Source organism: Cryptomeria japonica, chromosome 1 (assembly GCF_030272615.1).
Source record: "Cryptomeria japonica chromosome 1, Sugi_1.0, whole genome shotgun sequence".
NCBI classification, from domain to species: Eukaryota; Viridiplantae; Streptophyta; class Pinopsida; order Cupressales; family Cupressaceae; genus Cryptomeria; species Cryptomeria japonica.
This window is the reverse complement of record NC_081405.1, coordinates 601,090,495-601,378,852: the sequence shown is the minus strand read 5'-3', so window position 1 is coordinate 601,378,852 and position 288,358 is coordinate 601,090,495. Positions and strand designations below refer to the sequence as shown.

At 37.4% G+C, this 288,358-nt stretch overlaps 2 protein-coding genes across 3 annotated transcripts; both read right to left on the bottom strand.

Annotated features, from left to right (window-relative positions):
- Positions 1-57,420: 57,420 nt before the first annotated feature.
- LOC131048140 (ubiquitin carboxyl-terminal hydrolase 14) lies at positions 57,421-203,219 on the bottom strand. 2 transcript variants are annotated; one of them, XM_057982012.2, is made up of 21 exons: positions 203,043-203,217; positions 199,144-199,266; positions 198,860-199,031; positions 197,531-197,643; positions 197,062-197,398; positions 171,380-171,474; positions 133,402-133,535; positions 133,232-133,288; positions 133,023-133,100; positions 128,680-128,734; positions 128,544-128,585; positions 99,623-99,703; positions 63,936-64,134; positions 63,767-63,824; positions 63,499-63,621; positions 63,275-63,363; positions 62,814-62,903; positions 62,498-62,668; positions 62,177-62,301; positions 61,803-61,926; positions 57,421-57,901 (listed from the first exon to the last, which is right to left on the bottom strand). In XM_057982012.2, the coding sequence occupies exons 2-21, from the start codon at positions 199,255-199,257 to the stop codon at positions 57,726-57,728; spliced, it is 2,433 nt and encodes an 810-aa protein (XP_057837995.2). In that variant the 5' UTR covers positions 199,258-199,266; positions 203,043-203,217; the 3' UTR covers positions 57,421-57,725. The 2 variants fall into 2 exon arrangements, with proteins under 2 accessions (XP_057837995.2, XP_057837996.2); XM_057982013.2 differs by lacking the exon at positions 128,544-128,585 and having other exon boundaries at positions 203,043-203,219.
- Positions 203,220-241,021: 37,802 nt separating this feature from the next.
- On the bottom strand, positions 241,022-241,696 carry LOC131858155 (uncharacterized). The gene has a single exon (XM_059211241.1). It carries the CDS (start codon positions 241,694-241,696, stop codon positions 241,022-241,024), a length of 675 nt encoding a protein of 224 aa, XP_059067224.1.
- Positions 241,697-288,358: the final 46,662 nt, after the last annotated feature.

Below are 288,358 nucleotides of genomic sequence, written 5' to 3'. Positions count from 1 at the left end.
TTGAGTGTTTATGCAATTTAAAATTCAAATTTACATTTACAAGTTTAATTACCAATTGAATTTCAAAAATTTAGAGGTTAATTTCACAAAAGCCCTAATTTTTAAATTCTAAAATTGAGCTTGTGGGTTGTCTAATTTGGGTTAATTGTTTCAGATTTGATTTAAAAATAATTTAAGCTTCAAAATCAAATTCATAGATCTCATTTTAATCAAGTTACATAAATTTAGAGGTTTAATTCATAAAAACCTTAATTTATTTTGGTTAATTGGGTTTGTGGGTTGCATAATTCATCACTTTAATTTTCAGATCTCATTTAAAAAACTAATAAAGGCACTTAATAGATCTGATTTATTTTCTATTTCACATATGATTACTTTGCTTTTCACTTATATTTGTCATAATCATGTGCTGGATAATGATTTCTTTCATATCACATTTCTTCTTTTCATCCATAGCACTTTGGCATATTGCATTTTTCGAATTTCCAAATTTCTTCCTTTAAATCAACTTGATTTCAAAGATTTAATTTATAGTGCATGTTGTTTTATTGTGATATTTTTTAGGAAAATGCATTGCATATATAGATCACATTAAAGATTTTGTGGATCCCAATCCTAGAGATGCTAATAGAAAACCTAACGCTTGTACCTCTCCTAGAGCATCTAATGTGAATGAAGAATGAGCTAATACTCCTATCAATGATCTTTGTAATGCACATACCCACATACCCTAGCGCAAGGCAGACAAGATCAAAATATTGGTGTTTCAGTCTCTCTAGATCCTCCTTATTCTCCAAGAACCTATCTTAGTCATGAAAACATTTGTAGAGAAGATGATGTTATGCATTTCATTCATGATTTATCTCCCAATATAACATTAAGAAAAGATGAGACCTTAGATGATAAGGATCTTCCTTTGCAATCTACTAAAGAGGATATGCATGATGATAGAAAGGAAAATCCTCCTCCACAAGATATTTCTTCTTCATCTGCATGTCCCTTTGTTCCTTCTAAACACACTTACACTACAAATTTCAAAGAAATTTATTATAATCTTCCTCCTCATTTTCTATTAAAATATTCTTATAGGAGTGACTTTAACACAATATCAAAACAAGGTTTTAGAGGACAAGGACTTGGAAATTTGAACAAGGAATTAGAGTCCCTAGAAACCCTCCTACACAAACTAGCACAGAAGGCCTAGGACATTATCATAATTCTCCTATGGATGACCTCCTTAGGATTCAAGACTTCAAAGATCATCTTGCAAGACAAAAAACCTATCGTCCAACTAAAAGTGCTTCTTCTTCAAGAACTCCTTTTTGCTCATATCACCAAACTAATGATCTATAATTGTCCCCAACCAAAAATTTATCAACAATTTTAGATCTGAAAATAAACTAACAATATATTCTACAAATAATATTGGAAACTATCTTAACTAGATAGCTAGTCTTGCATTGAAGAGGCCGATTTAAATGAAACCTTAGAGAATGTTATTGAAACTGATTTTTCTAATATGAGCATCATAGAATCAAGTTTGAAACTGATTAAAAATAATAGCAACATAAAATCTACCAAACTCCAAATTATTAAACAAAACCCACAAACTATCACTCCCAAAATTTACCCAAATCACATAAAACACCACAAATGTCATTGTTTCACTTCCAAATGCAAGATACAAAATATATGTTAGACAGATCAGATAACCGGTGAACAACTAAGAGGGGGGGGGGTGGTGAATCAGTTGTTAACACATTATAGAACTTTAAGCATTAAAACTTTATTACTAGAATACATAAACCAAATACCGAAATAGAAGATATAACAGTTAAGCACAAATATAATCCACAGAACATTTACCAACCATCCACAAAAGATAACACCAAGATTTGTACATGGAAAACCCGGCAAAGGGAAAAACCATGGTGGGACGCCTACCCACAGTCAGATAATACTTCTGCAGTAAGTATGTAATTACATAAAGAGGGGCCTGCACATGCAGGAAGGCCAATAGCCTAGAGTGCACTGCTCATCACAAAAGGAGCCTCACTGACTACAAAATGAATCCAGACTACAATTTGAATTGAAGAGTGAACTGCAAGAATAACATCTCCTATGCCTAAATACAGTTCCAGTTAAGCTTAGTACCAGAGGTCTTAAACCTCTTTCACCAACCCAATTCGATCACCTATGATTGACCAAAACCTCTGCATGTGATTACAACCTTATTCACACACAGATAATCCTATATCCCAAAAACCCACGAACATGACCATGATCTACAAAGAGATCTTTCATCATATTTATACCAACTCGGGACCTAAACAATTAGGTCAGCCACCTAAAAGATAATACAATAAATTCATAACATAAACCTACAATCCAATGATCAACTAAGTCGGCTTAAGACCGAAACAACATAATCCAATCAATAGATCCAACCGGTAACGCATCAAGATCATCCACCAACACGTTACATAAACCGATCCATAACCTAGCAGAATAAGATAGCATTAGGTCCGGACCCAAATCCAACACCACCGATCAACAAGAACACAGACAAGATAATCAAAATATTGGTGTTTCAGTCTCTCTAGATCCTCCTTATTCTCCAAGAACCTATCTTAGTCATGAAAACATTTGTAGAGAAGATGATGTTATGCATTTCATTCATGATTTATCTCCCAATATAACATTAAGAAAAGATGAGACCTTAGATGATAAGGATCTTCCTTTGCAATCTACTAAAGAGGATATGCATGATGATAGAAAGGAAAATCCTCCTCCACAAGATATGTCTTCTTCATCTGCATGTCCCTTTGTTCCTTCTAAACACACTTACACTACAAATTTCAAAGAAATTTATTATAATCTTCCTCCTCATTTTCTATTAAAATATTCTTATAGGAGTGACTTTAACACAATATCAAAACAAGGTTTTAGAGGACAAGGACTTGGAAATTTGAACAAGGAATTAGAGTCCCTAGAAACCCTCCTACACAAACTAGCACAGAAGGCCTAGGACATTATCATAATTCTCCTATGGATGACCTCCTTAGGATTCAAGACTTCAAAGATCATCTTGCAAGACAAAAAACCTATCGTCCAACTAAAAGTGCTTCTTCTTCAAGAACTCCTTTTTGCTCATATCACCAAACTAATGATCTATAATTGTCCCCAACCAAAAATTTATCAACAATTTTAGATCTGAAAATAAACTAACAATATATTCTTCAAATAATATTGGAAACTATCTTAACTAGATAGCTAGTCTTGCATTGAAGAGGCCGATTTAAATGAAACCTTAGAGAATGTTATTGAAACTGATTTTTCTAATATGAGCATCATAGAATCAAGTTTGAAACTGATTAAAAATAATAGCAACATAAAATCTACCAAACTCCAAATTATTAAACAAAACCCACAAACTATCACTCCCAAAATTTACCCAAATCACATAAAACACCACAAATGTCATTGTTTCACTTCCAAATGCAAGATACAAAATATATGTTAGACAGATCAGATAACCGGTGAACAACTAAGAGGGGGGGGGGTGGTGAATTAGTTGTTAACACATTATAGAACTTTAAGCATTAAAACTTTATTACTAGAATACATAAACCAAATACTGAAATAGAAGATATAACAGTTAAGCACAAATATAATCCACAGAACATTTACCAACCATCCACAAAAGATAACACCAAGATTTGTACATGGAAAACCCGGCAAAGGGAAAAACCATGGTGGGAAGCCTACCCACAGTCAGATAATACTTCTGCAGTAAGTATGTAATTACATAAAGAGGGGCCTGCACATGCAAGAAGGCCAATAGCCTAGAGCGCACTGCTCATCACAAAAGGAGCCTCACTGACTACAAAATGAATCCAGACTACAATTTGAATTGAAGAGTGAACTGCAAGAATAACATCTCCTATGCCTAAATACAGTTCCAGTTAAGCTTAGTACCAAAGGTCTTAAACCTCTTTCACCAACCCAATTCGATCACCTAGGATTGACCAAAACGTCTGCATGTGATTACAACCTTATTCACACACAGATAATCCTATATCCCAAAAACCCACGAACATGACCATGATCTACAAAGAGATCTTTCATCATATTTATACCAACTCGGGACCTAAACAATTAGGTCAGCCACCTAAAAGATAATACAATAAATTCATAACATAAACCTACAATCCAATGATCAACTAAGTCGGCTTAAGACCGAAACAACATAATCCAATCAATAGATCCAACCAATAACACATCAAGATCATCCACCAACACGTTACATAAACCGATCCATAACCTAGCAGAATAAGGTAGCATTAGGTCCGGACCCAAATCCAACACCACCGATCAACAAGAACACAGACAAGATAATCAACAACATCCCAAAATCCATCTAAAAGTCGTGCCAACACCACTTATCATGTGCATCAAAAGATCTTCAACAAAGCTCTACCAGTAAAACCCTTACCGGTGACCAAAAGAATTACTAGAACAAATGATAGCTCCTAAGTCATGAAATCCTGAACCAACTGATTGTGATGCACATCTAAATAGCATGAATGACAAATCCAAACTAATTCCACAAACTGAAGCATATCAGAGCATACCAGATCAATATCATAATCCAACCACTCTACCAAAACTTCCTAGAAATTGGTAAACAACCAAAACAGTCGGTGTTGCCATTAATGACAAAACATCAATGCAACACACTCAATTCATCCAATTTGCCAACAATCTCCCCCATGGGCATTGATGGCAACACTAGATGTGAAAAACATCCAAGTGTCAAGAAATGTCAAACAAGTCTCCCCCAAAGGAAGGCAACCAACAATCTCCCATAAGATGATATTACAATGAAGTTAACAAACTCCCCCTGTAAATGATATCCCTATTAAGCTTTGTTTTTCACATATATTTGTCTCCCTTTGACATCAATCCCAAAAATATGACATAAACATCAAAGAAAAAATCATAAATCCATTGAACCACACAACTGACTACTCCCCCTGAGTAGTAGCACCAACACATCAATCTGAAATGAATAGTAGCTCTATAAATGCATACCGGACTGATGTCAATCAACATCACTCATGTCTCTACTGGAGGGGCAGAAACCACCAATCTATCTTTGAACTCAAATGATTCCTTAGGCAAAGGTTTAGTGAAGATATCTGCAATTTGCTTTGTAGTGTTCACATAGACCAGTCTAACTTCATTTGCTTCCACCTTCTCCTTAAAAAAATTGTACTAGATAGATATGTGCTTTGTCTTAAAATGAAATACTGGATTCTTTGATATGTTAATAGCAGCAGAGTTATCATAGTGAATAACTACCAGTTCACTACAATCCACCCTTATATCCTTCAACATTTGCTTTATCCATAAAACTTGTCTACAGTTAGTAGAAGCAACAACATACTCAACTTCAACAGTAGATAAAGAGGTACATGACTGCTTCTTGTTGATCCATGAAACTAGTTTCTTTTCAAGAAAGAAAGCTCCACCATATGTGCTCTTCTGGTCATCAACATCTCCAACCCAATCTACATCTGTATATGCACATAGTGTAAAATCATCATTTTTAGGATACCACAAACCATATTCAGTTGTTTCTTGCAAATACCTAAAAATCCTTTTCACCGCACTCTCATGATTCTCTCTAGAATCACTCTGATATCTTGATACAATATAAACTTCATTCATTATATCTGGTCTAGTTTGAGTTAGATATAACAAACCTCCAATCATAGACTTGTACCATGTAGGATTTACCTTTGTGAATGCATCTATCTTAGTCATTTTCTCACTTGTAACCATATGAGTACCAACTAGTTTAGAATTTTCCATACCAAATTTCTTCAACAACTCCCTAGCATACTTAGTTTGACAGATGAAAATACCTTTATCAGTTTGAGTAATCTACAAACCTAAGAAAAATTTCATCTCCCCAATCATAGACATCACAAATTCATTCTTCATATTATCAGAGAATTCCATACATAACTTATCCTCACCTCCAAAAATGATATCATCAACAAAGACTTCAACAATCAATATGTCATCATCAGTGATCTTATAATATAAATTACTGTCAACATTACTGTTAGTGAAACCAAGCTTCAAAAGATATTTATCCAATCTTGCATACCAAGCTCTAGGGCCTTGTTTCAATCCATATAAAGTTTTCCTTAACCTGCAAACCATGTTTTTGTCTTCTGAAAGTGAAAATCCATCAGGCTGCTCAATGTAAACTTCCTCTTCAAGATCTTCATTCAAAAATGCACACTTAACATCCATCTTGTAAACCTTGTAGTTCTTATGGGCAACATAAGCAAGAAATAATCTCACAGCTTCAATCCTAGCTACCGGAGCAAAAGTGTCATCATAATCAATTCCTTCTTTATGAGAATATCCTTTACAAACCAATCTAGCCTTATTTCTCACAACTTGTCCATCTTCATTCAATTTATTCCTAAAAACTCATTTAGTCCCAATAACATTCTTATTTTTAGGCCAGGGAACTAAAGTCCATGTATTGTTCTTTTCTATCTGATCTAATTCCTCTTCCATAGCTTTTATCCAACATTCATCTTTACATGCTTCAATAACTGATGTCAGTTTAATTTGAGAAATTAAACATACCTCATCAGCTGCCAACCTTCTTCTTGTCATCACTCCTTTATTCTTGTCTCCAATGATCTGATCTTTTGAATGATTTAACCTAACATACTTAGGAGTCTTCTGATTTTCCGTTTCTCTTCTCTGATCTTCAGTTACTGTTTAATTTTCTAATACTATCGGAGTAACTGGTTCAACATTTTGTTCCAGTGTAGGTGGTACCAGTTCGGTTATAATCATTTCCACTGTTGGTTCTCTCTCATAAGTTCTGATTTGACTTATGTTCAACTCATCCACTTTGACATTAGTGCTCTCCACAATTCTCTGCAATCTTTTGTTATAACATCTATATGCTTTGCTTTCATTAGAATAACCAAGAAATATCCCTTCATCACATCTAGGATCAAACTTCCCAATGGAATCATCTCTTTTGACATAGCATTTACTACCAAATATTCTGAAATACTTAACTGTAGGTGTATGACCAAACCATAACTCATAAGGTGTCTTATCAGTGTCTCCTTTGATATGAACTTTGTTGAATGTGTATACCGTCGTGCTCATAGCTTCTCTCCAGTAGATATGAGGCAAATTAGCTTCCATCATCATAGTTCTAGCCTCATCCATGATAGTTTTGTTCTTCGTTTTCGCAACTCCATTATGCTGAGGTGTCTGAGGTGCAGATAACTGTCTCCTTATCCCATTCTTTTCACAATAACTGTTAAATTCACTGGATGTGAATTCTCCACCTTGATCACACCTTAAGCATTTAATCTTCAATCCTGTCTCTGTCTCAACTTTAGCTTTAAAGATTTTAAAATTTTAAAATGCTTCAGATTTCTCCCTTAGAAAAGTAACCCACATCATTCTAGAATAGTCATCAATGATTAGCATAAAATATCTATCACCCTGATATTTTTTGATTCTAGCAGGACCACACAAATCAATATGAATAAGATCAAGAACATCATTAGATTTGTCTTGTATACTCTTAAAAGAAGTTCTGACTTGCTTTCCCATTTGACATTCCTTACATACCGGATTATAGGGCTTCACAATCTTAGGTATATCTCTAACTACCTTAGTAGAACTGATATTTACAATGCAATCAAAATTCACATGACACAACCTCTTATGTCATAGCCAACTCTCATCAATTTGTGCAATCAAACATGTCTTCTCACCGGAGTTCAAATGAAAGCTGTAACCTTTAGTCTGAGTATCGGTTGCAATCTCTAATCCAGATCTGTTGATAATTTTGCATTTTCCATCCATGAACTGTAACTGAAATCCCTTATCCACCAACTGTCCTACACTCAAAAGAGTATTCCTTAAACCTTCAACATAATAAATGTTATCAGTATCATGCTTACCATCCAATGATATAGTTCCTCTTCCCTTGATCATGCATTCTTTGTCATCTCCAAATCTAACCAGACCACCATCAAATTCTTGCAAAGATAGAAACTTCCTTTTATCTCTAGTCATATGATGTGAACATCCGCTATCTATCACCCATTGATCCTTGTCTTGAACTTTAGCAGCAAGAGCTTTTTCTTTAGGTACTGGATCATCTTCCTTGATAGCCAAGAATACCCATTCCTTTCCATTGTCGGATCCACTAGCTGAATCTTGTGTCAGTTCATCATTAGAATCAGTCACACCTTCCTCATCGACATAGTAGCATGATTTGTCTTTGTTCCTCATGTACTTATGCTTGTTCTGATAATCATGGTTAGGCCTAAAAGATCTTGTAGCTCTTTCCTCAAATCTTGAATTCCTTTCAAGACATCTAGATGCAAAATGACCTATCTTATTACATGCGAAACATTTAAAAGGTGATTTTCCTTCATACTTACTTCCTATCAGACCTTTAGGTACTCTTCTATAAAATAGGGCTTTAAGTTGCTCAAACTCTTCATCTTCTTTCTTTATTTCCTCTAGTTCGCATATAAGGCTTTCGAATCACTCTTGTCGGTAGATGATGTAGATGCATGAAAAGAAGGTTCAGGTTTTGCAACTCCAGAAGGGCCAAATTACTCAAGCTCAAAAGCAAATAACTTCCCAACCAAGGTATCCCTATTAACATAAGTGTTTTTCATTGTTCTCAACTCATTAATTGCAGTAGCCTTCATCTTATATGATGGTGGAAAATCTCTCAATACTTTAGAAACTATTTCATCTTCGCTTAGAGATCCACCACATCACTAAATTCCTAGAACTATTTCATTAACTCTCTCCATAAAAACGACAATCCTTTCATCTTATTCCATCTTAAGTTTCTCATATCTCACCCAGTAACCATCAAGTTTAGCAATTTTAATAGTAGGGTCACCTTCATTTAGAGTCTCCAATTTATCCCATATAGCCTTTGCAGTTGATTTGTCAGTTAGTCCCATAACTTGTTGATCAAAAAGTGCACACAAAAGGGCTTCTCTATCTCTACAATAATTTTCAATGTCCTTATCCAATCCTATCAGAGGAGGATTGTCAGAAGATGGATTATGAGGTATATATCCTTTCTCAATGATCTCCCAAATCTCCTTACCAAGACATCTTAGATGAGTCTCCATCCAAATCTTCCATACTCTGTAATTTGTTCCATCAAGCCTAGGAATTTCTCTCCAGAAAATAGTTGTAGATGAATTTGATGAACTTGAACTATTAGATGCCATAGGATCTTCCTCAAGCGGTTAAGCTTCTGTAGAGAGGACCACACTCTCATACCAATTGTTAGACAACTTAGATAACTAGTGAACAATTGAGAGGGGGGGGGGGTGAATCAGTTGTTAACATATTATATAACTTTAAGCATTAAAACCTTATTACCGGAATAGTAGATATAATAGTTAAGAACAAATATAATCCACAGAACACTTACCAACCATCCACAAAAGATAACACCAAGATTTGTACATGGAAAACTCGGTAAAGGAAAAAACCACAATGGGAAGCCTACCCACAGTCATATAATACTTATGTATTAAGTATGTGATTACATAAAGAGGGGCTTGCACATGCAGGAAGGCCAACAACCTAGAGCGCACTGCTCATCACAAACGGAGCCTCATTGACTATAAAATAAATCCAGACTACAATCGGGAAAGAAGAGTGAATTGCAAGAATAACATCTCCTATGCCCGAATACAATTCCGGTTAAGCTCAATACCAAAGGTCTTAAACCTCTTTCACTAACCCAATTCGATCATCTATGATCGAGAAAAACCTATGCATATGATTACAACCTTATTCACACATAGATAATCTTGTATCCCAAAAACCCACGAATATGCCCATGATCTACAAAGAGATCTTTCATCATATTTATACCAACCCAGGGCCTAAACAATTAGGTCGGCCACCTAAAATATAATACAATAAATTCATAACATAAACCCGCAATCCAATGATCAACCAAGTTGGCCTAAGACCGGAACAACATAATCCAATCAATAGATCCAACCGGTAACGCATCGAGATCATCCACCAACATGTTACATAAACTAGTCCATAACCTAGCAGAATAAGATAGCATTAGGTCCGGACCCAAATCCAACACCACCAATCAACAAAAACACGAACAAGATAATCAACAACATCTCGAAATCCATCTAGAAGCTGCGCCAACACCACTTATCACGTGCATCAAAAGATCTTCAACAAATGTCTGCCGGTAAAACCCTTACCGGTGACCAAAAGGCTTACTAGATCAAATGATAGCTCCTGAGTCATCAAATCCTGAACCAACTGATCGTGATACACATCTGAATAGCATGAATGACAGATCCAAACCAATTCCACAAACCGAAGCATATCAGATCAATATCATAATCCAACCGTTCTACCATAACCTACCAGAAACCGATAAACAACCAAAAAAGTCGGTGTTGCCATCAATGACAAAACATCAATGCAACACATAATCAATTCCTCCAATTTGCCAACAATATATAGTTTGTTAGAAAAATTGTAACAGTAGCATACTGTTGTAATTGCACCCACAAATAACTCACAAGAACAACACACACAATTATGCTCATTAAACCACTCCAAACAACTCCATTTAGTCTTGCAAACTGAAAGGAAAAAACTAACAAATCTCCTATCTTCTTTCAGCCCAAATGCAAACTTTGGATGAGAATGCCCACTGTGAACAAATGATTTCCATCCTCTAACCACCTGCTACTCATGGGTTTTCATCCACAAGCCTTCTGAACCAACAAAGTTTTGTCCATTGAAGAATATTCTTGCAAATCTACAAATATGAGAGAAAAAGTGATATCAATAATACCCTCCAAATGGACAAAATTACAATATTTGTATCCATCTTGCATGCAAGATTTTGGGGCCCAAATTCAACTTCCTTCTTGGGAATTCTTGCTAATTTGGTTATGACAATTGCCAAAAGTCATCATTAAGTTGTCCAACATTATTCTCCACTAATAATGGTGGAAACTTTGTAAAATTCATCATGCAACAACTTCCCATTCCCCTTTTGCTTGCCAAATTTTCTCTTGGTAGCAAAAAAATTATTAGAAATATTTCAATTTTCCACTATACTCTTCCTTGCCAAATTTTCTCTTGGTGGGAAAATAATTAATTAGAAATATCTTGAACTTCTCATTATGGCACAAAATCCAATGCATTTTTGAGTGTTCCCAAATATTTAATTTAATATTTAAATGTCCTTTTGATATTGAGAATATTTGGACATTCATAAATATTAAATTACCTTTTCTACCTAAGCTTGTTCAATTAACCCACGAAAGAATAAAATGGGTTAATATTGACCAAAATCTAATTTTTAACAGAGGGGGACATGTCAATCCTTCTTATTGTAACAATCCTTGTCCTACATCACAAGATGGAATTCAAGGACTCATTGATAGATGCATAGTTAAAATCATGGATGACAATCCTTTTTCTTCAAACAATCCTTGTCGTACACCACGAGAGACAAGGCCTAATCCTATTGATGATTAGGAAAGGTTAGCAACTAGATATTTTTGGAAATTAAAGGATGATAAGAATGTTGTTTTTCCTTTCATAAAGTTTAGCAAAAAGCATAAAGAAGGTAGTGAACATTTTCTTTTTCATCATAGTTATTGTTATTCTCTTGGAAAATGTAAAGCATTTAAGGAATTTGTGCAAGAACAATTTGATAAGGCTCAAATAAATCTTTCCACTGATATTGCTCTCTTTCTTGGTGGGAAAGTAATGCCTTAGCACTCTTATCAGCCTTCATGTTTCTCCTCACACTATGACACGAGTAGTTAACTTAATTGGGGGCTCTTTGTCATAAAAAGTGATGCTTTTTCAATATCAAACATTTTGGGGGCAGCAACATCTTTTCTTTCTCTCTATCTAAAATGTCACTATTCCCTTTAGGGGTTGCATTTTTCATATTTTGATATCCTTTCTTGCATGCTCTCTCTCTCTCTCTCTCTCTCTCTCTCTCTCTCTCTCCCCCTTTGAAGATTACCTTTTCTTTAGAATTGTATTTTACATATCTTAATGTCTTTTCTTTATTTGTGTGAGTATATTGTGCAATGGATTATCTCTAATCTCTCCTTAGAGCTTATAATTCTTCTCATTTTCCTTACACTTGGGGGGGGGGGATTATTTATTTCTCTCTTATCCTTTCCAATGATCCACTTTTCCTTTATTGAGTGGTGTTTCTTTATGATTTGATGTCATTCCTAATGTGAAGTTGTTGTTTGCTCAAGGATTTTCTCTTATGCAAGAGGTGTATGTCCTTAGCTACAACCTCTTTTTCACTTGGCGATGTAAATCCATTATAAACTTACTCCTCACATTGGATCAAAAGTGTGTTATCCTTTATCAAGAATCTCTTTCACCTAGTAATAGGGGGAAGGTATGTTTTCTTGTTCCCCTTCCTTTCTTTTGGTAGAATATGTTATGTTTGTTCAAGAACTCTTGGAGGTATATGTCTTTTGATCAAATATCTCTTCTCCTCTAAGGATCCTCTTTACACTTGTTGTAAGATATTTATTTTTCTATTATCTTATCCTTGCTTATAAGAGTATTCCCTCTTTAGCTTGGATTTATGACATTGTTGCCTAAAGGATATCTCCTTGGTGTTGAATGTGGTTATTCTTGTTTCTAGCTTCCTTAAGACATCAACATAGGGCTATTTTGACATCTTAAGGGGAGGGGGCACCCATATTGCACTCTTTTGTATCATATTGTATCATATCTTTGCATGTCGTAAATAGGGTGTTCAGACTTGGAAGCAGAGAAAATAAACTCTTATACAAGAATATTCATTCTTGAAAACTAGACATAACATTTGATATATGTCTTCGACAGGGTGCACATCACCAAAACCAAAGAAAAAAAACTCTTACATGGGATGTCATCGAAACCAGGCATGTATCTGTCTTGTACGTGGTGTTTAGACTTAGAACCAAAGAAAAAAAACTCTTATACAAGATGCTTCTTGCTCAAAACTAGATGCAACATTTGATATATGTATTAGACATGGTATACATCACTGAAACCAAAGAAAACAAACTCTTATATAGAATTTCCTCAAAACCTAGCATGTATATGTCTTGTATAGGGTTACACATTTTTGAAACCAGACTTGCCCCTTAGAATTTTCATTTGTATTATATGTCTTAAACAAGTTGATGCACACTCAAAAATAGAGGAAACATACTCTTATATGGGGTGTTATATACTTGAAACAAAACATCAATTGCAGACATGCATGAGGATGAGTGTAACTAGCAAAACACAACTAGACTATTCCTACTCTCCTCCCCAACATGGATCACCTAAAAAAACAAATCTAGAGTGTGTATCCACGTTCTCTTTCATTATTCTCATGGATCACATAGAAGAACACATCTAGTGTGTATCTATGCTTCTCTCCTTTCTTCTTATGATCTCATAGCGTTATTGGTGGTCCATGGATGGTGCGTTCTTTTCTCTTTTATGTGATCACTTGTGTTCTTGAGATGGCATCTTTCAAGAATGATATTAGTTGTTGAGACATTTTGATATCGAGGTCTCTTTGGCTAGTTGACTTGAGGTATTGTTTTTGGTCTTTAGCTTTTGTGTTGCCTATCTTTTTCCTTTTGTCTTTGTCTTCATTTGCCTTTGTTTTCCCTTTTTGTTTTGTTTTGTGTGCCCTTGCATGCATTTTAGTGAGTTAAGATACTAAGATTGGGGGCTTGGTTCCTTGAAATTACTAAGATTTTATACTCCTTGTGATTGTTCTCCTTTCTTCCATTTACATCATTTCTCTTTCATCTACTTTACCACAAGTATTTGTGTAGGCTCATACTCCCGCTAAAGTGGGGGCTAAATGTGGCATCGTAAATTGTCACCGAACCAATTTACACCTCATGTTTATGCGCCTATTTTAGCTTGTCTCCCCCTCATCTCCTATCTAGGTTCATTTAGTGTCTTAACTCCAATTTTTATGTCCCATACACCTACCAAATGATCCTCTAGGGCTATATCCTTCTCCTTGCGGCCAATTTAAGGTCCCTGATTGAGGAGGACTAGGGTACTAGCGTCTTGGTCTCTAGTCACCCTTAATGGGACCCAATTTTCAAGAGGATAAGACTTAACTCTCTGGTGGGAAATAAATTTGGTGGCTCTATGTGACCATTGCAGGTCTGACTAAACGGTAAATTGACCCAGATCCTCATATATAAAGACATCAATCAATTCATTCCAATCCTAAGGCTCCAAGAATTTGACCTAAAGCATTCAAGCATTGAAGTGTTCATCATCAAGCATTTCCTTTATTCAACCATTGCGGATCAAATTAAAACATTCATACGCAAGCATTGATGTGTGATTAGGGTTTTGTCATGTTCATGTCATTCATACATATGTGATTACATTCAAGAAGCAAAGCATCATTATCAGTTATTACAAATCTGAGGTATATCTTTCCATTGTTTATTCTAGTATTTGGAATATTTCATTCAAGGTTAATTCCTAAACTGAGGTTTGAATTAGGCAAACCCCCTATTCCCTACTTATTTCCCTTCCCTAGTGTGTGCAAGAACAAGTATGGAGATGCAATTTTTAGAACGGGCTTTATTTACAGTGGCAAAGCAATCCCCCATTGGAGTGCGAAAAGTGTGGAGGACTAAAGCAACCACCATCCTAGTTCCAATAAATCAGAAGCTCCTTATGGGAATAGGTCTGAAAACTTATATTCCTCAGATCCAAGTTTGCGGCTCGATCCAATGATTATAGCTCACTGTTCACGCATTTTGCTTTGATTCCAACACATTTACCCTAATTATAGCATCTTCAATAAATCAATTCAACACAAGGGAAAGAAGAGGTACACTTACACCCTTGGAATCATATCAGAATCTACATCTATTGGATTCAGATCTATCTAATTCCTATCTTTTCCTAATCTAATGGTCCCTAAGTAAAATTAGCAATTTTTTTCCTTCTTGTGGTGGAAACCCTAATATTTTCACCTTTACAGTTGGAAAAACATGCATCTAGAGTCTCAAGTTATTTTAATGAGATTAGGATATTTCAATACTTAAAAGGTGCATTAACAAGTCCAATTGGTAGCCTTTAGTTGTTGGTCCCATTGAGCTTTACCCTTGTGCTAAGGTTTTTTTATTGCTTCTTTTGCTTCCTCTGATGATCGTGACTTGGTGTCGAGCAAGTTGTAGGCTTGGGGAGTTAACTCTCTCTCAATCAAACCTTGGATAACTTCTTTTAACCCTCTTATTGAACCACTCAATATGAGTCCAATGTGGGTTCATCTTTCCAATCTTCCTCTTCATTTTTGGGAGCTTTCTTGTTATGAGGGCAATGACAATGCTATCATGTTGACATTAAGTTGTTATTGATGTCAACATACACTGGACATAGATGCAAAGTTGAGTAGGATGAAGATGCAAAGTGGCATAAGCAGATGCGTTGGAGGCTGGTTTAAATAAAAAATAATATTTTCTGCACTCCTGCAAGCCATTGCACCATTGATGTTATGCCTTATGTGATTATGTGGGAAGAAAAGGCTATGTTATCATAGATTCGCAAGTACAAAACAGTCCCCATCGAACCTGTCTATGATTTTGCGGTAACAAAAATGCGTTATCGCTACATCACAAGTATTTAGACCACCACTGCTATGTCACTTGCAATAAAGTGATGGAAGAGAGGGTTATCACACTTTCACAAGTCAACACATTGTGTTGACCAAGTCACCGTTGTTGTCTATCTATTTGCAATTTTGCAATAAATGACCGTATCACAGTTTCAAAAGAAAAGAAAAGCTCTCATCCAAATTCTTCATGATATTGCGATAAGGTGGTCATGCTATCACAGTTCCACAAGCCAATGGACAAAGACCACCAAGTCTTTTGCAATAGTGCAATAAAAATGAAAAGAAGTCATCACAATTTCGCAAGTCAATGGTTAAAGGATGCCAAGCCTTCTATGATATTGCGATAGAAAGAAAATTGAATGTTGACATAACAGTTGTCCACATAGGAAAATGACCAAGGCTGACCCAATGATGAAGAAAATGCTGAGAGTGTGGCATGTACGAGACAAATTGATGAGGGAAAAACCCGAAGAACAAAAAAACAAAACAAAAGAGAAACATAAAATCTATATTTTATTATTATCTGAATTTTTTTTCAATACATGCAATTACAAATAATAGGAATCAATCCTCTCGGGCTGCAATACAACAACTTACAAAGTTTTCTAAAAAACCCTTACAATGTAAATTTCCAATCTAAATCTCAACTCCCAAAAACTCACTCTCCAAAACTAAAACAAGTTTCCTCAAATGAGTCCTAAATAGCTTCTCTTTCCTTTGGAGCCAAAATTGCAATTTAGAAATTACCATTTGGCAAGAAAATGCCAAAACATGAAAATGAAATTTGAAAATTTAGCCAGATTCGAAAACTAGAAACTTTCTGAAAAATTGTCCAACTTCCGCCAGCCATAACTTTTGATCCAAGAATCGGATTGATGCATTGTTTGAACCGTTGGAAATCTCTTTGAGTGAAGAACATGCTTGGAATAGGATTTTCTGCTTCTCATCATTTTTGGGCCTATTAGAAATAGTTTAATGCCTTAAATCTGACTTGGAAGATTTTTTTCCGGTTTTTCAGGAAACTGAAACTTGAATAACTTTCAAACTGTTAATGTTTTTTACTTGGTTCTTTATCCAATGCACTTATTTTTCCATTCTCCAAATTCTCACAAAATTTGGGCTCCATCTGCCTTTAAATAAAAAATTTCTATTTTTGGCAATCGACAAGAAAAAGCAGCTTGACAATTCTGAAAGTTGGAATCTCTTATTCATCCAAATGGGTATCAAAAATGCAAAAACATTAAAAGAAAACTAACTAGAAAGAAAATATTTTTGGGTGATGCAGGATTGCCCTTACACCGCCAGATGCTCTCGCATTAGACACTTGGGGTAGTTTGAGAAGTGACCCCATCACGTCTCAGTTGGTTGAGGAAAACCCGAACGATCAACCTCTTCCTTGGACAACCATGAAGAGTCTTCAACAGGTCTTCCCCTTCATTTCACCAGATACTCCTCATACTGCCTAACGAGACTCAAGTCCTCTTGAATACTCGGCCTTAACCCATTCATATAATGGGCGACCTTTTCCTTGTTGGCCTTTGTATGGAATGTTATAATGATTATTTTGTAAGTATACTCCTTCACAAGTTTCTTGCTTGCTTCAACCCTTGCAATTTATTCATCAGATCCAACTCATAGTCCATAGTAATGAATTGTTTCTTCAGTTTATCAACCATTCGATCCTATTTGGTGATTTATTCCTTTCCTCTCTGATTTCTATTAAGTTGGACCACTTTTCACCAAATATTTGCATGACCTTTCAGCTTCATTTTCACAAACTTGATCCGATCTAGGTCTTCTATATCCCCACCTTCAAAATATTTCTCCAATTCATTGATCCAATCAATCAACTCTTCTGGGTTCATATTTCTAGAATAATTAGAGACTTCAATTTTGGGTCTCTTCCCAATAAAGGAAATGGCCCTCAACAATCAAGCCTGATCTTGAGCTATTGCTTCTTTTCATTCACTTTAGGATGTATCTTCAACCTCTCCTTCGTCATCACTTTCTCCTCTCCTTGGATTAAACCATCTTCTCAGCTCTTCTTGCAATGCATCAATTTGTCTCTGGAGGGCTCTCAAACCCTCGTTTGCCAAAGCATTTATGCCACCATGCATCACTCTTGGCGGCATCTTGAACATGATCCCACAGTCACAAGTCCTGATGTGAATTGCCTCACATTCAGCGATCTGTTGACACGCTCAAGGACATCCCGCTTTGATACCACTTGATGAGGCCAAAACCCAAAGAACATAAAAACACAACAAAAGAGATTAAAAAATCTATATTTTATTATTATCTAATTTTTTTTTTCAATACTTGCAATTACAAATAAGAGGAATCAATCCTCAATGGTTGCAATACAACAACATAAGAGTTTTCTGGAAAACCCTTATAATGTAACTTTCCAACGTAAATCTCAACTCCCAAAAAACTCACTCTCCAAAACTAAAACAAGTCTCCTCAAATGAGTCCTACTTCCTCCAGCTTGACAATTTTGAAAGTTGGAATCTCTTATTCGTCCAAATGGGTATCAAAAATGCAAAAACATTAAAAGAAAACTAACTAGAAAAGAAAATATTTTTGGGTGATGCCAGATTGCCCTTACACTACCAGATGCTCCTGCATTAGACACTTGGGGTAGTTTGAGAAGTGACCCCATCACGTCTCAGTTTGTTGAGGAAAACCCAAACGGTCAACCACTTCCTTGGACAACCATGAAGATTCTTCAATAGGTCTTCCCCTTCATTTCGCCAGATACTCCTCATATTGCATGTTCCTAGTAGTCTTTCCCACACGGCTATCCAGAATTGCTTCAATCTCCTCCTTCTCTAAAGTAGGTGTATGAATTTGTATTGTTCTATTGTTGGCTCCTCCTCCATGCCATCTTCATGATATTTTGTTAAGTCTTAAATGTTGAACACAAGGGAAATGTTAATTCCTTCCGGCAACTCTAATTCACATGCGTTTCCAAATTCATGCTTCTTCAAAATTTTGCACAAACCAAACTTCTTCATCATCATCTTATTGTATGTCCCCAATGGAAACATTTATTTTCTCAAATGGACCATCGCTTCATCTCCAATCTGAAACTCCTTATACCTCCTTTTCTAATCTACCTTCACCTTATATTGCATTTTCATCTCATTGATGTGCTTCCTCACCTCTTCATGTATATTTCTGATGTGTTATGCAAAGTCTTCGACTTTAGCACTTGTATTCTTCTCCTGGTCCATCCTCCTCAATTATAGGGTGGTCCTTGGACTACCTCCATAAGAAATTTAGAATGGTGATCTACCAGTGCTTCTATTGACAGAATTGTTGTAAACAAATTCTTCTTGCTGTAAAATCAGATCCCATCCCTCGAGTTTATTTATTACCAAACATCGTAGTAGGTTACCCAAACTCTTGTTCACTACTTGAATCTCCCCATCAATCTGGGGATGGTGTGCAGAACTGAACTTCAACTTTGTCTTCAATTTCTTCCTTAAGGTCCTCCAAAAGTATCGAACAAATTTAGTGTCACGATCTGGAACAATACTTTTTGGTAGACCATGCAATCTTACCACCTCCCCGAAGAATAAGTCAGCAATGTGGATATCATCATGGGTCTTTTGACATGGGATGAAATGTGCCATCTTCAAAAACTTGTCAACCACCACAAATACTGAATCATTCCCTCTACGTCCTTGGTAAACTAAGAACAAAATCCATACTTATATCTTCCCATGGCCTCTTTGGTACAGGTAACAACTGATACAACCTCGTGTACTGGCTCACTCCTTTTGCCATCTGGAACACTTTGCAAATTTACACAAATTTCTTCACATCCTATGATAACTAAGGCCAATAATAATGTTCACTAATAATGACAATGGTCTTATCCTGACCAAAGTGTCTTGCCATTCCTCCATTGTGTTTCTCTTTGATCAAATTCTCTTGCATGGAGCTCCTTGGAATGCACAACTAGCTTCCCTTGAACAACATATCATCCTAGATTAGGAAATCTAGCCACTTCGTCTTGTCTAAAGTAATAGTCTCCTTGCAATATTTCCAAACCTCTACAAAATCAGGATCCTTATGATACAATATTTTGAGCTCATTGAACCCAACCACTTCAAACTGCATTTCTATCAACAAAATTTGCCTCCTGCTCAAGGCATCTGCAACTCTGTTAGACCTCCCGCTCCTGTTCTTTAAGACAAAAGTATAACATTGCAAAAAATCCACCCATTACAAATGTCTCTGATTCAATTTTCCCCAACTATTCAAATGCCGCAATGCTTGATGATCAGTATACAAAACAAATTCCTTTGGCAATAGATAGTGTGTCCATTTCTTCAATGCTTGAACTATTGCATAAAATTTATGATCATAAACATAATATTTCTTCTTTGCATCATTTAGTTTTTCACTGAAATATGCTATGGGCCTACCTTCTTGGCAAAAAAACAACTTCAATTGCATTACCATTGGCATCACAATCCACCTGAAACACCTTATTGAAATCGAGAAGGGCTAAAACAGGTTTCTCTCTCACCTTCTTCATCAACATTTCAAAACTTTTTGCTACTTGAATGCTCCAATTAAACTCTTTTCTATCCCCTCTCATTGTTTTAGTCAGGGGTGCACAAATACCATTGAAATTTGTAATGAACTTACTATAAAAGCTAGCCAAACAATGAAAAGATCTTACCTCAGTAGCAGTCCCTGGGTTAGGCCATTCCAGAATAGCCTTCACCTTTTTTGGGTCCATTTTAAGACCTTCTGTTGAGACAACAAACCCCAAGTACACTAACTCCCTCTTCACAAAACTACACTTCTTCAAATTAACTAACAAATTGTCCTCTCTCAGCTTCTCAAAAACTCTACGGATATGCATCAAATGCTTCTCCAGTGTCTTACTAAAATTCAAAATATCATCGAGGTACACAATAACAAACTTACCTAGAAATTCTTTCAATACCTCGTTCACGAGCCGCATGAATATTCTCCGTGCATTGGTTAGCCCAAAAGGCATGACTAACCACTCATAGAGGTCTTCTTTGGTTTTGAAGGTGGTAGTCCACTCACCTCCCTCTCTAATCTGGATATGATGATATCCACTCTTCAAATCAATCTTTGTGAAGTACTTTGCTCCACCCAAGCAGTCCATAAGGTCATCTAACCTGGAATTTTGTATTGTTCTATTGTTGTATCGTCCTTTGTACCACCTTCATGATATTTCGTTAAGTCTGAAATGTTGAACACAAGGGAAATGTTAATTCCTTTCGGAAACTCTACCTCATATGCATTTCCAGATTAATGCTTGTTGACAATTTTGCATGGACCAAACTTCTTCATCTTCAGCTTATTGTATGTCCCCACTGGAAACCTTTCTTTTCTCAGATGGACCGTCACTTCATCTCCAATCTGAAACTCCTTATACCTCCTTTTTGATATTCCTTCACCTTATATTCCATGTTCAGCTCAGTGATGTTCTTCCTCACCTCTTCATGTATATTTCTGATGTGTTCTACAAAGTCTTTGACTTCAACACTTGTATGCTTCTCCTAGTCTATCCTCCTCAATTTTGGGGCGGTCCTTAGACTGCCTCCATAAACAATTTGGAATGGTGATCTACCAGTGCTTCCATTGACATAATTGTTGTAAGAAAATTCTTCATGTGCTAACATCAGATCCCATCCCTTAGGTTTATTTCCTACCAAAGATCTCAGTAGGTTACCAAACTCTTGTTCACCACTTCAGCCTACCCATCAGTCTGTGGATGGTGTGCAGAAATGAACTTCAACTTTGTCTTCAATTTTTTCCACAAGGTCCTCCAAAAGTATCCAACAAATTTGTCATCACGATTTGAAACAATTCTTTTTGGTAGACCATGTAATCTTACCACCTCCCTAAAGAATAAGTCAACAATGTGGACAACATCAAGGGTTTTCTGACATGGGATAAATGTGCCATCTTTGAAAACCTGTCAACCACCACAAATATTGAATCATTCCCTCTCTACATCCTTGGTAAACCAAGAAAAAAATCCATACTTATATCTTCCCATGGCCTCTCTAGTAGAGGTAATAACTGATGCAACCCTGTGTTCTGGCTCACTCCTTTCACCATCTGGCACACTCTACAAATTTGCACAAATGTCTTCACATCCTGTGATAATTGAGGCCAATAATAACGTTCACTAATAATGGCAATGGTCTTATCCTGATCAAAGTGTCCTATCATTCCTCCACTGTGCTTCTCTTTGATCAAATTCTCCCGCATGGACCTCCTTAGAATGCACAACTACCTTCCCTTGAACAACATGTCCTCTTGGATTATGAAATCTAGCCACTTCATCATGTCTAAAGTAATAGGCTCTTTGCAAGCTTTCCAAGTCTCTACAAAAAAGGGATCCTCAAGATACAATATTTTGAGTTCATTGAACCCATCCACTTCAAACTGCATTTTTGTCAACAAAATATGCCTCCTGCTCAAGGCATCTGCAACTCTGTTAGACCTCCCACTCCCGTGCTTCAAGATAAAAGTATAACTTTGAAAAAATTCCACCCATTTCAAATGTCTCTGATTCAATTTTCCCTGACTATTCAGGTACTGCAATGCTTGATGATTAGTATACAAAACAAATTCCTTTGGCAATAGATGGTGTCTCAATTTCTTCAATGCTTGAACTATTGCATAAAATTCTTGATCATAAACAAAATATTTCTTCTTTGCATCATTTAGTTTTTCACTGAAATAAGTTATGGGCCTACATTTATGGCTCAAAATAGATCCAATGGCATTACTATTGGCATCACAATCCACCTGAAACACCTTATCAAAATCAGGAAGGGCTAAAACAAGTTGCTTTGTCACCTTCTTCTTCAACATATGAAAACATTTTGCTACTCCGATGCTCCACTTAAACTCTTTTCTATCCCCTCTCATTATTTCAATCAAGGCTGCACAAATATTGTTGAAGTTTGTAATGAACTTCCTGTAAAAGTTGGCCAAACCATGAAGAGATATTACCTCTATAGCAGTCCTTGGGGTAGGTCATTCCAGAATAGCCTTCACCTTTTTTGGGTCCATTTTAAGACTTTTTGCTGAGACAACAAACCCAAAGTACACTAACTCCCTCTTCACAAAACTACACTTATTCAAATTAATAACAATTTCTCCTCTCTCATCTTCTCAAAATCTCTACGGATATGCATCAAATGCTCCTCCAATGTCTTACTAGAAATCAAAATATCATCGAGGTACACAATAATGAACTTAACTAAAAATTCCTTCAATACCTTGTTCATGAGCTGCATGAATATGCTCATTGCATTGGTTAGCCCAAAAGGCATGACTAACTACTCATACAGACCTTCTTTGGTTTTGAAGACAATCTTCCACTCGTTGCCCACTCTAATCCAGATCTCATGATATCCACTCTTCGAATCTATCTTTGTGAAGTACTTTGCTCCACCTAAGCAGTCCATAAGGTCATCTATCCTTGGCAGGGGAAAATTGTACTTGATTTTTATTTTGTTTATGGCCATGGAGTCCATACACATCCTCCATCCTCCATTCTTCTTTGGTGCTAGTACTATAGGTTCCGCACACGGACTCAGACTCTCCCGGATCAATACTTTTTCTCAATAACTCTTGAACCTGTCAGTTCAACTCTTCATTTTTTGTTGGAGTCATTCTATAGGCTACCTTAGTTGGCAAACTAGCTCCAAGGATCAAGTCAATCTGATGACTGATCTTCCTTACAAGTGGTAAACCCTCAGGTACATTATCAAAGACGGTGTCCTGAAACTCATTCAAACAACTAGAAACTTCTACATGCACCTCTTCACTATCTTCTTTATCCACTCTCGGAATTAAAGAAAACCACACAGGCTCATGTTTCATGCCTTCCAAAAAATTTCTTCCATCCACAAAACATATTATGGAATTACTACATACCTTTTCTTCTACCTCCTTTAGGAGCTTCAACTTATAGCAAACTCCATCCTTTGTTACCGGGTATAGGTATTCACATGACCATCATGTACAACACACCTATCAAACTACCATAGCCTCCCTAATAGCATGCAACATGCATCCATGGGTATGATGTCATAGAGTACCTCATCATAGTAACTACCAATCTTGAATTTTACTAGACACTATTCATTGACCAAAACCTTGTGGTCATTCTGCAACCATGCTATCCGATATGGTTGTGGATGTCTTTCACTCTTCAACTTCAACTTTGTAACTATCTCTTCAGACACCAGATTATCAGTGCTCCCACTGTCAATAATTACATCACAACACTTATTTTTACATTTGTATCTCATGCGAAACAAACTCTTCCTTTGGTCTGGTTCTTTCTCCTCATTCATTAGGGTTCTCCTGATAACTAGGGCTTCTCCCCTTTCAGCATCATTAGAATGTTCAGACAGAGATTCCTAGTCTGTATGCGCAACTCATGCATGACCATTATTTCTTCTATATGTCCTCCCTTGGTGTTGGAGACATTCAAAGGCTCTATGCCCTTCTTCTCCACATTGGAAACAGGTTCCTCTGAAACCACCTCTCCTGGTTCCTTGTCCAAATTTTCCTCTTCCTCTTCCTCTTTGTTTGACATTATTCTGATCACGTGGACGATAGAAATTATCACCCTTTTGATTCCAGCTGGGACCTGCATCATCATTTTTCTTCTGATCTTCATTTTAATTCCCAAAAGCTCTTCCACTGCCTCTTCCATCTTGAGCTTTCCCTTTTTGCTAACTTTCAAACCTCTTATTCAACTTCTCTTCAACCTTCAAAGCAAACTGATATGCTTCTTCAATACTAGCCATTCTGACCAGACTCGACTCCTCTTAAATACTTGGCCTTAACCCATTCATATAATGGGCGACCTTTTCCTTGTTGGCCTCTGTATGAAATGTTCTAATGATTATTTTGTAAAAAAATAATTGTATACTCCTTCACAAGCTTTCTTCCTTGCTTCAACCCTTGCAATTTATTCAACAGATGCAACTCATAGTCCATAGTGATGAACTGTTTCTTCAGTTTATCAACCATTCGATCCCATTTGGTGATTTATTCCTTTCCTCTCTAATTTCTATTAAGTTGGACCTCTTTTCACCAAATATTTGCATGACCTTCCAGCTTCATTTTCACAAACTTGACCCGATCTAGGTCTTTTATCTAATATTCAAAATATTTCTCTAGCTCATTGATCCAGTCGATCAACTCTTCTGGGTTCATATTTCTAGAATAATTGGAGACTTCAATTTTGGGTCTCTTCCCAATCTAGGAAATGGCCCTCAACAATCGAGCTTGATCTTGATCTATTACTTCTTTCTATTTCACTTTAGGATGTATCTTCAACCTCTCCTTCGTCATCACTTTTTCCTCTCCTTGGATTAAACCATCTTCTTAGCTCTTCTTGCAATGCAACAATTTGTCTCTGGAGGGCTCTCAAACCCTCGTTTGCCAAAGCATTCCTACCACCATGCATCAGTCTTGGCGGCATCTTGATCAAGAGCCCACAATCACAAGTCCTGGTGTGAATTGCCTCAAATTCAACGATTTGTTGACATGCTCAGGGACATCCCGCTCTGATACCACTTGATGAGGCCAAAACCCGAAGAACATAAAAACACAACAAAAGAGACAAAAAAAATCTATATTTTATCAATATCTAAAACTATTTTTCAATACATGCAATTACAAATAAGAGGAATCAATCCTCACATGTTGCAATACAACAACTTATAGAGTTTTCTGGAAAACCCTTATAATGTAAATTTCCAATGCAAATCTCAACTCCCAAAAATTCACTCTCCAAAACTAAAACAAGTTTTCTCAAATGAGTCCTAAATAGCTTGTCTTTCATTTGGAGCCAAAATTACCATTTGGCGATAAAATACCAAAACATGAATTTGGAAATTGAAAATTTAGCCAGATTAGAAAACTGGAAACTTTCCGAAAAATTGTCCAACCTCTTGCAACCATAACTTTTGATCCGAAAATTGGATTGACGTGTCATTTGAACCATCAGAAATCTCTCTAAGTGAAGAATATGCTAATAATACACACTAGCAATTCATGCCATTTTTGGGTCTGTTCGAAACCATTTAATACCTCAAATTTGATTTGGAAGAATTTTTTCGGTTTTTCGGAAAACTGAAACTTGAATAACTTTCAAGTCGTTAATGCTTTTAACCTAATTCTTTCGCCAATTTGCTTATTTTTCCATTATCAATCTTCTTGTAAAATTCGGGGTGTATCTGCATTTAAATAAAAACTTTCTATTTTTGGCAGTTGGCAAGAAAAAACAGCTTGACAATTCTGAAAGTTGGAATCTCTTTGTAGTCACATAAATCTGTCCACTTAATTAAATGAATACTTAGTATTTATTTGATTATTTAACCATCAATTAATAATTAATTAAATTAATATATTTAATTAATTCATCTTAACCCTCTTCTCCTATTAATTAAATAAATTATTCAATTTATTTGATTTAATTCACTTAACCAAATTCAGACCATTAATTAAATAAATAAATCATATTTATTTAATTAAATATTCTCTCACATTTAAATAAATTAATATTTATTTAAATCCCCCAAAATCTCACCTCTCACATTTAAATAAATTAACATTTATTTAAATCACCTTTATCCTCTGCCCACTTGCATTTTCCTCAAAAGCAAGTTGCACAATTATTTTAAATAAATAATTTATTTAAATCACCTTTATCCTCCACCCACTTGTATTTTCCTACAAAAGCAAGTTGCACAACTGTTTTAAATAAATTATTTATTTAAAATCCTATTTATCCTCACCCACTTGAAACCTTTAATGGTTTCCCTTAAAGTATTCAAACTTGATGGCTTTAAAGTCTTCAAACTTGATGGCTTCCTTCTATAGTCTTCTTAAGACTTTAATGGTTTTCCTTAAAGTCTTCAAGCCTTTAATGGTTTCCCTCAAAGTCTTCAAGCATTTTAATGCTTTATCTTCATTTTTCTCATTTAAATAAATTAATATTTATTTGAATATTTATCCAAATGCAAATTACACCATTTAATTGAAATAAATGATTTTATTTTAATTGAAAATACCAAAATTTCTCCCACTTGCATTTTCCTACAAAATCCACTTGCAAAATTAAATCCCCTTCTAGAATTTTCTAATCACTTCTAAATAACCTAACCCCTTCTCTAAACTTTGTCACATTCCTAAGCAAAAAGGGAAGTCACTTCTCAAACCCTCAAAGTCTTTGATAACCATTGAAGGCTTTCAACCTTCAACCACTAAATGGCTCAAAGTCTTTGATAACGATTGAAGGCTTTCAACCTTCAACCACTTAATCCCCAAAGTCTCCAATAACCATTAATGGTTACCTCAAACCCTCCCACATGGTTAAAACATTTGTTTTGACTCAACCTCTACCCAACCCAAGGGTCTCATCAAGCCTTTAATGCTTTGACCATGATTATCTCTTAATCATTTGCACAAAGATTTATCCTTGGATTAACTCTTAATCTAATGGGTAAGCTTAATTTAGACTTGACCCTTAGCCTTTAGATAACCATGAAGTCTTCTCAGGCATTCAATGCCTCCAACCCCTTTCTTTCAACCCAACCCTATGTTGACACTTGTCACCATTTTATTGGTGCCAATTGTGCACATGGATCCCCAACTTTCAAGCTTGACCCTTGATTAAACCCTTCAATCTTGGCCATCCATTGCTCCATTTTTCCTATAAATAGAGCCCATTCCTTCATAATCCAGATCCTGAAAACTTGTATGCATTTAGGCTATAGACATTTTTAGAGAGCATTTAGCATAAGCAATCTAACATCTTATCATTTTGGTTAAAATATATCATTTTAGCATCAATAGCATAGTATTTAGCTTTTCATTTCATATTTGAAGCTTAATATTAAATCTCAATCCTCCATAAGCATCCATAGTGCAAAAAGCTGCTGAGAGCTACACTATTTTGGAACTTGGAGAGGAGAGGAACAAGGGAGAAGGAGCTAAAGCCATGCTAAGGGGCAGTTGGAGATGCCTCACCATATTTACTTCGTTTGTTAAATACATTAGCATGCTTTTAGTGTCTCTCTTGGTATGCCTTTTAGATTAGTTTTTGATTGACTAACACTAACGGTTTCGTGTCTTTTTGTGTTGTTGATCATTTACTAACCTTGTGCCATTTAGGAGGGCATCACTCTTATTTGTCCAAATGGGTATTAGAAATGCAAAAACATTAAAAGAAAACTAACTAGAAATAGAAATATTTTTGGGTGATGCAGGATCGCCCTTACACCACCTGATGCTCCTGCATCACAAATCAAATTCATTATTTCTAAGAAAGAGATATTGTTGGTGCGAAGTAGTTGCATGTATACACCAAAAATTATTGTTAGTTGTTTGATCAAATCTAATCACAAAAGAATACAAATTTAAGGTGGTTGCATTCAATGTCTACAATTGGAGGACATGTAGATGTATGGTTGAGTGGTTCGAGAAGATCTACAATCTTTAGTCGATTAGATATCCTAATCTATGAGCAGGTGAAGATTACTAAAAATAATAATATGAACAAAGAGAATAATCTAAAGATGGAGAGGATGCATTTAATAATGGCATCTATTTGTCCGCAAGAAAGATACAGAAGATCAAATCTTCGTGCACATCAAGAAGAGCATTTAATTTTTCTAACCTTGGTGGGAAGGTTGGTTAGTGTACTAGAAATAGACCATCAAAAGATGATTAAAAAAAGGAGATGTAGAATGTGGTAAGGAGGTAAGTGTGTGCTCTAAATAGAGAAGTGCAGAAAAGAAAAAGAAAGTAGAAACAAAAAGCACGAAGGAGAGAAGGTTGAATAGAGAGTGTGAAAAAACTTAGAAGAAATACATAGGTGTGAAGTATGCGGAAGGAAATACACACAGAGTGGGGTAGAGAAAGAGGTGTGTATAGAGTAGATATCAAAGAGTTATATGTAGAGATAAGAAGAGAACATAAGGAAGAGACCAGGGATTGATAGAAGAGACCAGAGAGCAGAGGATAGAGCTTGTAAGTAGAGAAGAGTTGAGTCCATCTCAAGTGCAGAGCACAAATTGTGAGTTACAAAACTTCATTTGTAACAAGATACATAAATTATAATAGTTATTTAATCTTATTGTAAATCATTTGAGTGGTTGCTCAGATTAGGGGTTGGTGCCCATAAACGTTGTAAGAAAAATATTTTTATTGTGAGGTTGGATTAGTGCAGTAGATTCTAACAACATTTCTCACTGATTTTTTTCCCCACCATGGGTTTTCCTCGTATATCTTGTGTAATGTGTTTGCCTTGTGTGTGTGAATGTGCTTGATATCTCTACCTATATTTTCTTGACCTATGTTGTTAAAGCTTTAATTCATTACTAAGTTTAAGTTTTTATTGTCACTGATTCACCCCCCACTCTCAGTGGTCTATTTGTGTTCCTTCAATTGGTATCAAAACCCTAGGTTCCCTAATAGATAAGCTTTCTCTAGCTAGGGTAGATTGTGGTTTGTAAACACAGTGACTAGGAATGAATCCTCCTTTGTTAAAATACCACTGTTTGATGGCACAAACTATGCCTTTTAGGGCAGAAGAATGGAAACCTATTTATCCTTCTTAGGTTTTGATGTCTAGATGTTAGTTAAAAATGGCTATACTATTCCTCAAACTCCTCCTACAAACCCTGATGCAAAAAGAGAGTATGAGTACAATGCTAAAGCCAAGAATGTAATTTTCAGTGGCCTATCTAATACAGAGTTTGTCAAAGTTATGCCCTACACATTTGCAAAAGAAACATGGGATAACCTGCAAAGAATCTATGAAAGAGATGTAAAGGTAAAGAAGGCTAAACTGTAAAATCTTCTAGGTCAGTTAAAGGACTGAAGATGAAGGAAACATAGAAGATTGTTGATTATCTTCAAAGAGTGGATGAACTAGCTAATGTTGTAAGAGAACTAGGAGAGGATGTTCCAGATGAAGTTATAGTCAACAAAGTGTTGAGATCATTGACAACAAAGTATGACACAAAAGTCTTTGCCATTGAAGAAGCTAAAGACTTGAAAACCTTCTCAATGGATGAACTATTTGGTTCATTATCATCCTATGAAATGAGGATTGTAAGTGTTGGAGCATCAAAGAGAGAGGTTGCCTTCAATACAATTAAGAAAGGGAAAGAAGTAGCAAAAAGTGTTGATGAAAATGACTTTGATATTGTTGAAGCAAACTTTGTTAGGAAGCTAAAGAAAGGACCAGGAAAATATAAAGGTAAGCTCCCTTTCAAATGTTTCAATTGTGGTAAAATAGGACATTTTGTTGCTAACTGTCCATATGATGAAAAAGGAGATGATGATGAGTAGAGTATGAAGAGAAAAGGAAAAAAGTTTTTCAAATATGGAAGAAGAAATTTTCAAAAGAAGAAAAGTCTTGTTACCCTAGATAGTGATGTCTCAGATGATGAAAGTGAGTCAACTAAAAGTTATAGTGATAATGAAAAAGAAATTAACTTGTTCATGGTTGAAGAGGTGCTAAATGAAAATCAGACCTCAAAGAGTGATAGTGGAGTTCAATCGGATGTTGAACTTGAAGGAGAATTAATATGTTCTATTGAAGAACTAAATAGATTAAAGAAAGAGCATGCCAAATATAAACAAAATGCTATAAATGAACAAGACCTACTAAGCAAGAAACTTGAAGAATTTGAGCTAAATATCACCACTTTAACAACTCAACTAGAGGAAGCCAAGCGGATGAGTGAAGTAATAAAATTAGAATTGGAAGCCAAAGAAAAGGAATGTCAAAACTAGAAAAAGTAGCTATGAATCTTAGTAAAGAGCTTGAGAGATGCAAGGAAGATCTCAAGTTGAGGCAAAAATGTGAAAGTAGCTCAAATGCATTGGATGATATGCTGAAGAAGAAAAAACATTTAAAGGATTCTACAGGCATAGGATATGAGGTTGAACAATGTTCTACCAATGTGGAGTCATCAAAAAGGGACATAAACTTTGTATCTTCAAGCATGCATGGTCATGAGTAAACCTTCAAAGTTAGAAATGCTCCAAAAATAGAAAGTGTTGTTGCTACTACAAGGAGTAATAATGTTGATTCAAAAGAGAAGACTAAGAAGAACGGTGATGGCTTCACAAGAGTTAAGGACACAAGAAGAAAGTTTAAAAGACCTCCTACTGGAAGAAGACCAATGTGGAATAACCATCTACATAACAATTGGTATTTACATGAATTCTTTGGTTATTGCTATAAGTGTAATGTCTATGATCACAATTTTTCAAATTGTAAAATCTATAGTAGATCAGCAGTTGATTTCATATGTAAGAATCATTTTGCTCCCCTTAGAAATATGGAAATAGTTTGTTATAATTGCAACAAGCTAGGACATAGAGGTGTTGAGTGTAGGAGAAAAAGAAATCAGACAAATAAATGGTTCCTCACTCCTCAATTTAGTGAAAACTTAGTATGCTACAAGTGCAACAATTTTGGTCACATTGTTAGACTTTGTAGAACTAAATCTGTCAAACAAGAAAAGAAAGTAGATGCCTCTCTTTTGGACAAATCTGAATCAAAAGTCACAATTGAGAAGAAGAAAGAGATCAATTTGGAAAGAAAAGAGGAAAGAGAAAGATGAGTCAAACCTACTAGTACAAACTGCGCTTCATGCTTAATGGAAAAATCTTTGGGTAATTGACAGTGGCTGCTCTAATCACATGATAAGAGATAAAGATAAATTCACAAAACTTGAAAAATTGGAATGGTGGTTCAGTCAAATTTGGAGACAACTCCTCCATCAAGATTAAAGGCAAAGGAACCCTAAGCATAGATGGAGAATTATAAACACATAATGTATACTATGTAGAAGGGTTAAAGCACAACTTGCTTAGTGTTATTCCGATGTGTGACAATGGCTACAAACTTACATTTCATTCTAAAGGTTGTAAAATTAGAAGAGAAAGGAGTGGAAGACTTGTACCTGAAGGTAAAAGAAGTGATGGAAATGTATATAATATGAAAAAAAGTTACAAGACACAATGCATGATGGGTCAAGTTGATGAGAGTTGGTTATGGCATAGAAGATTAGGGCATATAAATTTTGGCAATCTTGTCAAAGTGAGCTCAAAGGGATATGTGAGACACATACCTAGGATTACCAAACCAACAAACACTATCTGTGATGAGTGTCAAAAAGGGAAGAAAACTAGGGTAAGCTTCAAGACAAAGGAATACTTACCACAAAACCGTTGAAACTGATACATACAAACTTATGTGGTCCCACTAGGACAAGAGCTCTAAATGGTGAAAATTATTTCATGTTGTTCAATGATGATTACTCAAGAATAACCTGGTTAACTTTCCTACAAGATAATTCATAGGCATTTGAAAGGTTCAATTTTTTTAGAAAATTGGTTGAAAAAGAGAGTGGATACAAAGTCAAATGCTTAAGATCAGATCATGGAGGTGATTTCACTTCAAATGACTTTGAAGAATATTGTGAACAACATGGAATAAAAAGACAATATTCTGTTGCTAGAACACCTCAATAGAATGAAGTTGTGGAAAGAAAGAATAGAATAGTTAAAGAAATGGTAAGAACAATGTTGAATGAATCAAACTTGCTAGATGTCTAATGGAAAGAGATTGTCCACACAATAGTCTACACACTTAATAGGGCTCATCTAAGAGTGAACAACAAAATGACACCATATGAGCTATGGTATGACAAGAAGCCTTTTGTCGAGTACTTCAAAGTTTTTGGAAGTAAATGTTTTATCAAAAGAGATGAGGATGGATTGGGAAGTTTTGATGCAAGGTGTGATGAAGGTATTTTCTTGGGCTACTCTACTGATAGAAATGCATACAAATGTTACAACAAATGCCTCAAGAAAGTTAATGAAATTGTGATTTAAAGAGTTGATGAAGACTTGCAAAAAGCAAACAGATATGTGCAAAAGATTCACCTTGAAGATCAGATCATTGGAAACAAGAATGAAGGTGTACAAACAAGGAGAAGACATGCAAGGAACAATGAACAAGTCCATTTTTGTCTCTTGGCTGAAATAGAACCAAAGAACTACTATGAAGCTAGCAAGAGTGAGAAATAGGTGAAGGCAGTGCAAGAAGAACTTTAACAGATTGAAAATAACAAAACTTGGGATTCGGTACCAAAGCCTGCTGACAAAAATGTAATTGGCACAAAGTGGGTCTACAGGAATAAAGTGAATGAAGATGGCAAAGTAATAAGAGACAAGGCTAGGATTGTATGCAAAGGATACTCACAGGTAGAGGGCATAGATTTTGAAGATACATTTTCCCCTATTGCCATACTTGAGGCCATGAGATTTTTTTGGCATTTCTAGCATACAAAGGTTATAAAGTTTATCAAATGGATGTAAAGTCTGCATTTCTAAATGACAACCTTGAAGAAGAAGTCTATATTAAGTAACCTAGAGGGTTTGAGTCATCTGAGATAGGGGATTTTGTATGCAGATTAAGGAAAGCATTGTATGGTCTGAAGCAAGCACCTAGAGCATGGTACTCCAAGCTAGACAAATATCTATATCAGCAAGGCTTCAAAAAGCGATGTGCTGACAACAACCTATATATTAAAAAAGAAAGAAATCTCATGGTTAATGTTGTTCTGTATGAAGATGATATTATCTTTGTTGGGAATAAAGACAATTTGTGCAAAGAATTTGCTGATTAAATGCAATCAGAGTTTGAAATGTCATTATTAGGAGAGTTGTCCTACTTCCTTGGTTTACAAATATCTCAAGTGAACAAAGGTATATTCATCTCACAAACCAAGTATGCTAAAGACATGTTGAAAATTTTCCTAATGGAGGATTGCAAGCCTGTTAGTACTCCCATGGTGACTAAATGCAAGTTGAGAAAAACTGATGAGTCACCCGAAGTTGATAAGACCATGTATAGATCAATGATTGGAAGTTTACTATATCTAGTTTCCTCTAGGCCAGACATTGTGCAAGTTGTGTGCATGGTAGCTAGATTTCAATCAGCTCCCAGGTAATCTCATGTCAACACTATGAGAAGAATATTCAAATATCTGCAGGGTACACTTGATTATGGTTTGTGGTATCCAATGAATGGTGACTTTATTTTGGAAGGCTACACAATTGCAGATTGGGTAGTTTGTGTGGATGACAGGAAGAGCACTAGTGGTGTAGCTTTTTCCTTGGTGATAGATTAGTTTCATGACACGATAAGAAACATGAATCTATTTCTTTATTTACTATTGAGGTCGATTACATTGTTGTTGTTTCATGTTGCATGCAAGTTCTATGAATGAAACAAACACTCAAGGGCATACAGGTAGAATATTCAGACCCCATTTCCATTATGTGTGATAACTCTAGTGTAATCAATATCTCCAAGAACCCAGTCATGCACTCAAGAACAAAACACATTGCCATTAAGTATTATTTCTTGAGGGAAAAAGTTGCAAAAAAGAAAGTTAAGTTGGAATATGTGAGCATAGGTTAACAGATAGCAGACATTTTCACAAAACCACTGCCTAAGGACACTTTTGAATATTCAAGACTGAGGTGGGGTGTTGTTCCTCCCCTCTTTATCAATTAATGGATATAGAGACCTATCATTTAGGGGGATTTCATAGCTTCAAATTTATACATCCCTGAACTAGTGTGCGCTCCAAGGGAGATGGAGCATAGAGGTTATGGTTTTTAGAGGGAGACCGATGCTCAAAAAGGGTCGACAAAATGGTAGCAAGTGTTGCAAATGTGTAAGGCACAGAAGGAGAAGTGTTGTTGGTGAACCTGATGTGATATCAACCACATATATAGGGTGGTTGTCAAAGGGGGAGTGACATTTGTTTTTGGTTAAGAGAGGGAGAAAGAGAAGTGTTACCCACCCTTTTCCATCGTTGTTGTTAGGGGTAAAAAACGTATGTTAGTAAGAATAATATTTATAAGTGTGTTATGTTGTGTTTATGGTTATGTTTTGTCGCCGAGAGGTTCCCGTCGGGTAGTTGGGAGTTGGTGATGGTTGGCAACTTGGCCAACCGTCGGGTCTATATATTGTTTGGATGGAACCTCGGCAGGGGGAGATTATGTATGGAGATTTTGGATAAATCAATAAAGATATAACTCTTCTAGTCTAGTTGTTTATCATTATTACTTATGCTGTGAATATATGAATGTACTGGTACATGAATACTTGGTACGTGTGGAAAACATTGTGTTATCTGCGAGTTTTACCAACCTTACATTAAGGACTAAACATTTTGGCATCATTGCCTGAACAAACCTGGAGATAACTATGGCGGCAGGCAGAAGGAATTAATGAGTCGGCCACTCAACCAACAATTAATTGTCATGGACAGCGACACACATGAAGAGAGTACTGCAGAAGAGGAACAAGAGCATCAGTTGACGACAGACTTGGTAGACTTGTGGGACGTGTCGGTCACGTAGTACGTGCAGAGAGAGGCTCGGGAGAGAACCGTCTCAGAAGGCACGGTACGTGGTGAACTCATCGTCAGCACTCCCATCTTTGACCTGCTCAAAAGTATTCCAAGGTTACTCGTCAGAAATCTGATTGCACTTCAAGACCGAAGGGAGGAAACTATGCAAGAACTTCGTCGGCAACAAGTACTCTGAAGGTACGAGGAGCGGAGCCGTAGGGAAGAAGAGGAGAGGGAGGCTAGTCGACGTCGTACCTCTGGCACTTGATGCCCCTACGGCCAAACAAGGACAAACCTACCACTGCCACCGAAGGAGTAGATGAGGAAGTTGTACGGAGATCTCCTTGCATAAAAGAACAGGCCGACTAAAGACGACCGTTGAGGGAGGTTGCTGACTCGAAGAGCCTGGAGAAATGCAGCAGAAGTCAAAGTCAGAGTCAGAGTCGTAGTCGGGAGAGACAAAGGTTGTGTACGTGGAAGGAGTTGGTCTAGGTCGCCAGGAACTTGCCACTTCCAGACGTAGCGGAGGAAGATCTCGCCGACCAGGCCCCACACTCGATGTCAAGTGAAGAGGACTCTGGAGCCGAGTCGTAGAGCAACCTGTCAAAATATTCTGAACAAGGAGAGGAGGCGGTACGAGACCTACACAAAGAGATCGCCACTATTTTTGAAGCAACATTATTTGGCATTAAGAATTTATCCTTGTAAGAGGGTATCAAAATAGTAGGGTCAAATCCAGAAACCCCGGGAAGGAGGGACTATAGGAGTGAGGGTGACCAAAGTCCTGCAGATAGGGGCCCAACCAAACCAAGAGTGTACGGTACCTCTCGGACACATAATACATTTCCGACATATAGTCATTTCCAAGTGCTACATAAAACCATCTAGGCAAGAATAATGGCACACACCCCGAAGAAACAAAAGCTTCCAAAATTCATGGGCGACGAGTCAGAGGACCTCATACAACATTGTAAGACATTTGTGACCATTTGGGAGGCAAATGGCCAGGACGACCGAGATTACTGGTTGAAGGCATTCCCAGCCACTCTGCGAGGAATAGCCATTGACTGGTATATCGACCTGGATGCCCAGTATAAAACGTTCTGGAGAAATCTGAAGAAGGAATTCAAAGAAGAGTTCAAACTCCTACGGGACGACAATGAAATTGTGGAGAAGATTTACAACACCAAACAAGGGAAAAATGAAAGCGTGTGCGGATATAACAAAAGGCTAAGGGAACTACTTAACAAAATGGAGAACCAGCCAGTTGATGGCCTCAAGAAGCGATGGTTTGTGGAAGGATTGGCATCGTCCCTCAAACGAATGATGAAAGTGGTCCCTCCGCCCTCGTATGATGAAGCATACAACCGCGCGATGGATATTGAAAGTGAAAACAAGACATCCCGAGGGAAGCGATGGGTGAGTGACGGTGACAACACGGATGAAGACAACGATAGGGGGGTCCAAAAATGTGCAACCACTCCGAAAGGATATGATGAGGATGATGAAGGAATTAAAGGGTGACAAGGAAAGTGGCAGGGAAGGAAAAGAACTATGGTGCACTGACTGCAAGACTGAAGGACACACTAAGGGAAGTTGTCCCCGCAAAGTGTTATGTGACATCTGCCAAGTAATGGGACATTCCACTAAGGAATGCCCATACAACTTGAAAGCACAGAGCACACAAGTTCTCTACGCCCAACCCGACCAAGCCACACCGTCAGCAACACCTTTGAAGATGACAGCAAACTTTGACGCCTCCCCTGGAGGGTACAAAAATAATTGGCGGGGTAACAATAGATCCAATAATAACACACCAAGGAGTAGAATTCAATACGACGTGAAGGGGCAACCCATGATTCAAGGTAGGAAGTGCAATGAAAGGGGTCACTTTGCCCGGGAATACCAAAACGGGGGTGATGCAGGAAGTTTGTTGTGCAGATGGTGCAGCCCAGGAAATCACGAGGACATAGATTGTCCAAAGAAAAAAGGGGTGAATATGCTGGAGGTGGAAGGACCGGGAGAAGGCGTATTGGCAATCACAACATTGAAAAACAAAAAAGCCATGTATCTTGACCCTTGCACAGAGAAGGAAAGGCTTCAGGAAGCCAGGGCAGATATCGAGCGGGCGATGGCAGAAGAGCGGAGGGCCTCGCACCTGGCTGCCAGTACACCACTCTGGTCAGGACTAGAGAAAACTATCAGTAAGTAGATATTACAGACCACAATATTACCCGTACGGGTATCCGACCTTCTGTAGACCATGCCACAATTGAGGATGGCCCTGACAAATGCAACCGGGGACACCACCCTCGGCCAGGAACACCAAACGGTGACATAACCATGTGGTACAGACCTGGTGAAGGGACTGGGTATGAACGCCATGAACCCTATGCTACTCACGGTAAGCATTGGACGGAAACCGACAGTAGTAGAGATGGATATAATGGGACAAAAAATCATAAACACCATTGTGGATGGCGAGTCTGGAGTCAACGTATTACCAGAGGAAACTTGGAGAAGCCTTGGCAAGCCTACACTCTGGCCACCAACATTCCACCTGGTCAAGGCAGACTAGCACGGTATCAAACCCCTCGCTACTCTCATGGCACAAAAGGTGGTAATCAGGACACAGCGATTCCTTCTGGATTTCGTAATCATTCCACTGGAAAGAAAAGCGTACGATGCCCTCCTGGGAAGGGGATGGTTGATCATGGCCAGAGCCAATCATAACTGGAAGAAGAATACACTCTCAATTGAGAGTGACAGTCATAAGTATGTAATCGATCTAAGGAACCAATCCATCAGTGAAGAGTTTGTGTCATCCGACTCCGACTCAGAAGATTCAAATAGATGGGAGTGGGGTTCTAAAGGAGACAGGGGAGGGAAAGAGCCCAACGAGGAGGGGGTGTTGGAACTGGACGGATGTTCCGAAGATGGAACTAGTTCACTGGCTGAACTCTTTCATTGGCAAATGGAGGACTATGAGGTCTTCCACCAAGAGTATCACATGCTGCAAATATGTGAATTAGGGGAATCAAGTGGCAGTATGGAAGAACAATCATTTCCCCTGGAGTACAGTAGGTACCAGGAGGGAATGGCACGGATGGACAACACGCCATCCTACCAGTTTGAACGAGATGAACCCATCAAGTACGAGGAAAGAGATGTGAAGAAGGTTAATCTCGGCAATGAGGAAGAACCGCAGATGATACTTGTAGGGGATTACTGGAACCCCATCTTGAAGGCAAAAACCTTCAAGATATTCCTGGAATATAAGGACGTCTTTGCCTGGACTTACAAGGACTTGAAGGGGGTATTGCCAGAGCTATGCGTGCATCACATAACCCTCATACCAGGAACCCAACCAATACGAAGGAGGCCGTATAGGATGAACAAAAACTACGCAACCAAAGTAAATGAGGAGATCAATAAAATGCTAGAAGCAGAGATCATATTCAAAGTAGAAACTAGTGATTGGGTTTCCCCAATAGTCATCTCTCTTAAGAAGGAAGCTAATCAGATAAGGATATGTGTAGACTTCAGGTACATGAATGCAGTAACCATCAAAGATCCATTTCCTATCCCATTCACTGACAGCATCCTGGAAGAAGTCGTCGGGAATGAGATATAAACATTTCTGGATGGATTCTCCAGGTACTACCAGATAAGTATCGCAGAAGAAAACAAGTTGAAGATAACATTCATGGTGGAGGAAGGGGTGTACGCCTATAATCGCATGCCTTTCGGACTATGCAATGCACCTAGGACCTTTCAAAGAATAATTTTGCATATTTTTGACAAGATGTCCATAGGAAACTTCAGGGCATTCCTAGATGACTGGTTGATTTTTAGCGATTAGGACACCCATTTGAAGGCTCTGGGGGAGTGCATGGAAAGGTGTCGAAAGGCTAGGTTAGCCCTGAACCCAAGGAAATGCAGGTTCATGGTACCACAAGGGAAGCTTCTGGGCCACATCGTTTGTAAAGAAGGTCTGAAGACAAACCCAGACAAGATAGGAGTGATTGTCAACATGGAAAGCCCAACAAATGTGATAGGGGTGAAATCATTCCTGGGCCATGTCTGCTACTACCGAAGATTCATCAAAGGATTTGCGCAGGTTTCCTGGCCCTTAGATAAGCTAACGAGGAAGGGAGAGTCGTTCATATGTGGTACAAAGTAGGAAGAAGCCTTCAAAGAATTGAAAGATTGGTTGGTGAGTGCACCAATATTGGTATACCCGGACTGGAACAAGGAGTTTCATGTACATGTCGATGACTCCAACTTTGCAATTGGTGCTACCTTCGTGCAGGTAGGGACACAAGGACTGGACCATTCCGTCTTTTTTGTGAGCTGACTCCTATCAAGGGATGAATGAAACTACAACACAACAGAGTGAGAGGAACTAGGGATGGTGTACACAGTACAAAAGTTCTGACACTACCTGTTGGGTATGTCGTTCACATTTTATGTGGACCATCAGGCACTAATGTACTTGGTAAATAAACCAATCATCCAGGGTAGGGTAAGTCGATGGCTACTACTTCTGCAGGAATTCACCTTCACCAGTATCGTACGGCCAGGAAAGTCCCATGTAATAGTCGATCAACTATCAAGGATCAGATCAGGGGAACCAGCCGAGGGGGTGAACGAAGACTTTCCAGATGCACACTTGTTCCAAATTGCAATACTACCAGCCTGGTATGAAAAGATAGGCCAGCACCTATCTACCTCCATATTTCCAAGAGGGATGCCTTCAAGGGAATGGAGGAAGTTGGCACTGAAGAGTAAGACCTTCCAACTAATTAATGGGCTTCTATATAAAATGGGTCCCGACCAAATCTTGAGGAGGTGTGTCATGGAGGAGGAAATTCTCGGCATGTTGAAGGAGGCACACGACGGGTTAGCAAGCGGACATATGGGAGCAAATGCAACTGCTAGGAAAGTGCTTCCGGTCGGCCTATGGCAGCCAACTCTACACATCAACGCTCGAGAGTGGGTGATTGGGTGTGACACTTGCCAACGGGTGAGAAAACCACTCAAGAGGGACTTCATGCCTCTCTTCCCTTCGCATCCGTAGGAGTTATTTGAACGGTGGGGTTTGGACTTTGTAGAACCTTTGAAGCCAAGTAACATGCACAGGTGTAAATATATTGTAGTAGCCACGGAATACCTCACCAAGTGGGGAGAAGTGAGGGCCTTGCCGGACAACACGGCTCTGAGGAAGACATAGTTCTTGTACGAACAAATTGTCACAAGGTACGTGATACCCCTTCAAATCACTAGTGATAGGGGAGTGTGTTAGGATTCCCACAGATACTGAGAGGGGGGGGGGGGGGGGGTGAATCGGTATCTAACCGGTTGAAAGATTTTCTTAACTTAAAACATGTAAAGCATATCAATACTGTATACCGGTAAACAAGAAATAATGCAATAAACAGAGATAACAACAACCACATGAAAAATACACCATAACACAGTAGTTTAACGAGGAAACCCGGTGTGTGAAAAACCTCGGTGGGATTTGTGACCCACAATATTCATTTACTGGCCAATAAGAGAATATTACTACTACAATAGGGGCTTGCACATGCAGAAGGCCAAGTGCCTAGAGCTCACTGCTCAATTACAAAATGGGAAGTCTCACTGACTTACAAAATGGATTATATAAATCCAATGTCTTGTATTGCTTGAAAATAACATCTACTATGCCAGATCCAGTACCGGTTTATAGCTTTGCTTCATACATAAACCCTTAACCTATAATTCGCATAATAGGTTTGCCTTATTTCGCTTATATATTTTCTTCCTTCTATTACAAAATGTTATACAATGATTTCTTATATATATGAATCATTTTACAACTTGCCAAGTCGGCTTACAACGATTTTACAATAATTAACAAGATATATTACAAACAAAATTCTTGTCGGCTTCTGTGCCGGTATGCTTCCTTTTACTGTCGGTGGTCTCTGTGTTGGTGTAGAGTCTGTCTTTGATAGTGCTGGTAAATTGTCTTGCCAGTGTCATAGGATTGTAATGTCCATCAATGACAAAACCTTCAATCACCTACAATATCTCATTGGAGTGTGCATTTGCCAACAATCTCTCCCTTTGGTATTGATGGCAACACTCATGAGAAAAATCCAAAAATTGTTATCCAAAAAAAAGTCTGCCGGAATTGTCTTACCAAAAATTTGTGTACCAAAAGAATATGTGCTCCCCCTGAGCTGATGAGTCATTTGCTGGTTATTTTTCTCATTCCACTACTCCCCCTTTGGCATCAATGACAAAGGTTGTCAAAGTGTCAATAGAGTGTGGCTTCCTGCTTCATCCTTGTAACCAGTTGGTTACAATCTGAAAAAGATCCGCCAAAACTAGATTCAAGCTCTCAATGAACTTTTTGTTGTCTTTTATTGCGGCCTCAGTCCTTTGAACTATACCGGTGAGGTGTTGCATTTGCTCTGTCGGTGTTTTATGTCCTTAAATCAAAGCATCAGATATTCTTTTCTTAAGGAGGTGAGGTAATCCAATTTTGGACTAAGTCTCCATTGTAGATCTTTAGCCTTTCCTTTTATTCTTTCCTTCTCTCTTTCCAACTTTAGTAGTTCTTCCTCAAAACCTATTATTTTCTGCTCAAAAATTGATAATGAATCAGATGAATTAATGAAATTATCAACTAGTTGATTTATTTCCTCCTGTATCTTGCTGATTTTCTTGTCTATATCAACTGTCAAAAAGTTAGTTTTACATGTATCCCTGTACAAAGTTTTAAATTCCTTCAATGTACTACACAGTTCCAGTAAAAGTGTGTCAAATTGCCTTGTACACTTCTTTATTTCCTCAAAGAATTTGTGTTTTTCTTTCTTTAATCTCTCCTTGAATGCTTCCTCTTTTATTTGTTCAACTGTCACAGTGTTGTCAGTAATATACTTAGACAAAGTGTCAAGTTGACTCAAGGAATCTTTATTATCTACATTACATTTAGGTGTTATCATTTTCAAAATTGGAATGGTATCATCTATTGCCTTGTATGCTTGTGAGCTACAATTTGTTATCTTCTTAATGGAATCCAAAAGAACTGTTACATTAGTTGATTTGAATTCTGCATTTGAAGAGCCAACACTCTGTATCCTGCCGGTGGGAGCAATTTCCTTGCTTGTGGCGACCTCTGGTAGGTCAGTTTGTGTTTCCATTTCTTTAAGCAAAGGTTTGGTTTGCTCAGCTGATGTCGATGGAACTGTCTCTGTATGAACCTGTTGTTGTGATGGAGCATGTTGCTTTGTGTTGTCATCTGTCGGTTTACCTTCTATACTATTTGTTACCGGTGGCTCATTAGCCATATCTGTTTTCCCAGTTGTATCCTTATCTACCACAATATTGACTTTTTGTGTGTCAATGTCAACTGTATATAACACCTCAGAATTGGGATTGGTGTCCTCTTGTGGTATGTCCATACTCTCACTAGCCGGTTGATTTCCAGTGGTAACTACTAGTGGAGTATCCTGAGGTGGTGGGGATAAGTTATTTTTTATTTTTATGCTAGGTGGTCCACCAACCTTGCCTTTTCCCTTATCCTTATCCTTCTGATATACTTTGATGGGTTTAGGGTTTCTATATTCTTCTTGCTTTTCTTTCTCTACAAGGAATATGTCCCATGCATTAGCAGTTTCCTCTGCTACCTCATTCACTCTACCAACCATAAGTGCTACATGTCGGTGTGCAGTTGAAAATACTGATCGGTTAGCCTTAGAGATCAGATCATCTATCTCTTTTGGTGAGTTGACAAGATAAACAACAAGTAGTTTTTCAATTTTCATTTTCTTATCAAGCTCTACAACAGCTGGCCTTCTAGCTTCAACTCTTTTAAACAGTTCTGCCGGTAATTCATCTACAACTTGCATTATAAATTTCTTGTAAATGTCCAAGTCTAGAATTACACTGTTTTCAACTTTCTCCTTGTCATCAACTGATAATGAATCATATAATTTATTGATGTTTTTAAGCTTTCCATCCTCTGTAATTTCATTTAGAAGTTTGTCAATTGGAGCAATGGTTTGTTGAGTCTTCTTCTTGGGTGTTAACTTCTTTGGAGTTACTTTTCTAGCCGGGGGCCTTACTACCTGTTGTTTCTGCCTGGTTCTTCTAGGAGAAGGTGTAGATACTGGTGAAGGTTCCCTTTTTCTCACAACTCTTTTAAATTCAGCTAGCATATCACTTTCCAAAGAGGTTGCAACCGGTGAAAGGTGAGTCTCTGGCTGAAGCGTTTCTAACTCATCTTCAGTAATACCAGTTTGTTTAAGTACATCTTCTTTGATAGCTTTAGCTTGTCTAGATCCTCTTCTAACTGTTGCTTCCACCTTCTTTACCCTTTTCTTTGATTGGATTTCATTTTCAATAGTCTCAACACTGCCAAATACCTCTTCTTTAGGTTCCTTAGGTGCTTCCAGGAGGGCTTTTGCATATGTTTCAATTATGTGGTCATCAGTTTCATAACCCATTTCAGTAACCCAAATGATTCTTGGGACAACTGCCTCCATCCAAATCTCATCCTTCTTAATAACAAAGCATATTTCATCCTTATACTTATTTACAATTGTTTGTGATAATCTGACTCTGGTATTCATCCGGGCCTTTAATGCCTGAAAGTACTCATTTATATTCTTTTCTCTGTTTTCACCCATGTTATTTAGTAAATCAGACAATTGTTTGCCTACTGGTATATCAAAACCAAGATTTTTGTTACCGATACCGGGTACTTGTTTTGTTATGTGTAGCATTAAACAAACAAGTAGGTTTCCAAATTTGAATGTCCCCTTTTTGTCTTTCTTTATCTTTCCAAGATTGTCAATAAGTTCATCTTTCAACCATTCACACACATCTATTTTTGCATTATCTTTATTCATATCATAAGCACTCTTTATGCATAGGCTAGATACTGAGTTTAACCTATTTGCATGTGTGGTTTTGTAGCCTAAAATCATGCTAATGAATCTGACATTGATGTCGGTTACATCATTTACTCTTAAAGATCTCTTATCAGATGTTGCACTTGTTAGGTTAATCACTAGGTCATTTGAGACCTTCTTTGTTTTATCAGGCCTGTTACCAATGGAAGGTAACCCTGTCACAGCCTTTACTGCCTCTTTAGTGATTTTGTGAACTGAGTCTAACCAGAAGAATTCACCATGAACCCTGCTTAGAACTATCCTTATAACATCCTTAGGAAATTCTGGAATACTGAGAATTTCAGTGAATCCTAGGGTTTCAACTATTTTGTGTTCAAGTTTCACATTACCGGAATCGTCACAAATTACAGTCTTATACATGCTCTTGATTTCCTCATCACCTAATTCTTCTATGTGACAATGAATGTACATTCTAGGGTCGTCTGCAAAAACTACTCCTTTGGGGATTTGAGAAAAAGCACCAACATTATCATCTTTCTTGGCAATCTTGGGAACTAACTGAAATACGAGTCTAGGGCGTTTAATCACTTCAACTACAGTAGGGTTTGCTATGAATTCAGGAATAGATGAAGAAGCCATGATTATAAATACCTTTATCTGCCTTAGGAATGATAGCTTGTTGAATTGCTTCACTTCTTTGCTCGAAATTCCTTTGCTCTGGAATTTTCGCGCTCTTAGAATGTTTGAATGCTCGGTGAAATGAAATTGGAGCCAAAACACTTGATTTATAATGTTAATTTTGCCAACCACCACATTTAATGCTTGTCGGTTAAATAATGACTTAACTTATCTGCCGGTATAGAAATAATTTCAACTTCTCACCATCAACTGAGGGAATAATAGCATGTTTCACATTTGATTGCTAAACCCTCAAGGAAATTTTCTTCAGTTAGATGAAGAGTTTCCTGCCAGTGGAGTGTTACTCTCTTTTGCCGGTGGAGGAGTGTTCCTATCACCATTTATATTTTATTTCCTGATCCATTGTTTTGAGAATTTTTGCTTTACTTCTTCAACCTTTTCTTTACCTTTCAAACTAGGACCTTTGTTATTTACCGGTGAGGACTTGCTTCTACAAAATTTTGCAATATGTCCAATCTTGTTACAGGCATAACAGGTCACATTATTTTTCTGAATAGCTTTTCCATAACCTATGTCGGTTTGTGTTTTGCATTGATTAGATAAGTGTCCAAATCTTCCACAAACATAACATCTTACATTCATTCTGCAATTCTCTGAATTGTGACCAACTTTGTTGCATTTTGAACATTGACCGGTGGGTGTATTGGTATTCTGATAATTTCTAGATCTACATTGATTTGCTCTATGACCATACTTGTTACAGTTAAAGAATTTGCCATTAAATTTATAAGTAGTAGGTTGTCTTACCGATTTGCCTTGATCCTGTGTGTTTGCAGTACCGGAGCTTTCACCAGCTTCAAAGCCAAGACCATTAGAGTCACCATTAGGTTTCTGATTCTTCAACAAGTCACCAAGTTTTTCTGAGCTTTTCTTGAATTTTTCTTTATGTTGATTTGCAGCAGCCAGTTCTCCTTCCAAGATACCTTTTTGTCTCATGAGTTCATTTGAGTCATTTTGTGCATGCATCCAATCTGTCAACATATCATTTTCATAACTAAGTCTTGTGTTTTCATTTGCAGCATCATTCAGTCTTCTAGTCAAGTCTTCTTCATTCTTCTTTCTATCTTCAATTTCTTTACAAAATCTCATAGTCATATCTTGCATCTCATTCTTTGTTGTCATGTTTTCTTGTTTCAGCTTATTCGTCAGATCACTAAGAGTTTCTTTTTCATCATTCTCATTTTGCATCTTTTCACAAAGTTCTCTTCTCTTGTTTCTTGTAATGGTAAGATTTTCTTGAAGTGCTTGAATAATATCCAGTGTAGCTTTTAGATCATCTTCAAGTTTGATATTTTTCAATTTTTCTGCATCATAGTCTAAGAAAGTTGCTTCTAATTGCTTCATCAAGTTTTCCATCTCTACCGGTGTCAAGATCTTCCTCAAGTTGTTAGGCTTCTAAAAATAGAGGACCAAGCTCTGATACCAAATGTTAGAATTCTCATAGATACTGAGAGGGGGGGTGAATCAATATCTAACCGGTTGAAAGATTTTTTTAACTTAAAACATGTAAAGCATATCAATACTGTATACTGGTAAACAAGAAATAATGCAATAAACAGAGATAACAACAACCACATGAAAAATACACCATAACACAGTAGTTTAACGAGGAAACCCGGTGTGGGAAAAACCTCAGTGGGATTTGTGACCCACAATATTCACTTACTGGCCAATAAGAGAATATTATTGCTACAATAGGGGCCTGCACATGCAGAAAGGCCAAGTGCCTAGAGTTCACTGCTCAATTACAAAATGGGAAGTCTCACTGACTTACAAAATGGATTATATAAATCCAATGTCTTGTACTACTTCAAAATAACATTTACTATCCCAGATCCAGTACCGGTTTATAGCTCTGCTTCATACATAAACCCTTAACCTATAATTCGCATAATAGGTTTGCCTTATTTCGCCTATATATTTTCTTCCTTCTATTACAAAATGTTCTACAATGATCTCTTATATATATGAGTCATTTTACAACTTGCCAAGTCAGCTTACAATGATTTTACAATAATTAACAAGATATATTACAAACAAAATTCTTGTCGGCTTCTGTGTCGGTATGCTTCCTTTTACTGCCGGTGGTCTCTGTGCCGGTGTAGAGTCTGTCTTTGATGGTGCTGGTAAATTGTCTTGCCAGTGTCATAGGATTGTAAGGTTGCCATCAATGACAAAACCTTCAATCACCTACAATATCTCATTGGAGTGTGCATTTGCCAACAGAGTGCACTTTGTCAATCAAATAATTTGTACCATGACCATAGAATTTAAAATATTCCACAACCCATCTAGTCTGTACTATCCTCGAGCTAATGGACAGGCAGAACCAACCAACAAGGTGTTGGTATCAATAATCTACAAATCATGTGGGGTAGAACAGGAAGACTGAAAGGAAAGACTACCAGGTGTGCTGTGGGCGTACCGTACAACATACAAAGTCACTACCCAACATACCCCATTCTAGCTCATGTACGGGCAGGAGGTAGTAGTACCAGCTGAGTACATCGTACCGAGCCTTCGGGTGGTGGTGGATAATAGGCTCGGTGACGAAGAGAACTTGAATGCAAGGCTTGGCGGCCTGATAAAATTGGATGAACGAAGACTGGTGGCACAATGGGCGACGGAGGTGGGGCAACGCCGACAGAAGCAATGGCATCACTAGCACCCACGACGGGCCAACTTCCGATCGAGGCAGTTAGTTTTGAAGTATAACGGTCGGAACGAACTTCGACCAAGGAAGTTCAAAGTCCGTTGGCTCGAACCCTATAAGATCAGAGAGGTCGGTAGGAACGGGGCAGTAAAACTCTCGACTCTGGACAACAATCCGATCAGAGACCCAGTGAATGGTTCCAAGCTGAAAATTTACAAAGAACGGAACAAACCTGTGATTGAGATTAACATGCTAGGATACGCCACCAGAGGGCACTGGACCATTGGCCAGAGCAAGGAAGTCGAAGAAGACCCACTGGTAAAAGGAGAACCCTACCGAAGAGATGAAGACTGGGCGAAGCCTTTGGCGGCCATAGAAGAACGACTTGTACCGAAAAGGGTGGAAGGTGTGGCGGTTCCCGAGATCCACAAGCACCTCACGAATGCATATTTTGGGGACCCAGCTGTGTGGGTGCGGGTTTCAGGACATTGGAGGAAACGGGCCCCATACGAATGACTTCGGGAAGGGTACGTAGCATATGATATTGATGAAGAAGCGGAAGCCCGGAGGAGAGCGGAGAACACAAATAAAGAGGAGGAACCAGTGGCCCTGGAGAAGGAGCTCGACTTAGAGGTATATGGGGCAACCCTAGGTCCCTGTTTAAAAATGGTGTTGAAAACAAAAGATCGATTCGTCATCGCCTCCCAGTTAGGCGAGGCAGAAGCCGAACCCAATTCATTGTACCGGGTGATCCCTAACCCCACAGGGCCACTGAAGGTTGACGGAGAGAAAGTAAAATGGTACCAATAGTACGACGATCGCTACATTGACAGTCAATACAAGGGTGTGGGACCTGCTCCGTTAGTTGACAAGATATGGGACCTGGAGTACATAGGGACATGTTGTGCACAAGAATGTTATAGGAGAATTCCACACGTCTATATGTGGTTGCACGATTTAGAGATAAGAATGAAGACGCAGAACGATCCCTCAGGAATGAAGAGGAACAACAGTGGGGATGAGGAAACCGAACGGAAACCAAACAAGAAATGGAAGGAAGACGGGACATGAAACAAAGGAACGGTGAAGAAAGTGAAGAAGAAACATAGTATCCGGCCAACAAAGAGAAAACAAAGGGGGCAGAAAGATCATTTAGCGATAGTGGTACACACAATAAACTGGCCAATGGACCCCGGAAGACCAATTAGAAGGCACAACTTGACCAAGGGATACCTTGGTAAACTAAAGGTACTGGGACTGATATTTAAAAAGCTTTGCCAAATAAAGGAAGTGAAATGATTGTTAAAGAAGGGGATGCTAAAGGGTAAGGAAGGGAAATACATGGAGAAAAGAAAATCAAAGTTGGCAAGTATTAGAAAATTGAAATGCCAAACAAAAATAAGCAAATCAACTATGGAAAAATTAAAACTGCTAAAAAGGCATTTATTTTATATTAAGTTAATAAAGCATTTGCACCTAACCCTAACCCTGACAAGGATAAGTGATTACAAAAACCCCCAAAAGGCCCAATTATACACAGAGCAGGGAAGGCACCGAAGTGAACCCGACAGCCAAGCAAAATTGAGAAGACGAAGGTAGGACACCGTACGGCTGGGCAAAGGAAGGAAATGAAGTTCGTACACCGTACGAACTAACTGTACGGACGTAAAAACGGGCGGAGAAACAGTTATAAATCCATATGGCGTACGGATTGCACGAGATGGGAAGCAGGAGAGCCAGAAGCCTAAACTGTATGGCGTACGTGTATGAACGTGACAAAGGAAAACAAGCTATTGAGTAACCCGTACGGTGTACAGATAGCATAACGCGGGAAGGTGTGTGGCGTACGGTGGTCACACTTGACCCATACGGTGGGCACCAAAGTCGACAAAGTATTCCGTATGACAGCCAATCTCAGTGCCATATTTCGTACGAAGTTCAACACATACCGTATGATCATCTAAGAAGCGGGTACAACAGTGTTCGACGACTGACGCAGGGAAGGAGAAAGTCGTACGAACATGAAAACAAGTATCGTACGGTACGGTACAAAGACCAACACACAATAATATGTACACGCATGCAACAGGAAGGTATAAGAAGCAAGAGGCAAAGCACACTACAGAATCTGTATGGTGAGAAGGTCGTGGGTAGTGCAATGGGCCATACAAATTGGCGAAGCACACTATCCGACGGTTATAATAACGACCAAGGACGGGGCAAAGGAAGGAGAACAGAACAAGGCAGTTGCAATGCAGCCATGACTGCCACAGAGCTAGCCAACAACAAGAAACCCAGGAACAGGTCAAAGGTACAGAAGGATACAGAGGGAATCACGACAGAGAATGTAGCATTTGAGAGTGTGACCGGCAGCGAATGTCGTACCTGGTGGGAAGAAACCCCTCCGGACCATGTAACAAAGGATTCTCTCAGGAGGGTCCAGGTCGACCACGCCATCCAAATGCCCACATTCAACATTAAGGATTTCGAGCCAGTTCTGCGAACCATGGTGTCTGGATACAACCCACAGGAACGAGCTTTCGTCATTCAGTTTCAAGGGTGCACAGTGTGAGTTTCGTTTAAACTAGAGGATTTCAGGAGGGTATTTGGTATACCCGAAGGGGCATCCGCGACCAAACCAACCAAAAAACTCACCAAGGAAAAAAAGAAATGGTTGATGGATTTGGTATGCAGGGACGATCTCACGAAAGAATAGTGGAAGAGTGTTTGGGCTGATGACAGAGGAATGAAGCGTGCATTTATCACACCAGGAGAATGGAGGATGTTAATGGACCTAGTCAAAAGTCGCCTTACCGGAGCCAACCGTACATCTGACATAACTATCTAGATGATAAGATTAATGAATGGGATTAAATGTGGGAAGGTGTACAACTAGGGGCAACTCCTAGCAGAACGAATTCATGATTTTCTGAGACTGGAACACAAGACGTTCTACATGTGCCATCATGCTATTAGCTTATTCCTAGACATCGTACGCCTGCAAGTACCACCAGAAATATGGGGAACATTTGAAGCACGCGGATGGGTGGAACCGAATAAACCCACCATGTACTACTATATCCACCTGGACACACTAGGTGACACTACGCAACCGACCAAAAAGAGAAGAAAACTGGACGCATCCATCAAGGTCGAAGATGTCAGCAGTGCAGAGGGTTCGGAGGAGGAGGTGGAAGAGACTGAGAAGCAGGAAAGTGGTGAGGAGGGGTCCCATATGGCCGGACACACAGCTGTAGAGGAGGAAGGGGAAATAGAGTCACAGCAGCAGGAAGAGGATGAAGAGGAGCAGCACAGAGGGTTACGGGCACAATGGAAAAGTACAAGGGTAAAGTTCACACCTCCAAAATTATCCTCGACACACTTGGTACCATAGGAATCGCTTACAGTGGCTAGCCCCATGGGAAACGTATGACCAGTAGGGGTGTTGTTTTGAAAAATCAACGAAGGGGAACCACCAACATAGCGGCGGGTATCACTACCATAGATCAACTTGGTCGTACTTGCAGCAGAAACCACGGAGGGTACCAGTACGATAGACCAGACAGTGGCAAGAGAGGTCGTACCAGGAAAAGACATGACGGCGACGCAGGGAATTGGTACGGCAGGCTCAAGATTTGGTACGGTACCAACATGTACAACATTGACAAGTACTAGTACGGTTCCAACTGGTACAATACCAGCATGTGCGGGTACTAGTACGGTACCAATAGGTACATGTACTGGTACGATTCCATCATATACTGGTACGACCCCAACATGTACTAGTACGGCTTTGGCAAGGAATATACCGATGACTGGGGATGACCTGGAGGCAGTGGCAGCACTGGATACTCTCACGGACAAAGATATAGATGCCTCGCTGGATGGATGGCTAGGGCAGTTCGCACTCGCTCTGCACCTTCCCCCCTCCCTTGCACCGCATAACATGGCCATTAGGGCGCCCCTGACACCGAACAGAGACATCTCAGCCCTGGACGGTGGGAGACCCGTTGATCGAGAGCACCAGACCCCAGGGAGTGACAGACAGGATCAAAAGAACAGTGGACCAGAGGGATCACTAGCAGGGCTCCACATCGCCCCACCTGATCCGAGTGACCCAGCAGGCTCACTCCGACAATTCTTGGGAGAGCTACAGCGGCTCTCTGATATTGCACGTAGCATGGCACAACAGACTGGACAGATGGAGGTCGACAATTCAGCCGACGCCACGCAAATGTGTCACTTCATGACTACGAGGTGTACGGACGATTTCGCACACCACTTTGAGTAGCAAGGGTGGCCGAACCATAATACGCCAGAGATGATTCAGGACTGGACTCACGGACACCTGGTGGGAGGCATAGGCACTTTGGGCACCACCTTCCGCAACATGGAGGGGGCCTTCCGGGAGGCGTACTTACAAATGCGGCAGCACCAGGTAGAGCACGAAGCCCAGCAGTTATACATAAAAAAACTGGAGAAGGAAGGAGAGAAGCATGCACAGTTAGCTGCAGTAGAAAGGAACCTGCGGAAGGAGTTGGAAATGAAGATGACCACCTATAAGGCCCGTTGCAGCATGCAGGAGAAGGAGGCGCAAGTACTAGCCGCCCAAGTGGCAGAGCTCACCTCACAAATAGAACAAAAAGATAAGAAGTTATTGAAAGCTGCTCACATGGTAAAGAAAGCACGGGAACGACAGCTGCTGGCAGAAAAGAACATGAGACTTCACGTCGGACAACAATTAGGGACGCCTCCTCCCTCTTCTCGATCCTAGTTATGTTTTATATTTCAGCTCTTATTGTCTAGTCATCTGGAAGATGACTACGTTTTGGGGGGGGCTAATGTTAGGGGTAAATAACATGTGTTAGTAAGAATAATATTCATGAGTGTGTTATGTTGTGTTTATGGTTATGTTTTGTCGCCAAGAGGTTCCCGTCGGGTAGTTGGGAGTTGGTGACGGTTGGCAACTTGGCCAACCGTTGGGTCTATATATTGTTTGGATGGAACCTCGACAGGGGGAGATTATGTATGGAGATTTTGGATAAATCAATAAAGATATAACTCTTCTGGTCTAGTTGTTTATCATTATTACTTATGTTGTGAATATATGAATGTACTGGTACATGAATACTTGGTACGTGTGGAAAACACTGTGTTATCTATGAGTTTTACCAATCTTACATTAAGGACTAGATAGTTGTCAAAGGTGGAGAAGAGATGAATGGTTGACATCAATGCCAAAGGGAGATATTGTTGGCATTAATTTGTCATTGATGTCAACATACACTTGACATGAAAAGGATAAACATGCAGAGTGGCATAAGCAAATGCGATGGAGGCTGATTTAAATCAGAAATAATGTTTACCGCACTCCTGCAAGCCATTGCACCATCACTGTTATGCCTCGTGGTTCTGCGAGAAGAAAATAATATGTTACCACAGATTCACAAGAAGGAAATAGTCCACATCCAACTCGTCTACGATACCATGGTAAAAGAAATGTGTTATTGCTACATCGCAAGTATGGACCCCACCACTACCATGTCACTGCACCATTATCGTAGTTTCATAGGTCAACACACCGCATTGACCAAGTCACCATCGTGGTCTATCTATTTGTGATTTTGCGATAACGGATGGTATCGCAATTTCGCAAGAAAAGAAAAGGTCCTGTCCAACTCCTTTGCAATATTGTGATAAGGTGGTCATGCTATCGCAGTCCTGCAAGCCAACAAACTAAGACTACCAAGTATTTTGTGATAGTGAGATAAAAAGGAAAAGAAGTCATTGCAGTTGTCAAAGGTGGAGAAGAGATGAATGGTTGACATCAATGCCAAAGGGAGATATTGTTGGCATTAATTTGTCATTGATGTCAACATACACTTGACATGAAAAGGATAAACATGCAGAGTGGCATAAGCAAATGCGATGGAGGCTGATTTAAATCAGAAATAATGTTTACCGCACTCCTGCAAGCCATTGCACCATCACTGTTATGCCTCGTGGTTCTGCGAGAAGAAAATAATATGTTACCACAGATTCACAAGAAGGAAATAGTCCACATCCAACTCGTCTACGATACCATGGTAAAAGAAATGTGTTATTGCTACATCGCAAGTATGGACCCCACCACTACCATGTCACTGCACCATTATCGTAGTTTCATAGGTCAACACACCGCATTGACCAAGTCACCATCGTGGTCTATCTATTTGTGATTTTGCGATAACGGATGGTATCGCAATTTCGCAAGAAAAGAAAAGGTCCTGTCCAACTCCTTTGCAATATTGTGATAAGGTGGTCATGCTATCGCAGTCCTGCAAGCCAACAAACTAAGACTACCAAGTATTTTGTGATAGTGAGATAAAAAGGAAAAGAAGTCATTGCAGTTTCGCAAGTCAATGGTTAAAGGATACCAAGCCTTCTACGATATTGCAATAGAAAGAAACCTAAATGTCGACATAACAATGGTCCACATAAGCAGTTGACCAAGGCTGAACCAATGACGAAGAAAATGTTGAGGATGTGGCATGTAGAAGACAAATCAAATTGCATGTATAGACCAAAAATGGTGGTTATTTGTTTGATCAAATCTTATCGTAGAAGAATAAAAATTTAAGGAAGGTGGTTGCACTCAATGTCTACAGTTGGAGGATAAGTAGATGTATGGTTGAGTGGCTCAAGAAGATCTACAATTTTCAGTCGATAAGATATTATAATCTATGAGTAGGTGAAGATTACTAAAAATAGTAAACACAAAGAATAATCTAAAGATGGAGAGGATGCATTTAATAATGGTGGTCATCTGTTTGCAAGAAAGATGCAAAAGATCAAATCTTCGTGCACATCAAGAAGAGTATTTAATTTTTTTGACCTTGGTGGGAAGGTTGGTTAGTGTACTAGAACGAGACCATCGAAAGATGATTTTAAAAAAAAAGATGTAGAATGTGGTAAGGAGGTAAGTGTGTGCTCTAAACAGAGAAGTGTAGAAAAGAAAAAGAAAGTGGAAACAAAAAGCACGAAGGAGAGAAGGCTAAACAGAGAGTGTGAAGAACTCAGAAGAAATATATAGGTGTGAAGCATGTGGAAAGAAATACACACAGAGTGAGGTAGAGAAATAGGTGTGTACAAAGCAAATATCAAAGAGCTATGTGCAGAGATAATAAGAGAACACAAGGCAGAGAGTAGGGATTGATAGCAGAGACCAAAGAGCAAAGGACAAAGCTTGTGAACAAAGAAGAGTTCAGTCAATCTCAAGTGCAGAGAACAAATTGTGAGTTACAAAACTTCATTTGTAACAAGATAAATAAATTGTAATTGTTATTTAAAATTATTGTAAATCATTTGAGTGGTTGCTTAGATCAAGGGTTGGTGCTCCTTTGGGTTGATGCCCATAAACTTCAGGGGTTGGTGCCCATAAACATTGTAATCAAAATATTTTTCTTGTGAGACTAGATTAGAGCAATAGACTCTAGTAGCATTTCTCACCGAGGTTTTTCCCCATTGTGGGTTTTGCTCATATATCTTGTGTTATGTGTTTGCCTTGTGTGTGAATGTGCTTGATATCTCTGCCTAGATTTTCTTGACCTCTGTTATTAATATTTTAATTCATTAGTAAGTTCAAGTTTTATCATCAAGTGTTGTTTTGTAGCAACAGTTTGCTCCAGATTTTGTTCTACAACTATAGTCTACTCCTAATGCTGGCAGAAACTCGAAGAGGATTTCTTTGCTTGATCTTAATTGCAATGATGTCCCTAACAATAGTATTGCCTAGACTTTTGTTTGTTGTAGGTGGAAAGGTAATTCTCACCTCCCAAACTCTTCTGTGTCGAGTTACAAGTGATTCTCCCCACTCTTGAGTCAAGTTTATAGCTTTATGCTATTGTGCTGGTGTTGGTTTCATAGGACTTTTAACAATGGTCTTCTGACTTCTTGTTAATGACCTATTAGACTTGAGCTTGTATAGGGCCAACACCCTAGTTTTGTTAGCAAACAATCACCTATAGCACAAAGGTGAGCTATGTCAACTACTACCCATATTGTGAAGGGGTTAATTGACAATATCACCAAGGCCGTGAGGTGGTATATGTTAATGCTACTCTTTAGTCTATGACCAAACATGTCATTGATGGCCTCAAGGTGATTGAGGTTGGAATTCACAAATCTAGAAAGGTTCATTGCATGGGAAAATCTATCTTCCGCCTATATGAGCAAATGGGAGTTAGAATGGACCCTCAATGCAATATGAGATGTAGTATATTCCTATTCCCAATTGTTTGATGATGTGTTTGACCCTATCCGAATGAGATTGCTCCCCTAACATATTATGAGATCAGCCCTCTTCTAAATCAATCCCTTGAAAAACCCACACTTCACTCCTCACATGAGCCCATGACCTTGACCCCATCACTATAGGACAATTCTCCAAGATAGCTAGCTAGTTTCACTTGGTTGGGGTGGACAAGGCAATTGTCCACTCAGTTGGGTTTGTGACATCTCAAATTAGGTAAATGGAAACACAAATATTCAAATGGTTGTAGCTAATCTGGCTCCAAAAATGCCACAATTTCCACATAACATGAGGGTAAGTTGAAAAGTACAGATCTCGGCCATGCTTGGCAAAACTAGCTGTGTCTTTAATTTTTTGGCTGTGTATGACACGAAGGTTAGGCAACCGTTTTGGAGCCAGATTAGTCGCATCCTATCCAAATTGCTATGCATGACCATCCAAGCTCTTATTCTTCACCGGATATAGGTAAATTATGCTTCTATTTTGATTTCATATCTTGCATTGTGCTATAAATTGAATAAGATCATATTCATATTCATGTTGCTGATTAAAACAAGTTTCTCTATTTATTTTGCTAGTTCAATTTCAAAAAAAAAAAAAGAAGAAATTGTTCCATGGCTGATTTTTATAGCTCTTCAAAAATGTCTATATAAAGTATATTCATCTCAATATGCAGCCTTACTCGGTCCAAAAGAGCATGGTATTGCACCTTTCTTACAGGAGGGAGGAACAATGTTCTGGTTTTACTTTTAACTCGTGAAGTTGACAAGGCATGCAAGGGTTCCATTTCATAGTTTTTGTGCGGCAACAAACTACATGTCTTTGGTGTACCTATTGTCAGCACATTGATCTTTGCATCGACATTGTACTATTACTCTAACAAACATTATTTCCTCGTAACAAAATTTTATGCATGGCTGTAATATGTCTTCCTACATGTACCGTACAATATAACTGAGATCAGAAAAACAATGAGTTATACAAACTTCACGTTCCCTAGAAACTAGAGCAGGTTTACAAAAAGCTGTGCCATTTACCAATCATAAAAAAAAAAATTTAAAAATAGGCAGAATCCTTCACAAATTCAAAAACTAAAACTACAATGCATATTTAATCAACTAATTACCAAACTACACTACAATTCAAACTTTGGATCAAAACATTATTTAGTTTATATATTGTGTGAATGTCTCAATTAGCAATCAAATAGGTGGTTCCATCAACTTGAATTCTGTTTCATTGAAATGTTGATTTTAATTTGCCTTATCTGTTGAAAGCCACCACCAAACAACAAATTTTACTTTCTAGTAAGGTGTTCACAGAAAGAGGGTTTTTTTAAACTATTCAGAAGAGAATTCATCATATTAATCATATTGCCCAAATGTGATTTCTTCAGCATTCTGAGTATTTGTCATGTTTTAATCATATTATTGTTGACATTAATTCACTAACTTTCAGTTCTCATTTCTGGAATTTAATACTTCCGTAAAAATAGTTGTCACACCTGACATAAAACTGAGTTATTACAATGATATTAATATCTACTATTAACGAAAAGGACATCTATTAAGCATATCTAATTTTTCATCTGATAATTTGGCTGCAAGTTTATTTCCTCATTTGCAAAAAAATTGTGAAAATTAATAAGGAAATGTGGTATACTGTCAATTTTTCTCCTAATTATCATTATCTGAAAATTTTCAAGGCTTTCAAGACTCGGATTGCCCATACAGTGTCACAAAAGTGGCCTCCAATATCAGACATATGGTTGTCACAAAGGAATCCAAACAATTTTTTATCCACCATGTATAGGCTAATCTGTGACTGCTCTCAAGTCCTTAGTACAGATAATCCCTCAAAATTCACCAAACTAACATGAATTGTTAGCTGTAAAATCATTCTCAACCTCAGATGTTCCACGTGTTCAATTGGTTCGCTCGAAGAAGTAGAGATATCCCATATCCTTTGGAGGGTCAGTGGAAACAGCAACTTTACAGTCATTGAAAATGATCCACCTTCCCTCTTTGAATATGTGAGCTACATAGTGTCCACATTGAGTAGAAGTGCCAATGTGGCTCACAAATCCCATAAGCCTGTATTCTGTTTCAGCATAAAAGACAACATGATCTTTTAGTGTACAACAGATGAAAGACATAAAAGTTATAATATATTCAACACAAGTAGAAATTACATATAATATATATTATCAGGACAATTTACAAGAAATGAGAGAGTATCCTTCAATTCTCATATGCCATGTCTTCAAATTGTGTTCAAGTGAGGTATACTTGGGTAGCCAAAAATAGCAAGGCAAATGCTCACCTAGCATCCTTAATCATTTCTTAACAAAAGAAATTCGCAAGTCTACCCTTCCGATCCCTAAGAATACACCTACCGAATTATAATTGCCATTAAATATTAGAGTTCTAATTTCATTAAAATAGCCTTGCAGATAATCTCAACCAGAATATATGCACAAAGTATAGATCAGTCATCCTCACTTCGAGCAGCAATTTAATTGCAACCTTGGATAAATATAAAATGCCTACATATAGCAAGTATTGTGCTCCATATAAGTGTTGCTTGGAAACATTGCTGCCCTACCTAAGGTTCAGTAGACATCTCTACTGTACAAATATACCAAATTTTAACATAACTTTACATATTTCTGTCACTAATATATCCGATTTTAACATTAAAATTGGATGAGTTGAGATGAGATGACTTGCAATATAATATACACCAAATTGTTACAGGAGAAATATTAAATTGCCTTCACTTGTTTGTCGGATTGCTCTTGGCCAAACTGAATACTAACTCACATGAGACTTCGTTGTGAAAGTCAGATGGAAGCAACCAAAAGAAGAATGGGAGGACAGGTTATGTACCTTTCGCAAATCATGGGAAGTTGTGACGAAGAGGCACTTTATTTTGGCATCTGAAGTATATGTGACATCTAAGCTAGCTATGAGGATCATTGGAGGATTAGTTTAAAGAAAAGGTTGAGAAAACAGGAGAATTCATCATCAAGATAAATAGCAGATCAGCATTGCAGAAGGAAAAAATGACTGGGTCAATTGTTTTATAGGAAAAAAACCTCGGTTCTTTTAAAGTCGCAGTCCCATAGGCTGTCTTTAGCCTCATGGGCATTAAAAACCTTTGATTCTGTTCTATTCGTCCTTTTTTATTTGTATTTTTTTATTCTCCAAGTTTTGTTTAACTGTCTTAGTTTAATATTTCATGTACTGGCTTGTGACCAGGATATCTGTGCAGTTGTGCTCAATGTAATGTCCCTTCTTGGGACATTCCTCACTTTTTGCCAATTCTATGAATACTTCACAAGATAGAACTTACCTTGATTTTCTCCTTGCACTGTTCTCGAAGATCAATAAATCATGGCATCATTAATATTAGGATCAATACATCATAGCATATTCCTCATAGCAAATCATATTGTGAATTTCTTATAAATACTTGCAATAGCAGTATTAAGGTGGGTCATCCTCAATATTGCCAAGAGCGTGTAAGGGGGGCCATCCCTACAACTTTCAATCCACCTTGGAGGGGGGCCACCCTCCTTGATAAAGCCCAAGAGCACAAAACGCTGTGTTGGATTAAATTGCCATTGATGTCAAAGTTGTCATTGATGACAAAGGTAACTGTGGATAACCCTGTTTAGGCTGACTTCTTAAGAGAAGAAAGTAATTTAAGTAAAAATATATATGACAAAGAAGGCCGACCATCTTGAAAAAATATGACCGCTGGAAAATTGGCATTAAAATTACTTAATGCCCCCCTCCTATTGGGCCAACCACCTAAAGCGAAGTGCCCAGCTTTGGGCAGAAAAATTAATAAATAAAAATAATTTTTTGTATGCTTGGCCAACCTAGAAAAAAGAATTTCCTGGCCGACCTTGTTGAAGGGGTATAACCGCTCATTTGAAGAGGCATGTCAAGGATGTAAATAAGTTTTTTTGGGAGGACATTTAAATCATCCATTCATTTAATATCTTTCTAATGAAGAGCAGAAAATCAGATCTTTAAGAGCAGATTACAAGAGCTGGAAATCAGATTTTTGAGTTAAGAAATTAAAGATAATTGGGGCAAACATTGTGCGATTTGTAAGCTTATTTTGAAGATCATATTGCAGATCCAGGTGGAGAAAAAGTTTAAGGCAAATTGTGGGCAGATATTGAAGGCCTTAAAAGGGATCTAGGGCAGATCCAAATATAATAATGTTTTGTTTCTCGAAGGTTGGTGCCTTCTACTTGGCAAGTTCAGGAGGTTGGAGCCTCTTACTCAGAGATCGGAGTCTCTTGCTGAATTTGTGCTCAATGGATGGGATTGGTGTCTCCCATGAGTTCGTGCCTACAAAGTTGTAAGAAGTTCCTCATAAAAGCAATATTTTGCCGTGGTTTTCTCCTGCAAGTGTTTCCACGTAAAATCATGTGTGCATCTTGTGTTCTAATTTGCTAGATCTTACTTGTGTGGATGTTTTGATTATTGTTTATGATTGCTAAAGTTATAAATTGAAAAAAATGTTCTTATACTGATTCACCCATTCTCAATATAAGTGTATGTGTGTTTCTTTGGGCTGGTCATCCATTCCAACTCCTGGCCCACAAGCATGGAAGGCTGGTCGTCCATTCCATCTCTAGGTGACATACTTGATAAGAGCATGAGAGGGGGGCCATCCTCTCATCTCTCGTGGGCATGGAAGGGCAGCATCCTTCCTATTTGCAAGACGCTTCCTTAAATCCAAGACTGGTAGCTTGAGGAGATTTCTAGAGTATTGCTGTTTTTTTAATTTCTCTTAATTGTCATTTATTGAAGGATTGATGAGTTGATGCTTAAATGATGCTTGAATAAATTGACGCTTGAATGATTGATGTCTTAGTGATTGATATTTGAATGATTTGATGCTAGAATGGTTGATACTTGAATAGTTGATGTTGGAATGATGGATATTTGTATGCTTGATTGATTGCTTGATTTGATATTTGATGATTACTTTTGATGGATTTACGAGTGATGATTGATAAATGATCCTTGAATGCTTGGAATGATTTCTCCTTTGTACTTCATTGGTGAAAGGGTCGCCACCTTTCATAAGACTTGAGTCACCACCCTCCATTGCTACCTTTAGAGAATAATAAATTGTTTTCCGAATTGATCTCTCTTGCATGCCCTCCTCAAATGAAACCTTCTTCCCTTTATATCTTCCAATGTGAGGAAGAGGTCACACCTCTTCATCATATCTGCCCTTTGCAAGAGTCACAACCTTTCACAACTACCTCCCTTTGAAAGAGTACAACCTTTCATAATTTCTGCCCTTCAAAATGGTCACTTCCTTATTTTCTTCCCATTCCTTTCTATTAATCCTTCCTTGATTCATATGCTCCATTGTTTCTTCGTTTTATACTTTTAATCCTTCAATGGTCATCACTCTTTATTTCATGTCTTTTGACCGTTCATTAAACTTAATTAAATTTTGATTATAATATATTTCATTTTAATTTTTTAATATTTTAGTTGTTTATTATCATTTATTATTCAATCCCATTTGAAAAAGGGGGGACATTGCACTCAATACCATTATCATCCCCGGCAAGTGACAAGTGCACCTATTATGTGTCCCACCTTCAATCTCTACCCATGCATAGCTAGTGTTGTTACAAATATAACCTGTTTTGAAAAACTAAAAGAATAAATGCCTCTAGCACAAATACAGCTACTGAATATAAAATTGTAGCATATCCAATGCAGACATAGCTATTATAACAAAAAATTGTACACATGGCTGCTTCTAACATTGCAATAATTGTAAGGAATTTTAGTGAATAATAACAGTTAAAAAATAGCTAATTCTAGCATAACACTGTAAGGACCTCTTATATGAACTTTAGCAAGTATACTGTAAAACTAAATTATTTGCACATGACAAATACTTGAGTTATTATCTCCTGAAAAGTAAAGAGATGAAAGTGTTATGGAAGACTTACTTCCTTCTCCATCAGGTAATGCCTGCTCAGACGAAGAAGCATTACCACTTGAGCTAATGTCCATTTCAGTTGTACCTGCTGGCTGCGTAAATATCCATTCAGTTGCTCTCTCAATATCGCCACCCTAAATTCCCAAGAACATCAACCAGAAGAATCTCCTCAACAAAAGTGTCACATGGGTAATCAAGTTACATAAAAGAATTACAACAAAAACAAATTCCACATATTCATTCTAAATGTCAAACATCACCATACAACATGCAAAACATCTTAGCAAAATCACAAAGCTACCAACTGAAATGGATATAAATATATTTGTATATTTGATATCCCTACAGCTATTTGAAAGGTAATATCAAGAGGCAGACACTTACTGAGGCTCTCAATGCTTTTCGAGCAATATCCACATCAAATCCAAATGAAACAAGTGTATTTAGACTTTCTTCATTAACACGATCTGGAGTATTTTGCGACCCATCCAAAATAGGGGCATCAATATCTGCCTTGAAACATTGTGCAATTCATATATTAAGAAAGCTGGGCATTTGCAAATGGTTAGTAAAAAGATAGACTGACATTTTTCCAAGTGATTTCTGGTTCATGAGAGAAATTGAAAAGGAAATGTCGTGTGAAGGTGGCAAATGAATGCAACAAAAAAATAAAATTGCAGTTCAAGAAACTTTAAGTTTGAGAACCTGAATCTTCCATGTGGGATAGCAACCAATTCATAGCTTCCTCCACTCCTGCATTTGAGGTGTTGATAGCTGCTTTCTCACAATGAAGACGAGGAAAGCCCATACTTGCAAGGTGTGATACAATAGCCTCATCAGCTGAAGGCCCTCTCTGACCTGAATCCTGACTATCATCTGGCATTTGAAGAATTATCACTCCAGGGAAAATAGTCATCGCAAGGGAATTATTTCACAGAGCATTCTTAAACATGTGCCTAGAAGAAAAACCAACTCATTGTACTTCAAACATGTCTATTTGGAATTGTGCACATGGGTTTACCATTTTCTGGTAGCAATTCTTCTCCAGGCTGTAGACCTTTGCTTCGCAAATGATTAATGTCTATTGTGTCAGGGACATCAATAAAGACATCTGACAACAGAAGAATAGAAAAAGTAACAGTGTTAGTTCAAGGAGAGAAAAACATTAAATGAAAAGGCGGCAGCAGCATCATAAAAAATCTGAGAACATGGATGTGAACATAAAACAAGGTAACAGTACGATCTTTTGGATTCAACTGTGTACATTTTTGTGTCAACACATTTCGGATCACACTCAGTGATCCATCATCAGGATGGGGAAATGTGTTGGACCCAAAAAAACATACACAGTTGAATCCAAAAGCTCTTAGTGTTATCTTCACAGACTGGAAAACTCCTTCCTACAAAATACAAGGTTTTTGAAAGCAAAGGTGAAACTAACAAAGAAGACCAACAGAAGAGAATTTTGATTAAGATTGATACCAAGTTTTTTAGGCACCCAGCCAGCCTCCATGACAAACTTGCGCATATGTAGAACCAAGTAATCAGGAAAGGTTGCCAATCTAGCAGTTCTGCACAAGATTTGTGAATCAGCAACAGTACAAAAGACTAGATTAACTCACAAAATTGTTAATGTTTGGACTTTGGAGCATATATACAGGTTCCATATCACATATTCTGTCACCCAACCTAACATAGAGGCTTACTTAATTGCTGTTGTCTTAGACTTCATTGCAGTGCTATAAAATCCATGGATCTCCTCAGGTGCTGCAAAACTCTCTAGGCATGCTGACAAGGGTACCCTTGGGCGAACAATTTCATCATCTTTTCTGTTGAAGCATATGAATAAATTCTTTGATCATTACGTGTCTAGTGTAAAAGCAATTTCCAACACAATCACCAGATATTGGTGTTGTCCATTAATGAGAGACAAATCATAAGGGATAACTTCTGTTCCTTCAATGCGAAGCTTACAATTTTTCTCCAGCTAACTCCCTTTCAGCTTTCTTCTTCTGAAATGCCACTACCTCTTCTGAAAGGTCATACATCCCAGATCATTGTCAATTAACTCTTAACACATATCCTACAATCCAACAGTATCTCTAAGATTACTAATACATGTCTAATCACTTGAAAGTCTTACCCTTATTAGTTACTGCTTCTAATGGGATGTTCAGAGAGAGAACATTGTCAACTCTTCTATTATATGAAACTTTCCTAGATGTGCAAAGAATTCGGTCCTCAACAAAAAACTTAAAACATCGAGAAGGATCCAGTTGAGGGTTTCCTGCACTGTTCCGCTCAACTTTGTCAAGCAGATGTAGAAAGAACTCCATAGCATCCTGCATCCCAATTACCAATGAAACAACACAGAAGAAAAGAACTAAGAGTATTGTGACTACCAGATGATTGGACACGATATCATAAAACTAAAACCTCACAACAGAGACTATATTCGGGTGTCGTATCACTATACTTTTGGGACGAAGAATCTTAAGCAGTGCATATTATCCCCAGTTTCATACATGGGAAATACAAAGACAAAATCACTGATTGGTGCCTTTATGCTAAAAAATAATTCAAAATGTTCATATCACAGCTATATTTCACAGATGATAGTGGCTGCTTATTCACACAATTTACAAACATCACAACCTACCAAAAAAATAAGGGCAACTTAGCTCATCCCAAGGCTCATCCCATACAGAATATCAACATCATAAATGCTTATTCACAAACATCACAAATTAAGGAAAAAGATAAGAGTAACATGGCTCATCCCAAGGCCAGAAATATCTCAAAATCCATACAGAATATCAACATCATGAATGTTTAAAATACTAAATATCACCATGTGACACAAAAGCATTAAGCATGAGAAGTTACACGTTGGAGCATTGCCACAAACTAACTGGGCCTAAATCATGTGTGGGGAAATATGGTGATTGATTTCTATTGCAATGTGACTCATGTATTCAGTCAATATCCACTCTATTAATATGTCATTGACTTCAAATTTAATGATAAAGACTACAAGACTACCCTTGTGAATTTGGTTAATCCAGCAGTAGATTGCCATTGTTGCTATCAACTCTCCACAAATTCATTGTACCCACATATATTGTGCCTGAAACTGCTGGGCTAACCTTAAACTTATCAAACTGTTCCAAAGAAGAACTAAATAATTTTGAATGACCACGTTTCTGTTGTATTTCAAAAAACTATAATTATCCAATCATAATGTACAATTATACTCAACCTACTAGTTGTTTGTTAGGTATGTACATGTCCAAAAACATGATATCCTTCTGTGTGCTTCTAAGGTATCACATTTCAATAATGAATATTCCAATCTCAATCAGATAAGCACATGGATTTTAAAATTTATTTCCAAAACATTAATCACAGATGTACTCTGTGATTGGAATATGTAATGCTCTTGCTTAGAAACAATCTCGAACCCTATGTATCAGGGTCTCCTTTACCCCATGTGCTTCCAGATTTTCATCATACCAGACCCCTTTGGTTACATCAACTGTTTAACAAATAGTGATAATCACAAATGCTTAATATATACCAAATAGTGATAATATGATCAACAATATTTCTAAGTTTGCATTTGTTAAGAGATCCAGAAGATTTATTGACAGAAACCAAAAATTCCTTACAGAAGGACAATGCCATCTGTTTCCCACACATATTGAATGTATCATAAAATAAGATTAGCCTGTTTTCTCACTCAAACTATTCCACATGTTTAGCTTATGGAGTAACCAACACATAACTAAGACACAAAACAGTTCCATAAGCTCTCAAGTTTCCATGACGAGACTAAAATACTCTTCAAGAGAAAGTAGGTTTAGCACAAGCTTCATTAAATATAAATTGATAAGTAATGTTGAGACTAAGTATCTTCGGTAAGATAAATGATTGAATGAGAAACTTCATTTATCTCACATTCAATCATCTACCTTCTCGATGTAACTACAAGCTAATGGTAGACTTCATGATTGAGTGAATAAACTTGTTATAATCATCTTTATATGCATTTCATATTCCAAGCATCGGATTGCACATTTCGACACTTGGCCATCATTACAAATCTGTCATTGATCGTGCTATGACCATATTTCTTATGCTGTGGTGTGATTATAATTAAGCAGATCGGATTTATTATCTATCATAATTATCATATGATAACACCGATTGATGTTATCATATGATAACTATGATAGTTATCGTATTAAACTTGCTCTTGCTTTAATACCGATCTGTTATCGATCTACATTATAATCGTATTGCACTTGCATCATACCGATTTGTTATCGGTTATCATAATAATAAAATAGCATTTGAAACATACCAATTTGTTATCGGTTGATATAACAATTAAATAGCATTTGATTTGAACCGATAGTTATCGGTAAAAACCTTAATGAATCGGCGCTTGTGAACCGATCAAGACGTGTCTTGATCAGGCATGTCAAGAGACATGCCCGGTCAAGGCATGCCTTGATCGTTGGGCATCACATATATATATATGTCGTGAGGAATGCTGCAGATATCATTGAAATCAATAAATGTTATCTACAACAATCTGCAATATAAGAAGGAACAGTCAATACAAACAGTAAAAGATTAAATATATTCCTTAAGCATTGAAGTAATTCAATAAGAAAGTAAAAGAATATCTAAATTCTTACAACTTCAGATTTTGAACATAAATTTGAATTACATTTACATGGTATTAGAGCCAGGTTGATCAAACCTAAGGCACTCAAATTTGAGAAGTTCAAATCGAGGATATAAACATCACATTTCCCATGGCTAATGCTATCAAATTTGAGGATAGACTTGAAGGAGGCGATAATTTCTCAGCATGGAAATTCAGAATTAAGATGATTCTAAAAGAGAATAAAGTTGAATCATTTGTAAGAATTGAATCTAAAGAACCAGAGAATGAACCTGATAAATCGAAATGGACTGAGGGAAATGAAATAGCCATGAAGATCATAGTCGATGGAGTGAGAAATCATATTATGCCAATAATAACAAAGCATGAGACTTCCTACCATATGTTCAAAGCACTCGAAAGTGCATTCGAGATAAACAATGCAAGTAGAACCTTGGTTCTAAAAAGGGAAATAAATCATATAAGTATGAACAAAGGAGAGTCAATCAATGCATACTTTATGCGGATATCAGCCCTAAGGGATGAACTGGCAACGCTTGGATATGAGATCCAAAGCAAAGAGCTAATGCCCATTGCTCTAGATGGGTTGCCTAGTACATGGGAAACATTCGTCCAAGGCATCAGTGCAAGGGCTAAATATCCGAAATTTGAAAGGCTAAGACCAGATTGTCTTCAAGAGGAGTCCAGGTTAAATAAGAAGGGGATCAAGCAAAAGAACATAGATGAAGATCTCCATGTTCTAAATACAAACTCCAACAAGAAAAGCAAGAAGAAACATTTCAAGAAGAGAAAGAACCGACGTGAGAAAGGGTCATCTAAGAAAAACATCTCCCACATTCAGTGCTTTAGGTGTGATCAATATGGACACTATGCAGCAAAATGTCCGGATAGAATCAAACAACAAGCTACATTTGCAAAAGTGAAAAGCGAAGAACATGAGTCCGAGAAGCAAGTATTTTACTCTGCCCTCTCTAGCCAAGTATCCAATAAATCTAACACCTGGATCATTGACAGTGGGTCTTCAAGACACATCACTGGGTATAGAGAATTATTGGATTCCATGTTAGAAGAAATTGATGAAGAAGTAACCATTGGTGATGACTTTGCACATCCAGTGAAAGGCGTTGGTACCTACACCATTAAGCTGAAGACAGGCATGTCCCTCCAACTCACCGGAGTCCTATTCGTTCCCGACATCAAGAGGAACTTAATCTCCGTATCTGCACTTGAAGATGATGGGTACAGAATAACCTTCATGAATGGTAAAGTTCTAGCATGGCCACAAAACTCTTCCATCAAGAAGGCTATAACCATAGGGCATAGAAAAGGCTATTTGTACGAGGTATGTACTGAATCTAACCTAGCCCTACTTCATGAGATTGCAGATTCTAATGAAATTTGGCATAGAAGATTAGGTCATTTAAACTTTTGTGCTTTATGTTCAATGGAAAAATTAGTAATTGGTTTGCCTAAGTTAAAACAATACCATTCTGGTACATGTAAGGGGTGTGCCCTAGGCAAAAATACTAAGAGTTCCTTTCAGAATAGTTCTAGGTAAACAAGCAATAGTTTAGAACTAGTTCACTTTGACCTATGTGGGCCAATGTCTGTACCATCATTAGGAGGGTTCCTTTATTATGTAATATTCATTGATGACTTCTCCAAGAAGACCTGGATCTACTTTCTTAAACATAAAGAATCTGAAGAGATCCTCAAGAGATTTAAGGAATTCAAATCTCTCTCTGAAAACTCTTCCGGAAAGAAAATAAAAATCCTAAGGACTGATAATGGGAGGGAATATACCTCAGACATTTTTAGGGAATTTTGTAAAGAAGCTGGGATTAAGAGGGAGTTCACTGTTCCTTACAACCCCCAACAAAATGGGGTTGCTAAGAGGAAAAAATAGAACCATTGTAGAAGCAGCCAAAGCCATGCTTCTTGATCAAAACTTAGAAACTCATCTTTGGGCAGAAGCCTCCAACACTGTTGTATACATACAAAATCGATGTCCTCACTCCCACATTGAAGACAAAACTCCTGAAGAAGTTTTCACTAGGATAAAGCCTGATATCACTCACTTTAGGATATTTGGATGCCCTGTTTACTTTCATATACCTAAAGAGAAAAGAACAAAACTAGAACCCTCTAGTAGAAAAGGAATCTTTGTTGGATATAGTGAAACCTCTAAAGCCTACAGAATATTTGTGCCTGGACATAACAGTATTGAACTTAGTAGAGATATAATCTTTGAAGAAGACAGCCTTCAAAAGGGCTAAATACTCTATTGAGTCAGAAATCTATCCTCCATCTTCAGACCTAGAAGAGGATCCCACTCCTGAGATTCAGAGGGAGTGTTCAAAAGAAAATGAAGTACAAATTCCTCCCCAAGAAATCCCTAAGAAAAGACCTCTATGGGCTCACAAAACAATGGAAGATGCAAGGGACTTTGCAGCTCCTTCAGGGACTTTTAGAGAAAGTAAGAGGCCCCAAAGATTTACTAGCTATGTAGCCCTAATGAATGATCTCTCCAAATCAAAACCCGCTAATGTATTAGAAGCTCTTAAACATCAAGTTTGGAAAGATGCCATGTCTGAGGAATATAAATCCATCTCAAACAATGTTGTTTGGGAAATTGTTCCTAGGCCAAAAGGAAAATCTGTTGTTTCATCTAAGTGGCTATTCAAAATCAATCATGCTGCAGATGGTAGCATAGAGAAACATAAAGCCAGATTTGTAGCCAAGGGGTTCTCACAGAAAGAGGGAATACACTATGATGAGACACTTGCTCCAGTTGCTAGATACACCTCAATCAAAGCAGTACTGGCCATTGCAGCAGCTAAAGGTTGGAAAGTCCATCAGATGGATGTAAAAACTGCTTTTCTGAATGGGAAAATTGAGGAGGAAGTCTACTTAGAACAGCCAAAAGGGTTTGAGATCCACAATGCAGAATCACATGTGTGCAGATTAAAGAAAGCCCTATATGGACTAAAACAAGCCCCCAGGGCCTAGTATGAAAGAATTGACAGCCATCTCATGGGATTGGGATTCTCAAAGAATGATGCAGATCCAAATCTATACTTCAAGGAAGTCAAAGGTGATATGTTGATATCGATCTTGTATGTTGATGATCTTTTAATTACAGGAGATCACCTTATTGGCCAATGTAAGAAAGACCTTGAAAAGGAGTTTGATATGAAGGATTTAGGCCTTCTACATTACTTCCTTGGATTGGAAGTTTGGCAAAACTCTGACAGTATTGTACTTAATCAAGGAAAGTACACCTTAGACGTATTGAAGAGATTTGGTATGATGAACTGCAGACCCATGACTTCTCCTATGGAAACAAATCTTCACAAACTAAAGGAGGCAACTGCCAGCAGCAGACTCCCCATTGGTAGATCCTACTCTCTACAAACAGATGATTGGATCGTTGATGTACCTGGTCAATACTAGACCTAATATCTGTTATCTAGTAAATGCCTTGAGCCAGTTCATGTGTGAACCTAAGGAGATACATCTTATGGCTGTGAAACATATTATGAGATACCTTCAAGGTACTCTTAACTATGGACTCTGAGTATGAGAAAGCTGATTTGGATCTTCATGGGTTCACTGATTCGGATTGGGCTGGAAGTGTGACTAACAAGAAAAGCACCTCAGGGTGCTGCTTAAGTTTGGGTTCAGCTATGATATCTTGGATTAGCTGGAAACGGTCATCAATAGCTCAGAGTTCTACAGAGGCCGAATGTATCACAGCCTCCATGGCTGCAAGAGAAGCATTATGGCTCCGGAAACTGCTTGTGGGATTATTCGGTGAGCCACTAAAACCTACTATAATTCATTGTGATAATCAGAGTTGTATAAAACTCTCTGTGAATCCTATATTTCATGATAGATCCAAACACATAGAGATTCCTTATCACTATGTGAGAGATATGGTGGATAGGAATGTAATTCAATTACAGTATATCAGTACAGGAGACCAGACAACAGACATACTTACCAAACCTCTATCTAGAGTGAAAGTTGAACACTTCAGGAAAGGTCTTGGTATGATGGAGTTGTAATTTGTTTTGTAATCTGTACTAATATATGAGATGTTTAATGTGTAAACTTCTTTTGTCGTGTTATGACTTTATGGGCTCCACCCCCTGTGTACATTTCTAAAAGGTGACAATCTTTTAGACAATCAACACTTGTATTAAACATTATAAAGTGATGATCTTGTAATGTTGATATCATGCTGACTTGATATCATCTTGACTCATGGATGTGCCATGATATGTTATGGTAGACATTATGTGACGTAATGTCAGTACACATACCATACCTTGGATATAAGGGAATTCACATTCTCAAGTATTTTATATCCAAGGTATCGCGTGTTATGCGATACTGCTATCATGTGTTATGTGATATCTATATCACGAGATGATGTGATATATTCCTGTGTCACTTGTTATGTGATACATCATGTCACGAGCATATGTGATATGATCCTTTGTATTACGAAGTCATGTAATACATTCTATTATGAGAAATGTGATGCTTATTTCAATGTTTACATAGGTCTCCATTTATCTTCCCTAGCTAAGAGGGAGTGTTGAAACTAAGTAGCTTAGGTAAGATAAATGATTGAATGAGAGACTTCATTTATCTCTCATTCAATCATCTACCTTATCGATGTAACTACAAGCTAATGGTAGACTTCATGATTGAGTGAATAAACTTGTTATAATCATCTTTATATGCATTTCATATTCCAAGCATTGGATTGCACATTTCGACACTTGGACATCATTACAAATCTGTCATCGGTCGTGCTATGACCATATTTCTTATGCTGTGGTGTGATTATAATTAAGCAGATCGGATTTATGTTATCTATCATAATTATCATATGATAACACCGATTGATGTTATCATATGATAACTATGATAGTTATCGTATTAAACTTGCCCTTGCTTTAATACCGATCTGTTATCGATCTACATTATAATCGTATTGCACTTGCATCATACCGATTTGTTATTAGTTATCATAATAATAAAATAGCATTTGAAACATACCAATTTGTTATCGGTTAATATAACAATTAAATAGCATTTGATTTGAACCGATAGTTATCGGTAAACACCTTAATGAATCAGCGCTTGTGAACCGATCAAGACGTGTCTTGATCAGGCATGTCAAGAGACATGCCCGGTCAAGGCATGCCTTGATCGTTGGGCATCACATATATATATATATATATATATATATGCAATGCTGCAGATATCATCGAAATCAATAAATGTTATCTACAACAATCTGCAATATAAGAAGGAACAGTCAATACAAACAGTAAAAGATTAAATATATTCCTTAAGCATTGAAGTAATTCAATAAGAAAGTAAAAGAATATCTAAATTCTTACAACTTCAGATTTTGAACATAAATTTGAATTACATTTACAAGTAAACATTCAAATTGTCCCAAGGACTAAAACTCAATAGAAAATGAATTATGTAGTTCAAAGCTATCTATGGAGATTTTTATGAACTTCAAACCATAGTCACGTTATACTTACACAGCAATGGCATGGCAAACCAGAAGTATAACTGGAATTCAATTAGATGGGTTTATATTTTATAATCGGAAAAAAACAGCGAATTAAAAGACACTATAATACTCATAAAAACAAGGAAAAAATACAGCAAATGTTATTTCATTCCAAAAGAGTGCATAGAAAGAGAAACAAAGTCCAAATTTCAATTATAAGACATAAGTAAAGATTCAATGTTATCAAATACTCTCAAATTCTCACTAAGTATTATTTTTTTCAGTCATTTACAAAACAAAATTGGAGAATACACTGGAAGAAGCTTGATTTGCATGAGAGAATCTTCTTATCACCCTATTACAGTCCTCTCAAATGAAGATTAGAAAACTTGCTTTTAACCTTTTCATAAGACCTGTTTGAAAGAAGACTTTAAACACATTACAGTACGAAGGCATTGGTGGCAGGATATAGAGAGCTCTAGGGCACCACAAATGTCATTTGGGTAATTTATAGACCAATATATCCACTATTTACCACTTTAATAGCCTTAAAATACCTCTAATATGCCTATATAAGCTATAAAAGAGTAAAATATTATAGAGGAAAAGGCAAAATCGTGGGAATAAGATAATTAAGAGTTATTGTGAAAGGATGTGATGGAAATGCATTATGAAAAGACATAAAGAGGCAATATAGAGAGGGAAAAGTGGGAGATAAGAATGTGGAATAGAGTGGAAACATGTGTGGAATAAATTGAAGTAAATATTTGTCAGAATAAGTGTTAAAAGATATAAATGATATATGGATGAAGCATGATGAATAAATTATAAGACATGTGTAAGCCATTAAGTGTATATACGAATGCATATAATTTATTATAATTTGGTTTATTCTTATTGTATTTTTAAGACCTCCCTTTTTATTGCATCAAACCAAGGTTTACTACATATAACATAATATTAACCTTAGACTTTGGTCAAGGGTATTCTATCAACAAGCATCAATGATGATAGGAGAAGAATTGTAGAGGATGGGAAGCAAGATAATCTGTGACTCTATTGTTCATAATGGGAAAGATAGAATTATGGAAAACCTACCACCGTGAAGTCTGAATCGTGTTCCATACATCCTACAAGAATCGGGGTAAATAGGTTGTTACCATGGTTACCTGGAGACCTGTCTCCCACCCCCTGAGACACGTCCCGGAGATAGAGACACGTCTCTAATGCCAGAGACGTCTTCGGAAACTTCTCGATGCATAGGGTTCTTTGACTACCGCCTTCCACTATCTTCAAAGTCTCCCAGCCAAAAATTGATGTCACGCCAGAAAACTTGGGACAAAACACGTTAAAAGGCAAAAAGGAGTACAAATAAATAAAATAAGTCTGCATAAAGTTTTATGCTAATATTTTGGATGATACAAAAATCCATAAAAAGTTATAGTGATCGAATCTACTGACAATGTAGACTTTTTGAGAGGGGCATAAACAATTGTATGACTGATTTCCTGTCATTGTAATGGTCTAAAAAGAAATTGCCTTTACTATTTACTGTTCCTGTATGACTGACTTACTCTTCTTGTTTTCAAAGTTTTATGTCATATTATTTCTGGAAATTATTAAATTATATTAATAAAAGATGTCATCTCCAAGCACCCCTGTCTCCTATTTTTTAAAATTAGTTGTATGTCATATTATTTCTGGAAATTATTAAATTATATTAATAAAAGATGTCATCTCCAAGTACCCCCGTCTCCTAGTAAGTATGTGTTGATTTTAAGTAATCAGATTAGCAATATAAAATGGAAAATCTGAATGCAAAGTAAATCATACACATAACACACATGTACCCTGGGAAAACCTCCCTCTTGGAGGAAAAACCCAACAACCAAAGATCTAGATTAGGCAATAACCAATTGAGTTTACAATGAGCTTCAACACATGAAGTTGTCAACAAATATACACAGAACCCTAGGGCAGATAGCAATCATAAACTTATCTGCAATACAATTGTTGTTGTGGCAAGGAGGATGGCAAATTGAGGTTGTTGTCACAAGGATGATGTTTCGCTGACCCTCAGATGATGTTCGCTGCCCCCTTTAGACTTGTTCGCAGTCCTTCAAGGGAGTTCGTTGTGCCTTGATAAGGTTCGCTGTCCTCTAAATGTAATTCGCTAATCTCTGAATATAATTCGTTGATCACAGAGAAGATAGGGATTGTATTTCCTGAATGTGTATAGGAATAATGATTGATGCCTTGTATTTATAGGTGACTTAGCCCTTTAACTTTCCCAAGTCAGCTTGCAAGAATATTATGCCAAGAGTTTTACACGTTACAATTATATAGGTCAAGGTCTAATTACAAGCTACATATTTGATAGGTCTTGCCCCATAACAATTACATAATACATAAGTTGAAAGCCCAAATAGGACCTGCCCTATTATTATAAGTTACAATGGGGCCCAACCCAATTACATGAATAACTTAAACTAGAATCCGATCTTAGCTACACATTTCAACACTCCCTCTTAGCTAGAGAGGATTCTACGAATAATCAAGTCACATAGAGGCTACCACCATGGCTACTCCCATGGATGAAACACATGATACGTTCACCATACCTACTCCTAGAGGGTGAACGAACACATCATGGAATTTCTTCCATGATACCCACCATACCTACTCGCAGAGGGTGGGACCACCATGCCTACTCCCAGAGGGCGAAATTTCTTCAATGATACCCACCATACCTACTCGCAGAGGGTGGGTCCACCATGCCTACTCGCAGAGGGTGGCTCCACCATACCTACTCGCAGAGGGTGGAACGAGGGCTTTCACCTCAAACTTCTCCCATAGAAGAATGCATTAACCAAAGAATGCGGCTTCCTCTGAAGCTGAAAGAAACAGGCTCCCTCTGAGCCTGACAAGCTCCCTCTGAAGCTAAAATGTCAAGCTCCCTCTGAAGCTGAAACATCACGCTCCTTTTGAATGTTATAGCCTTCTTTTTTCGAGAAAACATCTTCAGCCACCAACTTAGTATCATGGCAACAAGCTGCATCTCCATTCTTCAGCCTGCGTCACTTTCCCACAGGATGTATCAAGCTCATCCACCCTAGAATGCAATCTCCATCCTAAACGCATTCGAAGGGAAATATTAATGTTGGAATCATACATGGTTCCCTATAGCATGAATTAATAACTATATGAAGAAATTCATGAACATTATTCAACCATGGAAAATACTTATCTCTTTATAGGTTGGTCCATCAACGTTCTTCCTACTCTCGCTCAGTATTGGAATTTCCAACCATACTGAAGCATCTAGTGATGATGGTTGCATGACCTTCGGCCCTCGCCATCACACATCGCCTATCTTCAGCGACAATCATATTTACACTCAGGGATCGCTCAGAGCTGAGAAGCTTTCCAGAGATCATAGAGTTCAGTTCCACAAATCACTAAAGACGGGTAAACCTTAAGGCCATCAACCCTAGAGGAAGGACTCTCAAGGAACTCTGTGAGGCTCGTCATATTTCGCTCCATATCAACTTTTGGCAGGTCGGGCATATGTGCAACCACCTTGAAGCCAGCATCTTTAGCCAAGCAAAAGACAATCAGTCACTGCAGCTACAATGTGACCTCTGAAGGTGTCATGGGTAACATCCTCATAAGTGCTCTAAGATGTCATGGGCAACATCCTCATAAGTGCTCTAAGACGGACTCTCCTTTCGCCATCTTGATGTGAAGTTGCATCCAACCTATCTTTAACCCTAAGACTGTGCATCATCTTGAAGAAGTGATAAGAGCAGAAAGACGATAAATAATTAAAGTCAATCTGATTACACCTAATTCGAACCAAGCTCTGATACCATGTTGATTTTACGTAGTCAAATTAGCAATATAGAATGGAAAATCAGAATGCAAAGTAAATCATACACATAACACACATGTACCCTGGGAAAAGCTCCCTCTTGGAGGAAAAAACCAGCAACCAAAGATCTAGATTAGGCAATAACCAATTGAGTTTACAATGAGCTTCAACACATGACGCTGTCGGCAAATATGCACAGAACCCTAGGGCAGATAGCAATCATAAATTTATCTGCAATACAACAGTTGTTGTGGCAAGGAGGATGGCAGATTGAGGTTGTTGTCTACAAGATTGATCTGCTGTCACAAGGATGATGTTCGCTGACCCTCAGATGATGTTTGCTGCCCCCTTTAGACCAGTTCGCAGTCCTTCAAGGGATTTCGCTGTGCCTTGATAAGGTTCGCTGTCCTCTAAATGTAATTCGCTAACCTCTGAGTATAATTCGCTGACCACAGAGAAGATAGGGATTGTATTTCCTGAATGTGTATATGAATAATGATTGATGCCTTGTATTTATAGGCAACTTAGCCCTTTAACTTTCCCAAGTCGGCTTGCAAGAATATTATGCCAAGAGTTTTACACGTTACAATTATATAGGTCAAGGTCTAATTACAAGTTACATATTTGATAGGTCTTGCCCCATAACAATCACATAATACATAAGTTGAACGCCCAAATAGGGCCTGCCCTATTATTATAAGTTACAATGGGGCCCAGCCCAATTACATGAATAACTTAAACTAGAATCCGATCTTAGCTACATATTTCAACACTATGGCTGTTACTCAAAACAAGAAAGATAAGGTTAAAGAAAAGCTGCCTCTAAGTCCTTTAAAGTGTGGTCCATCCCTTCTACAAGATGTCATACAATGACATCCATTACAATACCCTGATCTCCACTATGATCCACAGTTACAATGACATCCAATACAATACCCTGATCTCCACTATGATCCACAGTTACAATGACATCCACTATCCCCTTAGCTCACGTCATTATGCCATTCACAACAAGGATACCACCCTCTACTAGAAGATGCATGCAACTAGCTTAACCCATCACCTTTCCATGACATTTAATCATTGTTCTCAATCCACAAAACAAAACTGCACATAGTACAAAGCAACTGAAGGCATGGTTTACTAAATTCATGGAAGTATTAACTCTTTTGCTTGGTTTTAGGGTTCAAATGTAGAAGCTACACTCATATACAGCCTTAAATAGACATGGATATACCCGTTTGCTAATTCTTGCCAGCTTATTCTCCTAGATACATGGGATTAGGTGGTGATTCTCCATGCATGCACCTGTTTAACGTTATTTAGAGAAGACCTGAGTAAAATATAATTCAAGGCAGTTTCATAACAAACGCCATCAAATAGTATGTCTCAAAAGCGTCCAACAATATGCAACAAGACCCTATTGTTACACAATTAAGGAATTAAAGTTACTTTAAACTTGCTGTGATCAATTTTTTACCTGATTAAATCTATCAACAAACATGATGAAATCATTTGACCTGCATTTTGTGTGTGTGCCTGATGAAATCATTTGACCTGCATTTAGTGTGTGTGTGTGTGTGTGTGTGTGTGCGCGTGTGTGATTTACTCCATCACATGCATTCTCCACTGCAAGAAACATAAGGATATTATGCTGTAATTGGAAGAAAAACAATAACCTAGGGATAGCATTAAGCAATATGAAGAGTGACATGAGCAGCAGCATGGAAAAGTAAAGATCCAAACCATGAAAGGCAGCATTTTATATCATACATGCAAAATAATCAGTGCTGTTTTGCACCATGGTCTGGATTCCACAATATATATTGAGAATTTTGTGACGTAAATTAGCAACTGACATCAAATTTACGGAAAGCCAACACTACCAGTCTAGAAGATATCTATAATAGTATTTCATTGCTCGCCTTGTTATTTAAGTTTTGCTTTTCCTTAAAAGATAGGATATGTAATTACAATTAATGCTTATTCATATATTTCATGCTCATTTGTTGATTAATTACTTGATTTTCAGTTCAATCTAAAGCCTATTATGAATTTAAGACCTGGTGTTGGATGGGTCTAGATTCTTCTGTGATTGACACATCCAATATATTCGATCTACAGTTCTAAAGGATTGAAGCATTCTATTAGAGTCATTTTTGAAGTTACCTAGAGACCTAGAGGGTTGAGTTTCATTATTTTCTTTTGAACTGGCCTTGATGCCTATGTGGTCAAGGCATTAATTATATTGATTTATGGAATCATGCCAAAGGCATCCCGATAAATTCATTTTGGTAGATCTAGAGCTCTACCAATCCAAGGCATCCTTCTCTATTTTCTCTAACAATTTTATCTAGGAATTATTTATTCAAATAATAGTAGTGAGTTGGTTGGAGTCATAATGTAATGAGCTTTGCTTCCCAAACAGAGAATGATGACAAAAATCAGAAATGCTTGTCTATAGGATGGGATTGGTGTTGATAGGAAAACCAATGGCATAGTAGCATTAATCTTTTGGGGAAAAAATCGACAAACCAAAAGTATAAGGTTTTTTGAAAAATCAGGAAAAATCGGATTTATATAAAAAACATAAAAAATTGTAGAAAAACAATCAAAAACTACCTTTTTTATATATTTAAGGCCATTTCGATAGCATAGAGATATTCAGAGCAAATAAAATAGAGAGTTCAACCCATAAATTGTAGAAATAGGCTTTCGTAGTTTATATTGCTGATAACATTGCACAAACATACCACAACAGCATAAAGAAGAACTAGATAGTGACAGTTGTCAAAATGTCAATTATAATATAGTTTGCGACTTTATAAAGTCAACCTATTAACTAAGTACAAAGTTTGTGGTTTTTCTCTATGCGTGCCTTTTATGTTATAAACATCTGCAGACTAGAATAGATGATTTCAAGAGATGGCATACTATCTAGTTTGAGGTTACATTTATTGATTTAGTGAAATGTCAATTAGTTAATCAACAAAAGTATTATAAAATTGCTAAGTGGCTATTACAAGTACCAGTACGAGATCCCACAAAGTAAGTGGGCGTTTGGGAGTGGAGACCTTAATGGGTTTGAGAAGCAGCAATGATAAGTTGCACAAGGTGTTAGATGTGAAAAAAAACCCAACAATAGAAGAGTTGTGGTGAAACAAAATGTTTCCTTGTGGTTTGGAAGTGGGGGTTTAGGGGCTCTACCCCCCAAAAAAAGAAAGTTAGAGAAAACAAGAAAAGAGAGAGTGAAGGGAGCAAAATGATCTTTGTATTGGGCGAAATTATCCTTTTAGAGGCATTTTAGAGTTTTTGGATGCAAAAAAAAGTCAAAAAATGATCAAAATTGGATGACAAAAGGGAGATGGCAGGTAAAATAATATATAATATTACAGACTTATGAGTTCTGCCATGAATATTATCACGTACAAACATGAAAAAGAATCTCATTAGCTATTGAAACCAATCTCCAATTTCATCCAAAAATGTTCATAATGTCTAGCCCATATTAGGCTTTAATATGAACAACTGGAATTTATCATGTTTTTTGGAGAGGAACATTAGAGTATTTGTTGGCCAATTGAAAAATAACAAGGCACAAAATAGAAAAAAGAAGGGGTTCTTCAGTTGAATAACTAAATCATAGAAAAATGCAACAAAGAAACAACATTGACAAAGATGGATACCTAGAACTTCTGCCTATCTGTTGTGACGTTTTCACACATCGCCCCATTGCAAATGGGGACCCATGTTTTTTGCTTTTTAGGGTTTGTTTTCTAGGTCTTCTAGGGTTTTGTTAGTTGGCCTTTGCATTTTGAGTGCTGTCGGGGAGATCAATAGGATAGCAGGTCCTGAAAATTTGGCTAAGTCTGAAAGTCCTGATCCTGAAATTTGACTAAGTCTGGAAACTGAAAAACCTCAAAAAACTAGATTTTGCAATATAACTCCTGGAGATCAGAAACCACTCTCAAACATCTTGAAAGTATATATGGAATATAACTTAAAGTATAAGTTCTTATACTTAAATGTTATATTCCATTAAAATTGTCCTGATAGAGAGTTCGAAAGTCAAATTTCGCTCCTGTCCTTCACTGAGGGTCCAGAGCGAAAAGCGCTCATGTCCCTCTCCAAGGGTCCAAGGCGAATCGCTCCTGTCCCTCACCAAGGGTCCAGAGCGAAAAGGCTTAGTGGAGTCATTCTTGACCTTGTTTGGACAAATTGAGACATCAAAGGCATGATGGAGGACAAAATGAACGTGATAGAGCATCCAGACTTGATTAAGGACGATGAAATGATGGAGTATTTGTCTAGAAAGGTAAATTCGCTCCTGTCCCTCACCAAGGGACCAGAGCGATTTTATTCATATACACATTTTTAGACCTTGTTTGGACTCGAACTTTTATTCATGGCGTGTAAAGAGATGATATTTTCCTCCGCGAAGGAAATTTGAAGTGAAAAGTAAAAAGATTTGGCCCTGAGAGCAAAAATCGCTCCTGTCCTTCACTAAAGGACCGGAGCTTGAATTCCAATTTCGCATTATCCTTGCAAGATTTAAGTGGTTTCGCGATTTGAGGAGGTCAAGGGAAGTATGTTTTGCCCGTTGAATATAACTTAAGTACGCCACAATGAAGAAAATCGGCCTAAGTAACAAGTTTGCCCCTGTCCCTCTCCAAGGGACCAGAGCGATTTGCTTAAAAGACAAGTTTTGGGCAAAGGTGAAGTGAGTTTTGAGTTTGAGGCAAATGAAACAAGGTGTAACCACTCTATTGAAGATAATTTTGAAGATTGCAAGACGCCAAGTAAGCCCATATTTGCCTAGGCGCTCCTGTCCCTCTCCCAGGGACCAGAGCGATTTCTTCCTAAGACAAATTTCCCACCAAGTTGAAGCGAGTTTCATGTCAAAGATGAGTGAAGGGGAGCATAGCGGATCCATTGAAGATAGTTTTAAATGTTGGCAAAGAATGATTGAGCCTACAAATGAAAGTTCGCTCCTGTCCTTCAGTCAAGGACCAGGGCGAAATCTTGGTTATTTTGCCTTCCCCTTCGAATTTTAATGACTCCAAGCCAAGGTACAAGGCGGCAATGATATTGGAAATGTTTCGAAGAAGAGTGAAGTTGCAAAGACCGCAAAAAGTGATGGAAATAGCCAAAGCACTCCTGTCCCTCTCCCAGGGACCAGAGCGAAATATGCAAGTATGCTTAAATTTTGAATGCCTCTTCCGTTTCAAACGTTCAAGAAGGAATAAAGGACATTATTTTACACTTTGAAGGCAATTGGAAGTTCATACGATCAAATGTTTATACCAAAAACAAAAGTTCGCTCTTGTCCTTTAGTCAAGGACCAGGGCGATATTCATTAAACTAGTCATTTCCTTCAAAAACTACGTCAAGGCGAGGTCGCACAAGGTCGAAAATGTCTTTGGGAAGATGATAAGCAAGGGGTTAACGTCAAAGGATGGCAATCTTAAGCTAAAATGTAAAGTTCGCTCCTGTCCCTCACCAAGGGACCAAGGCGATATTCACTTGAATATCAAATTTGCCTTGTAAAGGACAAGTAAAGTACGCGTGGAATGAATGGATAAAATTGTTACTTGCCTTGTGATGCAAATTGGTGATTAAGAAGACAAAGACCAAGGAAGAAAAGCAAAATCGCTCCTGTCCCTCAGTCAGGGACCAGAGCGAAAATGGTCTAGGAGGCATTCATTTCAAAACATTGAATCAATCAAGCTCAAGGTTCCTATTTAAAATGCCAGTTTCAACGTAGAGGAAGTGACTTTGAACGTAAAAAGCGAGAAATTCAAGAACAAAATGCTAAGGTGCTCCTGTCCCTCTCCAAGGGACCAGAGCGATCTTGTTGATGTCCATTATCTTGCCATGCCTAGGCACCAATATCATCTATGACACATTAAATGCCAATTTCGATGAAACCTTGAGATATTTTAAAAATTAAATTGACATTTAATAAGTGCGCCTAACATTTAATAATTAATTTTGAGCCTAAAAATCGAATTTTTTAATTATAAAGGCATTTAAAATTAATTATTATTATTCTAAAAATAAAATGGGAGCGCTTGGGGTATTATTTAATGTTATTTTTCAAGTCGGCCTCTCCTTTTATTTAATTTTTATTTATCTTTTGGCCTATTTTTCCAAGTCGGCCCATGGAAATAAAATGGTGAGCACTCTATATATTTGAGGCATGTTTTTCATTATTCAAATCATTCACTCATTGTTTCAAGTGTGATTTGGAGAAGGCAAAGAAAGAAGTGCGAAATCTAGCTGGAGTGGAGCGAATTTTCCTTAAAGCATTGAAGACCCCAAAGGGTGGTGAAGTTAAAGAGGAGGCGCATTTTGCTAAAGGGAGTCTTGATCTACATTTTGCCTAGTGAATTCTCCTATTTTTGCATCATTTTTTTTTAGAATTAATTCCCAAGTGGAGGTATGGCGTAATCACCTTGGCACCATTTTTTGAAGATTTAAATTTTGCTTTGAAAATCCTAAATTAGGAAATGATAACTCAAGATTTATCATGAAGTTTCCTAATTAAAATCTTGAATCTTCCTTTTAAAGTTTAATTTTTAGATTTCAAGATATGTTACTAATTTTGAAATGTTGTGTAGGTATCAAGATGGCGACTCCAAGCTCGAAAGATCTACAAGTCGGAAGGCTCTCATCAAGAAAAATCAAGCCAGATCAAGGACGATCAAGCAAGGACAAGGGCGACCTCCTCCAGTCTAGCATTGACAAGGACGACCTTCTTCGATCCAGCATCATCAAGATAGGGGCGACCTCTTCCAATCCAGCATTCCAGGGCGAGGTACATCATCGTCCTGCACATCAAGGACACAAGAAGTCAAAGCAAAGGGTTCGTTGAAGAAGTAGATAGTTCCAGATGAATTAATTAAAGCTAGCTTCTCAACAACATTAAGTTGAATATCTACCAAATTACAAGTGTCAGACAAGGTGGCATCCCAGTCATCGCTCATCCAGTCAGTGTGGTCCACCTCAGCATTTCCAGATTCAATGTACCTAACTCATGGAAGGTGGCACAAACTTCTATGTACCTACCCCGGCTATTCATTGGTCGAATTTTCTAGAGAGGACATGTGTCCAAGCAATACAATTTTATCATTGGTCAAGCATTAAATGTTATGTAATGGTTGTAACAAACCCTAATTAGGGTTTTCATTGTAAAATCTTGGCCATTGATCTTGAATTGATCTAAGCCATCGAATTGTATTGAGGGCACTATATAAGCCCTGGCATTTCATTTGTAAAGGCTAATCAGAAAATAGTTAGAGTTAGAATAGTTAGTAAGCAGTTGGAAGTATTAGAATAGCAATTAGAGTAGAGTAGAGAGAGAAGGCAAAGATTGTTGCCAAGATGTTGTTGTAAAAGACTTGTAACTTCATTGAAGAAATGGTGAAATTTATGGGTCGATTCGACAATTTGCATGGTCTTTATACTTCTCATGTTTGATTTCATGTTATTAGATGAGTGGAAGAAATGTGCTTGATTGATGGTGGAATTCGTACATCCATACTACTAGCAGTTTGTTGATTGCAAACCTGCCTTGTGTAGTCAACTGGAATCATTCAGCTTAAGCTTAACTTCAATTGTCGCTTCTTCATTGATATGCATCAACCTGATGGTGTCTATGCCTGCAGTGATGATTTGAACATCATAAAGCTTTCCTTCGAAGATCGCACTAGCCTTGTGGAGATGGTCCTGCGATGTCAAAACAGGACCTAGTTAGAATTTCATCAAAGATCAATCATTGCTCCTACATTCCTTAGTATTAGGATTATATTCTTTCCTCACCCTCCTCTTTTTTTCCTATTTTTCAAGTCAAAGTTAGTAAAATTCTGTGTCCAGCAATATTCAAAGCAAATCAGAAGTTCAGGCATCAAATGTAAGTCCCCTTGTGATTCCAGCAAATCACATCATACCACAAAGAGCTTATCCACACGTAGAGACCCTACATAAAAGAACATTGGAGTCACCCTGATTGATCCTTTTTGCGACATCTTCAGCAATCAAAGACTTTATTCAAGAGAGGATAAGGTACCCTTGGGTATTTTATTCTGTGTATGATTGTGTACAAAATACACGTCAACACTATCTCATCACTTAAAAACCCTCTAATTTCCGTCAATTCTCTACTCTTCTGCAACAAAGAATGCACTGAAGCTGTCGTGTGACATCATTTATAAGACATTCATAGGGTTTTTTCATTGTTGAGGGTTTTTTGTAAGTTTCGCACCGATTTTAGGGTGGCTGATATTTCACTATTTTGTAGCCAATTAGAAAAATCGTGGAAAATCGTTGACTGATTTTCCACTTGCCCGACTCATGACTAATCACGGTAAGTCATGATTGTTTGGTGACTATTGCTTCTTTGGTATTTATTATAAACAATAAGGATTTGCTCCTTCCCCGTCGAAGTGGGAAATGGCTATGCAGGTAGATAAAAAGCAACATATATAAAGGGAAAAAGGCACATTGTAACATGTGCCCCTTATAAAAGTTGTTTTTTATCTGCCTGCATAGCCATTTCCATCAAAGTGCCATCTATAATATTGCATAATAGTAATAATTTTAAAGCTGGTTTACACTATTAATTATATACTTGTGCGCAATAGAATCCATGGAGGTGGGATGTGTAGATAGCCTAAGTCGTATGCACCACACGATTTAGGATGGTTGAGGCCCTTTCAAATTTGGTTGACGACCGCCATTACTCCTCCCACTCCTTTATTTAGGGACTTTCAAAGGTCAGAAAGAAAACTTAGGGACAAAATAACAAACTATTTCAACGTTGATTCCACATTGCCTTTGATTCCATCTCAAATCAGCCCTATTTTTGAGCAACACGGTAATTTCATGAGTTTTTCTAGGGTTTTGCGAGTTTTTAAAACAATTTTTTTACTTTTGCCATTTTTGGGGGTTTTTAACTGATTTAAACGCAAAAAATCGTGGAATGTTGGGTCAACGATTTCTTCGGGGAATAAATCGGTTGGCTCCAGGATTCAGGATTAATCGGGTATAATTGTGATTTTTTGCAAATTATTGCTTCTTTGCAATGGCCTATGTGAAAAAGCCATATTTTTCAATTATATGAGCTTTAAATGCATAATTAGAACATAACGTTAAAGTAAAAGATTAAAGAGCTAAAAGCTAATTAACTAAAAAGAAAAAGCTAAATGCTAAATAAAGCTTAAAAGCTAATTAAATATAAAGCTAAATGACCATTAAACAAGGAACTAAATATAGGTGACTAAAATATAATTAAATATTCTAATACCCTCCCTTAATGGTCATGCTATCTATCACACCAAGCTGCCCTCTAAATTTGAGAAACTTTGCCGGGCTCAAGGACTTGGTGAGGATATCTGCAATCTGATCTTCTGTAGGAATGTACTGCAGTATCACCGATCCATCTTCAACATGCTGGTGGATGAAATGACAATGAAACTCCACATGCTTTGTCTGCTCATGGAAGACTAGACTTTTGGCTAATTTTAGAACCCCTTGATTATCACAAAACAAGGGAGTAGGTCCTGGTTGAGACATTTGCATGTTTGCAAGCATCCTACGTAGCCAAATTGCCTCACATGTTGCCTTAACAGTTCCCCGATACTCTACTTCAGTCGAGGAAAGAGCTATTGCCTATTGCTTCTTGCTGGTCCATGTGACTGCACCTGTACCCAAGCTGAAAACATACCCAGAAGTTGACTTTCTGTCATCAACACAACCTACCCAATCTGAGTCTGTGAAACCAACCAGCCTAGGATCTTTGCTTCTGTTGTACAGAATGCCAAAATCAAGAGTGTCCTTCACATATCTAAGCACACGCTTCGCTACAACCCAATGTTCAACTTTTAGGGCTGACATGAAGCGAGAAATATAGCTCACAACATAACTGTTGTCAGATCTAGTGGCGGTGAGATAGATGAGGCTGCCCACTAGTTGCCTGAATGAAAACTCATCCACTACAGGTGAATCTGATTTGGCTGATAATTTGAGCCCTATCTCCATAGGTGTAGATGCAAGTTTACAATCTTGCATTCGAAACTTATCTAGTAGGCTCTTGGCATACTTTGACTGAGAAATGAATATGTGGCTATCAATGTGCCAAACTTCTACACCAAGACAATAATGGAGAAGTCCCAAATCTGTCATATCAAAATGCTGACACAAATTCTGTTTGACCTGCATGATCAGATGTGCTACATTGCCAGTAATGATGAGATCATCAACATAGACTACTAGAAATAGAATATCATCACTAGTATGTTTGACATACAAATTGGGATCTGAAGGACTCCTCTGAAAGCCTTGATCAATCAAGTACTTATCAATTTTGATGTACCATGCACGAGGAGCCTGTTTGAGGCCATAGAGTGCTTTGACTAGTCTACATACCTAGTGTTCCTTACCGGCAACCTTGAAACCTGGAGGTTGCGTCATGTAGACTTCTTCCTGCAAATCACCATTGAGAAAGGCACTCTTGACGTCCATTTGATGGACTTTCCATCCAAATTGAGCTGAGAGAGCGAGGACAAGCCTAATGGTACTCATCTTGGCTGTTCATGCTTGGGAGTAAGCACAACTGGTATCGCATTGTTGGCCTCCATTCTGGATAAGTGCCTTAAAGGACATCCCCTTGATAGCTTTGGACTGGTTGCTGCCTTTTGTTCTTTCAAAGAAACTTTACCTTGAATGATAACTTGCCATGTTGATTCCTCCTCCATAGTCAAAGGACCATCCTCCTCCACTAGGGTAGCTAATAACTCATCAAAGCTATCAGACTTCAGAAGGCTCCTGGGGACAACTGGTTCATGCTCAATTTCCCCATTATTACCCAAGGAGGTACACTCAAAATCAAGATTTTCTCCTTCAACGAAAGAAGGTGAATGCTCAAACAATGAGACAGACTCATTCGACCAACATTCGATCAATATATCAGCTTCATGCTCTTCTGTACAGCAGAAAGGAAGCTCCTCCAACCAGCTAAGATCTTGCAATTTAACTTCATGAGAAGCTTCTTTACTTGAGAGAATAAACTCGTCTTCATCAAGACCGTGTTCCTCCTCTTGCTCCATGACTGATTTTTTCCCTTGCTGATTGTTACCTTGCTGCTCTAGCTGATTATGTTCACCACACAGCTGCAATAAACCTGATTTTGCTGCTGGTTCATATGGCATCAAGTTGTCATTTATATTAGAGCAAAAGCCCTCTATGATAATTGAGAAAGTGTCCTCATTTGACTCAAAAAACTGCACTGAATTGAGATGAGTTTTATCACTTTGGTTCTTAAAGACCACTGTTGATGAGAGAAAACTTATACTTTCTTCAGTATTTTCAATAGAAGAAGGTAGCTCTTTACACCAGATTGGAAGACATTCCTCCCTATGAGCCTGCTCTAACTCCCCATCAGGCTGCTTTGGTTGATCTTTTGAAATAAAAAATACGACATTTTTATCAACCTCAACGAAACAAGGGAGCTCAGTTAGTATATTGAAGGGTTTATCCTTAGAAATCTTTTCTTGTTCAAGCCGATATTGCCCCATAGCCATATGCAATAAATTTATACTCCCAGCCTCCTCTAAATTAAGTGTTTTATCTTGACAAACAATAGGACAATCAGATTCATCAGGTAGGAAAACTTGGGGAGTCTCCTGAGATGATTCTTTGAGGAGATAAGGCTCTTCAAGTGGCTGATCCTGAGGAATATCAAGCTCACGCCGTGCCCACACAGATTTATGTAGGGGTAAAGGGTTCCTAAAACTTGGAACCTTAACACAAGGAGGTTTTTTTTTGGGGATTCAAAAGGCTTTTCTGGTTTAAAACTGGGAATTTTGGGTTTGGAAACCTCTTTGACTGCAGGATGGCTTCGTGTTACAAGAAGAGCTGAATTGAAACTAGGAATGAAAGGGGTTGATTGGGTCTCATACCTTTGTACTTGTGCAAGCAAGTCCCTCATTTGTTCTTCTTTGACTGCAACCTGTTTAGCAAGCATCTCTTGCTCATACCTTTGAGCCTCTATCTCATGCTGGCAAATATAACCTTGATAGGCAAGCTCCCCTTGCTGCATGTTATACTCCTGCTCATCATCAATAGTTGCCCACTGCTCTTGAAAACTTGACAGTATGTCCTTTATGCTTATATTCTCAACATGTTGGGGCTGGTTATGAGAAACACCATGATGGCTTGGAACAAAATGGTTTTTTGGGAGCTGCCAGAAAGATTGAGCATGGGTGGGAGGGAGGTAGGCATATGAAACCTGTTGATAACCTCCTGCAGCAAAGGTAGAAGCAACCTCTTCATGATATGATGGGTTATAAAACATATTAGCACTTTGTCTGCTTGAAACCAGCAAATAATCCTCCTAGAGTCGCCAGGTGTGTAAATAAAATACCTCCTAAAGGCTGAAACATCTGTTGTACACACCAAACAGCAGTAGCAAAAAGTATAAAAATGGACTAAGAAACAGCTTCACAGTCCCACCAAGCATGCCAAAAGATGTTATCAATGAAGCCTGCACCCTTGCTAAAACTGTGAACTTCAGCCGCCTATTGAAACATGGGAACACTTCAAGGCTGCGGGTAACCTAAAACTGAAGTGGACCTCCAGAGCAAGCTGGTTCTTTCTAACTGGCATTCACCTAAACCTAACGATTTTGTTGAGAAAAGAGAAGGAGGAGAACATAAAATGAAACTACTAACTAATAGGTGATACACCAAAATGGATACCAAAAAACTTGGACAAACTGATTAACACACGAAATAACCAGTAATAAAAGGAAACCTTGCAGAAATCAGAAAATTCATAACCTCTGCATCAACACTTCATAAGAAGGATGTAAAAATAATAATCTCAGCAGGAGAAAAGATGTTTTCTCACAAACTGAGGTTACTCTTACAACTGGCACAACCTATGACCTGCAAATAATTAGAAAAACTCTTGCATAAAGGTGCTAACAGCAACACAATCACAAGGATGAAAACAAGAAACACAAAAATTGCATTAGGACTAAGCACACAAAAACAAGAAATCTGAGAAGGCAAAATATGTATTACTGTCAAAAGGTGTTACAAAGCTTATCAAAACTATTCTGAAAACTGGTTACAAACTCCTTCCTTTTTGCAGAGAGAACTCAAAAAATTACAGTCTACCAGAAGCAAAAGGTAAGAACCCTTGAAAAAAAGAAGTCCTGCAGTATATATGCTTTCCAAAAAGCAGAAAATGAATAATATATTCCACCTCCTCTTGGGCGAGCAGAAACAAAAACCCACCTTCAAAAGACCTGAAACAAGTCTGAAAGGGAAAAACCTGGGCCAAAAGTCAAGCCAACCCATATTGCAACCATAAAAGCTCTTAAAAGCACCATAAATGGCCCCAAAATATCTCCTGACAGGCCTAAAAGCCTTCATTAATGCAAAAAATCTCCCCTTTTGACTCTATTAAATAAACATGAAAAATAATCTTATAAAGTGATTTTAAAAATTATTACTTAATTGAATATTTGTTTAATTTCCCTTTTAATATTTAAAATCAAGATTTAATAAAATAAAGATAATAATGTTATTTATTTAAAGTGATTAAATAATGTAAATCACTTTAATAAGTAATATTATTATTTCTATTTACTAAATCAATAAATGTAATAAGAATAAAAAATCTACTAAAGTGTTTTAAATTAATCACTTTAAATAAATATTTAACTTACTACATTTATTAATTTTGATGACTTTTAAATATTAAAAATGGAATGAAGCAAATATTTATTTAAGTAAATAGTTTATCAAAATACTTTAATGAATTATTTCTCATTTTATTAGCCAAGCCTAAAACTCTAGGGACATATTATAGACATTTATTAAGAGATTATGTTAATATCACTTAATAAATATGAATATTACAAAATAATTATTAAGTGATATTAACATAATCACTTAATAAAGATGTAAAGGGGAATAAAACCATCCCTTTAGGCATTTCACGGGGCTTGAAGAAAAATAAAAAGAAACAAGACCAAAATGCTTAAGGCATCGATGGCAATATAGGGAAAAGAAAACCCTAAAAGTCTCATTTCTTTCATTTGATATTTTCTATCTGCTATGCTGCTAGAAACTTCATGCATGCTAAGGTTTGGAGCTGCAAAATTCGCAGAGATATTCTGCACATTTGTTGACGTTTGGCATGATTTTGTTGATGTCGATAGTCGAAACTGTGAATTTCTTCGCACCCCCTTGGCATTTGACACTTCATTTTTTGCTGCGGGGTGACTTTGCGAGCTGGGCGTTATTTTCTGAGTGTTGGATGCCTGACTTCTGCATACTCTTTGCCGAAAATAATAAGCTGGGCATGATTTTTTCCTAATTCTGAAAGAAAAATGCAGATCTCAGATGCATATTTCCTTTTGAACAAAAAAATTCGATTTTTGCTGCTTGCTTAAAAAAAAATACCGTAAAAAAAAAACACTATTCGTTGTGCGTTTTCTGGAAATGATTATGGGTTTTTTGACTTTAGCATATCCCTGCAAATTATTTTTCACCATTCTAAAACTAAGGACTGCATCAATATGTCTTCTGACTGTTAACCAGACAAGCATATGCCGCAATTTAGTGTTTCATCCCTGGCAACTATTATACCCCTTATTTCTTCGTGCAGTTGGCATGCTACTTTGTTGATAAAAAGGTGTTCATGAAATAACTGTGATAGTGATTCAAAATTCTGGAAAGGTCTTTCTTATTCAGATCATTGTACACTTGCCCTTTCTGCTTATTGGGATATTTGTCATCTATATGCAACACCATTAGTCTTTTTGACTGTATTTATGGCAGACCTTCATGCCCATTCTACTGTCCTTGCTATTTGTTCTAATGCCCTTGGCTGTAGGTCTGTATTATGCCTTCGTGACAGTCTTCAGTTTACCACTGCATTAGGCATTTCTTTGTGTAATCTTTGAGGCCACCATACTTCTTGGCACTATAAAGGGTTTAAAAATGCTCCTGAGTCTGATTTTCCTCTAAAACCCTGCCCAGTGCATGCTGATTGCTTGTTGGAATACACTTGATTCACTGTTCTTTTCTGTTTGATGGACTGTCCCTATAACCCACATAGTGACTGCCTTGTGAGTTGAGGACTCCTTGGACTGAGACTGATTTGACAGTGAACTCTTCCACCAACTATTATGTCTCCATATCAACACTGTATTTGGAGTTGTATATTGCTACTTAGCATAGGTACTTTGGCATTGTAATTGTTCAACTCAAACAAACTCTCCTCTTAGTGCTTTGCCCCTCAGATCTGCTCACTTTAAAGTCACTTTAGGACTGATATTAACAGTGGATGCTTACTGTTTTGTCATTCTTCAACTACCCTGACACTTTGATTCTTGATTATTGTGGCATGGAGTGTGTAGACTGTCCTTTGAAGGCTGCCTATACCTTTGATCAAAATCCTACGGTGCTCTCTTGTGTGCACAGTCATGATCACATACAGGGCTGCTAATATTATCACTGTTATTGCTCCATTTGACTGCTACAAATCTGCAAACTGATCACTGTTTTGATTTGAGACAAGGCTCTATGAATGAGGGACTTTTGTCAATGCAAAACAGGTTGTGTGTTTAGAATATCTTAGTTGATGACACTCTTATCACTGCTTTTCTTGAAAATGGATTCTTCTCTTGACTGAAACATTATCACTGTTTGGTTTTTCATACGTCAGCACGCTGAGCTCAACCCTTGTGGGAGCCCATTTTACCCCACATGCTTAAATAATTACATTGAATGAAGTAATCAGTAGTGAAAGCTCACTTGTATCAGCACATTGAACAAACTGTTAGAAATAATATGCCTATGAATGATGATTTTATTGATTCTCTTGGACACCTAAAATATGCATCCTCTTTTCAGTGCACATCAAGATTGACTTATACATGTATAAGTGAATGCTCATGGATAGTGTATGAACTTTCATTGCTTAGAACACAGTTCTAACTCATTGCCTATTGAATCATGCAGGAAACAGGAGCACTGAGGACCTGGGAAGCAAGGAGGAGCAGGACAACACCAGCAGATTTACGGATCAGCCAACAAGCGCCAGTCATTCAGGAAATGACTGGTCACCCTCTAGACATGCATTTTAGCATTTACTCATTCATGTATAATTTAGCTTTCATGTGCATCATGCATATTGAATGAACATGGTCAGTCTCACGGCTTATTGTGTGAGACATGCATTCTATTATTTTAATAAAGATTACATTTCTTTAGAAAGGCTTGCCTAAACTTTCTATGCTTAGTATATTTATATCAATGAAATGATTTCACTTTGCAATCTTTGCTTTTTGCAATCTTTTGAGGTTATTTCCTTTGTAATTGAATGCAACATAGAGAGGCTATGGAATATACCATTTTCTCAAAAAAAAACTTAGTGGCTCTACCCGATTGAGCTTGTAGGTGAAAATCTCGTAACACAACCTTTGGAGGGTGATCCTCAGTGCTCAAATCAGAAGAGGAAGGCTGAAAAGGCCCTCTTTCTTCATCAAATACTACATCTCGATTGAATATGAGGTGATTAGTGTCTATATCAACCAACCGATATGCCTTGTGGTTGTCACTGTAGCCGATGAACATCAATTTCTGACTCTTTGGATCCAGTTTGGTGCGCATGGCATCTGGAATCCAAACATAAGTTGTAGAGCCAAAAACTTTCAAATAACTGATTTTGGGCTTCCTGCCAGACCAAGCTTCCTCTGGAGTCATCGTCTTAACGGCCTTTGTGGGAGACCGGTTCAGAAGGTAGACTGCAGTGAAGACCGCTTCCGCTCAAAAGTGTTTTGGAACATTTCTATGCTCCAACATAGACCGAGCCATCTCAGTGACTGTACGGTTCCTACGCTCAACAACACCGTTCTGCTATGGGGTGTAAGGTGTGGTAAGCTGATGCTTAATGCCATGTGATGCACAAAAGTTGGTGAACTCTGTAGAACAAAATTCCCCTCCATTGTCGGACCGAAGAGTGACTATCTGACAGCTAGACTCTTTTTCCACTAAGGCCTTAAACGTTTGAAACATTGTGAACACCTATGACTTCTTCTTAAGAAAATAAACCCACATGCGTCTGCTGAAATCATCAACAAATAATAGAAAATACCTGCATCTAGTGACTGATGGAGTGTTCATGGGACCACAGATGTCTGCATAAACGAGTTGCACGACCTTGGATGCTCTCCAAGCATCTCCATCTGAAAATGGAGTCCTATGCTGCTTTCCAGCTTGACACGCTCCGCAAACTCCATGATTCTGAGTTTGAATCTCAAGTAATCCTACGACTAGATCCTCTCGAACCAACTGAGAGAGATAGTGGACATTGAGATGCCCATGTCGCTGATGCCAAAGAGTGCTGATGGAAGTACTCCTAGCTGCCATGGAGAGCTCCTGAGAACCAGGAGAATCAACAAGTCTATAAAGACCAAGATCCTCAATACCAACTGCAACTGTAGTGCGAGTCTCCCTGTCAACAATGTTGCACTTGTGCAACCCAAAGACGACATCCAGCTGTGGTGAATGCTGCATAATCTGACTGACTGACAGTAGATTGAGCTTCATACCAGGTACAAAGTATACATTGAGGAATATTAAATCCCTCCCACCAGATGAAATCTGAATGTTGCCCTTGCCGACAATAGTATACTCTTCGCCTCCACCAAAGATCACTGAATCAATGAAAGGCATGTACTCTGTAAACCAATCCCGACGATGTGTCAAATGTCGAGAGGCTCCAGAGTCAATGTACCATGCTGATGATTGAACATCATCAGAGGAGGTTTGGGCCATGAACGCATAGAAGGCAGATTCCTTCTGATTAGGATGCGTGGCAGAATTGGCTTTCTGCTTGGACCCTCCCTGTTTGGATTGTTGGGATGCTATCAATTTCCGACAATCTTTCACCAAATGGCCATATATATGACAGTAGGAACACTGTAAGCTCTTCTTTTTGGAAGATTGTTGAGGTTGACCTTGACCTTGTCCTTTCTGCTGGAATGACGGAGCTTTACCCTTGTACTTATGCGAAGCCGAGGCTATGAAAGCCTGTTCAGTGGATGAACTAGCATTGCTTCCATACTGGTGCTTCCATCGATCCTGTTGTAGCAGCTTGTTGCAAAGATCGGGAAACTTCAAATCAACACTAGTAGAGGAGATATTGAGCGTATCAATGAAATGCTCGTAAGATCTGGGAAGGCTTTTCAGCGTGATCACTACCATATCCTCTTCCACCATGGTTCGGCCTATAGCTTCTAACTGATCACGGGCTGTCCTTGATCTTCGTAAGATGTGCCTGGATAGATGACTTCTCATCCATCATCATAGAAAACAACATATTCTTCAAAAAGAAAGCTCGGCTCTTGTCGGACGTTTCATGAAGATCCTTCAAAAGATCCCAGATCTCTTTTGTTGTTTTACTTGAAGGCACCTGTGGGAGTTGATCATCTGTGACGGAGAGTTTGATAAGCATGACAGCCTCTCGATTCTTCACATCATGTTTGTCTTGATCATCACCTGCTATTGTAGGACGAGATTCCTTGCCCAAAACAAGTTGATCAAGGCAACGATACTCAAAGATTGTAAGCATACATTGTTTCCAGGTGTTGTAGTTGCGGTCGTTGAACTTCAAATTGTGTTCCAACATGATGTTGGTTAATGATGCCATCACGGAAATCGAGGTTGATCAAGGTCAACTGAGTGAAAGCAAGAGACAGAATAATCTGATTTTTTTTAAAATCAGAATAGAAGCAGCTGCTGAAAAAACTGAAACCCTATAGGAGAATTCTGGCACGAATTCCAAGGCACGAATTTCGAGGTTTGGAAGAAACCCAAAAATTAAAATTTTCTGCACACTTAAAACAGCATAAACGGTGCCCAAAAAAAACAGCAAAAATCCCAACGTCCACAGAAATAGCAGAAATTGTAAACTGTTTTTAAATTCCAAGGCAAATTTGCTGGCACAAAATTCGAGGTGTAGAAAACAAGGCACCCAGAAAATATATGAGACCAACCCCAAAAAGCTCTCGAAAAACCCACCAAGAATCTGAAAATAGAATGCAGATCTGACGGCTCAAAAATCGAGGCATGGAAAACGTTGCACCCAGAAAAATATGATGATGACCCAGTTGAGGTCTCAAAAAACCCACCAAGAATCTGCAACCAGAATAAAATTTCGACTTGAACTGAAGGATCAAAACCCTAGTCGAAAATTGCAAAAACCCTAGGAAAATTTTCAACCTGCAAAAACAAATCTGCCCAGGAAGAGAAAAAAAAATCTACTCTTTTTTTAAAAAAAAAGAATTTAAAAAAAATCTCTTCAATAAAAACTTCGAAAAAATTTAATAACAAAAAATTTCGAAATTTTTAATTTCCATGCTCTGATAACATGAAAAATAAATTGAATTATGAATGATTCAATAATCAGATGATTACATTGAACGATATACACACGTATATATAGAGGTTACAAAACGATGATCTATAATTAGAACATAACGTTGAAGTAAAAGATTAAAGAGCTAAAAGCTAAATTAAGCTTAAAAGCTAATTAACTAAAAAGAAAAAGCTAAATGCTAAATGACCATTAAACAAGGAACTAAATATAGGTGACTAAAATATAATTAAATATTCTAATAGTCTTGACCAAAAGAGCCAAGGCAACCAAGTCAAACTGGCACAACATAGGTCCTGGATACATCTAACATGCAAGTATTGGCATGTTTTTCACAAGTTCTGTTTATTTGCTGCAGAATTCCAAGAATTTTAAAAGCTTTTGCATTTAATTTTGTTTAGATTTATTCCTTCCAGCGATTGAAATAGAAAAATTATCAAATTAATTCCATTAAAGAAAAGCACTCCCATACAATATGTTCAGCTGCAAATAATTTAACTTGCTCCTAAAGATAAATAATAACAAAATCAGTTTAACAATCTGCTTTTTATCACATACTGAAACAAAATTAAGAATCTAGGACAAAGCTCCAAATCAGACCAATTCAATTTTTCATAATGGGAAGTCATCTTGGCAGGAAGTAGATTGATAAAGTTTCATATCATGGCACAAGTTACTTCCATAAACACCATCCAGTTTATGATTACCATGCCCATGGTTAAGTTGGGCATATATGGAAGCCAACCCCACCTTGAAAATTTCGATGTTCAAGTACTGCAGCCAAATCAAATGGAACATCTGGACTTGCCAACAAATTATCTATGTTTACTCAAATACATCTGTCAAATACATTCAAATTTTACGTCTCATGATTTTAATAATCAGAGGCCCCAACTTTGGCTATAATTTTTACTGTTAATTCATACAAACTCTATTCATTGATTTCCTTAGAGGATAATTATCTGTTTATGCAATGAGATACATATCTGCATGATCAAAATACTTAGGCCAAAAATCAACCATGGAAGCCAAATTCAAAAGTTTCCCTTATGTCTAGCAAAAAATACTTGCATGGTGATTGATAAGGTAGCAAACATATGGTTTTTTTTATTGGTAAAGTTTTTAGGTTTATGTTAATTTATCAAAAAATTCAAAGCCTGTAGCATCCTATCCATCATCTACCCCCTACTTACAGAATAACATCGACATTGTGGTCGTCTACCTACTCTACTACATACAGATGTAAAATAAGATTTTATCAAAATTCAAAATTTTATCAGCCAACCTACCCCCTAATCAATACCATACATCTGAAAAATATTTCACAAAGAGTACCCTTTCAAATTCAAAGTTTCTGCTATGGCTCATTACTGATTCTTCTTCTTTCTTTGGTTGCCACGGGAACCCATCTTCTCAATCTTTCAGCGACCCCTCCCTACTTGCTTCTTCTCTTCACCACCATTTGTTTCATCCACCTCCCTTTCCCTAAGATAGTCCTTGATGTAGTTCCAAACAATTTGTGTTGCAGCCCGACAGACCTCCTCATCACACAAAGCACTCCAAATGAGAAAAAGACGTAGAGATAGGGTGAATATCCCCACATGTAACCAGTTGCCACCCAGAGCCACAAACCCTTCCCTTGGCCTTGCAATAGCAAATGAACGAACCCACAACCCAGCACCATTCATCCTTGATACACTAGTTCATGAGCCAGTGTGCATCCTCCTTGGTGCCTAGCTCTATGCACCACGACAAGAACAAGGATGCAATGTCTATATTCATATGGTATCTATATTCTATTCGAAGAAATTTATCACCTAGCATGATACTCACCTTCTAGAAAAATGTGGGGTCGTCAATTTTGAAAATATGCTTCAATCTATTCTCTGAAATCTTCTCCCAAAAGGCCACCATAGGTTTCATTGTTTCCAAGGAGAAATTAGCCTGTGTCTTGTTGTTATTACTCCACCCTTCAACTTTTCTCACCAAAGCTACAAGAAAGAATGATGGCTGCCAACTTCAAAGCACCTAAAAATTTGCAACAGACTCCTTCGTGTCTTGAGAAGGATGAAATTAATTGCATTGCAATCAATTCTTTGTCCTCACATGGGGAAATCCTACCTCCCGAACCACCACCTCCTCAAAATCAATTCCACGTGGATCCTCCCGAAATTTCCCTCTCATGCTCCTGCATTCAATGTACCGCCCACTTGGAAAAACGATCTGCCATTACATTCCCCTCACATCGACACGAGAAATTTTGAAATTTTGAAAGGGCTTTAGGTTATCTATTATAACTTTGATTAATTTGTCTATCTTCCAACCACACATTTCACCTTTGATTAGGGCATCAGTAATTACTTGCAAATCACCCTTCAAATGTAATTTGGAGACCAAGAGTTTATTCACCAGTCTCATTGCTAGGAGTGCAGCCTTTGCTTCCACCTCATTGTTTGTTCCATGATCAAGCCTTTGTACACTCCAAGCCAGGATATTACATTGCCAGTCTCTTGCTACACAAACTGCCCCTAATGGGCCCGGGTTCTTTTTTGAAGCTCCATCGAAGTTAATTTTAATCCATCCTTCCTCTGGTGCTATCCATTTGGCCTTCTCATTGTTTCTTGATGGATTACCCATATTGGTCCATAAACAGGTCGGTATCAACCATATGTTAACATAGTTACATATATATAGCAACAATCAATTAATTGACCAAAGACATGGAAACACATGGCATATAGAGACAAATATTTTTTCAGTTCTTAAACAACTTAACTTGATAATAAGAGTATAGTCATTGTATAAATATTTAGCACAAATATCAATCTTGTGGAATCAACTTCAAAAGTTTCCGATATACATAACACAAATATTGACAAGTGTTAATTCGTATCACAACAACCATATTTTGGTATAACAACAGCAATAGTCAATGACTTGATTAGAGGACTTGACGGATAGATAGACATGTTTTCCTAGCCCTACACAGAATCTACCTTTTTTATAATTCTTACTGTAGACACCTAAAATTAATTAAATTAATATTTACTAATTTAGCCTTTCACATATAATGAATCAAATTAATTGTATTAGTCCTCTTCCTCTTAAAATTAATTAAATCAAATTTAATTAATTTTATCACTATAGCCCTTATAATTAATTTATCAAAATTAATTATTCCTTATTCTTCTAAAATCTTGTCAATTTCCATTATTACTTTTAAACCCTGATTTGTTAATTAATTCCAATTAATTAACTAATCCCCTGATTCCTACAAATCACCATGATTAATCCTATCATCTAGCCTAATTAATCTACTCTAATCATGCTTATCGTTTCCTCCAATTTAATATTCATCCACTCATTTTGTCTCCACATGTCCCATCCTCCTAACATTCCCACTTGCACTCTTAATCCCTCATTAACCCACCTAATTGGTCCTCCTAATCACTTACACATGAGTAAACTACTTGCCATAAATGGCCTTCCAATCTCACCTTCCAAACCTTAAATGTACCAACTTTGGTCCATTCAAGGAATGTCACATTCCTTGAATCTCCCCATGCCCCCTCTTCAATAGCACGTTTTAATTCCTTTCTCCACTTATTCTCCTCACACAATCCATTATCTTGAAATTTTTAATTCCCTTATCCTCTCCCAAGGAATTTTATATTCCTTCTTCTCTTCCCAAGGTACTTGGGGAACTCTTCCCCATGTACTTGAGAAGTGTGGAGGCAAGAAATGCCTTTATGGCAAATCTCTTGGATCTCATTCACTTCAAGCTCAATCGGAGGAAGAAGAGAAGAAAAGGTATAACAAGGTTACTTTGCATGATTTTGAGCATTTCATTGTGTCTTATGTTTTGTTTATGCATCTAACCTTTCTCCTATTTTTCCCCTCTTCACTTGCTAAATTGACAAAAATGTAAATAAAGAATGCTGCAATGCGAGCATGAAAAAGGAATTGAAGAATAAAATAAACATTGAGAATACTAGCCAAACATCAAGGCCCAATAAAAATGAATATCCTAGCCATTTCTCATCCATTTCTTCCTACATAACACAAGGACAGTTTGTTTCTTTGTAAACACTGTAATCTTACGTTTAACTTTAATTATCCATACAATTTGTGTTTCTTGACTTACAAGCCATGGAAAGAAAACCTTGATTGGAATCAACATGGGATATCTTCCAATTTCAAATACACAATTTATATGTTTAACACAAAAAAGAATTTCATTTTACATATTAAAATTGTTAAAAACTAATATACCTGTTGTCTGGTGCTTGAAAACTCTGGGTGTCCAGTACCTATTAGTGTCTTAAACATGCGAGGTGGTATGCCTTCCTGCCTCTGCAAAATAAGTAATTTCAACAAGAGGAAAAATTAATTGCAACAAAGCAATCTACATGACCCACTCACTTGGCATATAATCAGTACAATTCTACTTCCTACACTCTAACACATACCAAACATGTCTAACAGAAATACGCAACTCATTCTCAAGTTTGAAGGAAAACAATGAAACTAAGTGTGCAATGCAACTCACCAAATTAATTTTGAGTTAAAAATAATTTACTTGCATAACACACATTAAGATTCCACAACCAAAAGCATAAAATGGCTACTGCAGAGATCGCCTTCAACCATAAAAATAGTTTAAGCAATAACAATGAATCTGAGATGAAAGCATCAACTATAGTTTGCCATAGAAAATTGGTGAAAACAGAAGGATAAATCTCGCTAATAACAAAAAATTTGTCATGTTCTACATTGCCTCTAATTTCCTGTTAAATAATAGTTGAAGAAGATTTGAGAAGAATCAATGGAAGAAAAACCCCAAACAAAATGCATTAGTGAAGTCCCTCTAAGCAGGAAAGACAACTCTACAAGCAGAGGCATTAATACTTTTTCTAATCTAACCAGAAATTAACCACCCATCCATGTCAGAAGCCAATTAGAAACTAGCAGTGCATCAATAGCAGTAAGAACATCAGTATCACCACACCTAAACTATCTACCATGAGCACTGCAACAAATGCTAAAAACATTCTATTCTAATGCTTCCACTCGCCATCATTTCAGATAGTAACTCAAGCTTTTTGCACCTGTTTTGGCTATTATTTTAGAAGCTTCTTGATAGTCAGTTGCAATTTTCCACTTTGATTCATATACATAGCAACGACTGAACTTAGGCTATTTATTGAGCAATAGTCCATGTTCTTCGCATCCATTGTCAACAAAATAAGCATTAACACAGCCACTTGTATATCATTCAACACAATTACAACCAATCTAACCACTATCTCTAAGATAGCCAATCATCTTTCTCTGCCATTTCTTATTTCTATTGTAAACAAAATTATGTCATTTTCAATATATGATTTCATATTATCATGACTTCCCCTTTCCTTGCTCCGAACAGTTAGCACATAGCCTTGTATAGCTAATCTTGAGCACTGTCATTTACTTCTTTCATCCAATAATTCTCAGCTAATAACTTCCCCAATTCTTCATTTATATTTTAGCATGTACTAATACTTTTCTAATTAGCAAGCTCTATAGTATTTGTCCATACCAAAGATTCACATCATGACATTTTTTCCAAGTGTTTTGTGTAATACCAGGCATGCTCATTTAAGACAAGATATAAGTGGTTCAAATATGCACAAAAAATGTTTGAGATTAAAATTTTTTAAAAGCTGATAAAAAAAGGGCCAAAAAATATTTTTATATTATTTTTTTAACTTTATATTTTTTTATTTACAAACTAGTATGTTAATTTCTTGATAAAAATATATAAAAACAAAAAATTCTACATTGTTTTAAATATGTAAAATACTAAAATAGTAGTGAAATATTTGGTAGATTAGAAATTATATTATTAATTATGGGGGATTGAAAGTGTCCCTACATAAAATCCACTTGTTTCTCACGGATAAGGTTAAGAATGAGAATATATAATAAAAATATAATAATAATACAATCTTAATAGATTTTTTTATTTTGTCAAGATTTTAATAGAAATCTAAAAATATAATAATAATAATAATTTGGTACTAAATGCTTTTTTCTTTTGTAAAGAGTTTAATGGAAATATAAAAAAATTATAAGAATATAATAAAACATAATATATAATCATATCTTGATAAAAATTTAATATTAATTATCAAAAAAATATAATTTAATATTAATTATAAAATTATAATACAATAATGATTTAATATTAATTTCAAAATAATAATATAACTATTTTTTAATTGGAATAATGAACAAATATGATACCTTTCGCTGTACTTTACCTATATTCCTCTAAAGATAGGTATACTAGTTATTTAATACTTCAATATTATAATTTTATTGATAATAAATATTACACTTATTAAATTCGAATACTAATAAAAATAGTGATACTAAACATAGATAAAATTACTATCAATAATAAATGATATTAAACTTAATACATTACAAACTCATGTAATAAATATTAATAAAATTATAAATTACATATTAATATAGTTATAAACAAATTTATAAGTTAATAATACTTAATATTTAATATTAACAAAAAACTTTGGCGGCTTCGTGGTGGAAAGGTGCATTAATTCAGCACTATACAGTCGATAAAAAAGCTGAGCAACATGTGGTTTCTTAGGAGGCTGTGTTGGATTCTCACTGTGTTATTGCTTCTCCTCGGGCTGCTATGAAGACTCTTGTTGGGGCTGCTGGTGCTAATGCGTGTTGCAAGCCTCAAAAGGAGACTCAGGTTGAGTCCCCTATTATTAGAGGGAATGGCCTTCAGGCGTCCATTCCCTGTGTATTGGGTGATAATGACTTGTCCACTGGGAGAGATTCTGACATTGTGTTGGTAGGTGTTGTTGGTTTTCTCTCTTAGGTTGAGGGTGGTTCTGTGGATTGGCAAAGTAAGGATGTGCATGTGGAAGAGGGTTGGATCACTATTCAGGGAAAGAAATCTAAGCGTTCTTTGCCCTCTTTTGATATGGCTCTTCGTTCCCACAAGGGCAAAGTTAAAGGTAAATCCTGATGGGCTAGTTTTTGGCTAGCTATTGGTTGTTCTTGTTACAACTCTTGTTCTATGTCATGTAACCTCCTTAATTGTTATATATACATATGAAATGAAGCAATTATTATTATTAATTAATATAATACTTACCAATGAATGATTATTTAAAATTTATTAAATATCGAAGGTTAACTATTAGTTATCAAATTAAAGAAGAAATAATTACCTTCATGAAGAGATAGGATATTGATTAGTTACCAGCATGGGAATTAATCAATGGTCACAAGTTAATGGAATAATACAACTATATCAGATCATTTAGCATCACTGATAATAGCAATTAGTAATAAAGATGGTGCTAACACTAATCGATATCGTTAGTATAAGCCGATTTAGTTATGAGGAGGATCGATTAGTAGGAGTTGTGTCTCCTCTAATATGAAAAGGCGCAATCTCCCTAAATTACAGGATATAATGGGGAAGTCACGATGATTCCAAGAACAGGGGGAGCGGGGGAGAGGAGAAAAACCTCATCAAGGGATAGCAAGGGAGAAGCTAGTAATAAGTGCCATCTCCGCAACGGATAACCCACATGGAGGCTTCGTACTCCCTACAGACCATACTGCAAGTATCACAGATTGATATTAGCCAACCCCCGACTCAGTAATGAGGAGTCAACACTAGCATCAAGCCATTGATAGTCGATGAAAGAATTACGATGAATACAATTATGGAGGTTGTGCGTAAATAATTACGTGGAAAGAATTGGATTAGAACATCTCTGCTATAAGCAACCTGGAGTCTAATACGACAATCTAGTAATATTAATATAGACCGCAGTATGTATGACAGATATACATATATATTAAATTAATGTTTGGTTAGACAAATAAAACTAGAGTATAATCAGAAAGAACTCCTAAGTTAATTAGTTCAAGAAGAATAAGTTGTAGATATGCAATGTCCCCATTTTGAAGCAAGATTTAATAATAAATACTAATAATAAAATTAAAATATAAAAGAATAAAAATTAAAATAAAATAATTATAATTTAGTTAAGTTTAATGAATAGTAAAAAGGCATGAAATTAAAAGTTGCGACTCCCTCAAACATGAGATATAAAAGGGAGAAGAGAACCTCATTTGAGGGAAAAACATGGGGGGATGGAAATGCAGATCTGTTTGTGAAAGTTTGCATCCCTTCAAAGGGCAGAATTAATGTAGAGTTGCACTCCTTCAAAGGGTGCTAATGGTGAAAGAGTGTATCTCTTGCCAAAGGGCATACATGATGAAGAGGTGTGACCTCTCCCTCATATTGAGGGATATAAAAGGGAAGTGACGAAGACGTGACGACGGGAAAAACGGCAACTGCGGACTGCGAACAGGTAAGCGGTATTTACCGGCCACAGGGGTATATATGTGTGTGGACGTGTGTGCCACACACACACATATATATTACTGAATATTCCGTCATACATAAATATATACCAATTCCTTTAACAGAGCTATAGTAGGATAGTGATATTATCTCATGTGTATGTAGCAATGAATATAGGTATGTATGCAGAATATTTATATATATGTAGGATCATGTAAATGTAGGCATAAATTATGGATTGAAAAATGAAAATGAATTGTAGAATGTTATGTGAATAATGTGGTTATATGATGGAGGCTATTGGGAGGAAATTCCCTTAGCCTAATTCAGGGATTATGATAAGCCCTAGTAGGCAGTATATACTGAGTATGGATATGCATATATGTTATGGCATGGGTGACAAAAGCTCATCCAAGAAGAGACGGATCTGGCCAATCCTCTCTGGTATATTTGGATGATGAGATGCATCATCCAAGGCAAGGAATTGATCATATATGATGGTCTTCCTTGGTAGGCTTGGATATAAGATGTTACATCCAAGACAGGAATTGAATTATCCCTCGATTTCCTGGTATGGCTTGGAACCAAGATGGTTCCAAGAAGGCGAGCTTCACAGCCACCTAAGGACATGTCCCAGTACTGCACTCGTATCCTTTTTATTAAATAAAAATTGAGATTAGTTTTAATTAAATAATTAAAGTTTAATTGCAAATTAGATTAGTTACATATATATTTGTTGCATTCTAACAGTTTGTTTTGCAGGATAGTCATCTCTAACTAGTAGGGACATTGCATTCTAGGTTCTGGCTCTGGGAGCCTCTTGTCTTTTGGTTGTCTGCTAACTCAATGTTTCAATTTTATGACAACATTTCTTCTGAATTTTTCTTTGTTGATTCTAAATCTTTTAGAATCTCCTTTGTAAAGGGTTTTGGGGCCCCTTCAAAACCTATTTTTAGTGATCTAAGGGCAAACCCAAGAGCCTTAGCTTTGAAATGATTTCTCAAATAGTCAAACTTTTAGCAAATCACTAGCATAACAGAACTTTTAGCAAAATTTGTTCCTTGTCCTTGGCGAAAACAAAACAAAGTTAACAATTATGCACAAAGTAGGGCACAAAAAAGGGATGGAAGACAAATTCATAGGGTAATGCCAACAACAAAAAAATGCAATATAAACGATGAATGTTTACAGATACAGAACAGCCCACAAAAAACATTTTAATGGATAAACTTTAATCAATCACAATAGCATCATTTACTCAATTTAAATAATCATGCCACATGAGAAGAACACAATATTTACACAGAAACCCTTAAGGGAGAAAACCACGGCAAATTACTTGCTAATGTAATAATTTATTACAAATTTCATAGGCTCGACCTACTAGAGGCCCCAACCCTTGATTCAATTCATGAGCACTTGTCCACTAGAGGCACCAACCCCTCATTCAATCCGCGAGCACTAGTCCATTAGAGGCACCATCCCCTCATTCAAATTTCCACTTTATCGATGTTGCTTCTACAGTGGATGATGGATAATCTTTTTCTCCACAAATTTTGCTATAACTCTTTTTCTTCAAACTGTTATAATCTCCTTCTCAAATCTGCTTTAAAGTGATCAAACTCTGCCAAGACTATGATCTCAATCTTCTCATTTAAATTTATTATATACTTCTTACTAAATCTGAAATCTATCTTCTCATACTCTTCTTATTAAATCTGTAATGTATCTTCTCATATGCTTCTCATCAAATCTGCAATCCATTTTCTCATACTCTTCTTTTTAGATCTGCATATAATTCTCTCTCAAATATGCCTCTCAATGATGCATAACATAATTCTTCCTTTACGCATATGATTATATGAGATGTATCATCTTCATACTAAAATCCGCTTTAAACATTTCTGCTCTTGGTCTGCTTGAATTGAGGTAATTATCATTAAATGACTTCACATACACTTCTGCTCTCTTGATCTGCTCTAAATCTAAAAGCACATACTATATATATACTGGTGTATACCTGATTTATCTTCAAATCTCCACACTCTTCCCTTTGCAAAATCTACTAGAATGATATTGCATTTATCCCTATTCAAATCTTCATACATCCCATTTATTCTTTTGCTGTTATGCTTCAGAAATCTGCTAATGTTTGATTGATTTATCGTTTATTCTTTTCTCCATTCATATCTATTTTTCTTCCACAAAATTTATTCTAGACTGCTTTAAATTTACTTTTATTTGAACTGATATATAATTGTATTTCCACACATCTCATTCACTTCTCTTTTTATATCTTCTTGCCTCTATGAAGGAAGGCATCTCTCAACAAAGAGACAAATTTTATAAAGCATTATAAGTACAACCTTTGAAAACAAATCACACCTCTTCACTAATTACCGCTGCCTTTGGAATATTAATTGTTTTAAACAAATCACTGCCTTCATTAAGTTGTAAATGCTTTCTTTTCATCCAACTCTAATTGCTACCTTTTAGACATTTTAGTTTTTACTAATCTATAAGTTCTCTCACATATCCTTTCACAGAGTCATTGTCTTTTCATAATGAATCGCTCCACTTTAATTAGAGCCTTTAAACCATACCAATTGATACCATTTTAAAACACTTTAACTTGGGTGATTATTTAAATCGACCTTTCTCTTGCATATAAGATAAAACTAATTGTCTTATATGAGGGATGGTTTTGTCTTATTCAGTATTTGTCTTTTATAAGTTCAAATCTGAATCGTGCCTCTTCTTCATTTTGAATGAGACAAAGTTGAATGAGAGAATGTCTTATATAGCTTTTGTCTTTTATAAATTTTGTCTTATATAACTTAATTAATATATGTCTTTGAACATATATATTGATAAATCATGATCATAAAATTAACTTCTCCCATGATAATCACTGTCCATTAGTTATGTGTACAGATTACCCGCATCTGAAACTGCAATGGAGTGATGCCATCCACAATCAACCATGCTGAATTTCTCTCCAATTATTGCACCCATCTCTTCTAAAGTGAATCGATCATTTCTATCAGCCAAACCTAAGTTACCATTATGGCCCCAACACACAGTTACCCAAATCCTCAACAAGAATCATCATGACATCAATGACAATGTTTTTCCTTAATCAATGCCCATATACTTTGACATCAATGAGAACTTTGAATCATCTATACCCTTGACATCAATGACAACATTTCCAACAATCTCCCCCCTTGTCATTGATGGCAAAATAATTCTCTCTTTTCTCTAACTCTCCCCTATTCTATATCTCTCCCCCTTTGACATCAACAGCAAAGGGATGTTTGAAAACTTTTGTGCATGAATGGATCATGAGAAACATCTAATTGTATACTCACATCAAATGCAACAAGAATATGTTGAACGTTTTGTCATTGATGTCATTGGTTTACTCTGAGCAATAGAGTTTTTGGTTAAGCTGCCTAGTTGTCTGCTTGAGGTAGCTACCCGTCTACCTCACCTGCTTGTGTGTCTGAATAAGCAGTGTGGGTGCCTACTTGTCCATTTGTCAGCTGCTTAGTCAGATTTTATGCCATGTCATCCCTTGAATAGTCAAACCAGCTATTAATATAATTCAATCGTAGCATGTCTAATGTTTTTGGGAGCTTATTGAAGAAGCCAACCCTTTTATGTTTGTTTGAAGGCTACAGCTGGCATTTCAATCTTAATTTATCACTGCCATGAGACTCCAATACATACGCTATATTTAGTGCATTTCTACTAATAAGGTCCGACGGCTTCAAAAAAAAAAAAATTGGCAAATCGTGGTATGGTGATGTGTTGTTTCTTGGCAGAAGCATATCGAAATCCACAAAAAATGATTTAATTTAGACAAAATCGTGGGTCGAATAGGGCTTTATTTGGAGTGGCTTCCATAATATCTCTTTATGCTTTAGAGTGCAAAGATTCTTAATGAGAATTTTATTGAAATTTATTGTCTTATCATGTTTTCTTTACTAAAACCATGTGTTCTGAAGATGAAAAATACATGGACCACTCAGCAATTTTCTTTTATCTGTCAGTTATGTTCCCAAAGATTATGGAGCCGTTTCTGAAGTAGAACTATTTCTGAGGTGGACGCGGGGTTTATTCTCTATGTTGGGAGTTTTCTTTTAGTAGGGTGGTTTTTTTACAGGTTGCTGAAATGTATGAAAAATTGGATCACACTTGTTCTTACAAAATATAGAATGCAGCTTTCAGAGGAGAAATTAAAAAATCGATTACTGGTTTAACAAGTTTTTGTTAAGCTTTTAAGACGAATAGGAGAATTCATCACATTCTACAGCTGCTTCTAAGCACTCGTATCAGTCTGAGTGCAGAAACATTATTTTCATCATCTGATTATCACTGTGGATTTATTTATTAATATTTTATCAGCATTGGTAAAAGCTTCCATCAGCAAATTAAGTCATTGGAATCATCTGAAGACAACTACAAGAAAAATCTACTTTTTCTTCTTTGTCAGATCATCATTCTATTTTTCAGAGTTGGTGCTCAAGGAGTTGGGTTGGTGCCTAATTAGTAGAGTGGGTGCTTCCCTAGTATAGATTGTACTTAAAAGAGTTGGTGCTCTTCTTGTTGGGTTGGTGCCCATAATTTGATAAAGATATTTGATGCCGTGGTTTTTTACTCGAAAGGGTTTTCCACGAGAAATGCTTGTGTTTGTGTCTTAATGGTTGTTCACTTTATGTGGTTTCATGCATGTATAGTTTTGAAAAAACCTAAAATACTGATTCAACGGTAAGTAACAATGCTGGAAATATGTCTGAAAATAGTCATAATGAAGGAATTGATGCACATCTAGAAGGTGAAGCAGCAGATAATCAGTTTGGTATAGTGGATATAACAGCTGGACATACACCTTCACATGATCAAAATAGGACTACAATCAAAACATCACTTAAGACTTCTTCAAAATTTGTTGAAAAGAATCATCCAATCAATCAGATTTTGCAAGAGGGCAGACCTAGAGCAACACGAAGGAATGTGAACTACTGAGGATGAAGATATTTCTTTGCTATCCATGATTGAACCAAAAAGTTATGAAGAGGCAGAAAATAACAAGTCTTGGGTACCTGCTATGAAGGAAGAACTACATCAGATTCAGAAGAGTGGAACTTGGGAAATTGTCCCAAAGCCTAAGGACAAGAATGTGATTGACACAAAATGGGTCTTCAAGAACAAGTTTGAGGATGGTCAAGTTGTGAGAAACAAGGCAAAGCTTGTATGTAAAGGATATGCTCAGGTAGAAGGTATTGATTTCGATGAAACTTTTGCTCCTGTAACATGTCTAGAAGCAATCAGAATGTTTTTAGCCTTCGCTTCCTTTAAAGGTTTAAAGTATTTCAAATGGATGTCAAATCTACCTTTTTGAATGGATATCTAAATAAAGAAGTTCATGAAGAACAACCTGATGGATTTGTATTATCAGCAAATCAGGATTATGTGTGCAAGCTGAAAAGGGCTCTTTATGGCCTCAAACAAGCACCACGTGCTTGGTATGATAGGCTGGACTGTTATTTACAACAATAGGGATTCAAAAGAGGCATAGTGGACAGCAACTTGTATGTGAAAGAGGAAGGTAAACATTTGCTGATTGTAGTTGTTCATATTGATGATCTAATATTTGTTAGCGGATGTGAATAGATGTGCAAGATTTTTGCTACCAACATGAAGATGGACTTTGAAATGTCTATGTTGGGAGAATTATCCTTCTTTCTTGGGCTGCAAATTCATCAATCTAAGGAATGTATCTTTATTTCTCAAACAAATTACATTAGAGAAATGCTTAAAAGGTTTAAGATAGAAGATTGTAATCTTGTAAGCACTCCTATGGTGATTGGTTGTAAACTTAATAAGCATGATGAGTCTTCAAATGCTAATCAAACACTTTACAAATCTATGATAGGAAGTTTGTTGTATGCAACTACTAGACCAGATATAATGCAAGCTATAGGATATGTTGCTAGATTCCAAGCTACTCCTAAAGAGACTCATGTTGACACAATTAAAAGAATTCTCAAGTATCTCAAAGGTACTATGGACTATGGGCTTTGGTATCCTAAAGGTAATGATTTCACTCACAACCTATACAGATGCAAATTGGGGTGGCTCAGTTGATGATAGGAAGAGCACAAGTGGAGGTGCTTTCTTCCTTGGTGGCTGTCTTATTTCGTGGTTGAGTAAAAAGACGGCTTCTATTTCTTTGTCTACAGCTAAAGCGGAGTATATTGCAGCAGTGTCTCGTTGTACACAAGTTCTTTGGATGAAGCAAACAATGAGAGATATTCAAGTAGAATTTAACCATCATATCTCTATATTTTGTGATAATACGAGTGCTATTAATATTTCTAAGAATCCTATTATGCACTTTAGGACTAAACATATCCTATTAAGTATCATTTTCTGAGAGAACAAGTTAGTAATCAGGAAGCTAAGTTGGAATATGTGTCTATTAAAGAGCACAATGCAGATTTGTTTACTAAGCCTCTACCAAAGGAAACATTTGAATTTTTTAGGGAAAAGTTAGGAGTGATTTCACTCTATCATTGAAGTGATGTATTGTCTCAAGGGAGTCTTCAATGTTATATTCTTTCAGCCCCATTTCAGTTGTGTAGGTTGGTTTCAGTCATTGATGTCAAAGGGGGAATAATAAGTTAGGGGGAGCAGCTTTATTTCAAAGAAGTTTTTGTTTCAGTGTGGTTTTAGATGGTGTTGCCATCAATGACAAAGGGGGGAGATTGTTGAACATTTTGTCATTGATGTCGTTGGTTTACTTTGAGCAATAGAGTTTTTGGTTGAGCTGCCTGGTTGTCTGCTTGAGAAACTTGATGTGCTTGATGTAATTGAGGTAGCTACCTGTCTACTTCACCTACTTGTGTGTCTTATTAAGCAATGTGGGTGCCTACTTGTCAATTCCTTAGAAAAATTTTATGCAATGTCATCCCTTGAATCTTTCTTAATCACCATCGTGAGACTCAAATAGATACGCTATATTTAGTGTATTTCTACTAATAAGGTCCAGCGGCTTCAAAAAAAAAAATTTGGGTATATTGTGGTATTGTGATGTGTCGTTTCTTGGTAGAAGCATATCAAAATCCACAAAAAAATGATTTAATTCAGACAAATTCGTGGATCGAATTTGACTTTATTTGGAGCAACTTCCATAATATCCCTTTATGCTTTAGAGTGCAGAGATTCTTCGTGAGATATTTTTTGAAATTTATTATCTTATTGTGTTTTCTTTACTAAAACTGTGTTCTGAAGATGAAAACTGCGTGGACCACTCAGCAATTTTCTTTTATCTGTCATTTTTGTTTGCAGAGACTATAGAACCGTTTCTGAGGTGGACGTGGGGTATATTCTCTATGTTGGAGTTTTTTTAGTAGGGTGGTTTTTTTACAGGTTGCTGAAATGCATAAAAAATTGGATCATGGCTGTTCTTACAAAATATAGAATGAAGCTTTCAGAGGAGTATAAAAAATCGATTACTAGTTTAACAAGCTTTTGTTAAGCTTTTGAGATGGATAGGAGAATTCATCACATTCTATAACTGCTTCTAAACATATCAGTCTGAGTGCAGAAATCTTATTTTCATCATCTGATTATCACTGTGACTTTATTTCTTGATATTTTATCAGCATCGGTAAAATCTTCCATCAGCAAATTAAGTCATTGGAATCATCTGAAGACAGCTACAAGAACAATCTATTTTTTCTTCTGTTTTAGATCATCATTATGTTTTTCAGAGTTGGTGCTCAAGGAGTTGGGTTGGTGCCTAATTAGTGGAGTGGGTGCTTCACTGGTATAGATTGTAGTTAAAAGAGTTGGTGCTCCTTGTTGGGTCGGTGCCCATAATTTAATAAAGATATTTGATGCCATGGTTTTTTAACCAAAAGGTTTTTCCATGAGAAATGTTTGTGTTTGTGTCCTAATGGTTGTTCACTTTATGCTTTATGTGGCGTCATGCATGTATAGTTTTGAAAAGTTCTGAAATACTGATTCATCCCCCCGCCCCTTGTCAGAGATTTTCTAATGCTCCCCCTTGCTCTAATACTCCTCTTTCTTGGGTGACTTGCTTCTTCTATAGTTGATCAAAAGAATTTAGATCATTTCCTTGAGTTTCACAAGTTAGGAACTTTGATTAGCTATCCCATCACTTTCTCATTCATGTTCAACTCTTCTTCCTCTATCCATGGCTGCTAGATGAAAATCATCCTTTGATATCTTTTATATAGTCTTCTTACCTTCCTTCTCTTCCTCTAGTTTTCTGATCGCTGCAACTGAATAATTATCTTTCATCTTTGTGCTATCCTCTTGTATGTGAACTTTTTTCTTACTTTCTTTAAGACCTTCTATACATGATCTATCTCTTTCCAAGTGTTACTCTCATTGAAGCTGTCCTCTTTTATTGCCTTCAAGATGATATACTCCTCTCTATTGCTATTATTCACAATTGATTTGGATTGCTCATATGACACCTTAACTCTCTTGGTCCTTGATGCAATTTGCTCCTTTTCATGCTTAGGTTTCTTTTGTAGGTATCCCTCGTAGTTCCTCATCTTGACATCAATGGCCTTGTTCTCCCTATTTCAATAACTCTTGCCCTCTTATACTGATGGTAAAGGGATGTTTGTTATTCTTTCATTCATGTTTTTATGTCATTAATAAATTAATAGGACCTCCTTAATATGTGAAGTCAAACATAACCGTCCAAATTTCCTCTATAATTTTTTTATTCTTTTGCCAACACATGCTTGTCAAATTCAAATATACAAGCATTCTTCTTTGATTGTTCTCGTCCCATCAAACTTTTGAAAAAGTCTCTCATTGTCTTAAGTCTTCTGACTCTTTATCATTTTGACATTGATTCTCCTTCATTTCATTATATGGTAAAATTTTAATATGTAGTTTGCTACTACCATAATAGAATTATCATCCTTCTCTCCAACTATGACTTCTCTTTCTCTACTATTCTATGAGACTTCCTTATGAGTTGTCTTTTCTATAGAGCTGAAAGATAGTGCAATGATGAGCTAAATAAGAATACAAGTATTACTCATTCTTGTCTACTTTTATGTTCATTCATGCAAGTATTAGTAGTTTTGTTGATGCTCTTTGTCTATATTTATATACTTTAATACTTGTTATATGCTTGAAGATTTAAGTGTGGTGACTGTTTCACCTTATTTCCAAATGAGAAACAGAAACTCGTGCAATCAAGTTGCATCAGGGAAGGATTGGGGTCTGTTGTGAACATTAGAAATTGGAATAAGAACACTAGATTATGGATCACTTGGGCTGCTCTTTTCTCAGCTTAGCTTTCTCATGAGTGCTTCCATAGTCTTCTCCAACAAAAACACACTTTCCTATAAATAGAGAAATGCTTTCCAAATTGAGGAATTTTGTTTCTTCATCTGCTCTAGTACCAATTTGATCCTTAATTTGTATATGGTCCATTATAATTCACCAATGCAAATCTCAACTGACATAATTGCTTTCTTCTCTTTGCTTAGCAAACAATCAAAAATTGTGAAAGAAATGAAATGAATAAGAGCTCAACAAGATATCTGAAAACATGTAATGAACAAAAAAGAACTAACAGATTACAAGAAACTGGGCACAAACATGAGAATATCCTAGAGAATCATATACCAGCAGAAACTGCAAAAGTTTTAAGGAAATCAACCTTATCTAGCCATTATCTCTACTGCACTTATAAGTTCTCAACACTTTCTCAAGGCCTTATAACCACCCGGCAAAACAAAATCCTAACACTTGCAATGCTCAATAATTCACTAAGAAACACACTACTCTACTACATTCAACTCTCTAAGCACTCAACCAAGAAGAACTAACTGATTTTTTCCACTAGACTCAACTAGATTGCTTGCAGATTCTCCCCTTTTCAATGAGCTGTTGCAGTAATTTTACCAATTACAACAGCGAAATGTGAAAACAAAAGCCCAAATGCCAACAGAAAGGATGCCATTCACTATCTGTCCCTTAACTGTTCAGCTCCTTTTGACAAAACTGTTAGATAGCTAGCATAGGGCAAATCTGCCAAATACAACCAAACCTTCCAGGCTAGTTCTGCAACCACCATCTACTGAATCTGGTCTTCTTTTCCACAGTTTGCATCTAGCAGTTCCACAACCATCAACTCATGCCACAATCATGTCATTTGCAGAATTGTCCCTGTTTTCCACTATTTTTCTTTTTGTTTTCAGTTTTTTGGCTACATTTGACTCCAAGGTGTCCAAATCACCTCAGAACTATCTGAAACCTATGTATACTAATCTACAACTATCATGCTTCATTCTTGGTCACATTTGATTGATTTAAAGAATGATTTTAAGCTGCATCTTTGTCAATTTGACTAATAATGAGAAGAGTGATTTGGTTAGCTAAGTCCTTAAACACTGCCCCCTATCAAAAATGTCTAAGTGATGTTTGCTGAAAAGAGCCCTTCCCTTTCCAACTTCATTCTAGGGAGTGAAAATTATCTAGCTCATGTTAGATTCTTAGAAGCTTGTAGAAAAATATTGATGTGAATAGTACTGAGCCAAATACACTTAGAGCTCTTGACATAAGGTCAGTTGAATGTGAACAAGGAACAAAGGATACGACAAATAGAATAATGCAGATAAATCTCTATTCAAAGGCTGAAGATTGGCTAAGTAGGTTGATTTAGGAGCATGACGCAATAATAGTTTCCCCGTCCTCTTCAGGAGGGTGGGATTCAATATACAATAGGGCTTTCTGTTAAGGATATAGCTTCATTCGGATTGAAGCAAGTAATATATAAGGACATTGAACGAAGGGTCATGTCCCCATAGGGTCATGACTCTACATGGCATAAGCCACGTAGAAGTCATGCCCCTACGTGGACATGACTCTTCATCCTTTTATTTATAGGCATCGACACTTGTTGTGAACTAAAACCAATAACCGTGGCAGTTTCACGAACCAGCAAGTTGTGGATATTATCATAGAAGATTAATAGTTAGAGTTATATATATATATATACACATCAGAGGTAAAACATATTCATTGCAGTGATCTTATTAAAGTCTATCCTCACTACATATTACCAGACTATTGTATTCTCTATCTTTGATCTAAATTCCTTAACATGGTATCAGAGCCACGTTGGTAGAGAAATAATAAAATAGTGACACCTCTTTTCTAAAGAAATTCAGACTTGCACTCAGAATCAAAGGAAAAACAATCATGGTGAACAATGTTAGAGTGGAGGATAGAGTCGAAGGCGCATCCAACTTTGTCTCATGGAGAATTCGAATAACAGCAATTCTTCAAGAACACGAACTAGATGCATACATAGAAGAAGATACTAAGATACCCGAAGACGAGCCAGAGAAAACAACCTGGAAAAGACACAACAACAAGGCTAAGAAAATCATAATTGATGTTGTTAAAGATCGCATTCTCCCAACCATCTCAAACTAACTACAGCTTATGATATGTTCAAGACCATTCAAAACTCATATGAAATAAATAATGCAAGCAGATTGCTCACTTTAAAACAACAATTAATGCATATCTACATGAACAAAGGAGAAACAATCACATCCTATTTCATGAGGATTTCAGAATTAAAAGACCAATTGTCAACTATTAAGAATAATATAGATGATATGGAGCTATCTCTAATAGCACTTAAGGGATTACCATCCAGTTGGGAATCCTTTATTCAAGGAATTAGTGCTTGTCTGACACTACCAAAATTCAATCAACTCAAGAATGATTGTACTCAAGAAGAATCTCGACTAATCACAAGAGGATTGGGTCCAAACAAAGGGGGAGAAATTCAAGCACTACATGCTAACACAAGCAACAAAGGGAAGAAAAGGAAGTTCAAACGGAAGAGAGGAAATAATCACAAAAGCAAAGACTTCTCCAAGATTCAATGCTACAAGTGTGATAAATTTGGACACACTCATTTTTCTTAGCCTTATCAAGCGAACTAAACTCAAACAAACATATGTGGATAATCGACAGTGGAGCATCTCAACACATAACTAGTTTTAGAGATCAATTCGAAACCTTTGAAGGCCACTCAACTGAAGAAGTTACAATAGGAGACAATTCTACCTATCCAGTGAAAGGAATTGGGACCTGCTCAATTCAATTAAGAACAGGAGTTACATTACAATTGAACGATGTTCTCTTTGTACCAGGTATCAAAAGGAATTTGGTCTCTGTTTCAGGACTAGCTTATCAAGGATATCATGTCACCTTCCATGAAGATAAAATTCTACTTTGGCCTAAAAACTCTAACATAAAGAATGCTATTCCTATAGGATCTAGAGATGGTAGTTTATACAAATTATGTAATACTCAAAAACAAGTACTAAATCATGGAGTATCAAACTCTAATGAAATTTGGCATAGAAGATTAGGACATCTTCGATTTAGTGCCCTACCTTCTATAGGAAAAATTACCACAAGATTACCCAATCTAAAATTTGAAATTTGATCATGATGGAATTTGTAAAGGATGTGCTCTAGGGAAGAACTCAAAAGGGTCCTTTCCCTCAAGTGCACACAAATCAAAAGTTGTGCTAGAACTTGTCCACACTAATTTGTGTGGTCCAATGTCATTACCCTCACTAGGGGGATTCTTGTATTACGTGATATTTGTTGATGATTACTCTAGGAAAACTTGGATCTATTTCATAAAACTCAAAGAATCAAATGAAGTGTTATTGAAATTTAAAGAATTTAAGGCCCTAGTGGAAAATCAAACTCTCACTAGGGGGATTCTTGTATTACGTGATATTTGTTGATAATTACTCTAGGAAAACTTGGATCTATTTCATAAAACTCAAAGAATCAAATGAAGTGTTATTGAAATTTAAAGAATTTAAGGCCCTAGTGGAAAATCAAACTGGGAAGAAAATAAAGACTCTAAGATCAGATAATAGGGGTGAATATATCTCTAAAATTTTTAAAGAATTCTGCATTTCTGTTGGGATTAAGAGGGAGTGTATTGTACCTTATAATCCTCAACAAAATGGAGTTGCAGAAAGAAAAAACAGAACCATCATCGAAGCTACTAAAGCCATGATGCATGATCAAAATCTACATATCTCATTTTGGGCTGAAGCGTCAAATACAACTGTGTACATTCAAAATAGTGCCCTCATTCAATCCTAGAGAATATAACCCTTGAAGAAGCCTTTACAGAAAATAAACCAGATTTAAGCCATCTAAGTATCTTTGGTTGCCACGTGTATATTCACGTTACTAAAGAAAAGAAACCAAACTAGAACCCTCCGGGAAGAAAGGCATATTTGTTGGCTACAGTGAAACCACTAAAGGATACAGACTCTATATTCCAAGACGAAGATCTATTGAAATCAGTAGAGATGTCAAATTTGAAGAAGATGTTGCTTATAAACTATCTCTAAGTGCAAAAGATGATCTAACCGCAGAATCAGATGAAAATCCTACAATTGAAAATCAAAGGGAGAATAGCATAGAAAATCATGAACTTCAATCAACTAATTTCGAGAATGCTGAAAATCCTAACAACAAGAAAAGACCACTATGGGCAAGAAAAATGATTGAAGAAAATAATGTGGAACCAAATGAAATCTTCAAAGAGAATAAGAAAACAAGAAGTCAATCATGCTATGTTGCACTCATGACTGAACTTACAAAATCTGAACCATCAAATGTTGAAGAGGCTTTAACATGCCAAGCTTGGAAAGATGCAATGATTGAGGAATACCAATCTATCTTAAAAAATGATGTCTGGGACATTGTACCTAGAACAAAAGACAAATCAGTTGTCTCATCAAAGTGGTTATTCAAAATCAAATATGCACCAGATGGTAGTATTAAAAAACACAAAGTCAAATTCGTTGCCAAGGGGTTCTCTCAAAAGGCTGGAATTGATTATGAAGAGACATTTGCTCCAATTGTCCGATATACTTCTGTAAGAACCATCATTGCCACTGCAAATTCCAAAGGGTGGAAGATACACCAAATGGACGTGAAGACCGCATTTTTTAATAGTGTTATTGAGGAAGAAGTATATATAGAACAACCTAAAGGCTTTGCTACACATGATAGAAATCTCTATGTGTGTAGACTAAAAAAAGCTCTCTACGGCCTTAAGCAAGCTCCCAGGGCATGGTACGGAAGGATAGATAGTTATCTCTCCAAACTAGGATATTCCAAAAATGAAGCAGACTGTAATGTCCCCTTTAGTAAATTCCTTGGAATTAGGGACCATCGACTTACTAATCAATTGCAAGAGACTTCTTTCCAATCAAAGACTCTAAAAATCCTTAATAATGAAACTTATATTGGGGAGAATTGATACCACTTAGTATAAAAATGATATATTATGATCTGCTATATAGTTATATCCCGACCTGCAGTTATGGGGTTAACTTTGCTCTTCTTGATATGACAATATAAATTGTGCTGTAATCTTTCTCCCCAATCGCTTATAGCGATGATGATAGGATTGCTGTTTCTGATTATACTTTGGAAGTATGCAATAGTTATGGTGCTGTTTCTGATTATTGTCTTTAAATGTATGTGATTGAGTTTCCCAATAAGGTGGCTGCTCAAATGAGTGATCCAAATATGGATGTATATATAAATAAACAATATCAAATGGTGCTGCTCCAAAGTCTGCTTTATCTCTGTCATGAAGTATTAAAAAATATTCATATGCATCTGATATAAACTTTTCATATACTGCACTCTTACATCTCAAAGATCTTCCTTTTACTCCATACTCTACACTCATACTTTTTATCCCAGAATTATTTATTCAGCATTGTACTCCACATACTCTAAGAATCATTTATTTTCTGTTATTAGAATCCCAGCCTTTTGTTCTGAATTATTTCTCCACAATCTACACGTACTCTTCTTTTTAATCAGCCCTTCATATTATTTACAGATCTTTTCATTTACTGATTCTGTATTATTTTCTTCATACGCCTCCAAAAACAAATAAAACTTACTTTCAAACGTGAATATATACACTCACGTATTTGTCCCTTTACAAACAGACACACTCATTGATCTTACCTGTAAGGGTCATAGCTTTTCATTAGTTGCTGAACCGATTTATTAGTTTACGAGTTCAAAAACTCTTATTATTATTAATTGCTAAGTTCACCATTTCATATTATATATGGGGTCCACCGCTTGAAGCTTCAAACATTTCTTTCACCGTTTCATATTGTATATTGGGTCCACCACTTTGAATATTTGTTTGACCACTGTTTAGACTCATAAAGCTTCAAACATTTCCTTGAACTCCTTCGATAATACTATGATTAATAGTATTACAATCGTAGCTAGAATATGACTATCGGTCATTACCAATTAGATAAAGATTGCACCTCTATACTGAATGGTCGCACCTCTTACTTGGGAAAAGAAGTGTCCTTCCCTTAATCGTATCTTTTCATTACTTACACAAATTGGCTATGTATCTTTCCATGAGCAATTGTTAATCATACAAATTGCACCTTTACTCCTAACCGTTTCCTTTGCATTATTAAGCGTAATTATTAATCATTCATTGGGTAACTAATCGATAGATTAGTAAATCGGGTTTTTACTTCACAATTAATATAATCATCTATTCATGTCTAATTAATCCCTCTATTATCGATAATGAATGTTGGTTTGGCATAACGATGATATCAATTTGGATTACCTTCATATATGATTGATGCATATAGTTCCCCTTGCTTGGTGGAATCATGAATATCCTCTACGATGTGTATGTTTCTGTGTGGCTTCAATATTATGATCTATGAGTATTGTTAGTGTAATGCCCCCTATTAGGAGGCTGACTTATTCTTTATTATTAATTAATTAATAAATATTAATTAATTACTAATAATATCAAACAAACTTTAATAAATATTAATAAATTAATAATAGTATCAAACAAACATTAATAATAATAATAACTCACATAAATCAGAGACTAAATACACATTAGCTTTTGAATTAAGATTCATTGGTAGAAATTGAACAGCTATCCATAATCTGATCAAAATTTGTATTGTATTTTAATATTGGTTCTATTTATGGTATCGTATTAATATGATATTATTTATAATGTATTTTGACAATTTATGTTATATTTTATATTTATTAAATAGCACGTTATGTGATAAGTGTAATATATTCAATATATCTATTTTATGTTTTAATAGTATTTTATGGTAAAATTTCTTTAATAGTTAATATAATATTAATAATTGAAATATGAACGTTACATTAAAATAAAACAATAATAATAAATAATAGTCATAACAAATAATAAACATTAATAATCATATATTAGAGGAAAATCGTGAAGTCTCATAAATGAGACGATTTTTTTTAATATTATTAAATGTTAATTAATAAACGTTTTAATTATCGTATTTATTTAATCCAATGTCCAAAGAGGGGTTATGACACAGACTCTATCATATACTTCAAAATATTGGATGGTGACATGTTAATACTTGTTCTCTATGTTGATGACTTGTTGATAACAGGAGAAGATCACCTCATTGCAAAATGTAAACAAGATCTTGTGGCTGAATTTGATATGAAGGATCTAGGTCTACTGCACTATTTTCTGGGCCTAAAAGTATGGCAAAAAGAGAATTATATTTTCCTAAATCAAGGAAAATACACCACTAATATCCTGACCAGATTTGGTATGATAGATTGTAAGCCTCTATCCATTCCAATGGAAACAAATCTTCATAAGCTCAAAAGTGAAGCAACAGATTCAGAACCTACAGATCCTACATACTATAGACAAATTATTGGATCTCTTATGTACCTGGTAAACACTCGCCCTGATATTTGTTACGCTACCAATGTGTTAAGTCATTTCATGTGCGAACCTAAGAAGATTCACCTAATGGCTGCTAAGCATATTCTGAGATACTTGCGTGGCACTATTGGACTTGACCTGAAGTATAAAAATGTTGAGATACAACTCCAAGGGTATTCTGATTCCGACTAGGTAGGAAGTTCCATTGATCGTAAAAGTACAACGGGGTGTTGCGTTAGTCTTGGATCAGCTATGATATCCTGGTTTAGCAGAATATAGTCAGCAGTTGCTCAGAGTTCCACTGAAGCCGAACATATGGCTGCCTCCATGGGAGCACGTGAGGCAGTATGGTTAAGGAAATTGCTAGTTGGACTATTTGGGAAGCCCCTAAACCCCACTGTGATTCACTGCGATAATCAAAGCTGCATCAAACTTTCTGTAAATCCAATTTTTCATAATCGATCTAAGCATATAGAAATCCCATACCATTACATAAGAGATATGGTAGACAGAGATGTCATCAACTTGACCTACATCGCACTGAAGAGCAAAGTGCCGACATATTCACCAAACCTCTTGCAAAGTTGAAAGTGGAGTACTTTAGAGGTAAACTTGGTATGACTAAATTATACTGGAAATTTCTAATATTAATCTTAATCATATGTAATTGATATATTCATGAATATCTTGAATGCAACATTGCATGTATGTGTTATGTCATGGAAGGTGACGATCTTTTATGTGATGTAAGTGTAAGATCGCTATTGTAAGGTGACGACTTTCACAATAGTCTGATCTGTTATCAAGATTGACTACATTAAGTTGATGTCCCGGAATGTGCCGGAAATTGTGATACTAAATTTGCTATGATGAGTTATTGAATTGTTATCATTAAATGATTGTTCCGACATATGTCAGAAATTATGATAACAATCATATCATGATTGACTACATTAATTTGCTGTCCCGGAATGTGCCGGATATCATGATACTAAAATTATTTCACCTCTGATAATGACAATGTTACAATTGTCACTAGAATCAAGGTTGTAATCCGATAAGACTTCAAGTAATTGTTGTCCCAGAGTGCTGGATATCAGATAATCCATCTCTCTCTGTGATATGAAGTATTTCACTAGTAAGTGTTACTAAGTGAATGATCATGTCAAATGAATGTGTATATCTAGAATGTTGTTCCTTAAAACTTAATTATGAAATTCAATCCTCTTTTGCTAAGAGGGAGTGTTAAGGATATAGCTTCATTCGGATTGAAGCAAGTAATATATAATGACATTGAACAAAGGGTCATGTCCCCGTAGGGTCATGACTCTACGTGGCATAAGCCACGTAGAAGTCATGCCCCTATGTGGACATGACTCTTCATCCTTTTATTTATAGGCATTGACACTTGCTGTGAACTAAAACCAATAACCGTGGCAGTTTCACGAACCAACAAGTTGTCGATATTATCATAGAAGATTAATAGTTAGAGTTATATATATATATATACACATCGGAGGTAAAACATATTCATTGCAGTGATCTTATTAAAGTCTATCCTCACTACATATTACCAGACTAATGTATTCTCTATCTCTGATCTAAATTCCTTAACACTTTCTAGATCATAACTATGGCATCACTTACTATGGTTGGAATTTTTTCTATATGTAAGATTTTGTGATCTATCTATACATGAAAAATACATTTAGGACTGATTTGTATTCACAGTTAGGGCTGACTCCTTGTGAACTTTGGGTGTTCCCATGTATTAAATGTACTCAAACAGAATTTTATTGATGTTTGGCATGGAAGTTCATTAACTTTTTTGTTTCATATTTTAGATATTCATGATTCAAAACTTTTTCATACTTGTTTTCAGAATTTCATGATTTTATATTAGTTTATTTCATAAATACAGAAAAACCTATGATAAAAAAGGTCACAAATAAGAAATACTGAAAGATCTCAGAAAAATACAGCATTTTTAAGCAGAATATGAAAATGACTCTAAAACAGGAATTTCTGCACATTTTACCTGTTAAGCTGCAGTTCACCCATAAGCTTTACTTACACATAGTTAACCAACAGTTGGGCTGATTCACCTTTGGATCAAGTATATTTTGTAAACAAAACAAAACCAAAAATTCTTTTTGAAGCCTCCCTTCGTATTTTCCATTTCATTTGTGTCAAGTAGCTAAAACAATGTGAGACACGCAATGGATTTCAAAGAATTGATTGAATAATCAGAATGAGCAAAACGCTCATAAATAATACAAGCTATTTACAAGAATAGCAAGTTTCTAATAAGAAACTGCTGAGAAGATCGAAGATGATCTGTCTAAAATAGAATATACACTGAATGAGCATTAATACTAAAATTAACATATTTTAATATTCTATTATCCTCCCTTAATGCTCAATCTATTAACTACACCTATAGACCCCCTGAATTTTACAAATTTATCAGGACCAAGGGGCTTGGTGAAGATGTCTGCTGGCTGCTCCGAGGTAGGAACATACAGCAACTGGATGGATTCGTCTTCAACCAGCTGTCGAATATAGTGACAATGCGTTTCCACATGCTTGGTTCTTTCATGGAAGACTGGATTCTTGGCGAGTTTGAGCACTCCCTAATTATCACAGAACAAGGGAGTAGGACCTGCCTGGGAGACATGCATATCCGCAAGCATTCGTCGAAGCCAAACTGCCTCACAAGATGCCTTAACTGCTCCCCGATACTCTGCTTCTGTCGAGGAGAGAGCCACAGCCTGCTGCTTCTTACTAGTCCATGTGACAGCACCAGATCCCAAACTAAACACATACCCTGCTGTAGACTTACGGTCATCAACCGAACCTGCCCAGTCAGAATCTGTGTAACCACTGAGTATAGGATCAGAACTCCGAGTGTACAGAAGTCCATAATCAGGAGTGCCACTCACATAACGCAGCACATGCTTCGCTGCTAACCAATGATCAGCCTTGGGAGCTGTCATGAAGCGTGAAATGTAGCTCACTGCAAAACTGATGTCAGGTCTAGTGGCAGTAAGATAGATGAGGCTGCCCACTAGTTGCCTGAATAGAGATTCATCCACAACTGGTGAGGATGACTGAGCTGAAAGTTTGAGCCCGGGTTCCATAGGAGTAGAGGCAGGTTTGCAATCCTGCATTCTGAACCTGTCCACAAGACTTCTGGCATACTTGGACTGAGAGAGAAAGATACTGGTCTCAGTCTGCCAGACTTCAACTCCTAAGCAGTAATGTAGAAGTCCCAAATCTATCATATCAAAGGTGCGGCACAAATCCTGTTTGATCCCAGTGATCAAATGTGCTGAACTGCCAGTAATGATTAAGTCATCCACATAGACAACCACAAACAGAATATCATTACTAGTATGCTTGATATACAGGTTTGCATCAGATGGACTCTGTTGAAAGCCATGATCTGTCAGGTACTTATCAATTTTCATGTACCAAGCCCGAGGAGCTTGTTTCAGACCATAGAGTGCTTTGACTAATCTACAGACCTTCTGTTCTTGACCAGCAACCTTGAATCCTGGGGGTTGCGTCATGTAGACTTCTTCCTGTAAGTCACCATTCAAAAAAGCACTCTTGACGTCCATCTGATGGACTTTCCAACTGAACTGGGCTGCCAAGGCAAGAACGAGCCGTATGGTACTCATTTTGGCTGTAGGAGCAAAAGTCTCCTCGTAGTCAATGCCTTCTTTCTGTGAGAACCCACGAGCAACAAGACGAGCCTTATACTTGTCTAAGGTTCCATCAGCTTTGTATTTTACTTTGTACACCCATTTGCAGCTAATGGGCTTCTTCCCTAAAGGAAGATCAGAAAGGGCCCAAATGTGATTCTTCTGAAGACTCTGGAACTCAGCTTCCATAGCCTGTTCCCACTCAGGTATACCTTTAGCCTCTGAATATGTCTGAGGCTCAAAAACACTGTGTATGTTAGCCATGAGAGCAAAATTGACTGTATGCTGTTGTTTGCTCTTATTACGAGAGGTTCTACCCTCAATGAGCTCAGTATCCCTGAGATCACCAATGGTCTTGGCCCACCATTTAGGCCGGAGAGTAGAAGTGCGAACATCTGGAGGAGCTGGAAGAGGCTCAGGATCAGGAACAGGAGCAGCAGGAGGAGGATTATTCTCCGGAGGGAACTCAGGTAGTGCATCATCAAAAATAGATTCTGCATCATCCCTCCCATCAGGCGAACCTAATGGAATAAGAACACTATGAGGCTGATCCTCAGAACTCTGCTCAGAAGAAGGGGACTGAAAGAATCCTCTGTCTTCATCAAATACAACATCACGACTGAAGATAAGACGGTCAGTGTCTATATCTATCAGTCTGTAGGCCTTATGGTGATCACTGTATCCTGTCATCATGAGTTTCTGACTTTTGGAATCCAACTTGGAGCGCTTAGCATCTGGAATCCAAACATAGGCAACAGAGCCAAAAACCTTCAGGTGGCTGATCTGAGGCTTCCGACCAGACCAAACCTCTTCTGGAGTCTTCCCCTTAACAGCCTGAGTAGGAGAGCGGTTAAGAAGGTAGACAGCTAGTAAAGACTGCTTCAGCCCAATACTTGTTCGGAACACTCCTGTGTTGTAACATAGAGCGAGCCATCTCAACAACCGTACGATTGCGACGCTCGACAACACTGTTTTGCTGAGGAGTGTAGGGTGTAGTCAACTGGCGTTTGATGCCATGGGTATCACAGAAGTTGGAGAATGCAGATGAACAAAATTCCCCCCCGTTATCTGTCCTAAGAGTAATGATACTATGTCCAGACTCTTTTTCAACAAAGGACTTAAACTTCTGAAAGATACTAAATACATCTGATTTATATTTAAGAAAGTACACCCACATCTTTCTACTAAAATCATCTACAATAAGCAAAAAATATTTGCAACCAGTAACAGAAGATGTATTCATAGGACCACAAATATCAGCATGAAGTAATTGAAGTACCTTAGATGCGCGCCAAGACTTTCCAGGTGGAAATGAAGTCCGATGTTGTTTGCCAGCTTGACAGGCGCCACATATTCCAAGATGCTGAGTCTGAATATCAGGTAACCCTGAAACAAGTCCCTCCCGAGATAGCTGAGAGAGATACTGAATGTTGAGATGTCCATATCTCTGATGCCACAAAGTGCTAAGAGGAGAAACACGAGCTGCCAGAGCCACTTCAGGAGAATCACCAGTGTCAAGAAGCCTATATAGGCCATGATCCTCTAGACCAACAGCAACAGTAAGACGAGTCTCCCGATCAATGATGGAGCACTTGTGAGCACTGAACACCACATCTAGTTGAGGAGAATTCCTCATAATCTGGCTGACAAAGAGCAGATTAAGTTCCATTCCAGGAACATAGTACACATTCAAAAAAATGAGAGTCCTGCCACCAGACTGTATCTGAACAGTGCCTCTGCCAACAACTGTATACTCCTCACCTCCGCCAAATACAATGGAATCACTGAAAGGTGAGAAGTCTGTAAACCAGTCACGCCAATGAGAAAAGTGACGTGATGCACCAGAGTCGATGTACCAAGCAGAAGACCTGGCATGATCTGAAGACCTCTTAGCCATAAAGGCATAAAAGGCAGACTCTTTCTGCTCGAAATGTTCAGCAACATGCGCCTTCTGGTGTGACCCTCCCTGCTTCTTTTGTTCAGAAGCAAGCCTCTGACGGCAATCTTTCTTCATATGGCCGTACTTGTGACAGTAATTGCACTGCACATTCTTCTTCTTAGCTCCATCCTGTGTCTGAGAAGAGCCTTTCTGCTGAGAAGACTGAGAGGACTGAAATTTGCCTTTATCCTTCTGAAAGGATTGAGCTGTGAAGGCATTTTCCGAGGAGGCTGATGTAGTACCACTACCAAATTGCTGTTTCCAGCGATCCTGCTGTAGAAGTTTGGTGCAGAATTCTGAAAACTTCAGATCAACATTAGTGGAAGTAATATTGAGGGTTTCAATGAAGTGTTCATACGATTTCGGAAGACTTTTTAAAGTGATTACAACCATGTCTTCTTCCTCCATAGTCCGACCAATAGCTTCGAGTTGATCTCGAATGTCCTTAATCCTCGTGAGGTGCTCCTGTAAGGACATACGTTCATCCATCATAATGGAGAACAACTGATTCTTCAGAAAGAATGCTCAGCTCTTGTCGGATGTCTCATGCAATTCCTTCAGATGCTTCCAGATGTCAGAGGCTGTCTTGCCGGAAGGAATCTGCGGTAACTGATCATCAGTTACTGAGAGTTTGAGAAGCATGACTGCCTCCCGATTGCGTTCATCAAACTTATCTTGATCTGCACCAGGTGTACTAGGACTGAGCTCTTTGCCCAAAACAAGCTGGTCAAGATGCCTATATTCAAAAATGGTCAACATACGCTGTTTCCAGATGTTGTAGTTGTGACCATTAAAGCGTTGACTGCCTTCTAACATCAGATTGGTGAGAGAAGCCATTTGCACGTTTCCCAAAAAAAATTCATGGCTGACCCAAAAAAATCCAAAGACAGCCCAGAAATGCGTGCAAAAAACCTAGAAGGATTCTCCTGTCAGAATCTGAATCCACGGGCTCGAAAATCGAGGCACGAAAATCGAGGTACCCAGAAAAGACGGACAACAACCCAGATTAGGGTTTGAAAAACCCACCACAAATCTGCAAGAAAAAAGGAATTTCGATAAAAACTGGAGGTAAACACCTCAATCGAAGTTTGCAGAGATCATGGGCGCCATTGTTTGCAGAGAATGACGAGTTGCAGGTGGCGCCGCTGGAGGCGACGCCGAAGCCTGCAGACGTGCACAGAGCCAAACAGGTCGCAGATCACCGAACAGGTCGCAGGTGAACGACGCGAACAGGTCGCAGGTCGCGCGGGCTGCAGGTCACGGGGGCGATGGAGGCGGCGCCGGAGTTTGTCCGCGACGTCGCACACAGGTCGTGTCAACGCGACAACCCTTGCAGGTCCCGAACACAGGTCATGGGGGCGGTAAAACGCGACGCCGAAGAAAAAAAACGACGACCCTCCCTGCGCGAACACAGGTCGCGACGACGCACGACGACCCTGCAGACAGAGGTTGCCGAAAAACGACGATTCCGCCCCAGAAGCCAAAAAAACTTTGATAAGTTTTTTTCAAAAAATAATTTCGAAAATTTCCACTAATTGGAAATTAGGATTAAAAAAATTTCGAAAAAATTCCTCCTGTAGCTCTGATACCATAAAACAATGCGAGACACGCAATGGATTTCAAAGAATTGATTGAATAATCAGAATGAGCAAAACGCTCATAAATAATACAAGCTATTTACAAGAATAGCAAGTTTCTAATAAGAAACTGCTGAGAAGATCGAAGATGATCTGTCTAAAATAGAATATACACTGAATGAGCATTAATACTAAAATTAACATATTTTAATATTCTATTAGTAGCAAGGCAAGTTGGTAATGATCTCTGAACTTTAAGAAATGACTCCTGGTCACTAAAAACTCTTTCTTTGTGTACAAATATCACAAAATCAAAATAGATGGATCTTTACCGATATAAAGGCATTCAGTGTTCTTCAAATGTGTGTAAAAAACAAGGGGGTAAGATATACCAAAAAATGATCTATAATCTTGTAGAGATCAAAGCTTGAAATACAAAGGATGAAAAGAATATTTGAAAATACATAACAAGTTTACAACAAAATTGAACTGTTTTGGAATAAAACATACTAAATTACACCAAACAACGTGAGCGTTGAAGAAAGCAAGTGTAGTCAATAGATAAACGTCACTCAAGCTAAAACCAGTTCCTTTTAAATTTATTAATCTTGTCCTGTTTCTGTGAATTGAGGAAAACGTTGCAAAAGAAAAGATCACTGCAAAATCATTCAGATACAAATGGAAAGAACGAGAACTTACTGGTTTTGAAGTCATGTTCTCAGAAATTTCTACATCATTATCCTGATTACACCAAATTCAAATTTAAAAATGTTCTCATAAGATGTACTTACCCACAGGAAAGCAAAAAAAAAGTGATATGGATCGGAAGAAATACCTCTTGTACTGGAGAGGAGTACTTTCCAGACAACATCCCATGTCCAAGCTTTACCCTGATAAAAGTGAACATCAAAAAACAATTAATAAGCCACCCAGAAATAAATTCACAAATGAATCAACAATAGAAGAGCATACAAGAGCAGGTTTTCAATTTTCATAGACTGATTTAGCAAGTGTGCTTTCACACAAATAAACAAATGTAATCCTTTCCAAGATAGAAAGTATCATAGTACCTAAAATCTAGAAATATATGACATACAAAAGAAGTGAAATATAAAAAGTGCCTTACGAATAAGCTCTTAACACTAGCATTTGCACCCACGGGAGGTTCAAGGGATATGCCAATAGGATATTAAAGGTAAACCTCAAATGTATTTTTACGTTATATAATTAGTTATATAATAATATAAATCTATACATGTTTTGACACATTATTGGAGCATGATTCTTCCTGTGGGACAGCCCCTTTAGAGTTAGGGGAAGAGCATCAATAGTTAAGCACCCTAACTTCGCGCTTCTCAAAATCCTACGTGGAAATTCCAAATCACTCCCAATTTTTTACAGTAGCTTACTTGGCAAGTCCCCTGCTTATAACTAAGCTTTCAGCACCACGTCATCAAGTATGGTGCCACATCAGCATGCTTTTTGCCAAGGTGTCCAAAACAGCCCAAAAAAAAAGTGAGACTAATAGGCATGCAAAAGAGGCCCCAATAGTTGTGCAGCTGATATGGCATCACCTGATTGGTTACTTTTTACAATATTAGTACATTTCCTAATAACTATTGGTACATTTCCTAACAAAAAATGATATTTTATGTTTCAAACAATAGGTTTTATTTGTTCAATTTTTGAAACAAAAGGTATCAACAACCCTTACAACAATTGGTACATGCTCAACTACTAGTGCTCTTCCCCTATTCGATGATATTATATTAATAAGTTAATTAATATTATTATATTAGTATAGGTGGTCGGATAGCTTTGGACTAAAGTTTGCCGTATGGCAGTTTTGTAGAATGCATTTAGAAAGGCCTTTTGAAAACAATGAACTTTAGTAGTACATAATACATTTTTGAGTTCATTTCATATCTTTAAAATTAATTTTCTTCTATTTTAATTATCAATAATGGTATTAGAGCCCATAATGAGATATGCATTAGGCTTTACACCCAAATAATTTATTTACATTTATATTACAAATAATAAATATACATTAGATATGTGTTAGGCTCTACATCTACTCCTTGCATTTGCTCAACCGTTTCCAATGCCTTTTCAAAAAAATCCAATTTTTGCATATCTTACGATCATTGTAGTCAAGGAGACCATGTCTCTCTGAGATGTATTGTCAAACAATTCAAAATTGTCTGTGTATTCTTCAACATTTTGAATACATATCTATATATATTGCAATGATCTCCTCATACCAACTAAATGATTAAGGCAATGGATCAAAGCAAATGCAATAGAAAGATTTAAGGCATCGAAATATAATTAAACCATCCAATTGATCGCAAAAGAATAGCGTGGTTCAAATACACCACAACCAAACCACTATAAAATTGAAGAGAAATCATAGTTTATAAACAAATAAAGATAAATTCATTTAATATAGTGCTACACACTAATTGTTATGAACCTTATAATGCGTACTCAATTTTCTAATTAAAAATGGTCCATCACCTTGAATAGGCATTACTTTCAGGGTTTTAAAAAAGGCTTGGCCAGCACAAAATTGACCTTGAATAGGCATTACTTTCAGGGTTTTAAAAAAGGCTTGGCCAGCACAAAATTGACCGTTGGGTTCAATACATGTCAGAAATTCTTATCTTTTGTCTATAAATATATAATCTCCTTGAGTTATTGAATTATTTTTTAAGAAAACTTTAAAGATCAGGGTCCCACTTAAAACATTTTATTAAAAAAGAAAAGGAAAAAGCGAAATATCAATACAAAAAGTTGGCTACACAATCTAGTAGCTTTTGATAACCCACTAAACATTTCTAAGAAAAATTGAAATTGAGCAAATAGTGACTTATTGTAGGAAATGTTTCTACAATAAAAATGGATTACACCAAGAGAGTAATATTAACGCAATCCCACCCAACTTCTCCCACCCCCTATCTCACTACATTATAGTCATAACTTTAGTTATTCTTTTAACTCCTCCCAAATTTCCAACTGTCTCTTAATCAGTGACTAATGCTTAACCTCTTAACATATAATTGGTGTTCATTTTAAGTTTTGTTTTTCAGTTTTAACCTTAGAAGTAGGATTAGCATCAAGAACTACACGCAAACATCATGCACCTTGGTTTGCTACTTTTCTTTAGCATCGTCAATGATCAATATTTGTATACCCACTTGTTACTACATCTCTAAAACATGTTGATAATTAATAAAAGATGACTTATGCACAAGAAATCAACCATAAGAAAACTGAGGGGACTTTCTTCTCAGCCATCATCTAAAATTCTATTTGCAAAGACATGCATTGGGATGCAGCCAGGTCTTTGAGAAAATTCAAGCCTCTCATAAATTGTCACTTCAAAAGCTTTGTTGAGCCTCCATTCTATAGGAATCCTGCATGTAGCTAAGGATGTAGGCACCAAATTCAATTTGATTGTCCTAGGATGCATTGTGATATCTTCTACTCTAAAAGACTTCAATTCCATCCTAGAGAAAAAGCCACTCTAGATATACATGAAGCATCTGTCTTGGTAAACTTCATCCGAATCCCAGACAAGTTTGAAAGGGAGTTATTTAGAGGATGGCTTTCTAAAGCAGTACAGAAATAAATTAGATTTCTGTAGATAATATTATCAATTATTTTGCAATGTCATAATGCTGCAGTGTTCCACAAGGAAGCATCCCCACAGAAAACCCCGCATCCCCAAGATGGATACTTTTCTGGGATGTGGGAACTTGGGAGAAATGTCCCCCAACAGCACCGCCACCTCCATTGGGGATGCCACCGGGTCGCTTCATATCATACCATCAACAAACTCCATGGAACTATGTAATACTGTTCAAAAGCTAAGTTGCAGGGTTCGTCCCCCTAGGCCCCTGGTACCGGTCCAGTCCGGTGTTGGTTCGGGGTCCTAGTCTGATCCGCCTGTGGTCCGGACAGGGTTCGTGATTCACAGGCCTGATTCGGACCAGGTCAAACCCGGGCGTCTGGCGGCCCAAAAACCAAGTTTTTTTGCAAAATTTAATTTATTTTTTTTCAAATCTGTCACTTAAAAAATTAAAATGAAACCCTAAAAGTGAGTTTTAAAACATAAACTCAGCTCATTTCTCCTCAACAAATGACTCGGATAGCGAGCAAACTTATAGTGCAAGTGCAAGTGGCATTGGCATTGGTTCATCTAATGTCGATGTCAATGATGAGGAGGATGAGGAGGAGGAGAATGAGGATGATGAATTAGAGAATCCATTTGACGATTAAACTTTAAATTGTTGAAAGTTGAAAAAATGATACTTGAATATTTTGTCATTTTGATACTAAACTTCATGTATATGATGCTATTATGGTATGATCATGATATTATGGTATGATTACAAGTTTATGTTGGTTTTGTTGTTTATATGATGCTATGTGACATGCTAATCTTAATTCATGCTTATAGGCTGCATGCATATATATATATATGCTTTTTGTACTAATGAACCCAAACCCTTTTTCAAAATTTTGCCGTACCGGTTCTTCGAACCCGAACCAGCAACTTAGTTCAAAAGTAATGAGGAACTCTATTGATTTTGACCACATGCTTATTATATTGTTCTCTGAATCTTTTCAATGGATATATCATATGAGGCTGTAAACTTTAGAATACATGATTAAATTGCTACATCAGTAACCCATGAGTTTTTTGAAAAAAAATTTCTATTTACAGTCGGGTGCCATTCACTTTTCTTGACAATTTTTTAAGTATCAAAACAATGGAAATCTGCACTTCTCAGTGGTATACATCTGTTTTATGGCCCACAATGTCTAGAAACTCCAGCAATGAAAATCAGTGAATGTCAAACATATGAATAAGATCAGATTTACAAATGGCAATTTGTCAATTCATTTATGTCCTCAAAATAGAATGGCTGCATCCAATAATTAGTACCTAGAGACTAAGAGGATCATGCAGAAACATATAAGTAAAGCACTGGATGAATCATAAGCAAAACGCTTTGGCATCATGACCATATGCTACTTGCAACCCAGAGAATCAATCCTTTGCATATGCTCAATTTTCTAAGCATTGTATATAACTGCACTTCACTTTCCAAATTTTACTAGACTTTTCTTGTGTTTAGCAATAGCGCCATTACAAGTGTTAAGACTTACAGCTGCATGTTCAGTTCCACAGTTGGATCTGCAGGAGCCCTTTCAAATGCTTCATTCAGGTTTTGATCTTTAAAATAACTGACCAAAAACAAGATCGATAAAAAAGTTAAAGTTGTAAATATATAAAGCATACGTAAAACAAGGTGGAAAATTTGTTAAAACCACAACCTGGGACAAGGGCAATATACTGCAGAACAAACATTACTTACCGTGAGACAAAATCCCTTGTAGAAAATACAGTTTGCATGATAGATGCCAAGTAGCAGCTACAGAACCAAAAACATTAATGAGTATGATAATATAGATTTTTTAATAAAGCATTACTCATATCAACCATAAAACATGGTACACTCAAATCAAAATAATCAAATAATGAGACCTGTTCCCAAGATTGATAAGTCCTGTGCATCCAGGGCCAAATAGAGCCTCTGATTCCTTGCCACTTTCTTGAATACGATTCCAATCAAAGTTTGTGTTCTGATCAAGCTCTCTCTCAGCAGTGGTTAACTCCGTCTGAAGTCACGATCATATAACTTTCAGATTGGATTTTGTAGAGAAGAATAAAGCACACAAATATCCAAAAGCTCAAATTACTTGCAAATTTTCATTTAATCATTTTCCTTAGCAATCTTTACTATGAATTGGTCAGACAAACAATTTGTCACAGACAACAAACAAATACATCCAAAATTAAGATTAAGAAATTCAATCTCTATATGTGATAAGGCTCCACCTATCCTTGCCATTAAGTTTACTCTTGAGTCCACTTGAACAATAATCTAATTTGAGATGATGATAATTCACTCATAAAAATGTGCATCACATTGTTTTTCAGCACATCTCTACACAAATAGCGTTCCATAATAGAAAGCAAGCCAAAAAAGAGGCTGCTTCTTCTGTTTGCTATTGGTTAGATCAGTTCTGAAATGAATCCTTTTCATGCAGGAGAATCCAAGTCACCTGCAATCCTGCTGCTCAGTTTTGCCTTTTTGTTCTAATTACTGTGTGTTTTTCAGGTTTATTTTTCTTCTTGCTGTCTTGTGTGTATGTTTTCAGGCTCTAGAACTTAGCTGGAATCACATCTGGCTCTTTCACACACATGACATCCTTTTCCAGACGCATCTCAACTATTATTGAGGCCCACATGGCAGGCAGTTCATCCTATATGCTGGGTAATCCTAGTCGGGTTGTGAGTATTTAATACCTCAGTCCCCTCATGTGTCTTCCATCATCTCAATCATATAATCCTGCTTGGTGTAGAGCCTATTAAAGGCCAATGACAACTACCCTTGCTGGGAAGCAGATACATTATTGTTAGTGGCAATTAGGATAATACTTATAATTTTGCTAGTTATGTTTTAGTAATACTGTGGTTGTGTAATAAGACAGCCGTTAGTTCCCATAGGGGTTAGTCGGCAGTTGTGACGGTTGGCACTGTTGAAATAATAGCTAGTTCGGATCAAATATAAGTATTACTTGTATTGGGCTGGACACAAACGCATTATGTAACTTGTAACCATTAAGGATGTTGATATGTGTATGTAACTTGCGAATATGAAAATTGGGCGTGACCCATAATGTAACTTGTGGGTGACTAATTGGCCTATCGGCCTTAGTCACATTAAATGTGCAAAATTAAATATAACTTGTAATTTGGTCTGGCCCTATAATGGGCGATGTAACTTGTGGATAGGGCTAACCCTATATTGAACATTGTAACTTGTAAATGCAATGGGGCTGACCCTATATTGGGTGCCAAGTTTAGGTCATCATATTATTATTAATTGATTATCCTTGTGAGCCGGCCTAGGATGAATTAGGTGGCTAAGATCACATATATATACAAGGTTCATTCATTCATCATCACACACAATGGAAGACATCAAATTACATCCTTGATCAGCAGCGAAATTATCCAGTCAGCGAATGTAACTACAAGGACAGCAAATTGCATCATAAAGATCAGCGAACATATCCCTATGGCAGCAAATTCATCTCTAAGAACAGCAAACTAATTCTGGAGCAGCGATTATCATTCATGGTCAGCGAATTGACTCCTTGATCAACGAATGGTCCTATGATCAGCAGCAGCAAATCATCTTCAGTCAAGTATATTGCAGATAAGTTCATCATACTGTTGTGTATATGCTGATGTTCATATTGCTTCAAGTGTTGAAGTAAACTTGTACAGTCACATATTGATTATTGCCTAATATAAACTGAGATTAATTGTTGGGTTTTTCACCTCCAAGAGGGAGGTTTTCCTAGGGTACTCTTGTGTTTTGTGTTTTCATTGTGTTATTTCTGATTATTGCTATCAATCTGATCTAAAATTAACATGGTATCAGAGCCAAGTTCCTTCTATAAGGCCTAACAGCTTGAGGGAAGAACCTGTACTTCTTCTTGTGCAGATTAGGGCTGAAGAAGTCTACGGTAAATCAGAAAGTTCAACAGCAATGTCTGCTTGACAAATTGAAGGCATCGATGGGACGATAGCAAGAATAAGATTTCAGGTGTTCTCATTCCTCTATTCTCAATTGTAGTGTCCACTTGGTTTGGATATTTGCATTTGATTGCCTTATTGTTATTGGTGTCTTATCTAGTGCACAAGGTTCTCTTGCTTGTTAACTACTTCATCTGAGGATGCTTTCATATGTCGGTTTGTGCACTTGTTTTTCAAATCTTAGTATTTCCTTTAAGGGTTGCATAACTATCTTCCTAGGGTTTGTAACAATCACCCTAGTTCGAGCTTTGTTATTGTGTTAAGAATTTGTTCTAATCCAGTTTGAATTATTGAAGTTAGTATTTGGTTACGCCCTACTCTCTATTTTGAGTATGTTTATCTCTCAACCTATTTGATGTGGTTTGCAATGAATATGTAATGATCCGAATTAATACATTGATCTAAATACATCCTTGGCAGTTACGATTTTAGCATGTGTATTCAGATATAAAACTAGGAGTATTATGATGGATATAACAGCAAGCACAAATAGGAAGATTGAAAGCTGAATAGAATTATAGGAGATTCAGAAGCATGGAACCTTAGTTGAAAACATATAGTGTCCTCTAATCATTGGTGTGGTAGGCACGTAAAGGTAAGATGTCTTAGTCATCCTATTTAGTATCTATGCCCAATGATATCTTCTTCTGATGATACTTGCTCCATAGTTCAGATGCATCATATTCTATCTAAATCTTGAAATGCTTAATAGTCTTGCTGGTGTGTCTCCTAACATCATACGGACTATAGTCTTTGTTCTATTATAAGATTGGCATGTAGGACTGGGGCTGTGTAACACTTGGTTCTCTTCAGCTCTTCATAAAAGGCTCTCATGTTCTTTGTTATACATTTATTATAACCTTGCTCTGCTCTTCTTGTGTAGAGGATTGCCTTTAGCTCTAATGCATTTTTTTGTCATGGCTTTATCCTCACATAATATTCATTGTGATATTATCTCTTCAATTTGAGCAGACTACCTATTACATTTTTTAAGTAAGTATTCTCTTGATGATGAAACCTAAGATGAATGAGATATCTAACTTATTGAAGTTGCCTTTTGATCATACGCTTGTGCTCAACTACAATGTGTATCCTTTTGACTGGTTGATATTCATATCTGATTTTACGCATTGGCTGGAAAGAAAATTTAGCTTATATACCTTGCTTATGGATTTTGTAAAATGTTAGATTGTCAAAGTTTTCTGAAGTCATACACTTGCCTTAGTTTTCTGATGTGATCAAGCATAGCTAACTCTCTGTTATTCAACTATGGAAAACAATTTTACATTTAAAGAATGTTGTGTAGCTTTACACTACTGGCAATATCGTTTTGAGCAAATCTTGGCATATGTTGTCAATGGTGGAAGTCTAGTCGATAAAGAGATATTTAATCATGTTGATGCTTCTCTTCAAGATATTCTTGAATTACCATGCCTTCAAGCTTAAGAGGGAGCTTGGTTTCTTCACTTGAAGGTATGCCATGATCATAATGATTGTGCTATGGGTCCATTTCGTAAAAGTGAAGTAAGGAAAAGATTGGCATTTCTCATCTTTGATTTATGGTAACTTATGCTGGCTGCTTTCCTTGATTGATTCTTATATTATGCAATCTTCATGAGACTTGATTACCACAATTTTACATTAAGAATCAAGAGGGAGTTACAGATGGAAGTTTTTTGTGTAGCTCATAGTTAGAAGGACACATTTGCTCTTGCTGCTAGATATACTAATATTAGAACTATTATAGCTAATGTTGCAGGTTGGAAGTTGGATATAAAGACTGTTTTCTTAATGTTGTCTATATTGAATAACTAGAAGGTTATGAGAATCAAAATATAGAATCTCATTAAAGAAAAGCTCTTTATGGCCTCAAGCAAGCTTCTTGAGCTTGGTATGAGAAGATTGACAAGTATTTGATTAGTTTGGGATCTTGCAAGAATGGTGTTGATTCTAACCTTTACTTTAAAAGTATTCAATGGTGAACTGCTAATTTTGTTTCTTATATATATGTGGATGATTTATTTCTAACTATTGGAAATAGTCTCATCATTAGATGTAAGAAAGAATTAGACACTGAATTTGGAATGAAGGATCTAGGCCTAATGCATTATTGTCTAGGACTAGAAGTATGGCAAAGATCTTATCCTTAGTCAAGAAAAATATGCCATTGATATGATGGATTGTAAACCTATGTCTACTCCTATAGAAATTGAGTTTATCTGCAGCTAACTCTGATTTTGCAGATCCATCGGAGTACAGGTAGTTGATTGGATCCTCAATGCATCTAGTTAACACTAGACATAATATTTGTTATGCAATGAGTGCCCTTCAGGCAGTTCATGAACAAACCTAAGCATGTTCATCTTGTTGCAGCCAAGGATATCCTGAGATATTTGCGAGAAACAGTTGGCTACGAGCTGAAGTATCCAATCAACACTATCATCACCCTAGAAGGCTACTTAGATTCTGATTGGGCAGGAAGTGTTAGAACACATCAGGAATTTTGCTTCAACTTGAGTTCTGCTCTAATCTCTTGGGTCAGTAGGAATCAATCCTGAGTTGCATTGAGCACTGCTGAAGCTGAGTACATTGTGAAGCAGTGTGGCTTCACAAAGCTTCTTGCTAGGTTGTTTGGGCAACCTTGGGAACCCTCAGTCATTAATTGTAACAATCAGAATTGTATTGAGATGTTTGTTAATCCTATGTTTCATGACAGGCCAAAACATGTGAAAACTCATTATCACTATGTTCATGATATGGTATAGAATGGTGCCATTCAGCTGAATATGTCAACACCGATGAGCAGATTGCAACTGTTCTCACCAAGCCTTGTGTTCGAGTGAAGTTTGTGTGCTTCAGAAAGAGACTTGGAAATTGTGGAGAACACAGCCTTGCCTGAGAAGGAGTCCCAGTCCTAGTGATGCATTAAGTTGCATCTTCCACCCTCTGTGGGCAATGCAAGGTGAAGTCACCCTCTGCAAGCAATGCAAGGTGACATTAGATCCTTCTCTGAAAGAAGGTTGAGGTGAAAGACCTCCTCCACCCTCTGCAAGCAATGCAAGGTGGAACCACCCTCTGCGGAAAGCAAGGTGGCAAGTTATTCTTCTTAGTAGAGAGTTTTGAGATGTAAGACCTCTTTTTACCCTCTGCGGGGAATTCAAGGTGGATCCATACTCTGCAGGCAATGCAAGATGGATATCATGAAAGAAGTTCATGATGTGTATTTATATATTTGTGTGTATTCATTTCTTGCAGGTGTGCATAATAAAGTTTTTGGATCCATCCCTTGTGGGCGGTGCAAGATGGATATCATGGAAAGGTCCATGATGATTTGTTATTTGGCTAGAATCCCCCCTAGCTAAGAGGAAGTGTTGAAATAATAGCTAGTTCGGATCAAATATAAGTATTACTTGTATTGGGCTGGACCCAAACGCATTATGTAACTTGTAACCATTAAGGATGTTGATATGTGTATGTAACCTGCAAATATGAAAATTGGGCGTGACCCATATTGTAACTTGTGGGTGACTAATTGGCCTATCGGCCTTAGTCACATTAAATGTGCAAAATTAAATATAACTTGTAATTTGGTCTAGCCCTATAATGGGCGATGTAACTTGTGGATAGGGCTAACCCTATATTGAACATTGTAACTTGTAAATGCAATGGGGCTGACCCTATATTGGGCGCCAAGTTTAGGTCATCATACTATTATTAATTGATTATCCTTGTGAGCCAACCTAGGATGAATTAGGTGGCTAAGATCACATATATATACAAGGTTCATTCATTCATCATCACACACAATGGAAGACATCGAATTACATCCTTGATCAGCAGCGAAATTATCCAGTCAGCGAATATAACTACAAGGGCAGCAAATTGCATCATAAAGATGAGCAAGCATATCCCTATGGCAGCAAATTCATCTCCAAGAACAGCGAACTAATTCTGGAGCAGCGATTATCATTCATGGTCAGCGAATTGACTCCTTGATCAGCGAATGGTCCTATGATCAGCAGCAGCAAATCATCTTCAGTCAAGTATATTGCAGATAAGTTCATCATACTGCTGTGTATATGTTGATGTTCATATTGCTTCAAGTGTTGAAGTAAACTTGTAAAGTCACATATTGATTATTGCCTAATATAAACTGAGATTAATTGCTGGGTTTTTCACCTCCAAGAGGGAGGTTTTCCCAGGGTACTCTTGTGTTCTGTGTGTTCATTGTGTTATTTCTGATTATTAATATCAATCTGATCTAAAATTAACAGGCATCTCCACCAACCGTTGGGTCTTATATAGTGTGATGTAAGGGAACCATGGCAAGGTTGTTGATGTACTAGTTTTTGGAATGCAATAAAGGAAACATCTTTCTACCATATCGTTGTCAATGTTAATTTATGTTCTGAATATAATTGAAGTTACTGGTTATATGTTCTGTGTGTACTTCCCGTTTATTCTGTGAACTTGAACAACTCACCATAGGGAGTAAACATTTTGACGTCGTTGCTGATTCAAATTCGAGAGATCAATATGGCAGTAGGCGGTAACCACTAATGGGCCGACCATTCCAGCAACAGTTGATAGTCACTGAAGGTGATACACACGAAGAGGCCATGCAGGCGGAAGTACGGGAGGATCAACTGATGGAGGATTTGGTGGAATTGTGGGACATTTCCATCACTCAGTACGTGCAGAGGGAAGCTCGGGAGAGAGCGGTCCCTGAGGGCATAGTACGTGAGGAACTCACAGTAAATTCTGTCGTGTTTGATCTTCTTGGGAGCCTTCCAAGACTGTTGGCACGGAATCTCATTGAACGGTAAGAGCAGAGGGAAGAAATCAGTCATGAACGTCGTCGGTAGAAAATCTTGCAGCAGTACGAAGAAAGGAGTCGTAGGGAAGAGGAAGAGAGGGATACAAGAAAAGGTCGTACCCCTGTAAATTAATGCCCCTACGTCCGAACAAGGACCAACAACGTGGTACCAACGGAGAAGTAGGCGAGGGGTCGGTATGAAGATCCCTACATATCAGAGAACAAAACGAGCAAAGACGTCGGTTGAGAGAGATTGCTGAAGGGTCGAAGAGTCCGGAAAGGCAAAGCAAGAGTCAAAGCATGAGTAGGAGCCGTAGTCGGGAGAGGCAGAAACTGTGTATGTGGAACCAATTGGTAGAGGTTGCGAGCAACCTACCACTGCCAAACATAGCGGAGGAAGATCTCGCCGACTAGGCCGCTCACTCGACGTCGAGTGAAGAAACCGGACTCTGTCTGAAAGCAATCCGTCGAAGCAATCCGACCGTGACAAAGAGGCCACACAGGAGCTGCAGGGTGAGGTCGCTGAACTCTTTGAGAATAATCTGTATAGAATTGGGAGTTTGTCTCTTGCGAAACAGTCAAAAATAGGAGGGCCAGAGGCAAAAACCCAAGGAGGGACTATAGGAGTGAGGGTGACCAAGGTGCGGAGGACAGAGGGGGCCACGTAGAAAGCTTGCGTACGGAGCTAAACGGTCCAATCTGGTTGAACGCATATGGTACGTTCCAGGCAGCACATAACACCTTCCAGGTGGCACATAACACCTCCCAAGCGGGACAGAGTACCTTCCAAGTAAAAGCAATGGGGCACAACCAAAACACTCCAGAGAGACAGAAACTTCCAAGATTTATGGGCGACGAGTCAGAGGACCCCGTGCGGCACTGCAAAACATGTGTAACCATATGAGAAGCGAACGGCCAAGATGACCAAGATTACTGGTTAAAAGCGTTCCCAGCCACTCTCCGACGGATCGCAATTGACTGGTATACGGACCTTGATGCCCAACACAAATCAAGTTGGAATACTTTGAAGAGGACCTTCCAAGAGGAATTCAAGCTTCTAAGGGATGATAATGAGATCGTGGCCGAGATCTATAGTACTGAGCAAGGGAAAAGTGAAAGTGTTCGGGCCTATAACCGTAGGCTGAAGGAGTTGCTAAACAAGATGGAGAATCAACTGGCCGATGGGTCGAAGAAAAGATGGTTTGTGGAGGGTCTCGTACCATCCCTCAGAAGAAAGATGAAGGTGGTCCCTCCGTCGTCATATGACGAGGCCTACAACAGAGCAATGGACATTGAAAGTGAAAGCAAAACATCAAAAGAGAAGAGGAGGGCAAGCGACGATGACGGTACGGATGAAGATAGTGATGGCGAGTCCAAGACCGTACAGGCACTCCATAGGGATATGATGTTGATGATGAGAGAATTGAAGGCCAACAAAGAGAATGGCAAAGAGGGTAAAGAACTCCGGTGTATCGAGTGCAAGGCAGAAGGTCACACTAAGGGAACATGCCCACTGAAATCCTTTTACGACATCTGTCAAGTGCTGGGGCATTCCATCAAGGAATGCATGTACAATCTAAAAACGTGGAGCACACAAGTGCTCCTAACCCAACTAGAGCAAATCACTCCGCCAGCCACACCACCCAAACCAGCAAACTCCGATACCTCACTAATGGGATATTGCAACAATCGGCGAGGGAATAATCGGTCCAATACCAACATGCCAAGGAGTAAGATCCAGTACGACGCAAAAGGGTGACCTATGATTCAATGCCGCAAATGTAGTGAATGGGGCTACTTTGCTCGGGAGTGCCAAAACAGAAATAACAATGGGAGCTTGTTGTGTAAGTGGTGCAGACCGAGAAATCATGAGGACACAGATTGCCCGAAGCAAAAGGGGGTGAATATGCTAGACGTGAAGGAACCGGAGGAGGTACTCGCAATCACAAGATTGCAGAGCAAGAAGGCAGTGTATCTCGATCCTCGTATGAAGGAGAGACTCCGAAAAGCAAAAGTAGACATTGAACAGGCAATGGCGGAGGAACAAAGAGCCTCGCATAACATTGCCAGCACCCCACTCCGATCATGGTCCGAAAAGACCATAATCAAACAAATGTTGCAAACCACCGTACCCATACGGGTGTCCGATCTTTTGCAAACAATGCCACAATTGAGGATGGCTCTCACAAATGCAGTCAGTGACAACACTGTCCAATGGCAGCAAAATCACCCAATCCGGACCCCATGACAGAACCAAAACTTCCTGGCACGACTGCCACAGACCCCATGCTGCTCACTGTGAGTATCGGTCAGAAGTCGACTGTGGTGGAAATGGAAATAATGGGACAGAAATTGAACAACACAATTGTGGACGGCAGCTCCAGAGTGAATGTACTGCCAGAAGAGACATGGAGGGGTCTCGGCAAACCAACCTTCCACCTTGTCAGTGCAGACCAACACGGCATCAAACCTCTTGGAACCCTCATGGCACAGAAGGTTGTTGTGGGCACACAACATTTCTTCCTTGATTTTGTGGTCATTCCGCTGGAGAGGCCCTCCTCGAGAGGGGATGGCTAATTATGGCTAAGGCGAACCATAATTGGAAGAGGAATACACTCTCCATCGAGAGTGAAGGACGGAAGTACGTAATTGACCTATGAAACAAAGTTGTGAGCAAGGAATTGGCATCATCTAATTCCGACTTGGATGACTCACACAATTGGGAAAAAGTTAAGGGAAAACCACAAAACCCTAGGCAGAGAGCAGTGATGGCGACAAGTACTAGAGAGCCCAGTAGCAGCAGTAAGAAGGCCAAAGTAAGGCCAAAAATTCAACGTGACCAGCAGGTGAAAGTGACAGTGGACACTTTAACATTTGAAAGTGTCACGGGAAGTGAATGTCGCACCTAGTGGGAGGAAACCCCTCTGAACTACGCATTGAAGAAGTCTCTCAGGAAGGGCGAAGTAGACCACGCCATTCAAATGCCGACCTTCAACATAAAGGAGTTTGAATCGGTTCTCTGAACCATGGTGGTTGGCACTATCACGGTTTCCTTCAAGCCACATGACTTCCAGAGGGTATTTGGAATTCCAGACAGAGGAGAGTCTACGTCGAAGCCAACCACCAAAATGATGGAGGAGAGGAAAGATTTTTTGTTGAGGTTGGTGTGTCGTAGTAATTTGACTACTGCAGAATGGAAGAGCTTGTGGGCAAGTAGCAACAGCAGAGGGCTAAAACGCTCCTTCATTGCCAATGGTGATTGGCAGTGTCTAATGGACCTGGTGAAGAGCAGGCTGACAAGGACCAGTAGGGCTTCGGATATTGCTATCTGGATGATAGGCCTTATGAATGGGCTCAGCTTGGGTAGGGTGTATAATTGGTCGCAACTGCTCTCGGATAGAATCCATGACTTTCTTTCCCTGGAACATAAAACATTCTACATGTGCCACCACGCCATATGCCTGTTCCTGGAAGTTGTTCGTATGCAGGTACCCTAGGAGAAGGGGAAATTTCAGTCGCAAGGAAGAGTAGAGCCAAATAAACCAGCCATGTACTACTGGATCCACTGGGACACCCTGGGCGGTGACGCCATCCAATCGGCCAGGAAGAAGAGGAAGCAAGACGAAGAGGAGGGAAGTTCGAACGAGGATACAGAAGTGGAAGAGGAAGAGACTGAAGATTTGGAGAGCCGGAGTGGTGAGGAAGGGGTTCCGGATGGCACCGCACAATGTGGACTTGGATGAAGTTGAAGAAGTGGAAGGGGTGGAAGTGCAGCCAGAAGGAGAGGAAGAGGTAGAGCGACCCTCGGTGCAGGAAAAAACTATAGCATGGGTAAAGTTTGCAGCCCCGAAGTTACCTCCTTCGGCTCACCTGGTACCCCCGCAAGCATTGACAATGGCTACGCCACTGAGAGACACCACCCCAGTCGATGTGTTATTCAGAAAGTTCTCGAAGGATCCCCACGGGCACCTGTCCGAGTGTCCTTGCCCCAGGTTGCGCTAGTCATCGGAGGGGTAGTACATCTAGAGACAAATCCACACAAACACCTACAGTCGGGCAGTTCAGTCAACTAAGGGAGCCATATGCACACCTCCGGCAGCAACAAGAGTGACTGCAGAGGGGGATGTACGCACGACGGGGGCTGCAGGTGTTCACCCTACAGATGACACAGCCGTACAGATGGCAACACCTGCGGGAGATGTACGGAGGACAGTGGCAACACCTTCGGGTGGAGGTGTCCCGACGGCAGTACCTTCGGATGGAGATGTACGGGTGTCTGTGGCCGAAAGAGTAATACAAAGTGTAGACAACATAGTGCATGTAGATGAAGGGCCACTACAAGAATAACTGGTTGTGTTGGATGCTCTCATGGCAGAGAAGATAGATCAAGCGAAAGACATGTATGCATCTCTAGACAATTGGTTGGGGAAGTTTGCCCTTGCCCCCCACGCACCACCTCCCCCTTCACCACACACAATGGCAATTGACCAGGAGCAAATTCAGGACGAAGGGATCGAAGACGTAGGGTAGGCCTCGAGGAAGGGAGAAAGCAAACAAGAGAATACACATAGTATCATCAATTTGGAGGATGAGAGCTTCCAATCTGGGAGCAACAGGATGATGGACACGGAATCGCCACCAAGGAAGGATCCACCCAAGGGTCTTCACATTTCACAGCCCGATTCATAGGACCCAGTGGGATCCATTTGGTGATTCATGGCAAAGTTGCAGGACTTTACAGAGGTGGCACAGGGCATCACCAACCTGGCCTTATGAGTAGATGCAAGAGCCCTACCAAAAGCCAAGAAGCTTCTGGCATTCATGACCTCTGGATGTCAAGAGGAGTTCACACAGCAATTCGTCCAACATGGCTAGCCAGCAGCCGAGACTCCCGAGATGGTGGCAGCCTGGCGAGGTGCACACATCATGCACGACCAGGGGGCACTTGGCCCCACCTTGCAAGGTATGGAGAGCTCCTACAGGGAGCTATATTTCCAGATGCAGCGAGCTCAAGCCGAGTAGCGAGCTACTCAAGAAGTGGCTACTACACTCCAGAAGGAGTCGGATAAACGTATCAAACTTGTTGTGGAAAAGCAGGTTAGAATTGAGCTAGAGGAGGCAGTTGCGCTCCAAAAGCCCTGTTTGGCCGAACAGGGCATTCGGATAAAGACATTGGAGGAGAGGGTATCGATCCTGACACGACAGGTGGAGCAGAAGGATAAAGATTTGATAGAGGCAGCTCTCATGGTGAAAAAAGCTCGTGAACCCCAGTTGGTTGTCGAGAGGAACCTACGGCTCCGCACGAAGCAACTTCAACAATCCCAACAACAAGCTCCAGCTTCCACCACCCCAGGGACGTCTTCTCATCCCTCTCAGTCTTAGTTTTCAGTTTTACCCAGCTCCCATTTTGTCTTCGTCGTCTAGAAGATGACTACTTATGGGGGGGGCTGATGTTAGCGGCAATTAGGATAATACTTATAATTTTGCTAGTTATGTTTTAGTAATATTGTGGTTGTGTAATAAGACAGTCGTTGGTTCCCGTAGGGGTTAGTCGGCCATTGTGACGGTTGGCATCTCTACCAAACGTTGGGTCTTATATAGTGCAATGTAAGGGAACCACGACAAGGTTGTTGATGTACTAGTTTTTGGAATGCAATAGAGGAAACATCTTTCTGCCATATTGTTGTGACTGTTAATTTATGTTTTGAATATAATTGAAGTTGCTGGTTATATGTTTTGAATATAATTGAAGTTGCTGGTTATATGTTTTGAATATAATTGAAGTTGCTGGTTATATGTTTTGTGTGTACTTCCTGTTTATTCCGTGAACTTGAACAACTCACCGTAGGGAGTAAACAATTATTCACTGATAGCTTATCTATTGTGAGTGACTCCTAATGGGATCCTTGCTTTGCATATTAATGCTGACGGCAGTTCATGGATCATGCCTTTAAGACTGACGACAATTTCTTTTGCTGGGGCCAGATATCCTTTATAAGGACAAGATAAGTGTAAAAATCAACAAGCATGGGGTCATGGGGGACACAAGATGTGAAATAATTTTTTGCTAGCTTTCATGGGACAGTAACTCCAAGCAAAGTTGTTGGTAAATTTCTAAGTTGGTTGTAAAGCCTTACTGCTAATCTGCATGCTTAAATGCAAGATTGAATGTGAATTCTGAATTTTAATTTTTGAGTATTGTTCTCTCTTTGCTTCAATTTGTGATTTGGTTTTAGTATAGCACCGTTAAGGTCAGCTTCCTTTCACTAGGTTCCTGATCTTTGTCTACATTAAGTGCTATGAAAGGCAAGTTAGGCAACCGGGTTGTCAAAATGTTTGAAGAAGACAGTATTAGAAAACACTTGACTGACTACAAAGACATGAAGTAGAAGACATGGCTCATAAAGGCTCATCAAGAGATCAAACAAATGCTGATATAGCAAATATACTAAGAGCAATGGTAGCTAGATTGGAAGCAATAGTGCAGCACAGAGAAGAGGTGTGTTGTAATGTGCCCTCTGGGGATATTCTTATATTTTGCCCTAAAACCACGAGTTCAATTAAAAATAAGAAATGTAACACAGTTAAAAGTATAAATTTACCAATTGAAATGTCTTAAACAAGATAAATCCTAGTTTAGGTGCTGCAATCATGTTAGTCAACATTTGAAATGTAATCCATGAGGCCAACTATTTTCATAAGGGTTAGGATTCCAATAACATGTAAATGCATATATAATCAATAGCATTAATAATTATCCAAAGCATATTCCTATAGAAACCATATTAGGAACTAGATAGAAATTTTGCAAACTGCAATCTCAAGGATAGTTATCCTTGCATTGTGAGAGCATGGGTGGAAAATGGTACACTCCATTCCTCAATCCACTTTGGAGGTGCTCCATCCTCCTCAATCAAGCCTAGGAACACTAATCAGCCTCCCAACCCATGAGGCTTAACCCCCAATGGGTGGCATGCTTTATAAGAGTATGAAGACTACCTCCCTCCACCAAGCCTGGGAGCACACATACACCTCTCGGTCCACAAGGCTTAACACCTTATAGGTGGCTTACTTGATGCGGGTGTGTCAGGGTTTCACCTCTTGTGAACTTGGAAGGTTGATCAACCTTCCTATTTTGCAACCGTTTCTACACAATTCAAAATAGATTAACCATATGAATATGTCATCACATATTTATCAAAATAGGAATACAATTAATTTTACTTAAATTGGAAAGCAACTCAATTACATACAATTCTCCCTAAATAATTTCAACAAAGAATAAATAAGGCATTCATAAATTCATACCACACTTTCACGCAAAAATTCACTTATTCTAGGCTGATAATCATAATTCAGATTTCTGCTCTTAATCTAGATCAGATTACTTATTTACTGATTTCCTTGTTTTCTCCTTCCATTGATGCCTTCCCTCTCAAGCAGATCTCCTCCTTTTTATACCTTCAATTGGTGGAAGTTTGTAATGTCCCCTTCTCCTCAATGATCATTCAAGTGTTGATTAGCCTATTCTTTTGTTTTTCTCCTTCCATTGATGCCTTCCCTCTCAAGCAAACCTCCTCCTTTTTATACCTTCAATTGGTGGGAGTTTGTAATGTCACCTTCTCCTCAATGATCATTCAAGTGTTGATTAGCCTATTCTTTTGTCATCACGGTAGGCAAATTCGGAGATATAAGGGATGAGAGGCTGGCATTGTCAATTATTTATTGATGGAGAAATAAATAGTATTATTTTGAGCCCATAAAGTAATATTATAAGGGAAAAGTAACTTTTGGTTATAAAATTAAATTATAAAAAATAAAGTGACTTAAGTTATGAAATAAAGTCAAAAAGTGACTTTATCATGAAGGCAAAGTTATAAAATGAATTTATTTAATTTATTAAGCCTTCTAGAAGTGGGATGAACTTCTTGGAGGAGGGAAAAGCTTATTTAAAATCACACATTGTGATTTTGAGGTCCAAAAGCAGTTTAGAAAATCTAATTAAGGGGTTTCCTTCCTTCTCCAAGCATTATGTTATGTGATCATTTCGATATTTGATTTTCTCCACAGTTGCTGGCGTCACAATTGCAGCCATATGTGAGGATCGAAACCCTCGGATATTCGTAGGTTGGACGGAAACCCAACACTACTTGAGAGGTGGTCTCACTTAAGGTTCATCATTGAGCAGATTGACATCATTATAATAAGGTCTTGGAGGAGATTTTTCCGGCTAGGGCGATTGTTTAGTAGCAGCTTCTCCAATTTTGGACAGTAATAATTCTTCATATTGCAGCAATTATTTGTGGGCTTGGTTGATATTGACACCCTGCATGTTGGTATTGCCGCATCTCTACAGCAGCAGCTACACATTGCATAGGTCTCTCTTCTTGCATGCCATTCAATCTTCTTCTGTATGCTTCAAATGATCATGCATGTTTTATATCAAAATCAATATCAATAGATTTATCTTTGTAATCGCTTGAGCACTGAAATATCCCTGGCTATTGTTTTGTGTTTTCTGAACAAAAATTTGTTTATTTCCAGAATTTATGTGCTTCACCAGAATTAAATATGTAACATGCAATGAAATAGATCGACCAGGACAAAGTAATAATAAATTTTCTTTACTACGTATGCTTAAGAATCCACCAAAATTATTCAGATATAATAAACGTTTGACAACTTTAGAATCTGCTGCTACTACGGATTGGAAATGATTATATGCTAACATGCATTACATACCTGACCAAATTCTAGATTGATACTTCCAAACCATGCAGCTGTATAAGGCAGCTACAGACTGTGATTCTCCTTTTCATGCCAATGCATGAAGACTGGCTGCAGCAGCTACAGAACGCTGTCATGTGTAAACCCAGGCTGTGTTTTCAATGTTTATTGGATGCATAGAAGATGTTGTAAGCCACACTTCCCAAGATTTGTTAAGTTGATGATATCGCCTAGTAAAGCAATGAGACCCTAAGGCTTGATGGATGAATGCAGATCGAACCTGCCAGTCTGAAATTCAATCCTCCAACTTGACAATGGATATTACCAAACCTGATGACTTGGGGCTACGTCCAGACCATTCAGCCTCTAAGGGTATCATCCCAGGGCAGAGAACTCTTCAATCGATTCTCAGAGAAAGATTTCAATAAGTGAAAAATAACAAATATGAATGAATCTCCAGAGCCACGATTTTCCTCTTTTATATTGCCTTTTCCTTCCAAAAATGCGATAATCATCTTAGCACCCAACTTTAATGTTTAATATTTCACTTTGGCTTGAATATTTAAGTCGCCCAAGCTTAGCCGCTCCATTTAATTAAATTTTCAACTTGGGTTTGTATTCATTAAAATCACCTAAGTGAAAGGATGGCCGACATAATGTTATTGAATATTACCATATGAATAAAGTGCCCCCCTTTATTAATAAGTAATAAGTTGGCCTAGGTAAATAACAAGTCATTCCGTAAGTGGCCCCACCTAATAATGAATAATTAAATATAAGTGAATTGCAACTTTAGTTTTTTGGCCACATATTTAATTATTGTCATCGTTCCCTAATAATAATTTCGTGTTCTAGCCTTCGGGAATAGAAAGGCTAGATAATTCTCTCCTAATTAATCAAGCGGAAAGGGACATTACAGAGTTATACCTCTTCACTTGGAAAGGATGCATCCCTCCAAAGAGAATTGCTGCCCTTGAGTAGTCACTACCTTTCATTTATCAAATATTGCTGACTAGTATACTTATTGACTATGGCCAGCCAGTATTTGCTAATTAAAATTGCCGACCAGCATTAGCTTTAAATAAATATTTACTGTGTATTCTTCAAGCAATCTGCTTAGTATATTTTATTTCTTCTCATACAGGGGGCATGACAGTCCACCCTTCCCAAGATTGCTTATCCTCAAGCAAATTGGGATGATTAAGTTGACTTCTCAATAGGAAAATGGCTTGATCTTTGCAACTTCCAACCTTTAGGGAGTATAATTCATAATCCATCCTTTGCTGCGCTACTCTGATATTATCACAAGTTGCAGATTTGAACCAAGACATATATGTTTTTACTTTTGATTAAAATGTGAGATATAACCAATAATTGGAAATTGGCAAGGTTTGTAATTTAAGAAAAGTTTTCTCTCATCTTTCTAAGCGAAGGAACAAGACCATTTTGTAATAGAGCCAATTGTATTTGCAAGAACTGATTTGGTTGGCCCTATGTTTGCAAATTGGATATCTTTGTGAATCGAAGCAAGGGTGAGTTTTCCACATATTAAGAGGACACACATCTAGGTAATGTTCTTTGTCAAGAAATTTTTGGGAGCTGTCTTTTTGCTTTCAATCCTGCTCATTTGCGTGACTAAATTGGATTGATATGAGTTTTGACAGTTCTTGTATTTAGATTAGTCATGTTACTATCGTAGGGTAATCTCAACTGAAACTTTTCATTAATTTGAAAATCCAAAGTTCATAACCTAATTACATATGGGGTAAGTCTGATTTGGTTTGGCATTTGTACTTCCGACTCTTTTAACTTCTACTAGGGTTTTCCTTTATTTGTTGGAAGAGGAGCTAGATTCCAAGTTGACACCATTCAGAATTTGATGTTGAGATCAGTTTTATTGATTGGATAGAGTTTTCCTAGATCTTGAGGTATTGAACTTTATATCATTGAGTTTTGCAGGAGCCATCAGATACAAATTTTCATGATATTCACAGATATGATTGGGTATATTCTACAGTATCAGTTTAGAGATAGATTTGACTACTAGTTTTATTTGGCTGTAAGCATATATGCTTCAATGGATTTTTACAAGATCTAAATAGTTTGGGGTTGCTTTTACATTAGACCGTAGTTCTGCCAAAGATTGTCGTTTGCAAAAAACTGGTTTGAAGATATCCTTGCAACATTCTTGTATATGTAGCAGCTGTCATTGGATATTGTTCCTGATATTGAGAGGATATTGATTGTAGATGCATCTTTAATGTTAGCTTTGTACTTTGAAGATATCCTTGCAACATTCTTGTATATGTAGCAGCTGTCATTGGATATTGTTCCTGATATTGAGAGAGATGCATCTTTAATGTTAGCTTTGTACTGAATAAACTTGTGATATAATCTTGTGAATCTATTGGAGGAAACTGCTTTTATTTGCTTCAAATGCTTTTAGTGTATTGAAAGACTTGGTGGCTATGTTCTGAAGGGAAAAGGAGAATCAGTGGAGTTTGTTTCAGTGGCTTCCAACCTTCAGATTGAATAATTCCAGTTTCAATTTCAATTTTATTATGTATCTCTTCCCTTATCTGTTCATCGATCAATGATATTCTTGGCTCAAACAATTAAGTAAATCTTGTTTGAGGCGAGGGAATAAGATGTGAAGACTAAAAGTCCATGGGCGTGTCCCCACAATTAGGACACAACTACTCTTCCTAACTAAATATGTTGGGACCCTTGGATTCTCTTTAACCTCAAGAGTATGGATGATGGAGACACTGAAGATAAAAATTTCAAAGGTAAAACAAGAGTATAAGTAATCATGAGGGTTGATGTGTCTAGCTTAAGTTACTTGCTATAACTGCTACAATTTATCATACTGTCACCTTAAGCTAACACACAGAGATCTTAGAAGGGTAAATTTATATTCAATAACAATCTTGTCACAAAAAATATAATTTCTAAGGAGAGATATTAATGGATTCAATCAAGTATGTCAAAAACCCCTCTTTTGGAGGAATTCCTAGCGGAATGTCAAACCTTCAAATATTTGTCAAGTATCACGGAGTGTGCAGTCCATTCTACTAGTCCATGCTTAAGAACTCTCTATTCTTCGGCTGATACTACCCTTTGGGCTTCATCAAATAAGCCTTGTAAGATTACTTCTTGACCGCTATGTCAAACGCAAAGTTCCATCTTTTGGAAGTCTTGGTAGTATCTTCCCATAGAGTGTAACCATTGGATGCCGGACACCACCTCATTATCACCCATGTTTACCACAGAAGTTTTCCTTAAATTTGATGTCTTCCCAAGTTGATGCTCAGCTGCTGGATCCTTTGTGTGCATGGCGTAGTGAACCCATCTGCCATGACCACCTTGAATCCTTTGAAGTCTTCAATCTCTAATTTCATCCTTGTCAGCAGTCCTCCAATGAAGTTATGCGTCGCAACAGTATCTACAAGTACAGTCACTTTCCGTCCTTGTAGAACATTACAGATTCGAAAAGGGTGGCATTTGGAAGCCTCAAACAGTGTTGCCAAAGTACCCTCTTCTTCAACATCTTGTCTTCTTTTTCTTTGAGATTCAAATTCTTCTTCATTTGATAATGCTTCTATGTTGAGTGTTTTTCCTCTCTCTGTGCACCTATGTCCAACTCCCATTTTTCCAAGCACATAAAACATATTCCTTAACTATAGAGTTTTGTCCTTTCTTCTCATGTTGTGTTTGGTTGAGAAGGGAATGTCTTTTGTTCCCAGTTTCTCTTGTAGGGGGGCTGGTTTTGTGATCTTGGAGCTATGTTCTTGGGCTGGCTCTTTTCTTTTGTTGCTGTGGTTTCCAACCTTATAGCCTTTTGAATTAGATCTTGAAGAAGTGTGGGATCAAAAGCACTTACCAAACCATAAATTGACTCCGATAGTCCTTGAATAAAAAGGTATGTTAGCCTTTTCTCCATAATCTCAGGTACCATTACTGAGATCTTTTGAAATTCGATTACATAGTCTTCATTGGATCCTTGTTGTTTTAATTGTGTTTGTTATTTAAAGTGCCTTTCAAGGTGTTTTTGGTCAAATCGATTCACAAACCTTTGCGTAAGTTCATCATAGGTTGTTAAGTTTTGTTGTCCTTGAGCAATCAAACCATGGTGCCGCCAGTCGTGTGCAACACCTTCCAAATGTAAGATGGCAAATTTGATTGCATCTTCTTCTACCATGGGACTAGGAGATAGATATGTGTTGAATTTTTGGATACATGAATGGCGGTGACTTTCCCTAATCTATCAAAGTTAGGGAAAGTCATTTTAATTACTTTATGATGTAAATCTCTATTAGCTTGACCCCTTTCTCTTCTAGGGTTACTTCTTGCTCCAACCTCACAATATCCCGTTAATGGAATTTTTCTCCTAATTTCAAGGTCAAGGATTGAATAAGCTTCGGCATAATCATCTAAGTTATGGTTTGGTGTATTGATTTCTTCTTCCTCTCTTAGTGGCCCTTCTCTAGGTAAGAAGGAAGTCTAGTTACCCTATGTGCTGACCCTAGTCAAGCTCTATTGTCATTTTTTAAATGATTGGAAGTGGCATCCTGTTGTGACCATTTCACACATCGCCCCATTAAAATGGGGACCCCCTTTTTTTTGCTTTTGTTTCACCTGTTCTTCTCTCTGCTCTTAGGGTTTTGATTAAGCGAGTGAGTTGTCTAGACTAGGGTTAAGCCTTAGGGGTCTCTATTGGATATTTTCAGGCTGAGGCTAGTCAAGTTTTTGAAGGTTATTACGCATCCTCCTGAAAATTGATTACTGAAGTTAGGGTTGTCTCAGGTTAGGTCCAGTCAAGGTTTTGAGGGCACATTCAAATTTGTCTAAGTGTTATCATTTTAATGATGGAATTGTGCATTTTTTTTGTCTGGGTAAATTTTGACCAAATTCTTGATGGCTTGATAACTGATTCTTGGCCTTGGAAATGACCTAATTATGCCTTGTGAAGTGACTGAAGACCTAAATTTTGGATATTTTGGCTTATGGAGGTAAAATCGCTCCTGTCCCTCTCCCAGGGACCAAGGCGAAATTGATATCTTGTGCATCTTGGTTATTGACTTGTTTCAATGTTTTTGTGCAGGGTCGCCAGGGGATATGATCGGACGTGAATTGAAGATTTTGAAGATTTTGAAGACTCAAAAATGACAAGTTTTTAAGGTTTAAGGCAAAATCGCTCCTGTCCTTCACTGAAGGACCAGGGCGAAATGACTTATTTAGATCATTTTTGGTCTTGGTTGATCAAACTGAAGCATCCAGAACGCAAGGAAAGATGAAGCGAGCATAATGGAGTATCCAGACTTAGTCGTTGGCAATGAAAGGTTGAACTTTGGGCCTAAAAGGATAAAGGCACTCCTGTCCCTCACTGAAGGACCGGAGCTTGAATTCCAAGTTTGCCTTATCCTTGCAAGATTTAAGTGATTTCGCGATTTGAGGAGGACAAAGGAAGTATGTTTTGTTCATTGAATATAACTTGAATGGGCCACAATGGAGAAAATCGATCCAAGTTGCAGTAGGCGCTCCTGTCCCTCACCCAGGGACCAGGGCGATTTTTAAAGGAAGCTCCTGTCCCTCTCCAAGGGACCAGAGCGATTTTCCCTCAAGACAAGTTTCTGGCCAAGGAAAAGCAAGTTTTTCGTTTGAGATGAGTAAAGGAAGGCATAATCACTCCATTGAAGATAATTTTGAAAGATTGCAAAACACAAGTGAGCTCATGATGGCCAAGGCGCTCCTGTCCCTCACCCAGGGACCAGGGCGAAAAACACATTATCAAGTCTTTACCTCCAAATTTGGATGAACCCAAGCCAAGGCACAAGATGGCGATGATATTTAAAGCGCTACAAGGAACAACGAAGTTGCAAAAAACCACAAGACTTGATGAAAATGGCTCGCTCCTGTCCCTCACCAAGGGACCAGAGCGAAATCTTCAAGTATGCCTAATTTTAGAATGCCACTTTCGTTTCAAAGATTCAAGATGGAAGGCGGAGTGATATTCTACGTTCAGAAAGTGATTTAAAGACGACACGATCAAGGGTTTGTACCAAGAACTAAATGGCGCTCTTGTCCTTCACTCAAGGACCAAGGCGATTTTCATAAAAACAATCATTCCCTTCCAAAACCACGCCAAAGAAAGGTTGTGCAAAGTCAAAAATGTCTTTCGAAGGACGATGAACAAGGAATTGACTCCAAGAATCGACAATCTTGGGCACAAATACAAAATTCGCTCCTGTCCTTCACTGGAGGACCAGGGCGAAAATCCTTGGAAGAGCTCATTTTGTCTTGAGAGGGCGAGTGAAGCATGCATAGAACAAACAAAGAAGATCATTGATTGCCCTGCAACATGAATTGGCGATTGGAAAAGACAAAGTCCATGGACAAAGGTAAGATCGCTCCTGTCCCTCACCAAGGGACCAGGGCGAAAGTGTTTTAAGGTGCACTCCTTCCAAAGATGGAATAAATCAAACTCAAGATTCCAAACGAAAATGCCATTTTGGACGTCCAAGATAAGACTTTGAACGTAAAAAGCAAGAAATACAAGGTCAAAAATGGAGGGGCGCTCCTGTCCCTCTCCCAGGGACCAAGGCGAGGTTCTCACATACCAATATTTTACCATGCCTAGGCGCCAATGTCCTCTAAAGACACATTAAATGCTAAATTTCGCTAAAACTCCAAAATCTTTAAAAAATTAAATTGACATTTAATAAGGGCGCACATCATTTAATAATTAATTTAGGCCTTTAAAAAAATCAAAATTTTAATTGCAAAGGCATTTAAAATTAATTATTATTAAATTAAAATTCAAAGCGCTTAAGGTGTCTTTTTAATGTTTTTGCCAAAGTTGGCCTCTCCTTTTATTTAAATTTTATTTATTCCTTGGCCTATTTTCCAAGTCGGCCTATGGGCAATTGCAATAGTGAGCGCCTATATAAGAGAGGTATTTTGGAGCATTTTAATCCATCATTTAATCATCTATCCAAGTGCGATTTGGAGAACCAAGGAAGAGTGCGAAATCTGCTCTAAGGAGTGCGAACTTTGTTGGAGGCTAGAGCTGGAGCGAATTTTCCTCAAGGCATTGAAGACAAAGGTGGTGGAGTTGAGGCTCGTGAGGAAGACCATTTTGTTGAAAGGAGGCGCATTTGCTAGAAGACTTCGATCTTCATTATTGCCTAGCAAATTTCCTAATTTTGCATCGTTTTTTAGAGTTAGTTTTCAAGAAGAGGTATGGTGAGATCTCCCTTGTTCAAATTTTGAAATTTTGAATTTCCAATTGCATAGTTATATTTAGGAAATGATAATTCAAAGATTTATCATGAAGTTTCCTAAATTTAAAACTTAAATCCAGTCTATATTTCTACGTTGCAAAGTATATTCCTCATTATGAAATGTTGTGTAGGTATCAAGATGGCGACCCCGAAGACAAGAGCATCCACTAGTCATCCAGCCCTCATGAAGGAAGATCAAAGGAATGAAGAATTGGAGACCAAGATTGTGTCCAAATGGAGCAACATTGGAGATACCAACTTGGGAAACTTCAGTGTGAAGAAGTTTCGAGAGGTCCCTTACATTGGAAAGCCATCACCTATCGCAAGGAGAGTAATTGAAAGTGGCATCATCAAGGCGGCCGGCTTCCCTCCAGCAGTCCAGTGTCCTGAGCTGATGATCGAGTGTGCCCGCCATTATGACCCACAATCCAGATCAATCGTGTCCAAGGAAGGAAACACTTTGGCTTACCTTTCAAAGGAGGCTATCAGTGAAGCTCTCCATCTACCAGAGCATAAAGATATGATTTACAAAAGCTTGGAAGGAGCTAGATCCATGTACGAAGATGATCCAGACACTTGCTTAAGCATCATCAATAAGAATTGGTTACTCAAGAGTCGTCCTCGCCTGAGCAAGGTTCCAAACACACCACATAGGATCGACTTCCAGGAGGAGTACAGAGATTTGATAACCTTACTCAATCGAGTTACAAGGGCTCCTCAAGCCTTCTATTTTGAGAAGTGGATGTTCTACTTCATCCAAGTGATAGTTCAAGGAAAAGGAACAATTCATTGGGCTAGAATTATTAGCCATTGTTTGGACGTGCAGTTGAGAAGACTGAAGGCTACCAAGTCCTTCCACATGAGTTCATACATCATATATGCCTTGATCAGAAGTTTTGAATATGCAAGACTCCCTCACAGAGGAGTGATCGGAAGAGGATCGGGGGAAGTCAGAGTTTGTGAATCTTATGTTCATTTGCATCATCCACCTGGAAGTAACTACAAGTTAGTTAATGATACCTTCACGATGAACATCACCAGGACATTGCAAGGTGGGATTCACAATCAGATATCTCAAGATGCACAGGAGCTTGTAAAGAGGTATGGTGCTTGGTTTATCCAATTTCAGAAGTTTACATATATTAGAGTTCATGGGTGTCCTTCACCACCATATATGTTGCCAAGATATCCGACAGACAGAATAGTGTTACTGGAGGTGACTAGGCAATTGGCAGCTTATGCAAAGGCATTCAGACACAGGCATGGAAATGGGATTCCTGTGCCTATCATACTAGGGAATTCAGTTGAGGTATGTCCTAATGCTCTAGCCATGGATGATGCAGAAAAGGAGTTAGCCTTATATTCATTTTCATTCTTTGCCTTGAGAGAGAATTTTGATCCTTATGGATATGTAGAAGAAACAGTTGGTAGAAAGTACAAGCACGAATTTCAGATAGAGGACTTTTTGATGAATCTCTCAAGTGATTTAGAGGTGAAAAGAAAGTTGCATTCCAAATTACCTTTAGATCTCATCAGGAAATGCAAAGTTTACAGAGTGGTCGATCAAGCCCAGGACAGTGGCAAACATCTCCAATCATCTTATGACCGAGAGGACAAAACAGTGAAGATAGATTGGAACGAGCTTGAGATTACAGACTTGAGGACTTTGATGGCTCCGATTTTGTCTTATACTCGCAGATGGGTGGATATACAACATCAAAAGTTGAGAGAACAGAACACATCGATGACTTTTACTTTGGAGGAAAGGCCAGGGGAAGGAGGAGCAAGCACAAGTGAAGGCAATCCTCATCCTAGGAGCACAAATGAAGACAATCCTCACCCTAGATGCATAAGTGAAGGCAATCCCCATCCTAGAAGCGCGAAGAGGAAAGAAAGACCTAAAAAAAGGGAACCCTCCAAGAAGAAGCAAGAGGCCCATCGAGGTCACTCATCTAGCACATCTTCCCAACATGAAAAAAGGACAAGTCAAGGACAAGAGAAGAGGGTACTTGAAGTTGAGGAATCTATGGAATCAATGGTCCAGAATGATAAACATGAAGAAAGGCAAGCACCTCAACGTTCATCAAGTCAATCTCCCCAAGTCAATGAGCTACATGAAGACAAGAATGATGATGAAGTGACATCTCCTCTCCGAGATGAGGGATCAGTGCCTAAAGAAATACAAGTTAGAGAGACAAGGTCCGCCATTCCAGACTGGTTAAAGGAGAGGCTAACAAGGGTGATTGTGATCGAAGATGAAGATAATGTAATTGATTTAGAAAGCCTTGTTGGAAATTCTCAAGAAGTGACAGAGAGAAGGAAGGCTACCAAGATGTCCAAGATGATCAGAGATGAGACAGGGTCCAAGAAGTTGCAGATAGCTACACTGGCAGTGGACAAATATGAAGGTGAAATCCTTGCAGAAGAGTATGATGTAGAAACATTTGAGCTTGGTCCACTCACAGCCGAGCAGACACTAGATGAGGCCACTGATTCATTTGAGGCACTTAAAGACAAGCTTAAAGAAGAAATGGAAAAGAATAGAAAGCTTGAGCGAGAGGTCGGTGCTTGGAGAGGCTACTTTAGCCATCTCAATCAGCCTTCGGGACGTCAGGATCCAGCAGTATCTCCTATGCAAGCACTTCCCCTTGAATCAGTTGGTGAGGCAGAAAGAGTTAAGAGCTTGGTTCAGCTTATGAGCTCTTGGATTGACAAATCCCATACCATTGCCATTGAGTTCGCAACAAGAATGATGCAGACCGCCCATCGAGCTATCCAGGTCCTTGAGATCATTCACAACCTAATGATAACAGTAGCCGCCTTTGCCCACACTAGAGATGTTGTCATTCCTATTTTGCAAGTAATCAAGCAAACACCAAGGAAGATCTTAGCACAAGAAAAGATAATGGATGGAGGAGCTCATAATTTACTCCAGTGGTCAACTCTACTTCAGATGAAGGAAGTTCTTTTCGAAGACATTAGTACCAAATGCAACCAAGTTGAGGAGGTCATTCATCCAATCCAGGACAAGGTGTTTGAGGTGTTATGTTCTATTCTTGGCAGGAGGATTGAAGATGAGACAGATGTGAATCTTCAAGAGTTGGAGGAGAAGGTCAAGGTCATCTTTTGCAAAGATGAGAATGTTATCACAGATGAGCAAAGAGATCAAATGTTCGCTACTATGCTCCTGATTGAGAAAATCAAAGAACTCGAGCCTGGATGGGATGCAGCTCTTCTCAAGTCTTTTGATCAGGTCATCCACTTGGAGGAACAAATGAGGAATCTTCCAGAGATTCCTATTGCTGAGATCGAAGGAATTGTGTCTAGATTCACTGCATATGCTAAGAAGGAGCATTGGAAAGGGAACAAGGTTCTAGAAGAGAGGTTGTTATAGATGATGTGGCACCTTAATTATCATTGGTCTATGTTTCCTAGATTTTTGTGCCAATTAAATATTTGGCTATGCATTTAATATTGTTCAATAAAAGGGGAACTTTTTGTAATAAAACCCTAATTAGGGTTTAGGTGTCAAAATCTCAGCCGTTGATCTTCTTTTGATCTGGGCCGTTCATTGTAATTGAGGATGCTATATATACCCTCATTCATTTTCATTTTGTAATAGAGAGAGATAGATAGAGAATAGCAGAATAGAATTAGAGCTTTTGGAGAGAAGAAAGTTATTTTGTAGCAAGACTGAGCATTGAAGAAAGAATTTCAAGCAATTGTTGTCTATGTTGACTTTGAGATCAATAAAATATTGAAGTTATGGTGTTTTATTGCAATTCTCGTGGTTATCTTCATGGTTGTTTACTTTCTTGAATCATTCTCAGTCGAAGTAGTGTTTAAATTTGAAGGACTAAGTGTTGAGCTTGATCTTTGGTGAGATTCACATTCCAAACCACTAGCTTCTTACTGATTGTAAGGACGCCTTGTGTGGTCAACTGGAGATATTTGGATTGCTTAAACCTTCAGTCATTATTGAACTATTGACATGTACCTTCATGGTAGTGTCTATGATTCTTGATGATTTGAAAATCAATAATCACCTTAGAAGATCGCATCAATCTCAATAGAGTTGTAATTCCTTGGCAATACTGAAATTGGTCAGATCTTACCAAGTCGAGCCTACATTGAGTCATTCTTAGGATTAGATTAGGATTCATCTCTTGCAAACCCTACCTTTTGATCTTTTTGAGAACTTGTTAGTTTTTAGGAAAAACTGTTCCTGAACGGAAACGTAAGGCCCCTTGATGAAACAGCATTCACAACGGCCACTGGTGCTTATCCACACGTAGAGACCCTACATTACAGAACCTTGGAGTCACCCTGATTGATCCTTCTTCGCGACATCTTCAGCAATCAGAGGCTTTATTCAAGAGAGGATAAGGTACCCTTGGGTATTTTATTCTGTGTTTGATTGTGTACAAAATACACGTCAACACATCCCTCCCATTAGCTTGGTTGGGTCTAAGAGTGCTAATTGTGTTGTTCATGTATTGAAGGGTTTGTAGGAGAAATTGTTTTGTCTTGTCATTTTGCTCCATGAAAGCTTGGGTTGTTCTTCCATTGTGTTCTATGAAAGCCCTAAACTGATCTCCCAATTATTCACCCATTGTATTATTTTAAGTAGAGTTATTACTTGCTGCAAGTTCCCTTCTTTCTCTCTCTAATGCCCTTTGAGTTCTTTGGCTAGATTGCATCAACTACTTTTCTTGATCCTTGGGTTGGCAAGATCAAGGCTTTGATACCAATTGTAATGTCCCCTTTGGGGATATTCTTATATTTTACCCTAAAATGACAAGTTCGATCAAAAATAAGAAATGTAATACAGTTAAGAGTATAAATTTACCAATTGAAATGTCTTTAACAAGATAAATCCTGGTTTAGGTCCTCCAATCATATTAGTCAACATTTGAAATGTAAACCATGAGACCAACTATTTCCATAAGGGTTGGGAATCCAATAACATATAAATGCATATATAATCAATAGCATTAATAATCATCCACATATTCCTATAACAACCATATTAGGAATTAGATGGAAATTTTGCAAACCACAATCTCAAAGATAGTTATACTTGTATTGCAAGAGCATGGGTGGAAAATGGCACACTCCACTCAATCCACCTTGGAGGCACTCCATCCTCCTCAATCAAGCCTAGGAGCACTAATCAACCTCCCAACCCATGAGGCTTAACCAATGATAGGTGGCATGCTTGATAAGAGTATGAAGACTACCTCTCTTGGGAGCACACATACGCCTCCCAACCCATGAGGCTTAACCAATGATAGGTGGCATGCTTGATAAGAGTATGAAGACTACCTCTCTTGGGAGCACACATACGCCTCCCAACCCATGAGGCTTAACCCCCTATGGGTGGCGTATTATGAAAGTAATTTGGTAAAAATGATTGTTGTATTTACGAATGATCATGAAGATCATTATAAAGAATTACAAAGAATCTCAAAATAGAAAGATTCCAATAAGAAACTAAAAGTACGATATCTTACAATATATTACATTATTGAGCATTAATAACTTAGGAAACTATAATATTAATACCCTCCCTTAATGCTCAATCTATCAACTACACCAATAGACCCCTTGAATTTTACAAACTTATCTATACTGAGGGGCTTGGTGAGAATATCGGCTTGCTGCTCCGTTGTAGGAACATACAGCAACTGAATGGATCCGTCTTCAACCAACTGTCGAATGTAATGACAATGAAGCTCTACATGTTTGGTTCTTTCAAAGAACAAGGGAGTCGGACCTGCTTGAGATATTTGCATATCCGCAAGCATCCGGCGAAGCCAAACTGCCTCACAAGCTGCCTTAACTACTCCTTGATATTTTGCTTCTGTCAAGGAGAGAACCACTACCTGTTGCTTCTTACTAGTCCAAGTGACTGCACCGGATCCCAAACTGAACACATATCCAAAGGTTCATTTCCTGTCATCAACCGAGCCTGCCCAATCTGAATCTGTGAACCCACTGAGTCTAGGATCATGACTCCTAGTGTAAAGAAGTCCATAATCAGAGGTGCCGTTGACATAACGCAGCACATGCTTCGTTGCTACCCACTGATCAGCCTTGGGGGTTGTCATGAAGCGTGAAATGTAGCTCACTGCAAACTGAGATCAGGTCTAGTAGCAGTAAGATAGATGAGACTACCCACTAGTTGCCTGAATTGTGTTTCATCTACAAGAGGAGAATCAAACTTGGCTGACAACTTCAAGCTAGTCTCCATAGGTGTCGAAGCAGGTTTGCAATCCTGCATTCGAAACCTGTCAAGCAAGTTCCTCGCATACTTAGACTAAGAAATGAAAATGCTACCATCAGTCTACCAAACCTCAACACCTAAACAATAATGGAGAAGCCCCAAATCTGTCATATCAAAATCCTTCCACAAATCCTGTTTGATTTCTGCAATCAAATGCATTGAACTGCTAGTAATGATTAAGTCATCCACATAGACAACAAGAAAGAGAATATCATCACCAGAGAGTTTGATATACAGATTACTGTCTGAAGGGCAACATTGAAAACCATGAGCAACCAAGTATTGATCAATCTTAATGTACCCCGCTCGAGGTGCTTGTTTAAGTCCATAGACTGCTTTAACGAGTCTACATACTTGATGTTCTTCGCCAGCAACCTTGAAACCAGGAGGTTGCGTCATGTAGACTTCTTCCTGCAATTCACCGTTGAGGAAGGCACTCTTAACATCTATCTTATGGACTTTCCATTGAAATTGAGCTGCGATAGCGAGAAGAAGACGAATGGTACTCATCTTGGCAGTAGGAGCAAATGTCTCCTCATAATCAATGCCCTCCCGCTATGTGAATCCTCAAGCAACTAATTTGGCCTTGTATTTATCTAAGGTACCATCTACATGATACTTGACCTTATAGACCCATTTGCAGCTAATGGGTTTCTTCCCTGGAGGAAGATCAGAGAGAGCCCAGGTGTTGTTCTTCAGAAGGCTTTGGTACTTTGCATCCATTGTTTGTTCCCACTCTTGAATCACTTTTGCTTCTGTATAAGTCTGAGGCTCATAAATGCTATGAATGTTGGCCATGAGAGAAAAGTTAACTGTATTTTGTTGCTTGCCCTTATTTCTGGAAGATCTACCCTCAATGAGCTCATCAAGACGAAGATCACTGATGGTCTTAGCCCACCACTTAGGTTGGAGAGTAGATGTGCCAACATCAGATGAAGGAGGAATAACTGGAACTGGATGTGTAAGAGGATCTGGAACAGGTGGAAGATTAGCATCATCTGGAGGAAATTAAAGTAGTGCATTATCAAATACAAGATCTGCATCATCCCTCCCATCAGGTGAACCAAATGGAAGACAGACACCTAAATCAAAAGCCTTCAAAGGCTGATCCTCATAATTTTGCTCAGACGAGGAAAGCTGAAATGGTCCTCTATCTTCATCAAAGGCAACATCGCGATTGAAGATGAGACGATCAATGTCTACATCAATCAGCCGGTAGGCCTTATGGTTGTCACTGTATCCTGTAAACGTGAGCTTCTGACTCTTGGAATCCAACTTAGAGCGCTTGGCAAAATCCAAACATATGCAAGAGAGCCAAAAACTTTCAAATGGCTGATCCTGGGTTTGCGACCAGTCTAGGCTTCCTCAGGAGCCTTCCCTTTGACAGCATGAGTGGGAGATCTATTAAGGAGATAGATTGCAATAAACACTGCTTCTGCCCAATACTTCTTAAGAACATTTTTGTGTTCCACCATAGACCTAGCCATTTCTATAACGATGCAGTTACGAGGTTCTACAACGTCGTTCTGTTGAGGGGTGTATGGTGTGGTTAAATGACATTTTATGCCATGTGTATCGCAGAAAGTGGAGAAAGCAGTAGAACAAAACTACCCCCATTATCAAACCTAAGAGTAATAATAGAAGAACCGGACTCTTTTTCTACCAAGGCCTTAAATTTCTAAAATACAGGAAACACATCTGATTTCTATCTAAGAAAGTACACCCACATCTTACGACTGTAATCATCAACAAAAAGTAAGAAATACCTACACCCAATAACAGAAGTAGTATTCATTGGACCACATACATCAGCGTGGACCAACTGCAGTACCTTAGATGCTCGCCATGAGTCACCATCCTTGAACGATGTCTTGTGTTGCTTCCCAACCTAACAAGCATCACAAACTCGTTGATTCTAGTTTGAATTTCAGGTAAGCCATGTACTAAATCTTCCTGAACAAGCTGAGCAAGATAATGAATGTTCAGGTGACCATATCGTTGATGCCATAGATGGGAGATAGAGGAGGATTTTGTTGCGAAGGCATGCTCAAGAGAATCACCTGTATCCACAAGTATATAAAGACCATGATCCTCAATACCAACAGCAACGGTAGTGCGTGTCGCACGATCAACAATAGAACACTTATGTGTACTGAAGATGGCATCAAGCTGAGGAGAATGTCGCATAATCTGACTCATAGAGAGAAGGTTCAATTCCATGCCAGGAACGTAGTACACATTGAGAAATATGAGATTCCTCCCACAAGACTGAATCTGAACGTTGCCCTTGCCGACAATCACCTCCTCCAAAAATAACTGAATCAGTATAGGGAGTGAATTCTATAAACCAATCACGCCTGTGAGTGAAATATCAAGAAGCACCAGAATCAATATGCCAAGCAGAAGATTTCACATGGTTTGCAGGTCTTTTAGCCATGAAGGCGTAAAAGGCAGACTCTTTCTGCTCTGTGTGCTCAGCAACATTGGCTTTCGGCTGAGACCCTCCCTGCTTTCATTGTTCGGAAGCTATCCGAGTGCGACAATCCTTAATCAGATGGCCATATTTGTGACAATAATTGCTTTGAACCTTCTTTTTCGAGCCTTCCTGTGACTGACTAGAGCCTTTTGACTAAGAGAACTGAGATGACTAAAATTTGCCTTTATCCTTGTGAAAGGATTTGGCTGCAAATGCTTGCTCAGAGGAGGATGAAGTGGCACCGCTACCAAACTGTTGTTTCCAGCGATCCTGCTGCAGAAGTTTGGTGCATAACTCTGGAAATTTAGGATCAACATTCGTAGACGTAATGTTGAGAGTCTCTATGAAGTGCTCGTAGGATTTTGGTAGATTTTTGAGGGTTATGACTACCATATCCTCTTCCTCCATTTTCCGACCAATAGCTTCGAGTTGATCTCGAATGTCCTGTATCTTTGTGAGATGCTCTTGTAAGGACATGCATTCATCCATCATGATGGAGAACAACTAGTTCTTTAGAAAGAACGCTCGGCTTTTGTCGAATGTCTCATGCAACTCCTTCAGATGCTTCCAAATTTCTGAGGCTGATTGACCAGAAGGAATCTGAGGTAGCTGGTCATCTGTGACAAAGAGCTTGACAAGCATGACAGCTTCCCTATTGCAGTCATCAAATTTGTCTTGATAGGCTTCGGCTGCAGAAGGACGAGATTCTTTTCCCAACACAAGATCATCTAGGCGGCGATATTCGAAGATTCTCAACATACGCTGCTTCCAGGTGTTATGATTGTTGTCGTTGAATTGTTGACTGCCTTCCAATATCAAGTTGGTCAATGACGCCATCTTGCACGTTTCCCAATGCACAGAAAACAAAAATCAAAGAAAAGGCGATAGAATGGAATGCAAAGCACAAATCCCAATGCAAAAAACAAAGGCAAGTACAGACTTCAAAAAAATTATGTACGGCTGGCATGGATTTAAAGAAAAAAATTCAGTTGACCGAGAAAAATCCAAAGACAGCCCATAAATCCTTGTGAAAAACCCAGAAAGAATCTGAAATCGGAATTGAAATCTGTTGGCACGAAATTCAAGGCACGGAAGACGATGCACACAAAATTCTGAAAACAACCCAATTGAGCTCTCAAAAAACCCACCAAGAATCTGAAATCAAAAAAAAAATCGACTTGATCTGAAGGATATAAAACCTTAGCCGAAAAAAACAAAATCCCTAGGCAGCCATGAATGAACCAGATCGAGCCTAGCAAAAAAGGTGATTTTCAGAAGAAAATATCCGCTCGGCGAAAATAAGAGGATAATCTGAAGCACAAAATGCGACGAACAGTCACACGCAGGTTGAATGAGGGTGAAAAAAACGCGATTTAATGAAAAAAATCGCAAGAAAAAAACTACCTAGAAAACCGACGGGTCGCGGATGGCAGAAGTCACGCGGGCAGAGTGAACAAGTCGATGGAGGTCGCGGGGCGCGTCGCTTAGGAAAAGACGCATCAAAAATAAAAACCCGTGATTAGCAAAAGAACAAGCCCAGAAGAACCTTGAAAAAGATTTTCAGAAAAAAAAGCCCAAAAATCATGAAAATGTTTTCAAAAAACTAAAAAATTTCTTTCGAAAATTTTATTGAAAAACACTAGTATTTTCTAAGAAGGCTCTGATACCATATTACGAAAGTAATTTGGTAAAAATGATTGTTGTATTTACGAATGATCATGAAGATCATTATAAAGAATTACAAAGAATCTCAAAATAGAAAGATTCTAATAAGAAACTAAAATTACGATATCTTACAAAATTACGATATTTAACATTATTGAGCATTAATAACTAAGGAAACTATAATATTAATAGTACTTGATGGCAGGCATGTCAGATCTTCACCTCTCGGCCCTTCCCGCTTTGCAACCATTTCTACCCAATTCAAAACAGATTAACTATATGAATATGTCATCACATTTTTATCAAAATAGGAATGCAGTTAATTTTACTTAAATTGGAAAGCACCTCAATTACTTACAATAATCCCTATATAATTTCAGCAAAAAATATATAAGGCATTTATAAATCATACCACACTTCCACACATAGATTCACTTATTATAGGCTGATAATAATAATTCAGATTTCTGCTCTTGATCTAGATCAGATTATTTATTTACTGATTTCCTTGTTTTCTCCTTCCATTGATGCCTCCCCTCTCAAGCAAATCTCCTCCTTTTTATATCTTCAATTGGTTGGGTTTATACCTCTTCACTTGGAAGGGATGCATCCCTTCAAAGAGAGTCGCTTGTCCTTAAGTAGTCACTACCTTTCATTTATCAAATATTGCCAACTAGTATGCTTATTGACTATGGCCGACAAGTATTTGCTAACTAATATTGCCAACCAGCATTAGCTTGGGGCAATTTGTGTCGTCGTGGTCTCCAGGACCACACCATCTGCACAAGTTCTGGGGTGTTTCCTCTTTCTAGCAATCCCACGCAAAGTGTCCCCACTGGTTGCAGGCCCGACACTGATTCATTGGTCGTCCTTTGGCATCATACTGCATTCGACTCCGGCTATTGTTATTATTATTGTTGCCTTTCCCTCCCCTTCGGTTACCTCTGTAACCGCCAAATGATGTCATGGTGTTGGCTTGAGGCTGGGATGTGCCCACTGTAGCAGAGGGTGATGGTTGCTCCTGGGTGAAGAGCACCTGATTCCCTCGTGTCTTCATGTTGTAAGGACATTCTTTGGTGGAGTGTCCCAACACTTGGCAAATGTCACAGAAGGCCTTTTTAGGACAGGTACCTATTGTATGACCTTCCTCCTTACACTCCGTGCACCACACTTCCTCATTCTTACTGGTGCTTCCCTTCATACTTTTAAATTCCTTCATCATGCAATGCATGTCCTTTTGGAGTGCTTGCACCTTCTTGCTCGACCCTTCATTGTTGCTACTTCCCTCGGAGGAGTCCTCCCCGAAGGATTTGTCTTTCTTCTTCCAAGATGTCTTGCCTTCACTTTCCAGGTCCATTACCCGGTTATAGGCATCTTCGTAGGAGGTGGGTGGTACGATTTTCATTTTCCTCCTCAGGGACGATTTCAAACCCTCCACAAACCACCTTTTCTTTAATCCATCTTCAGGTTGGTTGTCCATTTTTCCCAGCAATTCCTTCAGGCGCCGACTATACGCTCGGACGGTCTCGTTTTTCCCTTGCTTGGTACTCAGGATTTCTGCCACGATTTCATTGTCGTCCCTAAGAAGTCGAAAGTCTATTTCGAAGGCTTTATGTAATTCGTCCCAAGTTACCAGCTTCGTTTTATCAGCATCGGAGTACCAGTCAATGGCTACCCCTCGTAGGGTGGCGGGGAATTGCACCACCCATTCCGCCTTGTCGGTCACGCCATTGGCCGACCAGATTGTTTCACACGTACGACAATGTCGTACCAGGTCTTCTTTCCCATCTCCATTGAACTTAGGCAATTTTTGCCGATTAGCCATCACGCTCCTTGGTGGCGGCCTATTTTGCCCTCCAGAACTCGAACTCGACCCTCCAGGAACTCCTCCAGACACTGGTCCTCCAAAAGGCACTCCGTTGAGATTTGGTACGTTGGGTCCCACCAGATTACTTTGACTACCAGGGTGTGATGAGCTTGAACCGAACAGATTGCTTCTACTACAGTGCCCTTGTGTCCTCCTAACACCTTCGGTCGCACTTGTATCCTCCGCCTCTCTGTTCTCGGTCTCTGTCTCCTCTTCTATCCTGGTCTCTGTACCTCTAAATGGTGTGTACGACTCTACCGTACTCCCGTCGCCAATCTCTTCCAACGTGAGGGAAAGGTCCCCCAACCACTTTCTGGTGGTTTCTATTAACACAGAAACTTGGCCTTCGCCACTCGAGCCATCATTACCATTTTCGCTTCCTTCTTCAACAAGTTTCTTCAATCGTCACCAACGTTCGGCTTGTTGTTCAAACCTTAGTGCCCTCACAGCTGCCCCGTGCCTGTCTTCTTCTTGTCCCTTCAGCACACAGTTTCTATCCTTGTTCAGCATCATGAGCATCAATTCCTTCATTCCGTAGGGTTGAAGGTTCGTCAACGGCTTCTGTCACGTTCCTCCCTCTCCCGCCGACTCCTCTCTTCGAACTGCTATAGGATTTGTTGTCGACGGTTCTTGCGGTAGGTTTCCTCTTGGCAAGTTTGTAGAGCAAGAAATGCTTGTGCCAACAAGCTAGGCAAGTTGTTCATCAACCGGTTTACGGTTGAACTTACGTCAAGGGCACTCCACACGGCACTTTCAGGGACGTCCTCGGCCGTGGCCTCCCTCCGTACGTAAGTTTCGATCGATGTTTGTAGGATGCAGGTGAAATCCCTTGTCAGTGCTCTCTCTCCTTCGAACAACTCCTTCGGCTCTTCCTCGGGATTACTACTTGTCCCCTCGCTCACTGGTTGTCCCATTATCGTCATGCCATGTAGTATGTTCCCGTCGTTCCAAGTTTAATTCAGCAACGGCGCCAAATGTTTGCCCTCTAGGCGAACAGTTTAATACATGCAGACAGAATACTTAACAAGAAAACAGTAATGCCATAGATACCAGACAATAATATTAAACCAACAGAAAAGATACCATTTCATTCATAATCGTGATACTGACAAGTTACATCACATGGTCTATAAAGGTACCGAGGGGGTGCAAGGGACAACCGTCGCACTCGTAACTACCAACCCTCGGTTACATTACTAACAAAGTACTTCCTAATTAATTACTTTTTATTTCCGTATATACAATATTACCGCCAACAAAAGTATCGTTGGTTTAAGCTGGAGAGAACACCTTCTAAACAAACAAAGTTTACCTCATACAAAGCCTGAAAAATTATTTGAATGCCACTAATAATTTCGTTTCAAGGTCTCAAATGTTTTATGAGCTTTCTTTTTCTATAAAATCAGATTTCAGTTTCAAGGTGTTCAACTGACATATCATCATATTTTCAGATTTCAGATTTAGATATTTCATTTATAACAGCAGATTATTGGTCATGATTATCAAATCCATACGCTTCTCATTGTTATTATTTACAAAATGACTTATTGGATGGATGTGTAATTGGAGCTATTTAACAAATCCATAGTTATATCAAAAATAGATTTAAATCACCATGTTTTTGCTTTCCAATTAAAATTTTCCATGGTACTCTAATAATATTCTTTCAGTTAATTCTTACTTGATTTAAAAAATTAAATAAGGAACTCAAATTTCTTCAATTCATGGCAGTTCTCTATTACAGATACTCCAGGCTTGCTAAAGCTACATAAAAATTATAACTTAATAAAATTCCTCATAATAACAGGTTGTGGCCATCATTTTATAAGATAAAATGGCAAAGGTAATTTTTTAAGTGACTGCCAAGTGAGAGAACAATGTTGGTGCATATGACACCCTTCGTGCAAGTATTTCACAAGGTGATTATTTTTCTATTTACCTTATATATTGGTCACATAAGCATACAACTCTACCCCCTATAAATTCAAACCTATGATCCCCACTTTGGGGTATACAGCCTTACCTCAACAGTTGTATCCAACATGCTGCCAGGTCTAATCAAAATGCTGCCAGGTCTAATCAAAATGTTTGCATGGTACTATATAATTAGTCTTTTCTTGATTTAGAAAGTTAAATGGTAATCTCTTAGTTTTGAATTTTTAGTTCATGTAAACTCTCTATTAGAAATTATCAAAGGTTACATAAAAATTATACAGTCCACAAGCAATGTTGCAATTCTAATTTGCATTTATGCAACACCAAGCCCAATTTTTTATCAGTCATAGAAAAGAAGGTTAACAGGTTAATTATTGAAAGTTCTATCCTTTAAACAGTTAGTAGAGCGTTGATAATGAAATAGAGTATTAGCTATTCAGTTCTGTATTATAATAGCCCAAAAAACAAAGGCCAAGGTCAGCAGATGGGAGCTGAGAAAATAATCATGTTCCTATAGTCGTTATTTATTTTATAACATAAAATTGTATTTAAAACTTGATTATTTCAACCATCAGACAATATGGTCACAGCTTCCCCTTGTATAAAGCCAAAAGAAACTAAATTTACACATTTACAAGAATACAATCAAAAACCAATGAAACAAAATATTTAACAACCATAAGCAAAACTAAAGATACAGGCCAATCCTAAAGGCAAATATAGAAGACATAAATTTGCCAACAAATGTACTGTTAATCTATGAGAGCATCAATTTAAAAATTAAATAAAGACAACTTACCTTTTTCAACGATGAAAAATCAATACCAAAAAATGATAAATGTTGAGCTAAAAAAGGATCCTCAACTGCTTCATCCTCAGGGTAAGAGTAAACATCTAAGAAATCCATCACAATAAAACAGAAGTATCAAATTTTGAAAAATCCATCCCTAACCATTTCATCACAAAAGGTTGTCTATAACCAAAATAAACAAATAAGGCCATGCATTAAAAACAAGTGTAGCACATGTTGCATTGTGAACAAATAGTTCTTTAGAGCAATTGAAATCTTGTTTATCCAATAAATGGTGCTCCCATGAACACTTTAGGTATACAGATTTTAAATCTCTTTGAGATTGACAAGCTATGTGCAAAATAAGTATTTTGCAGATTGTGAGATTGACAAACTATTTACAAAATGAATATTTTGCAGATTGTGTAGATAATATCAAATGCCTAGATGCAATCCATTGATGCAAAACAAATCGATCGTGCACACCACTAAAGCAATAGCAATTGTCAGGTTATGCGTTAAGTTTAAGTGTTCAAGGCTGTAATCACGTGAAACTGCTTGCATAAAGTGTAGGCAAATAAGCTGGGCAATTACAGCCAATTTTAAACTCTAACATCAAAAAATATAAAATACAAGACTTTTGAATGTAAACAAGCGAAAAGAACATCTTTTACAATGTGATTGGGCCTGTAGAAATGCAAATATTAATTAGTGTTACACAAACAGAAAATGACATAAATGTGTGGAGGATACAAAAGACGAATACAAATAAGATACCCCAGCTTTACCTTCAAGTTGTCATTTCTAGGTGAATAGAAACATTTAAAAAGCCAAATCAGCAAGATTTTATGCTAATGCTAAAAATAGAGTACTCACATCCACATGTAGGAGGATGATGGCAGATCTAAGCAATGGCGAATTCAGAAAGACATTCAAAGGTGCCGAATCATACAATATTATTTTTTTAAATTTCATTAACAATCATCTACCAAGACATTTTTGGAGGGAGTTATTTTGGTTGTTTGAATTTCAAAAGAAGACAAAACACATGGAACCATATCAGCCAGAAAATTCAAGACAGCCAACAAGACTCGCACATGGTGAACAGCAACAAGGGCAAAAGCCATGCATAATGAGGTTACCATTTTTTCTAGTTTGTATTTTTTATTATACAACAATTTCATGAATACAGACAAATTGTTTTTAAAGTTCAATTTAGCAAATTCATCAATACATCACCCGAGAAGGTTAGATCCATAATCAATGTCTATAACAGATTTGTGGCTATGGCTTAAATGATTGGTACTGTTGTTTGAGAAGTGAGAAAAAATTAAAGGATTTGAAGCATTGGATCACCCCAAAGGTATTTCTGGATTGTCAAATTTTCAAATTTGCAGAACTCTATCACAATGATCAAAATACATGGAAACGCCAGTTTGAATCTGTCTGCGAGGTTGGTGCCTCAAAAGTGTATGGCAATTGTTGTTTTTGCACTTTCTTACAGTCACCCCAATGGTAACATTCAGTTGATGAAAGGCAGTACTTTTTTATGCAAATCAAAGATCAAGACAGGTTAAAAAACTTCTTGTGATAGTTTTGGTAATACTTCGAGGATCTAATCTGCAAAAGATGTCATTTATTTGGGAAATGGATAACTATTTCTTTGAAGACAAACTTCTCTCTGTTCAAGAGACAGTTATCAATTCCTTTGAGGCATTTTGAATATCATTCAACAAATACCAATTTATTTTTCTAAGTTTGTATATATCTTATTGAAATAATAATTGATTGTTGTTTTTAACAAAGGAGACGAAGGATATCCTTAAATAAGCAATTACAAGAAAAGTTTCTAAAACAGAAACGAAAGACAGAAAAGAAACATTCTAAATAAGAACCAACTACGAAAAGGAAGGATCCTAAACTAACTAATTGAACGACCATTTCACAAAATAACTTTAATACCCTCCCTTAATGGTCATTCTACTAACTACCCTACAGGTCATTTGGCCACAACTGCATAGAAGGCTAACTCCTCCTCTTCAGAATGCTTTGCGACATGAGCCTCTTGCTGAGACCCTCCCTAGTTAGACTTCTAATCAGCCAACCGCTTTCTGCAAAACCTTTGTATATGACCTAGTTTACCACAATAGTGATGTGATATTCTTCATGAATTTCTCATCAAAGTTGCTTTCTCCTTTTTACTGAGTGGACTTCCCTTTGCCTTTGTCGTTGGCAATAAACACTTGTTCCACATTGGTCATGTCACAACTGCTACCAAATTGGTGTGTCCACCTGGCTTGCTACAAGAGCTTATTGCACAACTCGTCAAACTTTAGGAGAGTTTCAATGAAGTGCTCATAGGATCATAGTAAGCTTTTCAGCATAATGACCACCATATCCTCTTCTTCCATCTTGCGACCAATGGCCTTCAATTGATCACGAATATCTTTGATCTTCATGAGATGATCCTACAAAGACATCTTGTCATCCATCATGATCGAGAACAACACGTTCTTAAGGAAGAAAGCTCTACCTTTATTTGATGTCTCGTACAGATCCTTCAGGTGACTCTAGATCTCTTCAGCAGTCTTGCCTAGCGGCACTTCTAGAAGCATCTCATCGGTGACCGATAACTTCAGCAACATAACTGCATCACGGCTACACTCATCAAACTTGCCCTGGTCTTTGCCTGCCACTGTGGGACGAACAGTATTACCTAGAAGAATCTAGTCTAGACACCGGTACTCAAAAACTGAGAGCATCCTCTTCTTCCAAGTATTGTTGTTCTTGTCGTTGAAGCGTTGATTGCCTTCCAACATGATGTTGATCAACGACGCCATCCCTCCCATTTTCCAATGACACAAAAAAATGAGATCAACTTTAAAAAACTTCGATTTTTGTAAAATCATCAAAAAAGGCTTAATTTTTCCATCAAAAACCAATCAAAACCTTTGACGAGCAATTGGCACAAATTTTGAGGCAATCAGCCCAAAACTTAGAACTCCTAATTTTATTGCAAAAGTCCGTCAAAAACAAAACCCATGATTTTGTCAAAAAATAAAAAAAATTCTGCAAAAATTAAAATACCCAAGTCTAAAACCCTAGGCATCGAATATTGCAAGAAACCCACGATTTTTCCGAAAAATCGTGCCAAAAACCAAAATAAAAAACAATTAGAAATCCAATATCAAAACCCTAGTTTGCCAAAAATTGTGATTTGCAAAACAAGATCAGATGACTCCCGTCAAGAGCCACACATGCAAATTAATCCTATCGTTGCGCGCAGAAAAGAATAGACTACAAATGGCGATTTTGCAAACCCTTTTTTTGCATGAATTTACAGAGAGAAATTTTGTGATTGTTCCTTTACAGAAGACAGCGATGAGCAAGTGAAACCCCGTCGTGAGCACCAAAAAAACAAAACAACCCAATCGCATGGGTGAAAAAGACCAAGTCACGGAAGGAACAGATCGTGTGGGAAAAGAAAATCCACACCCTTCACTCCATGCACGAGAGACACATGTTTTCGAAAAAATATCAATCCATGATTTTTCTAATAAAAAAACCTTTGTGATTTTGATCAGAAAAAAAAACCACAATATCACAAACCCTTGCACTCAGCAACGCATGAAATCTCAGACAAACCTTCAGAACAACCACGCGATGTCCCTCAAAAAAGAAATCCTTTTAAAAAAAAAATTCCAAGTAACAACACCACCACGATCTTTTCATAAAAAATTGTAAAAAAACTTATGAAAGTAAATACCCACGAATTTTTTCATCAAAAAGACTTGAACCGCTCTGATACCATGAAATAATAATTGATTGTTGTTAAAACAAAGGAAACGAAGGCTCCTTAAATAAGCAATTACAAGCAAAAGTTTCTAAAATAGAAATGAAAAACCGAAAAGAAACATTCTAAATTAGAACTAACTATGAAAAGGAAATATCCTAAACTAACTAACTAAATGACCATTATAAAAACATTACAAAATAACTTTAATACTTGCGGAAGAAATAAAGAATCTAATCTCTCAAAAATGTTTTTTCATTGCAATTCCAAAACTTCAGGATTGCAGTCATTTTTCTCCCTGAACAAAGAATGGTATCTCCTAATTATAAGAGTATGTTGAACCTATTTATTGGTGTTCCAAGAGATGAATGGATCTGCAAGTCATTACAAATCTGAAGGGCGCTTTGCCTGCAAAATAAAAGCTCCTTTTATGAATGTGTTTATAGACTTAATCCTATTTTATCTTTATTAAAGTAATATTGTAATATTTAGCTTATAAAGGTCATTTAAGTCATTTAGTTAGTTTTTAGTAACTTTCTATTCTGTCTTTGGTTCTTGATCATTTCTCTTATGGAAAGATCTTCTATAATTGCTTATGTAAGGAGTATTCCTCTCCTTTGTTAATAACAACAATCAATTATTATTTCATGGTATCAGAGCATAGGTTCTTTTTTTGGAAAAAAATTTAATAAAAAAATTCATGGTCCATTTACCAAGAAATTTTGAGCGAATTTCTACAAAAAATTTATCAATTTTTTTAAAATAAAAATTGTGGAGGTTTTTGGTGGATTTTCTATAGAATAAAATTCGTGGTTTTTTCTAAGGTCTAGGGTTTTTACTAGCAAAGTTTTTGAATGATTTTTATCAAAACATTGTGATTTTCTTTTTTAGCTGCTTCTAGTTGAAGGTTTTTTTGGGTCGTTTATGCCACTTTCAAGTTCATGCAATTTGAGGAATTTTGTAGGCATCAGTGGCATTGTGCAAATTTGTTTTGTTTTCTTTTTGAACGATTTTTAGAGAAAAATCGTGGGTTTTATCTACCTCAACTGATTTTTTGTCCGCGTGTTGGTTTTTCCACTATGAGTTGGATGATCTCCAGCTTCGTTTTCGACGCATCAACTCTACTTTTGTCTTTTGTGTGACGTGTAGAAGTTGATGGTACAACCACAAGAGTCCAAAATCATCTGCAAGCAAAACACCTATCAAACAAAAGAGATCAAGTAAAGATTGTATTGATGATGTTTGTTATCTTCTAGATATGTCCGTTGCTCACTGGATATGTTTGTTGTCTTGATAACAAATAGATAATATTCATTGAATGTGTGTCTTAGCAATTGCATTGGCATTACATATATATGAGACTCTAGCCATCAGTTTGCCTTAGGTCGGCTAGGAGTCTAAATTACAATACAAAAATATAAGTTGGCGCCAAAACCAAATAACCCCACATGTTAGGCAAGATAGGGTAGAGTTAACAAAACGTGCAAGATAAACCCACAAGTCACATATGCATCATCGCTCAAATAGGGCCTGCCCTTAAGGTTCACAAGTTACATTAGTATCTATTTGGGCCCAGCCCAATTACAAGCTATCCAAATTGGGGCTCAGCCCTAAACATTAATCAATTATATCAATACAATTAATTTTAAGGCCAAGGGCCACATTAAAATTAATTACGCTAGGGATTCGACCTAGCTACATTTCAACACTCCCTCTTAGCTAGGGAGGATCCCTTTACACCATGACCGTGCTTCATGGCCCTTTTTTTACATGATATCCATCATGCATTCCCACAGATACATCATGGATTCCTTTCATGATATTCACCATGCATGCCCACAAAGGATGAATTCAATATACATCATGGACTCCTTCCATGATACCCATCATGCACACCCGCAGAGGATGGATCCAATATACATCATGGACTCCTTCCATGATACCCATCATGCACATCCGCAAAGGATGGATCCACCTTGCATTGCCCGCAGAGGGTGGAAGAGGTCTTACACCTCAAAACTTCTCTATAGAGAAGTATAAACTGTCACCTTGCACTCTGCAGAGGGTGGAAGAGGTATTACACCTCAGAAACTACCACCTTGCACTTCGCAGAGGGTGGAAGATACACACAATGTTATCATAGGAGCCGAAAAATCCCTCTTGGCCAAAGTATATTTCAAAGAAACAAGGAACACATGTTAGTTCTCTCATAGAATCATAATCAAGAACATCCTTGCAATAATCAATAAATTCATAACTGATTTGAATTCAAATGGTGAGCCATACTTCTCACATCCAACACTAGAGATATCAATTTGTTTGTAAATCAGTTTTCAACATCAATGGTTAGAAAACAGCAACATGTTTAAGCTTTACTAAATATAATCAACAACAATGCATTCACTGAGGATTATGAGGAATATGTAACTCCCTCTTAATCCTTATCTAAGTAATAAGTTCACATGATTCAAAAACTAGTTAATTTACTCCTATAGTTTTAAGAATCTATCAACTATATCCTTAATTGAAAGTGTGAGTTAAAAGCTTGTATAGGCTTTCATATCTAATCCCGATGGCACAAGCTGATTTGATGTTGGACTCCTTAGGCCATGAAAGAACTCTTCCTTCAGAAAGTACAACCTGATAACCTTTATCTTCTAGAGCAGATATAGAGATAGATTAGATTCCTTTTTATTCCAGGTACAAACAAAACATTACTGAGATGAAGGGAAATACCAGAATCTAATTTTAAGGAAGTAGAGCCAAAACCTCTTACTGCATAACAAGCATTGTTACCAATAGTCACATGAAGGTTGGACTCCTTCACCAAATCTAAGAGATGCTCCCGATAGCCTGTGATGTGTCTAGATGCACCACTGTCAATCAGCCAAGTGTTACTGTCTGACTGAACATTGCTTGACAACGCTGAGACAAAGAGGAAGTCTTCATTATTCTGTTGTTCTGAGACTTCATTTAGGTTCGCTTCTCCTTTCTCAGGCTGAGATTGACAATCCTTTGCAAAGTGACCAAACTTGTTACATCGAAAGCATCGGATGTGAGAGAAGTCCTTTGGTTTCTTCCTTGAATCAAGAGCAGAGGATCTGAAATCTCTATTTCTCTTGAAGTTATTCTTCTTCCAATGGCCACCTTCCTTCTTAAGCTGTGAGGACATGATGATCACTGTCATGAGGACTTCTAATTTTTCCTTTCGCAGCCAAGCGAGATTCCTCTTGAATGCAAGATCAAATTGAGGAAGCTCCACTCTTGCACCGATTCCTTGAATAAAGGGCTCCCATGTAGAAGAAAGGCCATTTAGAGCCGTTATAGTTAAGTCGTTGTCTTCAACATTCTTCCCAACGGTAGAAAGCTGATCCCTTAGCTCAAAGATCCTCATGAAGTAAGCAGCTACAAGTTCTCCTTTCTCCATGTAGCTAGTGTTGTTGACTTCGTACATCTTCTCCAATGTGTTGAACCTCTCTCTCGCAGTCTTCTTCTTGGAGATGGATGACACAATGTGATCTTTGACGAAATCAATAATCATCCTTTGTGCTTGGTAGTCCTTCTTCTTCCATTCTTCCTTCTCCTTTTCGTCTTGAGGTTCAGCAGCATCCTTGCCGACGTATTCAGCAGCATCCTTGCCAACGTATTTAGCAAGGTCATTTAAGGCCATCATTGTTCTGACCTTCCATGAAGTGTAATTGGCGAAACCTTCCAACCTATCTTCAACCCTAAGATAAGGAGCCATGTTAACCTGAACTTGAGCAGTAGGTTAGACTGAAAATGACTGTAATTGATGAATCTGATCACAACTATTACGAACCAAGCTCTGATACCATGTGAGTTTTTAGCAATCAGATTAGCAGTATAGAGCAAAAAATCAGAATGCAAAGTAAATCATACGCACAACACACATGTACCCTGGGAAAACCTCCCTCTTGGAGGAAAAACCCAACAACAATTCTCAAATCTTGATTAGGCAATATCAATTGAAGTTACAATGAGCTTCACACTTGAAGCTAACAGCAAACTAATCACAGTAATAATTCCAACCTAGGGCTCACTGTAATAGTGAACTTATCTGTCGATGTTACAATCACAAGAATGAAGTTTGTTGCCCCTTAAATGGAATTTACAGACCTCCAAAGGTGATCACTGTGCTCCTGAGCAAGTTCGTTGTGCTACCACTATGATACCAATAGGGTTCACTGATCTTTCAAATAGGATCATTGTGTATTGATGATGTTCGTTGTCTTCTAGATATGTTTGTTGCTCACTAGATATGTTCGTTGTCTTGATAACAAATAGATGATATTCGTTGAATGTGTCTTAGCAATTGCATTGGCATTACATATATGAGACTCTAGCCATCAATTTGCCTTAGGTCGGCTAGGAGTCTAAATTACAATACAAAAATATAAGTTGGCGCCAAAACCAAATAACCCGAATAACCCCACACGTTAGGTAAGATAGGGTAGGGTTAAGAAAATGTGCAAGATAAACCCACAAGTTACATATGCATCATCGCTCAAATAGGGCCTGCCCTTAAGGTTCACAAGTTACATTGATATCTATTTGGGCCCAGCCCAATTACAAGCTATCCAAATTGGGGCTCAGCCCTAAACATTAATCAATTATATCAATACAATTAATTTTAAGGCCATGGGCCACATTAAAATTAATTACGCTAGGGATTCAACCTAGCTACATTTCAACACAAAGTAGGAGCTAAATTAAGCTCAACTACAAGTAGAACTAATTCTAGAAAAGCAAACTCTAGATAATAAAAAGCACCTAAGTTTAGCTTAAGTGAAGAAGTAGTTAAAGGACCTAATTAATAAATAATTAGATAAAGTATCCTAATTATTCCAACACGACACAACTAGGGTTTGCAGATTTTTCGAAAGACTTGCTAAAAATCGTGGGGTTTTCTCTGGTTTTTCCAAGACGGGAGTTCAAATACTTTTCACGATGGGATTTTTTAGTTTTTGCTTTATTTTTATTAAAAAATTGTGGCTCTATTCTTCTATGTCCGTTTTCTGCGACTAGGGTTTCCTCTTGTGGTTTTGATAGGTTATCATCTACGACTAGCTTTTGTGCTAAACCTCGCTCCTTTTTTGACGATTTCTTTTTAAAACAAAATCGTATCTCCTACTCATCCTAAGGCGAATTGAGTCGTTGCACTTGTTTTTCTCCAAAACAATGGAGGGTTTTTGAATTGGTTTTTGATGATTTTTTCACCAAAATCATGTTTTGTGCACTAAGCGTTTCTAGGGCACATAGGAGTATTTGCAAATTTTCTGGTTTTTTTATCAAACCTAGGTTTGCTTCATTTTGGAATGATTTAAAAAAAAAAATCATGGGTTTCAAATTTTTTTCCAATTGTTTATCAACAAAAATCATAGCTATTTGAGAAGCTGAATTTTTATCGTTTCCATGTCTCTGGATAGCAAGAGGGATGGCTTTGTTACCCAACATCATGTTGGAAGGCACTCAGAATTTTTAACGGCAAGAATTACAATACGTGTGTTGATGTTATAGCAGTAGGAGATATCTTTCTCCTGTCTACTATCTGATTATTAATTATTAATGCATGTATCCCTGTCTTATACCAGCGATCTACTTGTTTATTTTTCTAACTAGTTACAAATTCACTTCTAAGTAATAACTACTTAGTTATCCTTTGACTAACGTATTTAGTATTAATTATCTTGGGCGGTTGAATCTATGTACCCTTTGGATCGGTCATATTCCAAAAACAACAGTCGTGTCATTTCACTATCTTTGATCGGGTATATAGATCCCTTGGGCGGGGTTGTCATAGGATATGTTGTGGTTCCATATGCGATACCTGTGCTTAAACAACATGGTATCAGAGCAAGATATATCTGCAACTCCTCTTGTTTTGTTTTCCTCGAGCGGTAGCAGTACTGGTTGATATGCGGGAGCCATGATCTCTAATTGAATGAATCGTAGATTGGATTTATTGTACTGGCCGCGTTTTTCATTGACAAAGTGGGGCGGAGGCTGCTGTTACTCACCAATACAATCGGGTCGACTTTATCCCTAACGAGTTTGGCCTTGTGTCTCATCATTGTGGGCAAAACGTCCAACTCAACCCACGAAGCCTTTGCGTTTTTTAGCTGTGATTGCAGCGTGTTCTAATGTTGCCTTCTTTTCATCGAACTGGATCCTGTTAACTGGATGATGGGAGTTGAGATATACCCTCTTCGCTTGCGGGCCAAGGCGGTTGGAATTGGCATGGGGGTTAACAAACTTGTGAGCGGAGTGGTTTCCGTCACATTTCTAAGATTTTCCAAGGCAATCAATGTGCTCGGTGTCTTCTTTTTCTATGCGAGCTTTTCTTTTCTGGCAGTGGGGTTTGTGTATTGCTTTGTGCCGGAGACCAAAGGTAAAACACTGGAAGAGATTTTGGAATTCTTCAACATCATATCTTCGGGAAAGAGGGCTACTCCTAGCAAATTGGAGCTTGGGAATGGCAAAAGCAGTACAAGACCGACAGAGGCAACACAAGCTATAGAGCCTACGGAATCAAAGGTGTAATAGATTGCTTACACTTGAAACTGAAAAGAAAAACTGCCATCGCATTGTTGCTTATATTAGAAATAACATTGCAACAAGTACGCCATTAAAATTTGTTTGATTGATTTTAATTGCATGAGTTAAAGAGACGTAATCAGTTCCAAATTTCTCCTCCCAAGACAGCATTGAGCAGAACATTGTGGTTTCTGATTATACAATGATGAATAGGATTTTGAAGGAGGAGAGGAACTATATTCTAGGGATGATAAAGAAGATCAAGGCTACTGAATGTTGTTGATTCATAAGAGTATTCTGCAAGATGTTATCACTGACCTTTCGCTGCATTACCTGTCCAAGGCAAAGATTTTGCTAGTAAGTGACATGGCAAATGGGAAGTTGTTCGTTAAAACCTTGAGATTGCTTAGCTGACGTCAAGGACGTCGCCTGTTTTAAGTGGGGGAGAATATAAGGGCCTAGATATTCTCGTGGCGCAATACAAGAGTCTGACAAACCAACAAAGGCAACCTTGGACGAGGAGGTCAGAAGGTTGATGCAAGTACTTGGAGATTCAGAGGGAGTTTGATAAACCAACAGAGGCAACCTTGGACGAGGAGGTTATAAGGTTGATGCAAGTACTTGGAGATTCAGAGGGAGTCTGACAAACCAGTAGAGGCAACCTTGGACGAGAGGTTGATACTAGTACTTGAAGCCCTTGCTAAGAGAGAGGCTTAACATCAGTAATTTGTGTTATCTGTTATTAATGCATTCTTCTCTGTGAGAGAGAAGTTTGAGGTGCAAGCCCTTGTTAATGCATTCTTCTCTGTGAGAGAGAAGTTTGAGGTGAAAGCCCTTGTTCCACCCTCTGGGAGTAGCCATGGTGGATGTCATGTTGAGTGACTCCATGACAACATCACGTTGAGAGACTCTGTGATGAATCCTTTGTGTTTGTGTTTTTCCACACATGGGAGTAGCCATGGTGGACATCATGTTGAGTGATTCCATGACGACATCACGTTGAGTGACTCTATGATGGTCACTTGTGCACATATTCCTTTCCACACATGGGAGTAGCCATGGTGGACATCATGTTGAGTGACTCCGTGATGAATCTTCTTTCACAAATGGGTGTAGCCATTGTGAGTGGTATGTTGAGAGACTCCATGACTTAGATATTTGTAAAGATATCTCCCTAGCTAAGAGGGAGTGTTGATGTTATAGCAGCAGGAGATATCTTTCTCCTACCTGCTATCTTATTATTAATTAAGAAGTGATCTACTTGTTTATTTTTCTAACTAGTTACAAATTCACTTCTACATAATAACTACTTAGTTATCCTTTGACTAGCGTATTTAGTGTTAATTATCTTGGGCGGTTGAATCTACGTACCCTTTGGATCGGTCATATTCCAAAGACAACAGTCGTGTCATTTCACTATCTTTGATCTAGTATATAGATCCCTTGGGCGGGGTTGTCATAGGATATGTTGTGGTTGCATATGCGATACCTATGCTTAAACAACATCCTGGAAACAAAGGATGCTCACCTAGATCAGATTGATCTAGGTAATTATGCTTGTCCCATAGTGGCAGGCTAAGACCAAGACAAGTTAGTTTATCAGTCACCAATGAGATGCTTCCAGAAGTGTCACCTAGCATTGCACAAATTTGGACTCACTTGAAGGATCTGCACAAGACATCAGATAAAGGCAGAGCTTTCTTCCTTAAAAATATGTCATTCTCGATTATGATGGATGAAAAAATGTCTTTACAAGATTATTTAATGAAGGTCAAAGACATTTGCGATCAACTGGAGGCCATTGGTCACAAGATGGAAGAGGATATAGTGGTTATCATGCTAAAAAGCTTACCACGATCATATGAGCACTTCATCAAAATTCTCAACATTACATCCACCAATGTTGATTTGAAGTTTGAAGACTTGTGCAACAAGCTCTTGCAGCAAAACTGAAAAGTTAATTGCTCAAATAATCAATGTATTAACCAAGGAGACAAAGGCTCCTTAAATAGAGATTACAAGACAGTGTTCTAAAAAGAACAAACTGTTTAACTTAAGCTTCAAACTAAAGCTAAAAAGCTAACTGCGTCTTCTAATAAAAGAAGCAATAGTTACACTAAACGAACTTAAAAAAACAACTAAGATGACCATTATAGAATAAATATAATATTATTTTAATACCCTCCCTAATGGTCATCGTACTCAATACCCTACAAAAAATATTGCAAGTCTTTTGATCACAAACACAAAGAAGGCTATCCCTTCTCTTTAAAACAATCTGTTGTTGTGGAGACCCTCCCAAGATCTATAGAATGTTAATGACCAAGAGTAAGAAAATCAATCCAGCCTGATGTAACCCTCACACGTTAATTACAAAATCATCACACACAAATTACTGAGCCAAATAAGACCCTGAAACCACAATTTTGAGGAAAAATCAACAAACCCTCCAAAGAGCAACAAACACAATTTTGTCAAAAACTGCAAAAACTTTTGCGAATGAGCACTGAGCACTGTTTGCTCCAACAACTCCAAAACAGACTACAAGATACCATGGTTGTAGATGTTCGCCCTAGCATCTCCAGGTGCGACCAAAAACAAACTGCAACAAACCACGATTTTTGTGAAAACCATTAAACCCTAAAATCAGAGGTTACAAATCAATGTTCTCGTGGAAAAAATGGGTAAAACCCAGATAACTAAAATCCCACGCAAACTTTGTGAATTACAGATGATTTTTGAGGATAAAATCAAAAAAATCAACGGAAAATTTTTCAGGAAAAAATCATGAAAACCCTCAAACAATTTTTCAAGAAAAATCGTGAAAACCCAGAAAATAATTTGAGGAAAAACTTGTAAACCCTTATAGAATCATTTTTGAGTAAAAAATTATTAAAACCCTACCATGATTTTTGTGGCAAAAAAATCTAGAAAACCTAAAAATTATTTTTTTATGGGAAAAAATTATAAAACCCCTCCACTTTTTTAGGAAAAAATTATTCAAACCCTGAAATAATTTTTTTAAAGACAAAATTATAAAAACCATTAGTAATTTTTTTTGTGGAGAAAAAAAAACAGTAATTAATTTTTTTTTTATTTTTTTTAGGGACAAAAATTAGAAAAATCCCAAAATATTTTTTTTTTTTGTGTAAGGACAAAAAATTCCAAAAACCAGATTGTGAGCAAGAGAAAACGTGTGAAACGCAAGAAAAAAAAATAACTGTCACCAATAAAAACGCTGCCATAACCAGTAGAGATGCGGGTTGCAGAAACTTGGGCCAAAACGAAGCCACGCATGCAAAAAAAACAACCCTTGTTGCGATAAATGAAGATTGCGGAAGAGCGGCCACAAAAAAAAAGGCCACCAGAACAAAAACATTGCTGCAAAAAATGCGACTCAGAAAGGAAGTCGCAACGGTAGAAAATCTCGACACAGGTCAAGTGCCAAAAAAAAGCGTCACGCAGTCACAAAGAGCAAAAAACAGGTCGCAATTTTTCAACTTTAGAAAACCCTCGTGCCAAAAAGAATGCAGCTTCAAAAAACCCACACAGGTGCGCGAAAACCAAAGAAAAAATCCCACATGAAAAAACATTCACGAAATTACAGAAACTGTCCAAAACCCTCACTCACGATTTTCCTAAGAAGAAAACCCACAAAAATTTGCAAAACCCTTTGATTTCGCAAAACGCCCTCGAATCTACGAATCAGAGAAACCCTTGATTTTGCACTGAATAAGCCCACAAATTTTTTTCATTAAAAAATCGAAAAAAAAATTCTACAAATAAATTCTAGGTATTGGCTTACGAGCCAAATCCTAAAAAATCTCGTCGACCCGCTATGATACCATGAAAAATTAATTGCTCAAATAATCGATGCATTAACAAAGGAGACGAAGGCTCCTTAAATAGAGATGACAAGATGGTGTTCTAAAAAGAACAAACCATTTAACTGAAGCTAAAAAACTAACTACGCCTTCTAATAAAAGCAGTAGTTACACTAAACGAACTAAAAAAGACAACTAAGGCAACTAAGATGACTATTAAAAAATAAATATAATATTATTTTGATAAAGACAAGTGGAAGAAATAGTTGGTAGCAGCAACGAGACAGCTAGTGTGTAACAGGCTTTTACTGCCATGGACAAAGGCAAAGGTGAGTCCACTCATTAGAAAGGGCAAGGCAAACCTAATGATTCTTCAAAGAATCTGAAATCTATCACATGTCACTACTGTGGTAAACTTGATCATATGAAGAAGTTCTGCAAAAAGCAGTTAGCTTATCAAAAATCCAACCAAGGAGGGTCTCAATAGTAGGCTCATGTTGCAGAACATTCAGAGAAGTCACATGCATTCATGACAAAAAGACCAATTGATCATGCATGGTAGTGTTGTGACCTAATTCAAACATCGCCTCATCGCAGATGTGGACCCCCTGTTTTCGTTTTTTTTAGGTTTTGTCCTAGCTTTGCATTTTCATAAACCTTCATTTTGAGAGAATTAAGAGTTAGAGTTTTGAGGCCATCCGAGCCAAACTGAGAATTTATGCTCGAAATTGAATTTGAGTGTTGTCAAAGTATTCAGAAGGTCTAAAGGACGAAGATCGCAATTGCTTTGGGTCATTTCTGACAACTTGCTATTTTTAGAAATTTTTGCTTTTTCTGCTTTTTTGAAAATGGCATCTGGGTTTTTTTCTTTGAGCTATTTTATTACTTACCATTTTGTTGGAATTTGAAAATCTCGCCTCTAGATATAAAAAAGCAGGGCTTCGAAAATTTTGTTTTTTTTCTGTGATTAGGGTTTTGTTGTTTAGGTCATTTTGATCCTGCCCATCTCTTTAAATTCAAAAAAATTTGCTTCTCAGTGTAAAAAGCAACAGTTTGAAAAATTTTGTTTTTTCTAAAGTTAGGGTTTTGATCCTCATGCCAAATTATTCTTACCCATGTTCTAAGATTTTGAAAATTATGTCTTTAAGAGTAAAAAACAGAATGCAAACCCTAATCAGGGTTTTGTTTCAAAAGATCAGCTATAATATCAATACCCATGTTCTCAGATTTCATAAATGAGATCTCCAAGTGCAAAAAGCAAAATGGAAATCTAGATTAGGGTTTTTGTCCAGATGAACCAACAAGGTATGAACATGGCATGAACATTGTTGACCAAGTCAATAAAGGCAAGTAAAATGACACATTGAAAATTTCGTCCAAGTTGAAGAAATAAAAATGGCAGACAACTTCAACAAGGTTCAAAGGTAGAATGGTAGACGATCAATTAAAATGAGGAATAAGTTTGAACAGGATCAATTAAAAAATTGTCCAAGAAAAATTATCCAACTAGTGTTAAACTTCTACAGAAGGTTAACTAACTCATGGCAAGGGTTACTTAACTCCTGCCTAAGGTTAAGTTTATTCATGCACCAAAAATATCTAACAATTTTCAAAGTGCACCTTAAGTCCAAGCTAGAAATTATTTCCAAGTCCACTTTAAAAACATGGCACAAGGAATATGAAAAAAGGTTCACTCAAAATTGACATGTCCAAGAATTTTCAAAGTTCCCATTGTCCATCATGCCTTGAAAATACGCCTAGGCAAGAAAAAAACATGGCACAAGCAAGAAATTCTTTCCAAGTCCACTTTAGAAACATGGCATAAAGAAGATGTGCAAAATTTGCCAAAGCTTAAGAAAGAATGTAGGGCCCTCTTAGGTGAAATTGAAGATGGCATAGAATAAAAATGATATAAATTTCCTAGTTGGCAATAAAAGATGACATGGCATTCCAAGAGAATTAAAGATGGCAAGTATGACGACTTGGCATTTAAACAACTAAAGTCAAAAGAAAAAAGAAAAAAATTGTGGCATGCCTTCCTCAAATTCAAATTTCTAGAAGGAGTTTTAAAACAAATAAAACTTTCTAAAACATGATGGAAGCTTCTAAGGATAAAATTCCAACTTCTTAAAGGGAGGATAAAACAATAAAACTTTGTAATTTTTGAGAATCTTCCAAGCTTCCTTCTAGAAAAAGGCATGGAGTTTAAATTTCCTAAAGATAGGATAAAACAATATAGCTTCTAGAAGCAACTCAAGAGGCTATAAAGACATGATGCCCATTCATTGATACTTTGTTTGCTACTAAGGAAAAGTTCGTATAGCAAAGAAGGAAGCATCGAAACTCTATCAAAATTCGCCAAAGTTGAGAGAAACTAGTAGCTTCAATGTATGATCAGATTATCCAACTTCAGAATTTGCCATGAGAACGAAAAAATCAAACATGTCTATAGGTTTGGAAGTGAACAACTCTCAAGCATAAAGAATATCAGATTCATGCCAAAATTTGATCATATTATCAAATTACCTTTGCAGAAGTAAAGTAAATTCAAGGGTTTGAAGAAAAATTGGAATTCTTCAGAGGAAGCAGCTCCAAAATCCAATTAGATTACCCAATTTTCAGAAAAATTTGGATGAGAAATAAAGCAAAATCAAGGGTTTGAAGAAAAAGATGTCCAATATTCTTCTCAAGTTCGCCATTGATAACAGTTTGAAGGTGTAAATTCTGCCTTAATACTCCCTAAAAATTCGCCTTAAGGGATAAAAGCAAGACCGAGGGTTTGAAAGAGGCATTCGAGAAGTGCAACATATTCTTCAAATTCGCCATTAACAGCAGATTGAAGGTTTGATGATAAGACAATAAAGCTCTTTATATCTTATCATACTCAGAAAGATTCACCATTGTTCATCCATGGATCTGCTTAAGAAAAAGAAAGAAAAAAAAATCTTCCAAATCTGCACTACATCTTGTCCAGAAGACTATCAAATCTGCCTTTGATGAGAAAACAAGACAAATTGGAGGAAGATACATATCAAAGACTCATCCAAAATCATTCAAGACTACAAATTGAAAGTGGACTTGCCTAAGAAAGAATAAACTAGAAAGTAATTTGAATTCACATTGTCCAACTGCTGCTATCATGATCAGCAAGGAAATTTTAAAACATCTCCAAACCTTCCTTGGAGAAAAAGATTGTTCGAATCTGATATACAGCATGAATTGAAATCTGTCTAAGGAAGAAAGCCTTCAAAGGAAATTTGTTGAGGAATAAGACATATCTAAAGATTTTGTCCAAAGAAATTAAGCACAAAACTTGTCCAATAAATTGAGAACTTCGCCTTGTCAAGAGGAAGACATACAAGCATGAAAACTTTTCCATAAAAATTTGACACCATCCAAGTCTGCCAAGGATTAGACAAATAAAGCATCACATAAAGATGGAATAAACTTTGCCAAAAAGATGTAACAGAAAGGCAAACTGTCTCATTCATCCTGAAATTCACCATGGACAGCAAACACAATTCACTAAGTATAAAAAAAAAAAAAACTAGTCCAAGACAAAAGAGACACACGATTGTCCGAGCTCACCAAGACATGATGGATAAAGATTCACCTAAAGATGACTGTCCAAAAGTTCTTCCAAGAATCGATCCAAGATAATCCAAGACATGAATTGTCGAGACAAACAAGATCAAAATACATGAAGAAATTGTCCAAACCCTTGCAAGTTTATTCCAATTATCCAAGGCATAAATGGAATATGTGAAGATACCTAGCCAAAGCCCTGAAATTTGAAGAAAAATTTGCCATACCAGGAAAATAAGATTCTGATCACAATTCACATGAAATCAGACCAGCAAGTTGGAAGATAATTTTATTTTCCAAAATTTTCAAAATTATTATTTTTAACACTTATAAAATTTTCAAAATTCAAAATTTCTAGAAAGTTCTAGAAGATTCTTGGATAAAATCGAATTTTTGAGAGAAGAATAAAACTTTCCATTTTGGAAAGATTAAAACAATAAAAAAAATTAATAACAAAAAAAAAACAATAAAACAAATCAAAACTTCTAAATTTAAGAACCCTAAACTCTATATATTTTCAACCAATTCACTTTCACAATTCATTATTCAAGTTGAAAATTTTGGAGAGCTCTGAAGAGAAATTTTCTCTTAAAGTTCTGAAGAATTGTCCAGAAGTAAAATTTCTAAGTGTTAGAGGTCAAGAAATCAAGAACTTTCTCTGATTTTAGGACAGATTTTCAGAATCAGAGGTAAATTTCAGTCATAAAGAGGATTCAAAACCTCAATTTGATTGAATTTCCACACCCTTTTGTCTTAATTTTATCAATTTCTTGGCCAAACCCTTCACTTTCAATCTGCTTTTTTAAAAAATTTAACCCTTTTTCAGACTGAAAGTGAAAATTTTAGGAAAGAATAAAAAAATCAGAATTAAATTCTGGAAATAATGTTAAGTTTCATGTGTTTTGTAGATAGCAATGAAGTTCGCCATCAAGGGAGTGCAGCAGGAATCTAAAATCAAATCCAAATGGAAGAATATCACCGACACAGATCTTGGGCATGTTGATATGGAAGAGTTCAAGAAAAGGATGTATGGATATGATGGAAACATTCCTACACCGATTGCTCGCAAGATGATGCAAAACAGAATTGTCCAAGCAGCTGGGTTTCCACCAGCCAAGGAATGTACTGAATTGATAGTCAAATGTGCTTTGCACTATAAAGCACAGTCAAGAGAAATTATTGCACCAGATGGAAGAATCCTAGCTAATCTTTCAGAACTGTCCATCCAAGAGACCTTTGGCATACCGAAGCACAGTAAAACTACCTATAAGACTAAGGAGCAAGCTCAAAGGGTTTGTGATAGTCAGTCTGAACTCTGTGCCGCGAATGTGAATAAGTTTTGGCTGGAAAAGAAGGGACCTCAAGGAAAAGTACCAAAATATTTGTTGCGTCCATTCTTCAAAGAAGAATATGGAGATCTCATCCTACTGCTGAAACAATAATGGGCAGCTCTAAAGGTCAATTGTTCCAAAAATGGATGTATTATTTCATGGACGAGATCATTGCAGGAACCAAGTTGTTCAACTAGTCACGTATAATCAGTGACAATCTTCATGAGCAGCTGATCAACTTGGATAGGACGAAGGCATTCCAGATGAGTTCATACATAATCTATCCATTGGCTGCAACCTACAAATATTCAGGATTGATCTGTAAGGGCATAGTAGGGAATGGTGAGAATGAATTTAAGTCATATGATTGTTATCCTCAGCTGCAGCTTAAGGATAAGAGTTTTTGAACCCATGACGCATTCCTGATGTACGTCACTAGAACGCTACAGGGAGGCACTCACAACCGACTTTCTCATGAATCTAAAAGTTTGATCAGCAGATATGGATCCTAGTTTATCCAGTTTTCGAAGTTCACCTATATCAGAATACAAGGTTTCACCGGTTGTCCGTACCGATTGCCAATCTACCCAACCAACAGAATGGTCCTGCTAGAAGTTCTCAGACAATTGGAGACATATCAGAGTTTTAAACGAATAAGGCAAAAGGCAATTGTATCATTTCCATTCTTTATTGGAAATATGGAAGAATCTTGTTCAGCATAGGCAGCTGAAAGTGCCAGACTAGAGATGCAGTGGTACCCTTTTACCTTCTACCAATCCAAAGCTAATTTTGACCCCCACCATAACATCAGATCAACAAAGGAAGAAAAATTCAGACATATAGTGGATATAGAAGACTATTGGGCAAATGCGGAACATGAATTTGATATCAGAAAAAGAATGTGTTTCAAGCTGTCAGTCAATTTTATCAAGATGACCGGACCTTTCCTTGTGCTTAATTAGCTGGAAGATGACGAAGAACATACTCAGCCCGGCTTTGATGAGCATGTACCCCTTTCTCATATCAAGTGGTCAAAGCCAGATCATGCAAACTTAACCATCCTAATGAAACCAGTCATGAAATATACCAGGTGCTGGGTTGGTCAACAATGTCAAAGGTTAAATAGGAAAAATGTAACTTTGAATTATAATTCGATGGGAGTAGCAGAAGGATATTCTTCAAATGAAGAAGCAACACAAAGTGCCAGGCCAAGCGAGAATGCTAAAAGGAAAGGGAAGGCAATTGAAATTGAAGAGCCTGTTCAGAAAAGGCAGAGAATAGAACAATCTCATTCCGCCACATCAAGGAATGAGAAATACATTATAAATATTGATGAATCGTTGGTTGAAATAGAAATTCCTTCTCCAGTCCATAGAGAAAATGTAAGACCAACTCATCAGCAGGATGATCAACCACCATCTCCTACTAACACGGAAATCCTAGAATCTAAGCATGATACAGATTTTGAAGCAGAAGAAGAGTTTCAAGAAGGAATGATTTCTGCTCTCTGAGGAATTGCACGTGACCAAGAAACAAAAGATGACCAAGAAGTAGAAGGCGTTGAGCATCCTACCGTTTCTGCATGGTTGAGGGAAAGATTAAAAATGAACACACAAGCAGTGGAAGAGCTAGAAGAGGATGACATGGCTGATTTCTTAGCCAAGTTAGAGCAAACTACTGTGAAGAAGCCGGCTAAAAGATATTCTACCATCCAAAGAGATGAAATAGGCAATCGCACAGTAAAAATAGTAGTGCCTAAAGTAGATAAGGCAAAGGGGGACATTGGTCCGCATGAGTTTGAAATCACCACTTTTGACTTGGGACCAACTACAAAGGCCCAAGCAAAGGAAGATCTGGACAATTCAGTCGCATCCATAAAGGTGCAGCTGGATGAAGAAACAGAAAAGAAGCAACAATATAAGAAAGAAGTGGAACGTCTAAGAGATTATATTTGACACATGACTACCAAGCCACTCGATCAAGCAAATCCAAAGACTCTCCTACTTTTGGATTCACAACAGGTGGTCAAAGGTTTTGAGGAAGATGCAATAACAGCCAGAGAAACTAGAGATTGGATAGAGAATATAAAAGAAGCAGCCAAGTTCATAGAAGGGATCACATCAGCATATGATCAAACTTCTTTTTTGTTTTCCAGGATTGAGACTTTGGCAGAAATATGGGCTGATTTCCAGGATGTCCGAGATAGAATCATTCCATCCCTTAAAAAGCTGAGAGGAATCTCATCTCAAGAGTTGGTTAATCAAGAGATAATTGAAGCAGGGGTTGCTTATGATTTCCACAGTTGGCTCTGGACACTAGTTGCACAAAATGAGGACTTGGAGAAGGTGAAAGTTGATGCTGATAAAATAGAGAAGCAGATAAGGGACATTCGGGATAAGACTTGCCTTATAGTTGCAGAAGTACTTGAGAAAGAAACAATCTGAGAGTGGGATATGCAGTTGGAGAATCTAAAGATCAAAATACAGGACATCTGCTTTGCCATCTCAAGACCGGTCTTAAAGACCCACCTGGCTAAAATATCAAATCTTCTTTCCATCAGGGATGCCTTTCAGAAGCAGCAAGTAGACTAGGAAATCACCTTTGCTTTGTGCGCTGATGACTTGAAAGGATTAGAATTCAAAGTCAACCTATTGCCACATGTCTGCAGGGATGAGATTGATCAAATTGTGTCCAAGTTCATCGAATATCAAAAGAAAGGGGTGCAATCCTAAAAAATTGCATCTTGTGCCACTTGTCTCCTTTGTAATTGATCTTTGATATTATTTTGGGAAACCCTAATTAGGGTTGTGTTGTTTAGATCTTGACCATTGATCTTATATCGATCTTGGCCATTTATTTCTCTTTCAAAACTCTATATAAACCTCGCTCACTCTCTCATTTCATTGTTGTGGAGAGTTTTGTGCACAGAGCTATTTGAGTAATAAAATATTCATTATTAGTATTGTTTTGAAATCTTTTTATTGCTAAATGGTTGCATGGTTACAAACTCTCTTCAACAAATAGATTAGATTTGCTTAAGTAATTTGTTTCAAGTTGTTAGATGAATGATAGATTTGATAGTTTAGATAGGTGAAATCTCGCTCATACTTTTGTTGAATGAATGATTTTCGTTTAACGTGCAAAGTTAGTCTGAGCTTTTATGTGGATGTTTAACTTCTACTTGGAATAATATTTTTCAATTGTTGGTATTATTCGTAGGTGTGAAAATTATAAGCACAACCTTAGAAGATTGCACCCGCTCTGCATAGTTGTCCAAGTGTGGCGAAACAGAGTGTCGTTACTAGGTTTCACCTAATCTATACCGTCTCTTGAGTTCATAGGACTAGCTTAAAAGTAATATAGAATCCCTTAACCTTCATCCTTTTTTATCTTTTTTTGAAGTTTTAAATTGAAAATCCAAAAACATAGAGCATAAATTGTTAAATCTGCCTAAGTTCAACCTATGAATGATACTAGTTAACAAACGTAAGTCCCCCTTGAGATTTTCAGCACATACTACCCAAGCAACTATCCCACTAAAGTCGCTTGTTCGCACATATAGACCTTGGAGTCGCCTTGTGGTCTTTCTCGCAATCTTGGCACAAGTAGTGATTTTGTTCAGGAGAGGATAAAGTATCCTTGTGGTATTTTATTCTAAGTGTTTGGTATATGATAAAATGTACACCAATAGGTAGTTAGTAGAATGACCATTAAGGGAGGCTGTTAAAGTAAATTGTAATATTTAGCTTATAATGGCCATTTAAATCGTTTAGTTAGTTTTTAGTATCTTTCTATTTTGTCTTTAGTACTTGGTCATTACTATTATGAAAAAATCTTTTGTAATTGCTTATATAAGGAGTATTCCTTTCCTTCGTTAATAACAACAAACAATTATTATTTCAATCTTGATCTATTGAAGAAAAGCCTCAATGAGAAACTTATGACTTTTTACAAACCCCCTCAAGAAACTTTTTGAATTTTTTTTGTGATTTGAAAATACAACTTAGCACATAACTATTGAAAAAGGGTCTCCTAACAAGGGTTTTTGTGAAATGGGAAAGAAAGAGAAATACAATCCAATTGATGTATTAATAACTTTTTATTCAATTCAGATGGAAATTAAGGGCTTTTGTAAGATGTCTGTTTTGCAAGGTGATATTTGAGAGAATCAAAGGGCATTGCCATTGATAGTTCTGAAGAAAGAACAAACATTTTATGGATGGTATTTACTATATGGCTCCCAACAATTCTTGTAATTTTTGGTTTGATAAAAATGAATTAGCATAATAACCATATTTCAATGCATAGTTAAAATGTCATTTTTCACTCCGTGATATTGTTATTTAAAAATAAGTCAGAAGTAAAGTCTTATACTGTAAATTTGTGTTGAAAAAAGAATCCAAAGCTCTTGTTTACTGTAAAAGTCATGCATTAAACAAAAGAATTGTTTCGATAACCCCGTTCCAGTTGACAATTTAGGAGGTGAGGTAACGGGCAGGGAGAGTGGTACCAGGTGGCAGAAAAGAATTTTTATTTTTTGCACTTCAAAACAAAGCAGGTCTCATTACTTCAGCAGTTGTTGTCTACTTCTATAAAGGAGAGTCAAAAGGGGTATGTTGAGACTTCAACATGAGATATAAAAAGTTCTTCTGCTGCTATTTTTTGTGACTTGGCGATTTGTAACATTTCAGCTAGTTTGAAGACAACACATTACCATAACAGTATAACCAAGTCAATATTTCCTTCCTCTGCTGCTATTTTCTTTTGTAAAAACTGAAACCTGGAATTTTATGATTTCACTTACTATATCACACCACCTACAACAAATCATCTTTTTCAAACATCAAATTCAAACTTTACAATTTGGCTGCTGACTTCACTTGACTGTGACTTGATACTTGGTTTCATTTGAATTTTAGACTTGTGTTTTTTTATTGACCCATCAGTGATGGGCGGGATTAGTAAATTATATGACCTCCTCCAGACTTCAACTAGGTTTTGGGAGCAGATTTATTTCCAAGATCATTCAAAAGTCTTACCACATTTGACAAGAGAAATTGATAAACTGGATTGGTTGTCAATTTTAAGCAGAGCATTACAGGGACCCCCATGATGTGTATCTATTTTGTTAAAAGAGTTAAACCTTTTCAATTCGCAAGGGAAGGAAGGAGGGGGCAGGGAAGGTAGTGTACATGATGACATACATCAATGGTACACCACTGATGATCTTCACCATCCATGGGCAATCAGGTTGTATATTAGTCAACATCTGAGATTATTTATCCTTCCCAGGTCTCACCTGCCAAGGGGACAGCCAGAGTTTAGATTTCAAAATGTGGCAATTAGGATACATGTTCTTGAAAGGGTTGATTATGAGTTTTTGAGATCTTCCAAATGTGTTTAACTAGATTATTCTTTTTACAGGTTTCTCTTAGGTTTGGATGCAGCGATTGAGATATTTTTTCAAGTTCATTTTTACATACTTTTCTCAGACATTTTGGATACAAGATGCAAGGTTGCTAATGATGTTTCCATGACTTGGATTTCTAGAGGTTACAGGGTGCAGTGCTAATAATCCTTTGATGTCTTGGAATGCTTAAAGATTAAAATATTTTAAGGACTTTGCACAAGTTTGTTGCAATGTGTAGGCATTGTGATTGGAGTTGTGTTAAAGCATGTTCCATATGTATTCAAAGGCATGGGATTTCTACATGTTGGTAAATGAGACTGACATTCAGGTACAAATGGATCAGATGAAATGGGTTTCTGGATATGGCACAGCTTACCTATAAGGTTAGTATGTTTTTTTATGTGACAGGGAAAATCAAGCTGCAACAGGCAATAGGCACAGATATTGGGCTGGCACCACTTCATGGGATCACACTGAGATTCACACCATCAGTTGTCCAGTTTTAAAATGTTTCAGGCAGCTTTCATTTAACATCACTCAAAAGGCACAGATATTGGGCTGGCACCACTTCATGGGATTACAGTTAACAACTGAGATTCAAGCCATCAGAGTTGTCCGGTTTTGAAATGTTTCAGGCAGCTTTACCTTAACATCACTCACAATGATCAGACCATGAGCTAATTATTGAGAATGAGAAGATTGCACAGACTTATGACTAAGGGAGGATAATGGCATACTACAACGTCCTACAGTAGGACTAAGTTCTACATTACCATCTATCACTTAAGGCTTCCATTGCACCCCAGCTTTGGTATATTCCCCAGGCACCAATATTCATTAGTATAGGCCCTATGGATCTAATCATGTGGATTAAGTGTCCTCAGAGGTTACAGGTGGCTGTAACTATATTTTGTACTACTTATTTGTGCTGAAGTTGATAAATTGCTGCTACCAATTACAGAATACTTACTTTGTTAATCTACCTGTTAGTAGAGATTCCAAACTATACCAGTAAAGATTTAAGCCCAAAAAGCTGCTTCAAAATCTATGGCACATCATACTTCCAATCTATCTATCTCTAAGAATGCAACCTTTAAACTGCATATCACTCTCATATGAACAACCACAGCCCTAAAAAGATGTAAATCAACTGCAAATAATGATCTTGGTCTTAAAAATATATATATCATCACCTGCAGCTTCCAAATCAGCTGTGATTGTACCAAGCTTTACTGCTAAAGGGTATCTTGTTTCATTATAATGCTGAACAGCATGATCATTGCCTCCAGTTCCATCCCAACTCCGTCTCCCACAAAGAATCATACCATCCGTAAGATTCAGCCACAAGTTGTCAACTTTGTCACATTTTGCACATTTCCATCTAGAAGGAGGAATTATAACACCATTATCGATTTGTTGCAAATTCAAGGCATAACCACTAACTTGCTTTTTATCAGCCGTCCAAGCTGCCACCTGTTCCTTGCGCTCCACACCAGTAGCTGCCAATACACCATCAACCGATAGCCTAACCTGACATGTTTAGAGAAAATATGAGCACAAAAATTAATGCCAGAAACTCAACTAACTTTCCTGTTTACATAAAATTTCTAATTTGGATTTCCAACTGTAAACATTAAATTATATGACATACAGAATTTTCACCTTTTCTGGCAGTTCAACTGATGGAAATGGAAGAGTCACGAAATCAGGCAATATTACAATACTGTAAGACTCCTCATACTCTGGCTCTCGATTTTCAAAGCCACCTTCTAGACCTACAAAGATACATCAACCAGAAACTCAAACTTACAAGGCTTGTCAATGAAGTCTCTAGAAGTCCGAGAAACCAGACAGAGTGGCAAATAAACAGCACATAGCTACAAAAGTTATAAATAACATGTTGTGACCCTTATAACATTCATACTAAGAATGGATTGCATGGTACAATGTGAATTGTCAATTTGAAAAATTATTTTCCCAAAATGCATTTTCTTATTACAATTTGTCAATATTACAAGGAAAATCACTTGAGTTAAACCCTAAATGGTAGGATTATTTTTTCAAAAAGGTGGAAAAAATGTTTGTTTTTGTATATTTAAGCATTATTATCCTTGAGTATTATCAGCAAAGGGAAAAACAACCATACAAAACAATTAAGAGCATTTCACTTGCAACCTTCAAAATACAAAGATATCAGATGGACAAATAAATTTGCTCAGCACATTTTTTTCATGAGTTCACATCAAAAAGAGCATGCATGTGAACTACATTGTAATAATGGCATAGGTTACAACTTCCTGCAACTCCCTCAGAAAGAGTTTCAAAATTTCTCTTTACCAGATGTGCAAAACTTCCAGTTTTTTATACAAAGTTTTTCGATTGCTTAACTGGACAAAAACTAGATAAATCTGTGTTCTAAGAATGATATATTGTATTTTCTTATGCTTCTCGTAAATTCATTAAATACTTTCACTAGGATAGCTAACTGAATGGTAAAGACACGATTTTTGCCCTTAGCCATCTGGATTCTGAATTACAATGTGGTGTACTTGTGGGCTCAAAGCGCTGCCCACTAAGTTTCAAATTTGTGACTATGACCAAAGAAATGAGGCAGAGTGTATGCCCTTAGACATAGAAGCTTAGCCAGAAGCAATGTAAGGAATCCTATGAGTGCACTGCAAACCATATGTGGAATGCTTCATAGCAGTGTTCCTAAGTTTTAACCAGAAAAATGTTTTAGTTTTGCAATATAAGAAAGCAATTTGTTCACCAGTAAAGTTCTCCTAAATACTAAGGAAATTTCAACTAATGGCTTAATGTGATTTTACAAGCACCAAATTCCAGAACAAGAATTTTAAAACTGCAGATGAGTAATGAATCAAGCAAGAAGTTTGAAGTAAGGTTTAAAAGCTGAAGAAACTTATTAAGGCCTTCATCTATTATCAAGTAATTGCATTCACGTGCCTGATTGACAAGCTTTACACAACATACCTATTGCCAGTAGTGTAGGCTTCTTGTGGGGTCTATCTTCACTAACAGGTTTTTTTCTTGCCTTGATATGCAAGTAAACTGGATTTCCAGTCTTCCTGTAATTCCAATACACTGACTCTTTCCCAAATGCAAGAAATGAACTGAGGTCAACAAAAAGTCCTCCCTCTGACTTCTGCTCCTCAAAAAAAACCAATGATTATTTCAACAATATTGCAAGGAATCAGCAAGGACATATATTATTTAACAATCACAAAAATGAAAACAACGGTGGTCACATAACTTACCGGAGTGTCAAAAGATACACAACATTCTTCCTTGTAAATTCGATTAGAAGCTTCTGGAATCCTGACTCTTGATAAATGAGACCGCAGCAACTCCATCGCATGAGTTCCTGACATGTTTCTCACCTAGGATTCAAATGAAACACAAAAATAATGTGAAGAGACTGTCAGTAATGTTGAATTGCATAACCTAATAGAAAAGAAACTATGTATTTGCAAATCCAAAAGCAATAACACACAGTAACATGACTCGAATACAGGTCAAATACCAGAATATTAAATAGATTCTGTTGGCAAAAAATCAAAAGCATTACCTAACAGAAAAGAAACTAAGCATTTTCATATCTAAAAGCAACCACACCCGGTATCACAACTCAAATACTGGTAAAAGACAAGAAAATTAAATAAATTCAGCTTATAAAAAAAAAAGTCTTTTCAGAAGTTCATAAAAAGTAAGATCTCACTCCATGACAAGTCCACTCAAATATCAACATAAAGTATCTACTAAATATGAAAGATCTGTCATAGAACTCATCATCACCCTTAAGGCATTTTCTTATTTAGTAAGATCATTATCTTCGTTTTGATGTATGTGAAGCATATAATGCAACTCGGACTTGAGAACAAGTCAACAAGCTGAAGAAAAACAATAGACATGGCTCTAAACAATAAAACTAGGCAAAAGTTGACCTGCTCTTTTTCCAAACTACAGCCAAATTTCCTCTTTAACCAGATGATCAAATGTCAATCTGCTAAATTGCCAACTAGCCATTAGAAAGCATCATTCTCAATTCATGCTGTTGAGGATGATAGTCCAGATTTCAAACCAAACTACTTGCCAATAAAATAATGTCACTTGCATCTTTCTCTTGCAAATATTCTGTCATAATACACCCGTCCAAGCATCTATCCCAGTTCTTTGTGTCCATGCAATATTCTTCATCTCCCAATTATTGGTGTTAAGCTTAATTAAATTAATAAGTACTAGTTTAAGACCTATGCAAGTGCCAACACGTTTGATCAACACAGAAAACCAAGAGGAGGAAAGATGAATTTTGTAAACCTCATCTAGCATCAATAATAAAGAGAAGAGGAATTAACAAGGTTGTGTACCCTAATCCTACAAAAAGAAGCATAAGCTCAAAGAAACACCCCAAGCAAACACGAAAAAATTGTACTGCTATAAAAAACCCTACTCCTTTGTAATGGCTATGAAAAAACCCTAAAATATTTTCAAATTATTCATCTTAATTTATTACAGCTCATACAAAAACATAAAATAGATAAATTTGTGTACATAAACCAGACTTCCACTTTTAATCAAAATGTAATCCCTACTAGTACTAAACCCGATATAATAGAAATTTTACTAGTATTTTATTGCCACAGAAAACCTAGTGACAGGCATGTGCCATCCCCAAAAATATCTACATTCTCTCAGTAATCAAATAAAAAGTTTTTCCCAGGTCTCTACAGTACTACACCCAATCCTATAGAATCAAACCAAAACCCACAACAAATCACAACATCATAGTGCCATATTTACTCTTCATACAAAGGCCATGGTAGAACCTAAAACACAGAATAATAGACTAAAATGGTAACTGCAGAACAGTTAGAAAGGAAAATTTTAAGTACGTCATCAGTATAAAGTCAAAATGGCTACAATAGAAACCTACTAAAACTGATATAGTTAAAAGTTACATATAATATTTTGAGTGAACACTAAGACTCTCATCCTTCATTAAAAATGCCAATAAATGAACCATTTAAACCCTAATCCTTCCTTAAATGAGCCACAAAGGAGCCACAGAAATGCAGTAACTCATTGAAAATAAAGTACCTATAATAGAAACATAAAATATGAAAACACTAATCCAGAATTCCCCAAGTCCTCAAATTAAAACCACCATAGTAGAACCCAACAGACCTTGATATAATAGTACAAGTCGACCCCAATGTTACAGAATCAAACTGAAGCTTAAAGAAAACTCAAGTAAGCATCCTTACAGTAGAATCATAAAACCCCAATCGTTTGTTAAAATGGCAATGGTAGAATCCTAAAGAATGTAATAAACCTTAAAATGGCTATTGGATAAATTTTAGAAAAACTACAGATACAATTCAGACACAAATGCAGAAACCCAGAGACCTTAATATTCATTATTTAAAAATATCTATTGCATGGACGAAAAATCGACAAATTCAATAAAATTCATGCTATATTCACCTAAACAGATATTACTAAAGTAAAGGGTAAACAAATTCCAATACAACTACTAATGGCAAATAATAACTGTAGCAATACAAAAAATGACGTAGAGAAATATCTCTACATTGATCAACAGTATTTTCTGACCCCGTGGAGATGAAAAAGTAAAACTGTAACCCTTTTTGTTGCTTTGGACCAAATTTACCTAAATGACAAAAATACAGTTCACTCTAAATTTACCTAAATGACAGTACAGTTCACTCAAAATTTACCTAAACAGAAAATATCGTTAATAAAAAAGAATTTGCAAATTCTAGCACAAAATATAATGGCAAACAATAATTGAAGAGTACTAGATTAAATGATATGTAGCAATGTATCTATATTTGCATAGCAATATTGCCAACATATGGCTGAGAAAGCATAAAACCCTAACCATTTTTTCTTCTTTGGGCAATATTTAGCTAAACAACAAAAATAAATTTCACACTAAATTGATGTAAACAGAAAATATAAGTAATTGAAAGAGAAAACAGATTCCAGCATGCCAGATAATGATAAATGATATATAGAATTGTCTCTGCATTTGATCAACAGTGTTTCCAAACACATGGTGGATGAAAAGTAAAAACTTAACCCTTTTGACTCCTTCAAACCAAATTTACATACACAACAATATACATTTCATTCTAAATTTATCTAAACAAAAGATCGGCAGTACTTCCATACATATACGGAATGGTGTGTAAAAACGTAATCATTTTTACTCCTTTAAACCAAATTTAACTCAACGACGAAAATACATTTCAGTCCAAATTTATCTAAACAGAAGATATCGCTAATTACTAAGTGTATACAAAATTCTAGCACCATATATATATAGATAGATGTTCTTACATTTAAAAAGATATCTATAAATATAATAGAAGTATTTATCAAACATATGGCAGCTGAAGCTTTAAAGTTATAATCCTATGCCTTTTAATTCCATCTGACAGAATTTACATAAACAATATAAATACATTTCATATTAAATTTATATATGCAAAAGATATCACTGATAAGAAAGAGTACACAAATTCTAGATTGACAAACAGAGGCGGATAATAATCGTAGGTATTAATAAAGAAACATATAGAAATGTCTCAGTTACCAGAAGTATTTACCAAAACTACAATAGAGAGAACTAAGGAACCCTACCCCTATTTACACGTCCAGTACAAATTCAGATTAATAGGAAAAATATCATTTCACATTAAGCTCACCTAAAAGGAGGTGCAACTGATGAAACAGAACAGAAATTTTACTATGACGAATTACAATTTTGACAAAGGTTTACTGTATATAAACTTTTTACAAAATAACTGGAATCCTAATCCTAAAACCATATGCGAATTTAACTATAACAGAAGAACATTTCACGCGAAATTTACCTCAACAGTAATACTGCTAACGAAAAAGGTCCTACAAAATCGAAACCGGTAAATAATGCAAAATAATAATTGCAGATATAGACAAAGAAACGTCTCTAAATTTGATCAAAGATAATTTTTCAGCCATACAACAGGTAAAACGTGAAAAAAATGGCTACTACATTTTAAAAAATCCGTTAAGAAAGACATGAAATCTATAGCGATTGTTACGAGTTATTAACAAATTGTGTTGGGGAAATTTCTCGTGCAGAGCTTACGTCGTATATATCTTTTCCTTTGTGTTGCAGAAACTCCCGTCCTGCTCTGACCGAAGCTCGGTAATGGCGTAAACCCTTTTTATATCGTGGCTTCTGAAAGGAAAAAAAACTGTGTCCGGTCTAGTTTTTAATTTTTTTTATCAATTTAAATTGGAATTGAAATCGACGTTTATGACTTAACGTGGATTGGCAAATGACTTCAAGTTATTTTTCTCTACAATGTCACTTTATTCTTTGAAAAGAAAGGTGTAATTTGTATTTTGTAGCGATTTCTTGTACTATGACACCTTACTCCACGGGAGATATGATATGTCCTAAAGGAACACGAGGGTAGCTTGGGCGGTGGGTTAGCATTATGCCTTATGGGACCTCCTAACTTTCAAAATGGCTGAGGAGTATCAAACTTTTTGTAAATATGCTTGTGATTTTAAGAGGGAAAGATTGTACCATCATCATCAGTCCTCTTGAAGTTTGCCACTTCTGACATTTAGCTATTTAAAGTTTGAAAAGGGTAAGAAAGTATTGACTTTTATCAATAATGGTTATTGTCTTTAGTTGTCCTTTTATCTTATCAATTTTTATATTGGGCAAACTTACATTTCATTGAGTAATGGGTGTGAGTAATGGGTGTGGGTATGTAGATAGTATTTTTGATTAGATTTTATTATCATATTGGTAATCTTTTTCTTATTTTGAAGAGTAGTTGTACTTAAGCAATATTCTATAGAATAGTTAGTTATTTCAAGTCAATATTAAATGTGATTGATCCTCTTTTCTTTTTTTGAGTGTCACATGTGCATTATCATATGTGTGTCTATCATTGGTATGTGAAGGTGGGGGATAGAATGTTAGGTTTTGGTGATCTATGTTCTAGATGTTTATTATTGCTCTTTCTATCATTAACCCTTTAGAGTAATGAATTTTCAAGACTTGTGCCATTTTAATTGAAAGCTAGTGGTACCAACCTCAATTGATTAAGATGATTGGTAAATGGTGTGGTTGGTTATGGTTCAAAGGTGGCAATAGATAGTGCTCTAACTTAACCACAACAAAGAGTGGAATATTTGGTAGACTCTTCTAGGTGACTGTGTGTTACATAAATCAAGAACATGTGTTCTACTTGTTGGAACTTCTAAAAATTTGTATTCCTAAATTATTTTCCCACTACTGTCCATATATGTGACCAAAACAAACAAGCAAAATTTGAAGGTATTCACAGATTAATTTCCTTGTTAACATAATTCAATGTGTTTTCTAGCCTAAAATTCCCAAGAGTTAGCACCAAAGCCTTGATAACAAACCAAATGTTTGAGCCATCAATAGACCCTAAAAGAATCATACCCTTGTTGAAAACCTTGTTTGATAGTCCAATATTTCCCTAAAAATATCTATATACCCCACCTATCATCTCATTTGGACCATCATATAGTCATACCATGGAGTATAGCTATTTCGCAGGGTCAATATTCTATTATATCAAGTAGCTTGCAAAATAGTGACAAAGAAAATGAAAACTATAAGGGTATCGCTATTTCGCAAAACACATATCTTATTATGTCAAGCAATCCATAAAATGACGATAAGAAAAATACAGATTATAAAAGTATCGTCATTTTGCAAGACTCGTATTTCATCATATAAAGTGGCCCCTGAAATAGCGACAAAGAAAGTACAGTTCACAAAAGGTGTCACTATTTCGCAAGACCCATACCCTATTATGCTAAGCGGTCTACGAAATAGCAATACTTGGACTTAAGATCATAAAGCATTGCCATACTGCAAGGGGGGTACTAGTGTAAAGTGGAGACATTATGATATAGCGATAACAAAATAACTTAAAGTATTGTCGCAGTATCGCTAAAAGAAACTACTAAAGAGATCAGAAGAATGTGATATAGGGATGGTATGATAAAATATCGCCAAATTGCAAGGTGGACGTAATTAATGAAAGATGAAGTTGTGATATAGCGATAACAACTAGATTACATGTTGCTATATCGCAAGGAGCAAGAATAAAGGGGAAATAAGTGTTGTGATATAGTGATAACTACTGTCATTGTTTCGCAACGATGAAACAAAACTAATAAGGTGGGTTTGTGATACTACAAAAATCGTAAGCTGAAGCAACTTGAGAGTGACATCAACATGTCATAAATCAAAATTTCAAAAAGGTAGCAGAGTTGTTAATAGCACGCACAAAATAAATGAAGAAAAGACCCTCAAGAGCTACCATTAATAGTGGATTTTTTTTTGAAATTTTCATTCCAAGCAAAAGAATTGTACAATGCAAGCTCTATGGCGAGGAAGAACAAGCTAGGACCACTTGCAATAGCTTACAAGTAAGTACTTTATTACTCCTTAAGCTACAGAATTCACAAAATTTGATTAAATTTCCAGTAAGAAGCACATAGTTAAGATGCCTAGGAAGAAGGAAGAGTCTAAAGAAGGTAAAAGTTCAAAAGGGGACAAAATTTCTAAAACAAAACCTAGGTCATCAAACCCAACAAAAAGACCATTACAAAAATCATTGTTATATGCATTACCTGGATCAACAAACACCGGAGTTAAGAATGTATTCAAAGATAGGCTAGAGGGTTGTCGGGATGCTACAATTCTAATAGCAGAGAGGGATCTATCCTAGTATTTTTATAAAAACAGAGAAGGGAAGGTCCCAGTATCAAACCCCTGGACCTTGGATATAGAAAAGTTGATAGTACCAAATGTCTTTATTGATGTTGAATTAATTCAAGTCTTAGTAGACAATTATCACCCAGTGACCAGAATTGTCGGAATGCCCAATGGAAACCCCTTGCTAGTGGTCACAAAATCGGCCATTGTCTACTGTTTTATGCTAAACAAATAGGCTCTCACTAAAATTGATCTGGAGCAGTTTGATATAGATTATACCAGATTAAGGAAAACCTTTAGGAGGGATAAGCTTCTATACTACCAAAGGAGGGGCATGAACAACAAACTTGTGGTGATTTTAGGCATTGAACCTTTTCTTGTGGAGGATTTCCTTGTGTACTTCCAAAAGACATATTTTTCTTTGTGTTGAGTGTTGGGAGAGGATGCCAGGGCAAAAATGTTAGTGTCACTAATGTACATGGCCATGAGAATACAAAATTTTGAAGTAAACCTTGACTTTGACTTTGCTTCTAAACTAGAAAGCAAAATCCATGATCAACTTGTGGCATGGAAAGAAAAGACGAGCTGTGACTTTTGTCACTACTCCCTATTATGTTATTTGATTTTGTATCAGAACAAACAAGTTTGCTGCCAACAACTAAAATTAGGGATGGTAGATGATAAGGGAAACAGGTTACCAGTGCAATTATGGTGTTACTTATGGGATAAAAGGTGTAGGGATTGTGATTATAAAGTTTTTCATGATTTATTTGTTATTTTGATTTTCGACTCCCTCAACCATCAGGTTGAAAGATTGTCGCTAAATTTGAGAAGGGTGTTGAGACCACTTGCCTTTGATCCTAAAAAGGGGGCATACTCATAATTTTGTTGATTGGTTCTGCATAGGAGAACACACTATTATCAGAGTATATGAGTGCCCTCGGGATCCCCATTTGTTTTCCATATTTGTATCAAACATGCTTACAATCTTGGAATTCATGTGGCAGATGTTATGTCTTGAGAAAGAAGTGATAGAAAAAAGAAATAAGGGGACATTCTTGCCCCATGTCACTAAATGTGCAGATTTTTATATTGGATCAAATATGTTGTAAAAATTGTAAGGATATCTGAAGATAAATTACTCTTTGAAATCTAGCCAGGAGAGAATATGTGATCCAGAGGATCATATTGGTTCTTTTGTTAAAACAATTTCACATGAAGTGCTAATACAAGAAGATTTGATTAGAAATTATGTATCATTTCATGACATTGTGCAGAGAAGAAAGAAGTGGCATGTTTTGATGAGGTTAGAAGAAGAAAAGAAGAAAAAGGACCCTAATTTCCTTGGATTTTTTGATGAGGAGACTGATGAGATAAATAAAATTGATTTGTGTCTAGATAATTTTGAAAAAAATTTATGGAAAATCAACAAGCGTGGATCCCCAGTAAAGAAGGTCACAATTCCACCAAAGAAACTCCATGGGGTTATTATTCATAATGTATCTAATGATGAATCTGTGCAGGAGACTTCACCTACTTCTTCCCCACCTAAAAAATAAAAGATATATGACTTGGATCCCCTTGTGCCCTATAAAAAATCAGAAGGAGAAGGCAACACTGACGAGGCCATAAGTGCATTAAGATCATTAAAAAGTGATGAAAGGACAAAACATTCACAAATGGCTCCACCTAGATATGAAGAGGATACATATGGCTATGAAGCCCAAATAGGATAGGGGACAAAGCTAGTAAATCATGTGGATGAGAGAGTAGCCATGTCAATGAGATTCGTAGAGGATGATGAATTCATTCATTCTCTCGAGTTCAAAGATTTTTGGATGAAGATAAAGATGAAGGAATTTGAGGAAAGAAAACAAATAAACCTCATGGGTGTGGATGAATCCAAACATGAGGAAGTAATAGCCCAAAACTTCAAGGAAATAAAGTTTGATGATATGCATATTACTCCAGAGGAGGAAAGGGAAATAGTCATGAAGAGTAATATGTTGATTGTTCCAAGAATGACATTAAAGCAAATGTTCTTATTGGATCAAGTAAGGCGAAAATAAGACCCCATCCTGGTAGCAGAGTTTGATTCTGAAGAAGGGGTAAATGGTAGAGGGTATAACCCAAAAATTGAAATAGTAGTTGCCTGGGTGAACTTTAAAAGCACTAGCAAGCTAAAGCTAGTAGATATGGTGAAAGAAACATAGGGAACAACTATTCTAAAAAATATGAAAGATACCTCCCCATTGGAGGTGGCCACACTAACCATTCACTCTGCTATGTTTTCCAAAGATGTAGTGAAACACATGCAACAAAAAATAATTGATCTCAAAAAGGGGCACAAGGAGATGAATGATGAGATTAATAGGTTATATATTTACAATGCTACATGGAAAGACAAAGTAAAGGGACAACCTGATAACCAAAGAAAAGTCATCATCCTACACAAACATGCTACCCTACTCCAACAGATAGCACTAAGGGTAGTAGGGGATGGAGTGAGGAAAAACAAAAGTATGAGAAGGAGATTAGGGACATAAGAGCAGCTAATGAAAAAGACTTGCAAAAAGTGCCACAACAGATCCTCAATACCTTTGAACAAATATTGACACCTAGGGTAAAATTCATTATTGATAGGTTGAATGAGGTGTATAAGGGCTATGAGTCCTTGTTGATGATGTTGGATACCTTTAAAGAAAATAAACCTAAACTGGAAACTTTGTCAAAGAGAAGATAGTCGGCATATCAGACTCTAGTCACCCTATGCAAAGTAACAAAAAGAGATCCTGATGCTCCTCCTGCAATAAAAGAGATTGAGAAAACAATAAGTGCAATCATTGAAGAGCTCAAGTATGTTTCCAGTGAAGAAAAAAAAGTGAGGACCGAAATTGATTCTTTTCATACATTCTAATACTAGACCATACCTCATATCATTGATAAGGATAAGCACATGAGGGATTTCAGTGATTGGAAAATTGACTTCTATCAAATGGTGCCAAAGATTATAACACACATGAAGGAGGAAAGGGACATGGGCATTTGAAGTTTCAATTTGTTTTAGGACAGGGTCATAACATTAGATGTTGGTTATTCAAAGTTTATCACGGAGGTGAGAGCAATGACTAACAAAAGGTGAAAAGATCATCTCATGAATGTACCTGCTATTCAAAGTTACAAATGGCCAAGTGACTACAAAGTGTACTAGTGGGAAACAACATATTTGAATCCCTTAGGAGATTAAGTGCTTAGAAAGCCAGCCGGTGAATGGGGAGTACACCCCTATTTAAATTAGAACCTTGCACAGCCCATTGGCCATGGGTTTCTACTTGTAGTGTCATGATAAATAATTTACTCACATTCACCAGCTTTTCCCATATTTCATTGTTATGTTTTATCTTTATGCTTATTGCAAAAAACTTTGTCAAAACTTTTAATATTTTAATTAACTTATCTTGTTATGCATAAAAATGTTTAGTTATGTCAGGTTACATTATAACAGTTTGAAGCTTGTTACTTCTCCCAATTTTGTTATATAAGAGAGAAACCATGTCCAAATAAGGGGATATGATATGATCTGATATATCGATATAGAAGCAATAGCAATAGCAAAAAAATTGTAACTTTTTATAGTGGCAGGCTATAATACAAGAATCCATATTTTCTAATCTCAGTTATTTGTTGATTGTGGATGATAAATATTATATGGTTATTGTTGGTACAAAACAATGGATGTTATACACAACTTAGTACTCAACTTAGAGACACAAGTTCCTAACTGAGCAACTATCCAAACCCCATTATCCTGGCTCGTTTATCTATCAATCCAAGGACATACAACTTGAAATGGGACTGCAAGACATATGCACCAAGAGTGTTTAGTAACAAGTCTATCATATTCTAAATGAATGGAAATGCTAAATAAATCTTCATAGGAAAGGAAATTCCTTTTAAAATCATAACTCAAGAAGATTATACTAACTTCTACTATCAAAATGTAAATTCTTTTAACTTATACAGAAACAACTATTTTGTTTTGTCGTGGCTCCAGGAACAGACATAGAGTAATAGTCTATGGTTGTAGGAGAAAACAATGAGTAATTCAATAGAACATAATTAAATAACTCAAAAGACAAAATGCATAAAAGATAACTCACCAAGTGTTCCCCCTTGGGTGAGTCTTCTAGAATAAAAGTTACAACATAAACTAACTTATTGAACTCGCACAACCATACTAGATCATAAACTTGTTTAGAAAGTAGATATGCTCTTTATTCAGAAATCAAGTGAACACCATAACATTGCTTGATAAGAAAATAGTAACTAACTATCTAAGGAATATGGGAAGGATTTATAGGATCCATCCTTACAACAATTCCCATAAGAGTCGCTCCACTTCCTAATATCTAGGTGGAAGCTTTTATTTAAACTACGAAATCTAGGAAAACTAAGACAATTAGGATTTTGTCCTGTTCTTTAACATTTGTAGATCTTCTCTGTATAATCTCTAACATCCATCATAACTATCAACAAAACTATTTAATGAATCATGGTTGTTCTGTGGATTCCTTGATGATCTTGGACAGCTAGTACCCAAATTGCCACAATCTTTGACCTCTTCTCACCTTGTTGCCCAGTCTTTGCCCACATTACCATGCTACCATAAATGAAGCCCCATTTCATTTCAAAGAATGTTTCCACACAACTACAACACAAAGATTAAATAAAGCATTCCATCCACGTTTCATGATCATCCATTGCACAAATTCATCAATCACACAAAAACAATAAATACTTATACTTGCATTCATAAAGTTCATGGTTTTGTCAAATTAAAGGTCTTAAACTATAGGTGACATGATTATCAAAATAGGTATGTAAGGTCAGTTAAAGCATGATATAAAGTCCATCAACAAATATAAAAGTCCTAAAAGGTAGCAAAATGTATGCAAATAAAAGCATAAAATTAAGGCTCGTCACACCCCTCAGTTGAAAGTTTTGTTGGTCCACCAACAAAACTTTTATGTTTTTCCTTCCAAGTAAGCAGTCTAAAATCAGCAACCGAAGTTTCCCCTTTTTTATTGGCAATAGGGCTCCAATAGAACCCCAGATCCTTCTTGAAATTCTCCCATCTATCCTTTTCTTGTTCCACATCATAATACTACAATTCTTCCCACTGTGGAATATGCCACCATATAATATATGGTTGGAAGATCAAGGGTATCCACTCTTCTTGCAGAGCTCGTCCTAAGTGAATGTAAGTGAGTGCTCTTCTTAGTGCTACATGATAATTTCAGAGGGAATGAGGCTCCACTCTTTTCAGATCCTCGGGTAGCCAATTCCATCTTTGGGCTAGATGTCCATATACAGTTCTAGTTGTTGTCATTTTCATCTGTTCATATTCACTATAAACTTTTTTTTTTAATGATAGGATCCTTTTCTTAACCTTTGGTTCGACAACAAGTTGATTCCATCTATACTATATTTCATCTGGAGCTCCTACCTCAGCCCTCAATGGAAAAGGAATGATTTGTTCCATGTCCATATATTCCTTGGCTTTCTCATCTCTAGTGTTTTCATTCTGAATATAACATTAAATTCCCATAGGTGAATATCTCCAATTGAGAGTAGTGGATTCCAATGTGGAGTATATGGAATTGATTAATTGTGAAGATAAAATTCACGAAGAAATTTTTTCTTTTGGGGAGAGGAGGTGTTATAAGAATTGATGAATTCTTTAGGTTTCATTAACGATGAACTTAATCCAGGCAACTCCTTGCTTATTTTGTAAGTGTAGTGTCGTAAATTGTACACCCTTGCTAGGGTGGTACAATTTCACACTTAGGTTAGCACCCGCCTTAGTGTGTCTTGCATCTTGCATTTCTAATTTCCCTTTAAGAATTTAATTAATTTAATTAAATCTAAAGTCATATTTCATCACTCCCCACATCATAAAAATGGGCCCTTTACCCTAAGTGTGCCCCTTTTTTATTTTATTTCTCCTATAAATTATTTAATCATAAGCCCTAATTATGTCCTATTTCAACCTTTAAGGCCCGATTTCGCATATCAAAACACCTCGAAATCAGCTGTAACTTTGGGATTCGCTCTAATATCGTCATATCTAACGACCCTGAAAATTTGGTGAAAAGTTGGTCAGACCGTGGCAGGAGAGCACATGGTCCTTGACTTTTTTCCCAAAATTTTAGGAGCAAAATTCTATGATATTATAATGCTTAACCCCAAAACATTGGTGGTAAATTCAATTCCTAGGTCGGCCTAAAGGCGAAATTAAGTAGAAATTAAGATCTAAGGTTTCATACATAAGATATCTCTTTCTTCATTTGAAGAATGAAGAACTATCTATCTATCGGATCTAAGAATCTAAGAGAAGTTTTTGGAGCACAAGGAGCCTTCTATGTACTGAAAGAGAAGAATATGTGGAGTCCTCAACAACATTCAACAACATTTTATCAAGCATTCCTCATCAATTAGGAGCCTTGAAGACATTGAAGAGTAATAGGAGATTTAGTGGCAATATCTCTCCCTTGGGGATTGGTATGATTTCATGTTATTTTCATGTCTTTGTATGAGCTTCTTTACATCAATTTGCACATTTACCTTCATGCTTTAGATCATTTAGCATATTTGGTTTGAAGCATTGTCATTTACATTCATCTTTACATTTAGGGTTTACTTTCATGTGTAGGGTAGCTCTAGTTTCTTATCATTTAGGATCTTGCATACACACAAGGTTCTAACACACACATTTTTAGTATATTATCAGCTATTTGTGGAGGTGGAAATCACCAACATAGGGGTTTGACTAAGTAAAAACCCTATATAGCCACCCAAACCTTCCCTTTTCAGTTGCAGGTGCAAAAACATGCATCCAAAGGTAGTTTCAAATCTGAAAAGGCATCAAAACCACTCATAAGTCTCAGAAGTGCAGAAATTTATCAAGGACAGGGGCGTGGCACCCTGGTCCCTCCACTTTGTAGTGAAATTTTATAGGATACAACTTCAAGGTCTCCAATCTGCATCCTTTTAGTTGTAGCTCTTTGTCAATCCATTAGGGAAAGTGGTGTGGCACCCTTGTCCTGATCATTTTTTTTCAATTTGCAGCATCAGGTACACATCCAAAATACTTCCCCTTTCATTCTTTTAGTATCTCAGTTTTAGATTTGCAGGTTTGTTCAATTCTGAGTTCATTTATGCTTCATTCTTTATCTCCTAGCCTGGTTGATCATTCAAACCCTAGTTTTTCTCATCATTTACAACAAGAGGAATAGAAACCCTAAGAGGTAATCCTTGGCTCTCTCTTTCTCACAATAAGTAGCCAAAGTGATATACCTCCCTAGGATCTTTCGTATTCCCAATGTGTTGGCAAAAGTGGGATTAGGTCCAAGTCTCCCGATCTTGCTTTTCCTGCCCCCACATTTTGGTGAACTCGACGTGAATCCATCCTTCTTTATTTCTGATTTATATTCTCAAATCTGAATGTTCTTTCTATTGCAAATTTAAATTTACATTTACAAGTTTCAATTCCTTGCAAATTTTAAAATTTAGAGGTTAATTTTGTTAAAACCCTGTTTTTTCAATTCAAAATTGAACTTGTGGATAGCTTAATTGGGATCATTAATTTCAAATCTGATTTTGGAATATATTTCACTTATAAATTTCATTTTCTAAATCAACATTTAGAGTTCTTGCATTGGTTAAAATTGAACATTTCCTTCTATTTTGCATATGGTATCATTTGAAAGAGGAATTTTTTTATCATGATGCATTCATTTTGTAAATGTGATAATGGGTTAGCTTCCCTTGTTTCAATTTTTCCTTCTCCTAAATAACCTCCTCCTATCTATGACAACATTTTAGTGCCTTAAAGAGTTGTTACCAATCCCTTCAAAAATCTCCCATGTTCTAAAGATGAAGATTTGAAGAGTGATATTGACAATTCTCCTAAAATGTACCCTTCTCATCTAGCTATCTTAGAGGAAGAGGATGATATCATAAACACTTTTCTTAATGTTACCTTACCTTAATTACATGATTCCTCTCTAAGTGAAAAGGTATTGATGGACATCTATTTATCTTCTCCTAAATTTGGTCTTACCAATGGGGGCATGTTAGTACAACAAGAGGTTATGAGGACTTCTTCCAAAGATCTCCTTCCTAAGCATGAATCTTTGGAGAAAGGTGTTTATCTCCCTCCTAAAGAATACTCCCCTCATGAGGTTCATTTTGTGCAAGAAGATGGTATTGTCCCTACTTTTCCTAGTGACGGCGTTTCCTCTTTTCATTCCAACAAAATTCCCACTAGAGATAATGCATTGATGAGAAATGCTTTCCCTTCTCCTAAAGTTTGCCTTACCCCTAAATATGCCTTAGAGAAAGAAGATGAAATCATAATAAATTTTCTTAATTCTCTCTCCCCTAAAGATCCTATTAAAAACATTTTGAGTAAAGAGGGTGATTTAAATACATGTAGTGATTCTCTCCTTCCTAAGGATGAATAATTAATGAACAATGTTATCCCTTCTACCAAAATTGACAATAACAATAAGGACATCTTTGTGCAAGATATTTCTAATACTCTTCCTTTCAATGACCTCACTATTTGGGATGAACCATTAGAAGGAGGTGTTGATTATTCTATACCCCATGAGGGAATCCTATCCAAAGGGGATAAAATCATGATTGATAACTCCCTTGATAGCATCTCACCTTCCATGAATCTCAATCATTCTCCTTCTAAAAATAAAGCATCTCCCTCTTCTCAACTTTGTCTTACTCATAAGGATAGCCTAGTTCAAGATAAGATAATTAACATATTTTCAAATATCTCCCTCTCAAAGGTGAGACTTTAAAGAGTAATGTTGATCCTTATCCTAGAGAGTTCATTCCCCATATAGATCCTTTGGTGATAGAGGATGATATGACCTTTCCTAAAATGTCAATGCCTACTTCTAGTCTCCCTCCTAAAATTGGTCTTATCCATGATGACATTTTAGTGCACGAAGAGACTATCAACAATTCTTCCAACAATCTTGTTCATTCTTCTTCTAAGGACACCTTTGATATTCCTAAACCATCCTTAATAAATTTGATACATGTGAATGAAACACCTAATAAACCCCTCTTCACAATTCAAGGTGCTTGTCCTTCTCAAAGTTCTCAACGTAAGCCTATTGGTGCAGGGAACCTAGCACTCCAAGAATGAAAGCTTTGATTTCATTTAAGTTTTTGTGCTAATTTTTTATGTAATAATGGACCAACCATTGAGGACTTAGTAGAGCCATGGTTGAGTTGTCCAAATTTTGGTTTGAGTCAATTGTGCTCAGGATGTTGTTAGCCTGAGAAGTGAGATGCTTAGGTAGTTCACGGGAAAAATACTCCAGATGAATGTATTCATGTATTGGGAGTCAATTGAGTTGTGTTTAGGTATTATAGGGTGTTTGAGGACCTTTAAGAACCTTATAATGCATTAGAATGCAAAATTGCATCCTGGAACAAAAGTTGTCAAAAGTTGTTGAGCAACATTATGCAATTTCTTGCAAAAGTTGCATTTTTGGTTATAGGCGTTAGGAAGTTGGTCAAACCAATTGAAACAAGTGGATATAAGCCAAATTTCAGTTTTTTTTACGGGTTAGAGGATTGGAAACGCAAGAGCAAGTTTTTGGTTTGTGAAGCAACCTTGTTTCCATCGGTTTTTGACAATTTTGTCTTGTTTTTCCTTGCTTGTACGGTCCAGTATGGACTAGATGGTGTAAAATCATTTCCATATTTGTATGTTAATTTAATTTTATTTCATTAAGTTTTATTTTCAGGTTTGATTATTCTAGGTTGTAGAGATTTCTTTCCTTCTTTGCAACTACGAGCAAAACCCTTGCAAGTAGGGTTTAAGAGCAAGAAATGGCTCTAACCTAGGCATTATTTGATGGCACCTGTTGAAATAAATAATAATGCTAGGTTAGGGTATGTACATAGCTTAGGAATAGGGTGTGTGATTTTGCAGGTCCAGGAGGAGGAGAAACAATGAAGCCCTAGGCTCACCACTAGGAGTAGGTGAGTTAGGACAGCAAGAAAAGTGCGATTTGTGAGCACATGAAGATTGGTGTAGGTCCAAGTGGCATATGAATGGAAATCCCTCTGAGTCCCCTTGAAGTTTCCCAAGGTGTGTGGAGTAGGAGATTTGACTGGTGAAGAGTTCTAGTCCCATCTTGCCAATTCACCGGCTAGGCCTAAAACCCTTCAAATTAGTGCAGCTTTGGAAACCCCACTTGTACGGATAACCCAGATGCACTTTTCCATCATTTTCTGTAACTTCCAAAAGGGTAATCAAATCCATGATTTATTTCTATTCTTGTTTGGTATTTTTTCAAATTAAACCCCTAAAACCGCCTAGGGAGGGCTAATGCAATTAGGCCTAATTAGGTGTCGGTAGAGACCTAGAAGGGTTAAGAAGACAAGGTGATGGATTTGGTGAGTCTTAAACCTCAAAAAATATTTAAGATACCTTTTTGATGCATTGGAAAACCATAGGAAGAGACTATGTAAAGATCCTTGCAGGAGTGATTGGAGCCCAGGAGAGGAGTGTGTGAGTAACTGAGGTGGCAACCTCAAGTGGAGGAGTTGATTGTCCAGAAACCATTGGCTATACCTAGGAATCAAGTCAAGAAGGTTCAAACCTTGGAGGTTTCATTATCATAACCCCTGCCAAGTGCCATAGGAAGGACTTGAGTAGTTGTAGGGTTGAGTAGGACAAGTCACTCAAGAAGGTGTGTCAAACAAGGCTTCAAGACTCTCTACATCGCCTATCTTAGTGGTTCAAGGTTATGCTAATGATTCTTTGTGCACTCTTAAGAAACCTGCTATTACTGTACAAGGAGGTTATCCTACTAAGAGCCCTTATGAGTATGTTAAGAAACTCACTAGATAGAGTTATAATATGGTTGCTCATACTTACAACACAAGAAATAATAGGCAACCTAGTCCTCCTCTAGTTACCCCAACTTCACTTCCTCCCTCTCAACCTACCCTTCCACAAGCACCTCGTATATCAAATCTTAGCAAGGAGTATGATCTCATTGAACGACTTAAGGCCACTCCTGCTAAGATTTCTATTTGGGATTTGGTTCAAACTTCACCTGCTTATCATGGGTTGTTACAAGATGCTTTGAAAAACTTAGATGTCCCACCTACAGTGACACCTAATAACATGTTCACTTTGATTGATCCTATAAAAAAATCCAAATCTCAAATTGTATTCACACAAGATGACTTACCTTCTCATGAAATTCAAAATCAATATGATCCTCTTATGATCGTGGTTATTATCCATGATAGTGCTATAAGAGGAACCCTTGTGGACCATGTATCTGGCCTTAATGTTTGTGGTGTGGATCTATTAGATAAAATTAATGTGGATCATTCTCTCATCAAACCTTCTTCTCTTACTATTAGAGGCTTTGATAATGTTGCTAAACAATGTCTAGGTGTCATAACCTTGCCTATTAGGGTAGGTCTTGTTGTGTTAACTACACCTATTCATGTTATGCCTAGTAATTTGACATATAACCTTCTATTAGGGAGACCTTGGATTCATAACATGCAAATTGTCCCCTCAACTTTGCATAAGCAAGTCAAATTCATTTATAACAATACGACATATACCTTGTTAGCTACTAAACCTCAAGAATCATTAAAATCTGGATCTTCTTGTTCAACTACTTTCCATTCTTCTTCCAATCCTTCTACTTCTTCAAATACATCTATTTCCTTTAATGATGGTGTTCCTTCTAGTACTCCTGATTCTCCTACTCAATTGGAATCTCCTCCCAAGGATATCTAATGCAGAGAGTCTTGAAGTCTTGTTTGATACACCTTCTTGAGTGACTTGTCCTACTCATCAACCCTACAACTACTCAAGTCCTTCCTATGGCACTTGGAATGGGTTATGATAATAAGACCTCCAAGGTCTGAACCTTCTTGACTCTCCTCCTAGGTATATCCAATGGTTTCTGGACAATCAACTCCTCTACTTGAGGTTTCCACCTCAGTTACTCACACACTCCTCTCTTGGGCTCCAATCACTCCTGCAAGGATCTTAACACATAGTCTCTTCCTATGGTTTCCCAATTAATCAAAAAGGTGTCTTCAGTGTGTTTGGAGGTTTAAGACTCACCAAATCCATCGCCTTGTCTTTTTAACCCTTCTAGGTCTATACTGGTACCTAATTAGGTCTAATTGCATTAGCCCTCTGTAGGCGGTTTTAGGGGTTTCATTTGAAAAAATACCAAAAAATCCTAGAAATAAATCATGTATTTGAGTACCCTTTTGGAAGTTACAGATAATACTGGAAAAGTGCATCTGGGTTATCCGTACAAGTGGGGTTTCCAAAGATGCACTAATTTGAAGGGTTTTAGGCCTACCAGTGAATTGGCAAGATGGGACTAGAACTCTTCACCAGTCAAATCTCCTAATCCAAAAAACTTGGGAAAATTCAAGGGGACTCAGAGGGTTTTCCATTCATATGTCACTTGGGCCTGCACCAATATTCATGTGCTCACAAATCACACTTTTCTTGTTGTCCTAACTCACCTACTCCCAGTGGTGAGCCTAGGGCTTCATTGTTTCTCCTCTTCCTAGACCTGAACATCACACACCCTATTCCTAAGCTATGTATAGACCCTAACCTATCATTCTTAATTTTTTCAATAGGTTCCATCAAAGAATGCCTAGGTTAGAGCCATTTCTTGCTCTTAAACCCTACTTGCAAGGGTTTTGTCTTGTTTTGACCGTACAAGAAAGGAAAAACAAGACAAAACTATCAAAAACCGGTGGAAATAAGGTTGCTTCACAAACCAAAAACTTTCTCTTGCATTTCCAATCCTCCAACCCTTAAGATGAAGTTAAATTTGGCTTATATCCACTTGTTTTAGTCGGTTCAACTAGCTTCCTAACGCCTATAACCTTAAATGCAACTTTTGCAAGAAATTGCAAAATGTTGCTCAACAACTTTTGACAACTTTTGTTCCAGGATGCAATTTTGCATTCTAATGAATTCTAAGGTTCTTAAAGGTCCTCAAACACCCTAGAAGACCTAAACACAACTCATTGAATCCTAATACATGAATACATTCATCTGGAGTATTTTGCCTATGAACTACCTAAGCATCTTACTTCTCAGGCTAACAACATCATGAGCAAAATTGACTCAAACCAAAATTTGGACAACTCAACCATGGCTCTACCGAGTCCTCAATGGTTGGTCCATTATTACATCACAAATTAACACACAAACTTAAAAGAAATCAATTCTTTCATTCTTGGAGTGCTACGTGCCCTGCACCAATATCTTTTCTCCTGAAGAAGTGCTCGCAAATGATGATTGGGTATCTCTAGACTTTACCCCTACTTTTGTAGGAGAATATAGGGTAACTTGGAAAGGATCTAAGACTGCAAAGGAGAAATATAAGGAGGAACCTAAAGAGCAACTCACTTTGTCTAAACAACTAAGTAACCATTTTGTGGCTGCTTCTAATTCAAATAATTCTTCAAATCCTTCCTCTAATTCATATACCACTGAGACCTATGGAGCATCACCATCTCCTTTTGATTTGGTATCCCTTTATGGTCTTGGTTTTCACATTTTAGCTAAGAGTGGCTATGATGGCAATGGTTGTGGCGCAAATGAACAAGGAATTAAAGTTCCTTTAGAACATAATACACATGAATCTTCATTTGGACTTGGATATAATCCTTATAAGCCCACCAAAACATCTAAAAGACCATCTCTCAATGTGAATGTTATATTTAGTAGTGATGATAACCTCACCTCGATTAAATCATATTTTACTTCTTTCAAGACTCATCCCCCTCATAAGAAAATCTTGGTGATGAATAAATCTCTTTATGAATCTCCTCAAGAGATTTATAATCGCACTTATGAGACATTATCTTCTACTCATTCTAAAATCCCTTCTTCTAGGAATAAGACTCTAATGAATTATACTTATCCCTCTCCTAATATTTCTTTTGTGCAAGATAAGTATGACTTAGTGGCCTATTCTTCTCCTATGAACTTCTCTCTTTCTAAAGACTTTTTAACCTTCATCATCTTATACATGTTTTTGATCTCACTTATAGTAGAGCATTTAACATGTCATATACAAATACCTCATTCAATCTATCATGTCTTTAAATAACATTAATTACTATTATGTTGCTCATCATATTATGTGACATTGGTAGCTCATTTACTGAGGGCTTATTATCATTCATGATGGTACAATTTCACGTGCAATCATACTTTTGGAAGCAACATAATAGCCTCTTTCTATGTCATCTCTTCTCCCTATATATATGGGGGGCAAGAGTGATTTCAAACATCTCTCCTTCTTAAGATTAAAATTTCCCCTTTGTGAAGTAGTGTCTTCCATAAGGATTTCTTATTGATGGTAGAGGTGTACTCATACTTGAATTCCTTCTCTTATATTGGAACAAACATCCTAATGGGGATCTTAAGTACATATCCTTAATTGGGACCTCCTCCTTGGTGTTGGAAGTCTTTGATCATTCGTCAATTTATTTTCTTCATTGAGTAGTATCTTTTATAATAAACCATTCTATTTTGTGCATGAGCATATCCCTGATGAGGATCTCTTGCCTTCTTTTAGAAGAGTATTGTTATAAATAATCTCTCTTTGATGTCATCTCAATCCTCTGCTCTTTTCAAATCTCTTGCATTCATTCATTCTAGAAGATGTTATATTTATCAAAGACAACTCCTCTTGAAGGTAGATGTCTTTTTGAACAAAAATCTCTTCTCCTCCAAGGATCTCCTTTAACTTATATAGCAAGATATCTCTTTTCAACTATCTTATCCTTGCTTGAAGAGTATTCCCTCACTTTCTTGGATTTATGACATTGTTGCATGATGGATATATTCTTGGTGTCGAAGGTAGGTATCCTTGTTTTACTTACACACATATGCGCGAGGTTGAGTGGAACTAATGGTGTTATCACTCTCCTCCCTTACATGAATCACCCAGAAAGACTCTGGGGGCTAGTTTTCCATGTCCTTCTTTCCATGGATCGCCTAGTTTTAGGGGCGAGATGTCCATGGTTCCTTTTCTCTTCTCATGGATCACCAAAGTGTGTACTCATGTTTTTTGTCTCTTCTTCCTTCTCTTTGCATTTGTTTCCATTTAAATATTTCATCTTGTGTTAAAGAGCTCTCAAATCCTCACACTCTTTGTTGTGTTGGAATTGAGGCTTAGTTCTCTTTCTTACCAAATGATTCTCCATTAAATTTTTGATCTTGTATCAAATCTTCTTGTGAGCATTTGTCATCAATCTTCTTTCACAATTAGATGTGGTAAACATGACACCCTGTTTCAACTCAATAAAATTAGCAAGCCGAAATAGGGGTGGGGGGGCATGTAGCTACGCTCTAATTTTCATCACCTTCCTTAGTAAGCATTTAGGTGATTTTTTGATTTTATCTGACATGTGTTTTTGTAGGGTGCAAATCCTAACTCCGTACTGCAGATACCGCTGGGGGCTTCATCCGACAACTTGTGGATATATCCTTTTTCATGATGTTTACTTTTCTATACTTTAGCTTTCATATGCACGTAGTGCCATATGACCACTAAAATTGGGGCTAAATGTAGTGTTGTAAATTGTACACCCTTGCTAGGGTGGTACAATTTTACACTTAGGTTAGCACCCGCCTTAGTGTGTCTTGCATCTTGCATTTTTAATTTCCCTTTAAGCATTTAATTAATTTAATTAAATCTAAAGTCATATTTCATCACTCCCCACATCATAAAATTGGGCCCTTTACCCTAAGTGTGCCCCTTTTTATTTTATTCCTCCTATAAATTGTTTAATCATAAACCCTAATTATGTCCTATTTCGCCCTTTAAAGCCTGATTTCGCATATCAAAACACCTCAAAATCAGCTGTAAATCTGGGATTCTCTCTAATATTATCATATCTAATGGCCCTAAAAAATTAGTGAAAAGTTGGTCGGACCATGGCGGGAGTGCACATGGTCCTCGACTTTTTTCCTGAAATTTTGGGAGCACAATTCTATGATATTATAATGTTTAACCCCAAAAGATTGGCGGGAAATTTAATTCCTAGGTCGGCCTAAAGGCGGAATTAAATCAAAATTAAGATCTAAGGTTTCGTACATAAGAGCTCTCTTTCTTCATTTGAAGAACAAAGAACTATCTATCTATCGGATCTAAGAATCTAAGAGCAGGTTTTTGGAGCACAAGGAGCCTTCTATGTAGTGAAAGAGAAGCATATGTGGAGTCTTCAACAACATTGAACAACATTTAATCAAGCATTCATCATCGATTAGGAGCCTTGAAGACATTGAAGAGTAGTTGGAGATTTAGTGGCAATATCTCTCCCTTGGGGATTGGTATAATTTCATGTTATTTTCGTGTCTTTGTATGAGCCTCTTTACATCAATTTTCATATTTACCTTCATTATTTAGATCATTTAGCATATTTGATTTGAAGCATTGTCGTTTACATTCATATTTACATTTAGGGTTTACTCTCATGCGTAGGGTAGCTCTAGTTTCTTATCATTTAGGATCTTGCATACACACAAGGTTCTAGCACACACATTTTCAGTAAATTATCGGCTATTTGTGGAGGTGCAAATCACCAACACAGGGTTTTAACTAAGGAAAAACCCTATATAGCCGCCCAAACCTTCCCTTTTTAGTTGCAGATGCAGAAACAGGCATCCAGAGGCAGTTTCAGATCTGGAAAAGGCATTAGAACCACTCAAAAGTCTAAGAAGTGCAAAAATATGTCAAGGAAATGGGAATGGTGCCCTCGTCCCTCCACTTTATAGTGAAATTTGATAGGATACAACTTCAGTGGTGCAGGAGCACCTAGTTTTGCTTATACTCTAAATTTTTAGTATTTTCATGCTTAAGTGTTTGTGAGTCTTGTAATAGGTTTTGAATGTTTTTATAGGTTGTTTTTGGTCATTTCATAAGTGTTTGATCTCATTTTGTGCTTGAGAGATCAAGTTTTGCTTCTTACAGTTTGAGTTGTTAGTTTGGTGCTCCTAAGCCAAATAAGGCTAAAAAGTGGAAAATCACCTTATAGGATTATCCATGGGTTGGAAAGCATTGAAACATGTTTAGAAAGTGTTTTTAGTCATTCCTAGGTTATTTTGGAAGGTTGGTTGTGTTAGGTTGCTCAAATTGCCACATGGAGCAACAAAAGTTATCATTCTTGCTTGTAAAAGTTGTCATTTTGGACACTTTTTGTAAAAAGAAGACAAAAATGCCTTATGTCCGTACAAGACTTGATAACCACCTCCAAATGCTATTTATATTCCTCCCCATTCTTGGTATAGGCTTGGCTTTTGCACTTTCTATCAAAATCAATTCAAGAGCAAGCAATTTTCTGTCTTTTCTCATGTTTTGAGCTGCATTTGTATAGTAGTCCGTACTGGGGATTATCATTTCCATACTGTACCTTTTGGACAGTGATCTTGGTGTATATTCAATGCACTTTGTGTAATTTCTTTGCAGGTTGTGCATTTGGAAGTTTGTTTTGTAAAACTATTTCATTTTTGCTCTTTGACTACCCTGTCAAGGGTTTTGGCCTCCAAAATGCATCAAATTGTCTAATTCCAGATTTGGGCTCCCATGGATGGACTTAGACAAGTTGTATTGCTCATGTACAGTGTAAATAATTCATGTTTTGGCCAGGGTTGTGAAAAAGAAGTGCTTTTGAGTTCATGCTAGGCAAGTTGGAGATGGATTTGGCTAGCAATGTGAACAAAGACTCAAACAAGTTCGTGCTCAAAGGTCAGTTGAGTGAAAAAACTTAAGGCATAGGTCTGCACTAGTTTCCTTGGAGTTTTATATGTATTTGGAGATCCAAACAATGTGTATTTCACCTTGCAAGTGTGTTGAGTTATAGCTGGCAGCAAGTACCCAATTTTGGGGTATTTAATTTCTTTTTTATTCTAAAGTTTATTGATGAACATACCCATGCTTGAGAAACTTGTAACAAGTGCTAAAAATATTTTTAAGAGTTTTATACATGCATTGGTGAAGTTTCCTTGAAATTCTAACCTTTCAAAGTGCAGAAAAATAATGAATTAGCAGTGAAAGTGAATAAAACAGTCATGTTTCAGTTTGCATAGCAAGTGTTTGATGAAATGTCATGCAGGGAAGAGTTGGAGTATTGTTCTAAATGATGTGGCAGAGGTTCTACAATAATTTAGAAGCTTGGTTTTTGGTGTAAGAGTGAGTTCCTTTGTTGCATGAACAAAACCCTCTAAAAACCCTACTTCTTTGCCTCAAAATGTGGACAATCATAATACTGCCCTCTCAGGAGCGAAGACCTCAAAAATGTTTGAGTTTGAACCTTGTATACACCTTCCAAGTTAGGTTCCTAGGTTGTCTTGGCCATCATTGCACCATATAAGCAAATTTCACTCCAATTAGGCCTCCACGAGCTAGTAGCCTTTTATCCCTGTTTTCACTAAAAGTTGAACCCGATTGCCCCAAGGGTGTATGAACCTTCCAAACTTGTGAAAAATAGTTTAAAGACACACAATGAACCTATTTCAATCAATTTTGATAGTTAAGACACAATTTTGGGGTGTGGACCTATGGCAGAGGATTTGAGCAACATTGGGGAATATAAGCTTGAGCAAGGGAGTATAACACACAATGGGGTGGTTGCTTGAGAAGAGGTGTGGGTGTTGAAGTTTGAATTTGCAAACACTAATTGAACACAAACAAAAGAATATCCTTTTGGGTCAATTTGATTGGTTAAACCAATTTAGACTATTTGAGCAACTTCTCACTCAATCTCCTTATCATAGTGGTATCAGAGCCTTAGAAAGATTCAGGTGAAAAGAGAAAACAAATTGACTTAGGATCAATCGAATCCTTAGAAGCAAACATGGTGACTAATGTTGAGCTAGCCAAGAAGGTCGAAGACCAAGAAGTAGAAAATAGAGCACTCAGAGAGAGGTTGGAGCAGCTAGCAACAAAACTAGTTGAAGTTGAAGTTAAGACTAAAGAAGTCCATGATAAGGTTGGAGATAAGGGAAAAATGGTGGCAATAGAAGATGAGGTTCCCATACCTGATCTTGTTCTTGAGCAAGAACCATTCTTGAAGGCTTTGAGAGCCATGAGTGGTAGAACCTTAGAGGGAGTGGCTCTTTTCAGTGGAAAGATGGATCCTGATGCTCTTATAGAATGGATTGAAGGCCTAGAAAACCATTTTGAATGTGATGGAATAACTGAAGCACAAAAGGTTAAAGTAGCAAAATCAAGGTGGAGAGTGGCAGCCTTAACTTGATGGAAGTTAATCCAAGAGGAAAGGGCAAAAGAGGGTAAGCAACCAATAGCCACCTGGAAAGAAATCGTAACCAAAATTAGAGAACCCTATCTTCCTGAAGACTATGAAATCCAACTACATAGAAAAAGACATAACTTGAGACAAAAAGACTTAGATGTCAGTAGCTACACTGAGGAGTTTCAAAAACTATGTATGAGATCCAAGGTAGTAGAGGATGAGAGTATAAAAGTAGCAAGGTATTTGAATGGACTGAGATGAAACATACAAGAAGATATGAGTTTGTTATGTCCACAAACAGTTCACAAGTGTTATCAACTAGCACTTAAAGTGGAAGAGAAGAACAAGAAAAATCAAGAACAAAGCAACAAAGGAAGAGGTAGGGGTAGAGATGGTAGAGGCCATAGAGGAATTTTTGGTGGGAGAGGAGATCAAAGGTCCCAAGGAGAATCCAAACTTATTAAGCAAAGTGGGGATTCATATAGTAAGAGCAACTATAGAGGAAGGGGATCTAGCAACCTAGGTAGAGGTAGATCTAGTGGACCAGGAAGAGGGTCCTACTTCTCCACCATGAAATGCTACAACTGTCAGAAGTTGGGGAACCCTGCCTACAGATGTCCAGAGAAACCCACTTCATCACAAGGAGGTGAAAGAAAAGTGAATTATGTGCAAGAAAGTGCAGCAAGCAACAAAGCACATGAACTGAGCTTAACATCAGAAGATGGTGAGAGTTTGATGATGAGAAGAGTCTTGATAAAGGAGCCAATCAAGGAGGAACCTATTCAAAGAAGGTCATTATTTAGAATTAAGTGCAAGATCATGGGAAATGTATGCAAGGTGGTCATTTATTCAGGATCCACATATAACATAATTTCAGAAGAAGTAGTGAGGAAACTCAAACTAGAAAGAATCCCTCACACACATCCCTATAGAGTCACATGGTTGAATAGAGAGCAACATGTTCTTGTCAATGAACAAACATGGGTGGAATTCACTATATGAGGGTATCAAGATAAGATCTTATGTGATATTCTTCCAATGGATGCTTGCCATCTACTCCTTGGTAGACCTTGGCAATTTGACAGGAAAGCCATACACAATGGTGAAAAGAATTCCTACTCATTTTAGAAAGATGGTGTTACATACAAAATTCAGTCTATAAATGGAGAGAAAGAGGGAAACAGTTCAAAGAATCATAATATTTTGATAGTGAATGAGAAAGAGTTTATTAACACACTTGAAGAGGGTAAAGGAGTGGGATTTGCACTCATAGTGACACCCAAGGAAGAAAAGAAGGAGAAGGTTGAAATACCACAAGAAGTGCAACAAATACTTGATAACTTTAAAGAAATTATCAGGGATGGTACACCTGCAACCTTACCACCTCCTAGAGCCATTAGCCATCAGATAGACTTCATACCAGGAGCCTCTTTACCAAATAAAGCAGCCTATAAGATGACACCTTGACATAACGAAGAAGTGGCCAAACAAGTGCAAGAACTCCTAGATCAAAATCTGATAAGAAAATGTATAAGTCCTTGTGCAGTACCTGTCGTTTTTAGCACCTAAGAAAGGAGGTACATGGAGATTATGCACATATTCAAGAGCCATTAATAGAATCACTATCAGGTATAGATTTCCTATTCCAAGGATTGAGGATTTGATGGATTGTTTGGGAGGTGCAAAGTATTTCACAAAAATTGACCTCAAGAGCGGTTATCACCAGATGAGGATAAAAGAAGGTGATGAATGGAAAACAACCTTCAAAACAAATGAGGGTCTTTATGAGTGGCTAGTTATGCCATTTGGTCTTTCTAATGCCCCAAGTACATTCATGAGACTTATGAATGAAGTGTTGCATGATTTTATTGGTAAATTTGTAGTGGCATACTTAGATGACATACTAATTTTCAGTAAAGCTAAAGAAGAGCATTTGAAGCATCTTGAAATTGTTTTGAACAAATTATATGATGAATAACTGACAATCAATTTGGAAAAGTGTGATTTTATGAAAGAAGAATTGGTTTATCTTGGATTTGTGATCTCAGGTGGAGATTTGAAAATGGATAAAACCAAGGTGGAAGCCATCACAAATTGGCCTACACCCAAATCAACAAGTGATGTCCGAAGTTTTCATGGCTTAGCACAGTTCTACAGGAAGTTCATCAGGGGGTTTAGTGAAATTTGTGCACCAATGCTTGATACTATAAAAGGTGGAGCTAAGGTAAAGTTTCAGTGGACAGATGCACCAAATAAGGGGTTTGAACTTTTGAAAACCAAGGTTTCTTCTCAACTAATGCTTATACTTCCTAGTTTTGACAAGTTATTTACTATTGAATGTGCTGCTAGTAATATTGCAGTAGGTGTCGTGTTGAGGCAGGATAATAGACCTGTAGCTTTCTTTAGTGAAAAGTTGAATGATGCTAAAAAGAAGTACTCTTCCTATGATTTGGAACTCTATGCTTTAGTTCAACCACTTAGAAAGTGGAGACATTGTTTGCTTCCAAAGGAGTTTGTTGTTTATACAGATAATCAAGCTTTGAGTTTCTTGAATTCATAAGATAAGTTAAATCATAGGCATGTTAAATGGGTTGAGTACTTATAATCATACACTTTTACTCTTAAGCACAAGAAAGGACAATGCAATAAGGTAGCAAATGCTTTGAGTAGAAGGTTTCTAATAGTGCAGGAAGTACAGGTTCAGAGTATTGGCATAGAATGCTTCAAGGGAATGTATCTCGATGATGAAGATTTTGCAGCCATCTATAAGGTTTGCCAAGCATTTGATAATTCTTTTCATAGTGAATATGTTGGTTATACTTTGCAAAATGGTTTGTTGTTTAAAGGTGGGCAGATATGTGTTCCTAAAAGATCAATGAGGGAGAATCTAATTCAATAAAAGCATAATGGGTGTTTGAGTGGACATTTTGGTCTCAACAAGACATTGGAGTTGGTGCAATGGTTCTATTATTGGCCTAAAATGCAGCGAGATGTCGGAAGGTATGTGGAGCAATGTATGGTTTGTCAGAAAGAAAAAGGTAATACTTCTAATACTGGTCTTTATCAGCCTCTTCCAATTCCTACAAGGCCTTGGGAATGTGTTAGCATGGATTTTGTAGTAGGCTTACCTAAGACTCAAGCTGGTTTTGATAGTATTTTTGTGATTGTGGATAGATTTAGTAAAATGGCACACTTTATTCCTTGCAAAACTACACACGATGCTAGTCATATAGCCTATTTGTTCTTCAAGGAAGTGATTAGAATCCATGGATTACCTTCTAGCATTGTTTCCGATATAGATGTTAAGTTTCTTGGCCATTTTTGGAAGACATTGTGGAAAAGATTGGGTACTAATCTTTCTTTTGGTTCAGCTTATCACCCACAAACTGATGGCCAAACTGAGGTGATCAATAGGACTCTCGGAAACCTCTTCAGGTGTTTGACAAAGGAATATGGCCAAAGTTGGGATCAGCTCATACATCAGGCAGAATTTGCATATAATGATAGTGTTAACAGGTCAACTGGTAAGAGTCCCTTTTAGATTGTTTATGGTATGCACCCAAGGGGTGTCATGGAGTTAAGGGATCTTGGTAACATGCAAAAAAAGAGTGGTACATCATATGACATGGCTCAATCAATGAAGGAAGTTCATGAGCAAGTGAGAAAGACTCTTCAGGATACCTTAGAAAAAGTGAAAGGTAGAGTAGATGCATCAAAGAGGGATGTTCAATTTTTAGTTGTGGACTTTGTGATGGTGCATTTGAACAAGTCTAGATTGCAAAAGGGATTTCCCAGCAAGCTCCAAATGAGGCGGATAGGTCCTTGCAAGATATTGGCTAAGTATGGTTCTAATGCATATAAAATTGATTTGCCTACTGATCTTTCTTTGTCTCCTATTTTCAATGTTTCAGATTTGGTGGAATTCAAAGGTAAACTTCCTAAGGAGGATGATAGAGTTTCAGATGTTCTCAAGTCACTTTCAAACTTGCCTTTGCCTCCTCCATCCATTCCTCAAGCTAAACAGGTGTTGGACTCAAGAGTTTACAAGAAGACTCGCCATCAAGTGTACAAGACTCGCCATCAAGTGTACATGGAGAATCTCATTAAGTGGAAAGATAAACCACTTTCAGAAGCCACTTGGGTACATGAGTCTAATTTCTCTAAGTTTGGAATTCCTTCTTCTTTTTTTCCTCCTAGAGTCACATGACTTCTTTGTCTTTGGGGGAGTATGGTGCAGGAGCACCTAGGTTTGCTTATACTCTCCATTTTTAGTATTTTCATGCTTAAGTTTTTGTGAGTCTTGTAATAGGTTTTGAATGTTTTTATAGGTATTTTTTAGTCATTTCATAAGTGTTTTATCTCATTTTATGCTTGAGAGATCAAGTTTTGCTTCTTAAAGTTTGAGTTGTCAGTTTTCTGCTCCTAGGCCAAATAAGGCTAAAAAGTGGAAAATCGCCTTATAGGCTTAGCCATGATTTGGAAAGCATTGAAAAATGTTTATAAAGTGTTTTTAGTCATTCCTAGGTGATTTTGGAAGGTTGGTTGTGTTAGTTTTCTCAAATTGCCACTTGGAGCAACAAAAGTTGTCATTCTTGCTTGTAAAAGTTGTCATTTTGGACACTTTTTGTAAAAAGAAGACAAAAATGCCTTATGTCTATACAAGACTTGATAACCACCTCCAAATTCTATTTATATTCCTCCCTCTTCTTGGTATAGTGTTGGCTTTTGTACTTTCAATCAAAATCAATTCAAGAGCAAACAATTTTCTATCTTTTCTCATGTTTTGAGCTGCATTTGTATAGCAGTTTGTACTGGGGCTTATCATTTTTGTACTGTACCTTTTGGATAGCGATCTTGGTGTATATTCAATGCACTTTATGTAATTTCTTTGCAGGTTGTGCATTTGGAAGTTGGTTTTGTAAAATTGTTTCATTTTTGCTCTTTGACTGTCGTGTCAAGGGTTTTGGCCTCCAAAATGCATCAAATTGTCTCATTATAGGTTTGGGCTCCCAGAAAAAAACTTAGACAAGTTTTATTGCTCATTTATAGTGTAAATAATTCATGTTTTGGCCAGGGTTGTGCAAAAGAAGTGCTTTTGAGTTCATGCTAGGCAAGTTGGAGATGGATTTGGCTAGCAATGTGAACAAAGACTCAAACAAGTTTGTGCTCAAAGGTAAATTGAGTGAAAAAAATTAAGGCAGAGGTCTGCACTAGTTTCCTTGGAGTTTTAGATGTATTTGGAGCTCCAAACAATGTGTATTTCACCTTGCAAGTGTGTTGAGTTATAGTTGGCAGCAAGTACCCAATTTTGGGGTATTTAATGTCTTTTTTATTCTAAAGTTGATTGATGAACATACCCATGCTTGGGAAACTTGTAACGGGTGCTAAAAATGTTTTTTAGAGGTTTATACATGCATTGGTGAAGTTTCCTTGAAAGTCTAACCTTTCAAAGTGCAGAAAAACAATGAATTAGCAGTGAAAGTGAATAAAACAGACATGTTTCAGTTTGCATAGCAAGTGTTTGATGAAATGTCATGCAGGGCAGAGTTGGATTATTGTTCTAAATGATGTGGTAGAGGTTATACAATAATTTAGAAGCTTGGTTTGTGGTGTAAGAGTGAGTTCCTTTGTTGCATGAACAAAACCCTCTAAAAACCCTACTTCTTTGCCTCAAAATGTGGACAGTCATAATACTGCCCTCTCAGGAGCTAAGACCTCAAAAATATTTGAGTTTGGATCTTGTATAAACCTTCCAAGTCAGGTTCCTAGGTTGTCTTGGCCATAATTGCACCATATAATCAAATTTCACTCCAATTAGGCCTCCACAGGCTAGTAGCCTTTTAGCCCTATTTTCACTAAAAGTTGAATCCGATTGCCCCAAGGGTGTATGAACCTTCCAAACTTCTGAAAAACTGTTGAAAGACATACAATGGACCTATTTTAATCAATTTTGATAGTTACGACATAATTTTGGGGTGTGGACCTATGGTGGAGGATTTGAGCAATATTGAGGAATATAAGCTTGAGCAAGGGAGTATAACACACAATGGGGTGGTTGCTTGAGAAGAGGTGTGACTTTGCAAACACTAATTGAACATAAACAAAAACATGTCCTTTTGGGTCCATTTGGTTGGTTAAACCAATTTAGACTATTTGAGCAACTTCTCACTCAATCTCCCTATCATTCAAAGTCTCCAGTATGCATCCTTTAGGTTGCAGCTCTTTGTTAGTCCATCAGGGACAGTGGTGTGGCACCCTGGTCCTGGTCAGTTTTGTTCAATTTGTAGTATCAAGTACACATCTAAAATCCTCCCCCTTTCATGCTTTCAGTGTCTCAGTTTTAGATCTGCAGGTTTGTGTTATTATGAGTTCATTTATGCTTCATTCTTTATCTCCTAGCCTAGTTGATCATTCAAACCCTATTTTTTCTCATCATTTGCAACAAGAATAATAGAAACCCTAAGAGGTAATCCTTGGCTCTCTCTTTCTCACAATAAGTAGCCAAAGTGATCTACCTCCCTAGGCTCTTTCATATTCCCAATGTGTTGGCAAAAGTGGGATTAGGTCCTAGCCTCCCGATCTTGCTTTTCCTGCCCCCACAGTAAGAAAGATGCAATTCCTTCAAGTAAAGGGAATATACTCTAGGTGGTGACCTACACTCAATTGCCCGAGGCAATAGAGTATCAATATGGTCTATTTTATCTTCCTACCTATTTATCTTTATATCTTTCTTTCTTAGTTTTTCTTCTGACACTTCTCTCTCCCTTTTCCATTCTTCCTCCCTCTTTTCTAAGAATTTCCAAAATTCAATAGAAATTGAGGCCTAGGAAAATGAGGGTGGATTTTGCTTACTTACCATAACCTTTATCCTTTGCTCCTCTTTATTCACCTTTTTAGTAGTTTCGACCTAGTTCACTAACCCAGATGTAGTAGTCCCAATAGGTTCTTCAAGGTGGATTTGTTGATGGTTAGAAGCATCTCCAATATTTAGGTCAATCTAACTCTCTCTAGAGTGAACTAATGCTTCTTCTTCTGCACCTTCTTCTTCATTTGCAGCTTCTTCTTCTTCAACTGCTTCTTCTTCTTCTTCAGCTGCTTCTTCTTCTTCTTTGCCACCTTGTGTCTATGTTTCTGGCATGATCTGAGTAATATTATGAGCTACATTTTTTGTTTCATAAAATGCCACATCTCTTGAATCCTCTTTCGACTCTTCTTCTAGCAAGTTATCTGAATGAGACATTTCTTGCTCTTGTTTTTCTTCCTCACTAGAGGAGGAATATGGAGATGGAATTATAGGAGAATGCCTTTGAGGAGGTTCTTCCTCTTCAATATCAGAGCTTTGAATATCTATTTTCTCTCTTGCAACTACTTTACCCTTAAATTTGTTTTTCAACCTATGACTGGTCCTTGTAGGTCATTTTTCGTGGAGAAGTTTTTTCTAATTTTTTCCTTTTCTAGCCAAATTGGTTTGCTTTAGCAGTTGGTTTCTTTATTTTCTGCATTATAGCAGGAGTTTTATATTTCTTCTCTTTTTGCTTTTCAAAGACGATTGTTTGTGGTATCAGCTCTTTCAAGGTAACTCCAGGGAGCTTATCCTTCTTCTTTCCCTTAACCATTATTCTTTGTGTTTTCTTCTCCTTATTTTTACCTTTAGATGTAAGCCCTTGTGCTACAGGGGTTTTCTGTACAACCCTTGGAGTAGCACCCTCACCCTCACTAGGAGAGTTTTCACTAAGAATTTTAGTAGGTTTGGAGGATGGAACACCTGCAGCTTCTCCAATGCTAGGAATCTGCCTTAATGGTCGAGCCCTAATTATATCTAGAAAGTCTACCCACTGCATTCTAGGGTTGGTTTCCACTAGGGTTTGTTCAATCAATAACTAAATACAATAGTGATGGGAAACAGACTAAGGGTTATCTTTTTGTATTTGAGTTGCCATCTATTTTGGTATGTTATAAAGAGAATTGGGGACATTCATACATCTACCATGCCTCAAATGATTTAGCAATCTAAAATGTACAGAGTGCAATTGAGACTATCTTCCTTCACATGTGATATACTGTAAAGTGGAAAATTGGATCCTAGTGACTCCCCACCTAGGAAAGAGAAAGGAAGCCACTAGGATGATTTTCACTTGGGAGGAACTTTACATTCAAAAGAGGGGTTGAATCCACTAGATCCAAATCTGAGGGAAATAAGGATGTGAATTCTAAGTGGATTGCAAGTGGTTGAAGTGTGATTTACCTTCTTTTGTAAATGAGAAAGTTGACTTGTTGACTATGTGAAAAAGAGAGGGGAAATGAGTGAAATGAGGTGCTACCAGTTCAGGATCACGCTGTGACTTTGAATCTAAGATAATTAAACTGACGTAGATCTGCCCTGCAAATTTGGAGAAAAGTCATCGGGACCATGGCAGGAATGTACATGGTTCGCCACAAAATCCGTGAAACAAAAAGTGTTCTTCAGTTTCTGCAAATGAAGCCCAAACCTGCAATTAAAGCTATGCACCTGCAACCTACACACAAAAGAGAGAAGAAAGGGGGGTTGTGGATAGGGGTTTGCCTCATTCAAACCCCGGTTGAGGAATCAACCTAGAAATAAAGTAATTGCAAATGCTTGAATGTAAACAATGGAGATATATACCTTGTAGATCTGCAACTTGTTGATGATGATTGCTTTGCTTCTTGGATGTAATCACAAATGTTGTATGAAATGGCATGTAACATGACAAACCCCTAACACACACACATGCTTGCAAATGAATGTTGTAATGTTGCTCCAATGGATGAATGAAGCAAACTTGGATGTTTGAATGCTTGATGATGACCTTGAAATCTTGTATCTTCTCCTTGTGCTCTCTATCTCTTATCATATGTTCCTCTATCCATGAATGAGGGTATTGAATTCCTTTTTATACATTCCTCAAGGATTAATTTTCAACCACCAAAGGCCAACAAATAGGAATTGCAAACCCCGAAGATAAGAAATGCATAGGAGATCGGGTAGACTGAACATAGGACCACCCTAAGGGGTGAGGACAGGGGCGTGACACCCCTGTCCCACGGGGGACAAGGGTGCCACACCCCTATCCTTCCCTATATTGGGGCCCAGACAGGGTCTAAAGCATACACAAGACATGAAGGAGGAAGAGAGAAGGGTTGGAAATGTAGAAATAGGTCCCAGTTAGGGAAGATGTCTTCGCTAAGGTGAGGACCCCAAATGTGGTTAAAATTGCAAGGGTCGTAATTTTATGAGACTACATTTAGCCCCCACTTTAGCGGGAGTATGGCTTATGCGACTACTGCCGATAAAGTAGAAGAAAGAGAGATGGAGATGAGAGATGCAGAGAAAAACCACAAGGAGTATGAGACACCACTAATATTGTGGAGCAAAAAGCCCCCAATCTTAGGGTCTCAACTCATGCCAACACATGCAAGAGCACACAAACCAAAAAGGCACAAAACACACACAAAAACAAAGACAAAGCACAAAAAGACACACTACAAGAACAAGACAAACTAACTAGTCGAAGAGATCTCGAGCTCAGATGTCACAACAACTAATCAGGACACAAAGACCAATTCCATCACATAAACATGAGCGATCACATAAAAGAGAAAAGCTAACATCATCCATGAACTATCAATAGTAAAACTATGAGTTCATGAGAGGAATAAGAGAGAGAACATGAATAGACACTTTGGTGATCCATGAGAAGAAAGGCAAAGAAGAAAGAAATCATGGATGTCTCACCCCTAAAAATAGGTGATCCATGGAGAGAAGGACATGGAAAATCTCACCCCCAGAGCTTGCCTAGGTGATCCATGTAGAGAGAGAGAGTGAGAACACCGTTAGTTCCACTTAACCTCATGCGTGTGTATGCTAGTGAGGTTCGAAGTGCCTCATAGGAGTCTATGCCCGAGTATGCTACAACTTGTATAGAATGTATACTACAAGTGTTAAGAAAGGTGTGATATCTTTCTCTAAGAGATCATGCTCTGGCTCCAAGAATAATCACCTTGTATAAAAGAAAAGTGGCGTCATCTCGCTCTAAGAGACTGTGCTCTAGTTCCAAGAATAACCCATTGTACAAGAGAAAAGTGATGACATCTTTCTCTAAGAGGTTTCCCTTTGGTTCCAATAATGTCTATTGTACAAGACAAGAAGAAGTGAAGACATCTCGCTCTAAGAGATCGTGCTCTGGTTTTGAGAATAACCCACTGTACAAAAAGTGACGACATCTTGCTCTAGGAGGTTTCCCCCTGGTTCCAATAATGTCTCATTGTTTAATGCATGAGAGAAGTATAGTACAAAGGAAAAGTGTGGGTGCCCCCTCCTTAAGATGTCAACATAGGCTAATGCTGATATCTTAAGGAAACTATAACAAGGATACCTACCTTCATCACAAAGAAGATATCCACTATGCAACAATGTCATAAATCCAAGCAAGAGAGGGAATACTATTCAAGCAAGGATAAGATAGTTGAAAAGAGATTTATTACTGTAAGTGTAAAGATGATCCTTGGAGGAGAAGAGATCTTTGTTCAAAAGACATCTACCCCCAAGAGGAGTTGTCTTAGACAAATATAACATCTTCTAGAACAAGAAAAGGAAATAATGAGAATGAAATCCTTCCTCCTATTTCTAGGTGAAAGGGATTCTTGATGAGGGATGACTCACGTTTAGCCCCCATAGGGATGGTTGGATTTATCATAGATGTACATAACCAAGTGTAAAAGAGGTCGTAGTCAAGGAGTAACACTTCTTGTATACGAGAGAATCCTTAAGTCAATAACCAACAATTCTACTCAAGGAATGACATCAAGTAATAGAACTCACACCAACCACTTAATAGGGAAAAAGTGGATCCCTCAAGAAAGAGAGAGAGAGAAGGATCATTGCCCCCTAAGCTAAGGTACAATGAGAAGAACTTACACAACCTACTAGAGAGATTGAACATAAGCAAATGTGCAATGAATTTACATGAACAAATGCAAGAAAAGACATTAGTAAATGTAAAATACACATCTCAAGACATGGTAATATTTGAAAAGAAGAGAGAAAAAGAATCATACATTCCCCAAGGGGGATTAGGCATAAAAGCATACCATTGTAAGAAATGATAATCATATATGAAAAATTCAGCCCCTAAAGGAAATAATGATAAAAGGGAAAGAAGTGAAAATCCTTGCCCCCCAAGTGAGGAGAACAAGGAGAAATATTACACACGTTTTGATGGTGATTAGTTTCAAGAGACATGTCATCCTAGTGGAACAAATCCTTTCAAGGAAGGGATACATACTTCACAAGAGATCATTCCCTACTAAGAGGCATATCATACTTGTGAATAATTGAAACCATTGAAGAGGTAAGATTTCCGAGAGAATGAAGGAAAGAGAAGAAGTGCATTAATCATTGAAGATGCCCCTCTCCAAGCAAAGAGGAAAACCAAAGAACAATTACATGCTCACCTAGGAATAGCCCTATGCAAGAAAGATATCTAATAATGAATAATACACAAAGATAGAGATAAATGTATAGAAAGAATAAGAGAAATAGACTTCATGTTGCTGCCCCAAAGTATGTTAAAGTAAAATACTACCACCACTAATGAGAAAGAGCCCCCATTACACGGGCTAATTATGCCATAGGGTGAAGAAAAACATGAAGGGAAAGGAAGTGCTAAGGCACGATGTTTTTACCAAGAAATACAACTAGATCCTCTGTGAGACAAATGTGTGCAAGATCATATTTTAGTTGAACAAATTTCTTAAATGCATAACATTTTCCAATAGAATGTGAATATAAATGATGAAAAATGCAATATTCAATACCTCTCACTTGCTTAAGATTTTTATTTTATTTTGAGGAGGAAAGGAAATGTTCTTGTCATATTTCAGTCTCCAATAGATTCTTGCAGCTAATCTGTGAAGATGGTAAATATCATCTTCCCATGAAGAGGAAGGTTAGTTAGGAGAAAAAGTTTCATTATCCACATTTCTAATTTTTCCACTATCTATGCTATCTTGAATAGATTTTTGAAAATCAGGGCAATCATTAGCATTATGGCCATGGGTTTGATGAAATGAACAAAAAAGATGCTTTGAAGAAGAAGCATTCTTGTGGGCTCTCTTGATTTGTTGATTTTGAAGGTAATCTTTAAAGTTTTGAAGTCTAAATAATTCATCCATAGAAAGAGGGGTACCACTTCCTAGGCCTCTTGTAGTAGTTTGTGTAAGAGGGTTTATAGGGACACAAATTCCATGCTCAAATTTTCCAATTCCTTGTCCTTTAAAACCTTGTTTTGTGATTATATGAAAGCCACGACTATAAGAATGTTGCAATTGACTAGATGGAGGAACAAGATCATGAATTTATTTGAAATATGTTGTGTAAGGAGGTAGAAACGGATTTATAAATGAAGGAAGAGTATTCTCTGTAATAAGAATCTCTTTGCTTTTATCAAGCTTATCCTTTTTGCAAGATTGAGGAGGAACATCTTCATCATCTAAAAGGTCATTTTTAGTGATTTCTATGTGAGGGGAAAGCTCATGAATAAAATGCATGACATCACCCTCCCTACATAGACTTTGATGGTGAAGATAGGTCTTAGGAGAATAAGGAGGATCTAAAGATGTAAGAATGTTGATGTTTTCATATTGCCCCCCTTGATCAAGGGTGTGTGTAGAAGAAGAAGAAGATGGATCCATATTAATTTCCAATGCTTGCTCTCTTGTAGAAAGATCATTGGGTAAAGCATTAGATCTCATTTCTTTCACACAAGACACCCTAGGAGAGGTACAAAGATTAGGATGTGTAGGTTTAGGATCTACAAAAGATTTAAGATGATTAACATAGGAAATGCATTTTGTTAACATCATCATAATGCAACATAAATGATACATGAAAGCTTTGAGATCTAATAATTTAGAAATCATAACAACACAATATGACCAAGTGCTATGAAGAAAGAGAAGCAATAGGAAATGGAAGAAACTCTTATCTGACACATGATAAATATATACAAAAATTAATGTAATCACGTGTGAAAGAACAAGTAAATCCAATTTATTAATTGCCATTAAAAGTCTCTCAAGTGAAAGTTGAATTTGCTGGAAAAGCAGATCCAAAATTAGGACTTTTTTGTGAAAATTAATTTTAAGATTTGAATTTGATGAATTTTGAATTTGTGTTTGCCCTTAGAGAGTGTTATAATTGATAAAGTACGTTGATTTTATGGATCTGAGCAAAAAAATACAGTCAATTCCATCTCTCAAAATTTCGGGAAAAAAGTTGAGGACCGTGGCGGGAACGCACACGGTCCGACCAACTTATTTCAAAAATTTCAGGGATGATAGAGATTATGATTTTAATACGGAATCCAAAAAAATAGTTGATTTGGAGATGTCTAGATAGGTCAAAATTGCAGTCAAAGATAAAAAATAGAAGAATCTTAAAAATTAGGGTTTTATGATTTAACCATTGAATTTTCAAAATAAAGAAACAAATTTGAATTGTAATTTTGAAATAGAAATTAGATCTGGAACAAGCAATAAATTTTTTACAATTCACAAGCTTAATTTTCTCAAAATGAAAAATTAGGGTCGTTATGCAATTAACCTCTAAAATTTACAAATAGATCAAATTTGAAAATGAAAATTTGAAATTCAAATTGCAATTAATTAGATCTAATAATGCAAAATCAGAATAAATGTGTAAGACGTTAGGTTCACCAAAATGTAAAGTGGAAAATTGGATCCTAGTGACTCCCCACCTAGGAGAGAGAAAGGAAGCCACTAGGACGATTTTCACTTGGGAAGAACTTTACATACAAAAGAGGGGTTGAATCCACTAGATCCAAATTTGAGGGAAACAAGGATGTGAATTCTAAGTGGATTGCAAGTGATTGAAGTATGATCTACCCTCTTTTGTAAATGAGAAAGTTGACTTGTTGAATATGTGAAAAAGAGAGGGAAAATGAGTAAAATGAGGGCCTACCAGTTCGGGATCACGTTGTAACTTTGGATCTGAGCTAATTAAATTGATACAGATCTGCCCTAAAAATTTGGAGAAAATTCGTCGAGACCGTGGCGGGGATGTACATGGTCCGCCACAAAATTTGCGAAATGAAAAGGGTTCTTCAGTCTCTGCAAATGAAGCCCAAACCTACAATTACAACTGCGCACCTACAACCTACACATAGAAGAGAGAAGAAAGGGGGGTTGTGGATAGGGGTTTGCCTCAGTCAAACCCCAGTTGAGGAATCAACCTATAAAGAAAGTAATTGCAAATGCTTGAATGTAAACAATGGAGATGTATACCTTGTAGATCTACAACTTGTTGATGATGATTGCTTTGCTTCTTGGATGTAATCACAAATGTTGTATGAAATGGCATGTAACATGACAAAACCATAACACACACATGCTTGCAAATGAATGTTGTAATGTTGCTCCAATGGATGAATGAATAAGACTTGAATGCTTGATGATGACCTTGAAATCTTGTATCTTCTCCCTATGTTCTCTATCTCTTATCATTTGTTCCTCTATCTGTGAATGAGGGTATTGAATTCCCTTTTATACATGCTTCAAGGATTAATTTTCAACCACTGAAGGTTGACAAAGAGGAATTACAAACCTCGAAGACAAGAAATGCATAGGAGATTGGGCAGACCAAACATAGGACCACCCTAAGGGGTGAGGACAGGGGCGCCACGCCCTTGTCCTACCCTATTTTGGGGCCTAGACAAGGTCTAAGGTAGACACAAGACATGGAGGAGGAAGAGAGAAGGGTTGGAAATATAGAAATAGGTTCCGATTAGGGAAGAATATGTCGTCGCCAAGGTGAGGACCCCAAAAGTGGTTAAAATTGTAAGGGTCACAATTTTATGACACTACATATACATAATAACATAAGTTATTTTTAGTGAGCCCACAGAGGTGGGAGAGACAACCAACTCGTTCCTTGCTTAGTGACATGCAGTGGAGGGTCACCATGCTCTGTAAATTGAGCTAAGCTAACCTAGCATCCTTAGTTTTAGGGAAAGGCTCTCCATCCATAGGTGGGCTTGAAACTTGTGCAATGTGTTCCTCTATGATAGGAACCCTCAATCCCTTTACTACTACCATATTATCCTTTAACGATTATGCAAATTCTACAACAATATCTTCATCATAAGTGTGCAATTTCAAAAAATAGTTTAACCATCTACAACCTCAGAACAAAGGTTCACAATCTTGATCATTTAATATCAAACTGTGATCTATAGGTTCTCGTCTGATCGGAGGACCCTCCCATTTACTGTAGTTATCACCACCTTCAAGAAAACCCTTATGTTGTAATTCAAAATATGAAGTTCTCTGTTTCCCCAAGTCTTAGGAAGAAAAAGTGGAATGTACTATGACAAGGCTTCTCAAATGTAATAGGGAATTACTTATAGTAAGAGCAATTAAGAGGGCTTCGCATAGACGTAGTTCAAAAGAAAAATTTAAATTTTACTAAATTTTGAATAGACTGGAGACTGGACTTTAAACATCGGGGTGAAGTAAAATTGACTCAAAAATCTAGTTGAGTTAACATATCTTCCTAATAATAATAATAATATCTTTTTAGCATAATCTATCCCCCCAACTGAAGTTAGACGCAATTGTCTACACATGCGTAAAGGTAGGATAAAGGAATGCAATTATAAATCTTCAAAATTAATGATATGAAAGAAAATGTGGAACAAAAAGAATGTAATCATGAAAGAAATGAAATTACTTACTTGGCTGAAGAGATTATTCCACCCACTCATAAGACTGTTGGCATGTGTGATGTGAATGAATTGTATTTTCAAATGTTCAAATAATGATTGTGATGACAAAACTGAAGATGGATGAAATGAAGTATGAGTGAGACAGAGGTGACGCGGAATGGAACGAAGAAATGAACTCCCTGTAGACATGGAGTTGTTTATTATGATTAGTGTGAATTATGGTCAAATAGATGGTGAACCCAGAGGGTCACTGTCAGTGGCTGCAGGAGGATTGCAAAGTCCTTCAAATTGAAGCATAAACTCCTCCTTAGTACTAGGCTTATAATAAAGATGAAGATGGTGGCCATTGAGTAGTAGTTTGAATCTTGCAATATCAGTAGTTGCCAGTTTGACCGCTCCATTAGCAAACACTCGTTCAAGCCACCATGTTTGTAATTTACCAAGGTTGTCTTTATATCTAGAATCATATAACAAAGTCCAGTCACTGACATGAAATGCTTTGGTTATAATATATTTATCATGCCATTTCACACAGTGATGTTGAATTAGAATTGTATTTTGCAGGGAAGATTTCCTCAATCCATCCAATTGATTGAGTTCTACTATTCTTTCCTTTTGTACTTCTGAGAGGTCCATACCCAGCTCTATTGCAATACGTAGAGTTTTGTGCTCAAACTCTATTTGCATTACTGCATTTTTTCCATACACCAGTTCAAAGGGTCTAAACCCTATAGTAGACTTTTTATGCCTGATGTTATATTCTTCTCTCATAGCAGCAATCGAGTTAGATGTGAGCTGAGCACCCCGATTTGTAACAAGTTCTCTACAAACTCCATACCTTGTAAAGATCTCTTCATATGGAAACTCGACAACTGTGTTGTCTCTTATATGTTTCATTGCCCTTAGCTCTACCCATTTTGTAAGGTAGTCTGTACACACTAGTATATAGGATTTTCCATTAGATAGGGGATCAATTGGACCTATGAAGTCCATTTCCCATTTGTCAAAGGGTTTGACAACTACCTATGGATGAAAAGGAATCTCATATGACCTTGTGGGATGACCCATTCTTTGACATCTATCACATTTCCTTGTGTAATTGACTGCATCCTTATGGAGGGTAGGACAATAATACCCTGTATTGAGTATCTTCCTTGTTGTTCTTTTGGCTACAAAATGAGCCCCACAAGGTTCATCATGGAAAGCATGTAGAATGTCATATGTTTCATCTTCCCTAATGCACCTCCTCATTACATTATCTGGTCCTGTGTAAAATAAACATCCATTGACCCAGGTATATGGAAAAAAATTCTCAATAAGAATTATTTTATCCTTTGGAGAGAAATATGAGGGTATTTTACCAATAACTAAGTAATTTTCTATATCATCATACCAAGGGATGCAGACAATGATAGCAATTAGAATTTCATCTGAGAAAGAATCATCAATGATAGGTTCCTGAGGTTGATGCATACACCTCGACAAGAAGTTGGACACTACATTTGCTTTACCTGGCTTATCTATGATAGTAATATCAAATTCCTGTATTAGAAGTAACCATCTTGCGAGCCTTCCAAAAATTATCAGTTTGTTCATGAGGTACCTTATTTATGTATGATAGATGTAAACATATACTTGGTACCTTGTTATATAATGCTTGAATTTGTTGAGAGCATATATTATTGTTAACATCTATTTTTTTGTGATAGTGTAATTTAGTTCAGCACCTTGCAGATTCTTGCTTATGTAGTAGATTGCATTTTCAATGTCTCCATCTTTCTGAGCAAGAACTCCTCCAACAACATGGTCAGATGCATCTGTGTAAATATAGAAGGGTAGGTTCCATTTAGGTCCTTGAATGACTGGTGCTTGAGTGAGTACAACTTTGAGATCATCAAAGGCCTTATCACATGTTGATGTCCATTGTAAATTTATATCTTTTAATAATAAATCATACAAGGGACTTGCAATAGTGTTGGAAATTTTGACAAACCTCCTATAGTAACTAGCATGTCCCAAAACAATATGCACATCTTTTTTCTTGATGGGAGTTTGAAGGGTTTGGATTACCTTAATCTTGGCAGGATCTACTTGAATTTTGTTAGCTGAGACATAATAACCTAATACCACTCCTTCCTGCATCATTAGAAAGCATTTCTCACTTTTCAGGGAAAGATTATGATCTTGACATATTTATATCACTTTATATAGGTTATCAAGTGCCTCTTGAAATTCATCTCCATATGTTGTGAAATAATCCATATAGAGTTTTGAGCAATTGTGGGAGATATCAACAAAGATGCTGAGAATTGCTCTCTGAAAGGTTGTTGGAGCATCACACAATCCAAATGGAAGAATAGAGTGGGAATAGGTTCACTAGGGAAAAGTTAAGGTAGTCTTATCCCGATCCTCTGGTGCTATTTGAATCTGATTATAGCCACTAAACCCATCAGGGAATGAGAAATACTTTTTCCCTGCTAAAGAATCCAAAACTTGATCAATGAAAGGAAGTGGAAAATGAACCTTTTTGGTGGCTTTGTTCAATTTCCTGTAATACACACATACTCTCCATTTTCCATTCTTCTTTGGAACAATAACCAAAGGTGAAACCCATTAACTATCTAAGATGGGGTAAATAAAACCTGCATCCAGTAGCTTTTGTAATTTGGTCTTGACAGTTTCCCTAAGAGTTGGGTTAACTCTTCTCTGAGGTTGTTTGATTGGTTTAGTATGCTCTTGGATGTAAATTCTATGTGTATATAGTTTAGGATCCAATCTGACTATATTAGTGTAGTCCCAAGAAAATACAAACTTCTTCTAATGTAACAAATCTTTCAATGATTGCTCTTGTTATAGAGAGAGATTAAAATTTATAATGAGTTGCTTTACAGAAGCTACTTCAATATGCTTAGTCATTTTTTTCATGGAAGCTTCATTCACACTTGGTATCTTTAATTCATGGGGAAGTAGGGTATGAAGGAGTACTTGAGTAATTAAATTTGAACTAGGCAACAATCTTTGTAATGGACATCCAGAATTGTTTGAAGTACCTTGTCCTGTAGCCTTCGTTGCACATGTATTATTTAACACCCGTGTTAAGACTTGATCTTCATCATAAATTTGGAGGAGAGGACTTCTATCAAGCATAATCAATTTTACCATAGACTTGGCATCTTCCTCAGGCTCATCACCTAAGTCAAGTCAGAAATTGTTCTAATTCTTCATGCGGTTGTGCAGGTGGATAAAGTGTGAATTTATTTGTACTATCTCCATTGGAAACAATCATATCTCCTAACTTGCATCCAATGTAAGCATCTGCAGTAGCCAACCATGACTTTCCCAGAATTGCTGGATATCCCCCCAAGGTAGAATTACTGAATTTATTTACTTATGTGGTGGGAATCAAGTATCTATAACCATCTACTGGTCATCTAATTTATCTAACTCTATTACTCTTTAAAAGACAACACCATCACACTTGTCATCAACATCATGTAATAGTTGATAGACGTGTAATTCCAATTTGAGTGTTATTCTATCCTTTGTCTTATATACTATTTCAAATAGATTTCTCCTTATATCATGCTTGAAGGTTATCCAATCAACCCATACACCATACTTTATACTTGATTCAACCTCCCTAATTACTTTAGAATCATAAGGAGATGAGTGTAATCAAATCTATACCAAATTTAGAACACATGTTTAACATATCTTGAGATTTGAATCATATAATTTTTTTATTAAAATCTTGGTCGGGATGCCAAACAAAGTTACTATGTTGTTGATTAAGAAATCTACCACCACCTTAGATGTTGTATTATAAATTATAATTACCTCAAACCACTTTTTGAAGCAGTTATTGGCTACTGGAATCAACTTGTATTCATTTCTAGATCTTTCTCATATCTCTCTAATGAAGTCAATTCCCCATTGATAGAAATTATCATCTACTTTGAGAGGTAAAAGGAGAAGTTCACTAGCAAATTTGAACTTATTATGAAACCTATATCAAGCACCACATTTTCTTATCATCCAAGATACATATTTGAATAACATAAGCCATTAGTATTTTCCATAGGATTTTATTAGCAATAGTTTTAGCCTTAAAACCTCTTCCACAAATACCACAATGACATAGTTTCACTATTACATCAACTTTTTGACAATCCAAGTACTTTAAAAACATCCCATCATGGTTTCTCTATAATAGTTTAAAATGGATCAATACATACCATTGAAATTGTAGCTCAAGGATTCTTTTGTTTCCTTCATTCATGTATGGTGGAAAACTCATATCCTCAAGGTAGAAAATAAAATTTGTGTGCCACATATCATCCTTAACTAACAAGAGTTAGAAACAACATCTAGACTTGTTTCATTCACTTCTATTTCTTTGATAGTGTCATAAAGTATATCCTCATACAATTCACTCATTTGGGGCTTACTTTGGTGGTTCTTCCCTCATGCCCCTGATTCTGATTGATTGTGTTCAAGCCATAGCCAAATCTGGAATCTTAGCATCTTCGTATGCTCACTAACCCAATTTGTGGCCAAGAATACCAAGACTATAGCGCTAGGTTCCATAACCCTCCTAGACTATGGTACTATGCACCATAGTCCTCCCATTTTGGGCCCAAATTTGAACCCTTAATAGTTAGAAAGTTGTTGAGTGAGAAAGTTCTCCCCAATGTCAGCCTTCTTCAAATTTTTAACATATTTCTTGAGGTTGTCTATAAATACAAGTCTCACCCCTCATTTGAACATTACTTTAGAAGGCATTTAATCCAAATTAAACAATTACAATCAAACATTTTCAAGGAAGTGAATGAGATGTCAATCATTCAAGCATCCAAGTTAATATCTATGATCAATTTTATGCGTTTCTTCCATGAGTGAAGGCATGAATGAACTCCTATTAAGAAACATCAACCTTTCATGAGGCTTAAAGACAAGAAGATTCATAGCAAAAGTACAACTTGTTAATTAGGCATTTCCTTAAGGTTTTCAACATCTACCTTAAAAGGGAAATCTCTCTTTCTAATCAATCATTGTTATATTGGAGGTTAATTCCTACTCGGGGTTTGACTTAGGCAAATAACTATATAGCCCAACACTTTTCCTCTCTTTTATATATGTATATTCCAAATATGATGGTAAGAGTTATAGTTTTTGAAAGTGTAAACAAAGATGCATATTTCCAAATTCAAAATAGGTGAAAAACCCTAGTCACTATCAACTAGCTCTAGTATCTAATAATTTTCTCTTGAAATTTCATGAGGATGATCTATAGAGAATATTGACTTAGAATTTGAGAAAGAAATTGTTGAAGATCATTCATGTTATTCAGTTACATAATACACACACACACACACACACACACACACACACACACACACACACACACACACACACACACACACACACACACACATATATATCCATTTGTATATATAAACATGTATGTTGTAATGCCATGCCAAGGAACCCTCAACAATATGATAAAAATACACATATAATGTTAGTCCCAACTGGTGCTGAGAGGGGAGGGGTGAATTAACACTTAATCAAATTTTCACAAATTAACTTTTATCTTAAATCTTCATTCATCTAAGATCCAACACTATACTTAATCACTGAAGTAAAATATGCAAGCATGAAAAGTTGACAGTGACACCAAGGAGTTATCTCGTGGAAACCCAATAGGGAGAAAACCACGGTGTGAGTAGGAACTCACAAAATTTGTACGCTTTTGGAGTATGCCTGGTTAAGAGCCATCCCTGTTAGGAGATTACAAAGACACTATTAGGTGCCACTCGGTTAAGGGATTTTGATCAAGGCTGGTTAGTACCTTTACCCTGTTAAAGGTAGCCTGGTTAGAGACTTAGAAGATTAGTTAAGATGTTACCCGGATAAGGGATTTTACAATAGGGACCTGTTAAAGTCCAGCTAGTTATGGGATTTTCATTGCAGTTGTTAGAAAGCAATAGATGGATGATCTACTGAATTATCTACTGATGGCTTGATTAGATCTCAATATGCATCCCACTCAATACACACCAGTTGTTTCTCCTCTGCACAACACCGGTTTCCTTCTTACACCTTTGACTATTCACTCGGTCGGTCACCTATCCCTCGACACTACACTTTGTCAGTCCTTTGACTTTCGGCTCTATACTCTGTCGGTCCTTTGTCCTTCAGCTTTGCTCTTAGCCAGTTCTCTGTCCTTCGGCTTTGTACTCAATCAGTTCTCTGTCCTTCGGCTCTGCACTCAGCCGGTTCTCTGTCTGTCGACTCTGCACTTAGTTGATCTACCTCTCACACACACTCAATTGTGCTAACACCTCTTAACACTTCCTCTCACTCTGCTCTTGACCTTGGATCGCCTTCAACAAGATTTCCTTGTTTCAAATTTCACGATAAAAAACTTTCTGAAAGAGCATAAGAACTCTGTATACATTTTCTAATTACACCTTTAGGTATATCCTCAATCAAATCAATCAAGGATTTTAGAAGATTTTAATTTCAAAATCTCCCACTCTTTCTCTGCGTGCCTTACAACAATTTTGCCAAGTGTTCAACCAATTCTACCACCGCATCTCCCAAAGATAGAAACTTATGAGTCATGTTCAGCCAAATAAATGCAAACCAGAAAATCCGCATGTAATCATGCTTGAGTGCACGATAACTGAAAGTTAAACTTACCAACAAATGTTTTGGCATAGACACAAGCTTACCAACTCATCCTTTACCACTACAACTGAATAACCGATCACTGCTCTGAGATTTATGGTAATCACCTGTCTTTCTTCTATCATACCGGTGTATCGGTATGCAACTGCACTTCTTATATTACTGGTTCATCCTTTGATTGCCGGTTTATTGTGCTAGCACCAAGTCTCTTCCCCTGTTTACCAGTGAGTTACTAGTTGGATAGAGCAAACAAGTTTTCTTACCTGAGTCACCTTTTGTGACTTCACCATCACCAAAGTGACCGATCTTTCTGAATGATAGATCGGTTGACTAAATTTATCTTTCCTTGAGTTGAAGTAACCTTTGATCATTCAATACCAATGTTGTTTCCACTCACTATTGTTTACTGAAAATAAACACCACTCTACCTATACCACTTCACCGATTACTATCTTCACCGGTAAGTGTTGGACATCAATGACAAACCTTAGCACACATACTGGTTTTCTAGATTGACCGGTTTTTTCAATGCCAACAATCCAACAATCTCCTCCTTTGGCATCGATGACAAACATTTCAAACTTTGGCTAATTAGGTGCATGCTTCTTCATCTCTTTCTTCATCTCTGTAACAGTCTAATCATTCTGCCCTAAGTGATGAATATCTCCCCCTATCACTGATATCTGCCAATGCTCAAACACTCTAAACATATCTCCCCCTTTGACAACAATGCCAAAGAGTCCATTCTGAACACTTGCAAGACTGCTCCCCCTAATCGGAGTAGTCCACACTCATCAATCTAGTTGTTTTCATTTGAAAAACTTGAAATCATACTAGATTGATGTAGAACCCTGTTTGCTTACTTTACTGAATGGAGAGGCATAACCCCAACTTACCTCTGAGATAGTCAAAGGTGTCCTTCTATAGTGGCTTGGTGAATATATTAGCCACCTGCTCTTTTGTTGGTATGTATTCCAACCTCACTTCCTTTTCTTGAACTTGTTCCCTTAGATAGTGATATTTGATGGCTATATGCTTCATTTTGGAGTGCATCACTGGGTTCTTAGATATGTCAATGGCACTGGTGTTCTCACAATGAATCACTACCAGTCCAACCACTTTTTATTGAATTCCTTCCAGCAGTTGCTTGATCCAAACTATCTATGTGCAGTTAATTGCAGCAGCTACATACTCAGCCTCAGCTGTAGATTGAGATATGCAGTTTTGTTTCTTACTTGTCCAAGATACAATCCTTTCTCTGAGAAAGAATGCTCATCCACTGGTGCTCTTTCTGTCATCGATGTTTCCAACCCAATCTGAATCAGTGAAGACACTTAAAATAAAGTGTCCTTTGTGTGGATACCAAAGACCATACTCATCAGTCCCCTTTAGCTATCTGAATATTCTTTTGTCTGCCATCATGTGAATTTCTTTCGGATTTGCAGAAAATCTGACAACCACGCCAACAACATGTGCTATGTCCGGTCTACTATGTACTGCATACTGTAATTTACTGATCATAGACCGATAATGTGTCTCATTCACTTCTTCAGCCTCATCATGTTTAGATAGCTTGCAACCTATAACCATTGGAGTTCCAACAAGTTTGCAATCTTCCATTCCGAAAGTCTTAAGAATTTCTCTTATGTACTTAGTCTGATTGATAAAGATGTCATTCTTTAATTGAGATGCTTGTAGGCCAATAAAGAACTTAATCTCACCAATCATGGACATCTCAAATTCGTGCTGCATTTTTCTTGTAAAGCTTCTGCTCACCTCATCATCTCTCCAAAGATGATGTCATCTACAAAGATCTCAACAATTAGGTGTCTTCCTTTAGCTCCACTCTTTAGATAAAGGTTACCGTTATCACTAGTTCTTTTGAACCCAGTGCTTAGCAGACATGAGTGTAACCTCTCATACCAAGCTCTCGGTGCTTGTTTAAGCCCTAACAGAGCCTTATGCAACCTGCATACCATATTCCTCCCATCTTCAGATGCAAACCCTTCTGGTTGCTCTATGTATACATCTTCCTCCAACACCCCATTTAAGAATGCCAATTTGACATCCATTTGGTATACTTTAAACCTTTTATAAGTAGCATAGGCCAACAGAATTCTGACTCCTTCCAGTCTAGCTACCGGTGTGATGGTTTCTCTATAGTCCAAACCTTCTTCTTGAGCATATCCCTTATAGACCAATCTTGCCTTGTTTCTTATTACCTTAATAGTTTCATCCATCTTATTTCTGAACACCCACTTGGTGCCTATTACATTTTTATTTTCCGGTCTGGGTACTAGAGTCCATGTATCGTTTTTCTCTATTTGCTCTAGTTCTTCTTCCATGACTTTGACCCACTCATCATCTTTCAGAGCGTCCTTTACTGTTTTGGGCTAAAAAATGGAGAGAATACACTCATTCTCTCTTGCTCTTCTTTTGGTTAGAACTCCTGCATCCTTGTCACCGATGATATCCTTTGCAATGTGATTATTTCTGAAATATTTAGCCAATACCGGTTCATTCCTTGGAGCTTCTTCTACCAGTTGTGCAGGTTCGATTTCACAAGCTTCTTCATTAATCGCTTCAACAAGATCTTCTTCAGTAGGTTCTATCGATATGTTGTACTCAAACCCTTTATAGTCCTTTGGTTCACTCTTACTATCCTTTTCATTTTTCTCAGAGTACTCATCTACTTTAACATTTGCACTTTCCACAATCTTACCGGTCCTTTTGTTTAGACACCGGTATGCCTTTCTCTTTGTTTAGTAACCTAAGAAGGTTCCCTCATCACTCTTGGGATCAAATTTTCCAGTATACTCGTCCCTTTTGATATAGCACCTGCTTCCAAATACTTTGAAATAACAAACATTAGGTGAGTAACCACTCCATTATTCATAAGGAGTTTTGTTTGTCCCCTTATTTACCGGTCTCTGGTTCAAAGTGTATACAACAGTGCTTATTACTTCTCTCGAGAAGGTATGTGGGATATCTTTCTGTATCATTAGAGTTCTGGCACAATCAATGAGAGTTATGTTTCTTCTTTCTGCAACTCCATTCTGCTGAGGTGTTCTAGGTGAAGACATTTGTCTCATGATTATGTGTTCCTCGTAGTAGTTCATGAACTCTTGGGAGGTGAACTATCCTCCTCTGTCTGATCTTAGGCACTTCAGATTCTTACCGGTTCCTCTTTCTACTCGAGCCTTAAACAACTTAAACATGTGAAAAGCTTCTGATTTTTCTTTTAAGAATACAACCCACATCATTCTTGAGAAGTCATCCACAAATAACATAAAATATCGGTCTCCATAGAAACTCTTGGTTCTCATGGGTCTACACAGGTCTGTGTGAACTAAGTCCAGCACACTTTCAAATGAGAAAGTTTTACTACTTAAACTAGACCCGGTCAACTTTCCTAGTTGATACTCTTTGCACATAGCATTTTCAGGTTTTACTATGTCAGGCATACCTCTGATAGATTTTGCCTTACTGACTTTAGCTATACGATCAAAATTAACATGACACAATCTTTTGTGCCACAACTAGTTGTCTTCTACCTTAGCCACTAGACAATTACTTATGGTGGTGTCTAGATGAAACAAATTTCCTCTTGACTGTTTACCAGTGGCAATTAGACTTCCAGATTTGTCATTTATTTTACATATCCCTTCATTGAACTCTAACATGTATCCTTTATTGTTAAGTTGTGCAATACTTAACAAGCTATACTTTAATCCTTCTACCCAAAAGACATCATCATAATTTTTCTTATCATTCAAGGCTATAAACCCCTTACCTCTTACTGCACATGGGGCATCATTTCCAAACCTCACTGTTCTCCATTGCAATCCTCCATGCTGAGGAATTTGCTTCTGTTACCGGTCATGTGATGAGTGCATCCACTGTCGATCACCCATTCTCCACATCGGTTTGTGCAAGAAATCAATGCCATACCTTCTTCCTCCGTGTTGTCCTCTTTGACTACCACAAAAGCAATGCCATGTTCATCAGATCTCTCTGATTCTTCATCAGTGACTCCTTCGTCAACAAGATAATATTCGTTCTTGCTCTTGTCCCTGTAACTTCTGAAATTGTCTTTTTTGTCTCTATCATTGTCAGGGCATCTTGAAGCAATATGACCTATCTTATTAGAGGAGAAGCACTTTAAGGGTAATTTACCTGTGTATTTACCTTTACCTCTTGGTAATCTTCTTGCCAATAGAGCTTCAATTTCATCTTGCTCCTGTTCCTCAGAGAGAATATTGTCACTCTCATGGGAATGATCGGTTCTGGTAGTAGAGCTACTATCGGTTTCTTTCCTTCTCCTTGTGGGTGCATGCATCATGGATGCTTTGAAAGAAACATCAATCTTTGGTATGTTGTTGTCATAATTGCTCAATTCAAAAGTGGTCAACTTACCGATTAGTGAGTCAAGAGTTACACTGACTGTTCCCAAGGATCTAAGTTCTTGGATAACAAAGACCCTTATGGCATATTGTGGTAGCAGAGTTCTTAGGATTTTGCTAACCACATCATCTTCCTCGAGTTTTCCCCTGCACTTTTAATGGAGTTTACTACATCCTTTATCCTCTTACTCTATTGCTCTATATTTTCACTTTCCTGCATTCTCATCTCATCATATTTTCCTCTCACGCTGTCTACTTTGGCCTTTTGAACATGGGATCTCCCCCATAGACTGTCTTCTACTTATTCCATATATGAAAAGCAGTTTTCAAATCTTGTACTTCAAAAAATTTGTCTACCCCAACTATAATGATAATAATAATACCTCTAATTGAAATCTCAATCCGAAGTTTGGACATTCATATGGTAGAGTTTACTATTTTCATGGTTGGTGTTCATTTAGTTGTCAATCCAGGAATGTAAAACTTGAAATGGGTCTGCAATATATATGCACTAAGCTCCTTAAATGATTATTCTGCATTACTGCAGTGACTAACATTATGCAAAAAGGAAAGGCAGGAATGGAAATCATAAAAAGCTACATGAAAGCTTCACAAAACAATGCTGAAATGATCTAATGAAAATAACAGAAATCACACCATTCTGTCATGGCTGCAGGAACAGTCAACGAATCTATTTCCAATGGCTGCAGGAACAATCCAGTCATGAACTTCTATTGCAACTAAGTAAAAACTAACTTCAATGATCATAAACACAGGATCACTCAACAAAGTACTATTAATAGATCAGAACAACATATTCTTATTCATTTCTTCCTGAAAATGATTACATATTCTAAAAGAGAAAAACTCAGAATGCTTAACAAAACTCTGCTCAATTCCTTTTCATTCTATCTAACTCTCAAAAAGAAAGAAGAGCTTATTATAAAGAAAATATCAACTACAATGGACAACTCAAGTTATGCCCAGAAGAAGAGGCGGATAATTGTCAGATGAAGAAGATAACTGAGAGCTTGGCTGTAGGAACCGCGGATTTGAAACCGAACCATAATTTTTGGACGCCAAAGCGATATTTTGTGAATTCAATATGCACCAGAGTTAAACTCCCATGGTGAAGTACAACTGCTCCGATTATGCCATACATTGCACTTGCTCGAATCTCCTTCAGTTTGACCTCCAGTTATCCGAACATGATTCTCCAGTCCTTAGGCGCGAAAGAAAATCATCCACCGCAACATCAATTATTTTCAGCACTAAAACAAAAACAACATACAAGGACATGCATATGTATCTTACTTAATTAATACATTCATTAACTCACATATGACATTATCCTAAATAATCCGCATATCACAGGGACAAATCATTTGGCTGTAGGAATAAATTGGCATGGCTGTAGGAATTAACCGACAAAGTTCAAACATGATTTCTTAAGTTCAGATTTAAAACATGGATTACATATAGTCAATTCACAATACTTTACTATCACAATGCAACCCAAAAGATACCAAAAACCTAAGAGTTCTGATAAAAAACATGTCAAAGCATCAACTTATCATGCCCCCCAACTTTAAGGGTTTGCTGCTCCTGCAGCAAAAGGAAAATTTCTGATTTTTGTTGAAACTTTGAAATCACCAACAGTGTCCTGTTCGGTTCCCTTGGAAGGCAAATTCCAATAAAATCCTTTCATTTTCTCCAACCTGGACCATCTAGCTGTTTCTTCCACAACTGCATCATAATTCTATTTTGTTGGTTGTCATGCCAAAGGTGGCCACATAAGGATTGGAGGCTGAAAGATTAATGGCAACCAGTTATTGGATTTCTCCCTGGCTAGCTGTATGTATCTGGAGGCTCTTTGTATAGCTGCATGAAAATTCTATAATGAGTAAGGTTCTCCCAGTTTTAAATGATCTGGTAGATGAGGCTCTTTGTATAGCCGCATGAAAATTCTATAATGAGTAAGGTTCTCCTAGTTTTAAATGATCTGGTAGATGATTCCAGTGTTGAGTTAGCCCTTCTAGTGTGGTTGTCCTGTGGGTCTGAACCAATTGCTCATATGCTTGATAGACTTCCTCTCTCATTGGAAGTACTATCTTACTAACATCATCTCTTATTAGCAACTTTTGCCAATCATAATACAGAACCTTGGGTGCTTCTGATTCCCTCCTCAATGGCAATGGACAGTCAAGTTCCAATTTTTCAAACTCCCTGTCTTGTGGTCCTATGATCATCTCATTTTGGATCCATGACATTAGAGCTCTGAGATGGATATCCTCAATATACAACAAAGGATTTCATTCTCTGTCTTGGGGTACAACATAGTTATGTAAATATAATTCACATAACAAATTTCTTACAGCATGTGGAGAGGTTTGATAAGCATGATAGAATTCCTCAAGTGTTTCCAAGGATGGATTAAGGTCCCTAACAATGTGGTTTAGTCTGAAATTCAGATACCGCTCTTTCAAATATACTGCATAAATTCTTGCGGGTGCCCTACACTGCATTATCTTAGGAACCATACCATAAATCTCTTCTACCTTAGCTTCCAATTCTTTAATTCTATTATCTTTCTTTTCAATCTCTTTTTGTTGCTTATTAATTATCCCTTGCAACCTATCATTCTCTATTTTCCATTGCCTAAAAAATGTTAAAGCAAATGATAAACTAGTTAGGGATGAAAGAGGTCTAATAGGTCCTACCTTAGACCGTGGGATTTCTTCAACAAACTCCTCATTCTGAGTTGACATATCTCCCACATTTTCTTCAGGTTGCTGTAGAACATCATCAACAAACTCTTCACATTGCAATGCCACTGAAGCAAGATTTGCTAGCTTATCCATTACAACTTCTTCCTGAATTTCTTCTTGGATTTCTCCCTCTGTAGGGTTTTCTTGAATTTCCTCTTCCACAAGGTTTTCTTGCATTTCTTTCTCTACAGCATCTTCTTCTTCCGAAGTTTCTAATGCAATAACCTCTATTGGATTACTCACAGGTTGAGTCTTCTATGTCCTCCTTCTTGTTCTCCTTACATACAATTTTGAAATAGATGCAAGAGTTTTTATTTTTGTTCGACGCCTCTTGACTACAGGAGGAATATGCGCTTCCTACGACCAAATAACAAATTCTTCATCTGATTCATCATTTTCCAATTCTTTTCCTTCCCTTTGCAAAACAGGTGAATCTCTTTGAAGAGAGGTGGAGGGTTGTCCTTCGATTAACTCTGCTTCAATATTCCCTTCCATAATAATTGTGTCTCCTTCAGCAACCAGCAAACCCTCATCTTCACCAGAAAGATCTTCTGCAACAATCTCTTCTAGAGCCGACGGATTATTCGTAATAGGGGCTTCATCAACCCTAAATTGCAGAATATTCTCAAACACACCCCATTCCATTTGTGAAACATCTCTCAGGGACCGTTGTACTAGCAACTTCACTAGTCCATGATGGCTAACAAAGCGATTTCCATATTTTTTAGTCTCCTTAGCACTTATAAAAATGAGATGATATAAGAAATTTGAGACATTAACTCGCCGGTCATGACACAGATGACTAAGTAACTTGAAATGAGGTGAATGTAGATTTGAATACCGTCCTTCACATGTAATATATTTCATAATATACAAAGCTACCTGAGGCCAATGTGCTGGCAAAGAAACCCTTCTAGTCCCTTGTCTATCCACCATTAAGGGTCTGTCAGTAGAAATTGTGAACTCTGCCCTGACACTCCTTGCATCCTTTGATTCTGGAAACAGTTCTCCTTCCTGTAGCAACCCTGTGACCTCTGCAATTCGCTGCTCCGTAGCAATTACCCTCAACCCTTTAACTGTAGCTTCTCCTTCAACAAAGGAATGCATAAATTCCATAGCTATTTCATCGTTGAAATCTCTGATTTTCAAGAAATAATCCAGCCAGTCGTGGTTTTGGAAATAATGCACACAGACAACATCCTGCAGCAACCCTTCATGGATCGTTGGTTCATGGCAAATTAGATCACCACCCATCTTTTACTCTGATACTTCCGCAGCTTCACCAAAATGTTTGACAGTTTCACAAAAACTAAAATCTACATATCTTAATTTTGGCGGCAGACCTTATTATTCACTCGCATGAAATAATAATCAACATAAGTAATGTCAGTTAGGAAATCAATTCGGGATATCAAAAAACTAATAATAAATCTTATTGGGAAAAAGGAACATCAAGTACCCCCCCAACTTAACCTAGCACGTGTCCACACAGGTTGATGAGATTTCGGGTTTAGAGCGGATTTAAACAGGATAAAAATCATAATGAACTAATAAATGCATAATTAAAATAAAGTACAATATACACGTACCTACAATTGAGCGAAATTGATGGTGAAATGAAATGAAGTGACAGGTAAGAAAGTGGAATGGAATGTAGTGGATGGAACTTTATGTACGGAGAACAATATTCCCATGGAAATATTTTATTATGATACGGTGAATAAGTTCACTGCAGAGGCTGCAGGAACATCACCTTTATCAACATGCTCAAGTGCAACAAGAAGCTCATGAATTGATGCCGAATCATTGATAGTTGTTGCAGGAACCTTGCCATTTGCTGAAGGAATTTGTATTTCATTTTGGGGAGCAAACTGCTGTAGGAACTCTTCTCTAGTAGCTGGCTTGTGATAAAGTCGTATTTGGTGTCCATTCACTAAGAGTTTAAATCGAATAGGATCTATTGTGGACAACCGAATACTCCATTCTGAAAAACTTATTCTACCTCATAAGGACCTAACCACCTTGTTTGGAGTTTTCCCATAGCCTCCTTATATCTGGAATCATACAGGAGTGCCCAGTCACCAACTTTGAATTTCTTTTCTCTGATATATTTATCATGCCATCTGGCTCTTTGGTTTTGAATCAATTCTGTCTGTTGAACAACTATCTTTCTCCATTCATCAAGAGCATTTAACTGCTGAATGTATTCCTTCTGTGCTTTAGACAATGTGATATTCAGTTGTAGAGCTATTCTCAAGGTTTTATGCTCAAATTCAATAGGCATCATTGTTGTTTTGCCATAAACCATCTCAAAAGGTGTGAATCCAATTGGTGTTTTCCATGTTGTTCTATATGCCCTTATTGCCTCTGAAAGTCGATGAGACCAATCTTTCTTGTGTATAGACACTGTTTTGGTAAGAATAGCCTCAAGCTCTCTATTGGTAACTTCTACTTGGCCATTAGATTGTGGATGATATGGAGTAGATTTCCTGTGTCTTATATTGTATTCATTGACCAAAGCTTTTATCAATGTTGATGTAAATTGAGGTCCCTGATCTGAGACAATTTCTCTTGGTACTCCATACCTTGTAAATATTTCTTCATAGAGAAACTCAGCTACCTTATTATCTCTTGCATGTTGCATAGCTCTAGCTCCTACCCATTTTGTCACATAGTCTGTACATACTAAGATATAAGATTTTCCATTAGAAGGTGGATCAATGGGGCCAACAAAATCTAATCCCCACTTGTCAAATAGTGTAACAGATATTTGAGGATATAGTGGCATCTCATCAGATTTTGTAGGTCTGCCCATTCGCTGACATCTGTCACACTTCCTTGTGTACTGAGTTGCATCCTTGTGTAGTGTAGGCCAATAGTAACCAGTATTGAGTATTTTCAGTGCTATCCTTTTGGCAGCAAAATGACCTCCACATGGCTCATCATGACATGCATGCAAGATGTCATATGTTTCATCCTCTGACACATCTTCACATGACTTGGTCAGGTCTAGTATAAAATAGACAATCAACAATCCATGAAAAGTTAAAACTTTTTTCGACTAGCAACCTTATTTCCTTAGGAGAAAAAGAAATTGGCATCTTAGCTACAACTAAATAGTTGGCAATATCAGCATACCAAGGAGTATGAGCTTGTATGAGAAAAAAATGCTCATCTGGAAAAGTGTCATCTATCATTGTAGAATCTTCCTGCAATTGAAGATGTGAAAGATAATCTGCAACAACATTAGACTTCCCTGGCTTGTCAACAACTGTGATATCAAATTCCTGCATCAACAATAACCAGCGAGCCAGTCTACCAGTAATCGATGGCTTATTCATGAGATATCTAATTGCAGTACGATCTGTATGCACAAATATGGGATACCCTGTAATATAGTGTCTAAACTTGTTAAGGGCATATATGACAGCTAGCATTTCCTTTTTAGTAACTGTATAATTCAATTCAGGTCCTTGCAAATTCTTGCTGATATAATATATTGCATTTTCCAACTTGTCAACTTTTTGTCCCAGCACTGCTCCTATAGCATAATCAGATGCATCAGTATGGATTAGGAATGGTAGAGACCAATTAGGTCCTTTTAGAATTGGTGCTTGAGTCAAAGCATGCTTAAGCTTTAAAAAAACTTTATTGCATGTTGAGGTCCATTTAAATTCTGGATCTTTAGTAAGAAGTGTATATAAGGGACTTGCAATTTTGCTAAAATCTTTGATAAACCTTCTGTAGTATCCAACATGGCCAAGAAAACTTCTCACACCTTTCTGCTTCATAGGGTCATTAATATGCTGAATAACCTCAATCTTTGTTGGATCCACTTGCATGCCTTGTACAGATATATGATGACCAAGGACTATTCCTTCTTCCATCATAATGAAACACTTCTCACTGTTTAGAGACAAGTTGTAGTCTTCACACTGCTGCAAAACTTTCTTCAAATTACCTAATGCTTGATCAAATTCAGAACCATAAGTTGTAAAGTCATCCATGTAAATTTCCATAATATTTTGAGAAATATCAGAGAAAATGCTGATCACTGCCCTTTGAAAAGTGGCTGGAGCATTACACAACCCAAAAGGAAGAACAAAGTATGCATAAGTACTCCATGGGCAAGTAAATGTTGTTTTCTCCTGATCCTCAGGAGCTATTTGTATCTGATTATAGCCACTAAATCCATCCAGGAATGAAAAAATCTCTTACCAGCAAGAGAATCCAATACCTGATCCACAAATGGCAGTGGAAAATGATCCTTCCTTGTGGCTAAGTTCAAGGCTCTATAATCAACACATACTCTCCATTTGCCTCCCTTTTTAGGAACTATCACCAAAGGTGATACCCATTGACTGTCAGAGATAGGATAGATAAATCCAGCTTTCAACCATTTCTGCAATTCTTCTTTAACTATCTCCTTCAAGGCAGGATTGACTCTTCTTTGAGGTTGTCTAAGGAGGCAACACTCATCCTTTATGCAAATGAAATGAGTACAAACTGCTGGATCAATTCCATTCATATCCTTGTAATCCCATGTAAAAGCATTTCTATGAAGTTTCAGCAAGTCCACTAGGCTATCCTTTTGAGTATCTGCTATATTCTTATTGATGTTCAAATATTTATTCAATTCAACCTCTATCTTGATAGTAAGATCAATCTGATTTATATCAGAAATATGAGAATAAGAAAATTCCTGCGGCAACAAGGTATGCAAAATATCAGTGGCTGCAGGAAAGTCCAACCCTGCAATATTCAGAACCAATTCCTGCAATTCTTGGTCTTCTATTAATTCATTTATCAAGACCTTATAAAGAATTGATTTTTCATCAGATAACTGCATGAGTGGCACTCGATTAATCATCATAAGGTGATTAATAGAGTCAATTTCTTCAGATTCATCTCCCAAAATAGGCCAAACAACCTGCTGCTGCTCAAGCTGAGGTTGTGCAGGGGAATACAAGGCTAATGTTTTTGTGGAATTGCCATCTGAAATAGTCATGTCTCCTGATCTACACCCAATATATGTATCAGCTGTGGCAAGCCATGGTCTTCTCAAAATGACTGGATATCCCCCCAATGTTGCTTTTGGAGATAAAATCATAGTCTGCAGGATATTCCCAGGAATCTAGAATAACTACTATATCCTCTATGATACCATCAGGTCTTACTGCAGAGCCATCAACAAGTTGGAGAACTGTGGGTGTAGCCCTTAAACTATCTATCTCTAGATGTTTCATTACTTCCCTTGTCATTACATTAATGGCTGCCCTTAGATCAACTAAAACAATTTTTTATTTGACTGCCATTAATGACTATACTCACAACAGGACTACCTGGATCAGAATACTTTGGAATAGCAATTTTCCTAACATAATATCAGCCAATTGACCTATAACATGAACTGTTTGTGAATCCTTTTTCTTTCTACCAGGTTTCTTTAGGCATGCTTCTCTCGATGCCTTACCATATATTGGGACATCCTTTATTGCTTGCAACAATGAAATTTTAACACAAATATGCTTCAGTTGATCAAGAATATCAAAGCTTTGCTATTGTTTAGTGGAAACTTCTTTGTCTTTCAATCTATGGGGAAATGGTGGTAATATTTGATTCTAAGGTATTAAATCTTTAGGATCAGAGATTGGCTGCTTTTCTTGTGCCTCAGTAATAATTGGTTGAGAGGGATTAGGTAGAGTTGTACCAGATCGAAGGTGAATATCATCTAGTGATAAAGAATAGGTTGGGTGTTGATTAGCATCAACTGAATAAGCTTGTTGTTGTTGCTGAGATTTGATATTTGGATTAGGCAACGGTTGAGTAGGCAGCTGTGTTGGCTTAGGAGGTGGTGCTATAGCTGCAGGAGGTGGCATTAAAGCAGGAGGTTGTGGCTGTTGAGTAGGGGGTTGATATCCAGAAGATTGGGATGACCATGATGGGTTTCCCTTCTATTGAGAGGTAGGTTGCCAATTCCTTTGAAATTGGTTCCCTACACCCTGAGGTGGATACCAGTTTCCCGGTGGCTACTGCCACTGGGCTATTTGATTAGCAAATTGATGTCCTTGGCCTTGTGATCCATACCAATGTGGATAATTACCAAAATTTTGAGTATACTATGGTTGCCATTGGTTATTCGGTGCATAAGAATTACCACTATAACCAGAAAAGGAAAGTGGATCAGGTGGCATACCTTGTCTTTGAAAATTTGGTCTTCTTTGAGCAACATAGAAAACTTGTTCATCCTCACTTTGAATTGGTTTGAAATTAGGTACTTCAACATTTGCAACCATCTTACATCTGCAATCTTTCTTCCTCTACTTACAATGAGGACAGAATTCTGCAAGAAATGCATCAGCTTCCTCATGCTTCTTCTTAGCTGCCAATGTATCCAACTGAGTAGCCATATTGTTTATAATGTCCTCCTTGAAATCTTTTAACAAATGGCTAAGTTCCAATCTAGAAACTCTAGTTCCAGATGATGATGATAGTGCCCCTGGCTTAAATCTCCTATTCTTCTTAGAAGTAGATCTAGAATACTTCTTGCAAATTTATCCTATTTCAGCCCAAGTGGATTGTGTAATCTCACCTCCCCCAATGAGATCTAAGGAATCGGTGCATTCATCACTGATACCCCTCAAGAATATCAATTTGAGGGAATCTTCATTCAGAGTACTATGCTTGGACTTCTTGACACTAAACAAAAACCTTTCTAGATAATCCTCAAGGCTCTCATCTTTAGTTTGTGTCATTCTAAAGATATCATCCCCATGACGATCAGTGCCTCTACAATAATCTTTGTATTTTTCAAGAAACAACTATTTCATCTCATCCCATGTATTGATTGTGCTACTACCCAAGCTCATAAACCATCTCAAGGATGACTCCTTCAAAGTGACTGGAAAATTGAGTCTATGGGCATCTATAGTATAGTCAAAACTGCTACAGAGAACATCAAACTCAAACATAAATGTATCTGGATCCTCTGTCACCAACCCATAGAATTTAGGAAGTGAAGATGCTGGAATGTTCTTGAGGTTAGCATTATCATGCTGGTCAGAAATGGGAAACTCAAATGTTGGACTAGGTGGTGGTGGTGGATTATTTCCAATAGGAGGTGGGTTCCCTTGCATTGGACTTGTGGGGGTTATTACAATAGGCAATTCTTCTTCTTGTGGACCAAAAAGGAATTGAAGACTACCTTCTGGAAATTCAGACTCAGGGTGATTCAAATTTTGTGGGACTTGATACAGTTCAGCAAAAGGGTTTATATCTGGAAAATTATCTTCTGCATGAGTAGTATGAGTGGGCAGAAATCTACCTCTAGCATCTCTTCTTCTATTATGCATGCAGATTCATGAAATTTCAAACAATTAACTAGAAACTAAAATAATCATAAAAGGTTCTTAGCTTGACACCATCCCAGCAACGGTGCCAAAAATGTCTACCACAACTATAATGATAATAATAATACCTCTAATTGAAATCTCAATCCGAAGTTTGGACATTCATATGGTAGAGTTTACTATTTTCATGGCTGGTGTTCATTTAGTTGTCAATCCAGGAACGTAAAACTTGAAATGGGTCTACAATATATATGCACTAAGCTCCTTAAATGATTATTCTGCATTACTGCAGTGACTACCATTATGCAGAAAGGAAAGGTGGGAATGGAAATCATAAAAGGCTACATGAAAGCTTCACAAAATAATGTTGAAATGATCTAATGAAAATAACATAAATCACACTGTTCTGTCTTGGCTGCAGGAACAGTTAACAGATCTATTTCCAGTGGCTGTAGGAACAATCCAGTCATGAACTTCTACTGCAACTAAGTAAAAACTAACTTCAATGATCATAAACACAGGATCACTTAGCAAAGTACTATTAATAGATCAGAACAGCATATTCTTATTCATTTCTTCCTGAAAATGATTACATATTCTAAAAGAGAAAAATATAGAATGCTTAACAAAACTCTGCTCACTTCCTTTCCATTCTCTCTAACTCTCAGAAAGAAAGAAGAGCTTATTATAAAGAAAAGATCAACTACAATGGACAACTCAAGTTATGCCCAGAAGAAGAGGCAGATAATTGTTAGATGAAGGAGGTTATCCAAACGTGATTCTCCAGTCCTTAGGCGCGAAAGAAAATCATCCACCGCAACATCAATTATTATCTGCACTAAAACAAAAACAACATACAAGGGCATGCATATGTATCTTACTTAATTAATACATTCATTAACTCACATATGAAATTATCCTAAATAATCCGCATATCACAGGGACAAATCATTTGGCTGCAGGAATAAATTGGCATGGCTGTAGGAATTAACCGACAAAGTTCAAACATGATTTCTTAAGTTTAGATTTAAAACATGGATTACATATAGTCAATTCACAATACTTTACTATCACAATGCAACCCAAAAGATACCAAAAACCTAAGAGTTCTGATAAAAAACATGTCAAAGCATCGACTTATCAAAATTCATTATCTGAAAGAGTGCTAACAATTAGATCCATAGTAGCAGTACTATCTTGCCTTTCCTTTATCTAGTCCGGAGTAAGAGTCCCTGAAGGTTCATTGTATTATGTGATCACATGGTTCCAGTAGTGTTCACCTAGGGATCTTAGATAAAGTTTCATTCTTCCACACCATAAGGTGTAGTTCTCCTTAGAGAACTTAGGGCCCTCCTTATGCATCATCTTGGATCTCTCCCTAGGCCGATTAAGCTTCTTTTGATTCTTGGGACTTGATGATTTGATACCAATTGTTAGTCCCAACCGGTGCTGAGAGGGGAAGGGTGAATTAACACTTAATCAAAATTTCACAATTTAACTTTTATCTTAAATCTTCATTCATCTAAGATCCAACAATATACTTAATCACTGAAGTAAAATATGCAAGCGTGAAAAGTTGACAGTGACACCAAGGAGTTATCTTGTGGAAACCCAATAGGGAGAAAGCCACGATGTGAGTAGGAACTCACAAAATTTGTACTCTTTTGGAGTACGCCCGGTTAAGAGCCATCCCTATTAGAAGATTACAAAGACACTGTTAGGTGCCACTCGGTTAAGGGATTTTGATCAAGGATGATTAGTGCCTTTACCTTGTTAAAGGTAGCCTGGTTAGAGGACTTAGAACTGTTGGGTGAATATTTTGTCACCAGCGTACTAATGACAAAACATAAAATTCACACAACGCTATGCTAAGAAATTAATCTCTCCTCTCATCAAGGGGAGGTTCCCTATGAAATTTCTCTTCTAATTAATCAAGAAATTAAAATGGTGGGTTGGCGTTGGGCATATAACTCTTTTTTTTTAGAGTTTATGTATTCTCCCTTCACCTAGTTACAGTTTCTCTACCTCTTTGGATATTCAAAGAAAAGAACTATTAATCTAATAAACTATACTAAGAGTTACTTTTAAGTAGCACAAAGTCTCCTTTATGGTAACACTGATTTACACTGATCGTTACAAATTAAACAAGTAGAAAATTAGCTTAAAGCTCAAAGTCTTTAAGTGTAAATTTCTAATCAATTAAACTACTAATAACCGTAGCAATACAAAGCTTACTACAAGTTACTTCCTTTATCAGCAAATTTTTCAAGCATGCTAAGAGCACAAAGTCTATTGGCAAGATTTGAGAGCTCTTTAACCATGTAGCAATATCTTAAGATCAAATACATAAAGATAATATGTATTCAATGGACATAGGAACATTAAATAATATAAATAAATTTATTGATACAACACAAAGTTTGCAATCAACAAAACCATTTTCTTTATTTGTTTGATTGAATTCTCATCACAAAAGCTCAAAGTCTTTATTGGGATAAAAATCCAGCAGAGTTTTGCTAAGCATGAAAAAGATGAAAATATTTACAAAAAGGTCCTCCTTATATAGGAAAAGAAGTTGAGAAAAAGGTGGGCATAGCTGACTTATTCAACCACACAGTCCCACTTTACTACAACTACTACATAAAGAAAATGTGCAGCTGCACAAAAATTTACAACATCTATTGGTGTAGCTGCATGAAGGAAGATTGTCAAAAGGGGGAACTTCATTCTTGATTTTCTTCTTCGTTAGATTTCTGAAAACCTTCGAACTTGGCGAGGATAGCTTTGACCTCTTCTTCATTTGGCATCAAGGTAGAACTTGTGATGATTTGAACGCGGGATATCACATCTTGGATCTTCACTTGCTTCTTCTTAACATCCTTTAGCATGGATGCGAGTACTTCAAAATTGACTTGAATTTCCAACAATTTGTCAAATGTATCAGGGGAGAAATCTTGTCTTGTGCACTGGTCCATCAAGGAAATAAATTCTTGGGTGACAACCTCAGTAGTGACGAGATTTTGATCACCATCATACAAATAGAAAGGGAGATCGCCTACTTTAGAAAAAATAAGGTCAACCTCATCATCACCTTCTTTCTTTTCATGATCCAGTTCTGCAATCATTAATTTCATCATCTCTTGTTTATGAGACAATAAGGATAAGATCTGAATATGCTTCTCTCTTGTGGGAATTACCTTATTTTCAACCACGACATCTATCCTAAAATCTTCCATTTTGCTCCAAAGGGTAGTGCTTTTCACAACTTCCTCAATTTCCTGGGATAAAGAGGTTTTGAGTCCTTGCATCCGACTCTAGATCACTTCATAATCAAACAATAACTCCGCCGTTGAACTCAGGAGATGAGAGCCTTCTGACCTTAGCCGCGAGATCCATTCGTCCATTACTCGGCCCTTAGCTCCTACCTGCTCAATCTTTTTAATAGCTTCAGTGTCTATTGATGATCCTATAGGTTCAACCTCTTGAGAAGATTGTGTTACCTTTAGGAGAACGTTGGTCAACTGATCACACTTTTGCTTCAGGATATTTTTCTCGTCCCTTTCCAGATCCAGTCTTCTTAACAAAGAATTAAGGGTTGTTTGAGAATCTAATTTCACACTTTCATGTGTCTCTACTCCGAGCTCCACAACCTGCATGGTATAATCTTCTGATCGTATGCTACCTTTGTCCTTATCTGATGATGGCACCATAACTTCAACATTTTTTTTTTGGAAGCCGGGTCGACTACCACCTGAGATACTGTCTTTGGCTTCTTTGTTCACTTAGGCTCTGGAGGAACCAAAAGTTCAAAATCAAATTCATCAGGAGATATTACCTGTTTCTTTCTTTTAGGGGCCACTACTTCCATCCAAGGGGGTAGTTCTGGATTGGATGATGGAGTAGTGGCTCCTTGCTGACTTGGGGTTGAAGATTCTGGAATAGGTTGACTAGAACTTGGAGTAGTTGCAAGTGTAACTAATGGTGCTGATATTGAAGCATCTAATGGAACATCTGCTGCTGGTACCTCTTCAATTATTGGTGGAAGGGTTGAGGGTGCCATCAGGGTAACTTCAGAGCTCATCAATGAAGGGATGGTTGTGACGGTGGTAGTAATGACTGGTAAATCTACTGACACCTGTTCTGCAAGTGCATCTTGCAAAGTTTCATTAAAATCCATCATGGTAGATTCAAAAGTAGATGAACGGATATCATCTAAAGTAGAGAAGTTGGTTATTGTAAAAAATTGACCAGCAGTCTTTGATTGCGGCATGCCCATACTCAAATCTCCATCTTCATGAACATCTTCATCTTCTTGATCAGAATCAGAGTCAGAATCAATAGAGTGAATGACTACTTGTGAAGTAGTTGTCGTATCTACCTCAACTGAATGTGGTACTTCTTCTACCTGAACTTCCTCTTGTTGAGGAATTTCGCCTTCTTCAACCTCTTTACCCTTTCCAACTTCACTGACAGGTGGTTGTTCTGGCTCTTTTGCCGCTGCCTCCTGTGACACTGATGATGATTCGCCTTGTTTTGACCCTTTAACTGTAAATTTGATTTTAGGCCCTTTACCTTTTGATTGTACCACTGGAGCTGAAGATAGTGCTTGTGAGTTTGTCCTGTTCTTGGTTATGGTTTCAGCTGTTGTTGTCTTGCCCAATGGACCATCACTGTTGTCATCATCTCCCGAACTGGTGGAAAACTATTTCATCCTCAGATGATTCTTTAGCAACCAAGCATTGGTGTTTGCTATAATAGGAGAGATCCTTTGAGTAATGGACTTGCTTTCCTTCTTTGACCATTGCACAAGTGGGAGTGGGGAGTCAGAAATATTCTTCTCATAGTAAATAGGATCCACTATGTCATCTGTGTCTCCCATAGTCATTGGGATCTTAGCTAGATCCAGATTCTCAATTTCTTCTAGAGTAAGGCGGCTGAAGTCCATCCTCCTTATATCCTCGTCATCCTGACAGTCTGCCCAAACATCTTCAAACCTATAGACATGAGTGTATGTCCTTTTGAGCTTGCTCTTTATGCCCCAAAAATCAAAATCAGTTCGGGCTTTGAATCTTCGCATGGTATTCCACTGCATCTCCTCCTCCATATTTTTGGCTTTGGGGTTAGTTAGCACAAAATACCTACCAATTGACTCTGGGAATTTCAGCCCAGTCTTGTGTGCTTGTGATTTTTTCTCATGTACACTAATCAGTTGTTTGCACAGCTCCATAAGGATAATTTTATCTGAAGGAAACCTTGGAAGAATAAAGGGCTCACCTGAGAAGCATCCAATCCAGATATAGGTGAATGTGGGGAATTGAAGGAAGACACAACCAAAGTGGGAAACCCTGCTGTAAGCGGCCTCTAATATTCTTCTCTTATACAGGTCTTTATAAAAAATGTACTTCCAAACAACAAATAAAGCATCATTAACCCTCTTGTAATGATTACCTTGATTTTTGATAGTGAGTTGATCATAGTATTCCCAAACATGCACTATTCTTCTATCACCCTTAGTTGACAAGCTTGGATATTGCCTCATAGAGGCAGCTACGTAAACCAGGTATGAGGTCATATAAAACTTTAGTGTTACCTTGACCTCTTTTAGTTGGGCACAAAGCGCATCACTGATTTGTTCTCCCCAATCAATTCTTATAGCTCCCTTTCTGATTATATTCATATAGTAAATCATCCAGCTTTGGAAATAATGAGAGTCTTTTAATCCTCTCACTCTGGATAACATGGTGACCATGTCATTATATTCTTCATTAAAATCACTCCTGTGAAAAGACTTAGGCCACCAGGAAGTGAGGGAGGATCTAGCAGTTGAAAGATAAACAGTATTGATCACCTTTTTGCATTTATCTTCGTGTTTCTCGTAGTATTCTTGAGCACTCTCTTGAGAAATATCAGCCACTTCTTCTGCCAATGAGCCATTGAAAATACTATTGAAGAATACACTGTTTAGAGTCATTATGACCTTCTGATCATCATCCCTTACCTGTCTTGTGCTTGGATTGAAATGATCAGCCACTGCTAGTACAAATTCAGGATCATGAGCCGCAACTGGGAAAGATGCATACTTATGCAGCTCAGATTTGATCAAACTGGTCAGGTGTGCAGGAGCCTTCTGAACCCGATCAAGAAATTCTTGCATGTCAACATGGCCAATTTTAGTGTCCCTGATCTCTTTAATGTTAGAATCCACTGAACTTTCAGGGTACATATTCAAGTACCTATCGTACTTGTATTTCATCTTTTTTGATGATGCCTCACTCGGAGAAGGTTGTCCTGAAGAAGACTTGGGCTTGTTGTGGGAGAGCTTTGACATTCATGCATAATGACTGCATTCAACACTGATGATTAGCCATTCATCATTATCAAAAATCAATTTTTTCTTAAACGGATCGAAAAATAGGACTCAAAACAGGACTCAAAACAGGCCAAGGAGTAAAAATTGCTAAAACAATAGGTCGGAGAAAAAAGTCCGACCTGCTTCTTTACCAACAAAAACTTGCATATCAGACTTTAAAGTCCGAAGTGCAAGTTTGTGAAAGGATATCAACACATTGGACTTTAAAGTCCGAAGTGCAACTTTGGGGAAAAACATTTACATATCGGACTTTAAAGTCCGAAATGTAAAGGAAAAGACTTCACACGAGCACATCAGACTTTAAAGTCCGATGTGCTGACTGGAAAAAATTAGGGGCACATCGGACTTTAAATTCCGATGTGCTTCTTAGGGGAAGGACAACTGGTTTGCATGTCAAGTTTTAAAACCCGACATGCCAACCTATACCTCTCTGCATATCGGACTTTAAAGTCCGATATGCGAAGGTTAATAGGTCACATATCGGACTTTAAAGTCCGATAGGAGGATACAACTGTTCAGCTGTACCGGAGTTTAAACTCCGATATGCAGCTTAGAATAGGGGAGGTTTTGGAGAACGATCGAGTTTTGAAATCCGATTGTTTTTCCAAAGCAAAGGAGGCAATTGGAGTTCAAAACCCGATCGTTCTCCAAAAGCGAAAACCGAAAACAAGAAAAACAAACAAGAGGAAAAAATGAAAGTAAAAACAATAAACAATAAAAACCCGAAAACGAGCACATACCTATTCCGCTATGGAGATTGCGAAATCCAGATATGGGCGATTTGATCGAGCAACGAAGAGGGGAAATCCGGGTTGCAACGAGGAAAAAGGAGGTGGAGGCGCGCAATAAAAACCAGGAATGCAAATTTAAAAAGAAAAGAAAAAAAACAACAATGAAAGTCGAAGAACAAAATGAACTAACTGACCAAGTCGATTAAGCTCTCCTGGAGATCATTAGGTATAAAATAGACCAATTTTGTAGGGTTGCCTCATGATTTTGGCCAAACTGAAATCGAGGACAAGAAGAACATTAGTTAAGATGTTACTCGGTTAAGGGATTTTACAATAGGGACCTGTTAAAGTCCACCCAGTTAAGGGATTTATGTTGCAGTTGTTAGAAAGAAACAGATAGATGATCTACTGATAGCTTGATCAGATCTCAATATGCATCCCACTCAATACACACCGGTTGTATCTTCTCTGCACAACACCAGTTTCTTTCTTACACCTTCGGATATTCACACAGTTGGTCACCTATCCCTCAGCACTCCACTCTGCCGATCCTCTGACCTTCGGCTCTATACTTTGTCGGTCCTTTATCCTTCGGCTCTACTCTCAACCAGTTCTCTGTCCTTCGACTTTGCACTCAGCCAGATCTCTGTCCTTCGACTCTGCACTCAGTCGGTTCTCTATTTGTTGACTCTGCACTTAGTCGATCTACCACACACACACACACTCAACTATGCTAACACCTCTTAGAACTTCCTCTCACTCTACTCTTGACCTTGAATCGCCTTCAACGAGATTTCCTTGTTTCAAATTTCACGATCAAAAACTTTTTGAAAGAGCACAAGAACTCTTTATACATTTTCTGTTGACACCTTCAGGCATATCCTCAATCAAATCAATCAAGGATTTCAGAAGATTTTAATTTCAAAATCTCCCACTCTTTCTCTGCGCACCTTACAACAATTCTGCCACCACATCTCCCAAGGATAGAAACTTTTGAGTCATGTTCAGCCAAATAAATGTGAACCAGAAAATCTACATGTAATCATGCTTGATTGCATCATAACTAAAAGTTAACCTTACCAACAAATGTTTTGGCGAAGACACAAGCTTACCAACTCATCCTTTACCACCGCAACTGAATAATCGATCACTACTCTGAGATTTACGATTATCACCTATCTTCCTTCTGTCATACCAGTGTACTGGTATGCAACTACACTTCTTATATAACCAATTCATCCTCTGATTACTGGTTTGTTGTGCTAGCACCAAGTCCATTCCCTTGTTTACCAGTGAGTTACCAGTTGGATAAAGAAAACAATTTTTCTTTCCTGAGTCACCTTTTGTGATTTCACCATCACCAAAGTGACAGATCTTCTTGAATGATAGATCGGTTGACTTAATTTATATTTCCTTGAGCTGAAGTAACCTTTGATCATTCAACACCAATGTTGTTTCCATTCAATATTGTTTCCTGAAAATCAACACTACTCTACCTATACCACTTCACCGGTTAGTGTCTTCACCGGTAAGTGTTGGACATCAATGTCAAACCTTAGCACATATACTGGTTTTCTAGATTGACCGGTTTTGTCAATGCCAACAATCCAACATATAATACATGGAAATATATGATTTTTAAGTAACTAAGTGTGAGAATTCATAAAATATATATAAGAACTATGCTCAAACCTCAAGATTGGGTTAAACTACTGATAATTGATAAGAACACCCAAAACTTTAAAAAACAAGGGGAAAGGTCTCCCAAACCCTATTAAAAGGTCTAAGATTTTTTTAGGGTCACATATCCATCCCCAAATTTGCAAGGCTTGAATTGTCAAATAGGACAAACTACTAAGTCATGGGTGTCAAAAATGAGCTATGACGAAACCTAGTCACAATTGGATGCCTCTTACACCAAAAAAGTTCACTCAAAACCTACTCAAGACCCCTCTAAGGTTTAAATGCCATATCTACCTTCACAACACATCCACAATTGGGTCAAACAAACACCTCAAACTCTTAGAAACCTCTTCAAACTGAATGACTGAAGACGAGCTCCTAGACTTAAACCAAGCCACCTAAAAGGACACATGCATGCCTAGTAGACAATAAAATTCTATGATAGTGTCCTCTGTCATGCTAGTATCCTTGAGATTGGTGAACTCTCATTGTCATCCTCTAAGACGCTCATTTGTTTGAACTAGTGAGCTTCTCTATTAGACAATTTGATGTCTTAGACACCCCAAACCCTTCCAAGGGTGAAGTCAAAACATCTCTGAAACATAAAAATTGAGGTAACTGGGCAAAAAGGTGTGGCATTGAGACAAGTTGAGTGATACCGAGTTACCGTATGGCACCTACAAGGCTAGGCGAGGTCTAGGTGAACTCAAAAACTAACCACATGACCCAAAACACTCAAAACCAATATAAACATTCACAAATGAGTCCAAGGAAACTAGAAACCACAATAGGACTCCATGGGAGACCTATTGGGTTGTCCCATTTGAGCTCAAAATGACTCCTGATTGAGCCCGAAATGACTCCAAGATACTCAAATCCACTCTAACTTGGTCAAGAAATCATGACCATAACATGAGACGACTAAATAAATCTCCAACATTATGAAAATCATATCTACATTCATTTTAACATACCAATGGAAGTATTCCTATGATAACCATCATAATGTATTAATAACTGAGATCTTACAAGATCATACTTCATGGTAGACTCCAACACCAGTCCACGTAAAACTTCACTAGTCCAATTCCATTATCTTTCCAATACATCATTATCCACTTGGAGTGTTAAAGTTACATATAATCAATGTCTAAAAGGTTTATGTCAATATGCATTTGGTCTACATCATGAAGAAATGAGAGAGAACGAAGATCACGTGTTAAGGACGAAGGATGAGCTCTATAGTGCCAACATCTAACCAAGTCCATTGGTCCCTAATGATGGTGTTCAACACTACCAAATCATATGGAACACTTAGGTCCACCCCACCATTCTTGTGAAGATAGTCACAAGGCCCAAACAATCATATAATGCAAGCAAATGATACAATAGGCTCTCACTCACATTATACACAAAGCATACATGGTATGCACTATCATACCAGAATGGAATGCAACACATATGAAGAGATCATACCAATCTATGAATCCATCAAGGGTCTCTACTCAAGCTATTCAAGGCGTTATATTTTATAGTACAAGCAAGGGAGTGTCATCATTTGTGCATGAAGGAATGACATGACATAGAACCAAGCATTCTCTCATATGGATGAGAATGATGGTCATGTAAGATCCAACACCACATGTGTGGGTGTACCACTCCAAGTAAGATCTAACACCATCGTGTGCAAGCATGCCTTCCTAATGCATCCCTAGCTTCATACCAGTTCTCAAGGCATGATTGAGGAACCCAATTATCTTATTGTGTGTTTTACCCTAAATTCATTATTATGTTTTCACTTGTTAAGAGATTCCTTGAATGTGTTTGCCAGCGTGCCACTTATAGGTTGGGGACACATTTTGAGCCACTCCCTATGCACACCCTAAGATATAACCCCAAGATCATGCCAAAACTCAATACAATACATCATATACATCAAGTGTCTCAATTACAAAATACCATTTATACATACACATGACCTACTTAATAGGCCTCACTACTAAGAGAAAGGATAGAATTTGATCCCATATCAAAAATTGCATAAATAATATCATTGCTCTACACTAAAATATCATATTTAATTAATCCAAATCCACATTTCAATGATTCCCAAATTGGGACCAAAACCAGTCATGGAGGCCATCTACTATTGATGGACCTAAAAAAAACACAAAATATTTCAAAATATTTGATTCAAAAATCTTAGAAAACCCATTGGTTCTCATCAACCCAACATCACAAAAATATAATCATTTTTTCATTTCATCAATCATATCCCCATATAAAACCATATTTTTTCCCAAATCCAAACATACAATTCATACAATCAACCAAATGGCCAAATTCAAATTATAGAAATGCTTCAAATCATTCCACAAATTATTTAAAGTAAGATATAAACAATTAAATTAAGAAACAAGGGAGAATGTAGATTCTTACCTCAAAACTTGGAGAAGACTTCACATTTGAAATGAAACCCACACACACCAAGAATGGTTGTAAAAATTGGATAGACTACAAAGATCTTCAAGACAATTCTTTTGAGACTCTACCCACAAAATTCCACCCAAGCAATCTCCCAAACTGACGAATTCAAAATCAGCATGTACGGTTTTTTGGAGCAAAAGAGATAAAAATGACTATATGTGTAAAAAATGAACTCAATTACAATTAATAAACTCACTTTTTTGGTGAGGAATAAAATAATAAATACACCAATATAAATTCAAATATTTATTAAATCCCCAAAATGCCTCTCAAAATCAAACCATGCAATTCTCATTAAATCAAATACACATAAGGCATAATACACAATTAAATATTAAGTTGGTTACTATAGTATTTAACTATTATTAATATAAACATTATAATAGAGACAATTTGCAATTAGATGACTATGCACAAACAATCTTTATTGGTCTCACAGAATTATGCATTAGGGTAAGAAAACATTACCAAATTGACAATTGGTGGTGTAATCACATGTAATTAGGAAAAATCGTCCAGTTAGGAATGATGGCCAGAGTTGGGTGACATGAATGGCCAATGTACTATCTCTTGTAACCACCATTGATATTTTTGTCAGTTTTTTGGCATTGATGTAAAAGGGGGAGATATATTGATGTGAAAATAAAATAAAAGTTGTATACATTGGGGAGAGAGATTTGTTCAAAACCTTACAGAGATATCATTCACTGGGGGAGAGCTATTGATTGTTGGTTGTCTTCCATAGGGGGAGACTTGTTTGGCATTTCTTGGCACTCGGATGTTTTTCACATCTAGTGTTGCTGTCAGTGCCAAAGGGGGATATTGTTGGCACTATAGGTATGTGTGGAATTGATGTTTTATCATTGATTTCAACACTAGCTGTTACCGACAGACAGATTTACATTGGCTGATATGGATGGTTACCGACAAACAGGTTACCAGTATAAGATCTAGTATTATCGGCAGAAGAGATTATCTATTGGACACTTCCAACATGTTTGGATCAGTAAGGTATATTGGATTTCATGTGTTATATGCTCCATAAGAATGTTTTGGTCAGTTGTGTTGCAGCGCATATTTCATTTTACAGCTAATTTTCAAGCACATGGTGTTGTCTACGGGTTCATTTATGTTGTAAATGTGGGTTGGATCAATGATCAACCTTGATGTAACTGAATGCCTTTTTTGTATGGTCAATAATCTCTTAGGTGAGCATATAAACCTAGAGGTTTATTAGGCCATGAAGGCTTGAAATTTGAATTTTGTCAAAGTTAGTATGTCTAGGATGTTGTCTTAGGTGTTGGAGTAAATAATGACCTTGGTTGTGTTTCCATAAGGTCTAGGTAGTTAATAACCGGTGTTGTTCTAAAATTGCAAAATTGCAAAATGTTGCATTTGTTGTCAAGCAACTTTTCAAAGTTGCCGGTAGGATGATAACTACTTCTCCAATGGCCATAAATATTCAAAAGTTGGTTATGGATGTTGGAAGAGGTTTATATATATGTGGAGAGCCATAGGAAGGCATGTCAAGGGTTTTGTACAATTTGGTGGAGAAAGTGAATAAGACAAATTTGATTTCGCCATACAAAGATTTTCCGTACGATTCATAAAGAGTGTGAGAATTTCTTATAAAGTTTTGATTTGGTTAGGAGTAACTCTAAAATGCCTTTCTAATGCACCAAGTATGACCTCTCAAAGTAGAGTTTAGTAGAAGTTACAAACGTTTAATTTCTGCAGGTTGAAACCCTCCATTTTCAAGGGTTATAATGCAAGTAAGGCCCTAACTTGCAGTCTACTTATTGGGATCCGATGGCCATGGGTAGAATGCTAGTTAGGGATGTGTATTTTGAGATTCCAGAGGGGCAAGGTCAGAGGAGTTGGTTGGTACAGTGCCACCAAGCCCTAGTCTAAACCGGTTGAGGGTTTAGATTAGATTAGATGAGTTTCTTTGAATAGACAATGAACAATGATGAGAAGATGAGTTGAAGTGGTAAAACTAGGTATTTGAATATAGGAGAAACTTCCTGAAAAGTTGGAACCTTCCTATGATCCCATTCTCCATTCCTATTTTGTATGATCGGTCTAACCTGATCAATTAGGCCTATAACCAAGTAGGTGTTGAAGAGTGAAGGAATAGGGTGGAAAATCCAATCTTTTCAAATCTGATAGTGATCCCAAAAGGGTATCTGAAACCTAAATTTGGGTAATTGTTGTTGGGTTTTATTTGGAGAAAATTCCCAAAAGACACTGAAATTGGGCTACTAACCAGTGAACTTGTACCAGTAAGTCTGTGAAACTGGTATCGGTAAAACTGTGAAACTTGTACCGGTAAACCTATACTGGTGGGCTTGTCTAGTCCTCAAAAACCAATACTTGTCTTGTGTTTCAAATGAGAATTGTGGAAGATCTTGATAAGTCTTAGGAAGTGGATAGGAGTGTGTGTCAACGCGGTTAGTGGTGATAAGTTGATTTCACCGTTGAGGTGTGAAACATAACTGGAAAGAGAAGACCAAAGGTGTGTGTGGGTTTATCACCCTACTGCTGTCAACCTCTGCATCATGTGGTATCAAAGTACTAGAAGAACTTGGGGATGAGTTTGAACCATGGGAGATAGAATAGAGGGACAAGGTGAAGAAGAGATACCCTCTAGAGTCACCAATGTGGAATTGGCTAGGATAGTGAGGGAGGAAGTAGCCAAGAACAAAAGGATGGAAGCAGAACTAGAAAAGTTGAAGAAGGATTAGGTTGGGAAGGAAGTTGGCCTAGACTCAGAAGAAGAAGAAGAGCACCGAGAGGAACCATTTGTACCGGCAGATCAAAGGCAATTCATTGAAGCCCTTAAGAAAGTAGGTGGAAGAGACACTAAGGCAGAATTACCTATGTTTCAAGGGAAGATAAATCCAGAGGAGGGCATGGACTGGATTGAGGCCTTAGAAAACTATTTTGAATATGAGGAGGTGAAGGATAACCAAAGAGTAAAGGTGGCTAAGTCAAAATTGAAAGGCCTGACCCTTAGTTGGTGGAATGTCCTACAAAGGGAAAGAACGGTGGAAGGTAAGAACCCCATCACTTCATGGAAGAGGATGGTGTCAGAAGTTAAGAAGCAATTTGTCCCTAAGGATTATGAGATAATCCTACATAAGAAACTACAAAATTTGAGGCAAAAAGATCTGGATGTAGTACCTACACCGAGGAGTTCCACAGAATGACACTCAAAGAAAAGATACTAGAGAGTGAGACACAAAAGCTAGCAAGGTACATGAATGGCTTTAAGTTTAACATTCAAGATGAACTCAATTTGTTTAATCCTGAATCAATGCATAAGTGTTATCAAATGACACTTAGGATTGAGGAGAAGAAAAAAAGGCGAGGAGAACACCATAATAGAGGAAGGGGTATAAATTTCAAAGGTAAAAGCAGATTCAATGGTAGAGGATCATACCCTAAAACCCAAGGAGAAACCAACAATCAGGAACATGAGGGAGAATCAGGGAACAAAGGTAGTTTTAGAGGGAGAAGAGAAAATGGAAGAGGAAGGTTTGGTGGAAGAGGACCTAGTGTTTTCACCGGTAGGTGTTTCTCTTGTAACCAGGTGGGACATCAATCCTTTAGGTGTCTAGAGAAGCAAGGAAATGGTGGTCAAGGGGGTGAAAGGAGAACACATTTGATTCAAGAGGAAGATAGTCAGAGCATGACCTTCTACCACACATCAACTTCAAAGTATGCATACCCGGAGCAAGGAGAGCTCTTGATGATAAAAAAGACTCTCTTGAAGGAACCAATCAACAAAGAACCACCCCAGAGGAAGTCTCTTTTCAGAACCACCTGCAAGGTACAAGGTAAAGTTTGTAAGGTCATTGTAGATTATGGATCCACAGTTAACATAAATTCTGTTGAAATGGTTACTAAGCTTAACTTGCAAACAATACCTCATCCCTATCCCTATAAGGTATCTTTGTTGAATAAAGGACAACAAGTGTTGATTAGTGAACAAGTTTGGGCAGATTTTTCAATTGGTGAGTATAAGGATAGAGTGTTGTGGTATAAATGGATTCTTGTCATTTGTTACTTGGTAGGCCTTGGTAATATGATGTAGATGCCAGACATGAGGGTAGATAGAATGTCTACACCATCACCAAAAATGCACAGAATTTTACCATGACCCCTCTCCTGGATGATAGTAAGGACAGACACCTTGTGACTAGTGTCATGTTGGTAGATGAGAAATAATTCATGAGGGATTTGAAGGAGAAGGATACTCCTTGTCAAGCCTAGGAATGAACCTAAAAAGCAGTCTAAAAGCCATGAGGAAAAAGGGAAGGTAGGGCCTAAGGAGGTTCAAGACCTACTAGATAAATACAAGGGAATTGTTGCAGACAGTACCACAGATACTCTATCGCCTCAAAGAGAAATCAGTCATTGCATAGACCTTATACTGGGTGCTACCCTACGTAACAAGACAGCCTATAAATTGACCCTTGAACAAAATGCAGAAGTTGCAAGATATATCCAAGAGTTACTTGAGAAAGGGTTCATTAGAAAGAGTATAAGCCCATGTGCAATCCCGACAGTGTTAGCTCCTAAGAAAGAAGGGTCATGGAGGTTGTGTACTGAATCCAGGGCTATCAACAAGATAACAATCAGATATAGGTTCCTAATGACAAGAATAAAGGATTTGATGGATTGTCTAGGAGGGGCCAAGTACTACTCCAAAATGGACTTGAAAAGTGGCTATCACCAGATTAGGATCAAAGATGGAGACCAATGGAAGACAACATTTAAAACTAATGAAGGCTTGTTTGAATGGATGTTAATGCCATTTGGGATTTCCAATCCCCCTAGTACCTTTATGAGGTTAATAAATGAGGTTCTTAAACCCTTTATCAATCATTTTGTGGTAGTATACTTGGATGATATATTGATGTTCAATAAGGATAAAAATGAACATCTGATGCATTTGGATTTGGTATTGAAAAGGTTGCATGAGGATCAGTTGAAGGTAAACTTGGACAAGTGTGTCTTCTTGTAGGAGGAATTGGTGTTTCTTGGATTTTTTGTTTCCCAAGGTAATCTTAGAATGGATCCATCGAAGGTGGAGGCAATCGTCAATTGGCCCACACCTAGATCTGCAAGTGAGGTAAAAAGTTTCCATGGCTTAACTAGTTTTTATAGGAAGTTTATAAGAAAATTTAGTGGGGTTAGTGCTTCTATGATAGATACCATTAAGGGTGGAAGAAAGTGTCAATTTTCTTGGAATGATGAAGCCAACAAGTCTTTTGAGTATTTGAAAACAAATATTGCAGAACAACCCATCTTAGTCCTTCCTGATTTTCATAAGGCATTCACTATTGAATGTGATGCATCTAAGAAAGCTATAGGAGGAGTCTTGAGTCAGGAGGGTAGGCCTGTGGCCTTTTTCAGTGAGAAATTAAATGAAGCAAAACAAAAGTATTCAACCTATGACCTAGAGATGTATGCCTTGGTACAATCTCTTAGGAAATGGAGGCATTATCTATTACCAATGGAATATTTTGTTTACATTGACAACCTTGCTTTAAGTTTTTTGAACCGGCAGGAGAAACTCAATCACCGACACATGAAATGGATGGAGTACCTTCAAGCTTTCACATTCACTATCAAGCATAAGAATGAAGTGGCCAACAAAGTTGCAGATGCCCTTAGCAGGAGGAACTTGGTAATCCAAGAGATTCAATTAGAAAGCATAGGAATCACTGCTATGAAGGACATGTATCAGGAAGATGCAGATTTCAAGGAGGCTTATGAGGTTTGTCAAGCTATGAATGAAAGGTATCATACTAATTTTTCTAAGTATATGCTTCAAGAAGGTTTACTTTTCAAGGGTAGTCAACTTTGTATTCCTAATTGTTCAATGAGGGAGAATATTGTCTGAGAAGAACATTGTGGGAGTTTGTCACGATATTTTTTGACTTGATAAGACACTTGAGTTGGTTAGAAGGTTTTATTTTTGGCCTAGATTGCAAAAAGATGTGATGAAATTTGTTTCAGAGTGTGTGGTGTGTCAACATACAAAAGGCACAAGTTCAAATGCAGGCCTTTATACTCCTTTACCAATCCCTACCAAACCTTGGGATTCGGTTAGTATGGATTTTGTCTTAGGCCTTCTTGGGACTAAATCAGGTTATGACAGTGTCTATGTTGTGGCAGACCAGTTTTCTAAGATGGTACATTTTTTACCATGCAAGGTTACACATGATGCTTCTAATATTGCAGGTTTATTCTTCAAGGAAATTGTCAAACTTCATGGGTTACCCTTGAGCATTATCTCGGAGAGGGATTCTAAGTTTTTAGGACACTTTTGGAGAACTTTGTGGCATAAGTTGGGGACTAACTTGTGTTTCTCTTCTTCTTATCACCCTCAATCTGATGGGCAGACTGAGGTAATAAATAGGTCCCTTGGAAACTTGTTACGGTGCTTGACCAAGGAGCATGGAACTACTTGGGATACCATTCTTCCATAGGCAGAATTTTCCTATAATGACTCTATGAATAGAAGTACCAGGTTAAGTCCTTTCAAATTATGTATGGTACACATCCCAGGGGTATTCTTGAACTTAGAGATGTGAAGAATATTGATAGAAGAAGTGCTCAGGAAGATGACTTTGCTGACATCATGAAGGATATACACCAACTAGTCAAAGATAAACTGATTCATACCTCTACAAAATACAAGCAAGCAACAGACCTCAAAAGGAGAGATGTTCAATTTACAGTAGGAGATTTGGTAATGATCCATCTTAATAAAGCAAATCCCTAAGGAGAATTACACCAAGTTGCACATGAAGAAGATAGGTCCTTTTAAGGTCCTCAAATGATGTGGGAACAATGCATACAAAATAGACCTACCCTCGGAAGTGGGACTGTCACCTATATTTAATAATTTTGATATATATGCATATAAGGGTGTTGTTGATGATGTTTGTGATGCAGGTAAATTTGATTCCTCTATTGCAGACATGATAGCAGGACTTTCCCCACAACCCAAACCTAAAATTGAATGAATTTTGGATCAAAGGATCAGCAAGCAAACCAGGAGGAAGACTTACTTGGAGTACCTAGTCAAATGGAAGAATCAACCTTTAGAGGATGCTACGTGGATGACTTCTGAGGCCATTTACCAGACCAGAACTTGCTTTACAGACATCCCAACTCAAGGGACTTGAGTTTCTTTTGGGCTAGGGAGTATGGTGCAAAGCACATTTCATTTCATAGCTAATTTTAAAGCACATGGTGTTGTCTACAGGTTCATTTATGTTGTAACTGTGGGTTGGATCAATGATCAACCTTGATGTAACTAAATGCCTATTTTGTATGGTCAATAATCTCTTAGGTGACAATATAAACCTAGAGGTCTATTAGGCTATGAAGGCTTGGAATTTTGATTTTGTCAAAGTTAGTATGTCTAGGATGTTGTCTTAGGTGTTGGAGTAAATAATGACCTTGGTTGTGTTTCTACAAGGTCTAGGTAGTTAGTAACCGGTGTTCTAAAATTGCAAAATGTTGCATTTATTGTCAAGCAACTTTTCAAAGTTGCCAGTAGGATGATAACTACTTCTCAAACGGTCCTAACTATTCAAAAGTTGGTTATGGATGTTTAAAGAGGTTTATACATATGTGGACAACCATAGGAAGACATGTTGAGGGTTTTGTAAAGTTTGGTGGAGAAAGTGAATAAGACAAATTTGATTTCGCCATACAAAGATTTTTCGTACGATTCATACAGAGTGTGAGAATTTTGGATGAAGTTTTGATTTGGTTATGAGTAACTCTGAAATGTCTTTCTAATGCACTAGGTTTGACCTCTCAAAGTAGAGTTTAGTAGAAGTTATGAACGTTTAATTTTGCAGGTTGAAACCCTCCATTTTCAAAAGTTATAATGCAAGTAAGGCCCTAACTTGCAGTCTACTCATTGGGATCTGATGGCCATGGGTAGAATGCTAGTTAGGTATGTGTATTTTGAGATTCCAGAGGGGTGAGGTTAGAGGAGTTGGTTGGTACAGTGCCACCAAGCCCTAGTCTAAATCGGTTGAGGGTTTAGATTAGATTAGATGAGTTTATTTGAATAGACAATGAACAATGATGAGAAGATGAGTTGAAGTGCTGAAACTGGGTATTCAAATATAGGAGAAACTTATAGAAAAGTTGGAACCTTCCCATGATCCCATTCTCCATTCCTCTTTTGTGTGACCGGTCTAACCGGATCAATTAGGCCTGTAACCAAGTAGGTGTTGAAGAGTGCAGGAATAGGGTGGAAAATCCAATCTTTTCAAATCTGATAGTGATCCCAAAAAGGTATCTGCAACATAAATTTGGGTAAGTATTGTTTGGTGTTATTTGGAGAAAAGTCCCAAAAGACAGTGAAATTGGGCTACTAACCGGTGAACCTATACCAGTAAGTCTGTGAAACCGGTATCGGTAAAACTGTGAAACTTGTATCGGTAGACCTATGCTTGTGGGCTTGTCTAGTTCTTAAAAACCAATACTTGTCTTGTGTTTCAAATGAGCATTGTGGAAGATCTTGATAAGTCTTAGGAAGTGGATTGGAGTGTGTGTCAACCTGGTTAGTGGCGAGAAGTTGTTTTCACCGTTGAGGTGTGAAACATAACTGGAAAGAGAAGACTAGAGGTGTGCGATGGGTTTATCACCCTACTACTGCCGACCTCTACATAAGGTTGGTATTGGCTTGATAATTGGATGTTATCATACACATTGGTAAACCCTTACAGACACTGGTTTAAGGATTTATCGACAGAACTCTCATTGAGGAATCATGGCAGGATGCAGAATTGGTGTTGGTGCAGCTTCTTCGAGGATTTCAGGATGCTAAAGATGTTCATTGATTGTGTTTCAATTGCTCGAAGACATTTCTTTGGCATGGTGGACCCAGAATAGGTCTAGTACCTATCTAGGTTATGGACTGGTATCATGTTAGCGTGTATTCTACACGTTACCTAAATGATTCGAGATGTTTTATGGATTTGTTATTATTGTTTTGATCTTAAGCCGACATGGCATATCATTGTAATAGGGAATTATGAAATGATATTATTGTAATATCTTTAGGTGGCCGACCTAATTGGTTTAGGCCTTAGGGTTTGAATAAATAAGAGGTAGAAACTCTTTGTAAAGCATCATGGTTATTGGAAAGGTCATGGTCAAGGAATGTAATGTGCGAATAATGTAATATCATTCAGACAGAGGAGTTGATCGATCATTGGTGATCGGATTGGTTTCAGATGAGGATTTAGTCCTCCGACATTGAGCTTATTTGGGACTATAATCAGGCATAGTAGATGCTATTTCTAGCAGTTCACTCTATTGGATTGTTATCCATTGATCTTGAGAAGGTTGTAGCCTCTCTATAGTCAGTGAGACTCTTTTGTAATGAGCAGTACACTCTAGGCAGTGTGCTTTCCTACAAGTGTAGGCCCTTCATTGTAACACATACTTTCTGTAGAAGTATCATCTAACTGTGGGTAGGCTTCCCACCATGGTTTTTCCCTTTTCGGGTTTTCCATGTACAAATCATGGTGTTATGTGGTATGATTGCTTTGCATTGATTATCTAGTTAATTGATAAGTTGTATTGTTTACCGGTATCTATTTCTACCAGCATCTGTTTGTGATTTACCAGTACTTGACCTGTTTAAGGTTGTATTGTGGATTAAAAGTTATAATATGTTAACAACAGATTCACCCCCCTCTCAGTTGTTCACCGGTTATCCTAACATTATGTATATGTATATGTATGTATGTCTGTATGTATACATGTGTGTATATATATACACATGTGTACACACACATATATACACATGTACATATATATACATGTATATATATGCATTTGCATGTATATGTATATGTATATGTATGTATGTATGTATGTATAGAAAGAAAGAAAGAGAGAGAGAGAGTCCTCACTCAAACCTTTATTTTCATTAGTTTTGGGCCTTTTTTTTTATCATCACTAATTGAAAGCTTCTCCTCCTACTAGATTGACACTCATTTTATTGACAAAACTGTGGGTAGGTGGTTTTAAAGTTGTGAAATACAATCTCATAGTACCCAATGAACACCTGTATGCAAATAACCTGTCACAATAATGAAAGATTATTCAAAACACAAAAGTTGCTTTGAAACCCTAGAGCAAAAATATGCAATAGCAATAATCAATATGTTAAGGATTACAAATGGATCAATACTTATAAAAGGAGATCAAAACCTAAATATAAAATCCCTAAAAAAGCAATTAATAATTAATAATTAATTAATTATTAATGTGCCGAAGTTTAGCTTCCTAAATTTAGCTTAAGTGAAAATAAAGTAAAAGGTGACTTAATTAATAAATTAATATAATTTAATTAATTGAGTAAAGAACCTTAGTACTCCAACACCCCCTCTTAAGATGAACTTAGGGAGCAACTAAAAATACTAAAGACTAGATGCATGAAAGCAAAAAATGAGTCCTGACAACAAACAACTCCCGACAACAACAAGGGATGATGAGGAGCCCAAGTACAATGAAATCTTTGTAAAGTAGAGAAAAGGAGAAAACCCTATGGGAACAAAACTCCTCTCCAAGAAGAGAAACACAAGTGAAGGACTAAAAATCTTCCAAACAAGAATGTTCTACAAGATTGGAACAAAAGACAAGCATGATGAAACATTGAAGCATGAAGAAGCTGCAAACACTGCTATAGAATGACTGCTATGATGATGAAATAAGAACCTCCTCTGAAACAAAAGATGATTAGGATCAAGAAGACATGAATCTGCATGAGTTCCCTCAATGATACTACTCGAATCCAAATCAAATGGGTAACACAGGAGAAAAATCTGGAACTCGAAGATACAAATGGCACAAGTACCAATAGTCTGAAGAAATGATCAAGTGAAAAAAGGAAGGTCACCTCCAGAAATAAGAATGCAAGAGTGTTCATATGGCAAGTTCTCTATCTCACCCAAATGCATGAGTAACTAGTCACTGCATCCACCTAGTACATAGGAACAAATACTAAATATATAGCTCACTCCAACGTGAAACCAAGGAAGCATTAGTACCAATAGTAGAAACCCCCCATAATGTTGACAAGGGAGAGAGATGATAGGTACATTGAATTTGAATGCCATAATGTAGTGCATGAATAACCAAGAACATCTGACCATGCAAACATGTAAGTACAAACAAATACAAAGGGTGTGCAAACCAAGGCACACAAGCATGAGAAAGGTATGGAGGAAAAAAAAAGGCAAACATCAAACCCCCATGACACTTTATATCATAGTGCAAGTACAATAAGACACAAAAATGATGTGCAAGATCCCATAATACACAGGCATTTCAGAGGCACTTTATCTTAGTGTGTTTACAAATCTCGTGCATGAAGCAAGTCTACCATGTGAAGATGTGAAGGGCCCACCAAATTTTTTTTTTACAAATCATGAAGGAATGACTTGAAAATAGTAAACCATGTCCATGCAAAACGAGATCGACCAATGATGTAGAACCCGAGCAAAATACAAAGGAGCCACTGGTGCAAACAATACAACCACCGATTTGCATGTAAAAACACATGCAAATTTATAAAAAAGTTGTTTCCCAAATAAATGGTCAGAAGTGGACGAAAAAAGTCCATGCAAAGAGGCTAAGACCAATAAAAAAAGAAGATCAACCTCAACACAAAAAAATTGCAGGCAAAAGTGTTGACCGCTGCCGATGTAAGCAAGAATCGACCTAACTAAAAATAGTGCCCCATGTTGTGAACCAAACAATAAATGACAATCCCAAACGTTGTGCAATGGTAAGAATCTCATCATTTAAGAATGAAAGTGAATTCTGTTAGAGTTGAGAAATACAACACCACAGGTGAAAGTGAATTATGTTAGAGTTGAGAAATACAACACCACAGGAGCCTAAAGATCTCTGCAAGTTGAGAGCTCAAAAAATAATACACAAAAAATATGCTCAAAAAGATGAGAGCTCAATATTCACAAAATGTGTAATGTGATAATCATACAAGGAAAAGGAAAATAACCTCTAATAGGTCAAGAAACCCTAAAAGGGAAAACCTAGGCTTGCACATAATAATTAATAAAATAATTAATTATTATGCACCTAATGTTAGCTTAAGTGTAAAAAAAGATAATAGGGAACTTAAAGAATTAAACAAATATTGTTTAATTAATCAAGTAAAGACCCGATTACTCTAACACCCCCCTTAAGCTAGACTTAGGGAGAAGCTAAAACCTAGAACAACTACTGAAAGCAGGAAAGATGAGTCCTGACAACAAGGCCTGATCAGGTACCCAAATAAAATGAAATCTCTATGAAACAGAGAAAAAAAGGAGAAAACCCAGTGGGAAAAAACTCCTCTCCAAAAAGAGATAAAAGAACATGCTAAAAGAAGAAGAAGGTAGGAAGGCCTCATAAAGACCTCCCAAGGAGAACTTCCTTCACCCCAAGCATAGAGCACAACTGAAGATAGCGCGGTGATGCAAAAGGTTTTGTGAAGATGTCTGCAACCTGCTTGGTAGTGGGAATGTACTCCAGAATGAGAACACTATCCTGAATCATCTGGCAGATAAAATGCATGTGAAGCTCAATGTGATTTGTCCACTGATTCTCTACCGGGTTGCGGGAAATGTGAATAGCACTCTGATTGTCACACCAAAGAACAGTGGGACTATCAGGAGGAAAACCAAACTCAATCATCAACTGTTGAAGCCATAAGATCTCCTGACTAGCGAGAATAATAGCTCGGTACTCGGCCTCTGTAGATGATAATGCATGAGCAGTCTGCTTCTTGCAAGACCATGTGATAAGACCAGAGCCAAGATAGAAAACAAAGCCAAAAGTAGACTTTCGATTAGTGACATCAGCAGCCCAATCCGAGTCAGTGTAGCCAACAATGTGAGGTTCCCCTGATGTGTAGTGAATGCCATGAGAAATAGAGCCCTGAATGTACCGTAAAATATGTTTGGCAGCTTGCCAATGAATCTCATAAGGATCATGGAGAATCGAGAGACAAGGCCAACCGCAAAGGAAAGATTGGGACAGGTGTGACTCAGGTACAACAAACTGCCAACCAACTATCTGTAAAGTGTAGAATCTATTGAAGGAGTGGGACAAGTAGTAATCAAAACAATCTCTAACTGAAAAGGAGTGGGAGAAGGCTTGCAATCAAGCATGCCAAAGTGTCGAAGCATGTCAAGAGCATACTTCTGTTGGTAAATGTAGATCCCATAAGAAGACCGAATCACTTGAAGACCAAGGAAATAGTGCAGAAGACCGAGATCTATCATCTCAAATTGGTTCATCAAGGCTCACTGAATATGCCGAATCATAGAGGATGAGCTACCTATGATGAGGAGATCATCAACATATAGCAGAAGAATCAGGATCTCACCCTCAAGAAGCTGAATATGCACTGTGTGATCAAAATGACTACGGGTGAAACCAGTGGAGAGCAAGAAAGAATCCATCTTCTCATACCAAGCCCGAGGGGCCTGTTTGAGACCATACAATGAACGCCGAAGTCTGCAAACCAAAGAACTATCCTACACAAATCCCTGAGGATGCTCCATATAGATTTCCTCATGTAGGTCCCATGTAAGAAGGCACTCTTCACATCCATCTGAAAAACAGGCCATCCCTGAGAAGCTGCAAGAGATAGTACAAAGCGAATAGAGTTCATCTTGGCGATAAGGGCATATGTCTCAGAGTAATCAATACCCTCAACCTACAAGAAACCCTTCACAACAAGACGTGCTTTGTACTTATCAATAGAACCATCAGCAACATACTTAGTGTGATACAACCAGCGACACCTAACCATATTTCTTCCCTTAAGAAGAGGACAAAGATCCCAAGTATGATTCCTCATCAAAGAAGAATACTCCTCCTCCATAGAACAATCCTATTCAGGGTGTCTTGTAGCCTTTGAAAACTTTTGAGGATCATCTGAAATGACATGAATCAAAAGACTAGAACCCACAGTATGAGAGCGAGTACGACGAGTATGAAAAGGATCACCGACCATAGAACCTGCCGCCTCAACAGTAAAGCGAGCCCACTTGGGCATCTAAGGTGGAGCAGGTGGAGGTGAGGATGGTGGATCATTAGCACCATCATCAAAATCATCCTCAAAATAATCCCGAAGAGATGCAGTGGGAGGAGTAGGTAGAGGAGTAGACATTGGAGTCAGGGTATCCATTGTGGGAAGGCGCTCATCAAACTGAACATCTCATAGAAATAGGACCTCTCTGGAATCAGGATCAAACAACATGTACACCTTAACATCCTCACAGTAGCCAACAAAAATGAGGGGTCGGCTCTTTCGCTCCATTGCTTTCCTCTGAGCATCAGGAATAAAAGTCCATGCCTCATTGCCAAATACTCGGAAAAAAGAAACATCAGGCTTGTCATGAGACTAAGCCTCCTCAGGAGTCATATATCGAATCACCTTGTGAGGCATCCGATTCTGAATATAGTAGGCACAATTGACTGCCTCAGCCCAAAAAGATGAATCCATGGACCTGGACTGAATCATACAATTCACCATCTCCCGTAAAGTTTTGTTCTTGCACTCAACGACACCATTTTGCTGAGGGGTGTAGGGAACAGTAAACTGATGCTGCAAACCATGCTCAGTGCAAAAATCTCTAAAAGCCCGATTCACATACTCCCCCCCATTATCCATATGTAGCCGCCGAATAGAACAACCATACTGCTTCTCTACAAATGTCTTGAAGATTCAAAATGAATCAAAGACATCAGATTTGTACTTGAGAAAGTACACCTATGTGCTTCTGGAGAAGTCATCAATAAAAGTGAGTACATACTTGGCCCCCAAAAAAAGGAGTGGGAAATGACATGAGATCACTATGAATCAACTCCAAGGGTGCCAAAGTATGAGAGTCTCTTCCCTTCGGAAAGGGATCTTTGTGATGCTTGCCAAGAACACAACCATGACAAACACCATTAGTGCAGGAAATATATGGGAGCCCAAGAACAAGTGCCTGTGTACTCATCTATTGA

Bases quoted from the DNA above. Each gene is read 5' to 3' on its own strand.
- LOC131048140 (XM_057982012.2), bottom strand. From the start codon at position 199,257: ATGTCAGGAACTCATGCGATGGAGTTGCTGCGGTCTCATTTATCAAGA. The intron at 171,475-197,061 runs GTGATGATATAT...TGGATTTCTTAG, and splicing joins AGCTGATTTGGAAGCTGCAG to ATGTTTACTCTTACCCTGAG. The intron at 133,101-133,231 runs GTAAGTAATGTT...GTTTTTGGTCAG, and splicing joins ACAAGGGATTTTGTCTCACG to TTATTTTAAAGATCAAAACC.
- LOC131858155 (XM_059211241.1), bottom strand. From the start codon at position 241,696: ATGAAACATATAAGAGACAACACAGTTGTCGAGTTTCCATATGAAGAG.